This window comes from Peromyscus maniculatus, chromosome 9 (assembly GCF_049852395.1).
Source record: "Peromyscus maniculatus bairdii isolate BWxNUB_F1_BW_parent chromosome 9, HU_Pman_BW_mat_3.1, whole genome shotgun sequence".
NCBI lineage: Eukaryota > Metazoa > Chordata > Mammalia > Rodentia > Cricetidae > Peromyscus > Peromyscus maniculatus.
The window spans coordinates 19,929,314-20,217,671 of NC_134860.1; positions in this window are offsets into that span (position 1 = coordinate 19,929,314).

A 288,358-nucleotide genomic window follows, 5' to 3' on the forward strand; every position below is an offset into this window, starting at 1 on the left:
TATGCCCTTCCATTTAAGTGTATTGCTATTATTTAATTATGCATGCATTTTACACAGAAGTGTAAACTTTTTCTGCACAGGGACAGATATAAGTTATTCCAAACTCTTGGGACACAGATGCAAAGCTCTTTTATATTATCAAATGTGGTACTTCCCAACATCACAATGTGAAAATCTTCTTAGCTCTTGGTAGGGTAGACATATAAATGGATGAGATCTGGCTGCAAGCTGAGGTTTTCAGGTATCTGATTTATTTTAAAAATCTAAACAATTTAAGGAATGGGGATCTGGGCAGTAGGAAATGTCCTGTCGGCCCAGAAAACCAGTGCCATTGCTATAGCTACTGTGGTAGTAACGCTCAACATCACCAGATGGAGCTTTTTGGTGACCAAAAGGCAGTGTAACATGTTTCTATGAATATAAATAGAGAATATAAGAATAACAAGGTCTGAGTTAACATATTTCATTGCGTTTCAAATGAAGATGTACCACCTTGAAACTCAGAGGAAACAAGGCTCAGCAAACAAAACGTTTCCTCTAAGATACAAAGCAAACTCCTTAGATTCTTGGCAACAAGAAATGATAATGGGTTGGGTTTGTTTACAAACCACTTGAAATGATGAATAGGAAGAACTGTTAAACTTCAGTGATTACAATTTTGTATACCAGAGTTAAGCAATGTATACCTTTTTAATTTTTTCCTTTAGCCAAGAAACATTATGCAACTTATTTAATGGGAAGCTCCAAACAGGCTATGCTCAAGGTCAGATGGGATGTCCCACAGTTATTATTAACTTCATGTTAGTGTTAGGCGTTGTGATAAACCTGCTTTCTTGTCCACATCCTCAGATAAGTCAACACAGCACATAACTTGTGAGGTGGAGCAGACATGGGTTAACTATTTGCTATCTAAGAAGAATCCTCTGGCCATCCTTGACCTGTTACTTGCTAGAAGAAGATGTTGTGCTATTAGGTCTGCAGGAAAGTGGGTTGCGCTGCTATATCGGCAAGACATTGGACAAACATCATATAACACTGGACATCTCCGTAATTCAGAACAGCAACCTGGCACTACAGAAGTCCTGCCATATGAATCCAGGGATGATGTGCAACAGCCGGTTCCCTTCTTCCACTGTGAGAGTCTGGGAATCAAATTCAAGTCATCAAGCTTAGTGGAAAGTGCCTTCTTCACTCTGGCATTTCTCTGTGCATCTCCCTGGCCTTGCAGTGAGTGTCTTAAAGTATCAAACATCTGTTTACCTGTGATGGACTCTAGATTATGCCTTCTAACAGAAATCATCAGGCCTTCTCTGGATCATCTTCTGCCAAACACTTGGGAAAATTGTTCTTCTCTGAGCTTTCTGAAGTGAGCTATAGCCATGGGATTTTTCTAAGAAATTTCATGAGTAAAAGCAACACAGGACACTTCTGAAACGTTTTAAGGAGCAACACAGGACTGCCATGCTCCTTCCACATGATTTTGGGGACTCAGAGATGATAAAGTAACCCTATCAGGTCCACTCCCTGTGTGTGAATGGCAATCAGATCTCTACTGGAGTCGCAGACAGATTATGAGAGTAATGGACAGGCTGTTGTTGAGTATTGGCTACTAGGATCTGGGGTTTAGTTATCTCCACTCTGTACTTCAAGGAATCCTCACTGACAGAGAGATTTAATGACTTCAAAGATAAATTTTAAGCCAGGGGAGGAGGTACATGTTTGTAATACCAGTCAGTGTTCAGGAAGCAGAACAAGAGAATAGAAAGCTCATGGCTTGATTGAGTTCAAGCCCAGCCATGGCTACAGAGATTATTTCCAAAAAAAACAAAACAAAACAAAAACAAAATCACCACCAAGAAACTCAGCCTAATACTTAATTTAAAAATACTGTGATATTGAGGATGACCTGGAATCAAGCATTTCAAATTGTCAAGCCTTCAGTAAGACCAGGAGAGTGCAGATCAGAGCATATCTCCAGAGTTCTCCACTTTCCATAGTTTGGAAACACAACAGACAATGAGACAAAGAACCCATTTCTATATGTGATGACATGAAGGAAGGCCACCTTTGTATGCCCTGTCCCAGGTCTGTTCCCTCATTCACAGATGTCTCAGACATGGCAATTCTGATGACTTCTTTTAGAATTTATTAGTGAGAGATAACTAAGGAGGGACATCTAGAGATGGACAAATAATTCTTCCCATTGTGGGGGTTTTCTTGGGGGAAAATTGTGGATTTGTGTTTGTTATCACATTCCTTGTGAGGCCATTGCTGCCAGTGAAATGCACAATATAAACAGGCTGTCTATGGAGGGAGAATCTGCTCTATTTGGAACTGATAACTGAATAGTTCTCTCTCTCTCTCTCTCTCTCTCTCTCTCTCTCTCTCTCTCTCTCTCTCTCTCTCTGTGTGTGTGTGTGTGTGTGTGTGTGTGTGTGTGTGTGTGTGTGTGTGTGTAGTGGGTTGCCATTCCAACTTTGATCTGGAAGTTCCAACCCCCATTGAGGCTTCGGTGACTGTCATACCTACAAGGCAGGGCCAAGTGAGGACTCTGAAGACCCGAGATCCAGATGCTCCATCTCTCTTGGTTCCTGGACTCTGGACGTTGGAAGTAGACCGAGCAGAGTTCTCCAGAGAACACCGTCGGACTGGGCCATGCCTTTCCTAGACCCTACAACCTACCTATCCCTTCATTTGTCAGTTACGCCACTAAATAAACCTCCCTTTTAACTACGTGGAGTGGCCTTAATAATTTCACCAATCTGTGTGTGTGGTGTGTGTGTGGTGCATATGTGTATTTCTGTGTATTTCTGAGTATCTTCTTTGGTCACTGTCCACCTTAATTTTTGAAACAGAGTTTCTCACTAAACCAAACCTAACTGACTTATATAGGCTGACTGAGCAGCAAGCCCTGGGATCCTCCTATTTCTCCATGCCCAGAACTGGGATACCATCATTTTCAGCATTTTTCATAGGTTCTACACACCTGAATTCAGTTCCTCATGTCCTCAGTGAACATTTTACTGTCTGAGCCATCTCCTCGGCCTCTCAGTTAAATAAATTAAGAGTCAAGGCGGCAAAGGAAAGGGTTAGGTTAAAGGATTTTTTTATAAAAAATATAGAAAAAATATCATAATTTTAAAGGTAGAAATTATTTGCTAAATTTTTTGAGCTATGACAACTTTTGATCATAGGAATATATTAAGCTTGGTGGAGCTAGACTAAGTATATGCACAAAATGATAAGTCCTATGGAGAACTGGAGTGATGACTCAGCAGCTAAGAGTACTTGCTGCTCTTGAAGAGAAACTGAGTTAATTTCCTAGCACCCACATGATAACTTCCAACCATCTGTAATCCCAGTTCACTGTGAACCTGATGTCCTCTTCTGACCTCTGTGGGCACGAGACAGGTATGTGGTGCACATATATACATACACATAAAACACATGTTGTTGTTTATTTTTACTCTTTAGAGGTACTCACCACCCAGCTCCCAAATAAATCACACATGGAGGCTTATTCTTAATTATAAATGATCAGCCTTAGCTTGGCTTGTTTCTTGCCAGCTTTCCTTAACTTTAAATTATCCCCATCTACCTTTTGCCTCTGGGCTTTTCCCATTCTCTTACTTCTGTAAATCTTACTCCCACTCTTACCCCGTGACTGGTTGTGTAGCTGGGTGGCTGGCCCCTGATGTTCTCCTCCTTCTCTGGCTACTTCTTTTCTCTCCTCCAAGATTTCTCCTTCTATATAGTCTCTCTGCTTGTCAGCGCTGCCTATTGCTCTCTCCTGCCTTGCCACTGCCTTTCAGCGCTTTCCTAGACCATCAGGTGTTTTAGACAGGCACAGTAACACAGCTTCACAGTGTTAAGCAATGTAACATAAACAAAGTAACACACCTTAAAATAATATTCTATAACACACTCATATATATATATCAGATAAAAAATTTTAAAAGATAAGTACTCCAATATAGTAGTCACAAGAATTTTCTCCCCTTAATTTAGTCGTAAGAAGGAGTTCTTTAACAGAGTGTGTGACTTGCTGACACATATAGGCCTGTGCCAGGTGACCACAGGAGGAACAGCTCCCTAGTAGTCTTTAATCAAAAGGGCCAATCACAATTTTAAAGACTCACTTAGTAGAGCATTCTCAAAAAAATGAATAGTGACATGACTAATAAAACCCTGCAGCGTGATGACTATAAAATCCCATGGTAAGGTTCAAGTATCATTCTCAAATACTTGCTTAGCTCTAGGGAGATGAACGCTAGGCAAATGATTTGAGTTTTTAAAACTTCCTTGCATTGATAATTGCCAGCACTGTGTGGGGTTTTACGTTCTCTGAAGCACTAGATTAAATTTCACCTAATCATATCCTTGCACTATCCTCTTAAGTAGCTACAGGGGAATAGCAATGCACATTTCCTACTAGAGAGACATTTCAAAGCATTTATTAAAGAACTTGCTCATGGCCAAGCAAACTAGTGGGGGAAGCTGGTAATTGAGACCATGTTATACAAGCCCAGACCCAGCATGCTGGGCCACTCCAGCACACAACCTTGTCTCACTCTGGTAAAGAATACTGTGTTCTATCCAGGCAGCCACAGCTTAAATAAGAAATAGGAAATTTAGCTTTGATTTAGAGGAAAGTAATAACCAATGATCCTTGTGTGAGAAATACATCCTAAGAAAATAATAACCAATTCCATTTGTCAGGCAAAATTTAGGAGTCCCCCAGGTAGGGACACTCTGACATGAGCCCGCAAAAGGAACTAGCACAAGTTTTCATCTGTTTAAAATGTAAAAATAGACATGAATTTTTAAGACATAGACAAGGTCATGTTAAATTGTCACGGGTATACTGGAATATGAATTTCCAGATCCTTGGGTCCCTGGATGACTCATGCCAGTCTGTTCATGAAAGATTTTAAAGGCCAGTGCCATCTGCACACTACTTGTCTGAGACTCCAAATCAAAAGGATGCTTTAGATTCTCAACTATGATGGTTCATCCAACATCTCTAGAAGAGGCTTCTCCCTGGACTTACTGGTTCAGTCTACATTGCATACAAAAGTGCTCATTTAGATTTTCCAAGTCTGGAAAGCAATCTAAAGTTAGCATACTTGTACAATCAGTGCAGATTTCTATCATTTTCAGAAAACTTTGTATGCGCATATATATACACACACACATATATATATGTATGTATATATATATGATAAATATGCACTTATCTTCAAATTCTCTGTGTTTATAGGTGATCTGGATGCACTCTAGGGCATCTAAACATATACAACAGTCACCTAAGTTCTAAATTTTTGTAACCAGGGTGATGAATATCTCCAAGAATTAAATTTGTTTGAAGGGATTTTTTCAAAGATGTTTACATCTTCTTCTAAAGATCTAGAATAGTTGGAGAGCAAAAATTACAGTTATGACTGTGATATATTTGCTTTCTATTACCACTCAACCTCAGCAGTTTTCATATTCTGTATCAATAGTGGAGTTATATTTAATATGGTTAGGAAATGTTTGTACTGCTTTACACTTTAAGATGTTACCAATGATGAAATCCCCCCACCCTTTTAATTGATGGTGTAACTTATTAAAGGAAATCATTACTGGTATAAATTTTTATCATCTGACATGCATAGTCATATCAGAATGCTTAAACATGTCCAGGGTGTTTCCAGACGTAGACAACCATGGTAATTTCTGTGGGGAATCACAGGCTGACAAGCTGGCTCAGTAGCTAAGAGTGCATAGCAACCTTGCAAAGTAAACATGCTCAATTCCTAGCACCATGTCAGTTGGCTCACTACTCTTGCAATTTCACCTCCATGGGATCTGGAGCCCTTCTGGCCTTCATGGGCACCTGCACTCATGTGCACATACCCATATATAGACATACATATATACACAATTAAAAAATAAAATACATCTAAATTATAAATGATTATAAAAGTATAAAGAATAGTTGAGTGGAAAATACTGTGTTGTGTCCCAGTATTTTTAAAACTTACATAAGAACACAGATGCTCAGTATGTGGATGTCATCCTATTATACATTGAATATTGTGATCACTGCACAGAGAAAATAGGAACCCAGACACCATTGTTGTAATATCTGAGCAAATGAGCTTACTTTCCCCACTATTTCGTAGAGCTTCTTTCCTGTTTTTGCATATCTGTTTCTTTTCTAAATCAGGTTTTAGACAGAACATGCTTGTCATGAGGCACAAGTAATAAAGAAAACATTGCTATTTCATCAGTAACAATTACATCAATTCACAGTTAAATTATTATGCTCACCCTACAGTACCAGTGTGAAGGTTAGGTGAAATTTTACAGTGTGTGCTCTATTGTGGTTCTTTATTTGTTGCTGTGATAAACACCATGGCCAAAAGCAACTTGGGAGGGAAAGACATTATTTGGTTACACTTCCAGGTAACAATCCATCATTGAGTGAAGTCATGGCTGGAACAAACCATAGAAAAGTATTGCTTGCTGGGTCACTCTCTCTTTTAGGAACATGGTCAGATAGCTTTCTTATACAGCCCATGACTACCTGTCCAGGAAATGGCACCACACATAGTTAAGTGGTCCCTCCTATGTCATTTAGGACAATCAAGATTATCCCTCACAGAAATATTCACAAACCATTCTGATGAAGAATTACTCAACTGAGATTCTTTTCAAAGAATTCTATGCTGCGTCAAGATGATGTCAAGTAAGACGTCCGCATTTAACATTAAGTCAGGTGTTTGGTAAAAAGTCTGTGAGTTATAGAAACTATTACTTTTCCCCAGAACTCTTATTATACACAGAGTGGGAAGGCCGAAATGGAGGGAGGGAGGAAGGTAGAGATGGAGGGAGAAAGGGACGGAGGGAGGAAAAGAAAGAGAAGAGAAAGAAAGAGAGAAAGAGACTAGGAAGGATTGAAAGTGAGCTATCAATTTAAAAAACTTCTTTTATAGTGGATGAAGAAAGAAAAAGTATACTCAAAACTCATACCGTCTGTTTGTTCCATTCCTTATGAGTGCTGTATTGAGTGTGAAAAACAAGGCTAACACATTCAGTATCTTTTGTGTTCCAGGCTAAGATTCCCAATAACCATGATGAGTCCATGGCATGAAACATAACTTAGTCTGTTTATGTTTGATGTTTGATCAAGGATGTAAAAAGAAAATGTGGCTAAGGAAAACTGTAATATCCATGTGACAATCTGAGAGAAATTAGAATTGAGTAGTGAGGTACAGATATATAAATAAATATTCAAGTATCTGACCTAAAATATGAATAAGACACGGTGAATTGTATGGTTGAGGTCCAATTGAAGAGGGAGAAAGGTGATAAGTCGTGGAAGGTATTACAGGCAAGGATATTGGCAGAGTCTAATACATTGTGATTATACCTCTCACAAGGATTTCAAAATTATTTATGTATTTACATATTTATTCTGAGTGGGGGTTTGTGGGTGGGACAGTGGATGACCTGGCATATACATGGAAGTCAGAAGACATATTGTAAGAGTCAGTTCTCTTCTTCTACCAGGTGGATTCTTAACATAACACTCAGGTTATCACATTTCATGACGCAAACCTTTACTCACTGAACCTTCTGGTTGGAAACACCCCACCATACACAGAGACACACTTCTTTTGTTTTTATTGTTTATGTTTGATTTCTTGCTTTGTTATATTGTTATATCTTCTCACAAATATTTATCTAGTGAGAGATGACTGATTCTAGATATAAGAAATAGATCCTTCATATAGGATGCATTGACTGAGAAGGCCCTTACAGGAATGATTTTGGAACTGAGTCCCAAACTCTATAAGGCACTTCTGTATATTTGTCGTATGCTCCAAGAGAGATTAGCTTCAGGTTCCATCCTATCAACCACCACAGCAATCCTTGTCATAATCAGTGATTCAAGCAACTGGCAAGCACGGGAGATGTAGCAATTCCTGCAGTCACCAAGGCCACACAAAGTACAGTCCATAAAAGACACAGAACAAAGTACATGTATTGTGATGGAGAAGATAAGACAGACGTGCACAGTGTTGATAATGAGCAAAGTTCATTGATTCAGGCACAGTATCTGAGTGAATATTCTTTCTGGTTATTGTGTATCTGAAAATATTCATAATGAAAAGAATTAACAACCTATGAGGTATCATTTGCAAGTAATCTTTCATAGATTATTTAGCTCTTCTGAATCTTAATTTCTTGATTATTATGACAAACATACCACCACACACTTCATGTGAAGGTGGACTGAAAAGAAAAGATAAAGGAAAACAACTGGATATGGGGATGGGAGTGCAAAAAGAGGAAGTTCTGTAGACAATAGATGCCATCATGTTAAGGATCAATATAATAAGGCCATTATTTAAGCATCAGCATGGGGCAAATTTTGGTCTCTCTGTCTTAGCCTGGAATACTGGACCTTCTCTCACTTTAATCAGCAAATGAAACATCTAGAAGCATAGTGAAGATACAAGTTCTCATTCAGTTGATCTTGTGGTCTTCCAAGGTTCAACCTTTCTAACAAGCTTCTAAGTGATGCTGAAGCAGTGGCCCATAGACCACATAGAAGCAACCCCTGAATTCTGCTTTATGACTGAGTTTAAACTTCCAGTGGTATCCATCTTGGTTGTTAAATTTATGTCTTATCCTCCAGCTGTGACTGGTATTTGACTTGACAGCTCATGAAGAACTTCAGTCCCTTCAAGGAAGGTCCTGAACATAGGTGAATGGTAAATGAATAAACATCCTAGTGAGCTAAGCTCTTGCTCCTGAACTTCAGTGTGGAGTATCCAGAAAGAGTGCTATGGTCTCATTTCTGGTTTGGATCCCCAACAATCTGTGCTTCTAGATATATGGCTACTGTATTGCCTCTATCCCCTCCCTATTTTATGTGCACTTCTCTTAGACTAATGAGAATATACATTTTTGCTCTAAGTAAGTGCGTACTTAGAGCAAAAATGTATATTCATATGATTGCATAGACCTAACCACTGACATCTCTTCCAATTGCTTGCAATAAAAATTTCCCCTTTAGTGTTTTTCAAAGCTTGCTTCACATTTAGCTTCTTTCCCACAACATCTTCCCTATTAGTTCTTTGAATTTTGTCTTAAACCATGTGCATAACCACCTCTCATCACCATCACTTCCCCACAGATATCATGGTCCTATCCATTTGTGAAAGAAAAAAAAATATTTCTACCTTGGAGTGAAGGAAAATGAACACTACTCAATAATGAAGTAACAGACACCTTATTTGAAAGCAATCTAAATGTATGTTCATGAAAATTAACATAAACCAATGCACTTATAGCACTAAGAACAAGGCTTACAAGAACAAAAATTGCATTTTTCTAATCTTAATAAGAAACATCTTTACAGCTTTGAGGTAAGTGGGATGCATGAATTCTGAAACTCAGCTAGGAAGAGAAGCCTATCTATTTTATTATCTGTAAATAGATTGTGAAGTTATATTTTAGCAAGGTTAATGAAATCACACAATATGTAATATATGTGCAAACTTATACTATACATGTGTATATGTATACCAATATATACCAATATACACACACTTTCATTTCCTCAACGAATAATCACAAACACTATTAAAAATCAGCACAAATGCAAACATTCAGAATCATGCACTCATGTTTAAACATGATGGCCACTTGACAGGAAAGGCCTCGACAAGCTGCCACTCATCTATACATTCTAAACTGATAAGGATATTTCACATCTTTCTGGCAGTATTGGCAATTTGCAGAATTAACAGCTTGCATTGTGCTTGAAAGGGCATGTCTCACCCATATGAAAACAGAATCTCTGGAAGTGCACCAAAACTCAGTACTCAACTGTCCAAAGTGCATCTTTGTGACTATAAGAAGGCTACTTCTGTGGATAACATTTCCTCTTTCAGGAAGTTTCATGGCACTGTTGGACAGTTTCTTTCTTACTTTCTGCTTCTTATATTCTTTATGCTCAATTATCAGTCAAGAACCCAAAGCCTTGTGGCCCATGACCTGATATAGGCTCTGAGTTTGTTATATAGTGCCTTCTGAGAAGCAGTCTTGACAGATTAAGTAGCAATCGTGGATATTTATTGAGTTTATCTTTGCAGCATTCCTTTCTTCATATTTATTTCTGGAAAAAATTCTAATTATGCTCAGAGAACTGATGGTCTTAATCTTATCCTTGGAGACATCTAATGACCAGAGTGCTGTGGACTCCACTTTCAGCTCCAGAGGCAAGCATGTGACTCAGGCTTGACCTGATCACAGTGAGTAGTCCAATGAATTTAAGAAGAAAAAAAGAGGTATCCTAAGAGAGAGGCAAGGATGTTTCTTCATTTGAACAGTAGATGGTTCGTGCTGAACCTGTGTTGCTGTGTTGCTATGAAAGAGTAAATCTGGGAAAACAGTCCAAACAAAGAAAGAGCAAGAGATGGAAACAGTAGCATTTCATGAGCTCTTCACCTAAGGCTACTGCCTACTGCTGACTTTTTAATTATCTGGCTCCATAATAAATTTTATTTTTGCTTAAGAAACCTTGATTTGTGTTTCTGTCACATGCAGTCAAGAGGATTCTAACACATGCCAGGTGAGGCTAGGATAGAGAGACTGATAGAGTTCCAAGAAACAATCCTTACAATGATGTACAAAATCCTGAAAAATCTGTTACTAGTTTGTAGAAAACTTAGGAAAAAAGTACAATTACCTTTGAATATTATTTTTCATTATAGTTTGATTTCTGTGAACAATGAGTCTTTCAAATTTCTACTATTTTCTGATGTAATATTTAATTATATACAATGATAGTTTTAACACAAAATTGTTTGAATGTCACATCAACACAGAATATATAAAAATATTTTCTCTTGAAAATGTAAAAGCTAAAATGTTATTTAATTAAAGATTTTATTCACAGTCAAAAGATAAGTCTAGCTAGTTTAAAATATTAACCCTTCATTTGCAAAAAAATTATTTTATATGAATATGTCTATGAGACATTTGTAGTTAATAAAATATTTTATTATATTGTCTCAGACTTGTTTTGCAAAGGTTCACTACTTTTTGGTTATGTGTATGTTAGTGTGTCTATGTGTGGGTGCCTGCAGAAGCCAAAGGACATCAGATCACTCTAGAACTGTTGTTACAGGTATTTATGAGCCAACCAGAGTGGGTATTGGGAATCAAACTTAGTGATATATTGTGCACCCCAGTAAAACTTATCTGGGGATTAGAGGACAGAGCTAGCCACTAGATTAAACTTAGAGGCCAGATAGTTATGCCACACACCCTTAATCCTATCACTCAGGAGACGGAAATCCATCTGGATCTCTGTAAATTCAAGGCCACAATTGTAACAGCGCCAGATGTGTTGTCACACACCTTTCATCCCAGCTCTTGAGATCTCATGCCTTTGCTTGGGAAGCACATACACCTTTAGTCCCAGGAAGTAAGATGGCAGGGCACAAAAAAAATGTATATAAGGCATGAGGAAGCAGGAACTCACTGTCTTGAGCCTGAGAATTTCATAGAGGTAAGAACGTGGCTGACTTATTCTGTTTCTCTGATCTTTCAGCTTTCACCTCAATATCTGGTCTGGATGTTTCTTTTATTGATAAGACTGTTTAGCAATTCATGTTACAATCAAACCCAGGTCCTCTGCAAAAGCAGTATGCATTCTTATGCCACCTCTCCACCTCTTCAGACTTTAAAAAAAAAAAAAAGAAACAAGATGGACATTGCATACATTTTCTACTGACTACTTTCATCTGAGTAGGACTCCCATAACTACACTTTACTAAGTGCACACACTGATATTCTCAGGTTATGGGGTTCAACAGAAGAATGATATGCTAGCATAGTATGTGCACAACTAAACATCTCAGGTTGTATAACTTAATTTAAAATATAAGACCATGGCTTAGTGTAACTAATATGCTATTTTATTTCAGATTCTTCACATTGGTAGAGTTACTTAAAGACAATGAGTCTATATCCACAATGGTAATAACATTGCTATGGTAATGACATGAACTTGAAACTAAGATTTCAAATTGATTCAAGATCACAGGATAAGTTCAGGTTGACATGAATTATACCACATCCTAGACTTTAGGCAGAGGGTGCTGAAAACAGAGCAACACCCACCTGCTTCTGTGTGACCTTGAGGATGTTAACTTCCTAAGCCTCTCTCTCCCTTGTGGAAGTGATAAGATAACCATAAACATCTATCTGCCCTTCCTATAATTACATAAAAGGGGCCAAGTTATTAGATGTCTCACATGTAACTGTGCCTCCTTCCTCTAGAGCTAGCATCTGGTGGCTCATAGTGGAGTCACTCTCTGGGACTTGCTCCTACCCAAAACCTTCTTTCTAGAGGTACCCAGCTGCCTATGTTTAGTCAACAAGAGTAGCCACAGTCCTTTGGGTTAATTTGGACAAGGTTGAATTGTCAACTTTAGAATTGACAAAGGGAGAAATGAAGGTCTTTCCAAGAATTGCCTTCCCCAGTCTTACCTTTCACACTCTGCTAACATGTTGGCCATTTTCCAATAAACTTTCTGGACACTAGTCCTCACTTCTTTCATGAAAAATTTACCCAAGATCATACATGATTAATATTAGTGATGATGGTGGTGGTGGTGGTGGTGGTGGTGGTGGTGGTGGTGGTGGTGGTGATGGATGTGATGAGGATAATGGTGATGATCATAGTGATGGTGATGATGAAGCCAAAATGAAGAGTAGAAACAGACACTCCACTCTTTCATTATGATGAAGACCATTTTAACCATGCATAGAAACTTTCCTTAAAATAATGTTCTCCAATAGTATAAAGCTTAACTCATGTGCAGATGCAGAGCTACTCTCCACCCACAATCAACCCAGTCAGTAGATACTATCTAAAGTCACGCTTCCATTTTCATTTCAGCAAAAGTTGTTTAGCTATTCTGTTTTATAGCTTTGATCACATTGGATAAGTGTTAATCAATTATTTTTAAATAGCTCTTGAGAACAATTTTCTCTAAGGGCTCTTATACTTTAATATTCCATGATTCTGTAATTTTGATAATGGCAATATTTAAATAATACATTCCCTGGGAAATAAGGTCATTTAAGTACCCAAATTGTCCTGTAAAATAATACTTCATAAATTATGCAAAGCAGTGGTAGTGTGGAAAAATAATTCAACTGGCAATACACATTCTACCACTGAGTAAGCACAAGAGTGTGAGCTGTTGTCCTAATAGAATCACATATCCATGGAACATATGGCCTCACTCTGAGTGTTGGACAGCATCCAGTAATGCAGGAAATCCTTATAAAACAAGGTACAATGCAGGACACTGGAAATGACCATAATGAATCATCTGTCTTCCTCAGTCACTGAGCAACATCTAGATGCACTTTCATGACCATGCTAGAGATAGGACAGAGACCAACAGAGACACACTCAAACCAACTCTTCCCATTCCATTCCTCACTCAATTCACTGTTTCACATGTTTTTTCTTGAAAATTTCGTCCCAGCCCAGGCAAGTGCCTTCACTCCTTTACATTCCACCAATCATTCCACATTCTCCACCTGAGCTAAGGCAGGTCTTCTTTCCTCTAACGTCCTCTAAGATTCCCTGTAGGGAATTTGGCCAAGACATATATTTCTTCAGCAAATATGAAATAACTTCAGTTAATGGTCAGTATTAATATATATACACATATATAATACACACTTTTATTTGCTTTTAATAAACCTATTTGCTTTCTGTCTGATCATTCATGAACAGTGACAAAAGTTAGATGAAAGGAATAAAGTTAAAACAATAACTTCACTTGAAGATTATTAACATAGTTTTTGAAAGGATAGAACATAAAGTAAAAAAATAAAGAAAAATTTTCTTGATTCACCAAATACTATTTTAATGTAATTATGAGTCTCTACTTGTTACAACCATCATAATATCAGATTTGTGGGGCACATTTTCTGAGCTTTATACAAAGTTTTATAAGTATCAATTTAAAGTTTGGATTAAAAGAGTTCTTATGACCAATTGGTAGAGATTGGACACTAGAAACTTATGTGAATATCAAATTTAAAAATAATTATATTTAGAACATCTAATTAAAAATTGTTTTCATTATGGAAGTAATTTTGAACACAGAATCAGAACAATGGCGATAAATTGAAATGCAGCCATTACTCTTGAGCAGTTTCTTCATAATTGAAATATATGATACATTTTCAGTAAACCTACACATGCATAACTTGTCTACAGCAAAAACATCCACTAAGGCACAAACACACTCTGGGAGAAGTTGCAGCTGTATCTGTTTCTTAATGTGCTGACTCATAATGGAATCATGACATATAGAGACTGGGTCACATATCAAAGATACAAACCTCTTGTTTGACTGCCTACATGTTTTTTATTTTTGAAAATCTACTCACCCTACAAATAAAAAATCTCATATTTCTAAATACTTCTGGGGAGAACCTACCCTTTGTCAATCACCTGACTCTGACAATTTGCCACTTCAATTTTGTTCTACTTTGGTAGAAGCAAATGCTCCATCTGTTCTGCATCTAGCTTTTGACATGTATTCATGTCTGTTCACCTCTCTTACCTAGACTGCTTCTGACTATGGGTTTCAATAAATACAGTGGAAAATGAGTACTTCTAGCAGCTACTTTTGAAGCTAGGAATGCTCATCAAATAAGGAATTTAAAATCCATTGCTGCAGTGGTAGGAGGTGTCAGTTACATTTGGCTAAAATTGATTAAATTCAGTGTTTACTTCTTTATTCAAGTCAGTAAACATCATTGATCTGAGAAAATGCTACATAATAAAAATAAGTTTAAATAGATAATATATGCTTCCATTCATTTTATGGTTATTAAGTATGTGTCCCTGTTTCAATCATTCAAGCACACAATCTCATTATAGTATAGCACCTTAGATTGTCTCATTCCCATTTCACATGCATCTAAACCAAGAATTGGAAAAGAAGTGTTACAAAAACAAGGGTTTAGGAAACACTGAGCTGAGTCTGAAGTCCTTGGACAGCTACCTCCCAAGCCTCAGAGGCCAGGCAAATTTCATTCTATGCTGATGACCTTCTTTATGTGAGTGTGAGGCTCACAATAGGAGGGTAAAGTCATATCCATTTGAGACCTGCTTTCCCTCCACCTCGCTAGAGATGGAGAGAATGGAGGTAAAGTTGAGCAGACACACACACACACACACACACACACACACACACACACACACACGTACATTTTAATCTCCCACAGCATCCAAAACATATCATAAATGGTATTGTAGATACTAAGCCCTCCAGTGTAAATTTTCCAATAGGTTTAATGAAAAGCATAGCGTATCTTTTCCTAAGCAGCAGTCATAAGCTCAATGATAAGGAATTTTGTGTAAGTTTGATGGGATCATGAAGAACACAGCTATTCTGTTAAATATTAGTTCTGGTCATACATGCAAGTGTATTTCTGGGGTGATGCCCTATCCTGGTTCCTGCACTCCTGCTTGCCCAACTTGCCATTTCTAGCTTGTAAGGTTTTCAAGTTCCATATCCAGATCCTCTAATTCCTTACATGATGCATAAATGAACAAACATACACATAGGCATACTATAGATGGGAAATAAATATTCTCTGTTGGTTCTATTTTTCTGTGGAATCCTGACAACTCCTTTAACAATACTGAAGCTCAAGTTACTCTCAGTTCTTATACTACAAAACAGAGTCATTCACAGCATTCAACCCTCTTAAATCATGGGAAAACTTAAGACTCTTACAGGGATGCGCAGCACATTGGGGAACTATAACCCAAATACAAGGGTTTCCCAAATCCTCAAGCATTGTCAGAAGCAGGAAGAGAATCAGTATCAGAGGTGGTCACAGCGCTGTCACTTTGATCACAACTTAATGCTTAGGCTGGTTACTCCTCAAGCAATTGTGGCCAGCTGACCCCTCTATCAGAGTACCAACGATTGTGCCATAGAAGGCAGGCATATACATGGCAGCTGTGTGAGTCACAGGACCTGTTTGTCTCTTGTTGATGACCTTAGGAGTCTGTGTTTCTGAGTTCCACAATCTGTAATACTAACCATCAGGCTCCAGTGAAGCCAGTAACACAGATAAGCAAATACAGGTGCCCACTCTGTACTGTTCATACAGTGCTACCAGGAAGAAAAAAAAAAACACCTCTTGACAGACATATGCTCTGCCCAAAGTTTATTCATTAAAACAGATGCTGAATATACAAAGCTCAAATTAATTGCTCCAAAATGACTCACTGAGGTTGAATAAAATATAGGCCCATTAGCATTCAACAGTGCTGCTTAACGCAGAAGACCAAAAGGAGTGGAGAAGGGTGGAGGAGAACACATGCATCTTCAGGATTTTAATTTCAGTTTTACAGAATAAGTTCTTTTTCTTAAATTTCAAATCATTTTTTGTTAATATTCAACTATTTGTGAAGGAAAAAAACACATTCAAGAGATGAAATCCTCTTAAACTTCAGACTTTCTAGTGGTCTGACTGGGGAAAATTACACCACTTCTAGTCTGTTTCTTCCTTTGTAAAGTGAAGACATTCATGACAAAATGACTTAAAATTCACACAAATTACTTGAACAGTGCTCAAAGAACTATTTGCAAATTACAGCAGCAGCGGTGAGCCAGACAGCCACCCTGCTATGGTCATGGGAGAGGGAAGCTGCATCCCTCATCCCTAGACTTTCTGCTAGATTTAGCAGGTTGCAGTTTTTGTATTTCCACAAGTCATTCATTCATTCATCTAAATATTCCCATTGCAGGACTCCCCTAAGAACTGGAAGATATTCCTTTGAATAAAACACTAAAGTACATTTTGAAAACCATGAATTGATGTTGATGTATAAGCATTAAATAAGGGAAGTAGACATAATATTGCATGAATTATTATTTTTGCTTAAATCACAATAATGAAAAGTTGCTGTTTTCTTAGACAAAAGAGAGTCTTCAAGCATTACTATATTTAAATGAACAACTCCTGGGGACAAACTATGCTGTCTCCCTTAGCAGATAAAAAGTCCAGTTATCTCCATTCCCACTGCCCAATTAATAACTTATATTTCAAAAGAAACATTTAATGAAATGCTTCTTCCACTTTGCTTCTGCTAATAGCAAGGCTGACATGTAGGGCAAGAGCCTGGGACACACTTAGGGTCCATTTTGTGAAAACATTTGTTCATTTACTACCCAAATTGTAGGTGATTGTAGCTCAAGATTCTGGATAGAGGACAAAGTAGTGAATAAGAGCTGCAGGGTGGCTCCAAGGATGAGAGACAATTATTCATGATGACTTATGTCTACATATGGCCAATGCATCATTTGGGCCCTGTACCTAAATATCAGTGCACATTTATGATGTCCTCAGACACTAGCACTCATCTCGGATATCAAGCTCACATTCAGAACACAATTTTTAAATCATAAGACAGTGAGGCACAGTGTTATTGAATATAGCATAAGATTATTACATTTGTTTATGCTGTGGAGTATTTGTTTAATGATGCAAAGATGCATTGTATTCTTTTACATTGCATTTGTTTAACTCTGCGAAGCCATGTTACTTTGCCTGCCTAAAACACCTGATTGGTCTAATAAAGAGCTGAACAGCCAATAGCTAGGCAGAAGAGTGATAGGTGGGGCTGCCGGGCAGAGAGAATAATTAGGAAGAGAAATCTAGGCTCCAGAAAAGAGAAAGGAGTGAGGAGCAAGAAAAGGAGAGGAGGACTCCAAGGACCAGCCACCTAGCCACACAGCAAGCCACAGAGTAAGAAGGAAAGAAAGATATATAGAATAAAGAAAGGTAAAAAGCCCAGAGGCAAAACACAGTTATTGAAAAATGGGATAATTTAAGTTAGAAAAGCTGGTTAGAAACAAGCCAAACTAGGGCTGGGTATTCATGATTAAAAATAAGTCTCCATGTATTTATTTGGGAGCCAGGTGGCAGACCCCCAAAGAGAGATAAAAAAAAAAAAACCTACAGCAGTGTCGGGTTCTTTCAGTTTCAAGATTCTCAAAGTGAATGAACCTTACAACATGAAGTAGGTCATCCCTCTTCATGAATTCTTCATGATACACATCCCTGTGCAGGGAGGCACTTCATCCCAATGGCCCTCACTGAAATGACCTGAGTATGCTTCCCAACTGGCATATAACAAATACAAAATGAAACACAAAGTCACAATTTTGAATTTAATATCTTTTTATGGGGCTGGGGACAGGCTCAGTTGGCAAAGCAGTTGTCTTTCAAGCATGATCACCAGAGCTCTACCCCAGGACGAATGTGTGTTAAAATGCCAGGGGTGATTGAGCACTTTTAATTCTTATGCTGGAGAGGCAGAGCTGGGAGGATATCTGGGAATGCTGGTGAGTCAATCTAGTCTAACTTGATGTGTTCCAAGCCAATCAGAGCCTCTGCTTCAAGGGAAGTGGCTGATGTTCCTGAAGATGACACATGAGGTAGTCCCCCAGCCCTCACAAACAGAAACACAAATATGCACACACACACACACACACACACACACACACACACACACACACATACACACACACGCACCCATGCACCCATGCACCCACATATACACACATCAAAAGTATTTAAAGGAAAAGCAAAACATTATCAGACATATACCAGTCAGGACCCTAAGGAAAGACTGTAGCTATTTTTGCTGTTACTATTAGACAAAAATGTGCCACACAAAAAAATGTAATTTCAAATTAACTTAACTAAGTATAAACTACAGTGGGATTTTATTCTGATTACTTTCCCAAAAAAGGACTTCATGCTCTTAAATAAGTGGCAGCATCATTGCTTACACTGACCTCAGTTGGGTTAAGCAATAACTTGGGCTTTTAGGACAGGACAGCTGAGGTAATTAGTGCTTGAGAAGGTTCCAGGTCCTGCAGAAGTGCAATCACAGCCCTCCCTTTCACCCCACATGCTTCCTATAGCAGATTATGAGCAATGGCTTCTGGACTGTCCGCCTTACCTTCTTGAATTGATTACACTTTATCAGGGGTGCTGACAGGTGCCGTCCTTAAACTCAACCTAAGTTGCTAAGAAAACAGCCTTAGGTAAGATGCCTTGCAGAAGCACTGTAGATTGAGAAGGGAGCATTCCATTCTTGCTTTAATTTCCTTTTTAATTAAAATATAATTAGATCACTTCCCCCCTTTGCTTTCCTCCCTCCAAATAATTCGATGACCCCCACTCTCAAATCCATAACCTCTTCTTTCCTGTTTATTGTTGTTACATATACTTGTATATGTATGTTTGCATTTTGTGTATATATGTGTATATGTACACACAACTATGTAAATACAACTGGCTGAGCCTGTTTTCATTGTTTGTGTGTGTATAGTTTAGGGGAGGACCACTTTGGATTGGGCAGCTAATTAGGGTCTCATTTCTGGGATATTCAAATTTTCCTTCTCTCAAAGTCTTCAGTTGCCTGTTGTTCCTTGTCCAAGGCTATGACTCCATGAGATTGTTCCCCTTCACCATTAGCATGCTTATTGATATCTCCACTGTTTAGATCTTGTTCATACAGCCGTTTCTATGAGAGACTATTTCACAGCAGAACTCCTGGTGTTCTGGCGCTTTTAATCTCCCCCTCTTTCATGATGGCCCCTTGGCTATAGATGCAAGAGCTGTGGTATAGGTGTATCCACTGGGGCTGGGGTTCCCCACAGTACATTGATCTCTGCATTGTGTCCAGTTGTGGTTTTCTGTGATGGTCTCATTTTCTGTAATGAGGTCCTTCTTTAATGAAGAGTGATAGCTACATTTGTCTGTGGTAACATGGTAAGATTTAGAAAGTAGTGAGGAATTGTGCTGGTCTAACAAAGCTATGCTAGGAGATTTTTTCTACAATCCACGACCTCACCAGATCTGGAAAGCTGGCTAGATTTCTCTACCAGGCATAGTTTCCCACTAATTGAGTGGGCCTTAAGTCCAATGGACAGCTAGGAGTGTCACTTATTACATTGTACCTTGATGGATATCTTGCCATTGTGTGTTTCACATGGGTCAGATCTTGGCAAAACATACAGGAGAAAAGATTAATTTTCAGCACAGAGAGCTGGGAAACTGGATGTCCACATGCATCCAGAGTGAAATTAGGCCAGTATTTTCACTCTGTGCAAAAATTAGCTCTAGATTAATCAACGACCTCAATGTGAAACCTGAAACACTAAAACTTCTAGGAGAAAATCATAGGAAATGTCCTTCAAGATTTAAGTAAAGAAAAGGGCTTTCTGAACAGGATTCTATTTGCCCAGGAATTAAACTAACAATTGACAAGTGGGACATCATAAAACTAAAAAATTTCTGTACAGCTAAGGAAATAATCAGTTGAGTGAAGAAGAAACCAAAAACAATGGAAGAGAACCTTTGGCAAAGATAAGTAGATTGATAGATAAATGATAGATAGATAGATAGATAGATAGATAGATAGATAGATAGATAGATAGATGATAGATAGATAGATAGATAGATAGATAGATAGATAGATAGATAGATGACAGATGAACATACAAAAAAATTTAAAAAATACTCAAGGAAAATAATTACCTAATTGGGCTAGGGGTGTAAACAGACAGTTTGCAACAGAAGAAATAAAATGGCTAAGAAGTACTTTCAAATTTATTCATAAGCCTTAGCTGTTAGGGAAATGCTTTAATTTCTTATTGACTGACATAGGTCTCTAAACCATGACTCAAGGTAAGAGTAACTGTTTATTTCATGGAACTATGGAAAGAATACAAACAAAGAAGTCATGTGATCCAGGCATATATCAAAAACAAAATATGTAACATTTCTCTATCTCTTTGTTATTCTCTGTTCAGAAATAAAGGCCTCATCATAAGGTACTGGGACATTCTTGCTGCAGAAAAGATTAAAATTCTGAGAAAAGCATACCTTATGCACTAGGCTACCACCATGAGAGTCACTGACTGAGGCTCCCAGAGCAGCAAGAGAGCAGGTACATGTTTTGGAGAGATTAACAAAGGCTCTATTCGGGGAACTACACATTCAACTTACATGAGAACAGGCAAGGGGAGAAGGATACACAGGGATACTCAAAACTGGCCAATCCAGGATCTCCTTTTTTCTTTCTTTCTCTTTCTTTCTTTCTTTCTTTCTTTCTTTCTTTCTTTCTTTCTTTCTTTCTTTCTTTCTTCCTCTTCTTCTTCTTTTTGAAGCATGGGGGTAGTTTGTATCTTAGTTAGGTTTAATATTGCTGTGATAAAACCCCATAAACAAAAGTAACTTGAGGGAGAAAAGGGTTTATTTCACTTACACTGTACTCCCGTATAATGGCCCATCATTGAACACAATTATGGCGGGAACTCAAAGCCATCCATTGAAGAAAGCAGATTTTCCCTTTTCCAGTGGGTATCAATTGCAAATAGCTTCTTGGTTAGGGGTGGACTTTGTGTCTACTTCCTCCAATCAGTGCTGGAACACAGTCTGTAAGTCTTGTGCATACTACCATACTCTCTCTGTGTTCATAGTTCACCATTCCTGTTAGAATCCTTCTGCCTCCTCTTCCACAGAGATCCCCAAAGCCTGAGGGTAGGGGTTGGTGAAGACAACCCATTTAGGACTAAGTGCTCTTAAGGGCTTAACTCTCTGCCCATTTCTCAGTTGTGGGGCTCTGAGGTAATTCCCATCTACTGCCAAAAGAAGCTTCTCTGATGAGAGTTCAGTGAGGCACTGATCTATGGCTATAGCAATATGTCATTAGGAGCCATTCTTAGGGAATAATCAAGTATAATAAAGCTACTCCTATTCTGAATTAAAGAAGTACATTCAAGGGAGTCAATATATAAGAAATTTTCCACTGCAAATTTGAAACACTAATAAATTAATAATTAATAATCATGGTTTATCCATGATCAGAAGAAGAAAGATTTCAGGGTCTCTTCATAGGTAAAATTCAAGTTTACCTAACCTAGTCACTACTCTAAGTTAAAGAAATATAGCATATTTTCAAGAATAGGGGTCAAAGGACTGAGAAACCTTAGGTTTTAGTTGGGGTTATAATTGCTACGATGAAACACTGTGACCAAAGGCAATTTGGGGGCAGGGAGGTTTATTTAATTGACACTTTCATATAATAGCTCATAACTGAAAGCAGGTAGGGAAGGAAATCAAACAAAGGTAGGAACCTGGAGTCAGAAGTTGATGCAGAGGCCATGAAGGGGAGCTGCTGACTAGCTTGCTCCCCAATGACTTGCTCATTGCTCAGCATGCTTTCTTATAGAAACCAGGACCACCAGCTTAGGGATGGCACCTCTTGCAATGGGCTGAGCCCTCCCTCATTAAAGAAAATGCCCAAGAGGCTTGACTTCTTAGAGCTTGGTCTTCTGGAGGCATTTTCTCAATTATATTTCCCTCCTCTAAGTTGACATAGCTTGTAAAGTTAAAATAAAACTAGCCTTTTCTTTCATATTATTTTCAAAACACAGAAAGTATTTTTTCCAATGCTCACTATTAAATTTCCCAGCTAACTAAGCATAGAGATCTGTGAATGTAAATTCAGTATTTCATAGAATTGCTGATTTTAGCTACCTGGAATAAACAACATTACTAAATGGATATGCTGTAGCATATCATTTCATGACCATTTAAAGTCTCAAATGGCCACTGGAATTCTTTTTTTTTTTTTTCATTCTGTATCTGTTGATTTGAACATGAAAGAAGATTTAAGTCATTATTATATAAAATGTTTTGACTCATGTAATAGTTAATCTTTATGTAAGTGACAGGATTTACGATCAACTACGAGACACATCTCTGGACTTGTCTTTGGGGACATTATTAGACTGGTGTAAGTGAGGAAGGAAGCCCCACCCTGCATATCTGAGGCATATCATATGGATTGGTGCTTGAAACGGGATGAAAAGGAAAACTAGAGCATTGGAACTAGCATTGGCACCCATCTCATCTGCTCCCTGACTGCTTACAGGTGGCCAGGTACCTCATGATCCTGCAGCCACAGCTGACTTTGGTGCCTCCCCTCTTTGCCATGATAGACTCTGAGTCCAATAAACCTTTTCTTCCTTAGCTTGTTTTTCTCAGATATTTTGTCACAGCAAGAAGAAAAATAGCTAATGACAGACCAATTTTCCAAATATTACATTTATCCAGACACACATAACTAGGACATTTCCAGTGACACAAAACTTTAAAAATGATGAGTCCTCGAGGATCTGTTCACTTATTGTTACTTACAAATTCTAATTATACAACAAAGACATGTTTCAGAAGTGCTTGGTCTGCTTATAAGCGGCATCATCTTCAAGCTCAGGAGACAATACACTTAGGCTTCTTATTCCTATCTTATAAATGAACAGTCTAGGATTGAATAATCTCCAACTGCAACTGTATACCAGTAAAAACAAATTTACTTCTTACAAATTCATAGAAAACAAGTAGTAATATATTAACCAATTTTCAGCCTATTTAATCCATTTCTATTGTACTCTGATTCAGCCATTTCTTTGTCTCTCTGCTATGTTTATAATCTATTCAGATCAAACCAAACGTATCCTCTCTTATGTTTTATTTATTCATTTTCCTTAATCAACCTCTTAGCTGATATACATTTCCTTCCAAGTACTCTATTACAAACTACCACTATTGCCCATCAGCATTACAGACACCTTTGCTATTGTGTACCAGAGCCAATTCTCTGGGTGGACAGTATTCTTGTTTGTTAAGGCTCATAATAGGAAAGCCCTATTTCTACGTCTAAAGTTTCTTGAAATTCTCCCTCAGAAATTACTATTTCTTGGGGATAGAGAGATGACCCAGCAGTTGAGCGTAAACATTTTTCTAGCAGACACCACAAGTTTGGTCTAGGGCTCCCATGTTAGGCAGGTCACGCCTACCTGTGACCGCAGCTCCAGGGGATCTGACACATTCTTCTGATCTCTGGGGGCATCGAGGCATCTGCATTTGTATCATATTCACAGAGCTACACATGCACACACATAATTCAAAATAAATTCAAATCTCTTTAAAAATAACTGATTGTTTCTTCATTTACTTTATGCCTGTTTTCTGGACCAGCCTACTCTTGACTTTTGTCAATGTCTGCTCAGCCGCACCTGACAAAGCAGGATCCTATCAAGTGTGAAAAGTCTTGCAATAAGAATGGCGCAATCCAAAACACTTCATTCCCACTGAAACATATGAGACATTATATGTCTCAGCTAAAAAGGGCCCTTTTAAAGTTCAGTGAATACAAGAGATTTGAGACCTGAGAGGTGTGTCTACACAAAAACTTAGTGGTAACTGTGAGAGACCCAAACCCAACTATACAGGAGGCAGAGATGAGGACTTAGAAAACATTTGGAGCTTACAAATCTTAGAGATATGTATAATGTACAGTCTTGGCCTTGGTTCGATATTAGTTCAGGTAAACCAGAAAGAGTCCTACCAAAACATAAAGATTCAGAGCTCATGAACAAAAAATATGTTAAATAATGCTACATAGTTGGCCACAAGCACCTAACAAGTTAGTTTTAGTCATTTTAGTGCTGGGGGCCTATGGCCAGTGAGCTGAATAAATCATCACAGCTAACCCAAAGGTGACCAGTCAGGGAGACATGAGATCACACCAAAACTTTGATTCAGTGTGTGTTGAAGCCAAATCCAGAAAACAACCTGTAGGCAACCCATATCTCAGAGACCTAAAATGCAGGCTTGAGCAGAGTCCTGATTGCCTGACAATTCTCAGAATGCCAGCTTCATCCCTTAGGATAGTACTTGATATCTCCATTGGTTGTGTTAAAATCAGAATAAAGGTGTATCTTTTTCTTTGATTCTTTATGACTTTTATTTCTGTCCTTACCAGGCTCATTTTTAAGAGGAAGATAGTCTGTTTTCTGTCCACCCATAGGACATAGCCAGCTGAAACCAGAAATTTCCTCCAGGCTCTCTTGCTCTGATAATGGTTATTAAGCAAAGCCTGTTTCATCCTCTCCACATACGACTTTCTGATTCAGCTGTCTGTACTCCCTCCTCTCTGAAGAAAGACTTCCTTTGTTTCCCGGTTTCTGGCTGCTGGTCTTTCCTACTCCACTTTTTTTCACACATGGTTGCCCAAATCATTTCCTCAAAACTTTTCCATTTCATTACTTTAATCAAATATTACACAGGTAATTTCTAGCTAGATTTGTAACATTTAATATATGTACTTTTCTTCAGTATTTCCTGAAAACCCATTAAAATGGCAGTACAAACATTTCCAAAAATATGTAACAGGCAAGGACATTGAAAGCCACAAGGTAACAGAATCACTCATGTCTCCCATGTTGGGGAACTAGAAGCAGAGATAGGAGAGGCACTTGCCTTAATAGATCACAGATCTTGAATGCCCAGTGTAGTGTGAGGCAGAAACCTGACAGAACCTCAGGTCTTGGTTGATTACCCACCAGGAAGAAAAAAAGGAGAATGAATAATAGGATTAAAAAACAAGAAGACTTTCATAAATCATCATAAATAACAGTAATACATCTTAGGTTCCCTCTACTTTTCCATCTAAGGCATGTTGTTACTGAACTTGGGGATTATACTAGAGCCCCCAGTCCAGTCCAGCTATTTGTCTTCAGTAACCCAACAAAGAGAGCCAAATTAATAGTTCAAAGGAGGAAAATGATATTTATTCAGTGTGACCACATTGGGAAGAAGGACAAGGGACTTAAGTCAGACCAAATTTAAATAGAGATCCACGGATATGTATGTCTACGTAGTCTAAGTCACAGTGTGGTCCAGGCCACCACTGACCCATTGTTATCTGGGGTTCAGTAGCATTCTATAAGGTGATATGAAAAGTTGTCAGAACTCCTTAACATCTCTTCCAAAGAGAAAACATGCCCTCTTGTTCATGTCCCTTCCTTCTCCTAGCAGGAAATTCCCAGTTTGGTACATTGTTTCAATAGTCTGATAGTATAATTGAGAGAGACATAAGTGCCTCTTTAAACTCTCTTCATTTCTACCAGTCCCATGACAAAGTGGCAACGTAAATGGAGGTTGGGCAATTAGAAAGCTGTAGAGGTCTACTAATATGAAAGCAAATTCACAAATTAACAATTTTAAGTCATTAAAGAAGAACATATCATCTACTCCAACACTTATGTGTACCAATGAAGGCTCAAGGCCATGATCTAGCCACTATGTGAAACAGTGATTCCCAAAGCAGTGCACCCAAGCAGCTTTGTGACTATGAACTTCTTAATGAAAACCTGGTAAAAATATGTCACAACAAGGATAGTATCTTGGTTTCAGAAAGTATAGTAGAGAGTAAGAATGAGTGGGTATTGTTCCCTATATCAGCAATAGAAGACACTACTCTTAAATAATGCCCTTTACATAGATAGTTTTAGAGTTACAACAGCAATTTATGAGCTGATTTTCACCAGAAATGTAATCAACTCTCTTTGATGCCATCTAATGTTCAGGGAGAAAACAAATGCTTCATTTTATCTCCTGACTGGAAATAACTTCAGTGTTTATCAACCCTCTGCTACAACTTCTAGAGCTTCCATCCCAACCAGGCCCTCCCAGGCCTTGGGTAAAGTGATTTCCTACTGTAAAATAACTTTTGTTTATGAGACATCCTCTTATTTGTTTCGTATGAATCAGCTTGCCCGAGATTTGTTACATAGACTGTTTGGTATGAATCAGCTTTCCAGAGACTTGTTACATAGACTTGCATGATTTATGCTTTTAACCCAAATATAATACCCAGCAGCCCAACAGCGGCTGGCAGGCATCCTGAGGGAGTGCAGAGCTCACAGCCTGACCACCTCCTCACATCACCTGTATCAGATCTGGACTTGAACAACAAACAGCCCTAGTCTTCTGTAGTTGGTTATTTTTAGTCTTTTTACTCTTTATTCTTTGCTTTTGGGAGGAGCCTGCCACCCAGCTCCCAAATAAATCACACAGAGTCTTATTCTTTCTTATAAATGCCCAGCCTTAGCTTCGCTTATTTCTAGCCAGCTTTTCTTAACTTAAATTATCCCATCTACCTGTTGCCTCTGGACTTTTATCTTTCTCTATTTCTGTATATCTTTTCTTTCCTTCTTATTCTGTGTCTGGGTCTGGCTGTGTGGCTAGGTGGCTAGCCCCTTCTTTTCTTGCTCCTTTTCTCATTCCTTGATCTTCTTCTTCCCAGATTTCTCCTCCCATTTATTCTCTCTGCCTACCAGCCCTGCCTATCCTTTCCTGCCGAGCTATTGGCTGTTCAGTTCTTTATTACACCAATCAGGTGTTTTCGGCAGACACAGTAACACAGCTTCACAGAGTTAAACAAATGCAACATAAAAGATTGCAACACATCTTTGCATCATTAAGGAAATATTCCACAGCATAAATAGATGTAACACATCATTCCACAATAGTCTTCTTTCTACTTACCATGGTTCTTTTGAATAACTACACCCATTTATTTACAGCTTAAATATCACTGGATTTTCTGAATTGCTATATTTTCATTAAAATAATCCTGAAAGTTGTTGATGCTAAATTAAAATGCCTTTTGTGGAAATATCAATGTCTGTTCACTCTGGTCATTTCTTTTTGTGACATCTCCATGGCATGGAAGCTAACATTCTAAGTCTAGCTCTGCAACTGATCTACTTTGAGCAAGCCACTTCACTTCTTTGAAACTCAGTTCCCTTGTCTGTGTAAAAGGAGTAAACTTTGGGAGGAATGTAGACTAGTGATGTTGAATGGAAAGTCATCTACAGGGCACCTCACTAACAAACATGTGCTCTTCGCTAGAGCACAGCCATGGAAAGAAGCAGTAAAATCTACGTGGAACTCATGGTTTCCAGAATAAGAACCCTTTCCTAGATGAATGATTTAAGCTGATTCAATTCCTCTGAACTTCATGTCTATCATCAGAGAAATCAATTTAACCATTTCTCATGTCTTCTATGAGGCAGGCAGCACTCTGGAGTCTTGGGAAATGTTAATAAACAGAGCAGCCTGGGATCACTGTCATGGGGGTGGAAGTGACTGTGATCCATATCTCTCAGCATTGTTGAAGATATAGGAGACTGGCACAGAAAATACTTTACAGGTGTAGCTGTGTTCCATTGATACCAGTTATTGTTTTGTTCACTGGTAGAATCATAAACAGAAGTGTTGCACATGAGATTCAGCCAGACTGTCTCATTCTGGAGATAAGAGTGTTAGTTGTAAACCACATCTGTAAATACACAGTCAAAGACTTGGTGTTAAAATATGAGTCTCTCAGGCTGGTGAGATGGCTCAGCAGATAAAGGCATTTGCCCCCAAAACCTAATAAGCTGAGTTTTATCCCTAGACCCACAAAATAGGATATAAATGACTCTTCTGACTTCCACACATGTGCATTGGTTTCTTTCTCTCTCTCTCTCTCTCTCTCTCTCTCTCTCTCTCTCTCTCTCTCTCTCTCTCTCTCTCTCTCTCTCACACGCACACACACACAAACAAATGTAATTTTTTAAAATTAAATGCATTTCTCCTTCCTACTATACAGCCCTCTTTTCCATGTGCCAGTATGCTGAGGTTGCAGGTATAGGGTGATAGGTAAAAACAATAAGGTATTATACTCAAGGAAATCCCAACTAAGCAGGTTGATTCAGTTATGTCCTTCCATTTGACCTCTTGTGATTTTTAACATGTGGTTATAATTTAAAATGAAATAAAATGTTAAGTGTGATGAACTATTTTTATTAGATAAGTGCAATTTTCACTTATATTTATCTATTTCTTTATTATTACAGAAAGTGATGTGGAAATGCTGGGTGGTAGTGGTAAAACCTGATCTACTCCACATATTAAATAGGTTAAATTTCTTCACAGTTGCCTGATAAATGAATAACAAACAAATAATTTTGACAAAACAACATGATCCTTGTAGAGCAAATATATCTTGTGCTTTGGAAGGAAATTACTCTAAAATATTGACATCTTATCATATCAGGTGACAGGATCTGTGCAGTTGTAAGAACCAATACCACTCAAAAGAATAGGGGATTTCATTTGAATGATAGCACACTTCCATTAACCAGGTAACATATGTCTGGATTCTCTGCCATGTTTGAGTTCTCTTACATGTCTCTAAATACACATGAAGCACACATAAATTCTCTCTCTCTCTGTCTCTCTCTGTCTCTCTCTCTCCTTCAACTGTCATCCTGGCAACATAATGTTTCAATGTCTATTTAATTTTCTATCTCAAAGACAAGTAAAGAGTCTGTTTACCTGTTTCCTGAAAAGGAATTTCTACATCTGCATATAAGAAGGATAAAAATTTGGCCTCCATGACAGATTTGTTAGACTTTGAATCATAGGTCACCTCATATACACACTCCAAGATGAGCTTTACTGGGTTGAAACATTCTATAAAGAAAATACCAGCTCTCATTTTATCTTGAAGCATTTGGTATAGGAATGCTAATTGATTTTCCATCTACTCCACACCAGCTTCAGAGGTGATGCTTTGCTGTATACAGACCACATAATTCACAAGGTCAGATCTCTTTCAACATTTCATTGAACAGTTATTATTTTCCTGCAAGGAGGAGCTCAGAGTAAAAAGGGCCTTCAACCCAGAGATCATGCGACATCTCTCAGGAAGCCAAAACCATCACCTTGGGTTGCCCACAGCCATTCCTATGTCAACATACCACCAGGAACTAAAAGTCTATTCACAAAACTCCATGAACACTATCGGAAACTGCAAGAGAGAAGGAGCCAGCCCAAACCCCATACTTGCTAAGCCTGGTATTGATTTAGAGAACCATGTGTTCAGTATGGTTTGCTTGGATCTTGGAGGGTTCTTCAATTGGTAACCCACTGAGATCCAAATGCTGAATTACAGAATGGTTTGTTTCTTTTGGATCACTTTTATTGTCCAAGAAACACAACAACACATTTTTATATAAAAGTAAATGTACTCCCAGTGTCATTTAAATATGTTTTCATTATTTCCTCCAGACATTCACAGAGAATAAAATGATTTGCCCAGCATGAGTTTCTTTTTTTATTGACATAGAATTAACTTTGCTGACTTGATAAACTTAAACTAAATTAAACCAGAATTACATTAATTTTGTTTTTGTTTTTTAAATAGCTGCTTCAGCCAAGATAGCCCTAGTGGAAATATCCATTTTATGCTGTATTTAATTCCATGGAATTTCACTTAAGTCTGAGTTTTAAGCATCTCTGTTCTGGTTCTTTCGTTTACTTATACTTTAGGAAAGAAATGTTTGGATTATACTTTTTATTTCTGTTTTATGAAGTCATATGTTCCTAAATGTAATAGAAATAAAGTTCTAGGCCTTTCTATTTCCTTTTGGAGGCAAAGACTTCTCCTAATAAATATGTTACCAACTGTGGAGATTAAGCATCATCCTTTTTCCTTTATAAAGTGTTTCTATAGGAACCCACCATACAGACTTCTCACATGGTTCAACATTGTAACTATTCTAACAGGAGATTTTCTTCATTGTCACTTAACTGGTTAACTGGTTAGGCTTTTTTTTTTCACTTTGATAAAAGCTAGAGACATCTCAGAAGAGCTTCAATCAAGAAAATAACTATCATATTGTCCTGTAGTCAAGCCTATGGGGGTAATGATTGATGTGGGAAAGCCTGGTACAGTGAGGGGCAAGCCACCCCTGGCCAGGTAATCCTAGTGTGTAGATAAGAGCAGACTGAGCAAGCCTGAAGAGCAAGACAATTAGGAGCGATGGTCTGGTTCGGTTCCTGCCTCCAGGTGCCTGCTTTGAGTTCCTGCCTTGACTTTCTCCATGACTGATTGTAACCTTTAAGCCAAATAAATCTTTTCTTCCCCAAGATGCTTTTAGTAGCCATGTTTTTATCACAGCAGTAGAAATCTAACTAGGATGCCACTCTAAGAAAGAGTTCCACACCAAAATTGCAGCCTGGACAGTCACCTAATGTTTCTCAGCATTGTTGGTGCATTTAAATTGGCTACAGGCCTAGAGTATCTGACAGACCATTTTTAGAAGCAGGAATTCTGAAAGACCATCTTACCCTGTCTTGGCAGAGTACAGTGGTCGCTTTCCTTGTGTCCCGCTTGTCCAGAAAGGACAGCATTGCATTTGTACTGTCAGCCATCAAGGCAAGGGCAGTTCTTTGCCCAGTAGGCCATTTTGTGCCAAAAAGACAAACTTCCAAATGGAAATGTCTTAGAAGCCCAACATTCTCTCGGGATCAATTGGTGTAGCCAGGAGCAATTGTGTCTCACGTCAACAGAATTTTAAGTTATTTAAATGCCATATTCTCTAGGTCTATGAAGTGTTTGAAGATTACCTATCTATCTGAAATATATCTATGTATACCTAGAAGACTTAACTAACATGGCTACAAATATGATTATCATAGATGACTAATTATTAATCTATTTTTAATTATCCATTACAATTTTAAATGAGTTACATAAACATAATACCTCAAACAAGAATAGAAATATATATATATATATATATATATATATATATATATACAGTATAACAAAATTAACTTCAAGTTTGTATCAATAAACTAAAATTTATACCAATGTAAAACATTTTAAACATAAACTAAAATCTATACCAATGTAAAACATTTTAAACAAGTTTTTCTTTAAAAGTAGGTTCATTAATCTACCCTTTTATCTTATCTTCTCTATATCCTCCTATATATCTATATCAAATCCCCTTTTCTTTTTTAGAAAGAGATCACATTTATAATCAACCTATTTTAAATAAAAATATTGGTTTTTCTCTGTCCCTTACCAGAGGGCTCTTCTGATTTGGGGCACAAGAATCTCTTAACTATTTTTTTTTTAAAGCAATATGTCTGGGTTTAGAGGGGGAGTGAGCCAATTCCACCTCTAAAGCCAGCTTGGTATATTTGGGAATTTGGGCGTAGCATCTCTTACTACTTCCTGCTGGAGGGGGCCGCTGTATCTTATGGGGACGCAAAGAAAATTTTAGGCCTATGGGGTAGTCCGTGAGGCTGTATTGTGTGAACCAGTTGCCTTGAAACCGCTCTGGATGTTGGATCATTTGGGCCATGGTGTCATCGGAGACCTTTCAGGGGGTCTTGGCTGGTGAAACCTGATGTATCTTAATCTGGAACAAATCCACAGCCTCTGGCTTTCTGTGGAAACAAAAGCAGAATCTCTTTTCCAAAGCAACATATCCTTAAATCCAAATTTTGAAGTGAAGGTACCTTTAAAATATACATTTTGCCATAACTCAACAGCTTTTGTAATCAAATGTTTTTCTTCAGTTACGAATATCAAAGAGAACATAATCCAGATTCCCTGTGTGGTAGCCATCTTTACGTGACTTATGTTTTATATTACCTCGAGCCCATTGCTTTAAGCTGCACCATTCTAAGCCTGAAACGGCACTATGGCTGCTGGCTCTGCCCACTTCAGCTTCCCAACATGGTGGTGGTACGTTTTCCGCCAGCTTGAGGAGCCATCAATTCTCAGAAATCGTAGGTCTATGCTTTTATCAAAGCAGCGTGTAGCCCAGAAACCTTTTTTTTTTTTTTTTTTTTTTTTTTTTTTTTTTTTTTTTTTAATACTAGTAAAGACTAAATCTACCACACAGCTTAATGTGCCTCTGGCAGACGCCTCATTCCCGCCATACTGCCGGTCAAACGCACATGCCAGGAACCCGCCAGTGTTCAAACCTGCGTTTTGCGTTGTCTAGCTGCCCGTATGAGACAAGAAGCAGGAACCTGGTTTTGGCTCTGTTTAGAATTGGTTATTAAGTATTGTCAGGTTTAAGGTGGAAACTCGAGCCGTTGGGCGCCATTTGTTGCTGGAGGGCTTCTCTCCAGGTTCCCCGAGCCCCGCAGTCCCACAATCCACGTATAAAATAATTACTCAGATGCTTATATCACTTATAAACTGTATGGCCGTGGCAGGCTTCTTGCTAACTGTTCTTTTATCTTAAATTAACCCATTTTTATAAATCTATACCTTGCCACGTGGCTGGTGGCTTACCAGAGTCTCTACATGCTGCTTGTCCTGGCGGTGGCTGCAGTGTCTCTCCCTCAGCCTTCCGCTTCCCAGAATTCTCCTCTCTCCTTGTCCCACCTATTTCCTGTCTGGCCATCTACTTCCTGCCTGGTCACTGGCCATCAGTGTTTTATTTATATAGAATGATATCCACAGCAGGCCTCCAAAGACATCTGTTAGCAACCTTGGCACCCATTTCCGACATGCTACAGTGGGGCATGACTTACAAACACAAAGCAGCAAAGGTATATTACCATGGCAGATTGCTCATGCATCTGAAGTGCTTGGCTCGACACCCTTGATGTTCTTGCCTGGGGACAGTCGTATATCTTAGGAGTTAGATAGCCGTGAACACATGTAGGCTGCCTTGGGCTCTGCTCTTTTCTGGGTTGGCACGTTATTTTCTATCGCCGCCTTTACTTGCCATCATACATTTAGCAGATTGGAACAGCAAACGTTACCTCAGGATTCTGAGGTTCGGAAGTGGAGTGTCTTTGGTGGGTGTTTTGCTCCAGGTTTCACAACCATGAGGTCAAGGTGTTGGCCGTTGGGGATTGCTACACAATCTGAAAGAATCTACTTCTGAACACTTTCCAGTGGTCGGCAGAACTATTTCCTTCTGATGTTTATGTCAGAGCTTAGGGTATAATCACAAGTCTTCCGCAGGCCCCAACTCACTTAACTCGTCTTCTGAAGCATGGCTCTCCTCCGCCACTCCTTCTGCACATCTTCTGATTTCCGCGCCATGTGCCCCAAGCAATGGGCAGCCAGGAGCCAGGTTTATTGTCAGCTGGCATTCTTTAACTGACTGCTCACTGGTTACGGCAGTAACTTCCAACTGTGGGTCAAAAGGGGAAATTTTTCAATTGACTTTCCCTCCCCCTTAATTAAAGTGTGTGAGAAGAGACCCTCACTGCCATGTGGGCAAATGTTTCCTCAGAGCCCCTGCCATGCTGTCTATCTGTCCCTCTATGGTTTTATTAAATCTCTTACCCAAAAGGCAGTCAGTGTCCCTCTTCAACCTTGAAGACAAAACCTTTCAGTACTTCACTGCCTTTTGAAAGTGACTATGTTTTTTTGGGATCAGGAGTGTGGGTAAAAACTGCTTTGGAACTCCTAGGCCAAAACATTTGAGAGATGATAGGAATGCCTGGAGCTGGCTCTCCTTGATACTGATTATTTGCAAGAGTCACAGAAACAAAACAGCCTGGAATAAATACCAAGACACTCCATACACACACACACACACACACACACACACACACACACACACACCACATACCACACACACACATACACACACACCACACACACACATACCACACCACACACACACACACAGAGAGAGAGAGAGAGAGAGAGAGAGAGAGAGAGAGAGAGAGAGAACTTCCCTAGAGAGACACTCAAGTGCCTGCTAAGCACAGTGAGCTATGCCTAACCACTCTGGAGGGTGAGGAATGGAGAGAACATACAGTTTCTGCATAGAACCAGTGCTTGTCTGTCTGGCAGAAACTTTATCAGGAAATACTTTCCTCATTGACAGTGTGCTCAGGAAAATAAACCCCGCCTCCCCTCTACTGGCAGCCAGCCTTGTAATGACTCAGTCACTTCCTCAGGCTCCTCGGAAAGCCAAGGACATATTGTTTGGCAGTACCCAAGGGAAATAAGCCTTTGCTGACACCTGCCATATTAGCATGTTGTATGTTTCTCTCAGTGCTTCTCAGTTCATCTCATGTTTCCTAGGCGAGGCAGCCTTTAAGCAACCCCAGGGTCAGCACTAGCATGGGAAGGGAGAGCTGGGTACCAGCAGTGCTCATCTTTCCAGTTTCTTCAGACTTCCAGTTGGACCTAGCAGCTTTTATCTCTGGCTGTACCTTCCTATCAGTAGTTCTTGGGCTGAGTTCTCTGAGGTTTAAAAGAGGTCAAAGGTCTGGATGATTCTGTAAGTACGGGTCCAATTGTCTATCTAGTTAAATTCAGCAATAATGTCATTTTGGAACCTCCTTTTGGGAGAAGACAATGAAAGAGCCAATAGAGCACACTAAAATTCTTATGCATCCTTTCCAAGAATCTTTACATGCAGTTTCCCGGTATTTTTCTGATTCTCTGTAGGTGCTAAATGGTTTTCATTTCAGTGTATTATACCACACACTGTGTTGAGAACTAGAGGATGCTTGGTATTGCACTTTAACATTATTTTCTAAAAAATATCAACACATTCTCAAGTGACCAAAGGTTCAAAGTAATAACACAGTATATCCACAAAGGTAAGGGTAACACAAAGTGGGGTGTTAGAATAAAGCTAGAAAAGTCATTGTAGAATCTATTTTACTTAAAACTCCAGTTTTTTTCCCAATTGTTAAGGTTTAAAACACATGCATATTTTAAGTCACAAGACCCATCAAAAGCTTGACAGGTAGGATTGCTTAGATTACAGCTAGAGAATCCCTGAAACAAAAATCCCAAGCAAATTGCATTATGAATGCACATACACTCAGATGAGACTTAAGAACCATCTTTATGACTAATTCTTTCTATGTATAGTACTCATCCTCAATGCATGTATAAAACATCATGAGAATGTATCTGATCTTTTTGGGGCTGATTGACTATATTGCATCTGACAGACAGGAATTGGAAGGCTCTTTATAGTTTCCCAACAATGCTATTCCCATAAGGAACATGCTCTGTGATGAGTAATTATATAGATATGGCTAACCTATGAACATAGAATATCCTTTGGGAAGGAAGGAAAGCCCTTCTTAAGTGTAGAAGCTGTTGCAGGTTATCCTAGCTCTGTGGCTGTCTCCAAGTCAATGCAAACAGCTTCATTGACTTACAGACTTAGAAGGGAGTTGTTTTCTAGAGGAATGCTAACAATCTTCAGCCTTGATGTGATGGACATAGAGATATAAGAGCAGCCCCACCTGCATTCTACAAATAAAGAGCCTGAGAAGGATGGATAAAGGCAGAGTGCTCAGTGTTCAGAGTTGGGTTCCATGAGCCTGCAAGAATCACAACATCTGGAGCTTGTGTAAAATGTAGAACTGTGGGTCCTGCACTAGATCAGTGGAATCAGATTTTGGCTCTTAGTAAGATCCCAGGTAACTTTTTGCACAGTAAAATCTGAACAGCATTTAGTTATAGAGAACCAGATTTTAGGAGCAGGACCTCAAAGAAATCACAGTGCTTCTAAATACAATTTTAAACCAAGTGATTATGAATGGCAAGGTATTAGTTTGGCTATCACTTTGCTCCTTAGGTTTGCCAAGGAAACGTGCCTAAACTTCATCAACATCCTTTTGGATTTGATGCCCTGAAAATCGACTTCCTGATGCAGTCACTCCTCTTCTTTGACATAAATTAGTCTTGAATAATGAAATACTGCTGTAGATAAAGGCAGGAGGACAGCTCATCCGTCACTGCAATCCAAGCACCACCTATCTTGGTGCATAGTGTGGACCGGGAACCGCGCTGGCACTGGGGACTCAGAGGAAGAAAGCAGCCTGGCCACCACTCTGACTTGTGTTCACCTACCTGCTCAGTGGAACAAATAACTTAGTTTTCTAAGGTGGGGACTGCAGCAGAGTAAAGGGAGCCTGTGAGGATCTTTCCACAAATAGAGGAGTTTTGCTTTTACTTCTCCCACTTTGGCTTCTAAATCATTGGCACATTTAAAAATCTTAACTATACGAAGAAAATTCAGAGTATTTTTCTGTCCTATTTGATACATTGTTCTAACTAGAGGATAACTGTCAAAGTAAGGGCTCCCTCCCACAGCCCCAAGCCTCCCTTCCACTGCCCCAGGGCTCCTCCCAGGGCTCCCTCCCACAGCCCCAGGGCTCCCTCCCACAGCCCCAGGGCTCCCTCCCACAGCCCCAGGGCTCCTCCCAGGGCTCCCTCCCACTGCCCCAGGGCTCCTCCCAGGGCTCCCTCCCACTGCCCCAGGGCTCCCTCCCACTGCCCCAGGGCTCCTCCCAGGGCTCCTCCCACAGCCCCAGGGCTCCCTCCCACTGCCCCAGGGCTCCCTCCCACTGCCCCAGGGCTCCTCCCAGGGCTCCCTCCCACTGCCCCAGGGCTCCTCCCAGGGCTCCCTCCCACTGCCCCAGGACCCCTCCCAGGGCTCCCTCCCACTGCCCCAGGACCCCTCCCAGGGCTCCCTCACACTGCCCCAGGACCCCTCTCAGGGCTCCCTCACACTGCCCCAGGACCCCTCCCAGGGCTCCCTCCCACAGCCCCAGGGCTCCCTCCCACAGCCCCAGGGCTCCCTCCCACAGCCCCAGGGCTCCCTCCCACAGCCCCAGGGCTCCCTCCCACTGCCCCAGGGCCCCTCCCACTGCCCCAGGGCTCCTCCCAGGGCTCCCTCCCACTGCCCCAGGGCTCCTCCCAGGGCTCCCTCTCACTGCCCCAGGGCTCCTCCCAGGGCTCCCTCCCACTGCCCCAGGGCTCCCTCCCACTGCCCCAGGGCTCCCTCCCACTGCCCCAGGGCTCCTCCCAGGGCTCCCTCCCACTGCCCCAGGGCTCCTCCCAGGGCTCCCTCCCACAGCCCCAGGGCTCCCTCCCACTGCCCCAGGGCTCCTCCCAGGGCTCCCTCCCACTGCCCCAGGGCTCCTCCCACTGCCCCAGGGCTCCTCCCAGGGCCCTTCCCACTGCCCCAGAGCCCCTCCCACTGCCCCAGTGCCCCTCTTCATGAACTCTAAAATCAGTAAGTTGTCTTTGACTGATGATCCCAACTCGTCTCAGCTCAAGAAAGTGATGGAAATGTCACTTGGATGAAAGTTGATGCTGACCACTAGGTTTGAGGGGGTCATTTAATGAACTCCATGGCAGTGCCACTATCTTGGCACAGTGCTTGGGTTTCTTATATCTAGATAATAAGAACAAGAGAAATATGATGGCTATTGTCAGCTCAACAGCTAACAGAAGAGAACGCTGCATCATTTATGAAAAGGTCTTATTTATTCTTCACAATGCCATGATCTTTTGGTTGATTTATAATGTATATTTACAGAGAAGGAAACTGAGGCTAAAGGAATATTGAAGGATTTGTATGTGGTCCCAGATCTACCAAAGAATAATATTACTATGTAAACCCAGCTGTGCTTGACTCAAAATGCTGTACCAGTTGACAGGAAACGTCAAAGCTAAGGCCAACCATGGTGATGGCAGCTAATGCCAACCATGGTGATAGCAGCTAATGCCAACCATGGTGATGGCTTGTAATTGTACATTTTCTGTTGGAAAGATCAAGATTGTGATAAGATTTTCTCCAGGTATACTAAGCTGTTTCCTGCATTAGAAAACTAGTCTGGAAGAGTTTTCTAAGAGCAAAATGTTCTGCCTCATCCTCTCAGGACAAAGTGTCTGAGCTCACATCAGTTCATCTAACAAATGGTTCTGGGGAACTACTTAACAGATGTGGCCCCAGGTGCTAGAGATTCAAGGATGGGCAATCATCAGCACTGCCATCAAAGCTCTCACCCAATGAGGATGAACACAGTCTGAAAACCTTAAAATATTTGCCTACCATGTCTGTTAAGAAAACATGTGTTAGCCCTGAGAACAGGAGTGAGACTCAGGGAAGAGATCAGAACTAGGAATTATATGTAACAATTAAAGCTATGGGCTGTGATACGATCACTCAAGGAGAGAAAAGAGAGGTTGAGAACTTCATCCTGGACCACAGCTTGCCAGTGTAACATGACAAAACCCAGCACGTTGAGATTAGAGGCACGAGCAATTGAAGCACATCTTGACCAGTGGCCTTCTGTGTGTCTTGTGTGTCTTATACTTCACAAAACTCTGATTTCTCATACTCAATTAGTTAGACAAACCAGAGTCTTTTGTGAAGTCTATGAGCAGTAAGGATGGTTATTTTTTGTAAAGTTCCTGAATCTCAGTGATAGGCTTAGAACACAACCATTGGGTTGGCAGCAGGGGTGATTGACAGAGCCGCAGAACGCTGACATCTACTAATTCGATGAGTTCTAGCAATTTTTGCTCTCTCTGTGCCCCCATGTCTTAGTCTACAAGATAGGGCTATAACTTGTCTCCTCAGCATTTACAAAGACAATTAATGCACAGAAAACAATGCCTGACAAATGCTCAGCCCTTCTAAAGGACAGCTGTTGTCAGTCCATTAGTGAGAGCTGTTGCTGGTATCTGCTCAAGAGCCCCTGCAATAAGGGAACATACAGGGGAAAACTCACTTGGAAAATCAGAGCAGGCTAACTTAGCCTAACTAAGCAAACTCTTCCCCTGAAGCAGAAACAAATGAGTATTACAAAGAGGAGGAGACTTTGATCATACCCCAAAGAGAAGAGCAAATAAAGCAAAATTCAAGGCAGGATGTTCTCTGGAGAGAACTCATCTGGAGGGCATAGCACAAAAGAAATTGAGTTTCAGGCATGAAGCCACAATTGTAGTGAACCAGCACTCAAGTAGGCTCTGGTGTCAGAGGTGTGCATCACCAGGGCACAAGATTCAACTTTAAAGTCATTTCTACCCATTACCCATAGATTGAAGTAGTTTGATACTAAACCAATAAGTGAAGAGCATTCAGTCTGTACTCCCCCCACCAATTCCCTGAGTAATTATCCTAAGTGATCTTGTTTTCCTATAAATGCACAGTATTAACAGAGTCTGCCATTATCTTCTCTGTGGCTTACCAACCTTTTGAAGGGTCAGTGGTTCTCCTGTAGTCACTCAGATGGAAAATGTGGAAAACACCTGAAGATTAATGGATTAGGAAATTTGGAGCCAAACTCCATTTGGCAGCACACATACATCATTTCACACAAAAGCATAAAAGAAAATAAAAACCAGGAGGCTCTTTCATTTCAAGGTCTATATTTCAAGGTCTAAAAGAGCCAAGGAATAGGAAAACAGAAAGCCTTGTGGAGTGTGTGTGTGTGTGTGTGTGTGTGTGTGTGTGTGTGTGTGTATGTATTTTTCTCCACAGAGATACTTCAGCAATTTTATTCCTTGTCTGTTCTTTGATATCTGGAATATAAGACATCTATTTTTCCTTCAGTTTATAAGTGAAGTATCACCTGTTACATTATACTTTTTCTCTCCCTGACACTGACCTATAGTGTCTTCCACTGGGCTCCCTCAGAATCAGCACCTTCTTGCTTACTTCATACACTGCCATTTTGCAATTGCTCCTCGGGAAGTTCCTACACTTACCTGTGGAAGTGTCTATCAAAATGATAAAGTTTTGTTTTCTCTACAGAGCCTAGTAGGGTATGAATGAGTCCCCTATGCTTGGCATAATAGTAATTGCTACTCTTTCCCCTTAGGACCACTGGGTTATTAAGAACTTAAAACATAAAAACACACCCCAAATATCAAAATCTAAAGTTAAAGACTGTATGTAACAGAACCATAGGCAATGCACTGTCTGCCCACCCAGACACCATGGAGGATGGCAGAACTCTCTCATTCTCAGGTTAGCAGCATGTCACCCTAAGGTCTGCAGACACTGTATCTCCTTCCCTCCATGTGGAACTCCAGATCACCCCCACTTGTTCCTGGTCACCCAATGAAGTAATACTAACTGGGTCAAAGAACCTGAATTGGTTCGAGTCTTTTGTTAAGAATATGTCCTTCAATGAGTACCTGTAGATTCTGAAGTAAACTGGCATTCCTCTTATAGTTAGAGGGAAAAGGAAATGGGGGGAAAGGAAGGACATGATCAGAACAGAACAGGAATTTGGGAAGTCTTAAGTTTCTGCAAGAGAAATGAATGTATCTCTCCTGAAGTCAGGATGCTTACTCCTACTTCCAGAGACCCAGCGTGGAGTGGTCCTGATGTTTGAACTTGCTGTTCTCCTCAGACATTAATATTTGGATGCTGACCACAAACATCCACACACCAGGTTCAACGGCAAAAGCAAAGCAAAACAAAACAAACAAAACCCCACAAAGAATTATGGGTGAAAATTAACCACTTAATGTTTTAAATGTCTAAAGAAACTCTAGCTGGGAAATAGATACAACTACATCCACATACACCAGAAGCAGGAAGTTTTTTCCCTGCCATAAAATTTGGTCTGTAGGAGATCTTTATGATGCCTTCCTAAACTACTAACTTGAAAAGATTTACTTACAAGAAATCTCTTCATACCCTCCCCCATAGTGTCAGTAGCATGAATGGGCAGTACTTTGTCCTCAATTGATGTGCATGGTGTACCACAGTAAGAATCCTTCATTACACATATTGACTCCACTGAAATCACCAGTAATATTTATAACTATTTTGCCTTTTTGGTTCATACAACAGTCTTTGATGGGACAAACACTTTACCTAACATTCAACTGAATGCTTAATTTTCCAACTGGTTATTTTCTTGACTGGGACATGTCACTCTTTTATAGATAGACTTGCTATATAAGCACTTGACTTTGCCTAACACTACTTTATATTGATAGAAATGGAATCAGTGCATGTAGGAAATATGAGATTTGATATGTCTAGAGAATTGAGTATTACTATTTCAGAGGCAAGAAATTTCAGAATTCCACAGTGACCAAAATACAGGGCAGGAGAAGGTAAAGGTGAGGATAGATGGTCCCCCCGCTGATAGAGGACCATCAGAGCTGCTGACAGGTGGCTAGTCAGATTCTCACACCATACTATGAGGATCTAGTATTCCAAAATATCTGAACATGTGTGACAAAGAGGGAAGGCTGACATGCTGGAAATTCATTTGCATGGTGGACTAATATGGCCTGTTATTTCCTTTTCTCTTTGCTTTGACAAAAATACCTTATAAAGGCAGCTGAAAGAAAGATGGTTTTATTTTAGTTCACAGTTTGAGGATATAGTCCATCATGATGGGGAGGATATAGGGAAAGGCATGTGAGAAAGATCACTGAATTGCATTCTCAGACAGGAAGCATGGGTGAATGTTGTTACTTTCTACAATATCTTGCTTTTATTCAGCACAGGATCACAGATCACAGAATGATAATGGTCACACTTAGGATGGATCATCTTACCAAAATGGAAACAGTCTGAAAACTCCCTCACAAGTATGCCCGGAAGGTTTGTCTCTTCTGTGAATCTTGACACTGTAAAGTTGACCTTCAACATTGACCTCATGTATGGCTTCTATATGGGAACCCTAGTAAGGGCTAGATATTCCTCTTTAAAGGAGAGAGTTGTGAATAGTGACTATCATCTATAGCAGACGTTTGTCTTCTAAATCCCCTTCACGTACACGACTCTGAAAGCCAGGTAGAAAAGAGGCAAAAAGGAAGAAGAATAAAGCAGGTAAAAGCTAAAAGAATATATACACTGAGAGACACTGGGACGAAATCAGAATGGCCTTGATTTCTCTATAAAGGAGTAAGCTATGAGGAGAGAAGACAAGAAGCCTCCCCTGACCAATCACAGAACATGGAATCCTCTTACAGAATCCACTTGTCTCTGAAGCCCAAGAAGCATCTGAAATGAGGAGCAACAGCAAAGAGGTCCAGAGAGAGAAAAATCACTGAGAATTGTCCAAACAGGCACATCTCCAGAGAGAGGCAGACTGCAAGAGACCAGAAGGCTGCTCTGAATAAGTATAGGAGTTATTTTGTGGATGATGAAACTGTTCTAAAATCAGGTCACAGTGACCATCACTTAAATCTGTAAATATTCTACAAGGTTTGAATTGTACAGTAAATAATTAAACTTTATCACTTGTAAATTATGTCTTAATAAAAAATCATTTCTAAAAATATGATCTCAGTAAATAAATAATACTATCAATTGAAAGCATTTTAGTGTTGTCAAAGTCATATTTATATATTCACTTTCAATCTTTTAATTGAAAATGCTGTGTCAAGAGAAAGGTCATTGAATGATAAAGTATTATATCCAATGTAATTTTGGAATCTGTTTATTATTCCGGATATTTCTTTCCTTTAATTCTTATAATTTGTATATGCTATTTTAAATATAAAATTGTGCATCACATAATATGACTCTACATTTTCCTTCCATTGCCAAATTTTAGCTTCATGAAAAGGCAAGAAATAGAATGTCTTTGTCTGATGTAGTAGATAATAGACACATGTATTTATAGCTACATTTAAATCTGCTAAAATTAAATAAAACTGAAACCCCAGTTCTACTGCTGAGCATAGTCAAACTCGTCTGTAATCCCAGCACTAATGAGGCAGTGGCCAGATGGTTATGAGTTAAAGGCTAGCCTGGGCTACATACTAAATTCAGTTCAGTCTGAATTGGATAACACCTTTCTCAAGACATAAAAACAAACAAAAACTTATAAAGCAAAACAAGCAAGCCCAAACAAATAAGCTAACAAACAGCCTTAATTTCCTGATCCATGAAGCCATATGTGACATGTTAATAGACACAAAAGCAGTGTTTAAATTGTTGAACAATACAGAAAATGAAATAGTTCCATAACCACAGGCAGTTCTGTTTCTCTCATCTAGTTGGTCATTTGCAGTCTTGGGGTTTATACCATAAACCAACTTTTATGTCCACCTGTTTTGTGAGTCATCTCTCTCAGAGTACTTTACTTTATCGGATTCCTACTACTTCTATTTTTAACATTCCAATGTTTTTTATTATATATACATGTTATTTTAATTTTGATAAATTAAACATTATGTCATTCCCCCCTTCTCTTTTTTCTTTCAAATTTCTTCTGTGTCTACCTTGCTCCCTCTATCATGGTTCCTTTTTTTTAATTATTTGTGTGTGTGTGTGTGTGTGTGTGTGTGTGTGTGTGTGTGTGTGTGTGTGTTCAAAAGTGTATAAACACAACTTGCTCAGTCCATTTAGTGCTACTGTATGTATATGTTTTAGAGCTAACTAGTTATTGAAAAACTAATTGGGAGGCTAATCCATGAGGAACATGAGGAAGACTATTTCTTCTGCTCTCAGCATCCCTTGCTTCCTGGTAGTTCTGTGTCTACTATTACTTTTAAAATCTCATCTCAAAGCAGTAAATCAGACTTGCTCCTCATGACTTCTATAATCATCAGTCCATGAGTCTGTTCTTCCTATCTTTGGCAGTTTTCAGATTTTTTATCCAGAAAGGTCAGTTGGATCCTGCCCAGTGCCCACAACATCTTCTAGTCCCTAAAACTGTGATTAGTCAATGAAGTAAAATAGTTTACAATGTACTTCACAATGTCAAAGAGTGTCCATCCTTTCCCAGAGGTGGCTGTCAAGAAAAGTCATTATGGAGTAAAGCAGAACCCATGGAGAGGAGAAACAAAAGATGGGAGCAATGAAATAAATACTACCTAATTAGGACTAGACTAGACTAGGAACCCACAGTGTACTCCCTAAGAGGGGCAAGATGAATGTGCACTGGCTTCTAAATATTAAATTGACTTTCCAAAGTAAAGAGAAGTTCCACCATCACATCTGTTAGGTGTACTGACAGATAAAGAAAAAAAGCAGAATTTAGATCTTGATTCTTCCTGACTTTCGCCATTGATCCTGAGCAGCTTCTAGTAAAAGTCTTTCTGAAGAGACAAGGCCTCAGGCTCTTAGCAGGAAGTAGCTTTTCCCAGTGGTTCCAAAACTCCCTGAAGGGAGTGTCTGCCCAGGTCCGTAAGCCAGATCTTCTTGAGTTTCATGACTCATGCCGATGCACTGGTTATAGTTACTTTTAAATCATGCTAGCTTTGGTCTCATCCTTTAAGAGCAGATAAACATGTTTCTCCTTGTGAATACCTTGCCCCCAAAATATGAGGAAAATGCCCATGCCATAATGAGACATTGTATTAGATAGATGATAAATAAACTGATGATTTATAGATAAATAATTAGATGATAATAGGGAGGTAGGTAGATAGATAATAAATTTTTTTTTTACTTCTCCGAGTCTATGGAAATTTACTTGTGGACCATTGTGACCCTGCACCAACTGTGTAAAGCTTTCCAAAAAATCCCTTTGTTCTCAGCTAATTAGAATAAGTGGTTTGGAAATTTCTTGCTCAGGCTAAAGTACATACGATACTTCTTGCCAATTTTATCACTCCACCCAAGTCACACAAGGCTAATATAGACTTGCATGGCACCCTGGTATCTGTTTTTATCTAGTTTTCTCTGGTATCTGTACAAATGGGACCATTATTATAAACAATGCTCCTAGATATATTTACCATAGACATGGGACCAGACATAGCTATTCAGCTGTGCTATTTGTCTGTCTCTTGCTAAAGATTTTCAGGAACAAGTCCCAATGGTTCAATGTATTATTACTGAGACTGAAAAAATAATAATTTCAAATAAAAGTTGCCTGCAACAAGCTGCTGAATCTAGTTAGACTAAACACTGCCAGCTATACTGGGACATTAATAATGAAGCAATGTATAGATAGCATAAAGCCAAACACCATAATTCATTTAGATATCCCATCCTTGCCCAAACAGAATAATACAGTTTTAGATTATTTTGAAAGTTCTATGTCTTGTAAAAACATATGTTATTTCTTACAAAGAGCATTGCAAACTAGGGCATAACTCTGTACGAAGTAAGAAGTAAACTCATCTGCATGATAGCAATCTTATCTTGGAGTATGCACAGTCAGTCAGAAGTTTCTTTATAGTTATTTAAAGTTATTTTACCATTTTTACTAGAGTACCAGTGAACTCAGTCTATTGCAATGATTCAAACAAGATGAGGGGGTAAGTACATAGATTATTTTCTTTCTTTGATGCTGTAATACACAAAACCTTCCATTCCCCTAACTAGCTTTTAGTACATTTACTAGCAAGGATTTTCAAATTATAGTTTCATTTGAAGCAGATAGTGTACTTTGAAGCAGTATATAATGATCTTTGGATTGATTCACAAACTGGCTGGAGCTACAATTTAAGTGAGTTTATTATGGCCATAAATAATGTGGTATTAATAAACCAGTTCATCTGTCCTTCTGTCAAGCCAAACATAAAGAATGTAATCACCATTTCTAAAGATTTCTAAAATTAAACTGGAAGTGTAAACAGAGATGCTGAGCAAAAGACTGCCAAAGAAAAGTTTCGGGTCCTGTCTGTTCCCAAGGCTGGTTTTGGTGGAAAGTGAAGACAGATTTCCAAAGTCCATATAAGTCAGTCCCACAGCGATTGTGATCACTCCTGTGGGTACTGGGGGCACCGGGACTCTGGTCACCCCTGTGGGCACTGGGGACACAGGGACTCTGGTCACCCCTGTGAGCACTGGAGACACAGGGACTCTGGTCACCCCTGTGAGCACTGGAGACACAGGGACTCTGGTCACCCCTGTGAGCACTGGAGACACAGGGACTCTGGTCACCCCTGTGAGCACTGGAGAGAGGGGGACTCTGGTCACCCCTGTGAGCACTGGAGACACAGGGACTCTGGTCACCCCTGTGAGCACTGGAGACACAGGGACTCTGGTCACTCCTGTGAGCACTGGAGACACAGGGACTCTGGTCACTCCTGTGAGCACTGGAGACACAGGGACTCTGGTCACTCCTGTGAGCACTGGAGACACAGGGACTCTGGTCACTCCTGTGAGCTCTGGGGAGACAGAAGGGAAACAACAGATACCTGGGGGCACCAGACCTCAGGGAAAAGCCAAGCCAGATTCAGTGGAGGAAGATCAGTAATTTGGGAAGGAACAAGAGATGCTTGCTGAGAGACTCTTGGCAACCTTCTTAGAGAAAGACTGTGCCTGCCTGCATGAGCAGGGTCAGTTCCTGTGTCAGAGATCAACAATCCTTTCTTCCAAAAGGCAGAAGGGTGCAACTTTGGGTACCTTTGTGTTAAGATATGACTCTGGTCCATGCTGTTATTTCATGTTGTACAATACTCATTTTCCAGACTGTGCTTTGCTCTGAGATTTCCATCTTACAAACAGATGTTTACTTCACTTCGAGGATAGGTGATGATGATACATCTGGACAGATGTGGGAATGGTACTGTCTGTCCAGCAGCAGCCACATAGTACAGACTACTAAATTATTCCTAGGGATGGAAAAGAATCATCTTATCATGTTAGCAGGGTGAATGGAGACTGGTGGGACACATGCATGTGGTAAATTATATTAAGAAAACCAGGCCATTGAATTCATCAGACACCCCAGATTAAGGAGTAGATGTAATTTCCTCACCTGGACCCCATAAAAACATGGACAACCAAAATTTCTGTGGCAACAGCCCCATCTGAGAACCCATTGTATAGGTCAAGGTGCTGGCAGGCAGAGGATTCCTGACTATACTAGAGGCTTCAGCTAGGCTTGCTCTCTGCTGATGATCTATTCTGCTCATACCATTTGTCCATCTTGTTAGCTCACCTGGACCTGCTGCCCATCCATTCTCCAAGTCATTCATTTGTGCCTAGTCCTGCTCTCTTTCCTCTGTGGCTAGACCCAACTTTGCAACTCCAAGGTGCCCGGCAGCCTGACTTTAGGATGTCAGCCAGAAGGTTCACCTGCTTCTTCTGCAGCTCCGTTTCCTCTTCATCTTATCAATACAGGCTCTATTTACATTTCTATCAGCTTCCCTCCTCAAGATATCTGAACTATCTGAACTGTGCTATGACCTCTTAACACTTTACAATCTTTTTTAAGGTAGAGAATCAACCTGGGCACCCAACATGGATGAATTAATAAATAAAATATAATAAATATTCACAATGGAGTTTTGTTCATCAAGAAGAAGAATGTAATTATGTCATCCACATGGAGATGTACATACCTGAAGATTATTATATGCCAAATTCAGAAAGACAAATACTGTACATTTTCTCTTATCCATGGACTCAAGCTTTAAATACATAGAGATATAAATAACATATATAACATGAAAGTGGGAAGCAGGAGAGATACTGGGGGAGGAAGAAAGCTGAGGGAGAGAGGAGATGAGAACAAGAAAGTAAAGCAGAGAAAGAAAGGCAAATAGTGCATGTTTCCTCCCATGGATGGACCCTGGCTTCTATATATACATACATCTAATAATATAGATACACATACATACATGTGTGCATGACATATGCATGGTACCAGAGTAGAATGATGACCATTTAGGAAAATATTCGTAGTAGAAATGGGAGGGAAAGAGAAAGAATAGGGAATAAATATAGCCAGAGCACATGATATGTACGACTATGAGTGAGTATCATACAAAACCTAGACCTTGTATTTGTGTATTTGTGTCCTTGTATTTGTGGTATAAATGTTCAGAATCGAGACTTCATCTTCATGGATTTTTTCTGTGATGAATATATAATGTCCTTCTCAGTCTCTTTTGATTAATTTTAGTTTGAAGTCTATTTTGTTGGATATTAGGATGGCTACACCAACTTGCTTCTTAAGTCCATTTGACTGGGAAGACTTTTCCTAGCCCTTTACTCTGAAGTAGTATCTGTCTTTGAAGTTGAGGTGTATTTCTTATATGCAGCAAAAGGATGGATTCTGTTTTGGTATCCATTCTGTTAGCCTGTGTCTTTTTATAGGAAAATTGAATCCATTGATATTAAGGGATATTAATAACCAGTGACTGGTAATTTCTGTTAATTTTTTGGTGGTAGTGTTTTATGTTTCCCTTCTTTGGGATTTGTTGGTGTGGAATTATCTATTGCCTATGTTTTCATAGGTGTATCTAACTTGCTTAGGTTGGATTTTTCTTCTAGTGCTTTCTGTAGGGCTGGACTTGTAGATAGGTATTGTGGGGAATAACAACACAACTCCACATTTCATTTGGGGGGAACTTACAGCCAACAAAGGGGTTGGTTACAGGATCCAGGAGAGATAAGGTATAGTCCAGCGGGGTTCTCTGGAGAACTCTGCTTGGTCTACTATCCAGCATCCAAGATCAAGAGAAACCAAGAGGGCCAGCACAAATGGATCTCAGGTCTTAAGGGCTCCTGTCTCGGCTCTGCCCCAGGGGTGGGTCATAGGTAGGTGTGGAAGTGACCAGAAGCCTCACTAGGGGTAGTACTTCCAGGTCAAAGCTGGAACAGATGCCCACTACAGATAGGTACTGTTTAAATCTGATTTTATCATGGAATATTTTGTTTACACTGTCTATGGTGATTGAAAGTTTTTCTGGGTAGAATAGTCTGGGTTGGCATCCATGGTCTCTTAGTGTCTTCATAATGTCTGCCCAGGACCTTCTGACTTTCAGAGTCTCCACTGAGATGTCAAGTGTTATTCTGATGGGTCTGCCTCTATATCTTACTTGACCTTTTTCCTCTGCAGCTCTTAATATTTTTTCTTTATTTTGTATGTTCCATTGTTTGATTATTATGTGGCAAGCAGACATCTTTTTGGGCTCCATTCTATTTGGTGTACTGTAACCTTCTTGTATCTTCGTAGTCATTTCCTTCTTTAGATTGGGAAAGTTTCCTTGTATGATTTTGTTGAATATATTTTCTGTGCTTTTGAGTTAGTATTCTTCTCCTTCTGTCCTTAGTATTCTTAGGTTTGATTTTTTTTTTCACAGTGTCCCAGATTTCCTGGATGTTTTGTGTTATGACTTCTTTGGCATTAGTATTTTCCTTGACTGGTGAATCTATTTCCTCTATTGTATCCTCCATGCCAGAGAGTCTCTCTTCAATCTCTTGTGTTCTGTTGGTTATGCTTACATCTGTAGTTCCTGTTTGTTTACTCAGATTTTGTATTTCTAGTATTCCCTCAGTTTGTGTCTTCTTCATTGTTTCTATTTCAATTTTCAGGTCTTGAACTATTTCCTTCACCTGTTTAATTGCTTTTTCTTGGTTTTCTTAGCTTTCTTTAAGGAATTTATTGATTTCTTCTAGTTTTTTGTTTGTCTTTTCCTCGATTTCTTTAAGGAAAGTTTTCATTTCCTCTTTAGAGGCCTCTATCATCTTCTAAAAGTTATTTTTAAGGTTGTTTTCTTCTGTTTCTTCTATGTTGGGATGTTCCTGTTTTGCTGATATAGAACCACTAGATTCTGGTGATGCCATATTGCTCTTCATGTTACTGAATGTATTCTTGCACTGTAGTCTTCCCATCTCTTCCTCCAATTGGTGCAAATGGTGTCTCTGTCTCAGGGAACCACTCTTGGTCCAATTGGAGCTCTTGGTCCAGTCAAAGCTGGTGGAGTCTGTGTCTCAGGGAGCAGCTGTGATCTCAGAGGATGGGTAGGTTTGGGGGATGGACTGGGACTAGTAGGTTATAGGGTCCAGTGGTGAGGGTGGTCAGGCCTGCCTGTAGGAGTCCTGCTTGCTGGCCTGCAAATGGGCTGCAATAGGTGGGGTATGGGGGCACTGGTTGTGCCTTTGGTCCTCAAGCCTAGAGACTGGGGTGCTCAGCTATGAGAACAAAGCCTCACCTTTTGGTCCAATCAGAGCTGGGGGAGTCTGTGTCTCAGGGAGCAGCTAGAGTCGCAGAGGATGGCTGGGTTTTTGGGGAGGGGTGAATTGGGGCTTGTAGGTTACAGGGCCCAGTGGGGGGGGGGGTAATCTGGCCTGCCTGCAGGGATCCTGCCTGCTGGCCTGAAACTGGTTGTGACATATGGCCTAAAACCTACAGGCTAGGATGATTGGGTAGGAGAACAAAGACTCACCTCTTGGTCCAATAGGAGCTGGCAGAGTCCTTGAACAACATTTTTCCACCGTGGTGTTAGATCTAGACTAGAGTGCTGGTTGTAATAGCTTTAGGAAAATGCAAATCATATTCCATAAGGGCAATTCCAATTACTATATAAGCTAATACTTGAGATACAAACATGTTGCCCTAAAGATGGCACTAGTAATGTCTTTAAGCAGGTAGAAGGCAAGAACAAGTGGAGGTATCTATCTTCAGCACCTGGGACTCACCATAGGCTCATATGAAACATGCACAACTCCTAAAAGTTGTCAGAAATACCAATGCAAAAGCTCTCAAGAGGCTTAAAGAAGCACTTCAACAACTAGGGTACACAAAGACCACTAAATGGAATATCCAATCACTAAGTTGAATAACAACAAAATCTTTCGAGAAAGTAATTTTAAAAATAAGTACCAAATCTGCTCTTTGTTTAACCTGTGATTCACAAAATTGGCATATAACTGATTTGATTTGGTTTTGTTTTGTTCTGTTTTATTTTTGTTTGTTCTACTGTCTACATTTAAAATTCATCCTGGCAGTCTCCATGTTTTAACTGGAAAAGTTAATCCATCCATATTGATAGTTATAATCAACATATTTGGACCACCTGTTATATTTTCACTTGTTCCTTCTGGCTTTTCTTTCCATATCTTTATTGTTGTCTCCGGAAAACCACTATTTCAATACAAACATGCTAATCTTCTCTACCAGAAATGCAGATGCTTCATTATCCATTTGACTGAGATGATTTTAAAAATCCTCCTCCAATCCCCCCCCCCATGTGCATGTATGTTTAACAGTGTACATGTACCCATGGAGGCCACAACAGTATATTGGATCCCCCTGGAGTTGAAGTTAGAGGTCATTGTTCTTCATGAGGAGTAAGTGCTAATGGCTAAGACATTTTTCTAGTCCGGTGATGGACATTTAAATTATTCTAAGATATTGGAATTACCCACAGTGCTAAATGCACATTAGTTTATATTTTCTAGTGACATGGGTCAGATTTCTCTTCATTATAACCAACAGAAAAATACTCGGATATGTAAATATATAGTTACATTTGGTGTTACAAAACTGCACTCTAAGACATTTAAGTCAATTTATATTATTCTGCAAATGATCTGTGAGAGATACTCTCTACCTTGTCCACAATCCTTGATATTATTCAGTTATTTTCAAAAAGGTTGGCTTGAAGTAGTGTTGGTTATCTAATTTTGCCCTTAATTTTCATGTATGTTTTATGAGTGATTCTCAGTGTATTGCACATACTGCCCTTACATGGTTTCTATGATAAGTTCTCATTCACATTGGTCCCTTTTATATTGTGTAACTCTCTCTTTAAACATCTATATATAACTTTTATCCAATATTCATTTTCATTTAATATTTTTTTGAAATTTTTTGCATAAGTAATGCATCTATATCACTTCTGCCCCTTTCTCTTCCTATTCCAATTCCCTCTGTTTCCTCCTAAGTTTATCATATCTTATTTAATTACTATACACACACACACACACACGCACGCACGCACGCACGCACGCACGCGCGCGCATGTAAAACCTACTGAATCTATTTAGCTTTGTTCATGTGAGAGTGCTCTGGGGTGTCTTTCTGTATGCTGTGAATATATGTAGCTCCCATTGGACAATAAATAAAGCTCCATTGGCCTATGGCAAGGCAGGATATGTAGCATGAATCTTAAAAGTTTTTATTAATAAAATCAAACCTGAGGCAGGTATTGGGGTGAACTCTAAGATCAGAGAACTAGAACAAGCCACAGCTACCTCACCTGGCCGGATCTTCAGCTGGTCTTGTTTCCTCAGACTGAAGGCCCTCATCCAGAATAGGTCTCAGCAGAACTGCTGCTCAAAAGCCTGAATGCTTAACCAGGCCAAATGCTTAACCAGTAAAATGCTTCTAGTTTCTGGTCCTCACACCTTATATATCTTCCTGCCTTCTACCACCACTCCCTGGGATTAAAGACTCGCTTTCTGGGATTAAAGGCATGAGTGACCATGCTTGGCTGTATCCTTGAAAACATGGATTTCTGCTCTGGAATGTTAGGATTAAAGGAGTGTGCTACCACTGCCTATCCTCTGTGTTTAATAATGTGGTTTTTCTGTCTCTGACCCCAGATAAGTTTATTAGGGTGCACAATATTTTGGGGGACACAATACCACCACAAGGATGAGGTTAGGTGGTACATTCAAACTGAAGATGAGATGAAGAAGGGTAGGTGGAGTCAGGAGAGACATGAGCCCGCTCGCCCCACCAAAGAAACAACAAGATACCAGCAGACTGGTAACATCATGGTAACATGGCAACGCACAGATTAACAGGCATGGGTTAACTTAAGATGAAAAAAACTACATAACCAGATAGCAAGAAGCTGAAGCCATAGACCATACAGTTTGTAATTTATATAAACCTCTGTGTAATTATTTTATAAGTGGTTGTGGGACCATGGGTAGGACAGATTTTTCCAGAAATATCTCTCTCTCTCTCTCTCTCTCTCTCTCTCTCTCTCTCTCTCTCTCTCTCTCTCTCTCTGTGTGTGTGTGTGTGTGTGTGTGTGTGTGTGTTCAGGATTGACTACTTTGGGTTAGAACAACCTGTGTGGGAGCTTGTCCCTGAAGGAGACTGATTATGCATTTTTCAGCAAGCATTGACTACCTGTGGCTCTTCAGTAGGGGTGGGATCATGTGGACTCTTCCATGTCCTCACGGGCATATCAACTGGTATGGTGTCGTTATGCTGACTTAGTTCAGTCAGTCATACTGCTGAAAGTTCTTGGATACAGCTTCCCTGTCATCCAGTCTTCTTTATTCTTGTCCTGTGTACTTTTGGATACCATGCAACTATACTTTGTTGTATAAAATAAAAAGGGGGGATGTTTCCTTTTTTTTCCCTTTTCTTTCAAAATTGTAAGTCATTTTCTTTGTTGCTGGTATGATTTGAATCTTTAAAGGAATTTTTGCCTGTTTTCATTTTCTTGACAACTTGTAAGAGTTCTAGCCTCCAATTTAAAAATAGTTAAAAAAAAAAAAAAAAGATTCCCAAGCAACACGGTCATTCGTGGGAACATTAGTTGTCTGTCTCCTAAGAAATGTTTAAGTAAGCACTAAGCAGGTCATTCAAGCCATTCTCTCTAAGTCTCAGGGAACATCACTGATGAAGGAACAGATAAAATATAAAAACCAGAAAACATAAGAGATGCAAGATACTGTCTTAAGGCATGACATTGCCATTTCAAACACGAGCTCACAACAGCTGCAGTTGTCTGCAATGGTCCTGTGGCGATAATTTGTTGTAGTCTAATAAAACTTGCCTGAAGATCAGAGGACAGAGCCAACCACAGAGTTAAACATAGAGGTCAGGCAGTGGTGGCACATACCTTTAATCCTAGCTCTTAGGAGGCAGAGATCCATCTGGATCTCTGTGAGTTCAAGGCCACACTGAGCTACATGAAACTGATCCAGTCTAGAAGGGAAACAGAGCCAGGCAGTGGTGGCACACACCTTTAATCCCAGTATTTGGGAAGCACACATGCCATTAATCCCAGCACTAGGAGGGTTGAGATAGGAAGTAGAATGGCTGGGCAGAGAAAGGCATGAAGAGGCCAGAACTAGAGAGCCCTTTCAGCTGAAGACTCAGGCAGTCAGTCTGAGGATTTGTAGAGACAGGATCGGCTGAGGAGTTGGCAAGGTGAGAAGTAGCTGTGGCTTGTTTCCTCTGATCTTTCAGCATTTACCCCAATATCTGGCTCCAGGTTTTTATCATAAGACCATTTAGCTTCATGCAACATGAGCCTATGCAAGACTAGACTTGTCAACAATCAGTCATATATTTCAGAGGAGATGAGCCCTGTTGAACCACTGGCTAAAATTATTGGCTACTGGTGGATTCTAGGGGCAATGGGAATTGTGTACACACTGGTGAGTTCATCGGGATCTAATGGACAGTTCCAAACCTTGGCAGCACTTTTAAACTCAGCAAGTAACAAAATAAAACAAAAGAGCATTGATGTGGGAAAAGGACTTGTATCTTGTAGGAGCTGGTGACACACACCTTTAATCCTAGCACTCAGGAGGCAGAGGCAGGTAGATCTCTGTGAGTTCAAGGCCAACCAGGTCTACAGAGTGAGTTCTGGGACAGCCAGGGCTGCACAGAGAAACCCTGCCTTGAAAAAATAAAAAAAACAATAAATAAATAAATAAATAAATAAATAAATAAATAAATAAATAAATGACTCAGGGAAGAGGGAAGTTGATAACTTTACAGGGGAGGTAAGGAGATAAGAATAACTAGAATGTACTATGAAATTGTCACAAATAAATTTTGTAAACTTTAAAATTACAAAAATAAGGTGAAGAGCAACTGAGAACACCCAGTGTCAACTTCTGGCCTCTATATAAGCACACGTGCACACATATGTACATACTTACACATTTCTGTGCTTGAACTTGTATAAACACATGCACACATACACATACATGCACACACACAAACACATGCATACACACACACACTTGCAAATATTAACCACTTATTAGCCCAATTTACTTGGAATGTTGTCTCAGATAAAGCCTGTAAATATTTCTACAGTACTTATTTTATTTTAGATTAACTAAATTACTTAGAAATTCTCAAAATCGAGAAATGTTTACGTCATTTTAAGGCTGGTTTTGATTTATCTATAGGAATGTCAAAATAAATGCAACACAGAAAGGAGATGAGGCTCAGAGTACACAATGAAAATGAATGAAAATGAAACATGGGGAGAGAAACAATATGCGAGAGTTTCCACCCCACTGTGTAGCCACAGTTTATAAGAGCAGTAACTCCGTTACAGAAACATTCGCCATAGGACAGGAGGGGCTGAGAGGGAGGACTGTATCCTTTAACTGTTCTCTGAAGGTCTCCATGAGATAACAGAAGCTGAATACACTGATGGCTGGCTTAATTGGAGAGTCACAACGCCCTGTTCCCTGTTTACATCAATAATTGACTGTCTAACCCATGGAAATAGCAGTTTTGTGTAAATGAGCCACACACACCCACACAAAATAAAAATAAGAAACTGTATATTTTGCTGTTGCTTGGTTTTATGACTGCATGCAAATCCCTGGTTATCTTTACTATACCATGATTAAAACTAACATTTCCATATGGAAAAGGCAGTTGGCCTATCTAACAGTGTGTAGGCATGTGTATGTGTGTGTTAGTGCATGTACATGTGTGCTGAGACTCATTCATTACTCTTGTCTGAACAGTCAATGTGGCTGACAGTTTGACGGATTAATAGTGATTATAAATTTACCAAACAAATAGAGTAATGAAGTTCTCCACTCTCCCGGGTGATAAATACACTCACTTTCTGCTAAAGTGGCATTCCTTCATGGTTTCTACATTCTTCTGTCTTTTACTTAAGAGAGAATTTATGTAAACTTCAGATAAAGAATCAAAAAGAACAATAAAGCCTTGAGTTGGCAAAAAAATGTCAACTCAAATTGATAATGGAAAATAGTTTCAAAACACTTTGTGGATGTACAAGAATTGTTCCTATTAGTTTCTGTAAGTGTTACTCAACCAAAACAATTACCAAAACCAGGTGGGTCCACAGTAAGAACCCGTTCTGTGTTTTGACTGTGGCAGCAGTTCCTGCACTCCCAATGGAATGCTGTGAAGTCTGTCAGTAACATCTTGGACTCAGCAGAGGTCAGAGTTTGAAACTCATGAAGGATGGTTCTTCTCTAAGTTGGTACTGACTTATATCGCTCCCACATTCTTACATCTCAGACACATTATCAGCTGTCAGAAAAAGGAGAACAGTGGCAGCTGTTAGCTATGGCTCCATACAACTTTTTGTCAGTTTGCTTATCTAGTTGTCTTAGATAGATACGGCTCAATAGACATAAAACTTACTTTTCTTGTTGTTTTGTAGAATATATTTTTCTTAAATAATGTTTTTCTGATCAAATTTTATAAAACATAAAACCAATTAAAATTAGTATGTAGCTAGACTAACAATGACATAAATCCATGGAGTCTATTTTATGATCAAAGGAATTCATTTGGGGGTAAACTTACAACCACAGGAGATTTGTTGTAGTGTCCAGGAAAGCTGAACTATGTCCCATGCTGAACAGCTTGGTTCAACATCTTAGCATCCAGAACCACAGGGTAGCCGGGGGCGGGGGGGGGCGGTGGTGGTGCAGTGTATGAGCATCCCAGGTCTTAAGGGTCCCCAATGGCCATTGCTCCAGGGGCAGGTACCTCAAGGTCATAGGCAGGTGCAACAGCTACAGCTGCCTCACTGGGGCGGTGCTTCAGGGCATGGCTCCAACAGCACCCACTACATCTCCCCCTTTAGTCTAAATAAGAAAGTTCTAACCTAACACAAAACTATGTACCATAGGAATAATTATCAAGGAGAAATAAAGGGTAATGACATAAACCAATGGAACTACCACCAACAGGAACAACATCAAACAAGAGACACATACCGAAATCCAGAGATGTCCAGAACACACATAAATGATACGTTAGAGATTATTCCAAAAGCTGTCCTATCCTGAAGAATCTGAACCTAGTACTTAGTATTTTCTAGCTAAGACAGGAAAAGATTGTAACCCTAATTGTTAATCTTAAACCCCACCAAACACCTGAGAATGAATATAAAAAAATATCTGAAAAAATGGAAAATGCACACAAGCAACTTTCGGAAATCTTTTGAGAGTAGACAGAGACAGCTGGTAGCCTGGACAGTCACATAAAGTTTCTTACTGTGGGTGGGGCATCCAATTTGGCTACAAGCCCAGAATATCTGACAGACTATTTTCAGAAGCAGGAATTTTGAAAGACCATCTAACTCTGTCTTGACAGAGTTCAGTAGTTTCTTTTCCTTGTGTACCACTCAGTCAGAAAGGACAGCATTCGTACTATCAGTAGTCGAAGCAAGAGCAGTTCTTTGTCCAGGAGGTCATTATGCACCAGAAAGAAGACAAACTTCCATATGGAGTTTCTAGAACCCCAACATTCTCTCAGGATCTGATCAGTGCTGCCAGGAGCAATCGTGTCTCACATCAGCAGAATTCTAAGTCATTTAAATGCCATATTCTCTAGGTCTATAAAGTGTTTGAAGATTATCTATCCATCTGACCTATGTATCTTTAAATCTGGACAGCCTTACTAACATAACTATAGAAATGACAAGCATGGGTGACTATAAATCTGTAAGTCTTTGCTACCTCAATAATCTAAGGACTAAGGCTTCACAAAAACAAAGTAAACAGTCTGTAATCAAATGTACAGTAAAAGGACAATGGCCTCAAAATTGTGACAATACATAAAATATCTTAAACAGAGGCAGAAATGTATAGTGCAATGTGCAATATGACAACAATCCTAAATATGTATCAATATATAAAATATGCTAAACAGAGGTAGAACATACATACAGTATAACAAATATAATTTTACATTTATATCAATATATGAAATATTTCAAATAAGAATAGGGAATGTAGAAATATACATTATAACAGATATAGTTCTGCATTGTATCAATATACAAATTATCTTAAATAGGAATAAAAATAGTTTACATTTGTATCAATATACAAGAATCCATAACAGTGCAAATTATCTAAGGCTGATATTTTACTAGTATATACCATAGCCTACCTTAACTTCCTATATATATCCATTACCCTTTTTCTTTTCTTAAGGAGAATATTGAGTCTAATATTTTCTTCTAGCTCCAACCCTATAACCATCATTTCATAACCCTAAGAAACATGAAACCTTTGGGAAAGGGGCATCATTTTCTTATAATTGTTTTCTGCTGTTTAGGGGGCAACAGTATCTCTATGCAATCCTGTAAGAAAGCTCAGACAGTCAGGTCTCAATTGTACTAACTATACATTTTGCAGCCAGTCTCAGAGTAATGGCTGAGGATGCTGTGGGATTGTCTGTATGTCAAATTGCTCTGATAGGTCAATAAATAAAACACTGATTGGCCAGTGGCTAAGCAGGAAGTATAGGCAGGACTAAAAGAGAGGAAAAAAGAAAGAACAGGAAGGCAGAAGGAGACACTGCCAGCCACCGCCATGGCAAGCGGTATGTGAAGATGCCGGTAAGCCACAAGCCACGTGGCAAGATATAGATTTATGAAAATGGATTAATTTAAGCTGTAAGAACATTTAGCAAGAAGCCTGCCACGGCCATACAGTTTGTAAGCAATATAAGTCTCTGTGTTTACTTGGTTGGGTCTGAGCAGCTGTGGGACTGGCGGGTGACAAAGATTTGTCCAGACTGTGGGCAAGGCAGGAAAACTTAGGATGTCTGAGATTTTGGCTAGAAGTGAAGTATTATGGACCATCTCATCTTGGAACTGTCCTGGAGAGTTTTTACTCCAAGGTTGATCATTGAACAATGTTCATGAGTATCTTGGTATCATTCTGGACTTGGTAGAGTTGTTGTTCTGGGGCTCCATCTTCCTTCTGGAGACTTCAGAGATTCCTCTTGGAAAGACTTAGTTTTCATTTTGGAAAACTTGAACATATATATATATATATATATATATATATATATATATATATATATATGATGTTTGGATTTATTCTGAATAGAGAAAGAATTCTTTGAAAACAAGGACAAGAATGGAAAAATAGAATCTAGACAACAATGGTTCCTAGATTATTTATTTTCTTCTGTCTCACATCAATTGGTTCTTTCAATGTGAGACAGAATCTTCCGATTTTTTTTTTTTTAGCAATATGCTTGGGTTTAGAGAAGGAGAGGGTCATATTCCAACTGCAAAGCTATCTTGATTTATAGTTGAATTGCGACCAAAATTTTTCTAGAGTGAAAGAGATATAAATATTGGGCTGTGAGATATTACCCCTGTGTATATTGGTACCAATAGGTTCTTTTTTCCTGCTTTAGATATCTGGGTATCCAAGGCCTTATGATATCTGGAAGATGGTTATTTTTATTATCCTGTCTTCCACAGGAAGACCACACAGCTATTGGAACTGCTGGCAATGGAAGCTGTGGGTGGTTGGACTGTATAGGACCTGGCGGGGGACGTGCAGTTTGTGATCTGCATGTTGGGCCCCCGTTGTCTAAATAAAAACCTGGGTCAGGCTGGACTCAAAATTCAATTGACTGAGGTTTAGCTGCCTGGGCTTTTCCTCGGGCTAAAACAACAGGCAGTTAGGACTGAAGTACTCAGCCAGCTAGGCTGAGCTGGAAGGGAGAATGTTGTGGGGTAGCAGGGAGCAGATTCTGCAACCCTGGAGCAGGAGGGGTGGGAATTTTTAAAGAGACAGGAAAATGTGGGAAGTGCACCATGGCAACCACAGACGCTGAGGGTAGAGGCCATCTGGGCCTTTGGAGTTTGCCCCACATTGGGTGCCAGATAATGGAATAAATCCACAGAGTCTATTTAATGATCAAAGGAATTTATTTGGGGGTAAACTCACAATCACAGGAGATTTATTGTAGGGTCCAGGAAAGCTGAACTATGTCCCACACTGAACGGCTTGGTCCAAGAACTTAGCATCTATAACCACAAGGTAGCCAAAAGGGGCTAACATACATGGATTCCAGGTCTTAAGGGTCCCCAGTGGCCATGCCCCAGGGGCAGGTACCTCAAGATCACAGGCAGGTGTAACAGCTACAGCTGCCTCACTAGGGGCGGTGCTTCAGGGCACGGCTCAGACAGCTCTCCACTGCAGACTAACTTAAAATTTCCTTTGAAATTAGTGTAATTATTTGTCACTATACATACATACATACATATGTATGTATATATATATATATATATATATATTTTAATTTGAGGACTGTGAAAGAAATAATTTTGTAACTTAGTTAAAAAATGTCAGCTCAAAATCTGAAGTGGTTTGACTAAAATGTGATTATGTCTACTTGACTATCACATGTGTGGTGATTGGGTGAAAGTAAAAAATTTAGAAATGTATAGTTAGAATCATTATCCAAAAAGAGTCCGATGATTCATGAAACACAATCTCAGTTCAACAGAAATGCATGAGCAGCTGCTGTATGCTTGTCCCTTTCTGGCCCACATTTGGGTCTTAGGGGATCTCCCACCAGTTTGGTTATTGATTCCTCACATAATAGTTAGTCATACATTGTATCTGTAGTCCAACCTACATCCTACTTCCTCCTTCTGCCTGCTATGGTCCTCACTCTTCTAAAGTCCCCATTGTCCCCATTGTTCTTAGTACAGCTATTCTCTTAAGAATAATCTATACCCAAGACCAAGAGGGCAACTCTTGACTGGTTGGTGTCAACCACAAGAACATCACTCATATTTGGGCAGTCATGTTGGTGAGACAGTATGGGTGTAAGTTCCAATGTTATTTAGAAACATATTCTCATATCAAACACTCTGATTCTCTTGTTCTTACCATCTTTTGACCCCTCTTCTGCAATGTTCCCTGAGTCTTAGGTATGGGCATGTGCTATAGATGCATTCTTGAGTTCCACAATTCCGCATTTTTATTGGTTATGGTTTTCTGTAGTGGTTTCTCTCTGTTGCAAAAAGAAGTTTCCTTGAAGCAATCTGAAGGCTACACTTATCTGTGGGTATTATAACAAGGATTATCGCTGTACAGAGGTCCAGCCTCCAGGTAGTACCCAGGGTAAGCCAAAAAAATCTATGAATGTGACAAGGGCCAGACTTTTTCTATCTGAGGAGTACTAAAAAAGGAAACACATACTTTCTGATGGTAACTTTCTCTTTTACTTCATCTTAAAAAATCTTCCTCTGAAAAATCTGTCTTTACACAGTTACATTCTCCACACAACTTCCTCTACACAGCTCTCTCTACATCTTTCCACACAGCTCTCTCACACAGCTTTCTTACATAGCTCTCTCTTCTACCCATTTCTCCCCCTACACATTATTTTAACTAAGAGCATTTCAGGTACAAGATTTAGATTCTTCAGCATAGGACAGCTATTGGAATAATCTCTGTAACTTGCCAATAACCCTTGGCCTGGACATGTAGTATAGGCTTTTTGTTTGATATTGTTCTTGTTGGTTGTAGTTCTATTTTGTATGTTATTACCCCTTTTTCTTCTATACAATACTTGATAATTATTCTCATTGTAGATAACTTTGTATTAGGTTTAGAACCTTCTTATTTAGGCAAAAGTGGTAGGTTTTGTGGCAATTGACTCTGCCAATGACCTTGGAGTATCTAGCCTGATAGAAATGTGGTTTGCTCTGGGTACATGACTGCTAAAAACTGAGGAGGAGATGCACACTTGGTCTCTTTTAATTTGTACCTTTTGGGGTCTAATTTTTGGTAGACATATTTTATATCCTAATTAATTAATAGAATCTCCTCTTTGTATTTTTTCAGGAGTAATTTGTATCCCCAGTGAGGTAAAACTTTCTTTACTTCTTTGAACATTTTTTTCTAATGAGATATCATCCAACAATGGTAAATTATAGACTGTGTAAACTGCACATGAATTATTTTCAATGGCTTTTGCATAAAATATTGGCACAGGGTGGGGCTAAACATTCCCTGTGAGAGAATCTTCTGTTGATATCTCTTGGTGAGGATTGGATAGGAGAGGTGATTTCAAAAAGACTAAAGAGACATCAAAGTACCAAATGTTTTAATTGTGGTAAATCAGGCCATATGAAAAGAAATAGTATACACAGCATTTTTAGAAACAATATTTCTTCTAGGATGACCCAAGAAGAAGGCCTCAAACTTTTGGATTATGCAGAAGATATGGCAAAGACTGACATTGGACCAACAAATGCAGATCAAAAAGAGACAAACAAGACAACCATTTACCATTGGAAATACCTTGAGGGGCCTTCTGCATGCCCCCAAGTCAAATGTAGTCCAGTTATTTCTAGTCACTATGGAGGAAAATCCTCCCCAGAACAGTTAGAGGATCCAGTGCCTATCGTTAAAAAATAAATAAATAAATAAATAAATAAATAAATAAATAAATAAATAAATAAAAAACCTGCACTGAACGATAGAAGAGCTTTGAAAGATGAATCAAAAATTCCAAGAAAAATCATAAAATAATTATTTTGTCAGACTTCTATAAATGTCCAAAGATCAAAGCTAAAGGTATAAATAAATAGCATTATAATTGAAGGTTTATTGGACATAGGAATGGATATGACTATAATTATACCAGAATCATGGCATCCAAATTGGCCTCTTCAGGAGGTAAATGTTCAGTTCCTAAGGATTGGCCTCTATCTCAGGTTAAAAAAAAAAAAAAAAAAAAAAAAAAAAAACAAGAGGGGTTAAATGCATAGGGCCAGAAGGACAGAGAGGGAAGTAGAGGCCAAATGTGGCGAGTGTAGCAGTTAACCCAGGGGGTCGTGATCTGTTACAGCAATGGAACACCCAGATATGCATTCCTCCAATCTCAGAAATGGACCAAAAATCAACTCATGTTTCTGGGAAGAAATTTATAAGCAACTATAAAAAACAGTCACAAACAATTCAGGCTGTATAAAAACAGAGCACAACAGCTGTTAAACCCTCAGAGGTACCAATGGCCCTACCCTTAAAATGGTTAGTTGACAAACGAGTCTGGATTGGGCAGTGGCCTATGACATCAGAGAAACTACAGGCCTTATAACAGCTGGTTCAGGAGCAACTAAATGCTCTACATATTGAAGAATCTACCAGCCCTTGGAATTCTCCTATATTTGTTATTAAAAAGAAATCTGGAAAATGGAGAATGGAAATCTGAGAGCCATAAATAAAGTTATTCAACTGGTGGGCTCTCTACAGCCTGGAATGCCTCTGCCTTCTCTGTTACCCAAAGAATAGCCTATTATAGTTATGGACTTAAAAGACTGTTTCTTCACTATACCTCTACAAGAAAAGGATAGGAAAAATTTGCCTTAATAGTACCTACTTATAATCAGCCTATTAAGGGATAACAATAGAAGGTTCTTCCATAGGAAATGTTAAATAGCCCCACTGTGTCAATATTTTGTGCAAAAACATTGAAATTAACTCATGTAGAGTTCCCACAATCTATAATTTACCATTGTATGAATTGATATCTTTTTTGTTGTTGTTGTTGTTTTTTGAGACAGGAATTCTCTGTGTTGTTTTAGTGCCTATCCTGGATCTCGCTCTGTAGATCAGGCTGGCCTCAAACTCACAGATATCCGCCTGGTTCTACCTCCTGTGTACTCGGATTAAAGGTGTGTGCCACCGCCACCGGGCTTGGATTGATATCTTATTAGTTGATTCAAAGGTAGATGCTTTAGAAAAAAAATGTTCAAAGAAGTAAGAAAGTTTTGCCTCACTTGGGATTACAAAATGCTCCTGAAAAATTACAAAAAGAAAATTCTATTTATTACTTAGAATATAAAATATGTCTACCAAAAATTAGACTCTAAAAGGTACAAAATAAGAGAGACCAAGTATGTGCCCCCTCCTCAGTTATTAGCAGTCACGTACTCAGAGAAAACCACACCTATATCAGACCATATACCCCTAGGTCATTGACAGAGTGAATTTCCACAACATATCTCTTTATATTTCTCTTCATACATCTAGAAAAATCTTTCTCCCAACAGAGAACTCTAGAAAATATATGAATTACATATTCAGGATCACAATGTATTTCTTGAGTAAACATCAAGAAACAGAGCCACTCTGATCACTCAGTTTTTTTCAAGCTAGGGATGTCACTATGACCGGCTGGAAGTGATCACCCATGGCAATGCGTGGTTGCACAGGTGGGAGGGAGGCATGCAGCCTGAGAGACATCAAAGAGAGTGACACTGAAATCCAGAACCTAAGCAATAAACAGTTAGTTGACTGAACCTTGAGCCTTGTATCATAAAAGTTAGGTTAGAAGTATGTGCAGAAAGTTAGTTACTGAGAGTGTTATATCTACTAAAGTTCTTCATGCCTGACCTTGCTTCCACAAACAGAAACCTAGGAATTTTCCCTAGAGTATTTCATTTGCAGGGGAAACTAGTATGTTTTAAATGTGCTCTGAGGTCTAAAATTAGCTAAATGTGTAAAAAAAATGTCTTTATAGCTGAGAATACTGTTACTTTCCTATGTCAGTCTGAGTTATAAAAAATATCCTGGTATTATTTCTATTCATCAAAATTGTACAACTTAAGAAGAGATCATCTTCCTGATCATTCACAGATATATGCATATCCAGTAGATGGAATATATACAGGAGATAAACACACAAGCAGTAGGAAAAATACCCATAGCTGTTTTTAGGGATGAAATGTAGTGCCACATGAGAAAAATTACAGACAGAAACAACAGTCTGTCTGTAACTCCACTGTTTTTGCCAAGTAGGGCTCCCTATCAGAGAATTATTCATCTGATAGGCTGACCTGTTGAATATTAGTTGTCATCTACTATATACTTCCACAGCCTCCAGCAAAGGATAATATCAGAGGACATACCAAACTGGATAGGGAGAAGCCCACAAGGCCTCAACTCTACATAAAGTACTACAGGCTACTGAGAAAAGCTGGACTTGGAAGAAGTAGTTATTACCAAGGAAGAGCACACCAATTTGTTATTCATTATCAAACTTTTGGCCCTGACAACATAAATATAAATAACACTATATGGACTCAACATGGTATAGTTATGAATAGATGTATATACAAATACATATATGCATACAATAATAATGCAGGAAAAGGGAGGCCTTGAAATTGAAAGGAGAGCAGTGAAATGTATTTGGGAGAGTTTGGAGGTAGGAAAAGGAAAGGAGAAAATTTTCAATTGAATTGAAATCTCAAACACACACACACACACACACACACACACACACAAATAAAATAAAAGGGCCACTCACATTTGTTTTACATATGACATGATTCAGCCAATAAAATAGGATATCTACTGGGTACTTTCCAGAATGGATCTTCTTTTCCTTATGACTCCTCACATGGGACACCAGACACAGTCTATGGGCTTATGCCATCCAGAGTCAGAACAGAAATTCAAGGATGTAAAGTAAGACAGGAAAAGATCACAAGCAGAAATGAAGAATGGGATGGGGAACAACACATGGATTAGGGACCATTATCTCTGAAACAAAATGACAGGAAGAAGGAAGCAGTCAACGGAGAAGTTAAAAGGTGATGGGGTCCATAAAAATTACCTGTCAAGGCCACCCTGGGCCAGAGCCATCAACAGAAAGTGATGTTTGGGGTAGAAATGGCTCTGATCTGCCAGCTCTGATGGAAGGGTATGGATCAAGGCAGCTATATGCAGCTAAGATAAATAAGAAACTTCTGCCAACCCCCTGTCCTCTGAGCTGGGTGTCAGGAACTTCTTGGAAGGGAATCTGGACAGCATATCTTACTGTCATCAGAGAATAAAATCTAGTATTCTGAAATTTTCAGTGGAATGATGAAAACCCCTGGGTCTTTAAATGTCACTGGTGCACTAAATTATTGAACCCTGGGATGCCATGCTCGCAGTACTTTTATTATAGATTATCACAAAGGCCCAAGTTTTGTTAAATTTTCCCTGATTTGTAGCAAGCAGCCTCTTACTTGAAGCAGAAATTTGCATTGAGGTTTTCTTCTTTCACAGAAATGTGAGTCATACTTTTGCAGTCTAAGCTTGAGGTCTTCAGGCATACTTTTATTTTATTACATTCTTTTCAACTATACCTTCTGGTGTAAAGAAGAAAGGGGGTAAATTCCCACTTTTGGATATGCATGGAATAAGGAAAATCCTGATTTAACTTGAGTCATAAAGAGTCATAATTTTATTAGCCTTGTAGTATCTTCATAATGAGGTATAGTATGTGGCCCAGCTCTCTACATTGAATTTAATTGTATTATAAGTATATTTATTCAAGATCTAACTCCCCCATTAACTCACTTTATAAGCTTCAGAAAGTCTAGTGTCTTAATAAACCCCCAGTTGTCTCATTAATAAAATGAGATTTTTGATTAGACTGTGTCATCTCTAGAGTACATTCAAACTTTAAATTTCTGCAGTTCTATGAGTATTCGTTTCTGTGGAACATTTTCTTTAACTGCTGGGCACTTTCAATAATTCCACAAATAATCACTGCCCAGACACTTTCTTCTTGAATCTCCCTTTTACCCATTGTCACCCTGATTATCTCGGAATACCACAGTGGATCAACAGAGGATGAGGGGAGCTGTCATTCCCTTCTGAGCTGTCACCCATTGAAATGACTCATCATGTCTGCTGCATGCAGGCAGCCATCTAGCCTGTGGCTCAAATCACAGGAAAGTAAACCATAGAGCATTTCCAAGGAGGGCCATGCTCCAGTAGACTGTGAGAACAGAACAAGCTGTCATGGGGTCTTGTGAAAATAACTGGAGGAGACCCCATGTACATCTTAGAAGACACAGTTCTCCACAACCAATTAGCTTTGGTCTAGAAATAGAATGTATATATAAAGATACTGTTTTTTTAATTGATTACTCTCAAGGAGAGTACTAATCTATCCTCAACCCAGAAGAGCATCACAGCGATCACTTGATCAAGTTTTTGTATCTCTTAATATGCAACATGCAAAGGGACAAATCCAGTGGCTCATAGGCCTAGGGAATGTTGCTTCACCTTCCTCAAATTGAAACATTACAAGCCTCGGGATGTCACAAGATTCATCAGACCTCTCCTCACTGCTTGAGAGGAAGAGGAGCTTCCTGCAGCAGCCTGAAGTTGTGCAGAGTGACGTAGGAATTCAGCTGCAATCATTACCCATGTGACGGTGAATGTCTCTGTGACACAGCTGCCTTTGAGTCATCCATGATCCTGTAAGTAACCCTAATAAACTCCCCAGTTCACTAACCAAGACTTGTTTGGTTGTCTCTAGTCTGTGATAGGTGCCCTTTCTGGGGTAAACAATTTTTTTCACACTTGTCCCAAAAGAGTCATACAAGAGCAAGAGATACTTGACTTCATGAGTACTCTAGGACGTGCATATTAAATGCACAATGAGATGCCACCTTAAACACACAGCGATAAACAGAAGCAAAGATTGACAATGTGTGAGGGAGGGTGCAGCATGCTGGAACTTTTGTACACTCTGGTTGGGAATGGAAGCTGGAGTTATACTGTGGCAAAGTTTTGAAGATTCTAATAAAATAAAACATACTGGTAACGTTAAATATATCCTTCTCTTATGGCTCAAAACTCCCAATCCTGTCTTACTCAAGAGTAATTACAGGACAAATTAACAAAAAGACTCACAAGTGAATATTGCCAGAATATTAGTTCAAAATAGTCAGTTGTTAGAAGCAGCCTCAATGTCTGTCAAGAGGCAATGAAGCATTTACACATAGGTGAATCTCAGATACATTATGTTGAGCAAAAGGAGTTAAAAAGAAAACATTACAAGATCTGTGCTTGGAGGTATATGCATGATTTTCAGTAACAGACAAAACTATTGGTGTTTATATAAACCAAAGTAATTGTTACTGCTAAGTGGAGACAAGGATTCTGCTGGCAAAGTAGTACAAAGGGTATCTCCAGGGTGCTGACTTCATTTTACCTCTTGCTCTGGTATGACTGCACAGACACAAACATACATAAAAATCCACTGAGCTGTATACACTTTGTGCAATTTCTTCTATGTAAATTGTATCTCCATAAAACTTATTTCCAAAAAAAAATGCTTGGCATTTAACAGAAGGGAAAGAGGCACCACCACTAATCTAAATTCCTTTTTTTTTATTTGTAGCTTTATATGCACAGTACACTGTACACACCATGATTCTTCATCCTTGCAACCATTCTAAAAAGCGGGTACCATTAATTGCATTTTCTGTATGATAGAGCTGGTCCAGTAGCTAAGTAATGTTACAAATATAACACATCCATTAAGAGATGGACCTGGGACTCAAATTGAATGTGGTTTTCATATAAATCCTGAATTTTTAAAAATCCTCCCTGCCCCCTTTAATGGCAGAAGTGCTGCAGGCCACTTTTCCCACTGGGAAGACTGCCTTTACACACCCCTCCCGTAGTTCTGAGAATGATTTCAGTGGCCCTAGATGAGTTCTGAGTGGGTCAGAGTGTAAGCACCTCAGGTGTGAGAGGAAGCTCTCTTGCATGAAGTGAGAAGAAATTAATGAATCACCCAGGCTCCCACTGGTAAAACATGGCCTCACACCTGTTCAGTGGGAAAATGAGTAACAGACTCCATGGGGAGGGGAGGATAAACTTAGAGTATTTATGAACGTGCTATGGGGTGGTTTTGCAGATGCATCCTTTTTTAATTTTAAAAATATGACAACTCTGTTTCCAATTATCATCCTTATTTTTCCCCACACCAGGCTGCCAAACACTGGGATCAAGGAACTTTTATATCTGAAAGTGTTTCCTTTGGGGACAGATAGTTGTGATTAAACCTGTAAACCATTACATTCTATTGGAAAGAAAGCCAAAATTAATGTCATTCCACTACCCATCACTGCTATTCTATCCTTTTGTGTCTTTGAAATGACTTTTAAAAAATATTATTAAAATATATTGGGGGCTCGGTGCAATTATAGACACAGAAAAAATAATGAAAGCAAACCCCACTGAGCACCAGCAGTAATTTCCACATGCCACTGCTGCTTATTTCAACATGTGTTGAAAACGAACAATAAAAGGCTTAACATTTTAAAGGATTTTAATCTCCTGGTTATTAGCTGATGTTTGACAAACCCAATAATGCCTTATTAGAAGCTGGAATTGAGTTCTTGCCGTATTTTGAGAAAAGCACAGTAATAACAAACTTCACAAAAGTATGTCAAAGGTCATTGAAAACAAATAGGAATCATAATATTTAGCCTAGAATGTTTCCCCTGAACTAAGATTGTGACTTTCAGTATGCCTTGACCATTGTATGAGCTATAATAAAACACCACATTGGATGGCCAATTAAACACAAGTTTATTACCCATAGTTCTGAAGGCAGGGAAGTTAGAGATCAATACACAGTGTATTTACTTAGTATCTCATGAGGGCTCAGTTCATCATATATAGATGTTTTCTCACTCTCAATGGCAGAATGGGTGTCAAGTATCTCCCAAGCTTCCTTTACATGAGCACTAATTCATAAAGATCATGCCTTTATTGCCTAGCTATTGCCCCCAAAGCTCCTACTTCCTAATAATATCACACTGAAGGATGCGGTTTCATCAGATCAATTCAAGGGAAATGGTAGAATGTTCAGACCACAGACAATGAAGGCACACATGTCTAAAGGAGAATTACTTAAAGTGATAAATATTTCTACCAGGTAAGTTCATACAAATCACATTTAAGATGTAAATTTCCACCACATCTTGAAAGTCATATATAGCTAAACTCTAGATTTATCTCCTTTAAAAAAACATATCTGAGCTGCTCCAATGCAGCACAGGAGTACTGTGCTTTAGGATGTGTGACCTTGAGTGAATCACTTTTGTCAATTAAAGGCTCATATCTCTAATCTACTTGGCAGGTGCAATGATGAAGATAGAGGAAGTCAAACACAAGCAACAATAAATGCAAAGGAACTAGAAAGATATTTTGAAGCACAAAATTTTGGCCACAAAACTCCATGGCAGGTAAGTTGAGACACTCTGGCATCTCTGGCACACAGCAAAGTATTTGCTTTTGATGGGCATTGCAGCTTCATCTCCCAGTGCTGCTTCATCTTTGAACTTCCAGATACCAATCATGCATAGAAAAACTAAGCAAAACTACTGACCACCAACTCTTAAAAACAAGCCAGGCAATTTGAATAAAACACAAGTTTATCACACACCATGATATTCCTCTTAGGGTTTTAATTGTGTTTCCTGTTCTGTGTTTCATGTGGCATTGTTTACTGCTGTAGGCAAGACAACCAGGCAGCATGCAGACTTCAAAAAAAAATTCTAACGCAAGTCTATTCTTCCAAAACTCTGAAGCAAACTGGTATCTCTGACACACCTAGTTACAAACAGAAGCTGTGTGTGATATCTCTTATACACTTATTCCATCTTTAACATTTTTTATCTCTTATTTTTAGCATACAAAATAATGAGTGCCATTTTTATATTTTCATGCACACATATCTTATGCTTTGTTTGTTGTCTTCTCATTACCCACTCTTGACCCCTCATTCCTCTTAATTATGGTCTTCTTCTCCACAGTTAGTCTCCTCTATGTATGTATATAATATAATTATACATATGTGCAGCATTATTTATGTGTGTATCTATGCACGTGTACATATGTTTGGGCACTGTGACATTGTATGTATGTGGAAATCAGAGGAGAGTTTGTAGAATTCATTTCTTTCCTTCCAGCATGTGGGATCCAGGGACTGAACTTTGGTTATTAGGCATGGCCACAAACACCTTTACCACTGCACCATTTTGATGGGCCATAATTGTATTTTTCATGTAGATTCCTCAGATGCCATACTTGTCTGAGTTTGTAAAATTTAATGAACATGGAGATCTCTAGTTACATGTAAAATAGAATAAGGTAGAACAGACCAATTATTAGATATTGATTTCTTTAGTAATTCACTTAGAGCACTTCTTATACTGCCTTTTGCCAAGCATGACCTCACTTGCTACCTGGAACAGAATGACATGGAGAAAAAGCTGAAGTAATGAGTTGATGCCGTCACAACCTGCTGACAGCCACATATGCTTCTATAGAATCTTGTTTGCTTGCAGACCCCCCCTTGTTGTTTTAGAATATAAAATGAGAATACAAACTGTACCCAGCATCTAGGCCTTTCACAAGCTGTCCTGTCTTTAGTCTACCGGTGACACCTCCTCTCTTCTACTCCATCAGTGTTTAAGTGTTTATTCCAGAAAGCTTCCCACAACACATTCATTTTCCAGCAAATGATTTGATTTCATTTTTCTTCCTCATGACTATATGAAACTTCTTTGTGTATGTGTACTGCATTCTCTTTGTCCATTTATCTGTTCACGGTTGTCTGGGCCAGTTCCATGTCTTAGCTCTTGTGCATAGGGCAGCAACAAACATGGGTATGCATGTTTCTCTGTGATATTCTGACTCCTTTGGGTATACACACAGAAGGGGCATCACCAGATTATATTGCATGTCTAGTTTTATGTTTTTGGCAACATTAGTATGAACACCTTTATCATCTATGAGCAACCGTGGAGCGTCATCTTCTGGACATTTTCTTTGTTTCCCCTATATAATCAAAGTATTTGATTACATAAGAGTATCTATTCTTGAGACTAAATGCACTGCTACCCACAAATATAGATGGCTACTCTGCCAAAGGCAAGGAGACATTAAGAATAAGTCAATCATGCTGAGATGGCCTGACTCTCAAAGCTTGCAGGAGCAGCATGTTTTAGTAAGAGCACTGGAAATTGAAACCATCCATTCTAAGGCCAGTTGGCATGTTCAATCACCTCACAGGTATAAAAGAATGGGCCAAAACCTACCATTAAGCTAGACACCAAATCTTCTGCCTCCTCACTCTTCTCCAAATGGAATCAGAGGCTAGGCTCTTGGACTCAGCCTGGAGAATTACTGGTCACTGCATCTGAGGATGAATAGCAGGGTGATTTCCAAATGCCAGCCTCATATCATAATGGAAAAAGATACTTATGAAGGAGACAGGAGTCTCTGGGCTGTCTTTATACGCAGTGCTTTGGGTGGAAGTAATGTATTTTCATGGCTTTGATATAACAACAAGGGAGCTCTACTTTTAAGGAGCTTTTATTTCCATAGCAGGACAGTTGCCTTGCTGTCTTTTGTAGTTTATATTCTGATTACCTATGAGGGTGAATCTTACCTTATGCAGATGGCCATTTTGGTTTTCCTTCCTCTTAGGTGTTGTCTGTTTTACTAGTGAATTGCATGTGTTCATCCTTTAAACATTTTTATTTTTATTTTTGAGATAAGATTTCAAAAATAACTTAAGCTGACCTTGAACTCTCTATGCAGCCAAAGCCAACCTTGAATATTCTATCCTCCTGACCTGTCTCTGAAGTGTGAATGTGGTGATATTTTGTGAATGATCTATCAAATAAAGCTTGCCTGAATATCAAAGAGCAAAGCCAACCACTAGTTACCCATAGAGACCAGACAGTGGTGGCACACACCTTTAATCCCAGCACTAGGGAGGTTGAGACAGGAAGTGATATGGCTCAGTGGAGAAAGGAATATAAGGCAGGAGGAGAAAGAAGAGCTATCTTTTTGGCTGAGAATTTCATAGGGGTAAGAACTAGTGGCTGGCGGCTCTGTCTCTCTGATCTTTCAGCATTTACCCCTATATCTGACTCTGGGTTTTTATTAATAAGACAAATTAGGATTTGTGCTACATGTGAACATTATGGGTGTGCCCCCACTATGCTGGTTTATGTGCCACTGGGGATCAAATACAAGACTTGGTGCAGTCTAAGGTCTAGACCCACAGCCCTGGTCCATGTACATTTCGAATGCTGAACTCAACTGAATTACTGAATTCAGTAATTGTAGATATAAATTTCAGCTTATAAACCAATCTTTCACTTTGTTTGTATTGTATAATAGAATTTTTAATAGCAAACAGACCAATTTTACTAGTCATTTTCCTTCAAGTTTGTGCTCCTAATTGCAAATCTGCCCTTTGTTCATGGGCAAATATGCTGTCTCTGAAAATTTGGAAGTCTTGTTATTGTTTGCTTTAGAAGTTCTAACTGATCTTTCCATATGATATAAATAGTAATCTATTTTTAATTTTTAATACAAGTGGGTATTGTGTGACTAAATTTCCTAGACAAATTTCCCTGTATCGTTTTCCTAGATCCCTGTCTCTCAGGTGTTATGAATATCATTTCTTTTTTTTTTTTCTTTTTTTTTTTTTTTTTTTTTGGTTTTTCGAGACAGGGTTTCTCTGTGTAGTTTTTGCGCCTTTCCTGGAACTCGCTTTGGAGACCAGGCTGGCCTCGAACTCACAAAGATCTGCCTGCCTCTACCTCCTGAGTGCTGAGATTAAAGGCGTGCGCCACCACCGCCCGGCATGAATATCATTTCTACTATCTGCAACTTCTGAAACGTGTGGATCTGTAACACAATTTTATGTTTTGGAAAGTTACCTGCTACTATTTTATTCTTGTATTTTCAAAAAAACAAATGACTTCAACAATAATTATGTCTCTAGCTCTTTTTCCCATAAAGTATTATTTGGGACTAGAAAGATTACTCGGTGGTTAAGGTCATTTGCTTCTCTTTTGGAGGACCAGAATTTGGTTCCCAGTAACCAATTCTGCCTGTAACTCTGGTTCCAGGGGATCTGATGCTGTCTTCTAGCCATGAGGTCACCTGCACAAATGGGCACTGACATACACACATAATGAATAATCATTTTTATGCAAAATTGGTTGTTTCAACTATTAATGGAACTTTCACCATACATATTGAATTTAATCTTATTTTGTCAGATGTTGTGACAAAAATCAAACTAAAATTTCTACTAGAATTGTAGCACACTGACAGTTTAAGGTGAACTGACCACTAATGGCATATAGTCATTGACCATAAGTATCACGATATTGTTATATAGTTATCTCTTCCTGGATAGCTTTCAATAAAGCCTTACAGCTTTCTTCATCAAGGTCTTTTAAATCTAATTTTAGGTCAGTCTCTTTGTACCTTATCTATTAGTTGTGTCACTTAGATTATTTCCTGTAACCATCTTTTTGTCCTCTGCTATTTCTTATCTATATGAACAACTAACTATTTTATAAGCTGATTCTTCATTACATTCGTTCCTTGTTGAGAGTCTTTCTGTTGTTTCTATCTTCATTCTCTTTCTTCTCCTTTCTACAGACACATTACACCTGTAGACCGGATTACTGCGGTACACAGAGTAGGGTTGCTCTGCCTGCACTGTTTCCGATTCTGGCTTGATCTTCTAGACCACTCACTATGATGTTGGTAGCTGAGACCATGCATCTGCTAAAGGAAAATAGCTTCTGTAACTTTTCAGAAGTGATTTAAAGTCTGTCATTCCATCTCATTTAAAGCTTTCTATATTTATTTAGTTGATTTTTTTCCTATGTCACTACATTTCCTTCAACATATATAAGTTAACAGATTGTATTTACTTCTATGGACAATTCTCATGATTAGAATAACTCTACCTAATAATGATTTTAAATGTTATATTTTAAAATCAATGACTTATTTAAGCTATTTGTAGCTATATTCATAAACAGATTATCTTAAAATGTTCCTTCTCTGTATAATCCTAGCTGGGATGTGGTACTACAGTACTGTGTTATTCTGAAAAAATAGAATATATTTGACAAATATTTTAATAGCTTGTTATTCCTTGGAGACACAAAAGTGGGACTAGAAAGCTCATTGACCCTGCTTAATGTTCTTTGTTTGTAGAGCCAGAAGAGAAGCAGGGACAGACATCTGAGTCGAGGTCGTCCAGTGCCACTATTTCAGTGTAAAATGTCCCCACGGGCTCATGTGCCGAAGAATTGGTCCCTGGACAGTGGTGCTGTTTGTGGAAACTTTGCAGTAGTTGGAGGTAAATTCTAAAACAGAGAACTTAGACCATAGAGGCAGGCTTGGAAGACTGTTCTAGCTGGTGCTGTCCTGAGCACTGGGCTTCCTTATCTACAGCAGACAGAGCCTCTGCAGCCCTGATGCACTATTTCCTGAAGCCACAATAGATCCTTCCTCCCTGAAGTTCCTTCTATTGGGTAATTATAATGACAAAAGTAGTAACTAGCACTCTGACATTGTGACTGAGGACCACAGTGACCCACACACTCTATATGGCATTATGGCTATACTTAGTAAGTTTTTTAATCCCTAAGAGTATCACTGATAGGATATTGACCCTCTGGAATTGTGATATTCTAATAGATAAATATATGCAAGTCTAGTAAATAATGGAAACATTATATATATTATCTGCTAAATATATAAAAGATTTTATTTATGTTTAGTGGTTTCAGCTTATTATTTTTGTGGTTGCATTATGTTAAAACTTTACATCACTGCTATCTATTTCTGCTTGATTTACATGTGTCTAGGAAAACTATGCTGAATTCTCTAAAAGAGAAATTATATTTTATGTTCAAATTCTGGCTAATATTTTTTAAATATACACATATATCTTTAATAGTTCTTTGGGAACTTTGTCCATTGTATTTTGATCAATTCAACCCACCCAACTTCTCTCAGGTCCACTATCTTTCTCTATTCACCTAACTTTATGTCCTTTTTTAAAAAGTGCATCAACAAATGTGCATCAAATCCAGTTTCCAGGCCAAATATTCTTGGACATGAGGTTTTCCACTGAAGCATGGTCAACTTATGAGGACTACTACTGTTTTCTCTAAGTTTTATGTTTTGGGTGGGTTGAACATAGACATAAAAATACTCAGTAAAATACTTGCAAACAATTCCAAGAACACTTCAAAAAGATTATTGGCCCTGATCAAGTCAGCTTTATCCTAGAGATTCAGGGAAGGTTCAACACATGTAAATCAATAAATGTAGTGTCCTACATTATCTCTTTTATATGTTTGGTTTCCATTGCACTTGATATTTGAGATTTAATTTTTTTTAATTCCCAACTTTAAATGTTATGTGTCACTATATTTATTGACTGTATTTATTGACTATACATTTCTGTTTTTTAAAAGTCTTACCTAAAGCTTTCTCTGTTTTTATAGATGAAATTATGCGCTTTACACTGTGACATCTATATATTTGACACTGACTATATCTGTAAGCAAATATCAGGTCATGGTATACGTAGAGATATAAAGATACCATTTTACAGGCTAATATTTTCTCATTTATATGTATCATGCATTTAAATATCCAAACATCAAATAGTATATATCCTTCCCAATACAGTCTTTTCTTACATTTATAAGGAATAAAACTGCATTTGTATCCAGTTAACTCAGTATCGTATTTATTCTGTGTGAGAACAAACCTATCTTAAGTTCTAAGCACATCAGACAGACATGTTTAGGAAATGTAAAGAGGCACACCCTAAATGTCAGTGGACATCCAGAAAAGCAGCCTTCACTTCCTCTGCCTAGAAAACACTCACAGTAGAGTGTGTCAATTGCATAGAGCATTCCCTATCATTTCTACACAAGCAGTTTGAAACAGAGAATTTAGTTCCCAGCGATTACACTGGTCATCACACAACTACTTATCCCAGATCTATGGGATCCAAGGCTTTCTTCTGGCCTCCAGGGACAATGTGAATACAGAAACACCTATACATGTATATACAAATATAAGTAAATCTTTTAAAAACTCTAAAAAAAAATGGAGGAGGTGGGGAGATAGCTTGATGAAATGCTTGTCACACAACCACTAGGACCTGAGTTTGATTCTTAGATCTTATGTAAAAATGTCATGTATGAAGACATATGCTCATCAGCAAGTATTAGGTAGCCAGAAACAGGAAGATGTTTGGAGCTTATTGACCCAAGTTTGTAGACAAAAGTTTCTGTACTGCCAACAGCTCCCAAATAAACAAACTGAAGCTTATACTAATTACAAGTGCTCATTACTAGGCTTGTTACTAGCTACTGCTTACATTTTAAATTAAACCATTTTTCTTATCTATACTTTGCCATGTGCCTTGGTACATTTTCTCAGTATAGCATGTCCATGTTGCTTCTCTCCGCATCTACTTGCAACTCCAGACAAGTTAATTGATATAAGCTGACCAGCTTAGTGTGCTTAGGCCAAATGAGAGACCCCAGTTCAGAAAAAAAAAATGTAGTTAGCAGCTGAGAAAGGACACCTAAGGTTGACTGTTCTCTGACTATTAAAATAATGCATACATGCACAGAAATGCACAGGTATCCCCTTGTCTTACTCACTGTTTCTATTGCTATGATAAAACACTATGACAAAAAGCAAGGTGGAGAGGAAACTGAAGCAGAGGCCATGGAGGGGTCCTGATTAACTGGCTTGCTCCTCATGGCTTCTTCCACTGCCTTCCTAAAGAGCCAAGACCACCAGGCCAGGAATGGTACTTCTCAGAATGGGCTTAGTCCTCACATCACTCACTGATTAAGAAAATGTCCTACAGCTGCATCTTATGGAGGTCTTTTCTCAAATGCAGTTCCCTCCCTTCAGATTACTCTCGTTTTCATCAAGTTAACATAAAACTAGCCAGGACATGCCTTTATTCATACCCATAAAAACAAACACATGTTCTTTCCCTGTCCCCTTGCCAAGCTAACCATCCCCTACCACACCATCAAACACCGAAGCAATAAGCCCCCCCTGTACCAACTGAGAACAGAAAACTATCCCCTGCTGAACCAGTGACCACTGGAGTCATAAGCCCACCCTGCAACAATTGGAAACAGGTAAGGCCCCATCTCGAGACTAGACAAACCAGGTCTCTAACCTCTAGGATCTGGGGGCACATTCCTTGCCCCTCCCCCCAGCCATTGGAGCCCCAGGGACCAGGCAGCTGCCTCTTCCCCCACCCCTCACCAAGAAAACCATCATGTGCAACACCAGTGACCACAGGAGTCATAAGCCCACCCTATACCAATTGGCAACAGCTGCTCCCTGAGACGCAAAATCCACCAGCACCATTTGAAACAAGAACCTCAATTAGAACAAGAGCACCCAGTAGACCAAGAGTAGAAATTGAACCAAGGGAGACTCCCTCAGACACTGATGCCACTTGCATGGAGTGAAGGAAGAGATAGGTAGATGCCAGTGCAAAAGTACAGTCAACAACATAAAGAACAATATGGGACCATCAGAACCTAGTGATTCTATATCAGCAAGACCTGAACATCCCAATGCAGAAAAGCAGAAGAAATCAACCTTAAAAATGACTTTAAGAAAATGATAGAGGCCTTTAAAGAGGAAATGAAAAATTCCCTTAAAGAAATTGAAGAAAAGACAAACAAAAATTGGAAGAAATCAATAAAGAAATTGAGAAAAAGACAAACAAAGAATTGGAATAAATCAATAAATCCCTTAAAGAAAGCCAAGAAAAAGCAATTAAGCAGGTAAAGGAAACAGTCCAAGATTGAAAACTGAAACAGAGGCAATAAAGAAGACACAAACTGAGGGAATGGTGGAAATGGAAAAACTGAGTATCGCTTCTTGGCCTTTTGGCTAAGATCAAGTGGAAAAACTGAGTAAATGAACAGAACTACAGATTCAAGCCTAACCAACCCAATGCACGAAATAGAATAGAGAATCTCTGGCATTCAAGATACAATAGAGGAAATAGATTTGACAGTCAAAGAAACAATAAAGCCAAAAAATTCATAACACAAAATATCCAGGAAATTTGGGACACTATGAAAAGACCAAACCTAAGAATAATAAAGATAGAAGAAGGAGAAGAATACCAACTCAAAGAAATCAAAAATATATTCAACAAAATCATAGAAGAAATCTTTCCCAACCTAAAGAAGGAAATGACTATGAAGATACAAGAAATTTACAGAACACCAAATAGACTGGATCCAAAAAACAGTACCCTTGCCACATCATAATCAAATGACTAAAGATACAGAATAAAGAAAAAATATTAAGAGCTGCAAAGGAAAAAGGCCAAGTAACATAGAGGCAGACCCATCAGAATAACACCTGGCTTCACAATGGAGACTCTGAAAGCCAGAGGTCCTGGACAGATATTATGCAGACACTAAGAGACCATGGATACCAACCCAGACTATTATATTCCCCAAAACACTCAATCACCATAGTTGGAGTAACCAAATATTACATGATAAAACAAGATTTAAACAATCCCTTTCCACAAATCCAGTCTTATAGAAAGCACTAGAAGGAAAAATCCAACCTAAGGAAGTTAGATATACCAATGAAAACACAGACAATAGAAAGTTCCGCACCAGCAAATACCAAAGAAGGGAAAAACACAACAGTACCACCAAAAAATAACAGGAATTAACAATCACTGGTCATTAATATCCATTAATAGCAATAATCTCAATTCACCTATAAAGAGACATAGGTTAACAGAATGAATACAAAAGCAGGATCCATCCTTATACTGTATACAAGAAACACACCTCAACTTCAAAGATAGACACTACATCAGAGTAAAAGGCTTGGAAAAGATGTTCCAATCAAATGCACTCAAGAAGCAAGATGGTGTAGCTATCCTAATATCTAATAAAAATAGACTTCAAACTAAAATCAATCAAATGAGAACAGGAAGGACATTACATATTTATGACAGGGAAAATCCACCAAGATGAAGTCTCAATTCTGAATATTTATGCCCCAAATACAAGGGCACACACATTTGTAAAAGAAACATTACTGAATCTTGAATCATACATCAAACCCCACCCACTAGTAATGGCAGATTTCAACACCCCACTCTCATCACTGGATAGATCTGCCAGACTGAAACTTAACAAAGAAATAAGGGACCTAACAGAAATTATGACTCAAATGGACTTGATAGATATCTACAGAACGTTACACTCTAACACAAAAGGATATACCTTCTTCTCAGAACCCCATGGAAACAACTCTAAAATTGACCACATGCTCAGTCAAAAAGTAAATCTCAACAGATACAATAACATGGAATAACCTCCTGTATTTTATTGGACCATCATGGCTTAAAGTTAGATTTCAACATCAGCAAAAATTACAGAAAGCCTAAATCTCATGGAAACTAAATGATGCAGAAATGGATGACTAATGGATCAAGGAAGAAATAGAGAGAAATCTCACACTAGTGACTTAACAGAACACCTGAAAGCTCTACAACAAAAAGAAGCAAACTCACCCAGGAGGAGTAGATGCCGGTAAATAACCAAATTGAGGGCTGAAATAAAAATAAAAAACATAAACAAAGAGAACAATATAAAGAATCAATGAAACAAAGAGTTGGTTCTTTGAAAAAATCAACAAGAAAGACAAGCCCTTATCCAAATTAACCAAAAGGCAGAGAGGGAGCATCCAAATTAACAAAATCAGAAATAAAAAGGGAGACATAACAACAGAGAACGAGGAAATACAGAGAATCATCAGGTCATACTTTAAAAACCAACCCCACATCTGACAGAGGGATGATTTCCATAAATAACTCAAGAAACTATACATCAAAATACCTAACAATCCAATTAAAAAATGGGCTACAGAGCTAAACAGAAGAATCTCAAATGGCCAAAAGACATTTATGGAATTGCTCAACATCTTTAATTATCAGGGAAATGCAAGTCAAAATGATTCTAAGATACCATCTTACACCTGTCAGAAAGGCTAAGATCAAAAACACTGAAGACAGCTTATATTGAAGACGATGTGGAACAAGGAGAACTCTCCTCCACTGCTGGTGACAGTGCAAACTTGTACAGCCTCTTTGGAAATCAGTATGGTAGTTCCTCAGAAAATTGAGAATCAATCTTCCTCAAGACTCAGCTATACCACTCTTGGGCATATACCCAAGGAATATTCAATCATACCACAAGGACACATGCTCAACTATGTTCAGAGCAGCATTATTCATAATAGCCAGAACCTGGAAACAACCTAGATGCCCCTCAACTGAAGAATGGATAAATAAAATGTGGTACATATACACAGTGGAGTACTACACAGCAGAGAAAAACAATGACATCATGAGGTTTGCAGGCAAATGGATGGAACTAGAAAATATCATCCTGAGTGAGGTAACCCAGACTCAGAAGGACAAACATGGCATGTACTCACCCATAAGTGGATACTAGTTGTAAAGCAAAGGATAACCAGACTGCAACTCACAACTCCAGGGAGGCTAGCTGGCAGGGAGGACCCTAGAAAGGATGCATGGATTGCCCAGCAAAGGAGAAATAGATGGGATCTACATGAGCAAACTGGGGGCAAGGTAGGGTAATGGAAGGCAAGGGATGGGGAATGAGAACATAAGGGAATGGGAGGTTTGAGCTGGAAAAGGGACAGAGTGGGAAAGCAAGGAAAGACATACCATGATAAATGAAGACATCATGGGAATAGGAAGAAACAGAGAGCTAGGGAAGTTCCCAGGAATCCACAAGGATGACTCCACCTTAGACTACTGGCAACAGTCTCGAGGGTGCCTCAACTAGCCTACTCTGGTGATCAGATAGGTGAATACCCTATCATCATAGAGCCTTCATCCAGTGACTGATGGAAGCACATGCAGAGATCCACAGTTGGGTGCCAGGCCGAGTTCTAGGAGTCCAATCAATGTGAGAGAAGAGGGATTCTGTGAGTAAGGGACTTCGAGATCATGATGGGGAAATGTACAGAGATGGCCAGCCAAACTAGTGGAAATGCATCAACTATGGAACAATAACTGAGGAGCCCCCATGGTACTGGACTAGTCCCTCTGGATAAACAAGACAGTTGTTTAGCTTGAACTGTTTAGGGGGCCTCCAGGCAGTGGTATCAGGACCTGTCCCTAGTGCATGAGCCAGCTTTTTGGAGCCCAGTGCCTTTGGTGGGACACTTTGAGCAGCCTTGGTGCAGGGAGGAAGGGCTTGGACCTGCCTCAACTGAATGTACCAGGCTCTGCTGACTGTCCATGGGAGATCTTGCCTTGGAGGAGGTGAGAATGGGGGGGTGAGTTGGGGAGGAAAGCTGGGGGTGGAAGGGGGAGGACAGGGGAATCTGTGGTATATATGTAAAATGAATAGAAAAACTGTTAATAATAATAATAATAAAAGAAACATACACATGCCTCAAATTAAGTACACTGCAAACACATCTAGATATAATGGCAGATTAAAACAGTATAGTTTCAAATTTGGTTGGAAGACAAAAAGGCTAAATGGCTTCATATCTTAAATATGATTAAAATAATGAACAAAATTAAAGAAAATCAATGACTTTGATTTGAACTTTATGAAAATTAAGAATCACTGATCATTGCAAATGACAGCATTAATCCTGTAAGAGAACCTAGCAATGGGAAAGAGGATAATTAAGATCCACATATTGCAAGAGTATATACAAAACAGACAATGAGATCCTGACATGAATAAAGACATAGTTAAGCCAATTTAAAAATAAGTGATAAGGTGTTATAACACGTCCTTAACATTTTAACCCAGTGTGTTTGTATATATAAAAAGTGCCAACATCATTTGTAATTAGGATTTTATAATTCTGAGCTCAAATGAATATATATCTAAGCTTCTCTAAATGTTTAAATCTTCAAAACTTGAAAGTTATTTTTAGTGGAAATATAAACTGGTGCAAATAGGTCAGCAAGATACCTCAACAGACACATATGATTGCCTTAAAGCCTGAATACATGAGTTCTATTCTCAGAACCTTCATAGTGGAAGGAGAGAACCAACTCCCCTAAGTTTCCTATGACTTCTACATGTGCCATGGGAGCCACCAATGTGTATACAAAGACAAATAATAAATAAATAATACAAATAAATGTAACTAAAAATTGAAAAGAAACCTAGCATAGCCTATTGGTTTATATGGATATCGGACATTAAAATGTCCTATGATCTAGGAATTCAGATTCCACAGAGGTGTGTGTGGGGTGTGTGTGTGTGTGTGTGTGTGTGTGTGTGTGTGTGTGTGTGTGAATACTTACTCTGGTATTACATCCTCGTCAATCAATAAAACATTTTGTGTGGCAGCTGGTGCTGGTAAGATGTCTCAAAGGTCAAGGCACCTGCTGCCATGCCTAACCACCTGAGTTGGATCCCTGGTACCCACAAAGTTGAAGGAGAGTGCCAACACCTGCAAGCTTTCCTCTGATATCCACATATCTTCTGAGACACTCATACATACACACTAAATAAATAAATATGTTACAAAATCTTTAAAAAATATAAGAATAATGCAGTACAATATATCTGGAGAAGAGACAATGTCGATGAATTTTGGGGAAATGAATACAATGCAATAAATCAAGAACAAAGGAAAATTCAGAGTAATTTTATTTATATAAATTTTGAAACAAGTACAATAGCCCTGGTGTTAGAAATCAGGATTGTCCTTACCTTTGAGTCACTGACTAGGAAGGGGTACAGCCAAGTTTTGCTTCAGGGTCTTATCTAGCTTTATTCTCAAGATTAGAGCCTGAACCAAAGTCCTGGATGTAAAAGCATGTCTAAGAGATCATCACCTCAAGCACAAGTAAAAATGGGAAGAAGGAAAAGTGAGGGAAGCTTGTCTTGATGGGCAGAGCCCATAATAGGTGGTGAAAGCTCAGTTCAACTTTGGCAAACTTCTTGTAGGCCATGTGGAATGAGTATTGGAACTGTTGTATGGATAGGTTGTGGTGTCTAGGACTAAATTCCCATACTGTGCTTGTGAGTTGTCCTATGGGTATTAATTATTCCTGTCTCCCTCAGCTATTGCTGGATCCTAATGGCTCCCTTGGGGGGGGGGAGGCGTGAGAAGGCATGGCATCTATGACACAGACATCAAGAGTCAATCAAAGGCAAACTCATTTATTCAATAGCAGGGAAGGCTTTATATATCCTCCTCCCAGCACTTAATCAGTGTCCCAATCTGGTGGCATTGTGTGGTTGTCCCTCATTGGCTGGGCATGATCAGTAACTCTGACAGTTATCAGGAACTCTGACAGCACCTGTTGCTAGGCCCTCAGGCAGACTCCAGGTTGACTCATAAGGAAATATGTTAGGTGCATGCCTTGGTAACTGGTTTGAGCTGATTTCCTCGACCCTATGGATGTGTCCTACTACACTCAACTAGTTTTCATGGTATCAGGAAAGTACCAATATGCAAGGTACCATCTTCCCCACATGCAGATGAATCCAACTATGCCAAGGAGCTGTGAAGCAGAATATGTGTGACTTCCTAGTGGCTGGTGTATGGCCTGCCTGCCTAGCTTAGACTTGTAAAGACTCCTAACACCACTCACTTTTAACCTGTAAACTTTTATCTATCTGTGATATATTCCAATAAGAAAGCTTATTTAAGTACTGTTAAAGGAGAGGTGTGCACTTGAAAAGAGGCATCATTCTAGAAAAGGAATAAACTAAGAGGTCTAACCCCAAAATCAAACAGCAAGAACTTCCAGGCTGCTCAATCTGATGAATGCCTCAATGATGACAGAGGCTTGGAATTCTAGACAATCCATCGCAGCTATGCCAGCATGGAAAAGGCCTATTGGTGTGCAGTTTCACCTATGCTTATGAACACGATGGACCACTGGGGCATCTTCTGCTTTTTTAATTTTGCCTGAACATTTAAAGCAAAGCACTACATATTCATGGTTCTGATGATGCAATGATGAGCTCAGACACCAAGGATAAGTACAAATGTGCAGCTAATTAAGAGAGAGTTAGAAATACAACAGCAACATGGGCCCACAAATGTCTAGGAATCTTCAGAATAGCCTTGCTGGAACACCTGAAGGATACAGGGATTTTAATGAGAAGCAAAGAAAAGAAAGAGCTGTAAATGCACAGAGGTGTGGGCTGCATGGTGTGGTCAGAAAAGGATACAGATGAGAAAAAACAAACTCTACTTAGTGTGTGTCAGGTGGCCCAGAGTAGGGGGATAATCCATTGTGGTAATGATCATTGTTATGATGCGAATTTGTTCTGTAGACAAAGCAGAATCTAGACTGTTCTTAAACTAGAATGTCAACAAGCCAGTATTTTAATAAATTATTGGTTGGAGATCAGACTGCAGGCAGTGAGTTATGTGGAAGAGCTATGGAAATGCATCAGGCACAGATGATAAAGACATTAGGTTTGCTTAGAGCAATGTCTCTATAAATATTTAATTTTTACCATTAAATGTGCCCAGGACAGGTCATGACAAGCTAGTCAAAACAGCAAGCACATCTTTCAAACAAGTGGAGAGCTAGCCCTATATAGAAATCCAGGACAGCTCTACAGTGAGTAAAGGCAAAAGGGCACAATTTAAACACCTTCATGAAAATCCTGTAAAACAGTAAAATAAAAAATGAGCAAATAAAAGAGTTCCTGTGTAAGGAACTGATAAGGCTATGTCTATTGGCTGAGAGATGAAAGTAACAAGAAGGACAAAAAAAAAAAGAAAGTATTGAAGGAATTCCTTTCTGAAGGCTTTTATCATTGTTTGTTCATTTTGTAAAAGGCCTAAAGTGCAGTTTACAGCAAATTAGACTATGAGAGCCAGAAGCCTCTGCCTAGAACTCCAGTGATATTTAATTTGTATATATAAAATATAAAAATCTAAATAATAAAGGTTATCAATTTTATATGAAAAGGCAAATTTTCTGGCAATGCTATTTTCTAGGAGAAAAATTAACAAATAGACCTATAAACTTTGGAATTAAGGTATGCTTAATGAAGCTTTTTAAGAGCCTACTATTACTGGAATACCAAGCACACATGCATCCATATTTTCCACACTTAGCATCATGTGTGAGTCTGCTGGAGTCCACCTCTAACCTGTTCCTGCCTTTTGAAGGGTTCTTGGGTGAAGGAGAGAGGAATGAGGAAATATTAGGTAGAAAGATAAGAAGAGATTATAAGAAAGACAGAGACACAGGATAGCCTGGGGGAACCCTGGGTCAATACACAGCTGCACCCAGAGCTTTATTCAAAAGGGCTCTTTATAATATACCAAGGGAAGAGGCAAAAGACCTCCCCCTTGAAAGATCAAAGCACACTATACAGCCAAGTATAGACCCTTCCAAACACCTGATAAACATGCCCCTGAATAAATCACCCCATTATGCAGCCCTGCTGAGTAAAGCAAGTTCAGATTCTATGACCTTGAGTAAGGTCTCACTAGATAGTCTCTGCGTGTCTCCACAGTTACCCTTTCTTAATAATATATATCTCAACTAATCATACAGAGCTTAACTCTATGGATCTCTGAATAAGCTTTCCCACTAAGAGCTTTCAAGTAGCTGGAATAATCATAGCTGTACTCCTGCTCCTTATGGCTGCTATACCTCCTAGTAAAGGAGTAGAGGATGATAAAGATGGAATGGCCTTTTTTAATAGGTCTAAGATGACTACAGCCATCTTGGCTGCACCAAGCCCTTTTTTAAGTCAATAAACTCTTGATGCAACCACATCAAATAAATCAGTAAACCCATGATGCATCAAATCTAAAGACTCCTTAGCATCACTGTTAACATTAACAAGTTAACATCATAATTCTAGCATAAATATTACTATACATAATTACAATTCTTACAAACTTACATCCAAAAACAAACTCTCAATAGAACCATTTACACTTTACAAATTTAGCAAACATCCAAAGCAATCTCTTAATGGAATTTTTTATACTTTTTACTAACAAAACATAGGATACATTAACACAAGTTAACATTACAAGAAAATATATTTTTTTTAATTAAAGAGACTGCAGAATAGTAACTCCCACTTTTCTTTATCATTTGTAAAGCTTTATCTTGAGCCTGGGTAGAAAAAACAAATTTCTCTATACCTACAGCAAATAGTTCCATTTTTACACGTTTCATTTCTACACAAATTCAATGAGTCACCACAGTCAATAAAGTATATATACATACACAAAAAGTTCCATTGCATTTGAACCACTCCTGTGCATTCCATTTCTTAAGTCTGAAAAGTTCAAAAACTCAGTTCTGTTACCAGTCTTAATTTCCACTGAAAGCTTTCTGATACCAGTCTTAAAGTTCCAAATACCAAGAAACCCACAACCAAAAACTTCTTGCAGTTCCCCTGAATGTAACCCAGTTCAAACAAACATTGTGGAAACTTCACCGTCAGTTACAGCAGCATTTTATGGTAACCTTTCCATAAAGGCAATTTTTCTCCAGGGTGACAGCTACTATCTGGCAGAGGCAGATCTCTTCAAAAGAACTCTCAGGCCTGCCATCCTAGAGACCTCAGTGTCCTGAAGGCCAAGGACTCTCAACTGCCTCATGTTGTAGGAGCTCCAGGTGACTCCCAGCCACTTCAAGCTGCAGCTTCCTTGTGTCCCATTACCTGCTCTGATAGGGGCCCTGTGCCCAGTATCATGGGTCTCAGAAGCCTCCATGTGCTGTCCTACTTGCAAGACCAAATGCTGGGAGCCCAGGCTGGCCTGAGTTCCAAAAACCCAAGCATTCTGTCAGCCAGCAGTTTCCCTTGGGTCTGCAGCCCTGCTTCTGCTGTGTAGTTCTGCCCTTAGGGGCTACTGCCCCATTTCAGCAAAGACCCCAGTGTCTCCTGAACACACTCAAACTCAGAGGCACCTGTTCGCTGGCCCTCCTGGTGTGAGCCCTGCGGGCATCCCTCTCTGGAGGCTCTGTCTTGCACGCAGCCACTATAACACCCTGTGCTTGCCCTCCAGCTGCCTGCTGACAGATCTGCTCTGGCTGCTGTGGTCCGAAGCCTCTCCTAAAGCTTCTCTGCTCTGCTCATCAAAGTTGAATGTAGCCTCAAGCTATGTTAATCTAGCTTTCACAAGCACCTTGACTGACTACTTTCTCTTTGCCATGGCTCATTCATGGCAGAAAACACACAGGCCCCTGCTGCTTGTGCTGGCTTTCTCGGTGTCTTCTGTCTGCCAGATGATGACACCTGGCTGGGGCAGCTGCTGCTCCCACTGCTGCTGCTTATGATGGGGACTTCTAAAGCCACTCTCAGACAACCACATCCACAGTGACTGCTTGGTCCTGGATGCTGCTTTTTGCACTCCAGGTTCCACTGAGAAAACCTACTCTACTCTAAGTTAAACCTTCACCATATCGCTATACCTAAAGCCTATATTTCTCAAACTTCACTAAACCTTTTTTTACAACTTTAAACCTAGCTTAGTAAATGGAGAGAGAAAAAAACAGAAAAATGGAGACAGAGAGAGATACTTGCTGCAGCCTAACTTTACTATGCTTTATATTTACAATTTTACTCCCAACGTATAGAATATGACACACTCCCAATTAATTCTAAGCATGCTCTCTTAACCTGTGGTGTTCCTTCTCTTTTATCCTCTATATCCAAGTTCCACATTCTTGTGCCATAGGTGGGAGTCTGCAGAAGTCCACCTCAGACCTGCTCACATCTTTTAAGGGTTCTTGAGTAGAGGAGAAAGGAATGAGAAAATATTGGGTAGAAAGATAGAAGGAGACAATAAGAAAGACAGAGACACAAGGTAGCTTTGGGAGGACCCTGGGTCAATACCCAGCTGTGCCCAGAGCTTTATTCAAAAGGGTTTTTAATAATATGCCAAGGGGAAAGGCAAAAGACATCCCATTGCAAGATCAAATCATACCATACAGCCAAGTGTAGACCCTTCCAAACACCTGGTAAACACACTCCTGGCCAAATTATCCCATTATGCTGCCCTGTTGAGTAAAACAAGCTCAGATTCTCTGACCTTGAATAAGGTCTCACTGGGCAGCCTCTGTGGGTCTTCATATCATCACACACACTCAAATCATAAAGCACATGCTCCTGGCTATCATTAACCCCCACAAGCTGTCCCTGGGCACCTGTCACTGCCAAGTATTTCTCTAGCATGAAAAAAGACAAAAACTTCTCCTGGGAAGCCTGAATACATTCCAGAAAGAGAACCCAGGACCAAGTAATGATTGCACCAAAGTCCAACTTGCTAAACAGATGAGTTTTATTGGGGCTACTAACAGGAGCAGGGGGAATTAAATGCAGTTGTGTCACTGAAAGGCCCACCTTTGACATGGACTGAAGACTTGTGAGAATGGCAACCCTGCAGTTCTCCCCACAACTTGCAGAAAGCTCAGCCAGTCCAAGAGCCTTCTCTCTGTGTGTCACTTGGTCATCCTTTCCCTTTCCAGATACTAATTCTGTAACAATGGGGATGGGTTCTTGTGATTCTTATAAGTTTTAGCTTTCCTGAATGTGTGAAGTTTGTTTATCTTGTGAGTCTCGCAAGTATCCTCCCTCTCTCCTAGAAAGAATGTTTCAACTCAAAGGAAACTTTTATGCAAGAAAATGCCCTTTTATGTCCTCCCTCACTCAGCTCCCTATCTCTACTTATTAATTTTTTTTCCTGAAGATAGCTTTGTCAGAATGTTAATTATTTCCACAAGACACCTGATTGGATCTTATTTCCTTCACACACATTATACATATAGACTCCAATTACATTCAAATCATGCCGCAGATTTCTAGAACAAATCACATATCTCCTCCCCAGCTTCATTCCAGCACAGAACCCTCATGAGTCCATGCAGCCCAGCTTACCCAAGCCCTCTGCCCCCATAATACTCTCTTCCTTACAATTGTCCATCCACAACTCCAACATTCCAAGTTTACTCCTATTCACAAGTGGTACCCCTTACTTTTCCTTCAGCCTGGCAAGGTTTTCTTCTGATGCTTCATCTGAGCCTGCCTTGGCCCTAAAATCTCTGCAAAAAAAAGTTTTCTCATTGGTTAGTTCTTCTGGACTTCTCTCAAACAGAGAAGAGGTAATTTAGAACATATTTTATTACCTCCTTTAACCTCATGAGAGCTGGGAACATGACTGGCACAATTCAGTCAAGGTAATGCACAGATCCTGCTTATTAAAGAATAAAGTGTGTGAGCTTGAGGTTTAGAGAGAACTGGTCAGTGAGAGGTCATGACAGCCAGTTGCAAGATCATGAGAGTTGCATGGATGTTCAGATCTTTCTATATATCCACCCTCCTTGGATCAGACCTGTGTAAAGCAGGTCTAAAGTAAACAACTGACATGAGCGACAGGGTAGTGGTGATTTTGTTAATGGCTTTGTTACTATACCAGAGCCTCGGGAACAAATCTATATATAGTACTACAGTATAGCCTTGACCAACCAACTAGAGATCAGAAAACATGGGAAAGTCAATCACTTTCTGCTCCTGAGTTTCAATCATGACTTGCACTGTGTCTGTGTTTCACCTTTAACTTTCTCTAAACTCAAGAGACTGACATTTTTTTCTCAGCAGTTTCACTATGATGGAATACATGTGAGTATACACATGAATGTTGATTTATTGCTTCCTTCATCTACTTATGAGAGACTCTTTCTCAGTCCACTTTCTGCTGCTATAATAAAACACAAGAGACTGGAAATTTCTAAATCAAAGTATAATTTGGCTTATGGTTCTGAGGGAAAGGAAATTCGAGAGGCTAATGCTACATAGAGTGGGACCCTTCATGTCACATCACAGTCTGGTGGAAGGACATGAAAGCATAGCTGGGAGAGAGACAATCAATGTTTTGCATCCAAACATTATTCCTGTGACAACTGACCTAGTCCCTCGGTATCAGCATTAGTCTATTCATGACCCTTGAGTCCAAGTGACCAGATAACTATTCAGTGATTCAGTCCTTACCCTAGTGACTCAATTTCAACATGAGTCTTGGAGGAGGCATTCAAAGTACAGCAGACTTCCAAGTTTTACTTATCCTTGCAAATCCCCAAGGCCACAAAACTCAAGGATTTCTCTCATATTATTAGAAATGCTGTTCTACCTCAAATATGATGACTCTCTGGAAATGTTCTGTCAATTTTAGGTCTAAGCACTATTTGAACTACAAATCTGAGGGCCATGGGATAAACCTGATAGGAGCACCTAAACCTGGGAAATACTCAGTACCTCTATTGGTTTGTTGACTGCAGATTGGTGAACTTAGGTCCATCGACTTTCCCATCAACTCATCTCTGGCAATTCAGAGCAGCAAGTTTGCTGGGTAAATGTTCCTGACAATCAACCTAAGCAACTTATCAAAGTTGCTCAGAAAAGAAGAAAAGAAAAAGGAAGTTGGAGCCACCTCTTCATCTCTGTGGAGAAAAAAAAAAAAAAGCCTCTAACACTATCAGATGCAACGTGTGAAAACACCTCCATGCCATAGGATAGCCACTTCTGTCTTTGCCCTTTCTTCTTAATGAAAGAAGAAAAGTGGGGACTTCCACATGCAGCCCAACCAGAGAGGGGATCCTTTATCCTAATGGACAGTGGAAGAGGCTTGAGGCTTGGGGCTGGGCTAGAATGTGGCCTATGAGCTGCAAAGAGTGCCTGTCTATGGCAGGGTGGAGGCTGGTGTTAAAAGTCCTTGGTAATTCTGCTATAGCTCTGACTTCATTTTGTCATGCTTTCTGGTATGGTTTGCTTTGGTTTGTTCTAGATTACATTTGGTTTTGTCTGGGTTCAGTTGGTTTGAATTGGATTGAATTTAGTTTAGTTTAGATTTGGCTTTGAATTGTTTTGCTCACTGTAACCAGCAGAAAAGCATGACTGGTCACTTAATGCTTTCTCTCTTTTCATTGAGAATAAAACATGAATCACTAGACCTCAAATTGAAGGAGATCAAATAGAATTTCATCCCTTATACTTCTCCCTTATTTTCCAGGGAACATACTGTAGTCTTGCTTCTGGATGTAATGATGATCCACCCTAATCTGAATATTTGAAATTTTGCTTCCTCAAGACACTTACCTTTAATCAGGAGATTTTTGTTTTGCATGTAAAGATGCCAGGGACAAGAGCAATGTGTAGAAAACTAAAACAAGCACTTTCTACTGTTTTCTGAGAGCATCAGGTGGTAAATATTTTGTTCCGTGTATAGAATTTTCTTAACATAAAGCATTATATTAAATTATCTTTAAAGTACATTTTAAAACATTTCTGCTTAAATTCACGTTCTGTAATAGGAGACTAAATACCTCCTAAATACCATTTGAACAATGAAAACACATACTTCGTAACTGCCTTCCATTTTTGTACCTTTTGAAATTCTCTTGTCCTTAACTATACTTAAAATTTGCAAAAAAAAAAAAAGTGCATGGTTCATAAAATTAAGACAAAAACAGAAAATTTAATGAATTTTTATTTGGAAAATGCATGCCTCTCAACCAACAAAAATAGAGTCCACTTCTCTGAAGAGACTAAATTGTCCCTTCCGACAGTGACACTGTCCTCTAAGTCAAAAACACACAACACCTGAAACAGAGAATGCTAGGCTAGTGCAGTCAGCTGAGGCACTATCTGTACAACAAGGAGACTTTCACTCCATTTTTCTGGAATTCTCTGATGCCATTCACACACCTGTGCCCTAAACAATTGAAAAAAAAAAATATCTAGTGCCAGTGACAGCACAGAGCATGTAGTTGAACCAGGCAGCTTGGCTTGGTTTTGCCACACTCTAGTCATAAAGGAATTTGGGGGGAAATTCATGGTATTTGGTCAGGATCTTGAAAGTTTTGCACCACACATAGAAGCAAGCAGCACCATCACTGATGACCTCATTGTTCTGAAGCTAGATGCTTTCACATGGTTCGAATTATTGCATCCAAAAGACTTAGCACCAAAATTTTATTGAAATAAAGAAGCAAGCAATTGTTGAGGGCATCAAAAGGACTAATCATTGAAACCCACACTTTATCTAAGATAAAGCATCCCAATGTTTCTCGGGTTGCAAACATCAGTAACAAGCGAGGGTGGTTTGGGATGGAACAGACATCGCCCTGGGCTTGGCTGCAATTTCCATTTTATTTCCTTCATGGAAACTTCCCTTCTCTGATGTTCTCTCCCTTGTTTATGCCTTTCCCTGAACAATTCTGATATTTTTTGACAGAACACAAGCTCCAGAGGGACAGAAAAGGATTCTGTTTTTCCCACTGTGTCCACAACAAGCCCGTCAAAGACAGTGAGAGAGCAGATGAAGAAAGGAATGCGCGAAGGGAGATTTGAATGGGTTCAGCATCTCAGTGTGAAAAGTGCTTATATTGTTGTAAGTAATAAATGCAAAGCAAACAATAATAGTATATAAACAGTGGCCTAGGAAGAAAACCACTTAAGTGGTAATGAGTAGGAAATAGTTACCTTTAATAACAAATGCTAGTATTTTCTAAAGCTTCATATAACTTGTAACATGAATCTTAAAGGGTCTTAATAAAAACAAACCCAAGGCCAGGTATCGGGGTGAATGCTGGAAGATCAGAGAAGCAGAACAAGCCACAGCCACCTCACCTTGCCAGTTCCTCGGCTGATTTTGTGTCCTCAAACTGATTTTGAGTCCTCATCCAAATGGATCTCAGCTGAACTGCTGCTCAAAAGCCTAAAACCTTAACCAGGCTCTAGTTCCTGGTCCTCACGCCTTATATACCTTTCTGCTTCCTGCCATCATTTCCTGGATTAAAGGCATGTGTCATCATGTCAGGCTGTTTCCAGTGTGGCTTTGAACTCACAGACATCCAGATGGATCTCTGTCTTTGGAATGCTAGGATTAAAGGTGTATGTGCCACCATTTTTTGGCCTCTATGTCTAGTGGCTGTAATATCCTCTGACCCCAGGTAAGTTTATTAGGGTGCACAATATATTGGGGAATACAATATCAGCACAATAACTGATGTGGAAACATACAAAATATTGCATAGTATTATCCAAATATGTCTTATAATTTAAATTCTTGGTAGTATATACTTGAAATATACTTTTAAAGGCAAAAAAAACTGTTGACTTACTTTTAAAATAATTAAGGCATTTCTTGTGTAAAATTAAATGAATTGTGTAATAAAATGTACATTGTGGCCGGATGGTGGTGGCGCATGCCTTTAATCCCAGCACTCAGGAGGCAGAGGCAGGCGGATCTCTGTGAGTTCAAGGCCAGCCTGGTCTCCAAAGCGAGTTCCAGGAAAGGCACAAAGCTACACAAAGAAACCCTGTCTCGAAAAACCAAAAAAAAAAAAAAATGTACATTGTGTAGTAAAATATAGAGTGTGCCTTATTTTATTAGAAATAGTTTATAATTGTGTGACTTAAAAACTACACAATAGCTTTGGACATTTCTCATCAGGAGTTTGCTATGTTCAGTTATGTCCGGAATTTTTTTTTCATTTAGCTTGATCATACTTATTGTATAGCTATCATTCCAGTGTATACATAAATTACATTTGGTAGCACCAAGAGTAAAAACATGTAAATTTAATTACATAAAATAAAAACCAGACAACATATAGTATAAACACCCACAATTACTTACTGCGTCAAGGTCCAGATATGGCCTCAGGGATTTAGACTAGAGGTCAGTTGGAGGGGCCACAGAAAGACTGAGGCTGTGAAATTTTATTGAGAGAAATCTTACTTTTTATCAGAAACAAAATACAGTGGCAATTGTCAGAATCAATACAGTTGTAGTTTCCAGAATACCATGACTTTTACAAACTTTATAGGGTACACAAGATTAATGCTAAGACCAAGTGCCCTGTCAAGCTTCCATGTTTCCTTGACTTCCAAGGGATCATACAGAGAAACAAAGCAGTCTCAACACTTCACTGCCTGAGGGAGCGCATACCTCTCAAGGCAGCTAGGCCAGGCCAACTTCGTGATTCCCTGCAATATAAAACACAAAAAAAATTTGCATGTCATGGTCTTGTAAAAAGCCAAATAACAAAGAGTAACTGCAATTTGTTAAGACAAAAGAAAGTTCTTTAAAAATTGAAGTCAGAGAAACTTCCTCCTGTAGCAAATAGGAAAAAATATAGAAACCACAGACAGACATTCCACAGATAGTGAGAGATCTTGGAACACTCAGCCCTAAATGGTATGTCTCTATCAAATCCCTCCCCTCAGGACCTAGAAAACCCCACAGAAAAGCAGATAGAAAGAGGGTATAAGCCAGATGGGATGGAGGACACCAATAAAGCAAGACCCTCTAAATAAACATGACCAAAGATCATATGAACTCACAGATACTGAATTAGCTGCATAGCACCTGCACAGGATAGCACCAGGTCCTCGGTGTATGTATTATGACTTCCATCTTAGTGTTCTCATGAGATTGCTGAGGGTGGGCATGAGGCAGTCTCTGATTCTTATACCTTCTCTTTGGCTCTTTTCCTTCTGTTTCTTTGTCTTGCCCAACTCCTATATGATAGTTTTTGTTTCATCTTATTATATTTCAGTTTGTTATATTTTATTATTATCACTTAGAAGCCTATTTGTTTTCTAATGAGAGAAAGAAAGGGGATGGATCCCAACGGGAGGGGAGGTAAAGAAGAAATGGGAGGAGCAGAGGGAGGGGACCCTAATCAGGATATACTATGTGAGAAAAAAATCCATTTTCAATAAAAGGAAGAAATATTGTTTAAAAATTAGATGAAGAACTTAAATAGTTATTTTTCAAAGAACATACACAAATGGCCAAAAAATCTATGCAGATATGACAAACACCATTTCTCTTTGGGACAATGAGTGCCAGAGTCACAGTGACTTGTTTATTTGTGGTTGAACTGAAGCCATTCCTTATTATGGTCCAGGAGGATGCCCATCTCAAAGAACAGGAAACCATTTATGGGAACATGGACTCAAAAAATGCAATAGAATATTACTGCCAAATTTTATGATTCCTCTTCCATATACATACCTGAAAGACCTGAAAGGAAGATCTCAAGAGATCTTTGCACTATGTTCACAGTCTTGAGGTGAAGGCAGCCCACAAGTCATTGGTAGATGCACACAGTACATTGTGCCATCTTAAAAAGAACAGGGGTGTTGTCACATGGTGTTACATGGGTGACTGTTAAAGATTTAGAAGTAAAAGTCAGGGAAACAACCACTGTAGCACATAGTTTCAGTGCCATGTGAGGTCTATGCAGCATAGGATGGTGGAAACCAAAGAAAGGAGGAAGGCACATAGGGAAGAAATCTATAATAGAATGTCAAGGATTCAAGAAAGTAAGAGTCTAAGTGTGGTTGAGCAGCCATGTGAACTTATGACAAAGACAGAAAATTTTATATTTGTGTGTTTTATCATAATTCAATTTTCATGTCAGATAGATACATAGATAAAGATAACAGCATTTACCCAATATCCACTATTGAACTTTTCTTTGCCTAGGCTATGTCTTCCTGTTTATTAAATTGAAGACCAAGGCTAGAGAGATGTCCCAGGGGGTAAGAGCTCTTGCTCCTTCGTAGAAACTGGGTACCTTCCCACATCAGCATCAGCACCTTCCCACATCAACATCAGTACCTTCCCACATCAGCATCAGCACCTTCCCACATCAGCATCAGTACCTTCCCACATCAGCATCAGTACCTTCCCACATCAGCATCAGCACCTTCCCACATGTGCGTCAGTACCTTCCTGCATCAGCATCAGCCACCACCACTTTTCTTGCTTCCTTCCAACCCTGGGACTCATGGGACAGTTTTGAGCAGAGTAAGTTCCACTCAGAGTTCTGTTGTAGAATTTGCCTGCTTTTCATCTTTTACCTGGAAATACAGAAATAAGGACTAAGCCCATGAGCTGTGCTGGGATTCTATGCACATTCTGTAATATAATCTGCTTGACCACTGTTACTACACTAACTTGCTCAGACTCCCTTTTGACCAATAAAGCTGATTCACAGAGTTTGAGTAATTTGACTTTTATAACGGAGTTATTCTTGGCCTTCTTATATTTAAGATTTTATTGTAAGCTGCTACAGGCCTTTTGGAAGTAAAGGGCAGACATAAATAAATAATGTAAACAGGCATTTTCAACATCAAAGTATCATTTTATTTAGTGCTAAGCAGTAAGAATAGAGGGCTGTGAGAACCAGGAGAAATCAGCCATGTCTCCACGCCCATCATCTGACCGTGGGGCACAGACAGATTTCCTGAGTGACCCCAGACACAGAGAGCCCCTGGCTGCCTGTCTATCTTCTCCCCATCTGCCTATACAGCATCTCTTCCTGTGAACCTCAAAGAAAAAAGGAAAATGAGATTAAAATGTGTTCATAGAATCAACTTGTAGTGAAGTACAATATGTTAATAAAAGCATTCAAATTTTTTGTATGAAAGTCACTATTCCATAATATGTTTTATTTAAAATGATCTAGTGTTATTGCAAATAAGATTCTATTTTCTAGGATTATTGGGAGTTTTGTTCATTTATATCCCTGATATAAATGAGGGTAAAAATTTATATTTTTACCCTCATTTATATCAGGGATATAATGATAAATTAATTATCATTTAATAATAAAATTATTAAATTTTATTTAATAGGGTAAAATTAATATAAATTGGTATCTATTACCTTATAACCTATTTGTAGAAGTTGCCATTCAGAAATAAACATGAACTTTATTAAATAATAATTTGCAAAGATGTTAATAATGTTACTGATTTTACTAACAGTATTTTTAAAAGAATAAAATAACAATTATATGAAATGTCTATCCATAAGCATTTATGGAATGATACATTTTACAAGAGGGTTCTAAAAAGCAGCTAAGATCATGAGTAGATTTATATTGACCAATATAGACAAAGGATGATTTCATTTTCCTCAACAAATGGATACTATTGTATATTTTTACCCTGTTAAACTATCTTACAGGAGATGCTAAGACACATTTTGCCCATCTGTCTAACCTTTTGACATTATGTGATGGGGATATCTACAGAGTTCACACTTGAGAACTGTGTAATCAAGTTACATAAATACTTGTAAAAATTATCGTGATGTTTTAAGTAATCTCCCAGTTCTGTGTTGGGCTGCATTAATAACACACAGCTCATGAGCCCCAGGCTGGACATGCTTGCTTGGAGTTCTTGCCCTATAAGCTCCTGAGTTTCCTCCTTGCTCATGCATTCCTTTGCTTTCTGTTTTGTGATTTATGTAAAGAGCAGGCTGCATTTTGTAATGGATAAAAGAACAAAGAAGTTAAATTAGTCTGCAAAATCAAATGATCTGTTTAACATACTAGTCCCAAATTAACATAGCATTACAGCAACCACAAGGAATTTGCCTTGAAAATCCCAGTAGTGATCTGAGATTTTCATATTCATTATGAATGAAAAACATCACTAGATAGAACAAGAAGGATTTATATAAAATCTTGTGACCCAATGAGATGCAGTTTATATTTTTCCTGTGTTTTCTTGACTTCCTTGATTTCTTCATGTGTGGTGAGAATAATGACATTATACACAATGTTGGTAGCTGAATCCCCACAAAATATTAATATCAATGTTATTTTACAAGGTCAAAAACAATTAAGAAAACACTAGAGTGAGAGTTGCAAAAAGGTAGATCTAATATAAAAAGATTAACCTGGACTATCCCAGGGAGCCCCATATAATCACAAGGTTCTTTTAAATGTGGGAATGGGAAGCCAGGGTTAGAGTGATGCATTGGGAAACACTAGGCCAGCCAGTGCTAATTTTGAAGATGAAGACACACACAGGGAATGCCTTGAGCCCCTAGCAGTCAAAAGAGCTGAGACTGTCAAATGAATTTTTTTCAGATCTTTCAAAATGGGTGTAACGTTGTCCAAATCTTGATTTTTAGCTTACTGAGACCCATTTCAAAGTTTAAATCCCAGGTATTGTGAGATAACAAATTTGTGCTATTTAAAACTGCCTTTTCAGTGGTAAGTTTTAATTACAGGATATATAAGCCTTAATATTTTCTTGAGAATTTAAAGTTAAGTTAAAAGTCTCTGCTCCTCCTTAAAATCAATTAATGTTTCTGTATTCTTGTCATAAAAATAAAATGTGTCCTTTGGCTAATCCTTCCTCTTTGACATTTTACTGGAAAGCTACATTCACACACACATTCACACAACCCTTCAATTCATTAATTCCTTGAATAAACTTTGTTACCTTTTTTTTATTTTACAGCAAGACAGTTCCCCTCCCTCTTCTCCTCCCACTTCCCCTCTGCCTCCTGTCATGCCATCCACTCCTTCTGTTTCTGTTCAGAAAAGGGCAGGCTTCCCATGGATATCAACAAAATATGACATATCAAGGTATACTAAGACTAAGCATCTCCCCTTGTATTAAGGCTGAACAAGGCAACCTAGTATAAGGAATAGGGTACCAAAAGCCAGTAAAGGAGTCAGAGGCAGCCCCTGCTCCCACTGCTAGGAGTTCCACAAGAGGACCAAACTACACAACCATCAAATATATGCAGAGGGCCTAGGTTAGTCTCATGCAGGCTCCCTGGTTTTCGGTTCAGTGTCTGTGAGCTCCTATGAGGCTAGTTTAGTTGATTCTGCGGGTGTTTGTTTGTTTGTTTGTTTTTTGGGACAGGGTTTCTCTGTGTAGTTTTGCAGAGATCCTCCTGGATCTGCCTCCCGAGTGCTGGGATTAAAGGCGTGCGCCACCACCGCCCGGCGATTCTGTGGGGTTTTTTTGTTTGTTTGTTTGTTTTGTTTGTTTTGTGTGTGTGTGTGTGTGTGTGTGTGTGTGTGTGTGTGATGTCCTTGGCCCCTCTGGCTCCTACAGTCCTTCCTGTCTTCATCAGGATTCCCTGAGCTCCGCTTAATGTTAGGGTGTGGATCTGCATATGTTTCCATCAGTAACTGGATGAAGCCCCTCTGATGATAATTGAGCTAGGTACCAATTTGTGAGTATAGCAGAATATCATTAGGCATCATCACATTGACATTTTTTTTTCTCCAGTCAAATTTGGTTCTATCCTATGCGTCTGGGCCATCTAGCCTCTGGGTCATGATGCTCCAGTAGTCTCAGGGGTAAGCTCACTCTCACGACTTTGGTCTCAGGCTGGAACAGTCATGGGTTGGCCACTCCCACAATCTCTGTGTCACCCTTACCCCAGCACATCCCATAGGCCAGACAGAATGTAAGTTGAAGGTTATATGGCTGGGTTGGTGTCCTTATCCCTCCACATATAGTCTTGCCTGGTCACATATCCCCTTTTGTTAGGAGTCTTAGCTGGGGTCATCCTTGTAGATTCCTGGGAGTTTCCTTTGTACCAGGTTTCTACCTGACTCTGAAATGACCCCATTTCCAGTCTGCTATTTCAGTATTCTCCCCTACAAGGCCCCACATGATCCCTCATGTCCCCATCCCCACCCACCCCTAGTCCTGCCATAAAATCTTCTCTATTTCCCCTTCCAAGGGAGATCTGAGTGTCCCCCCTTGAGTCCTCCTTGCTACTTTGCCTCTCTAGGTCTGTGGATTGTAGCATGGTTATTCTTTACTTTACAGCTAATATCGACTTATAAGTGAGTACATGCACTTGTACAACCATTTTGGAAATCAATGTGGCAGTTTCTCAGAAAATTGGCAATTGATCTACCTCAATACCTAGCTGTATCATTCAGCATATACCCAAAGGATACTTAATCATACCACAAAGACACTTATGTAACTATATTCATATCAGATTTAGTTGTAATAACTAGAACCTGGAAACAATCAAGATGTCCCACAACTGAAAATGAATAAAGAAAATGTGGTATATTTACATAATAGAGTATTACTCAGCTGTTAAAAACAATGACATCATGAAATTCGAAGGTAAATAGATGGAACTAGAAAAAAATCCTCCTGAGTGAGGTAACCTAGACCCAGAAAGACAAACATTGTTATCTTGAATCTTTCACTCCTCAGTGTCTCCAGCTCCTATGGAACATATTCAGCAACATCACTTTTCCCAGTGTCCCCACCTCTTGCTGATGTCTCCCCAGTTCTGATCTGAGAACATGGTTCTGACATCCTCTCCTCCTTTTCCCAACCTGGAGAAAGCTTATTTAATAAGTGTATCCCTGAAGCAAACAACGGTAGCATGCTCTCTACAGAGTGGTACCTGGTCTTGGAGTTGGAGCTCTTGGGTTGTGTGTTAGAAGCACTATTCTCAGGCTGGGAACACACACAGGAGGGCATCCATCGTGTCTCCAAAGGAATGCTCAGAAAGTTATCCACACTGTCTCCACAGGCCATCTGGTCTCTGCTATAGAAACCATGACTGCTGAATTTGTGCTGAGAGTGAATGAAGTAGTAATATCATCACAAAGTAGAACCCAGAACCACACACTGCTTTCTCCTCCCCAGTCACCTTCCTAAGCTTAGTCTTTTAGACTATATGTGCACAGTATTAGGTCACTGTCCCTTCCCCACACCAAGAAGCACCTTGGCCACCCACGGGATCACAGGAAACCAAATGACTCAAAGATGTTCTACCACCCAGGATCTTTTGGTTCCCTTAAGAAAGGAATTTTCTAGAGCCACCTCCCAAGCAAAGGGAAAGCAAGGGACAGATAAATACAAAAGGCAATTAGTGGTGTCACTTGAAATCTCCAGGGTGCACCTACTGCAGGAGTACAGGACAGTTGTTTTGTCCTAAGCAACAATTCTCACATCCCAATTTGTCAAATTGTCGAGCTTGTACTGTTACCTCAAGGTAACTGGTTTGTTTATCATTTCTTTTTAATAGAAAATTTTATTTCATCTTTCTGCTAAGTGTTCAAGGCCAAAGAAGCCTCACAGATAGAGAAAAGCTTCCTGTGTCTATGTTCGTTTCATGAAGGTAAATTTTATTTTGACATTGTAAATACAGAAAGTCTGGTATTCCATACTTACCCTGGCAAACTTGACTTTAAGTACAATGTCTTCAAAGTTGTCAAGATAAATGATAAATACCTAAAAGCAGTCTAAAAGGTAGAGTACTGTGTATATGTCAATGAGTTGCTCATTTATTTCACAAATGAGGGAAGTACAGGATGACAAAGTTAAAGAAATCCCTTTGAGAATGATATCTTAACAGGCCTCCAGAGACAACATGATGAAATAACCTTCCAAAGCCAGGAACAAGTGTGTGCATGCTTCACAGGGAAATGAGACCACAACCATAGGGGTTCTTATTCACTAGATAACATATTCACTGGGTTACCTATTCATTGGATACCTCTTCACTGGGCTACCTACCTACTGGGTATATATTTACTGGGTATCTGTTACCTGTTTACATATCTACTGGGTTACCTATTCCCTAGGTACCTATCCACTGGATAACCTATTCACTGTGTAATTATCTACTTGGTTACCTATTCCCTGGGTACTTATCCACTGGGTTACCTATTCACTAGGTACATACCCACTGGGTTACCTGCTCACTAGGTACCTATCCACTGGGTTACCTATTCACTGGGTACCTATCCACCGGGTTACCTATTCACTGGGTACCTATCCACTGGGTTACCTTCTCTCTGGGTACCTATCAATCAGGTCACCCATTTGCTATGTGCTACTGGGTTACCTATTCACTGGGTTTCATATCTACTGGTTTACTTGTCTTCTGAGTTACCTAGTCACTGGATTAACTATCCACTGGGCTACCTATCCACTATGTATTTATTGATTTGGTTCTTCACTGGGTTACCTATTTGATGAGTTACCAATTCGCTGGGATACCTATCTACTGGGTTATCTATTCATTGGATTACCTACCCACTTGTCATCTCTGATAGATATTTGTTTCTCTCTAAACTAAAAAGTCTACAAGCTCATGGAATGTGGCCCACAATCAATAGTACTCAGACAAAGGAATCTTCACCTACATAATTAGTCTCAGGTATGACATTAAGAACATATATGTTCTAGTTTAGATCAATTACTGTAATAGATGCCATGACCAAAAGAAACTTGTGTTAATTTTATATTACAATTTATAATCCATCATCAAGGGAAACCAAGGCAAGAACTTGGGAGCAGAAACTGAAGCAATAATCACAAAGGAATACTGTTTACTGGCTTGCTTCTCCTGGCTTGCTCAGTTACCTTTATTACCTAGCCTAGGCCCAACTGCCCAGGGGTAGCATCACCCATAATGGTCTGGGCCCTTCTACATCACTTAGCAATCAAGAAAATGTACAACAGATATACCCAAGGGCCAATCCTATTGAAGCAATTTCTCAGTTGAAGTTGCCCCTTCCCAAATGTGTCAAATTGCCAACTAAAGTTAGCTATGACAATATACCACCCTTCTTTGTTTTGCTCCCACATTTTGGGGTGATTTTTTATGACTACTAGGTGGAAAATACTGTGTTCATGTCTCTTTAAGGTTTCTTACTGTGAAAACTCATGCTGTGATTTTTTAAAACATTAACCACTGATTTACCTAATTATTTTATAGTATGATCCACTTTCTAGGTCATAGTCTAAACACAAATTTAGAACATGTGATAAGAAATTTTCATGTCTATAATCTCATTTTTTAAGATTTAAGAAAATACAGAATGTATATAGGAATCAAATTCAGACATTTGTTACTAAATAACAACCTTTATATGCAAATAAAATTATTAGTCTCACTGTAACCTTAGATTTTATTACAAGTCAAGTAACTAAGGCTCAAAGAAGGTGGTTTCTTTGTGAGAACTGGACAGATGGGTTTCAAAGTCAGTGTGCATTCCAGTTTCCTTTCTGTTGCTATGACCAAACACTCTTAACTAAAACCAACTTAGGAGAGGAAATTTTAGTTCATGGTCTATCTTTGAGGGAATTGAGGGCAGGAACTTGAGTCAGTAACCAAGAAAGAATGTTGTGCTTCTTGGCTCTATCACTCACTGGTTTGTGCTTAGCTAGTTTTCCTGTACATCCCAGAACAGGTCCCTAGAGACAATGCCACTCACAGTGGGCTGGGCCTTCATGCATCAGTTAGCAATCCAGACAATGCCCCTTAGACATAACCACAAACCAGTCTGATCTAGGCAACTCTTCAGTGGAGGTGTCTCTCTCAGTTGATACTACAATGTGTCATGTTGACAATTGGATTACAACAAAATGCTTTCTACTAGGCCTTATTGCCTTGAACTATTGAGTTTTTTATGAGAATAAGGTTTTTTATTATTATTTATTTTTGTCTTCATTATAGTTTAAAGGCCAAACCATGAAAAAAGCCAAAGGGATGGATAATTAAAAATCATTTGTCAAATAAAACACTAAAATGGCAGATCTTAAAATTGTAATTATTGTAAGATTTCTGCCCTAAATAATTGCTAAATTATGTTTTTTTCTGATTCCCATTAAATCTGTACTTCTCTATAAAATTTATGACCCAATAAAGAATTCCCTTATCAGTTAGATTTTAAATATTGTCATTTTTACTTAATTAGCCTCTCTGTATATCTCCCCAGAGACTTTTGTCTCAAAATCTCTGGAAATAGTCTATACATAGGAAGTTCTGGAGGTATCACTGTCCCTGATTTCAAGCTCTACTACAGAACTATAGTAATAAAAACATCATGCTATTGGCATAAAAACAGGTTGACCAATGGGATCATATTGAATAACTAGACATAAATCCACACATCTATGGATGCCTGAAGTTTGAAAAAGAAGCCAAAATTACACAATGAGGAAAAAAAGCATCTTCAACAAATGGTGCTGACATAACTGGATGTCAGCATGTAAAAGAATGCAAATAGATCCATATCTATCACTGCACAAAACTCAAGTACAAGTGGGTCAAAGACCTCACCATAAGTCCAGTTACACCAAACCTGATAGAAGAGAAAATGAGAAATAGCCTTGAATGCATTGGCACAGGAGACCACTTCCAGTAGCACAGACACTAAAATCAACAATTAATAAATGGGGCCTCAGGAAACCGAAAAGCTTCTGTAAGACAGAGGACACTGTCAATGGGACAAAATGGTAGCCCACAGAATGGGAAAAGATCTCCAACAACCCCACCTCTGACAGAGGGCTGATTTCCAAAATATATAAAGAACTCAAGAAACTAGACACCAAAATACCAAATGAGCTAATTTAAAAATTGGGTACAAACCTAAACAGAGAATTTTCAACAGAAGACTCACAAATGGCAGAGAAATACTTCAAAAAATGTTCAACATCCTCAGCCATCAAGGAAATGAAAATCAAGACTACTTCAAGATTCCATCTTACACCTGTCAGAATGGCTAAGATCACAGACACAAATGACAGCTTATGCTAGAGAGGATGTAGAGCAAGGGGAACTCTTCCACTGCTGGTGGGAATGCAAACTAGTACAGCCCCTTTGGAAATCATTATGGCAGTTTCTCAGAAAAATTGGAATCAATCTACCTCAAGACCCAGCTGTATCACTCTTGGGCATATACCCAAAGGAATCTCAATCATATCCCAAGGACACTTGCTCAGCTATGTTTATATCAGCATTATTCATAATAGCCAGAACCTAGAAACAACTTAGATGCCCCTCAACCAAAGAATAGATATAGAAAGTATAGTATATTTATACACTAGAGTATTACTTAGCTATTAAAAACAATACCATGAGGATATTAAAAAGCCAATGGATAGAACTAGAAAAAAAATTGTCTTGAGTGAAGAAACCCAGACCCAGAAAGACAAATATGGTGTATTACTCACTTATAAGTGGATATTAGCTATAAAATAAGGGACAACCATGCTACACAATCCATAGACCCAGAAAGACTATATAAAGAGGAGAGCCCAAGGGGGGATGCATAGATCCTGGGGATGTCTTTCTGTTTGCTGTGAATGTATGTTGCTCTGATTGGGTTGATAAATAAAATGCTGATTGGCCAGTAGCCAGGCAGGAAGTATAGCATAGTATAGGCAGAAGTATAGGATAAGCAGAGAGGAGAATTCTGGGAACAGGAAGGCTGAGTCAGGAGTCGCCAGCCAGACACAGAAGCAAGATGTGAAGGCAGAACTGAGAAAAGGTACCAAGCCACATGGCTAAATATAAATAAGAATTATGGATTAGTTTAAATGTAAGAGCTAGTCAGCGGTAGGCCTGAGCTAATGGCTGAGCAGTTTTAATTAATATAAACCTCTGTGTGTTTACTTGGGTCTGAGCAACTGTAGGACTGGTGGGTGAGAGAGATTTGTCCTGACCATGGGCCTGGTGGAACACAGGAAAACTTCAGCTACACATAGATCTCCCTGGGAGGGGGAAATAGAAGAGATCGCCTAGGATGGGAACTTATGGGATCAGGTTGGGGTAGATGGAGGGAGAAAGTATTGAAACAGCTGACTGGAAAAGCAGAGGCATTTGGGGGTCAGGTAGGACCCCGTGCAAGGGAATCACCCACCAATCTACAAGGATGACCCCAGCTAAGAATCCTAGCAATAGTGGACAGATAGCCTGAACTGGCCATCTCCTGTGATCAGATTGGTGACTACCTTAATTGTCATCAGTGAGCCTTCATCCAGTAACTGATAGAAACAGATGCAGAGACCCACAGGCAAACATTAGGCTGAGCTGGAGAAATCCTGCTGAAGAGAAGGAAGAAGGATTGCCAGAGCCAGAGGGGTCAAGGACATCACAAAAGAGCCCATGAAAACAATTATCCTGGCTTATAGGAACTCACAGAATCTGAACCAACAAGGGAGCCTGCATGGAACTGACCTAGGCGCTCATCATATATGTGACAGTTGTGTAGTTTGGTCAACTTGTAGGACTCCTAAAATGGGGAGCAGGGGCTGTCTTTAATGCTTTATCTGGCTCTTTAGATCCTGTTCCTCATATTGGATTGCCTTGCCCAACCTTAATAATAGGGAGATGATTAGTTTTCTTGCAACTTGATATACCATGCTTTGTTGATACACATGGGGGCCTGGCCCTTTCTGAACAGAAACAGAGGAGGAGGGGATTGGAGGAAAGAAAGGAGGGAAAACTGTGGTTGGGATGTAAAATAAATTAAAATAAAATAAATCAATTGAATATTAATTTTAAAAAGGGCACATGAAATCCATGGATTCCCCCAGCACTAAAAAATAAACATTTAAAAAGTGGACAAAAATTTCTGAATAGACATTTTATTAAGGCTGAGAGATGTCAAACAGACATTTGAAGGTTCTCAATTTCATGTGTCACTGGAGAATAGCAAATTGAAACCACAATAAAATACCATGCTCCACCTGTAAAAAAAAAAAAAAAAAAAAAAGCTGAGTTTATAGTCAACCATCATCCAAGGATTTTAATAAGAGTCACTTCAATATAATAAGTTTTTTTGTGTTGTTCTATATTCACACCATGTATCTATGCATTTTGTTTGCAAATATAAATAAAAGAATATATCAGTTATATGCACACTCTCCATGTATGCATAAAGTAAATCCTATCATCTATTTGGCCATCTCTATATACCTGGTATTTCATGACATTATACCACAAATATACATCAAACTGAATGAATCATGATGCCAACAATAGCATTGAACAATATTAGAATACCTCTATAAAGTGAGCTGAAGCTTTTGTAAAGGTGCATATTTTTTATCATAGATTTGTGCTTTAGAAACACTATATGCTCCAATCATAAATTAGGGATCTGTGCGTATATATAGTATGTGTTACTTTTCATTGCATTAGAAGAAGTAAACATGTAGAATCATGATTTAGAACAGCACAGTCCTGATTTTGCTGGTTTAGTGTTTTGTAAACATGTTCTATGATTTAATAAGCCAGTTGTGTTTAAATGCATTTTGCAAAAACCACATCATGCATCAGTCTAGGAGGGAAATGCCTGAAAATCACACTCTGAGCAACTGTTGGAGGGCTGCATTTTTTTTTTCAGCATTAATGCAAATCTAGTCAGGGAAGGTAAATTCTGAGTACTGTAGTTCCACCATAGATGTTTACCTGGCAAAAAGCCCTGGGCCAGATCCCCAGCACTTGCATAAGCCAGGCATGGCAGCACATCCAATAAGCTAAGCATTAGGATCAGGATTTCAAGGTGATTCTTGGTTGCATAAAGAGTTTGATACCAGCCGGGACTACATAAGACTCTACCTCAAAGTGATAAGTAAATGCAGATTGTGACTCAGCATATCTTAGCTGTTACCCTAGTCTACGGGTCTAGCCAGTTCCTGGGAGCTATCAAAGCTGCTGGCTGGGAGATGACACTTAGCGTGGTGTGCTTCACTGATTATTACTATCAGACATAGTCAGAAAGCAGAGGTCTCCTTGAGAATTCAACTATCAGACATGTGCCTCCCTACTTCAATACTTAAAATTGCTGTTACTAGAGACAGAAGTTGTTTTTGTTGGTGGTAGTGGAGGTGGGGGTGCTGATAATGGTAGAACTGAGTAAAGTCTGAGTGCCACTCTTGACTCTCCAGCTTTATTTATGTGTTTAGTTTTAATTAATTTATTTGTTTCACAGTCCTGGGAACTGCAATCAAGGCCTCAAAACATGGTACCCTGGCCTGTACCCTAATCCTATACCCACAGCACACTTTTTCTTATAATTTGAGACACTTAATGATTTAGGTTGGTATTAAACTTACTCTGTAGCCCAGGTTGTCCTTGAACTTGTGATCCTTCTGCCTCAGCCTCCAGAGTAGTGCCACCACTGTAACTAAGCTTTTTACTTTTGTTACTTAAACAGTCTGTTTTAATTTTTGTTTGATTGACTGTTGGATCTGTTGTTCCTATTGTTCAGTTCCCAAGACTTGTACTTTCCATACATTCTATCAGTTCACATATATCCATCAGTAGATATGGTGTGGCTGGTCCAGAATCAAATGGGATCCAGACCCACAGTACTCAATAAAGCATGAGCCTTACCTTCCAAAGCATATGAAGCTTAGTAGAAAAAACAGGAGATGAACTTGAACATTTTTTAGAAAGGAAAAAAAGGTCTTACTTTGAAGTCCAGTCTGGTACTGAACATTCAGCCTAGGCTGACCACAAAACTAAGACCCTATTGCTTCAGATTCCTGAGGCATGTTCTACCATACTGGGGTTGAACTTGAGCTCTTTAGGGCATGCTGTAATAGTATGCCAACAGAAATACCATTATCATTTTAAGAATTCAGAGGAAAGAAGTGATTTCTGATTGCACTGCTAGAGCAGCACAGGATCTGAATCAGGTCTGTCTGATTCACAAGCACGACACAGGATGGAAGACTGGAGAAATGTATTTGGCCCCCTTGTCTATAAGCAGTCTGAGTGCTGGCACAGGTTTTCATTCAGACCTAGCAATTGGCCATCCCTGGTGAGCTTAGAAAGGTGAACCTAGTTTTTGGGGGGAGCTATCCAGTGAGTCTTGAGGGTAGGGGATTAGTTTGAATAAATACAATTTTCATTTATGTCCATTCAACATTCATTCTGTATGACATGCAACTACCAGCATCACTCCTCCAGGAGGTATAATGTTTTAATTATCATGCTTTAGCCCTAAAACTTTCTTAAGTTTATTTAGTTCATTTTTTATTACAAGAAAGAAAATTGATTTGATACAAAGTCATCATAGTCCATATGGGGATTGCATTCAATAGCTATATTCATTTGAATTATGACCATTATTATGGTTGATTCTACTTTTAAGAGAATAATATAAGATTATTCCTATCATAACTCAGAGAATGCAAAATAAGCAAATTAATTTGTATGAGCCATTTTGAATTACAACTTTACTTTCACAGAGACCTTGAAAAAAGTTACCATTTCAAAAGAAACTACACTGGAAAGCACAGAATAGGAAGTAATTTACCAGTTCTATGACTAAGAAAATAAAACGCTTTTATTCTGTATTATGCACCTAAATCTGCATAACTCTAAAAATGGACCATTAATAGTTCTGTGAAATATTGAATTGTGAATCTTTGTGCATGAAGCAACACATTTTATGGAAGAAAATATATGCACAATTTTTATTGCTGAAAGGCAAGAAGCATAACATCTCAGCAATATGGTGATATATTTTGACAATGTTTATTTATGATTTGCCTGCATCTTGAAATAAAGGAAAAGGTCTATATTTTTAGGAAAAATGCCCCCATTCCTTCCTCAAATTAATCACCTTTAGACTTTCCAAACTATAGACATATAATAATGTTTTATTTTGACAGTGCCAATCTTGGAGTTGTATTGCAGCCTCATGAGAAGCAAGCTATTTACCTCTCAGGAATAACAATAGTTTGAAGACTAGTTTCATAAGTCACATGGCTAAACCATAATATTGATGGTTATCATAATTTGGGCTTTTGAGCTTTGTCAATCTGTCATCTAGAAAAGAGTACTGAGAGAAGCTCATCTATGCTGTAAAAAGTGTACAACATTAGGACACCACATTGGAAGTCCTCAAAATTCTTTGTATAATTCCCAGTAGATGCTCAGTGGCTATCTGTTGGTATACCAGTTCTCCATAGGCTTTATGATTCAAGCGGTTCTTCCAAAAACCACATGAAAGTCAATACCTCCTATTCAGTGAGTACTGCTGTCACCCCTCTGCCAAAAGTACCAGGAAAGACAGGCATCAAGAAATCCTTCCCTTTGTCTAATGGGAGCAGTGACTAGCTCCCATGGGAATTATCCTCCATGTATAGATGGCCTGATTAAGGCATGAATTGTTATGGAGGTAACAGCATGTATTATCTTTTGAAATCTGTTTTGTTAAAATGGTCCTAAAGCAGAAACATGAAGGAATTAGAGTTTCCTTGGAGAAATTACAATAACAAGGATGAATATGCCTACCATATATGTCTAATAAAAAAAATACTATCTTCTACAAATTCTACCATATCAAAGAATTTCTATTTATTGAGATATTTTAATAGTGATATTATTTGAGAATTTCATACAATAAATTTTGCTTATATTCATCCCCAATTCCTCTTCCTCACTGTCTACAGATCCATGCCCACCTCCCTACTACCTCAGCTTTAAGTACTCTTTAAAAAAACATATACTTCAATGTATGTTGTTTCTATTTCTTGGTGTAAGGCCATCTACTGGAGCATGTTTAACAGACCAGGAACCACAATCTTAAAATAACTGATTCCCCTACCCCAAAAGCCATCAGCTCTCCATAGCTCTTCATTTGGGGGTGTTAACCTACTCCATGATAGAGGGAAGAAGTTTGGGAGGTGGTGTGTCTGTGTATATGTGTGTTTTAAATTTTTTATTTTTATTTTATATGTAAGAGTGTTTTGTTTGCTTTTATGTCTGTGAACATTTACACAAATTGCCTGCATAAGCCAGAGATGGCGATGGATCCCCTGGAGGTAGAGATATGGATGGTTATAAGCCCCAATGTGAATGCTTGAAATTGAACCTGGGTGCTCTTAACAGCTGGGCCATCTCTCTAGCCTTTCCGTGATAGAGTATTGACTGTTTTGATCTAGCACAGGTACCCACAGATGCTATGAGCTCCTGAGTGTACTGGTTCTGTCCTGTCCAGAGGATCCTGTTTTGTTCAAAGAACGAAACTGTTTTGGATGACGTATTTCCGTAAAAACAACATGAGTGGTGAGTACAAGGTCTGTAGGACTGCCTCATAGAATCTGTAACAAAGGACAGATAAATTTAATGCAAGTATCATAATGATTCCTGTGATTATGACATCAGCACTGCCACCTCCCTGTGCCATTATAAAGACGCCTCTCAGCAGTCACTTAGAAAAGCATTATGGGAAATTGTTACTTTAGGAAGTCCTGAGCATCCATCCCTAGGAAAGATGAACACACTGTTTTGAGCAAAAATCCTTCTACCGAAGCATCATTTTCTCAGCATAAAGTAAAAACCATCTTCTGTATAAAACTGTAGGAACCAAAAGATGCCTCTAATGGTAACTTTTCAAGTTGCCTTCTAAATTGAACCTAAACGTGTGAAGAAAATTGTTGTCAAGTGTGAAATCAGAAAAGCTGGTATTGAAAATTACAGTTAATGGATGTAATGTTAGCTATGCATATGTTACTGAGGAAACAGCTATGATCTAAAGAAATAATTGAATACTTACATGGTTTGTTTTACTTCTAGGTGTTAGGTGCATCAAATTGCTGCTGATATATTGAATGAATGGTGTAGCTGGTTGGAAGCACCCCTTTAATCTCAGTAGGAAACAGTATTTCCCCAAGCTCAGGATGCTATTCTATATAATAATGTATGGTAGTGTCCTGTTTCTGTTGAGATTAAGAATGGATTCAGGAAGGAACAAAAATAAAAATAGCTTTGTGCTGATTAAGACATAGGTATGCAGCAATCACAATTCTACACTGTTTTATAAACTTTTAAGAATGTATGGTGTGTGTGTGTGTGTGTGTGTGTGTGTGTGTGTGTGTGTGTGTGTGTAAAGGTGCCCATGGAGTGTTGCACGAATCCTAAATGGTCTTATAATAAAAACCCAGAGCCAGATACTAGGATAAATGCTGAAAGATCAGAAATACAAAGGAACAAGCCACAGCCACTTCTCACCTCGCCAACTCCACAAACTCTCTGAATGCCTGAGTCCTCAACTGAAAGGCTCTCTTTAGTTTCTGTTTCCTCATGCCTTATATGCCTTCCTCCGCCAAGCCATTTCACTTCCTTTCTCAACCTTCCTAGTGTTGGATTAAAGGCATGTGTGCTTCCCAAATACTAGTAGCAAAGGCATGAGATATCAAATGCCAGTATTAAAGGTATGTACCACCACTGCCTGGCTCTGTTTATTTTAGAATGGATTAATCTTTTTGTTTGTTTGTTTGTTTGGGTTTTTTTCCATTTTTTAAATTTATTTATTAAATTTAATTTTACATATCAGCCACGGATTCCCTTGTTCTCTCCCCTCCCACCTCCCCACCCCCACCCCCGCCTTCCCCCCAGCCAACTCCCCATTCCCATCTCCTCCAGGGCAAAGACTCCCCCAGAGGATTGAGTTCAACCTGGTAGATTCAGTCCAGGCAGGTCCAGTCCCCTCCTCCCAGGCTGAGCCAAGTGTCCCTGTATAAGCCCCAGGTTCCAAACTGCCAGTTCATGCACTGAGGACAGGACCCAGTCCCACTGTCTGGATGCCTCCCAAACAGATCAAGCTAATTAACTGTCTTATTTATCTGGAGGGCCTGATCCAGTTGGGGGCTCCTCAGCTATTGGTTCATAGTTCATGTGTTTCCTTTCGTTTGTATATTTGTCCCTGTGCTTTTTCCAACCTTGGTCTCAACAATTCTCGCTCATACAAACCCTCCTCTTTCTCACCAATTGGACTGCTGGGGCTCCACCTGGGGCCTGACCGTGGATCTCTGGATCCAGTTCCCTCAGTCATTGGATGGGGTTTCTAGCATGACAATTGGGATGTTTGGCCAGGTGGCCTTGGAATACTTCAGAGATCTATTCAGAGGGCCTGATCCAGTTGGGGACCCCTCAGCCTTTGGTTCACAGTTCATGTGTTTCCATTTATTTGGCTATTTGTCCCTGTGCTTTATCCAACCTTGGGTTCAACAATTCTCGCTCATATAAACCCTTCTCTTTCTCGCTAATGGGACTCCCGGAGCTCCAGCCGGGGCCTAGCTGTGGATCTCTGCATCCAGATTCCTCAGTCTTCGGATGGGGTACTGGCATGACCATAAGGGTGCTTGGCCATCCCATCACCAGAGTAGGTCAGTTCTGGCTGTCTCTCCACCATTGCCAGCCATCTATTGTGGGGGCATCTTTCTGAATTTCTGTGGGTCTCTCTAGCACTTTGTTTCTTCCTTTTCTCATGTGGTCTTCATTTACCATGGTCTCCTATTCCTTGCTCTCCCTCTCTGTTCTTGATCCAGCTGGGATCTCCCGCTCCCACAGGCTCTCTTTCCCTTGACCCTCATCCTTCATTACTCACACTCATGTCTAGGTTGTTCATGTAGATCTCAGCCATTTCTCTGTCATTGGGCGATCCTCGTGTCTTTCTTGGGGTCCTGTTTTCCAGATAGGCTCCCTGGTGTTGTGAGTAGCAGTCCAGTCATCCTTGTTCCATATCTAATATCCTCCTATGAGTGAGCTATGTTCATATCAGCATTGTTTGTAATAGCCAAAACCTGGAAACAACCTAGATGCCCTTCAACTGAAGAATGGATAAATAAATTGTGCCACATATACACAACAGAATACTACTCAGCAGAGAAAAACAATGACATCATGAGGTTTGAAGGCAAATGGATGAATCTAGAAAAAATTATCCTGAGTGAGGTAACCCAGACTCAGATAGAATGGATTAATCTTGTGTAGTCTAGGGTTGCCTTGAACTCACAGAGATCCAGATGGATATCTGCCTCCTGAGTGCTAGGAGTAGTAAAAATAGTAAAAATGGCCATCCCAGGAAAAGCAATTTACAATGTGCCACCACTGCCTGACCTTTGTGGCTAAATCTGTGGATCCTCTGATATTCAGGCAAGCTTTATTAGAGTACCACAAAATATCACCACAATGGAGGCTAGAAGAAAGTGTCCAATCCTCTCCAGCATGTGTGTTGAGGTACCCACCAGACACAGATGCTGGGAACTGAACTCAAGTCCTCTGCAAGAGCAGTAGATGTTCTTAACTACCGACCCACTCCTACACCCTCCCCCAATATTTCTTTTCAAAATGTCTCTTTTAAAATATTTTCATCTTGCTTGATTAGAGTTACCCCAAGATTGTTTTATATTATTTGAGGCTATTGTGAAATGTGTTGTTTCCCTGATTTTTCTCTCAGTCCAGTTGTCATATAGGAAGGCTACTTATTTTTATGAGTTAATTTTGTATCCAACTATCAGCTATAGGGGTTTTCCAGAGGAATTTTTAGAGTGGCTTATGTATACAATTATGTCATCTCCAAATAAAGACACTTTGACTTCTTCCCTTCCTACTTGTATCCTGTTGATTTCCTTCAGTTGTCTTATTGCTCTAAGATTTCAAGTACTGTATTGTATAGGTATGGAGAGAGTAGATAACCTTGTCATACTCATTATTTTAGTGAAATTGCTTTGAGTTTCTCTACATTTAAGTTGATGTTGGCAATGGGCTTGCTGTAAACTGCCTTTATTATGTTTAGATGTATCCCTTGTAACCCTAATCTTGAGGACTTTTACCGTGAAGTGGTGTTGGATTTTGTCAAAGGCCTTTTCTGCATCTTGAGGACTTTTACCGTGAAGTGGTGTTGGATTTTGTCAAAGGCCTTTTCTGCATCTAATGAGATGATCATCTGGCTTTTATCTTTCAGTTTGTTTATATGGTGGATTACATTCATCAGGTCATGTATGTTGAAGCATCCCTGTATCTCTGGAATGAAGACTTTGATCATGTCTAATGGGTTTTTAATGCATTCTTGGAATAGATTTGCAAGTATTTTATTGATGATCTTTAGACCTATGGGAAATTGCATCTAAGGGAAACTGGTCTGTAATTCTCTTTCTGTTTTGGATTTTTATGTGGTTTGGGTATCAGGGTAACCATGGCTTCATAAAGTGAATTGTGCAATATTCCTTCCATTTCTATTTTGTGGAATAATGTAAGGAGTATTGTCATTATTGCTCCTCTGAAAATCTGACAGAAGTCTGTGCTACAACCATCAGCGTTGGGCTTTATTTTTTTTAAGTTGGTAGCCTTTTAATGACTGTCATTTCATTAAGGGTTATAGTTCTGTTTAAATTGCCTATCTGATCTTGATTTAACTTTGGTAACTGGTATGTATTGAGAACGTTATTCATTTCTCTTTTTTTAACTTTATATCTACATCATTTATATTTTTTCCTTCTATTTTATTTTACAATACCATTCAGTTCTACATATCAGTCATGGATTTCCTTGTTCTCCCCCCTCCTGCCCCCCTCCCCTTCCCCCCAGCCAACCCCCCATTCCCACCTCCTCCAGGGCAAAGCCTCCCCCGAGGACTGAGATCAACCTGGTAGACTCAGTCCACGCAGGTCCAGTCCCCTCCTCCCAGGTTGAGCCAAGCGTCCCTGAATAAGTCCCAGGTTTCAAACAGCCAACTCATGCAATGAGCACAGGACCCAGTACCACTGCCTAGATGCCTCCCAAACAGATCAAGCCAATCAACTGTCTCACATATTCAGAGGGCCTGATCCAGTTGGGGGCCCCTCCACCTTTGGTTCATAGTTCATGTGTTTCCATTCGTTTGGCTATTTGTCCCTGTGCTTTATCCAACCTTGGTTTTAACAATTCTTGCTCATATAAACCCTCCTCTTTCTCACTAATTAGACTCTCGGAGCTCCACCCAGGGCCTAGCCGTGGATCTCTGCATCCAGATTCCTCAGTCCTTGGATGGGGTTTCTGGCACGACTATTAGGGTGTTTGGCCATCCCATCACCAGTGTAGGTCAGTTCCGGCTGTCTCTAGACCATTGCCAGCAGTCTATTGTGGGGGCATCTTTGTGGATTTCTGTGGGCCTCTTTAGCACTTTGTTTCTTCCTTTACTCATGTGGTCTTCGCAGAAGAAAACAGCCTTATTCATTTCTTTTAGGTTCTCTAATTTGGTTGAGTATAGGTTTTAAAAGTATGTCCTTGTGATTCTCTAGAATTCCTCAGTGTCTGTTGTTATGCCCCCCCTTTTGTCTCTAATTTTGTTATTATGAATCTTCTTTATGATAAAAGCTTTAAGATATTGAAGAAGAAATTGAAGAAATTAGAAGAAGATATCCGAGGATGAAAATATCTCCCATGGAAAGATTGGTAGGATTAATATAGTAAAAATGGCCATCCTATTAAAAGCAATTTACAAATTCAGTGGAATCCTCATCAAAATCCAAACACAAAGATCTTGAAAGGACAATTTTCAGCTTCATATTACAGTAAAATAGAAATAGCCAGGACATCTAAAACAATCCTGAATAATAAAAGAACTGGTAGAGGTATCACTATCTCTATCACTATTACAGAACTACAGTAATAAAAGCAGCATATTATTGACATGAAATTTTATGTTCATCAGTAAAATTGAATGTTTAAGACCCAGACACAAATCCACATACCCATGAACACCTGATTGTACTAGTCAAACTGTATGGCTGCATGTAAAAGAATCCAAATACTTATCACCCTGCACAAAACTCAATTCTTAATGGATTAAAGACTTCAACATAAAACCATATACACTGAAACAGACAGAAGAGAAAGTGGGAAATGGCCTTGAACCCATTGTCACAAGAAAAGAATTTCTGAATAGGACGCTATTAATACAGGAACTGAGATAAATAATAAATGGGACCTCATGACAATGAAAAGCTTCTGCATAACAAAGGACACTGTCCTTCATACAAAGTGGCAGCCTACAGAATTGGAAAAAGCATTTACTAACTACACATCCAATAGAGGGCTAATATTCAAAATGTATAAAGAACTGAAAAAACTAGATAACAAAAAAATAAATAACCAAATTAAAATGGGATACAGATCTAAATAAAGAATTATCAAGAGGAATCTCAAAAGGGTAAGAAAACTTAAAGAAATGGTCAACATCTTTAATCATTAGGGAAATGCAAATCAAAACTATTTTGAGATTTCATCTTACACCAGTCATAATAGCTAAGATCAATAAAGAAAAAGGCAACTCATGCTGGCAAGGATGGAAAGTAAGGGAACACTCATCCACTGTTGGTGGGAGTGCAAACTTGGACAGTCACTATGGAAATCAGTGGGGCAGTTCCTCAAGAAAATGGAAATTGATCTACCTTGAGATCCATCTATATCACTCTTAGACTTATAAACAAAGGATACTTCATCTTACCAAAGATCCAACCTTGTTCATTGTTGCTCTACTCATAGTGGAATTGAAAAAAAAAACAAAAAAAAAAAAACTAGATGTCCCTCAAGAAATGAATAGATAAAGGCAATGTGGCAATGAAATACTACTCAGCAGTTTAAAAGCTGAAATCATCAAATTTTCAGGTAAATGAATGGAACTAGAAAAATTTATCCTGAGTGAGGTAACTCAGACCTAGAGATACAAATATGGTATGTATTCACATATATGTAGATATTAGCTGTTAACTCAATGATACCAAGCTACAATCCATAGACCAACAGAGAGGGGGTATTCAGCAAGGGAACAGAAGGGAACAAATAGGTCTTTTATGAAACAGAAATAGAATAGAGAGTTATAGTTGAAAGTGGGGATACTGAAATAAGAGGATAAAGGAAGGACTATGAGGAAAGATGGCTAAAATTAAGGGCAATTTGAGGAGTAGTATGGAAATGTAACATAGTAGAAACTTCTTAAAATATATACATATATGAAGGCATTCTAAATGAAATATTTAAATAATGTGTGAGACAGAGTCCCAACTGGGCATCTCTTGTCAGCAAATGAAGCTTCTAGTACCAGGATTGGGTTACCTCTCGAGTTGTTGGCCAAAGGGGTCCCACGGGAATCCCCAAACACCTCAGGGTTTTGCTGCTCAGTTCATAAGGCTCCTATCATAAGTCCCACCTGCTGATGAAAGGCTGGAGGACTGTTGGAGGGCTGCAGCACATCTCCTGTCTATGTTGGGAGTCCAAAGAAGCTGAGTCTCATATTGGGGAAGGAAATCCACAGCAACAGGATCGACAGGCTTGTCAGGAGAACTGAAAGCAAACATTGAAAAAAATAAAGAGTCCCTATACCATGTCCTTTGATCTCTGCTGTCACACGTGTGTGATACACAAACACAAACACATGCTGACAGCCATGTCCTTTGATCTCTGCTGTCACACGTGTGCGATACATAAACATAAACACATGCTGACAGTGCTGCCCACCTAGGCTAAGATTTCTGCCTCTAATAATCCAATCAAGAAAAGCCCTCAAGGAGTTCCCAGTAGCTTTCATTTTAATTGATTCCAGATCCAGACAAATTGAAAACCAAGATGAGCCATCACAGTAGGTATATGTTAGGCACCAAAAACTTAACCATTACAGCTGTACGAGTATCTACTTTTTTTCCCAGGAAAAATGTCCAAATATCAAATGTAGGAATGAATGTGTTTTATTGTTCATCAAACATGAATCAGACATATCAAATTACTGACTGGTAAGGTGAGTTAAAACTAAATAAAAAAAAAATGTAGGGTCATACATACTAGGGAACCAACCAGTGATAAGCTTTGACTTTTAAGATTTGACTTTTAAGATTATTACTTAAGGTTTCCAAGTCTGTGTTTTCTTGCTAAGAATATGTGATTTGCAAGCTGAAACTTGCATAGTCACGCTTAGGATTGATGGAGTAAAATTGCCAAAGTAAAGTCAATAGGAGTTTGGTGACCATTTCTCAAATCACTCTCGCAAACTTGTACTGATTCTCAAATTCTATTTCAAGGCAGAGGGTTATGAATTATGAAACTAAGACTTTTCTGCATCAATACCTTTTGCATATCCAGAATATTGATCAATTTTAGATGTATCTTAAATATTCAGTATGTTTGGCTATTATATGATACTTTTATATTTTTTAATTATGTTTAGAAATATTTGGTTTTTAAAGAGGAAACAATAATGAAATTCTTATTTATACTGAATTCATTTATGACTAAGTCATAGTACCAGTAGCAGTTCAAGAATACAGAAAGATAGCTCTGATGGACCTTGTCTCTCTCTTCTTCTTCTCCATCCACAGGGCATATAAAGCATACACATGTCTCAGTGTCTGCTCATCCACTAATGGACTTTTGAGAGGGGAAGAGTCATTCTTGACCCATCCCTGGACAGAAACCATTTGGGTCTCTCTTGCTAGTTGCACTTAGATAAGATTTAAGTCTATTGTCTTTCTCCATTCCAAGCATCATATATTTATGTTACTTTTGGTGTGTGACACCACATAGCAGAATCAACAAAGAAACCTGAAAGCATTCCCCATTCATCTTTTTCCTCGCTTTTCCTCATCTAATTGATGACTGGATCTTGAATAGTCTCTGCTGTGGGACGGTCTGTATGTCAAATTGCTCTGATTGATCAATAAATAAAACACTGATTGGCCAGTGGCCAGGCAGGAAGTAGGTGGGACAAGGAAAGAGGAGAATTATGGGAAGCGGAAGGCGGAGGCAGAGAGACACTGCAGCCGCCGCCGCCATGACCAGCAGCATGTGAAGACGCCAGTAAGCCACCAGCCACGTGGCAAGGTATAGATTTGTGGAAATGGATTAATTTAAGCTATAAGAACAGTTAGCAAGAAGCCTGCCACGGCCATACAGTTTGTAAGCAATATAAGTCTCTGTGTTTACTTGGTTGGGTCTGAGCAGCTGTGGGACTGGCGGGTGACAAAGATTTGTCCTGACTGTGGGCAAGGCAGGAAAACTCTAGCTACAAGTCTCTTTCTTATTCCTCACACAGAAAACCAAGTTTCATTAATAAGAATAGAGATGGAAAGAGAGAAAGCGATACTTTCAGAAAGGGAGATGAAAATCCATCTTTAGCTGGTGTCTTTGTGTTGGACAGTAGTGGTTTCACTGCTTGCCATGCCGTCAGCATGAATCTTGGTAAGAGAGTCCTTGTGGGAAATAATGCTGTGTGTTTTCAGAGCAGATTAGTAAACAGAGACAAGGAAAGTCTCATGATATTCAAATTTCTGATGGCCAAATATTAACTGAACAACTAGAGATAGCGTAGTAAATAGACAACAATGGAATACATTTCAACCTTCACTGAGCAAATATATAAAGTAAATATTACTGTATTAAGCAGTTGACTTGCAAACATTTAAAATGCCCTTTCTGTTGTTCAAGAATGAGGATTCCCAAGATAAGTGTGACAAGCAGCCGATTCAATTTAGAAATATGTATTTTAATGTGTATTTTAAAATATTTATATATTTTTTTCTGTGACAAAGGGTTTTAACAAAGCAAGATTTATGTGATTTCTATTAGTTTGCATTCAAGTCATTACAAGGATTTTGATTCTCCTAAAGAAAGAGGGTGAAAGCAAAAGCAACCAAACCAACCACGGTTTCCGAAAAGCAAAATTCTTAGAACTTTAAGAAAACAAAAAAAGAAAAGAATGATTACACAATTTCAAAATTCAGAAACAACGTAGGGTATATCATCATAAAGCATGAAGGTCATAGAGATTTATAAGCATGTATTATAAAACAAACATTATACCAAAATGAGCCTGCTCAGATGAAAAGGACACAATTTCAGAAAAACACAAATCAGCATATGCTTAAGAATGAACAGGAAATCTGATCAGACCTACATCAAGTAAACAAAATAGTAATTAGAAATCCTTCCCATAAAATAAGAGGTCATATGACTTTATTGCTGTATTCTGTAAAACATTTAAATTTAAGAAGAACCAAAGAAAAATTTTCTTTTCAGTAAACAGAAGAGGTAACATTTCCCAAGTCAATTGATGAGGCACCACTTGGTTGCCATCTTATTAATACCAAAACCAGACCATGACATCACAGAAAGTACAGCAAGCCAGGCGGTGGTGGTGGTGCACACCTTTAATCCCAGCACTCAGAAGGCAGAGCCAGGAGGATCTCCGTGAGTTCCAGGCCAGCCTGGGCTACCAAGTGAGTTCCAGGAAAGGCACAAAGCTATACAGAGAAACCCCGTCTCGAAAAACCAAAAAAAAAAAAAAAGAACCACTGCTCCAGAGTGTTGGGATTACAGGAATGTAGTACCACCCAGCTAGACCAGAGAAATTTAACCAGAGTCATTTCCTAGGGATTGAAAATGCATTCCTTAGAGCAATGTCTTCACTTTGGTCTTTGCTTAGGCTATCTTCTCGATCATTTGGTCTCTTCTTGGCCATCACTCTTCCCCACTGTCAATTACAGAGCACCCTTCTAGTCACTGTGAACTTTAGTGGGTCTTCTTATTATCCATCAGTTGATAATGGTCTTCCATTATCTTTGTCTCAGTTCTAATAGATCACAGCCCTACTAAACAGGTTCATTAAACCATGCCCACAAGTTCATGACATCTGGTCTCAACGTGGACACTGATATAAACCATGCACATGAGTTAATCACACTCATACTGTTCAGTCTCAATGTGGATACTGATCTCAGAGAGACTACTTGGTCTTCTTGGCATACTCCCCAGCCATTCTACTCAATGCTCTTCCTCTAAGGTCCCCAAACAACTCTTTAGCTATGTTTTGAGGAGATAAATACCTGCATACTTATGAAATGGCTTTTCTCTTTATTTTTACTTACTCACACATAAAAATTAATTATTTAATTACAAAAGTATTTGATGGGGCTACACAAAATGGGAGCTATTAGACAATAATACCTAGGAATTACCAGAGAGTAAGCTTCTGTGCAGAGAACTGAGAGAAGCATAATGACCTTAGGGAAAATTTCCCAAAAATTTAGGATGAGACCTTCTCTACTCATGGGGAGTTTGTTGTACTTGACTTGTATGCCATCTCACTAACTCACTAGAGAATGCATCTACACACTCTACAGCGCAGTGTTAGGTACTCCAGTTCTCTCACTGTCATTAGAGGTGCCTGAGTTAAGGTGTTAATGGCGCAGTTCAGACTTTTGTAGACATAACTAACAAAGTAATCAGACTCACCTATCAGGCACATGTGACCAGGGGATAAGCTGAGGGTGGACCTTCATGCTCACGTGACCTTCAGTTTTCATCAGCCTCGTGCACCAGAAAATTGAACAAGCTTATCCTGAATATTCCCAGAGACTTTCACCATCACTTCAATGTATTTGTTGAAAGCATTACCTCCCTGGGACTTTCTGGGTTATTCTATTTGTTTTCTCTGGGACCAAACCTCTAACTCTGATCCAGTAGAATAATTATAGGAGAGCCCAGGGCTCATATCAAGTGCTAGAGACTGATTAAAATGAACTTCAGAATCAACCAAAGAGCTTGTAAAACTGTAAATTGCAGGGTCCCACTTGAGAATTTTTGACCAATTGAGTCAAGGGTGAAGTATGAGATTTGTATTTTTATTAAGCTCTCATGTTATACTAATACTGCTGTATAGATTCTGTGCTTGAGTAATCAGTGCACTAGGAGTGAGGATACAAAAGCCTAGGCCAAAGGGTTTGACAGGACTAAGCAGAAAGGAGCATCTACCATGGTCAGCATGAATATGCTTAGTGGTTGCTTTCACAGGGATTGAGATGTCTGAAAGAGGACTGTGAAGGATTCTTGGAAGAAAAGCTCACCAGTGTGTCCTTTCATCATGTGCACTGAATGCCTAGGGTGTGTTTTGAAGGCTAGGCATTGATTTAGATGGGAGGGAATGTAGCAAAGAACTGAGAGGAATAGAGGGAGGGGAAACTGTAATCAGAGTGTATTATATGGAAAAAAATCTACATTCAATAGAGGAAAAAACTAAACTAAACACAAAAAAGAGCTGATAATAAAAATAAGATGCTGAGTTTAGAAGCCTTGCTATAACATTACAAAAGATAAGTTAGAGGTCGGTATGTGGAACTAAAGAATTCCACTAAAGAGAGAGAAACAGAATGAGATGTAGCTGCCAGTTAAGTGTTTGCTGTGAAAGTATGAAGATCTGAGTTAGAGGCCAGGCGGTGGTGGCACACGCCTTTAATCCCAGCACTCAGGAGGCAGAGGCAGGCGGATCTCTGTGAGTTCGAGGCCAGCCTGGGCTACCAAGTGAGTTCCAGGAAAGGCGCAAAGCTACACAAGAGAAACCCTGTCTCGAAAAACCAAAAAAAAAAAAAAACCAAAAAAAAGAAGATCTGAGTTAGAATCCACAACTATGTAAAAAGCCAGGCAGGGTGACATGTGCCTGTAATCCCAGTACTAGGGAGGCAGAGAATGGAGCATCCCTAGGGATCACTGCCTAGTTGATCTAGAAAAATTAGCAAACTCCAGGTTCATGTACATGCACACATAAACACACACAATCTCTCTCTCTCTCTCTCTCTCTCTCTCTCTCTCTCTCTCTCTCTCTCTCTCTCTCTCCCTCCCTCCCTCCCTCCCTCCCTCCCTCCCTCCCTCCCTCTCTCTCTCTCTCTCAGACATATACACATACATAAACATACACACACAAAAAGAAGAGATCTGATAGAGGCACAGCTCCAGAAGAAAAAGAAAGAAAGCCTGAATTCCACTAAACTCCAAAAGGAAGATGCAATGAATTACAGAAAAATTTCAAAGGCACAGATCCTAGGAGAGGTTGTTAATCCCCTAGAATCCAGGGCCTCAGTACCATGACTGTGGGCCTGGAGAACTGGAAAGTCATGAGCAGTCAGAACTACAGAAGCCCAACAGCAGCAGTGATAGCAACAACAAGTCACACACACAAGCTTGCAAATTAGTGCCAGGCTCTCCTCCATCGTGCCCAACATGCTGGAAGAACAACAGAGTGTCATTGCAGAGATAACGTGTGCAGTCTATGGTCCAGTAATACTGTTGTCCTCTGTCCCAGTTGCTTGATCTTTGCATGACAAAAATTCAGGAATCCGGGTGTGACTCTATGCAGAAGGCTGCAGAAATCTAGGCTGAGGCTGGAACAGCTCAAATCCAGGAAATAAATGAAACTTTTGCAAAATGTGAGTCAGAAGCACCAGAAGAAGCTTAGGTTAGGATCCAGGCAGCAGAGAGAGATGCTCAAGAGACCCAGCACAGTTATGGTCAAGCTATGCCTCATCCAAAGGCTATGGGCAGTGTCAGCCCCAGGCTACCACATCCAATGGTGTAAAGTTGAGTACAGTTTCTTCTACTAAACTATAGTAGAATGTCAGTAGGAGTCATTTTATGGTTATATTTTTCTTTTTTCTTTTTTCTTTTTTTTTTTAGAACAGTAGCAGTTGGTTTTATCTTAGGTCCCTGGGCAATGTAGTCTCAGGTTCTTAAACACCCAAGCAGAGTTGGATATGGGTTCCATTTAAGGAATGGACCTTAAGTAAAATTGTATATTGGTTGTCTACTCTCACAAGGTTTGTGCCACCATTGTCCTAGCATATATGGTAGGCAGGACACCATTGTAGATCAAAGAGTTTGTGGCTAAGTTGGTATTTACATTTTTCCATCAATAGCTTGCAGTGTACCTTCCTGTACCAAAGATGCTAGAATGTAGGAGTGAAGGCTCTCTATAGGCACCCACTTGGTTTCTCCATGTTCAATAAATTGTGTGGCTATTGTCTTCAGCAACAGGGCCTTGCTGTCAGTCTGTATAGAGCAACATATAGTCATTGCAATAGCCTGTGTTGTTTGGGGATTCTCTGGCCAACAACTCAATTAGATGTAACCCAATCCTGAGACTGGAAGCTTTATCAGGTGGTAAGAGATATCCAATTGGAAATTTGTCTCCCCCATTATTTGATGACTTTATTTAGACCACCTTTATATACGTATACATTTTAGAAGGCTTGTGTTAAATTAGGTTTTCTTTGTGGATTTCTGTGGGCCTTTAGCACTTTGTTTCTTCCTTTTCTCATGTGGTCTTCATTTACCATGGTCTCCTATTCCTTGTTTTCCCTCTCTGTTCTTGATCCAGCTGGGATCTCCCACTCTCTTTCCCTCGACCCTCGCCGTTCATTGCTCCCACTCATGTCCAGGCTGTTCATGTAGATCTCATCCATTTCTCCATCATTGGGTGATCCCCGTGTCTTTCTTGGGGTCCTGTTTTCCAGGTAGCCTCAATGGTGATGTGAGTGGCAGTCCAGTCATCCTTGTTCCACATCTAGTATCCTCCTATGAGTGAGTACGTACCATATTTGTCTTTCTGAGACTGGGTTACCTCACTCAGGATGATTTTTTCTAGATCCATCCATTTGCCTGCAAACCTCATGATGTCATTGTTTTTCTCTGCTGAGTAGTATTCCATTGTGTATATGTGTCACAATTTATTTATCCATTCTTCAGTTGAAGGGCATCTAGGTTGTTTCCAGGTTTTGGCTATTACAAACAATGCTGATATGAACATAGCTGAGCAAGTGCTCTTGTGGTATGATTGAGCATTTCTTGGGTATATGCCCAGGAGTGGTATAGCTGGATCTTGGGGGAGACTGATTCCCAATTTTCTAAGAAAGCGCCATATTGATTTCCAAAGTGGTTGTACAAGCTTGCATTCCCACCAGCAGTGGAGGAGTGTTCCCTGAGTTCCACATCCTCTCCAGCATAGTGTCCTCAGTGTTTTTGATCTTAGCCATTCTGACAGGCGTAAGGTGGTATCTCAGAGTTGTTTTGATTTGCATTTCCCTGATGATTAGGGATGTTGAGAAAGACACCCCCACAAAAGACTGCTGGCAATGGCCAAGAGACAGCCAGGACTGACCTACTCTGGTGATGGGATGGCCAAACACCCTAATGGTTGTGCCAGAAAACCCATCCAAGGACTGAGGAATCTGGATGCATACATCCATGGCTAGGCCCTGGGTGGAGCACCGGAAGTATAATTAGTGAGAAAGAGGAGGGTTTATATGAGCGAGAATTGTTGAAACCAAGGTTGGATAAAGCACAGGGACAAAAAGCCAAACGAATGGAAAAACATGAACTATGAACCAAAGGCTGAGGGGCCCCCAACTGGATCAGGCCCTCTGAATAGGTGAGACAGTCGATTGGCTTGATCTGTTTGGGAGGTATCTAGGTACCAGGTCCTGGGCTCGCTGCATGAGATAGCTGTTTGAAACCTGGGACTTATACAGGGACGCTTGGCTCAATCTGGGAGGAGGGGACTGGACCTGCCTGGACTGAGTCTATCAGGTCGGATCTTAGTCCTCCGGGGAGGCCTTGCTCTGGAGGAGGTGGGAAAGGGTGGTTGGCTGGGGGGAAGGGGAGGGGGGCAGGAAGGGGGAGAACAAGGAAATCTGTGGCTGTTATGTAGAACTGAATAGTATTGTAAAATAAAATAAAAAAATTAGGTTTTCATGTTATACCTCAAATGCCCCTTAATTTTAGCTGCCCTGTGCCTTCCTATAAGACCTTACTCAAGATCAGAGAATCTGAGTTTGCTTTACCCAGCAAGGCTGCATAATGGGACAATTTAGTCACAGGCGTGGTTACCAGGTGTTTTGAAGGGTCTACATTTGGCTGGATGTTGTGCTTTGAACTTGAAAGTGAGAGGTCTTTTGCCTCACCCTTGGCATTGTATAAAAAGACCTCTGGAATAAACCTCAAGGTGCTTGGGCCTTGATCCAGGGCCTTCTATCTTTCTTTCTTTCTTTCTGTCTATCATTTCCTCATTCCTCTCTTCTCCCCCCAAGAACCCTTCAACAGGTCAGAACTGGACTCCGGCAGACTCTCACACTATCCAATAAAGACTGTTTTAAATAAGACACTCGTCTGCCTATAGTAGAAAAACTCGAGTGGCTTGCCATTTTGTGCAATGGAGAGCAATAATATATTTCCTTCTTCAGAGGAGGGGTGGGAATTCCAGGAAAAAAATAGTGATGATCTTAAAACTGAAGTAATTTCATTATTATGGAGATTGCTAATTAAACTTTAAGCACTCCCACAGTCACAAGAAATGACCACTAGATTTGAAATACTTACCACACAGCTCATGTCTATATGCAAAAAGTGAAGTCATTCCCTCTGTAGCTAATTGGATGAGCTCCAAAAAGGAGGAAACTTTTAGATAAACAAAGAAACTGGTTAGCATTTGAAGTTTCACCCCCAGGATTGAGAAACAAAAAGTCTGAAAATTGAAAGATGCTGTATCAGTGACTGAGATTAGGACAGTTTCTTAAGGCAAAGAAGGTGATGAGCTGGTATAACCAGAAGCACCATGCTAGCCAGATGGAAAGAGTAGGGATGGCCCAGCACACAGTGTTTTAAATGTATGCACATGTATACACGATAAGTAGTTCAAGTAAAAATAGAGTTATTATGAGATCTATGTATAAGCCATGAATAATTTGGCAGATAATGAGGTTGTTAGCCTTTTCAGCCACCTTCTCTCATCCACATATACCTTCCACAAGGAAATGTATTTAGTGGAAAATACAAAGGTCTGTTGGTGGAAGAAGGTAGGACTTTACAATCCTGTCTTTGAAGATTATACTTTCTCAAGAAAAGTCAGTGCTAAATCTTAATCAGGATGCTCTTCCTCCTTGCAGTCTTCTCTGGTTCCTATGTCTTCATCTGTGATCCAGACCTGTGGGGATAGGGACAGAGGCCTCTCAGTGTCTGCCTCAGCAGAAGCTGTGAAGGATGTAAAGCAAAGGATGAAGTTACTGGATTCCAGAAGTCTCCATATTGTGTCCCATATGTCTCCCCATGCTTTCTGGGGTGGCTGGTAGTGTGTGTCATTCGAACAGAACTCAGGGCAGCCTGAGGTTCCCAAGCCACTGAGTGATTTCCTGGTAGTCCAGAATGGCTTGGAATTCATGGCAATCCTCCTTCCTCAGCCTCTAAGGGCTGAGATTGGAAATGTATACCACTATGCACGGCGGAAGAATATCTTCCTGACACTTTTACACACCCCCAGAGCACCCCCTTAGAGACTTTCCTCTGTTCCCAAAGGCTCGGGGGATTCAGGGAAGAAGTTAGTAAAAGGTAGAAACTGTCGTGTCAGACCTGAGATTGTTCTGTCCAACATTCCCTCCTCCTGTCCTCTCTCATTACATCTTGTTGTACCAAGTGCAACAATATCATTTTGGGTTATCCTGATTTAGAACTCAGTGGTAGCATGCTTGCCTACGATGCACCAAGTCCTAGGTTCAGGTGGACCAATACTTAACACCAGCTCTCTGAGTTTTACCTGAAAAGAACCTGTAGGCTTTTTTATAAGCCTTCTTTATGTCATTTACTTTGGCCAAAAGAGGTTTATAAACATTTGGTACATGATTCTAGGAAGACAGCAGGAAATAGAGACCCTGGGGAACAGAGCTCCTGGTGTTGGGTAATAGAGTAGCTAAGCCCTTAGCCCATTCTTTCAAGCAGATATGATGTGTGGTGAAGAGGTGGTGTGGTGTGGTGTGTGTGTGTGTGTGTGTGTGTGTGTGTGTGGTGGCAGCTGTAGAAAGGCTGGGGGACTGAGAAGCAGCCAAAGGCTATAGAAGGATCAGGAGCCACACTCTCACAGAGGAAAGTCAGAGTTTACATAGGTTCTCAGAGATGACAGCATGCAAGGACAAATAGCAATGATCCGTCTATCCCAGCCACTGCCACCCACTCCTGGGGTTACTCCTGTGACCTAGCCTCTTCTTCACCTGTGAAACAAGGGATGAGTCAAAAGTGGAAGCTTTGTTAAGTTTCAGCCTTCTCTGAATCCATAAGTGCTGCATGGTTACAACCACATCTTTGCCCAAGGACATTGTCATTTAAAAACATACAGCATCCTGGGAGTCATTAATTGGACATTTAATTAATATGCCCATTTTGACTAGAATTATATTTTGGTGAAAACAAATACCTTTTTGACTTCTTCCCCCAGCCTAAGTTATCCAAAACTAGCAAACTAAGAGCTGTTAATGGCTTATCTCCATCATCTGGGATTTCTGGGAAAAAGCTGGTTTTATGTTTTCTGTTGAGTTGCCTCCCCTCATCACAATTTAAAATTTTGAGCTGTCTTGTCTTCCAAAGTATATGTATCTAACTATCATATCCTTCCCAAAGTAGTACAATATTGCTGAAGAACTATTTTCAGCTATTTGCCTTGGAAAACATATCCACAGCATCGATACTGACAGAAAGATTATGTTCACAGAGGCAGTGATAATGAAATTAAGTAAATACGGAAAATGCAGCATGATGTCTATCAATCATTAAATACTTGCGGACAAAATGTCCTTCTATTGGAACACTCCATCTGTAGAGTTCTTAAATTCAGTTTTAACATTTGTTTTTAAGTGGGTAATAGCAGTTGCTTCTGATTGTGAATTCAATGATACCACCTTTTGCCCTTACTCTGTAGTCAGGCAAGGACATCTGATAGACTAGACTAGCCGTGAACTCTAACTCAGTTCTGCAGCTCCCGTTCTCCTTTCCCGTCCATTGTCTAATGTTGCTCTTCTCATGATACTTATGCTGTGGATATTGCTCTATATAAATAAAACACTGATTGGCCAGTAGCCAGACAGTGGTACTAACAGAGAGGAGAATTGAGGGAACAGGAAGGCACAGGGAGAGACCTACCAGCCGCCACCATGACAAGCAAGATGTAAGGTACCAGTAAGCCACAACCCATGTGGCAACTTACAGATTAATAGAAATGGGTTAATTTAAGATATAAGAATAGTTAGCAAGAAGCCTGCTACAGCCATACAGTTTATAAGCAATATAAGCGTCTGTGTGTTTATTTTATAAGTGGGCTGTCAGACTACCAGGGCTTGGCGGAACCCGGAGAGAAAACTCCAGCTACATATTTAGACCTTCATTAACCATCAGCTTGGAAGAAACAGCTAGCAGCACTGGTGACTCCCAGCCAGCCATTCTGTTTGGGTGTCCACGTTTTACTCCACTGTAGACAGCTCTCTCTTTCTCTCTCTCTCTCTCTCTCTCTCTCTCTCTCTCTCTCTCTCTCTCTCTCTCTCTCTCCCCCCTTGGGTTTCCATGTTTTCCTTCCCTAGGTGAGGCTTTCCCATGCTAGTTCTTATGTGGCCTCCACAGAAGAGTCCCCCTGGCTCCCTGGTTATCCACGGCAGATATTTCATTTTTTTATTTTGATATTAATCTTTTACTACTTTCTATGATTACTACAAAGTTGATGCTTTGCAACAGAAAACAAATCCCCTCACATGCTAGAACCAAGAGTCTAGAGTTCCTAGAAAGCCTAGGTACTGGTAGATACTGGTAAGTTCATGAGGCTCTGGGGGGACTGAAAAGAAGTACCTCTCAGCCACTTCCAGGTTCTGGGGCCTCCAGGCATTCCTTGGATTGTGGCAGCATCAGTCCTCTATAGGCTGACATGTTCAAATGGTCTTATTTTGGTGTGCTTTCTTCCTTATGCATGTCACTTTTTAAAACACATGGTATTGAGTTTAACACTAAACTGGATAATCTATAATCATTTTATCTTGAGATTCATATGGTCAAATTCAGGGTTCCAGGACACAGTGGGCTTTTTGGTGATGGTACTATTCATCCTTCTACAAACTTCCAGCAAGGTAAAAGGGTTTCCCAGAGAAGTGTTATCTGTTCAGGGTGCAACTTTTGTGATTTTGCACACACCTGCCTCCTCACAGAGCATGTAGCCCTGCAGCTCACAGAGCAGAATGAAGGCTCCTTCCAGCTGTTCCAGTGTGAGGCTGAGCATTGACCGAGCTCATCTCCCTCCACTTTATTCACAATAGCGAGGAAATGAAGAATGTATATGAAACACAATTGCATTTTACTCAGCAGTTGAGAAAAACAAAATTATGAAAAATTCAAAGTCCCAGAAGGAACTGAAAAGGACTGAATTACGTAAGGTGACCCAGTACCAGAGAGAGAGAGAGAGAGAGAGAGAGAGAGAGAGAGAGAGAGAGAGAGAACCTGTGTTCCTCTCATATGCAGATGCTAATGTTTAATGGTTGTACTGCTTAAATGTGGTCTTGCCAGGGTGGGTACAGGCTATGGAAACCATGGGAGACCGTGAGAGGAAGATTCAAGAGGGGTTCACAAAGGAGAGAAGGAAAGGAAGCTGTTGATGGGGTGGAGGTCACCGGGGAGATGTGGGGGTGGGGTCGCACATTGCAGAGGAAAACAGAGCAAAATGCCATAATAAATGGTAATTCTTTGTGGGCTAATAAAAATAGTTACATAGACATACACAGATTTGAAAAAAATGGAAAACAGAAAGGAGCAAGGCATAAAGATACCAGGCTTTCATGAAGTAGGATGTAGGCTGTGGGATGGTGTGGAGACAGCATTTATGCTTGGCTACTGTGGTGTTTGGGAATAAATGGGGTGCCTTTGCTTTGCCCATTAGAGGGCCAATCTCCTCCTGGGAAATTGATGTGCATGTGAAGGGAAAGTAAAATAATAATGACAGGACTTAGATGCTGGTTGAAATTGCTTTTCCCTTTTCGTAATGTCTTCCCCTTACACTTAATTGTATAGAAAACCAATATCCAAACTTTAATCATCAGAAATAGCACATATCTTGCAGAATAATCAATCAATAGATAAGGAGGCACCAAACTGTACAGATTTGTGATATGAGTTTCACCACAATGAAAAACCGTTCATAGTGGGGCTGTGCTCAAATACGTTCTGTTTACACGAGCGTGACCATACTATTGTTCTTCTATGTGCCGTATCCCACGAGCTAGTCTTCTCTCCCGGACAGCCTCTCCTACTCAGCATGGTTTCTAAATTCAGTTTAATATTCCACCTATTTTCACTTAAATCCGGGGAAACAGACTGTCACCTGACCCCCCTCTGCAGAGTGTTGGACGTCACCTGACTTTCTCTGCAGAGGGTTGGGTCTGGAGCTCATTGCTGGGCATCCACTTCCCAGAGGAACATGAAACTATGTACCTAAAGTACTTAGGACAGGACCCAGTCTAAGGAAGTGCTTAGTTAGTGTCAGCTCAGTATTATTAGGGAGTGCTTTAATCTGTTTTGCCTTGTAGAAATGCACAGAAACAACCAGATCTTTTCAAAGTTCTCATTTATTCAAAACTAAAAATTTATTCTTTAAGTATCAGAAACACTCATGAGAAACAAGGTTATTTTTAACCTGTAGCATATCACACATCCACACCTATACCCACAACACACTCCCACCCCCACAAAACACTCCCAAACACACAACACATAACCATACCCACAGCACAATCCCACTCTCACAATTTACTGCCATACCCATGAAAGCACATATCCACACTACATTCCCACACCTATATGTACAACAGACAGCCACATTCACAACACAATTCTACACCTACAAAGCACACCCACAATACACATCCATACCAACACACGCATACCTGTTCCCACAACACATCTCTACACTCACAACACACCCATACCAAACACACAGCCCATATCCACACATATAACACAATTCCACACCCACAATACCCATCTAAATCTACAACACACTCATATCCATACCACATCCACACATACAACACACACACACATTCACACACATACACTGTTTCCCTTGTAAATGACTCTTGGGCTCAGTAGGTGTTACTATTGGGACTGTGTTCTGTCAAAGAAGAAAATATTGATTGTATTTTTAGCTTCTGTAAGTTCTGGTTTTGTTAGTCATCCTGTATCCATGTTACTCAAGAGTGATTATTAAATAAAGGTTTCTTTATAAATATATATATATATATATATATATATTATAGTAATAATGCACATTCTGCTTAGCTACTCATTTACAATTTGACCAAACATCACAGAATCTTTGGTTTGAGGATTTTTTATTTGTATTGCTTTTTCATTTGTTAATTACTTGGTTTGGGAGATTATTTTAGGTGCCTACATATCTTGTAAAACTTCTTCATTTGGTTTACATTAAGTACTTCTTTCTTTAATCTAAAAGTCATAATATCAAGTTAGACACTAATCTTTTTTTTTTTTTTTTTTTTTTTTTGGTTTTTGAGACAGGGTTTCTCTGCATAGCTTTGTGCCTTTCCTGGGACTCACTTGGTAGCCCAGGCTGGCCTCGAACTCACAGAGATCCTCCTGGCTCTGCCTCCCGAGTGCTGGGATTAAAGGCGTGCGCCACCACCGCCCGGCAAGACACTAATCTTAATGGCTCAAACTTTATGTAATCAAATTTCTATAATGCTATCTACTACTGAGTCCATTTCTGACACCTCAAGCAGCACCAGAGTCAATCTGTTGTCCTTGGTAGCCATTGTTAACTACACAGGCACATGGTGGTTATGGTCACCAAGCTGAGAGTGTCATTTCTAAGGGGAGACATTTGCCTACATCAGTGGTCTAAAAAATCAGGGTTCCTTTGTTTATTTGTTTGGCTGTTTGGTTGGTTGGCCTTTGTACCATTTTGTACATTACGTTCCTCTGAAAGTGTGTTGTTAGCTGGGCGGTGGTGGCGCACGCCTTTAATCCCAGCACTCGGGAGGCAGAGCCCAGCGGATCTCTGTGAGTTCGAGGCCAGCCTGGGCTACCAAGTGAGTTCCAGGAAAAGGCGCAAAGCTACACAGAGAAACCCTGTCTCGAAAAACCAAAAAAAAGAAAAAAAGAAAAAAAGAAAAAAAAAGAAAAGAAAAACGAAAGTGTGTTGTGAGTATAGGCGTAGGTATGCAGTGAAAGAATGGGTAGATATCACACTTTATGTGAAACTAAAAATGTTTTCATTACTAACATGCTGGTCATTTATCGATGATGTCATACCCACAGAAAGCACATGGGCACTGGGCTAGGAAGATATCCTTAGGGGTGGTTTGGTGGCATAGTGGTGAGCATAGCTTTGCAAGAAAGACAGACATTAAAAACACTGAGGTTGGGACATTGGGGGGGGGGGAGTTAGACATATTTCCTTGTGCTGCCATATACTGGGGCTCACACTAGCAAATATTTGTCCTCTCAGTTCTCACCACACCGGCAGGACCATGTTTCCTGTGGAAGCAAAAGGGCAGGTTCTCATCTCCCCACTTCCTCAGCTTGAGGCTGAGCAGCTCAGGTTTGTGCCTCCATTTACAGGACTTTCTCTTCAGCAACCTCACATATCTCCTTTGTGCTCATCTTGCAGACACACAGGTCAAGAAGGATGATGCCATCTTCAAACTCACAATGGCATCTAAAAAGACTCTTTCTGCGAAGAATGCCACATCCCCCAGTTTTGGGTTAGGATATGGACAGTATGTGGTAGGATATTACGGTCCACCCACTACAGTGAGATAAATGTTAAAGAGGAGCCACATAAAATGAAAGGGGCTCTGCATGGACCTGTGTAAGAGGACATGGTGCCATGTGATTTGCAGTATGCAACTCAGTGGGAAATAGGGAAGCTTAGGGTCAAGTCTACCCAGCTCTAGTTCTCTTCCAGAACATCTATACAGATAGCCTCTTAAAGTATGCCTTTAATATTAAACTATAAATTATCTGTGAAATCTGATCTTAATCTAGAAGTTACTAGGTTCTTTAAAGTCATTGTTTTATGTAAACAGTCTTACAGAAAAACACCTATTAAACATGTAAATAATCTACACATATTCATTAATACATGTCCAAAGTTAAAGAATAGGTCATATAATCATAATTTTGAAAACTCTCTGAAGAAAAGAGATGACCTTTGCAATTGCATTGGGAGAAAATCCTTCAAAGGACACTACCTACAAGATTTGCATGTAAAGTGAGCAGTTTAAGTCTCTCAAATTCTACCTCTCCCATCCTTTCCCAAGCTCCAGTTGTGATGCTGGACCAAAGATTTTCATGGGTCATGTCATCTTTGATTTCTGTTGGTGTCTATAAAAGGAAGAGATGAGACAGCTTCCCAAATTCCTTCCTGTTTACTTTTGTTGTGCAGTTTGTATGGTTTCCCAGCAAACCCTCCAGGCACCAGGACCAGCAAGGCAGGGCTTTCCCCCAGACACTAAGACCCTGCACAGAGGAGCCCTCATCAGTGCTCAAGTCATGTTGAGGGTCCTCCTCAATAGTTAAGTGACACATGCCACTTTATTCATTAATTTCTCTGAATTATTCATCAATTTTTGCATTGAATTTTCTTCATTAAAATAATAGGCATATCCTGTGTCTTCATGGTTGAATTCTAACAGAATCAATCATCAGTCATTCTTATATACCCATTGTTCAATAAGCATGAACAGAAGCTATGTGTGTTTTTATGTCTTGTGTCTGTGTCTGTGTGTGCATGTATGTGTGTAACAGTATGGTCACTGAACAAAGTTGAAAATGAGTGCTGAAATAGAAATTCTTCCAGCAACTAACCTGAGTGCTTCCTCTCTATGTCTCTGTCCCTGTCTCTCTCTTCCTCTTCCTCTCCCTCTATCTGTCCCTCTCCCTTTCCCTCCCTCATTCTTCTATTCTTCCTCGTTCTCTCCCTCTTTTTTCATCTCTTCTCCCTACTTATTTCTTCTCCCCTTCTCTCTTTCATACACATTGACAAAATAATGGTTAAAAATATTCTTCTATCACTCTGGTTCTTTTTCTTCCTCTACTTCACAGTGTTCTCAAACTGTGTTTTTTTCCCCACAATACTAACATACACAGTTTACCACAATGCTATTCTGAGCTTTACCTGCTTTTTCAGTTGACATTTAAGCTTTTTACTTTAAATCTGAAGGTTCAATTTGTTAGCTCATTTATCATCTCTTTTCCTACTAGATGAAAAGCAATTCTACTAAGTGCCCACAGATACCTCTGGGAGACCTGACCTTCTGTATCTCCAACTCTGCAGTCAGACTTTTCCAAAGATATCTAAACAGATGCCACAATCAATCACCTTTGAAGCCAGTACCTCATCTGTAAGGCAGCTCCCTCACTGCTGCTCCACAGATGTGCACTCTTGCTGGAGATAAATTAGTTTGTTGAGAATGATTACTAACCCCATGCTCACAGATTTCAGAAATTCTCAGTTATTAAACCTGGTGCTGAGATGGAGAAATAATTTTTATTTATTTACTAAAGGGAAATGAGATATTTCCAAATTAATTATGAGATTAAAAAAATATTAAAGTAGAGAGTCAGGACTTTCAGAATAGCAGAATGAGAAAGTCAGTAGAGGCTCCCAGGCAAACAATTTTACTGAAGCCAATTGAAGAAACATGTCTGTAATCCCATCACTCACAAAGCACAGGAAGGAGAGCCTGAACTAAAGGCTAGCGAGCAGAGCTACACAAGTACAGGATATCTTAAAATATATTCACAACTCCTTTTCCTATAGGAAGTTTTACATGATACTAGGGGTGTGTGTGTGTGTGTGTGTGTGTGTGTGTGAAATAAATATACAAATCAAACATTTACTGATAATAAATAATTAAGAAAATATTTAAAACAACTTTGGTATCATAATTTTATTATTTTTTAATGATTAAAGCAATTTTTACACCAATGAAATGGGTGTAGTTATTTGTACATAAAAAATTACATATTAGCTGAACATTTGACAATGTGAAACAGGCACAGAGCATATTTTTGACATTTTGCAGAGTTGGTAGATATTTTATAATCAACAATACTGAGAACATTACTTCTCAAATAAACACATAATACTAAATGGCAGAAGTATGTTCAGGGCCATTTCAGAAATTTTTGCAAATTCTGTCCTAATCTCAAACCAAAATTCACTGTTGATTTTAATGAGACTAGGGTTAGCAATCAAACAGTAATTACAGTATTAAATGTTCTGAGTAGGAAGATGGCTCAGTAAATAAGAGCCCCTGCTGTGAAATCAAGAGGATCAGAGTTCAAATCTCTTGCTCTCACATAGAAGATCAGCATGGCCAGGTGAACCCGAAAAGACAGTGCTGGAGGGCAGAAAGGGATGAGTCCAGAGCTTGCTGGCCTGCCAGCTTAACTCAAATAGTGAGCTTCAGTTATAGTGAGTTACATTTCTCAAAACAATAAAAGTGGGAATAGGAAAGCATTTAATCTCCTCTAGTCTCTACTTGTAAGCACAGGAACACAGAGAACTGTATAGAAGCATGTAGATATACAACCCACAACACACACACACACACAAATGAATAAATAATAAATAAAATCAAACAATACAATCATAAAATATGCCGATTTGATACACTATGAAAAATGATGGGAGAAAAGTACTAAAGGCCTTCGTTTGGCTTAGTTAAACCATTTTGCTTCTCCATGAGAAGTAAAATTTTGTATGTACAACACAAATCTACAATTCATAACACACAATACTGATATCAAATCTAAGCTAAGAATTTTCAGGCAACAGTCACTCACATTATGTGGCTTTACAGCATGCTCAGGGCCAAGTGTGCTAGTTGTATGTTCATGATCAAGGCTGTCTTGAGGTTATGTGATGTAACATGGGCTACTGCCAGAAATACCTTAGATTCATTAGAGGCTGGATTTTAAATTGTTGTGTTCATTATGCATTCAGAAACCTCTTACTACTGCCAAATTTTCTGTGACTCGCACATTGTGTTTCATCACAAACAACAGTTTAAGAAGCTATGTCACAGTGAATTTAAAGCCATGCAAGCAATAAAAAGATTTTAATCTCAATGAAATCATATTTTAAAAAATCCATTTTGACTCTCTTCCAACTATTTTGAGGAATGTGTCAAATGGAGACACATTCATTCATGAAAACCTACTAAATGTTGGTAAAAATAGTTCTTGCCCATCTGTTACATGCTTTCCCTTCAGTTCTGTTAGAGGCCTTTCCCTGGACCTCAGCTGCAGGTGAGACCCAAGAAGAAAATGAATTAATTCAGCCAAGTAATTAAACAAAGGACAAAACTAACAAAATGAATCAGGGCATTACTATCTAAAATCCCTGCAGTGTATTTCCTAAATTGTCTACTTTTCAACCAAAACACTGTGAAATTTACATAGAAACAGAAAAGTATAAGTTACACACAAGGATGAATCAGGCAAGAAAACTGCTTTTGAAGAGGTCTGCACGGTGACTTTTAAAAAGACAGTTTAAGAATGTATAATTAAGCAAGCAGTACTTGTGAAAATATCATCACCACCTCTCATCAAATAAAGTAAATAAAATATTAAATGTATTGAAAAGAACCACATTAAAGGGTAACTAGCAACATGGATGTTCAAAAAAGTCTTAAGGGATTCCATTATCTTTTCTAAAATTACTTATATATCTTAAATGAAGTGATGCCACCAGAGCCCACATTATGCTCCCTTGGAGAGCAATCAACCATCTAACAAAATACCCAGCTCCAGGGATGAGAAAACTCCTTTCAAATTGTTAGTTAGGGAAATGCAAGAGAACAATATAAGCCATTGCTTATATTGAAAACAGTATAAGCCATTGCTGTTTCCCTTGGTTCCCTTCAGAGGTTGAAGGTAAATAAATCCCTTTTGCTGAAGATAACATGCACCTTGAACACAGGACTCAAGATCCAAGCTGGATCTCACTTGAAAGCCTCCTACTTGAAGAAGAACTTTCATAGTACCAAAAAGGTGCTTTGCAAGTTGCCAAGGGTGGGAAGCAATCTATAATTCTACCTAGTTGTCACACCTCTGAACCACAACAATGACCAATCCTGTAAGACAATTCTACAGGCACAACAGTGGCACTCACAACTTGGCTGCAACTGATAGTTGTCAAATCAGACTTAAGGCCCAATCAATGGGAGGGAAACAATGTCTGGTACTGGAAATCTAGCCAACTATCTGTAGCTGAAGTTTTCCTGTGTCCACCCAGCTCCCATAGCCACTCAGACCCAAGTAAACACACAGAGACTTATATTACTTATAAACTGTATGGCTGTGGCAAGGCTTCTTGCTATCTAGTTCTTATATCTTAAATTAACCCATTTCTATTAATCTATAAGTTGCCATGTGGCTTGTGGCTTACCAAGACCTTTACATCTTGCTTCCTCTGTGTCTGACCAGCAACTCCTGACTCAGCCTTTCTGTTCCCAGAATTCTCCTCTCTGCTTATACCACCTATACTATACTTCCTGCCTGGCTACTGGCCAATCAGTGTTTTATTTATCAATCAATCAGAGCAACACATTCACAGCATACAGAGTGATATCCACAGCAACTATCCAGGGCTAGTAAGGTCATAAATCATGGAGAAGAACTTACTACTACCACTTTCGTAGCATATTTCCTTTCTGTGTTACAAATACTTATCCTTACACCTACAGATAAGTGTAACTGTCACCTTTCATCCAAGAGTTCTTTCCTCAGTAGACAGAGACCATTACAAAAGGCCAAATTAGCCAAAATATAGAAAACAACTCACAACAAAACACAACTCCCTAATGTTCAGGGAACAATGAAGAAGAGGGAATGAAGGATTGTAAGAGCCAGAGAAGTGGGATGTGTTGTGAGTTTATGTCTCTGAGAAACAACAGGAAAGATATTCCACACCCATAATACTGCAACAATATGGCTGCCTAAACAAGGAAAACACCAATAAACAAGTTAAGGCAGAAGGGGGAAAGTTCATGAGGCCCAGCCCTAACAAAGAACTACAGGCAAATAAGGAATGCCAAGCGAGAAAATTAGTCTTCCCCAGGGATGAGAGTTGTTCAACTAGTTATTCAATACCAAGTGGTCAGTCCTGAAATAATGCACATACAAGCAACACGAGATGGACTCATCAGATCATATTTTTGTATTTGTGCATGTATATATGTAATAAAAATAAGTAAAGAAAAAGAGACCATGACTTTGAAAGAAAGTAAATGGCAGATGTCAAGGGAGGCTTTGAGAGAAGAAAGAAAAGGAAGAAATTATTTAATCATATTTTAATTTTTAAAAGAATATGGAAATTACAAAATACTATTACAAAATAAATATGATTGAAAGAGGGTATTTGTCCCCAGTAATTGCGGAAAAAAAATCAGTGAACTTGAAGGTACACATGATCTGAAGAATGCAAAGAAATCAGAATAAGAAAAACAGAATAGTCCAAAAGCAATAAAATATGTTATCTATACAAATCAAGATGTGGTGGTAGGTAGGTCTAGAAAGTGAGAAGAAAGAAATAATACTTAAAGATAATGACTAGAGTTTCTCAATACTTTATTTAAAAGAGCATTAACCTAAATGCCTAAAAGTCAATAATTTATAATAGAGTTACAGTGAAAAAGACACATGATACTTAAAAATGCTGAATGTAAAAGAGAAAATCTTAAAGCACTAAGAGCAAACTGACTCATCATGCAAAAGGGAACCGCCAATAAAAATATAAACTGACACTCTGTCAGAAATATTTGGAATTGTGGGAAACACAAGTTAAACCTACAAGCAACAGTGAAAGGAACCAGGTGTGAAATAAGATTTACACAGCAACGTCTGAAGGCACAAGCTTGCACTCCTTTCTTCTCTTAGCTTTGCTAAAATCAAGGGCTAGATAATGAAAATAGCAATATATCATCATTTTTAGTAGAACAGCAAGAGTGAAGAACAGAGCTATATGGTAGCAGTTTATATATTTAAATGGAACTACATTTACATCAATCTTAAAAAAATAATAGTTAACCTCCATTATAAAATGAAGTATAACCGCAATGAAAATAAGTCAACAAGTATAATTAGAGATTTATTAATGGGAAATGAAATGTTATAAAACAGTAGACTCAAAAGAAGGATATAGTGATCTCATGGTGCAATGGTAGTGCATCTGACTTCAAAAGGATATATAAGAGACTAGAGAACCATATAATGTATAAGACATTTGAAGGAGAAAGGAAAAACAGCAGGTGTAAACCTAACAGCATGAATCACAACATTGACATGACTTACTTAGGTCAATAAGAATAAGCTTTATGATTGGTTAAGAAAACAAGATCCAGGAAAGGTGCAAAGCTACACAGAGAAACCCTGTCTCGAAAAACCAAAAAAGAAAAAAGAAAAAAAAGAAAAAGAAAAAGAAAACAAGATCCATCCTTGAGTATCTTCATTCAGGTGGTCCACTGTTCTCTTGACCTATATGCTGATCTTTCCTACTGATTTACTTTAAATACAGTTTCCTCATTACAATGGAAGAAAAAAAGAGAAAATGAGAAAAAGAGTCCACTGTATACAATAAATACAGGAGGTATGATTTATATTCCAAGACACAAATATAATAAAAGCTAAAGGAGAGAAGTCCATGCAAGCCACAGCCACAAAGACTGAAGTAACTATACCAAAAGCTCAAGATGCAAAAAGACTGAGATAAGAAAGAGCAGTAATGACAAAAATCCCAGTTTGATGAATACTCAGCAGTCATAAATAGATGGGCACCTAATGTGTCTTCTGGATAACTGAGAAATCATTACAAAACTGAGAGATTCTAAAAGAGCAATACAGAATTGAAAAATAATCACTGGCAGTCTTATTATCCCACTTCCAAGACTGTGGAGAACCAGCAGAATGTCAAACAAAAATGCACATACTATAAATAAATTAATCATGACTCAGACATTCATGGAACTCATTCAACATCCACAAATACAGATGATTCTCAAGGGATGTGAAACTACCAAGGACTCTCAGAGGGTGGGACACACTTGTAAATACATATATGTATGTATATGCACATACGTAAAGAACTCAAATACATATGTAATTGCTATATAAATACATATGAAACTTATATAGAATTTATATATAACTCCATATAAATAAAGGATATGTATATATACAAGCATACATGTATATATAATAAACTCAAATCACTAGCTTTAATTTCTTTCCAGGAAAAATGACCCAGGTACAGGTTAAACCAATTTGAACAAGAGACCTATCTTAACAGAAGAAGGTGGGAATAAATAGTGGAGGAAGGGGGTGATGAAGTTTAGAATAGAATTAAACCAACAGAGACAGAAAACCAATAAAACCAAAAGATCATTCCTTGAAAGACCAATAAAATTGCCATGAAACCATATACACACAAACAACAAAAGGAACTCAACACATTGTGTCTAGATATTTGTGCACACACATTCAAAGTTTGTGAGTGTGCGTGTGTGTATATGTGTGTGTGTGTGTGTGTGTGTGTGTGTGTGTGTGTATAACAATAATAAAAAAGGAGAGAATATCAACTTTAGATGAGGGGCAAGGGAGGCTCTGGAGGGAGAATATGAAGTGAAAAATCAAATTTCAAAGAAGTAAAAAAAAAAAAATTTGTCAATCTTTAAGGAGATCCACAAGAAGGGAAAAGACCCAAATGGGTAAATTAGGAATGAAAGATAAGTTACTAATCATTACTGAAACTGAAGTCTACACTATGAAGAATTTTATGTTCTACTTTTGGTGCACCCCACACCAAATAATAAATACATGCAAAAATTATCTTAGAAGAATCACACAAGTATATGGCTCTTGAGGTAGAACTATTGCCAGATCATGATGAAGCACCACACTGATTTCCACAGTGGCTGTGCCAGTTTGCACTCCGGCTGACAGTGATTAATTGTTCACATAGCATGTGCTGTCATTTGTCTTACTGATCTTGGCCATTGGGCCTGGGTTAGGATAAAATCTCAGTTGGTTTAGTTTGTATTCCCCTGATGGCTAAGGATGGTGAACATTTCTTTAGATGTTTCTCGGGCATTTGTTTTGCATCTTTTTCTGAAGGAAGATGGAGGAGTGGATCGGGGGAGGGAGGGAGGGTGTGTTGGGAGGAGTGGAGGGAGGGGAAACTGTGGTCACAATGTATTATGTGAGAGAAGAATCTATTTAAAAAAAAAAGAAAGTAAAAAGAAATAACTTCCAAAGAAAAATATGAAATAAAAATGTGAAATGGCAAGCTTTGAATGGTAGAGACACTTAAAAAGGACGTTAATATTCTCTAACATGATTGTACTTGACCATAATTTCACATCTGAAGAAAGGTAGCTATAAATTGGTATGCCTTAATATGTAATTGTATCTTAATTTCAAAAACATAAAAATAATGACATAAAGATAAAAATAAAAAGAAAGAAGAAAATGCTGTGTTTGGATCTTTAATCCAATGTGATGGAGATGGGGCTTTGGGGAAGTAATTAGGTCTGAACAGGTTTGGTGCCCTGATGGGAAGTGACAGGAAACAGATTTATGTGAGGTCACAGCAGGAAGGTATCTCTCTCCAGCCCAGAAAGAGGATACCCTCCAGAAAAGCATCTACCAGCACCTTGACCCTGTATGTCCCACCTAAGGAACTGTGAAAAATAAACAGCTGCTGCTTCAGACTCACAGTCCACAGCACCTGCTACAACAGCCAAAAATGAAAGATATTCAAGAAAAAGCTTGAGATTTAAATATACACGTAGAACTTATCCAGCAGCAATAAAAACTTTTCACCATAATGTAATAATCAAATAATTAATAAAAATTAAACATATTTTTAAATGGTCAAAAGTGTGAATAGATATATCTCCAAAGAAGAAGGCTATCAGGCACAGAAAAAATAATCAATGTCATTATCCATCAGTCAAATGAAAATCAAAACAATAATAAGATGCCACTTCACACTCACTAGAACAGATGTGAAAATGCAGGTAATAAATGTCTGCAAGTATGTGGTAGGAATGGAAACTTCTATTTTTATATACTACTGGCCAGAACGTAAACTGTTGCAGAATCTCTAAAAGATATCAAATGGCAATGCATCAAGGTGTAAAATAGAGCTATGATAAGTTCTACTACTAGTGTAATGAAAATATACATTTTTACAAAAATTGGAGAAATAAAATGTGTTATATCCACAGCATAAAAACGTTATTGGCAATAAAAAAGAACAGAACAGTAATACATGCTTCAACATGAATAGACTTTGGAGACATTATCCAGAGTGAGGCAAGCAACTTGCATGAGATGTCTAAATAATCAAATCTATAACAATGGGAGGCAGAATAGTGGTTATTTGAGAGTAAGGGCATAAAAAAACAACTGCTAAGAGGTATTGCGTTTATTTAGAGATATGAAAGTTTATAGCTACAGTGTGGTAAAGGTGGCATGAGGCTTCGTGTTAAAGGGCATGCATTTTCAGAAAGGCTGACTATGTTGCCAAAGGTCACCTTGTTTTCAAGGAATTGGGGAAATTATCTGGTTGCTTTCCACCAATTCCTGCTCTAACAGGCAGGCTTATTTACTGCTTCCTCTGTAGTCCTAAGTTAAAGGAATGAATAATTTTCTGTAGCTGCCTTGAACTGCTCACATGTTTTATAGGTTTAACACAATATACATTAAAATTCTGTTGCATTTCCACAGATGAGAACTTAGGTGACTTCTTCCTTTGGTACACTTCATGAAAAAACTTATTTTCCTGAAGCCACAGGTATTTCTGTGCATACCATCTCCTTCCATTTTAACAGCACCTATGGCTGGTAGAGTCCTCCTCAAATTTCATCCCTTGGGTATTGTTTTCTTTTGAGCCTCTCTCTTCCTCTTAGGAAGATTCATTTGGCTCTTTTGAGTCCACCTGTATAATGCCTGGTTGTATCTGATTAGCACCCTCAATCTGTCTGAAATGTATTCCTTCACACTATGTAAGGCAATGTATCTCACCAGAAGGGAATTGAATGTGGATTTCTCTGGGAGCCTAATCCTTCCCACTCTATGGGTTGAGCAGGGCTATTCACCATAGCAGTCTAAGAAAACTATCTCTCCCTTTGCTGGCCTCTTCTTACTATGCCACAGCCTTTCTGCACCCCTATTCTCATCTTCTTTTAGGATTCACCTTGGACATGTCATATTTTGTTTCATGTTGTGGTACATTGTTTTGATCAGTAATTGTATCACAGTGTCATTTTGCCTTCCTCGTTCATTTGGATTTCCACATATGCCTTGTTCAACACATAGGCCAATCTGAACTTGATGATCCATGGTGCAATACACTGTTCCAGTCAGAAAATGGTGACATTATGACAGACTCCTACCCTGGGTCTTGATGCCAGTGAGTAGGTACACAGGAGCACAGGGAATTCCAGGGTGTTCTATTGGTACATACTCTAAAAGATGGGTTTTGAATGGGGCCTGATTTTCATTTCAGGCCCTCAGCAAGTGTACACATATGTCTTTGTTGTTGCAAGTAACAAAAGTGATGTGGCAGTCATTTTTATTTTCTTGTGGAAAAGCAACATAAAAGTTGATCCAAAGAACACAACAGCTAGGATATAAGTAGAACAGAAACAATGGAAGAAGGAAATATTACAGGGTCCTTTAAAACAGATCTACTAGAAAGAAACAAACTTCACCATGTCTGGGTTTTCTGTATGCTTATATTTTTGCATTGCTTCACACCTTACTGCCTACAGAAAAAGCTACAGAGTCTCCTGCTCTCCAAGCTAAGGCTCAGGTCCACACATGTGCCTTGGCTGTGGCTGTAGAAGGAAAGATCTGGCAGAGAGGGAATAAGAACTGGGAGAACACCTCTAGTGTCACATGTGAACACAGAGGTGGGACCATGGGTCAGTCCATCAAGGATCAGTGAGAGAAACATAAGTAATGGAACTAAAAGGAGGGAAATACTGCAAAGCACAGCACATACCACTGATGAGTCCCTGATTTAAGTTCATACCCTGAAAGCCTCAAGGATCCAGGAAGACACAGGGGTAGAGTATCTGTCCCAGGGTAGAGTGCCTTCTTCCCAAGAAAGCTGCCTCTTTGCTCTCAAAAGCTTTCAGCTGAGTCACGCCGTATACAGGGTCAAGGATGATCTCCCTACTATCAACCCATCAAGGTCTTTGATGTCTACAAATGATCATCATGAAACTGAACTTAGTGTTTGAGGGACAGCAGGGCAATAACCTCTCTACCCTGGCACAGCCAAAGTCGCTGTAGAAGAGGAGGGGTGGAGCACTGCCTCTCCTAACCACAGGGAAGTGGGGAGATGTGGTGGTATTGTGTTCCCCAAAATATTGTGTGCTCTAATAAATTTATCTGGGGTCAGAGAACAGTCAGCCACTAGATACAAAGGCTAGAAAATGGTGGCACTCACGCCTTTAATCCTAGCATTCCAGAGATAGAAATCCCTCTGGATCTCTGTGAGTTCAAGGCCACATTGGAAATAGCCAAGCTTGGTGACACACGCCTTTAATCCCAGAAAGCCAACCTTTAATCCCAGGGAGTGGTGGTAGAAAGCAGAAAGATATATAAGGCGTGAGGACCAGAAACTAGAAGCTTTTGGCTGGTTAAGCATGTGGCTGGTTAAGCATTCAAGCTTTTGAGCAGCAATTCAGCTGAGAGCCATTGGGATGAGGACTCAGAAGCCTCCAGTCTGAGGAAACAAGACCAGCTGAGGATCCGGCGAGGTGAGATAGCTGTGGCTTGTTCTCTCTCTCTGATCTACCAGCATGGACCCCAATAACTGACCTCGGGTTTGATTTTATTAATAAGAACTTTTAAGATTCCTGCTAAAGGGAGAGACGGTCATGGGGGGATATCAGCCTACTATAGAGGCTGCAGGGGAGAGGGGAAAGAGGGGAAAGATCATCTACTGCATCACAGGACAGTCCACAGCAGCAAGAGGGATTTTGCACCTGCCCGGACCTTCCATCAAATCACTCAGCATATGTCTGCCTGGTGAGGCACTATCTGGGAGGTATCACACTTTTCCTTGCCGTCCTCATTTATAATAACACAGATCAACTTTCATGGTAATTTATGATTACCAAGTAAGAGTGAGTTTAGTTGTGAAAGTTTATTTTAAAGGTAAAGGTGCCATGGGAACCCTCAAATTCCAACCATTTGGGTGTTATTCTTTCAGCCTGTGACCCAAGTTGGAAAATCAGTCTCATCCACAGGGGCTAAGAGAAACTTACCACACTCACAGGAAACTGCTCAGTATCATCAGCACAAAGCAGATATATGATGGAAAGCCAGATAAACTTCAAGAGGTATGCCTGCCAGATAAGAAATCCAGCTGATGTCTAAATCCCTAGAACATCTGAAAATTCAAAGGGTGAAGTTGAGCTGGCCTGACCTCCCCTTTACCTCAAGTGTTGGTTTTTTTCCTCCCTACCTTTCCCTTTGCAAGTGTGTATAACCCATCCCTCTCTTGATTACCTGCAGTCTTTCCCACTTTCATCCCCTCTATAAATGCCATTCCTGGTGCATCTTCAAAGCTTATCTCCTCTCCACAGCTGTCTGTTCAAAGTTGCGAGCCTGACACTGATTTAACCAGCTTGAATTGCTCTGAAATAAATTCCTCAGGGCAGAGACCAATTTCTTATGCATTGTCAACAGCGGGATGGAGTGGTGGTGCTTCCTAAGCACAGGATGAACATAAATAACAGACGGTCCAAAAATAAGGGGAGTAATTTCTGTATATCAAACAATTAAAATCTGAAAAATGAACTATGGATAACCCCCAAGTCTGAAAGCAGAAATTCTGTTCTGCTGTGGGAAACGGAGCCTTGAAAATTGGAGATTCTCTTAGCCAGGAAAGATGACTTATTCCATCAGCCCAGACTCTGTATGGGAGAGATTGGTTGTTCATGGCTATTCTTTCTCCTTCGGCCTACCCATGAGTGGAGACTTCTGGATACTATGACTTTGAACATAGGTACAATAAGTGTGAGCTAGTTCTGAGATGCCAAAACATGTGGAATTTTAGGATACTGAGTGTGGGACTCTTATAAGAAGGCTTGGGATCTACAAGATGGCTCAGTAGGTAGAGATGTTGGCCATCAGGCTTGAGGACTCAGGGTCAGTCACTGAGACTCACATGGTGGAAGGCAGGAACCAAATTCTGGAAGTTGTTTTCTGACGTCCACCTGCATGCCATGGCTCTCTCTGTCTCTGTCTTTCTCTCTCCCTGTCTCGTTCTCTTTTCCTCTCTCTCTCTCTCTCTCTCTCTCTCTCTCTCTCTCTCTCTCTCTCTCTCTCTCTCTCTTACACACAGACTATAAATAACTAACAATAAACAATCTTTTAAAATAGTTTAGTGCTAAAGCTGGTCTCATGGAGCACTTACTGTTTGAATTCTGAGCTTCCACTTTTCTGATTTTTCTACTGGTAGGAGCAGGTCTCAGAGCTACACAGATAAGGCTAATGAATAAGCTGGTGTAGACTTCGGGCTGTTGCTCTCACACACCTGACAAGTGAGAACTCAGACAACTGAGCCTTCTTGATCTGCCAAAGGCCAGCCCGAACGTCAGTTGTATTTGACAGAGTGACACCAGTGTGGCCACACCCAGCAGACCCCAATTAATTTATGGATCATGATCATAGCAACTGTTTTTATAATTCTAAGCCACTAAGTTTTAGTCAGCTTGTTACATGGCAATAAGTACTTCTTTAATCTTAATATGAAATGGCCCCCACAGGCTCATGCTTCTGATACCAGCTTCTGGTGCTGTTTGCGAAGGTTCTGTCGCCTTTAGGAAAGAAAGCCTTACTGGATGAAGAGTGGCACTGGGCTGGGCTCTGAGGTTGTATAGCCTGACCACACTTGCTGTTCGCCTCCTCTGCTTCCTGGCTGTCACAAAGGCCTCCTGCCCCCTGCTGCCGTGTTTTCTCTTCACGATGGACTCTGCTCCCTGTGGAACTGTAGGCTAAAGTAAACCCGTTCTCCCCAGGTTGATTCCATCAAGGCATTCTATTACAGTGACAAACTAGTAACTGGAAAACTGATCCAGATAGCCAGAATGTGTGTGTGTGTGTGTGTGTGTGTGTGTGTGTGTGTGTGTGTGTGTGTGTGTTCAGGTAGCAAATCTGACTAAGCATTTAGGAAATGCTGTTATATGTAGGCCAAGCACCATGGTAATTTATTTCTCACATTAAAAATAGTACAAACAAAAATCTGTAGCATACTTTTGCAGTTGAAGAAGTGGAGAAGTTTAAACACAAAGTTATTTACCCAAAGGCAGGTGAGTAGAAAATAATAGTACCAAGGTCTCACTGCCCTACAGAGGGTCAGGGCAATCCCCAGTCCCTAAACACACTAATTCAAAGTTAGATAAACACCCACAGCCTTCATATCATCTACAACAATTAGGCAGCTAGTTTAACAAGCCTCTTGAGAAATGGTGAAACTTTAGCATCTATACAAAGAATGAGGCAGGAACCTGCTTTAGACCACTTAAAAATCCTGCCCAGGTGTCAGGGTGTTGGAAGAGACCAAAGAACGTATTCCTAGAAAACCACTGTTTCCAATTGGAAAAACAAACAAACAAGAAAACGGAATTCACAGCAAAGACAACCAACACCTAATAACTCAGAAGAGCTGGTAGAAGTAAGTAAAATCACAAAGCAAGCTACCTTTCCTCTCTGGATGCATTTGTCCTCGGGGACACATTTAGCTGGGGAGGAAACTGGATGATGTAGTTGGAGATGATTTTCATGAGAATATTCCCTCAGATACAATTTGTCAAAGTTTTCATAGTCACTGATAAATAATTTAATCTAACAAGATCATGATAGAAGGAATGAAAACAGTAAGGAAAATAGCTATATCTAGTGCAATTTCTTTACTGATTCATCCATTTAGACCAAATGATTGCAATGCAACTTTATATATATGATGGGTTATGTGTAACTGTGGTCTATTTTTAGAATAAATTTTGATTCTTGTCTACATTTTCTGTTTCTGTGCCATTATCAAAATGAAGTGATTGACATACAGGTTTCAATATTTGGAAGGAAAGTCTATGCACTTTATTTTCATACATTTTTCATATATGTAGTGAATACATATGAATACATGTACACATATCTTTACAAATACATATAAGTAGAACACTTACCTATGTATATTATTTATATATGCATGTATACATATTTACACACATATACATATCTGCACATGCATATTTGTGTTTACAAACATCTACATGTTTGAGTGTACATATTCAAGTATCTTAATTAGACATGTTATATAAATATGTATTATGTATACTGCATATATACATTAAAGTGCACTAATATTAATAAACTTTTTCCTGAAATCACACTTGTGGCTCTAATATCAAGTGCATTTATTTCATGTATTCATCTTGGGGAGAGTTAAAACTTCCATATTATTCTACTTTATCATCTGTGAAATTGAAGTATTTGGCTCTTTAGCCTGGGATACATCAGACTGCTTAACCTTTGGATGTAAGTCCTGTGTCTTTCAGAGCAAAATTGTTTGCTGAGATAGATTAGATAGTTCTTAATCATCATCATTCAGAGAACAGCCACACCCACTTGCAAATGCCGATCGATCGATCGATGGGTTCAAGGGCATGTTTATTGCCACCTTAACAGATTTGTTCTACTGCTTTGTTCCTTGACTTTCTAGACATGCAATCACAATTTAGCAGAAGAAATGGTGTTAAATCATCAAATCCCTAAGAAGTTAACAAACCCTTTCCTTCTTATGGCATGCACTAGAAACCTGGCTCCCTTCCTTCTCTGACATCTTGAAGTTAATATGGAATAAACAGTAGGAATGGGTCTTCTTCCACAGCCCTGACTTTAGCAATGTTAATGTTATGTTTGCATGTCAATATTTAAGATATTTGTTATTTAAAAAAAAAGATTTGTATTGTGTGTGTGAGAGAGAGAGAGGAGAGACAGAGAGAGAGAGAGAGAGAGAGAGAGAGAGAGAGAGAGAGAGAGAGAGAGAGAGAGAGAGACTGGCACACAGGTGCCCAAGGAGGCCAGGAAAGAGCATCTGGTCCCCTGAAGCTGGGATCATTGGCAGTTGTGTGCCACCAGACTTGGGTCCTGGGCACTGAACTCTGAAGGAACAAGAAGCACTCTTAACCATTGAGACATCTTTCTAGTCTCTCACTTCCTTTAAAACAGATTTTTGTTGCATTTGGTTTCTTCCATAACTTTAAAAATTATAATAAAATGGCTACTGAGTATTGTAAATGTATTTTTGTAGAACCAGATTTTGATATAAATATATATTTAATATGTATTTAGCTATACTGTTAGAATTTTTGATAAATCATGGAATTCTCTTTACTAATAGCCTATTCAATTTAAAATTTGACGTTGTTTGTATGCACTGCATATTTCATTCTTTAGACTATTGCTACATTATCAAGTTTTGCTGTTAATATTATCCTATCTTTCTAAATAAAATGGGAACACTTTTATCCTATACTATGGGCTAGTTTAGCTTAAATAAAATTGTAAATATCTGGGTCCTCTACTGAGTTCCATTGATCAATGTGTCTGGTTTTTTGTTTTGTTTTGTTTTGTTTTGTTTTTTGTTTTTGCCAGTAATATGCTGTTTATATTACTATGGATCTGTAGTATAATTTGAAATCAGGGATAGTGATGCCTCCAGTAGCATTTTTCATCTTTTGTCTATCTTGGGTCTTTTAGAGTGCCATATGAATTTTAACAATATTATTTTAATTGCTGCAAAGAAATACATTGAGGTTTTTGGTGGGAATTGAATTGAACATATAGATTGCTGTTGGTAGGGTGGCCATTCATAAGCCCATGGTCCCACATTCACTTAACTTTTAACAAAGAGGCCAAAATGTACTCTGAAGATAAGGCTGCATTGTCACAAACCTTGTTGGTCATACATGTAAAAAAAGAAGGAAAGAAAGAAACTAGAACCGTGTCTTGTACCTTGCACAAAATTCCTCCAGGTTCCTGTCTTAAATTCCTGTCTTTGCTTCCCTCAATGGACTATGTCTCAGGGTTTGTAATCTAAACAAATTCTTTTCTCCCCTAAATTACTTCTGGTCATGGTCTTTAGTACAGAAATTGACTGAAGAATGATATAAGTTCCTTTCTAAAATTTGCTAATGCATGAAATTCTCTCGTTGTCTCTGAACGCAGCTTTACTTCTGCCAGCAAATCTCACTGCTTCCAAAGCAGCACAGAGAAACCTTCCAGTTTCTTGTTTCCTTCAGCAACCGCCTAGAAATCTACTCTTAGTTTTATGAACTGAATGTTTTAAAGTTATCTTCATTTCACTTGTTCCTTATGTCTACTAATTAATTTATTCAATTTCTTTAACAGTTGTAATATGATCGGAAAAGGTAGTCCTGTACAATTTGTTATTTCCAAGATATCCTGTGTCTAAGTACATATTCAATTATTTTTAATAATTTATGATAATGCAGAATAAGGCATATCCCTTCAAAAGACATCAAAAGGCCTCCCTATATTAATTGCACTCACATTTTTATTTTATTACTTATTTTTCTGGACAAGGTATCCACAGTTCAAAAAGAGGTATATTGAAGTAACTCTATTTGTATTCTTACCAAATTCCTCTTATATATTTCACAATTTTGCTTTGTTTCTTCTGCAAACTTTGGGTTATTCAAAGACCAGTTTTTGGCTGGTCTGTTTCTTCCATAAAATGTACCTTTTGTCATCAATCTTCCTCATTGCAAATGCTATATCTAAATAAGTGCATAGCATTCATTGATTCTATAGTTCATTGTTCAATTTCTATCCCATTTCGTGCCTCATAACTTGGTTTCTCATTTCTCCTTAGAAACTCTTCTGCTTTGCATGTCCTCAAGGGACATGAGATCTGAGCTGACCTGCTTGTTCCTCCAGCTGAGTTCTGCTGGATAAGGGTTTCACTGGCCTTCTGTTGTCTCACTGTGATCTGTAGTACTTTCTTCATATGAGCTATAGTAGATAACTCTAGATCCTTCTAGACCCAAGCATTGCAACTGATGAGAGGAAAGCACTCTGGGTCTTTCTCCTGGTGGGCAATGATGAGGTCTTCTTAGCCCAAGCACAGATGTGGACCCATCTTTCTTCATCATTGACTCCTCAGTCTCAATCTGTCCCCTTTCTCTCTGTTTCCCAGATCTTTCATCTTGGAAACTGTTTCTCCTTTATTTACATATACATCCAAATATCTGAAGCTTTACCCCCATAATAGAACTTTTTTAGAACTCTCGCTTTCAGTTTTTGTTTTGAACTTTAGCAATGTAAAGCTTAATTGATTTCCTAACCCCCATACTCACCCCCAATTAAATCAAAAGCACTTGCACTGAATTCATTTTGAGCTACTAGACAGCACTTCTTGTGGTCCTAGTTTTTGGAGGTGCCATTTGTCCACCCTGCTTTCATTGGCCTTCCAGTTCTCCACATATTTATCTTTAATTGCATCCATCTATGGAGAATGAGGATTGATTTCTGAGGGACTCTAAATCTGAAAGTGTCAAAAAAGCAAGTGTTCTTAACTCCTTTTCCTGGTCCTGGTGTGCTTTCATGTTCTTTGCCATGGGGAAGAAAGGCACTGCCAATGCCTTCTGCCTCCTTCTCACCACAGATGCGGGCCATGCACATGGCCAATACTGACTTTCTATCATGCCCTTCCCACTGCTAAGAGTTACATTTTCCTTGGGTCTTTCCTGCTCTGACCCTTGCTGCATTTCCCTCTGATACAGTGTTCTAGTTCTGCTGTGTAGCTGTTTCCTCCAAAGTGAAACTTTTCTTCTAGGGGGGAGGGAGGAAACACATAAAGCTCAGAAAACCCCTGATGCTTACAGAACTTATGAAGCTCAAAAAAGCACATGACACAATATCCTCCCCCTAAGGTTACATAAATAGTCAACAGTTTCTGAGGAGAGGAGACTCTCTAAGAGGAGCTGCCTATTGGGTGTCTGTTAGAATGCAGCTGTCATGAGTCCTCACTCATGCTGAGCTGGGCCTATCAGTGGCCAGGGCCTTTGAGTCACCTATTGTTCTACATGTTGGAGCCCACTAGGTTTCCTAGTAGCTGTACTCAACAGGACTGTATAAGAAGTTGTTTGGACCACAAACCTGGATATCAAGTAACTGTAACTAGCAAGGGGGAGGTCTTTTGCTCCACCCTTTGGCATTATTATAAATAGACCTTTGGAATAAAGTTCTGGGCCCATTTAGATAAGGATTCAGGCCAATCCGAGTCTATCCTGTGTTTTTCCCTCCCTCTATTTTTAACTAAGTCTCTAATTCCTCATTCCTCAAGAGTTCCTGGGGTAAAAAAGTGTGTGAGCTGGTCCCCTACACTTGAAAGTAACTAATGAACTCACTGGTTCAGACTTGAGTGGATTTGTCTCTTTGGTCTATAGTGGGTAGCTATTCCAGTTTTGACCTAGAAGTACTACCTCTAGTAACGGTCACACCTACCTATGGCCTGCCCCTGAGGCAGGGTGAGACAAGAGCCCTTAAGACTGGAGATCTGGATGGGATGTGCCAGCTCTTTTGGTTCCTGGTAAGCCTGGATGTTGCATGGTAGACCGAGCAGAGTTCTCCAGAGAACACTGCTGGACTGCACTTCACCTATCCCAGGCCCTGTAACCTATTCCTTTCCTTGTAAGTTAAACCCCAAAATAAACCTCCCTTTTAACTACATAGAGTTCCTTAATGTTTCCACCAATATTGGTCTTCATCATTTCCCTGTCTGGGGTAAATAGATAGTTTGTTCACAACTTCCCAGGAAAAAAAAAATAGGTCACAGGTTCTTATCCATGAAGGCAAAAGCCCCGTGCTTCTCTGACACAGCCTAATTTATGTAGACCTAAAGTGTTGTCTGCAACCCGCTGCCTTCCTGCAGTTATTTAGCTCATTCAGGAATGACAGACTGGAATGAGCAGGTGCTATAGCCTCACTGAGTTTGTCTTTCCTGAAAAGTTTGAAGAACTTCATCTTTTATCTTGCTTGATCCTAATATCAATACTCTGAAACAAAGATTCAAACTCTGAAATTTCAGTGAAGAACATGTTCGTTTTTAAAAAGCTTTAGAAGAGCTGACAGATGACACCCTGCTGCAGGACTCCTAACAGTGGGAGCAGGGCTGTCTCACTCTTTTGTCTGATTACAGAACCAGTTCCTTCCTATTGGTTGCCTTGTCCAGCCTTGATACGAGGGTTTGTACCTAGTCTTATTGAATCTTGTTATGTAGTGTTCAGTTGATATCACTGGAAGGCCTGCTCTTTTCTGAAGAAAAACATAAAAACAGTGGATCTGGAAGAAAGGAGAGGTTGGAAGGGTTAGGAGGAGAGGAAGAGGAGGCTGTGGTTGGGATGTATTGCATGAGAGAGAAGAATAAACAAAAAGAAAGAAAATGTTTTAGAAAATAGGGGGAAAGAAAACCGTTTGGGTTTGCCTTGCTTAGGTGCTTAGGTATGCACAGTCACAAAGCACGAACATTCCCAGGTTCTGAGCCCTGTGAACAAGCATTGGAGTCTTGTAAAGTCCTCAGAGACTACATGGGATGAGGAATGAATGAATTAGTTGTCAGAGCTTGTAAGTTACCCTCTTACAAAACCGTATGGCCACCATTAACTTTTCTTGGCTCCTCTTTCATGCCAAGCATGAAACTTACTTCAAGGCCAAATGCATACATCAGGAACCATGGAGGCTGCTACTTGTAAGCTAGCTTGTAGCTTATCCTCAACTAGTATCCTTCTACCACTCAGGACTTTCTATTGCCTGTGAATGGTGCTACCTAAGGTGGGCTAGGTCCTTCTGAATCAAGATGGCCGATTTGACTAGTCAATTCTTCAGCTGAAGCTATCAAGATACCCTCTCAGGTGACTCTAGGGTGTGTCAAGTGGACAGGAGATACATTTTTCAGACAATATCTAATGAACAGACTATACTAAAAACTGCCATTTTACTGTTCATTAATGTCGTAGTTAGGTTGTATGGTGCACATAAAAATTCAAACATAAAGGACTCTTGTATAGTCTCCACTTTAAAAGAAATGAACAGAGATGCTACTTCCTCTGACACATAAAGCACTGGCCACATTATTTCCCAGTGTTTCACAATAGCAGACAATCCTTTCATTGTGAGATATACCACTCACCAGTAATTTGAATTGTGCCATAAGTCTTAGCTTTCAAGTCTCCTTCACCCTCCTCTTTTCTCCAGGTCCTTGCTCATAGTTATTGCTTTAAAAACTGGGATTGCAGGCCTAAGATTTTAGCTCCAATTCTGGTGACAACTTCAAAGGAAATACCATTTACAACTCCTACTTCTCTCTGTCCCTGTCTACCACTTTGTTCTCATGGGAAGCCCCATTAACCATCTCCCAGGTCTGAATGATCATTCGGAGACAGCTCCGTCCAAGGCAGTTGGCTGCCTTCAGTCAGTAGCCCTCTCTTGCATAATTTCTTGTCTAATCAGAAAGCTTCGGGTCTTACAACAAAGCCAATGAGTGAAAGCGAATGCACTCTTGCTGCAAACCTTCCTTCTGCTCAAGAACAAGGACAACACCCACATGTTAGAGTAGACTGGGGTTGCCAGGGGACCCAGGAAGCCTCGATCCACACAAAGAACTCCAGGCAACCAAGGAATGCTGAGAGTGGGATAAATCGTCTTCCTGGGAAAGAACACACCAATCAGTTCTCCAACACCAGATGGTCATCCTGAAAACATGCACACAAGTAACATAAAACAGACTGAGGGGTGGCATATAGGAATATTTTTGTATATACATGCATATATACATATATGCATATAACAACAATTAATAAAACAAGGCCATGGAAGATAGGAAGGAGCAGTATATACGGGAGGGTTTGGCAGGAGGAAAGGGAGGGGAAAATAATAAGTATATTATGATCTCAGAAAAGAAAAGAAATAATAAAAAAAAAAAACCTTTTCTTTAGCTCTAATGGAATCAGTCATTCATCTGTCTTTGATAATTTTCTCTTCTATTTATTCTTAAATAGTTGTTAAAGCCACAAATCTCTTCTAACTTCTCTGAATAAAAGAATAGCAGCACTTACACCAAGATGTCTAGGTATACAAAGAACTCAATTCTGTCTGCCACACAACAGCTATACAGTAACGGGGGCTTTTATAGAAGAAGATTCTGATCTTGGGCTCTCTCTGAGATGAAGTATGAATGTGTCCTCAAAGTAAAGAAGGAAGGTAGAGGAAGGAACAGAAGGAATTGCATGTTAACAAACTATGAAGCCACAGTTAGAAAATGTGCATAATCCTACAGTTCAGCAGCAGGACGTTCTCAGCATTCTTTATATCATGACCTTGGATTACTTTAACGAACAAAGCAATAATGATAAATTGGATTGTTACACGTGGGAAGTGTCTGTCTATTTCCTGAAGACTTCTGCCATTTTCAAATTGTTTTCTAACTATGTGCCTTGCACCATCAAGGCATGTCCTCCTTCTGAGCAGGTCAGTCCATAAAATGCTTCTTCTGGAGGAAAGTTTGATGTTCCACCTCTCTCCACCAACATAATCATGCTGCTCTCCTTGGTTTATGATGCAGGCTGTCTCCTCTATCAATAATTCTCTGCATCCTCAGTAGACGAAAAATGCAGCAGAAAATTCTGATGGTCCTAATAAGTGTGCCTTTAACCTTGAGGAGATCTCTCTGATGAACATGAGGTTTAGCAAGTGGATCTCATCCAAAAACAATAAACTAGATAGTTGGATGGATAGATGGATACATGGCTGTCTGTCTGTCTGAGTGGATGGTGAATAGATGGCCTAAGATAGTTTCATATCACCTGGGACAACAAAGATCTTTGTCTCTGTGACCTACTCTCCAGGATTGCACTGTATTTTTTTCAGGAACTAAAACAAGCATCTGTTTTAATGGAGAATGATAGCACGTACTTTTAATCCCAGTACTCAGAAGGCAGAAGCAGATGGATTTCTGGGAATTCAAGGTGTGTAAGGAGACCCCGTCTCAAAAGCAAAAAAACAAAAATAAAGAACAAAAACAAGCAAACAATAAAAAATACTTATTCCAATCTTCAGTTAAGAAACAGATTCCCTGAACACCAAAGAAGCCCCTGGAGAGTAGAGGAAGTCTAGTTATAAGAAATGCATTCAGAGCAATGCTTAATAACGACACAAATACAACTGAAATCTATCACATACTTAAAATGTCACTTTCTTAATTCTTTTTCTTAGGGAAGGCTTTGTTTTATTATTTTGCATATTCTCACATTTGGAGAAATAGAAGCCCAGGGAATTAAACCAGCTAGAAAGTAGAGGCTGTGTTTGAACTTAAATCACCATGGCAGTGGAGCTCAGGCTCAAATTCACCGCGTTGTCATCTGCAGTCAGCACAACTTATCAACCCACAACTTACTGGTGTTCTGACAGCCTTCGCTGATAATAAACAACCTGACTATTTTCACTAGCAATATATAACCTGAATGCTGCTGCTGCCACTTCTTCCCATCCATTAACTCTAGGCAGATGGCTCCTAAGTAAAATGACAATTTCTCTAAGGTAATCCCATACTGCCCTTCTTCATGAAATGCACGATGATTCCATATTAACTAAGTTAAATATGGTAAATCTATGTTGACAAATCAGTATGGGGAAATACAATTATGCCCATAAACAAAAAATGAAATTACACTATGAAAAGTGCATTATGTCAATAAATATTTCCCTCCTTAGGAGATGTGAACCCCATTTTGGACATGTTACATATTTATTCCCTGGGTTTTAACTCTGCTTGTGGAGCTTTATTTATGAGTCATAAAGCTGTAACACAAAGTGAAGAATGAAACATAGTGGAGTTCAATGCGATGTTTACACTCTGGGAAACAGAAATCGACTCCATCATTCTAATGGGGGCACATTGTGAACAAAGAAGGAAAGGGAAGGCCAAGGCCACCACGATTGTCAAATGGTCTCAACAAGATGCTGAAACTGAGGTGAAAAAAATCTCTACACACTATGTTTATTCACTGAAAGGAAGCAAGATGATATATGGCTTCTTTCCTACAAAGGGCAGATTATTAAATAAAAGGAACACAAGAAACAGGGGGACATGAATCAGGAAAAAGAAGGAAGATAAAAGGAGAGGAAGAAAAAAGGGCTGGTGTATAGAAGATATGAAAAGAATTAAGAAGGAAAACAAAGGGATGTTGAAGAGAAAAGGGAGGAAGTAGGAGACAGAGGGAAAAGGGTGACGATGAAAAGGAGCGGAAGATAGAAATGAAACAGAGAAACCGACCTTCCTCCAGCTGTGGATGACAGTCCACATCTGCCACTGCTGCTTCAGCTCCAGAGGTTTCTTTGTGCAATTATTTCTAAATCTAGGACAGAATAAACCTTGGTTTTTCCTGTCATCCTACTTTCTGTGAATATTAAGATACCGTTGGAAAGAGCTACATTATTTAAAGCTTAGAGCAAAACAAAGGGGAAATATACTAACATACCTGTGGGCACATTTGTACCTGCATTTGACAATAAAAGAATGTCCGTATCTGTCTCCACTGTGAAATCATTATCATTCACAGGGCAGGGGAGAAGGCAGAGACTGTCAGGCTTCCCATTTCACATCATTTCTTTGGATGTCAGCCTCATAGCCGTGGCATCACATCCTTGTGAATTAAGACACATGTCAGCAGCAGCCAATATAAATGTAAAACATTCACTGTGAGGACATCTCTTCCCACTTCAAGAAAGAAGCTTGAAGTCAGACATGGAAAAATATCTCTTGGGGTGTGGGTGGGGGCGGAATCTAGGCACGGTTTCTCATTTATTTAGGAATAAGCACATTCATTTTCTTTTGTAGAACAGGCACCAGCAGGGTTTAACCCCAAGTGGGTAAGAGCTAAGTTCTGAGGGCAAGGCCAGAGAACACAGCAGGAGGTCAGTTAGAGATCTTTACAGTTCATAGCACTGTCAGTCTAAACATTTTGTAGGAATGCCAATCTACACACCTTCAAATGTTGCAACCTTAAATCCATCCATGTCCATAGGAAGCAAGTATAATCGAGCATTTTGTTTTGTTTCTCTCTGATGATGCATTTTTTGTCTGATCCACTCAGTATATTTCAATATTTATTCATTTGCCAAGAATAATTTGGAAATATACTACATGCATCAAAGCCCTATATAGTTATGATAAACCAGAAGATTTTCTCTGAGCAGATTCATATACCTGTGGAATGAACTTTAGCCAACTGTTAATTTGGGGAGGTTGCTCAATAGGTAAAGAGCTTCTTGCACACACACGAAGATCAAAGCTTGGATCCCTAGAGCACATGCAAATACCAATTGGATGCAGCATCCCACCTGTAATTCCAGTCACAGAAGGTAGAGAGAGGGAATTCCCAGACCAAACTGGCTAAATTGACTAGGCATATCAGTGAGCTCTGGGTTTGATTCAGAGCCTCTGTCTCAGTGAAGAAGGTGGGAAGGCTGTTGAGGATGATTCCTGACATCTGTATGCCCTTGAACACACACGTTCCCAAACATATGTTCACACACACATAAAACTTATCTATACACACATTCACACAGCACACACATAAAATGGGAAAATAAAAAACTTAAGCAACAGCATGTGAAGAATGGAAGCTTGTATTCCAGAAGTGTAAATATTCCAGACAAGTGAGTACCACTATATTTTAGAGTTCAAGAAGCTGGTGAAAAGAAAAAGAGAAACTGTTTCTAAAGTTTATAAATATGAAGGAACTCTAACATATGAATCCTAAGATTTGAAGTCCATTTTTAACTGCTATACTATGAAATATTATTACAAGTGGCCTGTTTGATCAGAGATCAATCAAATATCCTCTCAGATTACATGGAGAGAAATTGTAACTGAAAGGACCAGAAAAGGCTTCACAGGAGGAGCACCCCGGTGTGCAGGGCTGGGAAAGGAGATCAGGTGTTGAGTAGAAACTACTGTGGAGTCGCAGGTGAAAGGTCTCTCTCAGCCACTACAGTTCCACTCATCATCTAATCTGACATCTAATCCAACATCCCCAAACATTCCCTCCTCAGCACAAAAAACAACAGAGACTGAAATGTAATTTGCTCAGTCCTCCTGAAGAGTGAGAAGACTGAAATCAAAGTCAGTCTAACACTTACACCACGAACCGTGGGGTTGACTGCCTCCCTGCCATATTGGCTATTTGTAAAAGCATATCTGAGTGTCTTACTCAATGACTTGTTCCAATTCTTTCATCAGAAATGGTCAGGTTTACTGGGTGAAGCTTCTGCCAAGCATGTGTGGGGGCTGTAGTTTGTGCTAAGAACCATGTAAACGTCCTATGGGTATAATGACCTGCTTGTAAATCGAGCTTTTGAAGGCAGAAATAGGGGAATCCCAGAGCAAGCTGACTTCTGACTCTTACCACATAGGATAGCTATAGGTTTGATCAACAGACAATGTCTCAATGAATAAGATGGAAGAAAAATCACAATTGATTCTAACATCAGCCTTGGGCTTCCACATGCATGCATGCACACACACACACATGCCCACACACATGGGTACCCTTACCCACCACAGCCATGCCCAAAAATGGAAAACAAATAGCAACTCTAGTTTGGTATCAATTACAAAATAATGAAAACAAAGGTCATTCTAAGACATAGTCAGGAAGTTAATAAGCTGGAGTTGATGAAGAGAACAGATACCATAGACAAACACTATGGAAGGAACAAACCCTGGCCATTAGCCTCAGAAAGCTTTGCACTGTTCTTGACTCTGCCATTTAAGAACAGCCAGGATCCATGAGGAAACCAGAAGGAACTTATTACAGGATCCAGATCTTAACCAGGGCTCAGAGGCTCTGGAGAAAACTCAAAAAGAATGAGAAAATCACTCACAAGCACAGCATGGGCTGTTTTAGCCCTTAATATTTGGAAACTTAGCATCCATGGGCTATATAGGAGGGGGAGACACAGTACTAGTTTAGTGTAAGACACAGTACTAGTTTTGCTGAAAATTCATAGTAGTGTCTCACAGCTGTCTGAGGTCAAGGAGGTAGACATCAGTGAGCAGAGCAGATCATCAGAGTGGGCACCCAGCAGAGTGGGCACCCATAAGAGTGGGCACCCAGCAGAGTGGACACACAGGAGAGTGAGCACCCTGGAACGTGGGCTAGAACTTCCCTCTTGGTTCTCCCCTTATATCCAAGCGTCAGAGAACTCCAGACTTTCAGGGGATGTTGCTACAATTTTGCCTTCCAAAATTTTATCCCAATTTCAGCCTAAACCTTTCTTGGAAGGATCTCAGAGAATGTTTTCACCCACAAAGGAAGTCTACAGCACAAAAGAGGTCAGCCAAATTCAACCTGTAGGTCAAACAAAGTTTAGTACCTGTTGTTGGAGAGAAATTAACCAGACACAGCCATGTTTATTAGCTGACAAGATTAGCTTCATCTGTCCCAGAATGGAAAGTATGATGATGGTTTGGATAAGAAATGTCCCCCATAGGCTCATGCATCTGACCACTCAATGCCTCATTAATGGCAATGGTTGGTAAAATTATGGAACCCACTTATGAGTGAGTACATACCATGTTTGTATTTCTGAGTCTGGGTTACCTCACTCAGGGTGATATTTTCTAGTTCCATCCATTTGCCTGCAAACCTCATGATGTCATTGTTTTTCTCTGCTAAGTAGTACTCCATTGTGTATATGTACCACATTTTATATATCCATTACTCTGTTGAAGGACATCTAGGTTGTTCCCAGGTTCTGGCTCTTACAAATAATGTGGCTATGAACATAGCTGAGTATGTGTCCTGGTGGTTTGATTGAGCATTCCTTGGGTATATGCCCAAGAGTAGTATAGTTGGATCTTGAGGGAGGTTGATTCCCAATTTTCTAAGAAAGCACCATATTGATTTCCAAAGTGGCTGTACAAGTTTGCATTGTCACCAGCAGTGGAGGAGAGTTCTCCTTGCTCCACATCCTCTCCAGCATAAGCTGTCTTCAGTGTTTTTTATCTTAGCCATTCTGATGGGTGTAAGATGGTATCATAGAGCCATTTTAAAGGGTAACCAGACTGCAACTCACAACTCCAGGGAGGCTACCTAGTAAAGAGGACCCTAAGAAAGACACAGGGATCACCCAGTGACAGAGAAATGGATGAGATCTACATGAACAAACTGGGGGTGGAGGGTAGGGTAATGGAGGGCAAGGGTCAGGGAAAAGAGAGCTTAGGGGAGCAGGAGGTCCCAGCTGGATCAGGAACAGAGTGGGAGAACAAGGAAAGAAACACCATGATAAATAAAGACCCAATGGGAATAGGAAGAAGCAGAGTGCTGGAGAGGTCCCCAGAAATCTACAAAGATACCTCCACTATAGCCTACTGGCAATCGTTAAGAGAGTACCTGAGCTGACCTACTCTGGTGATCGGATGGCCGAACACCCTGACTGTCATGATAGAACTCTCATCCAGTAACTGGTGGAAGCAGATGCAGGGATCCATGGCCAGGCCCCAGGTGGAGCTCCAGGAGTCCAACTGGTGAGAGAGAGGAGGGATTATATGAGCAAGAGATATTGAGACGATGATTGGAAAAAGCACAGGGACAAATAGCCAAACTAGCCGAAACACATGAACTGTGAACCAATAGCTAAGGAGCCCCCAAGGAACTGGAGCAGGCCCTCTGGATAAGTGAGACAGTTGATTAGCTTGAATTGTTTAGGAGGCCCCCAGGTTCCAGGGTAGTGGAACTGGAACCTGCCGTTGGTGCATGAGCTGGCTTTTTGGAACCTAGGGTCTATGCTGAGACACTTTGCTCAGCCTTAGTGTGTGGAGGAGGGGACTGGACCTGCCCCACCTGAATCTACCAGGCTGGGTTGAATTCCCAGGGGAGGCCTTGCCTTGGAGGAGGTGAGAATGGGGGGTGGTGGGTTGGGGGCAAAGGCTGGAGGTAGGAAGAGGGAGAACAGGGGAATCCATGGCTAATATGTAAAATTAAATTAATTATAAAATAAAAATATTTTTAAAAAATCAAATAAAAATATTAAGTACATTGAGAATCCAAAGGGGGAAAAATGGAACCCATAGGATATAAAGCTTTGCTCCTAGAGGGAGTAAGGGCATGGGCTTTGATGGTTTATAACCTGGGACCATTTCCTGTTATCTTTTTCTGCTTCCTGTGTGGAGATGAGCTGTGATTTCTCTGTTTCCTGGCTGCTAGGACAGCTTCAAACTCCTGCTGTATGCCTTCCTCACCATGATGGACTCGATCCATCGGAAACCGTGGGCCAAATTAATCCTTTTCTTCTTGAGCTTACTTTAGCCAGGTATCTTATCATACTAACACAAAAGTAACTAAAACAGAAATCTTTCAAATTCTTGCTTGTTCCCGTCAGAAGTTTGTCATAATAATGAGAAAAGTATCTGAAACCGAATCTGAATAGGATCCCCACCAGATGATTAAATGCTGGGTAGTTAATCATACAGGGGAAACTCTGTTCCAATAAAGGAATACTACTCTAGATCATTAAAAGGGCAACTAGCGGTGGCAAAAGAAGATGCTGAACCATTATGTCTGCAGAGATTCTGACCCTAGCAGAGACTATTGTGAGAGGCAGAAATGGCCATCTGACAGCCATAAAACATGCTTTGCAGTCAGGTGGATAGGACTGAAACCACAGCTGATTGCTTATTTTTGTTTATGGACTTCAGTGACTGCTTCTCCTCTCTGGTCCTGTAGTCTCTAAAAACTGAAATAGTTTTTGCTTTTGATAGCTATTTTGAAGATAACTTGAGCTAATGTCTCCTATGCATTAGAATAAATCAAAACATATTCATATCTCAATATGTGTCCAGTTTTTTTTTTCCTCAAATATCTTCTTCCCAAAAATCTGGACTGAGTGCCAGATGTACAGACAGTAGGGAAAGCTTGTGTTCAGGAACCATCTATTCTTCCAGAGAAAACTTAGCAATAGGCAAACAAGTAAACATTCGATATTTCATAGGGCTGATTATAAAAGCCATAGACAAAACTGAAGCCAGGTTTGAAATACATAAATTAGCTAGAGAGATGGCTCAATGGTTAAGAGTACTTGTTGCTCCTCAGAGGATTTAGGTTCCATTCCCAGAACTCTTTTGCACTGTGGCTCACAAGAGTCTGTAACTCCAGTTCCAGGGGATCTGATCTTCTGGCATCTTCAGGCACCAGGCACACAGTGGTACACAGACATACACGGAGGCAAAATATCCATATATATAAAATAAAATAAAATCATATATCATATATATGAAAGGAAAATTTAGTTGGTGCTTTAGTTGCATGAAAAAGTTTCCATTGACAGTGTGAGGGTTGAGCTATGCATTTTGAACAGGTGAGTTTAGTAGACCAAGTAAAAAATAAAAGGCTAAATATCAAGTCACAAATAGAGAGGAGCAGCAGATAAACAATAAAACATCATCAGAACAGATGCTCAAAGTAGCCATTAGAGGCCACTGGAGTAGCCAAATTGAGAGAGAAAATATAAGGTAACATCATCAGACTGGGGTCTTACAACCTTCCAGCAGAAATTGACTACTGAAGCCCCGTTTAAACTATCTGCTGGAGTTCACACTGGAGGGTCCTGAGCAGAGCAGAATGTGCCCGTAGGTGAGGCTTCCAACTGAAAAAACAAATACCAGCAGATAGATAGCACCTTCAAATAAGGTGTTTGCAATCACCCAGAAGAAACTGACTGGGGAAGCTGAGACAGGCAGCCTGAGTTCCCAATAGAGGGTGCTGGGCAGAGGGTCCGCTCCGGTTTGCTGTTCCCACTGTAGACATCTTTATATTATAATCAATGGTAACCTTGTTTTGAGACAGTTTATCTACTAGCTGTCCTCAAGGAAACATTTTTAACATCCTTATCTGTTTGCTGCTTTTCCTTACTTTTCCTGGAAGACCTAAGGGACCAGCCTGCCCAGAACAGGGAGTTTTGGAGACTGTGAAGGAAGGCTCCTTGCTCCAGGGGTCTGCATTCATCAAGCCCAAATAGCACATGACAATTTACCAACACAATGTTCATCGCAGAACATTTCAAAAGCTATTAACTATTTTAAAAATCTATTGAAACTAGCCAATGTGCTGAGGTAGACATACCAGCTGCAGTGTCCTACAGTTAAACTTGTGTCCTGGTCTGTGAGGGGACTGAGGGGACATGAGACAAACTGCCACAAGTTTAGCAATGAAGCAACATTCCAAATATTAAAACTAGAATGTATCTGCCTAGGAGTTTTTAAATATAAATGTCTTAACTATCTAAGTTATTAGGTCTAATATAGCTATCTCCTATTTTAAAATAACTGTATGTCAATAACTTATAAGCTGAATTGGAGGTTATTGCTCTAACATCCTTAAGGCTGGGATGCCTCAGATCCATGTATATTTTGGGTAAGAAAATACACATCTTCTTTATAATAAAAAAACTCTATTTCCCATTGACTGGGACCTGTATATCAACTTCATACATGGCTATGATGGTCTCTTAAATTTTTAAATGTTATTTGGTCAAGAGCACCCCTATGGGGTGACAAATTTCTATATTTCTAGAAGAATTTGAGATGGTGAGAATGCCGACAGTTTGATCTGAGTTAAAGGTGATCCTCTCTTTTCAATCACCCCTCACTTTAATGTCTGTTGAATTGTATCAATCACAGCTGGAGCTGCCTGGCAAAATCTGAACAATCATCCCTTGCCTGGGTCTGGAAAGCCCCAGAATAAAACCCAGTATGTTTTCACCAGCACTTTCAGTAACTCTCACCCCTCCATGAAGTACAGAGAACAAATTGTCTTCAGTCACTTCAAAACTTGAAAGGAAACAAAATAATGACTTCAAACCTTTATAACCTAAAAAGTAAAATATCGTTGCATGACTGCTCATTATCTACTTTACCTATTCAATGAACATTTAGAAGAGACTTAAAACATACAAGTCACTGTTTGGAGTACTTAGAATATTAGCATGTTTAATCTTAAACAGCCCTATAGCATGCATACGCTTACAGTTTTTCTAGTGAGGAGACAGGCATGTAGGAGAACTTGCCAAGCCTAATATGTTTAGTGTCTGAACTACAGTTTGAAGTCTGGCAGCCCAGCTCTTGACAGGTTCTCTTATCAATTAGTGGCCATTCCAAACCTCTTATTTGTTCTAATTCTAGTTGTTGAAGTATCTGTCAGAAAACTCAGTATGAACACAAGAAGAGGATTTTAGAGTATGTAATGTCTTTGTGATTATAAAATTCATATTTATTTGTATTGGTTAGTTTTTATTGGCAGCTTGATACAACCCAGAGACACTTCAGTTAAGAAATTGCCCGGATTGGGTTGGCCTGTGGCCATGTCTGTGGGAGACTGTCATAACTGATGATTTATGTGGAAGAACCCAGTCCACTATGGGCAGCACCATCCCTAGGCAGGTGGCCTGGGCTCTACAGGGAAATTAAATGAGTATGAATCAAGCAGCGAGCCAATAAGCAGTATTCCTCCATGGTCTCTGCCACCAGTTCCTGCCTTCCTGAGTTCCTGCCCTGACTTCCTTCAGTGATGGACTGTGAACTTGAAGTATAAGATGAAATACACATTTTCTTTGCCAAGTTCCTTTTGGTCAGAGCAACAGAAAAGCAAGCTTCATTATTTGTGTCCAAAATTTCAAAATATAGAAAAGAAGACAGTGAGAAAATCATTGTTGTAAATAACTACCATTAATATTTCTGTGAAAAGATTGAGGTGTTTTCTGTATGTCAGCAAAAATGTGTGTGTGTTGGAGAATCAGCACACCCTGCCTTTGCCCATTTTATGATAATGTGGATAATATTATCATTGAGTGTTCTTGCTGTCACAAAGATCAGTGAGACCTGTGGGAGCCCGTTCTCGGGTTCCTCGTGGCTTTACCCAGCAGGTCCAAATAGAGGATGATCAGGACCATGGGCCTGAGTGCAGGTGTCTGAGATGGTCTGCACTTGGCTGTGCTGGAGGAGGAGGTCTTTTGCTCCACTCCTTGGCGTCTCTATAAAAACCCTGAGGCAGAGGCAGTCAGGGCCCATTGGAATAGGTTCCAGGCCTTCTCGAGGCTATCCTTTATTTTCTATCTGTTTATCTCCACAAGATTCTCCGCAATAAATCCTTCTATCTAATATTTCCTGCTGCTTGCACTCAAGAAAACTCTGGGGATGTGTGGGGTTGGTGGGTAAACGCCCCACAGAGACCACAGAGTTTAAGTCAATGATAATATACCTCAATGTGAGCCATTCTTTACCACATAGATCATTTCTGCCTTTATCTTTCACAATTATGAATACCATCACAAAAATATGTTGATCCTACTTCTGCTTGTTTCTTCCACGTGTCTCCTGGGATGAAATTACTAGGTCAAAGGATACACATGCTTCCAAAGGTTATTATGAACTCCAGAGAAGGCCCTGGGAAAAGGCTGTAACAATTCGGAAGAGAATGTTAACTTTTTTCTGCCCCCAAGCTTTTTAGATGGTCTCATGCCATCTAAGAGACACTTTGAGATAGACACTCCCAGGAGCAGAGGAGCATACAGTTTCTCTCCTGCACATCTCTCCAGAATGAGTCCAATCAAACACTATTCTATGATAGTGAACTGCAGACACAGGGCAAAGAGAGTTGGAGAAAGGACCTGACAAGGGCTTGATTCTACATGTTTAGGGCATGTGGCTTAGAAAAGCAATAACTAAATACTAATTAGCCATCATTAATTTGAGCTTCACAGTTCAGACATCTATAGCATCTACGTAAAGGAGGCCTGCAATGCCACAAAGCTAAAGGGTTTTTTCACTCATGTGGAAGACTTCTGCCTTCTGAAAGGCTGCTCACCAATAGCTGGCCATGTTCTTCTGTGTCTGCAGCTCCAACATTGTAATTTTCCCATTTCTAAGAGGAAGTGAATCTGGGACTTTTTTCCTGTGTAATCATTCAACTTTAAGATTCTGGCAGTGAATTTAATTTGAACAGTGGTGCACTAGGCACAGGATATATTGCCTTTAAATTGACCTTTTAGGACTAATTCCATTTTCACCGTAATTCTTTAGTTTTATGCTAGTGTCTTTGAACTATCTGAAGGAGTAGACACAGAGGGAGAGCATCTGTACCAGACACACTGCCTGGAAGCAGCCTGAACTTGACAGCAACGCCTCCTGTCTTCAGTCCGGGTGTTGATTATTAAGATGAAGTGGTCTATAAAGAGGCTAGCAGGCCAGACTGAAAGAAGAAGCCAGCTTTAAAGAATTCCTTATCACACATGACCTTATGAATGACTGCCACTTTACACTCATCTAGTTATGCCTGAAACGTTCTGGTAGAAAAATTCATATTGCCTCCCAGAGGCTGGCCTATAAACAACAGTCACTAGAAGCAGTGGGCACCATGATCTATTTTAATAGGCTTCTTGATTTATTCCTATAATTTAGCACTACATGTTAAACTGCTAACTTACCAAGTCCTAGCATGTTATTTTCCAATAAAATACATTTTTGCAAGCATCTTTCTATGTCAATTTCTTTTTATGGCATGTCTTCCATTGTACAGATATTCTGATTGATGTTCAGAAGTTGAGAAACAGAAAGTGTCCTTAATAATGAGTTGGTGGCCAGACAGCTTGGAAATTACATACACTTCCTGTTGTGAATTCTTTGTCTCAATTCCCAGATCGCCATGAACTCCATCCACATCTTCAACACAGCAATACACTTTGAGTATTGAGGTGTCTGGTTTCCAGATTGTCCCAGTGACTTCCTGCTTTCCTCATAGTGATCTGGGCTTCTAAAACATTCCAAGAAAGAACACGGTTATTTCCTCATATGTGACCTGACATAACACAGCGCAGTGGCGCAGAACGGAAAGCTGCTGAATTCATGTTATCACCTAGTGTTTCCTTTCCAGGGCATGACTATGACTCTTTGAAAAGATCAGACTTTATGTTTTGCTACTCTTTGCTAATAAAAATACAAATAAATTAAAAGTAATTTATCTCCCTTGACGTTTTAAGTATAATTTGAATATTAGTTAGTGTTCTGTTGTGAGATAAGATACCAAGACCAAAAGCAACTTAAGAAAGAAAAAGTTACATTGGCTTACTTTTCCATGGGGCTAGCGTGCTAACTAGTTTTTATGTCAACTCGATGCAGGCTGAAGTAATTTTGGAAGAAGGAACATAAATTGAAAAAAACTGCACCCACTGGATTCACCTATGGGACATTTTCTTGATCAATGATTGATGTGGGTGGGTCCATCCCACAGGAGTCGGGGCCACTCCTGGGTGGGTGGTCTTGGAAAGCAAGCTGAGCAAGCCAAGAGAAGCAAGCTAGTAAGCAGCACTCCTCCAGGACCTCGGTTCCTGCTTTGAGTTCTTAACTTGACTTCCCTGGAAGTGTAACGTAAAATAACTCTTTCTCCCCAACTTGGTTTCAGTTGTGGTGTTTCACACAGTAATAGAAAGCTAAGACATCTTGTTTCCACAGTGGCTGGAAAGGCATGGTATGCAGGCAGAAGCTGGAGCCTAGCTGGTCTCATTTAGATCAGGAGCTAGAGCCTGGCTGGTCTCAATTAGATCAGGAGCTGGAGCCTGGCTGGTCTCACTTAGATCAGGAGCTGGAGCCAGGCTGGTCTCATTTAGATCAGAAGCTGGAGCCAGGCTGGTCTCATTTAGATCAGGAGCTGGAGCCAGGCTGGTCTCATTTAGATCAGAAGCTGGAGCCAGGCTGGTCTCATTTAGGTCAGGAGCTGGATCCAGGCTGGTCTCATTTAGATCAGGAACTGGAGCCTGGCTGGTCTCATTTAGATCAGGAGCTGGATCCAGGCTGGTCTCATTTAGATCAGGAACTGGAGCCTGGCTGGTCTCATTTAGATCAGGAGCTGGAGCCAGGCTGGTCTCATTTAGATCGTACATGCAAGCAGAGAAAGAGCAGAAGTGGGGTGATGACAAAAACCTTCAAAGCTCATCCCTAGTGGCATACCTCCTCCAACAAGGCTGCATCTCTTGAAACTTCCATAACCTTACCAAACAGTACTACCAAATGGGGGCATTAAAATATACAAGCATGTATGGGGCATTTCTCATCCAAACTGCCATAGTTTTCTTTGCAGATGTTTCAACTGGTTAACATAACCTGTCCCAGGACAGTTCAAGTCCACAAAAAGTCATATAAGTGACAATAACAATAATAATGGGTCAGCCAACAAAATCCTAGGACAAAAGGAAGGTCATCGAGTCTGTCTGAAATGGTGAAACTACCATAGGGCCCCAGTGTGATTTTCTGAATCTCCGTGATGCATACAAACTGTTTTATCTCAGCAGGCAACATCTTGGACCGCACACAAAGCATCTACTCATTCAACCATAGTTCAAACTGTATTATGAGGAACAGAGGAGGCAATAGGACTGCTGTGTGCCCCACATTCTTTTTCCACAATAGGTGCACAGGTGGAAATCCATCATCAATGAAATAGAATAGAGAAGAATCCATGCTGTCTACTTTCAGGTCACCGAGGATTCTGGCACCCCCTAGCCCTCAGTCCAGGAATATGTGTGCAGGCACATGCTGCAGAAAGTTGGTAATCACATTCATGATGCTGTGGCAATTTGTAGAGCATATGCAAGGTGCAGCAGAGGGTCAATGAACACAGCAGGCAGGCAGAAGCAGAGGGGTATCATAGCATTCTCTGAGTATTCACAAGCACTCACAGCCCATGTTACATTGACAGGTCCTGCTCTCACAGCACCTAAAGGTGGTGGTGAGCCAGACCTGGCAGAACTTCAGCAAACTCATACCTGCATAAGGACAGAGTGGACAAGCCAGAGTGTTAAAAGCATGTCGGGAGCAGAATGGGACTTTTCCATAGCAGTATAGCTTATTTCATCCCCTGCTTTGCCTTATACAAATTGTGTGCAGAATGCTATGACAAAACCAAGCCATTCAGAGAAGTGAGATGTAAGGTGACCCATGACCAAATGAGGACACTTCATAGAAGAAGATGCAAAGTTGGCCTATGATAAACAAGCTAAATGGTGTCTTGGAAAAGAGGGTCACTCTGCTTAAATGCATGCATAATTTCAGCATAGGTGCAACTATGAAAAGTGGAAAGTAGAAAGTAAAAGTAAGCCATTACAATTAATCATTTTTCCCATAGGCTTACCAGCAGGCTAGACAGAACAGAGAATGATAAATGAATTTGGGGTCCACGCACTTGTTCTCCCTTATATCCAGAATGGCCTCCCTATAATCCAGCCTGACCCATTTGCTGCCTTCAGTTCTTGTCTCCCATCATTTCAGTGAAGAGATGAGTCTTCTGAGCCTGTAACATGCTTTCCCCACAACATGGATCACTTCTGAAATTTTATGTACAAATGTGCACACATGCACTCTTGAGGGTATGTATCCCTGCTCTGAAATACAATTATTTCTTTTAAAGTTTATGCTTCTCTCTGTTAAACTGTAAGCCTCTAATTTAAGGGACTTTGCATTGTTCATGACTCTGTTCTTATAACCTGTTTTGTACTGCGAATGTACCTGGTCAGTTGCTATTACTTGAATTATTGCTAAATATATGAGTTAAGCCCAGAAGCTTCTCTTCTTGGTGCCTTTTATACTACAGTGTTTAGAGTATTTATGTTGTACTTTAGCATTCTGTGGTAGCATAACATTGAAAAGTAGAAGATCAGGGTTTTGTAAGTAGAGGCTGAAATGAGTCATTCTGTGTTATAGATGAATCCATTCTGATGGTAGAGGAGTGGAAGGGAATTGACAGGGAAGAAACTGAGATGATGCAAACCAATTAAGACATTTCCTGTACAAAAAAAAATGAAGTCAGTAGGAGCATGAGCCACTAGGGAGTCCAAGATGAAATGAAGCATTAGCCTTCCATACTAGCCAGACCTAACAGGCTTCATGATGGTTAAACGTCCAACTATGCAGCGCAACAGGAAAGAGAGTGTCCGAAGGCAACTTTGAGGTTTCTGCCAATTGGGAAATCATTAACTGCTCTCCACAGACAAAAAGCACAATAGCAAGGCTAAGTTGCTTCTGGAAGGTGATGCCACCTCTTGGAAGAATATCAAGTGAAATTCTAAGGTATTGGTGAAAGCATGAAAACTATGGAAATGGAACTCACTGAGAATTCAGGACAGGAATGAGCAATTTAGGAATCACCTGCTTTAGATGGCTTTGAGACTGTGGAAATAGCTCAGACCACAGCATTTACATCTTTCTCGGGCTTATTCCGTGAGATCCTATGTGCAAGAGACTCATTTCCTTTAGAGTAGGAATTGTGTTTTATACTATGAACTTATCCTTTTCATCACCAATTATTTCCTTGAGAATAGTCATGTTCGATAAACATTATTCATGTGTTTCATTTAATATCATTAAGCATACAGTATATCTTGACTTAAAGTAATATTTATCTTCACATATCTGAAATATGCCTTATAATTTATGAGTAGTTACCATGTTTATGTTTAATTTTTCCACTGGTGTTTTATATTTTCTTAGGGCATCAAGTTTACCTCAAAGCAGTATAACAGAAGATTTGTGTTTGATTTTATCTAAAACAAATTAATTAGATATTAGCAGTTTCTTTTGAAATTAGAAATTTTTTAAACAGCACTTTAATAAATGCTATACTATCATGCAAAAACCATGGATGAATACTATGTTTTTAAGAAATTATCTAAATTTGAGCTACATGTGGCTTTTTACAATATTGCATAAGCTGTTGTATAGAAACACTCCACATTTTCCTTCTTGTATAGATCTCAAATTTCTGGATCCAAAGAACTACAGATATATTCTGAATATTATAAGAATGTTTTGAAATGGACACATAAGCCTTCACAATAACCCTAGACATCACAGAAAACACGAAGACTGTTTATTACCTTAGCATTGTGAGACAGAATGTCTGACAGAGAAAGAGGAGTTTGTGGGCTCACTGCTTGAGAGAGGGAGAGGCTCATCATGGAAAGGGAAGCTTGCAGAGTTCAAAGTTTCAGGAACATGTAGCTGAGGCTCCTCGTGTCACAGACAACCAGGAAACGGAATTCAGGAACAGCAGTATCACCTTCCAAGGCCAACCCTGGTGAACTACTTCTGCCAGCCAGGCTCAACCTTAGAGGTTTCATAGCCTCCCAAAACAGTGTTACCAACTGGGAAGCAAGCATTTAAAACCTTATCCCGTGGATGACACTTCATATTCAACCTATAACAAAAAGCAAGTTGGAAGAAAAGGAATATATTAATGAAAGTTATTGTTCAGAAACTAGGGAGACTAATGTTCTATTTTCAAGCACGATTTTTGTTGACCACAACCAGTAAATTAAGTCAACATGCCCCATGGACTGTGCTCATAGCAGCCATTCTCCAGTGCATTTAAACCTGTTGATGGGATATTTTGCCTCTGCTTGCTCTTGGGAGATATATAACCTCAAATTATCATCGCGTTAACTCTGTATCTAAAAGTCCAGCCACAGACCCTGATTCACAATTGTATAATGTTTCACTCCTAAGTTCTGTCTAGAGACTGACATCTGCTACCCTCTCATTGCTGTGCTGGGGAACATCAGGGTCAAAATCATGAGACAAAAATCAAACAGACATCACCTGACTGCCCATGTTATAAGCTGACTTAATAAGGCCTGAACTCAGCACACCCTTCAGTTTGATCCTTTCACTCTTAAATGATTTTCTGCCTTTCTCAGCGATTTCCCAACTCACACATTTAGTTAAAGTCTACCTTCTGCTGCTCCCGTGGGGCTCTTTGGGCTCAGTCGTATGACTATGGGCTCTCTCACTGGAGAAGGAATGGAACTTCTAAGGACCTTCCTGGATGCCTTCTAAATGGCTGGTAGGCAGGTTCTCTTTTGACCTGCATGTGAAGCTCATCCTTGGTCCACAAAAAAATTCTATGATATGAGACAAATTCAAACCAAGCAGCAGCTACTGTACTGGCAAGGGAGTGAATGGGCGAGACAGCTGTCTGCTAAGCTATGGCTGGGATTCAACCATAGCTGAAAGGATTTCTCTCAAAATGCCCATGGTGTGTGTGTGCTAGCTGTGGTAGTACTCACCACCTCTCCCCTCTGATGGACAGTGTTACTCAGTGTGCAGTTCACACTAGAGAATCGCCCAGTCCTGCCCTGCAAAATCTCCGACAACTTCCTTCTTGGTCTCCTCTATTTTCTCTTTTCTTCCCTTCTTCTTTCTTGTGATGGGGATAAAACTGGGACCTTATGCATGCTAAGCAAGCACTCTTTGAGCATTGAGCTGCTTCCCTATCCCTTCAACAACCTAACTTGTAGCACCCTTTTTAGAAAAAGAAGTCCTAGAGCTATGTAATCTCTCCTCATTTCTTTCCTTTGAATGTACATCTTAATTTTCTAATTGTCATCATGAATTCTTGTCTGAGATCTGGGGTTCTATCTTAGTGGCAGAATGATCACAGACCAATACAAGGACCTGGGATTGATTAACAGAACCACATGAAAAATCCTGTCTGTTTTTCCTGGAATCCTCACCTGAAATGTACAGTTGCAGAAGGATAAAGTTTATCATTAAAGATGTTATTTGGGCAATTTTGATGTTTCATTTCCTTGATTAGTAAGTAATAATAGATATATTCTTTCTTGATAGCCTCACATAAGGAAAAATATTCTGGAATGTATGAAAGAAATAAATACAACTTGTATATCAAAAAAAATTATGATTCCCGAATTGAAGACCCTAACATTAATACACACACGTATGGACACCTAATTTTGACAAAGAAGCCAAAACCGTACAATAGAAAAAAAAAAAAAAGTATTTCAACAAATGGTTCTGGCATAACTGGATGTCAACATGTAGAAGACTACAAATAGATCCATATTTATCGCCATGCATAAAACACAAGTCCAAGTCGCTCAAAGACCTCAACATAAATCCAGTTACTCTGAACCTGATAGAAGAGAGAGTAGGAAGTAGTCTTCAACACATTGGCATAGGAGATCACTTCCTAAATATAACACCAGTAGCACAGACACTGAGAGAAACAATTAATAAATGGGACCTCTTGAAACTGAGAAGCTTTTGTAGGGCAAAGAACATGAACACGGTCAACAAGACAAAATGACAGCCTACAGAATGGGAAAAGACCATCACCAACCCCACATCTAACAGAGGGCTTATCTCCAGAATATATAAAAAAAAAAAAAAAAGTCGCCCTGACGACTTCCCTTCTGGACCAGAGGTGAGTGCCTGGGTCCAGCCCGGACCCCATCCCTGGCCACCAGCCACCCCAGGAGGACCTGCCCAGCTTGGCGCCGGGTTCTGGCCACTGGGCAGCTCCCCTTCTAGCCCCACCGGGAGGGATCCCCATTTCCAAGCCCCCGGCAGCCCCTGCAGTCTCCGCGCCCTGCCCCCACGCCCATCTGCCCAAGACCCCACCCACTTCCTGAGACTTAGAGACCGGCCCCCAGCTCCCAGCCTGCCCCCGACGACTTCCCTTCTGGACCAGAGGTGAGTGCCTGGGTCCAGCCCGGACCCCATCCCTGGCCACCAACCACTCCTGAGAGGCCTGCCCAACTTGGCACCAGGTTCTGGCTACCGGGCAGCTCCCCTTCTAGCCCCACCGGGAGGGATCCCCATTTCCAAGCCCCCGGCAGCCCCTGCAGTCTCCGCGCCCTGCCCCCACGCCCATCTGCCCAAGACCCCACCCACTTCCTGAGACTTAGAGACCGGCCCCCAGCTCCCAGCCTGCCCCCGAAGACTTCCCTTCTGGACCAGAGGTGAGTACCCGGGTACAACCCGGACCCCATCCCTGACCACCAGCCACCCCGGGAGGACCTGCCCAGCTTGGCGCCGGGTTCTGGCCACCGGGCAGCTCCCCTTCTAGCCCCACCGGGAGGGATCCCCATTTCCAAGCCCCCGGCAGCCCCTGCAGTCTCCGCGCCCTGCCCCCACGCCCATCTGCCCAAGACCCCACCCACTTCCTGAGACTTAGAGACCGGCCCCCAGCTCCCAGCCTGCCCCTGACGACTTCCCTTCTGGACCAGAGGTGAGTGCCTGGGTCCAGTCCGGACCCCATCCCTGGCCACCAGCCACCCCGGGAGGACCTGCCCAGCTTGGCGCCGGGTTCTGGCCACCGGGCAGCTCCCCTTCTAGCCCCACCGGGAGGGGTCCCCATTTCCAAGCCCCCGGCAGCCCCTGCAGTCTCCGCGCCCTGCCCCCACGCCCATCTGCCCAAGACCCCACCCACTTCCTGAGACTTAGAGACCGGCCCCCAGCTCCCAGCCTGTCCCCGACTGCCATTCTGGACCAGAGCTTGCCCCTGACTTCCCTTCTGGACCAAAGAGTTGGACAAGAGAACTCCCTTTTGGACAAGAGAGAGAGTCTTCCTGAGTCTGTCAGATCTTTGTGAAACAAGTCCACTGATAAGACCAAGAAGTAATCACAAGGAGATGGGCAGATGTCAAAGCAGAAGTACATACAGCAAAATGAAGAGCAATACAGCATCACCAGAACCTAGCTCGCCTCCAACATCTAGACCTGAACACCAAAAATTGGAAGAAGCAGAAGAAAGTAGCCTTATGAGTAACTTCATGAAGAAGGTAGAGGCTTGTGTAGAGGAAAAGACAAGAAAATTGGAAGAACGCTGTAAACAACTAGAGGAAAGGGCAAACAAATTAGAAGAAAACAATAAAGCCCTCCAAGAAAACAATAAAGTCCTGGAAGAAAACATTAAAATCCTGGAAGAAAACAATAAAGCACTGAAAGAAAATCATGAAAAAGCAATGAAACAAACAAAGGAAACAGTCCAAGATCTGAAAAGGGAAATTGAAAAAATGAAAAAGACACAAACAGAGGGAATGCTGGAAATAGAAAACCTGAGTAAAAGATCAGGAACTTCGGATGCAAGTATAACCAACAGAATGCAAGAGATGGAAGAGAGGATTTCTGGCATTGAAGATACAGTAGAAGAAATAGTTCCATCAGTCGAAGGAAACACTAAAGCCAACAAAGTCATGAACCAAAATGTCCAAGAAATCTGGGACACCATAAAAAGACCAAACTTACGAATTATAGGGATAGAAGAAGGTGAAGAATACCAACTCAAAGGCACAGAAAATATATTCAACAAAATTATAGAAGAAAACTTTCCCAACTTAAAGAAGGAAATGCCTATGAAGATACAAGAAGCCTATAGAACACCAAACAGACTAGACCCCCAAAAAAAGTCCCCTCGACACATAATAATTAAACAACTAAATGTACAGAATAAAGAAAGAATATTAAGAGCAGCCAAGGAAAAAGGCCAAGTGACCTATAAAGGTAAACCCATCAGAATAACACCCGATTTCTCAATGGAGACTTTGAAAGCCAGAAGGACCTGGACAGATGTAATGCAGACACTAAGAGACCATGGATGTCAGCCCAGACTAATATACCCAGCAAAACTTTCAATCATCATAGACGGAAGGAACAAGACATTCGAAGACAAAGCCAGATTTAAACAATACCTATCCACAAACCCAGCCCTACAGAAAGCACTAGAAGGAAAATTCCAACCGAGGGAAGTCAGATACACACTTGAAAACACAGGCAATAGATAAAGCCACAACAGTAAACCCCAAAGAAGAGAAGTACACACACACTACCACCAAAAATAACAGAGATGAAGAATCACTGGTCATTAATATCCCTTAATATCAACGGACTTAATTCACCTATAAAAAGACATAGACTTACAGAATGGATACGAAAGCAGGACCCATCCTTCTGCTGCATACAAGAAACACATCTCAAATTCAAAGATAGACACTACCTAAGAATAAAAGGCTGGGAAAAGACTTTTCAATCAAACGGTCTTAAGAAACAAGCAGGGGTAGCCATCCTGATATCCAACAAAATAGACTTCAAACTAAAATCAATCAAAAGAGATCAAGAAGGACATTACATCCTCGTCACAGGAAAGATCGACCAAGATGAAGTTTCAATTCTGAACATATATGCCCCAAACATAAGGGCACCCACATATGTAAAAGAAACATTACTAAAGCTTAAACCACATATAAAACCCCACACATTAATAGTGGGAGATCTCAACACCCCACTTTCACCACTGGACAGATCTCCCAAATCGAAACTTAACAGAGAAATAAAGGACTTAACCGATGTCATGACCCAATTGGACCTAATAGATATCTACAGAACATTCCATCCTAACAAGAAAGAATATACTTTCTTCTCAGCACCCCATGGAACTTTCTCTAAAATCGACCACATACTTGGCCACAAAGCAAATCTCAACAGATACAAAACAATCAGAATAACCTCCTGTGTTCTATCAGATCACCATGGTTTAAAGCTAGATTTCAACAACAACAAAAACTACAGAAAACCTACAACCTCATGGAAACTGAATAATGCTCAACTGAATCACCAATGGGTTAAGGAAGAAATAAAGAAAGAAATTAAAGACTTCCTAGAGATCAATGAAAATGAAGACACCACATACCCAAACTTATGGGACACTATGAAAGCAGTGCTAAGAGGGAAATTCATAGCACTAAATGCCCACATAAAGAAGTTGGAGAAATCGCACACTAGTGAATTAACAGCACATCTGAAAGCTCTAGAACAAGAAGAAGCAAAGTCTCCCAGGAAGAATAGACGCCAGGAAATTATCAAAGTGAGAGGTGAAATTAATAAATTAGAAACTAAGAGAATAATACAAAAAATTAATGAAACAAAGAGTTGGTTCTTTGAGAAAATCAACAAGATAGACAAGCCCTTATCCAAACTAACCAAAAGACAGAGAGAGAGAATCCAAATCAACAAAATCAGAAATGAAAAGGGGGACATAACAACAGACATTGAGGAAATCCAGAGAATTATAAGGTCATATTTCAAAAACCTCTACTCCACAAAACTGGAAAACCTAAAAGAAATGGACATTTTTCTGGATAGATACCACATACCTAAGTTTAATCAAGACCAGATAAACTATTTAAATAGTCCAATAACCCCTAAGGAAATAGAAACAGTCATTAAAGGTCTCCCAACCAAAAAAAGCCCAGGACCAGATGGTTTCAGCGCAGAATTCTACCAGATCTTCAAAGAAGAGTTAATACCAATACTCTCTAAATTGTTCCACATAATAGAAACAGAAGGAACATTACCAAACTCCTTCTATGAGGCTACAATTACCCTGATTCCTAAACCAAACAAGGATGCAACAAAGAAAGAGAACTACAGACCGATCTCCCTCATGAACATTGATGCAAAAATACTCAATAAAATACTGGCAAACAGACTCCAAGAACACATCAGAACAATTATCCACCATGATCAAGTAGGCTTCATCCCAGGGATGCAAGGGTGGTTCAACATACGAAAGTCCATTAATGTAATACACCATATAAACAAACTCAAAGAAAAAAACCACATGATCATCTCACTAGATGCAGAAAAGGCATTTGACAAAATCCAACACCCCTTCATGATAAAAGTCTTGGAGCGATCAGGAATACAGGGAACATACCTAAACATAATAAAGGCAATATATAGCAAACCAACAGCCAACATCAAATTAAATGGAGAGAAACTCAAAGCAATTCCACTAAAATCAGGAACGAGACAAGGCTGTCCACTCTCCCCATACTTATTCAATATAGTACTTGAAGTTCTAGCCAGAGCAATAAGACAACATAAGGAGATTAAGGGGATTCAAATTGGAAAGGAAGAAGTCAAGCTTTCCCTATTTGCAGACGACATGATAGTATACTTGAGTGACCCCAAAGATTCCACCCAGGAATTGATAAAGCTTATAAACACCTTCAGCAACATAGCAGGATACAAAATCAACTCAAAAAAATCAGTAGCCCTCCTATATACAATGGACAAAGAAGCTGAGAAGGCAATTAGAGATACATCACCCTTTACAATAGCCAAAAATGACATAAAATACCTTGGGGTAACACTAACCAAGCAAGTGAAGGACCTATATGACAAGAACTTTAAGTCCCTGAAAAAAGAAATTGAAGAAGATCTCAGAAAATGGAAAGATCTTCCATGCTCATGGATAGGCAGGGTTAACATAGTAAAAATGGCAATCTTACCAAAAGCAATTTACAGATTCAATGCAATCCCCATCAAAATACCAACACAATTCTTCACAGATCTGGAAAGAACAATACTCAACTTCATATGGAAAAACAAAAAACCCAGGATAGCTAAAAAAAAACTGTACAATAAAACAACTTCTGGAGGCATCACAATCCCCGACTTCAAGCTCTACTATAGAGCTACAGTAATAAAAACAGCCTGGTATTGGCATAAAAACCGACATGTGGACCAATGGAATCGAATTGAAGACCCTGACATTAACCCACACACCTATGGACATATAATTTTTGACAAAGAAGCCAAAAGTGTACAATGGAAAAAAGAAAGCATCTTCAACAAATGGTGCTGGCATAACTGGATATCAGCGTGTAGAAGGCTGCAAATAGATCCATATCTGTCACCGTGCACAAAACTTAAGTCCAAGTGGATCAAAGACCTCAACATAAATCCAGCTACTCTGAACCTGCTAGAAGAAAAAGTAGGAAATAGTCTTGAACGCCTTGGCATAGGAGATCACTTCCTAAATATAACACCAGTAGCGCAGACACTGAGACAAACAATCAATCAATGGGACCTCTTGAAACTGAGAAGCTTTTGTAGAGCAAAGGATACGGTCAACAAGGCAAAGCGACAGCCTACAGAATGGGAAAAGATCTTCACCAACCCCACATCTGACAGAGGACTGATATCCAGAATATATAAGGAACTCAAGAAATTAGACATCAAAAGGACCAACAGTCCAATTGAGAAATGGGCTTTAGAACTAAACAGAGAATTCTCAACAGAGGAATCCCAAATGGCTGAAAGACATTTAAGGAATTGCTCAACTTCCCTAATCATCAGGGAAATGCAAATCAAGACAACTCTGAGATACCACCTTACGCCTGTCAGAGTGGCTAAGATCAAAAACACTGAAGACACTTTATGCTGGAGAGGATGTGGAACTAGGGGAACTCTCCTCCACTGCTGGTGGGAATGCAAGCTTGTACAACCACTTTGGAAATCAATATGGCGCTTTCTTAGAAAATTGGGAATCAATCTCCCCCAAGATCCAGCTATACCACTCCTGGGCATATACCCAAGGAATGCTCAATCATACCACAAGAGCACTTGCTCAGCTATGTTCATATCAGCATTGTTTGTAATAGCCAAAACCTGGAAACAACCTAGATGCCCTTCAACTGAAGAATGGATAAATAAATTGTGGCACATATACACAATGGAATACTACTCAGCAGAGAAAAACAACGACATCACACGGTTTGCAGGCAAATGGATGGATCTAGAAAAAATCATCCTGAGTGAGGTAACCCAGACTCAGAAAGACAAATATGGTATGTACTCACTCATAGGAAGGTGCTAGATGTGGAACAAGGATGACTAGACTGCTACTCACATCACCAGTGAGGCTACCTGGAAAACGGGACCCCAAAAAAAGACACGGAGAAATGGACAAGATCTACATGAATAGCCTGGTCATGAGTGGGAACAATGAAGGGCGACAGTCGAGGGAAAGAGTGGGAGATCCTAGCTGGATCAAGAAAAGAGAGGGAGAACAAGGAATAGGAGACCATGGTAAATGAAGACCACATGAGAAGGTGAGAAGGGGAGGAAGCAGAGAGCTAGGGAGGCCCACGGAGATCCACAAAGATACCCCCTCAAAAGACTGCTGGCAATGGTCGCGAGACGGCAGGAACTGACCTACTCTGGTGATGGGATGGCCAGACACCCAAATAGTGGTGCCATAAACCCCATCCAAGGACTGAGGAATCTGAAGGCAGACATCCACGGCTGGGCCCCTGGTGGAGCACTGGGAGTCTAATTAGTGAGTAAGAAGAGGATTTATATGAGCGAGAATTGTTGAAGCCAAGGTTGGATAAAGCACCGGGACAAATAACCAAATGAATGGAAGCACAGGATCTATGAACCAAAGGCTGAGGGGCCCCCAACTGGATCAGGCCACCTGAACGGGTGAGACAGTCAGTTGGCTTGATCTGTTTGGGAGGCAGCTGTGCATTGGTGCCAGGTCCTGGGCTCATTGCATGAGTTGGCTGTTTGAATCCTGGGTCTTATGCAGGGACACTTGGCTCGGTCTGGGAGGGGGGAATGGACCTGCCTGGACTGAGTCTACCAGGTCAACCCCGGTCCTCGGGGGAGACCTTGATCTGGAGGAGGTGGGAATGGGGGGTGGGCTGGGGGGAGGGGTGGGCGAGAGGGGGAGAACAGGGGATTCTGTGGCTATTATGTTGAACTGAATGGTGTTGTAAAATAATAATAATAATAATAATAAAAAAAAAAGAAGTAAAAAAAAAAAAAAAAAAAAAAAAGTCAAGAAACTAGACATCAAAATACCTAACAGTCCAGTCAAAAAATGGGCTATAGAGCTAAATAGAGAATTCTCAACAGAAGCCTCTCAAATGGCCAAAAGACATTTAAGGAATTGCTCAACATCCTTAGTGATCAGGGAAATTCATATTAAAATGGCTCTGAGATACCACCTTACACCTGTCAGAATGGCTAAGATTGAAAACACTGAAGACAGCTTATGTTGGAGAGGATGTGGAACAAGGAGAACACTCCTACACTGTTGGTATACAGCCACTTTGGAAATCAGTATGGTGGTTTCTCAGAAAATTGAGAATCAATCTTCCTCAAGACCCGGCTATACCACTCTTGGGCATATACCCAAGGAATGCTCAATCATACCACAAGGACACACACTCAACTATGTTCATAGCAGCATAATTCATAGTAGTCAGAACCTGGAAACAACCTAGATGCCCCTCAACTGAAGAATGGATAAAGAAAATGTGGCACATATACACAATGGAGTACTACTCAGCAGAGAAAAAATGACATCATGAGGTTTGCAGGCAAAGAGATGGAACTAGAAAATATCACCCTGAGTGAGGTAACCCAGACTCAGAAAGACAAACATAGTATGTACTCAGTCAGAAGTGGATACTAGATGTAAAGCAAAGGATAACCAGACTGCAACCCACAGGTCCAGGGAGACTAGCTTGTAAGTAGGACCCTAGGATAGACACAGGGATCACCCTGAGATGGAGAAACGGATGAGATCTACATGAACAAACTGGAGGTGAAGGGAGGTAATGGAGAGCAAGAGATGGGTGAATGAGAGCTTAGGGGAGCAGGAGGTCTGAGCTAGATCAGAAACAGAGTGGGAGAATAAGTAAAGAGATACCATGATAAATGAAGATACCATGGGACTTAGGAGAAGCAGAGTGCTAGGGAGGTCCTCAGGAATCCACAAAGATGACTCCACCATAGATTATTGGCAATGGTCAAGAGGGTGCCTGAGCTGACCTACACTGGTGATCAGATGGTTGAATGTCCTAACTGGCATCAGAAAACCCTCATCCAGTGACTGATGGAAGCAAATGCAGATATCCTTGGCCAAGTCCCAGGCAGAGCTCCAGGAGTCCAATTGACAAAAGAGAGGAGGGATACTATGAGCAAGAGATATTGAGACCATGATTGGAAAAAGTAGAGAGACAACTAGCTAAACTAATGGAAACACATGAACTGTGGACCAATAGCTGAGGAGCCCCCATGGCATTGAACTAGGCCATCTGGATAAGCAAGGCAGTTGTTTAGCTTGAACTGTTTAGGGGGCCCCCAGGCAGTGGGACCGGGACCTGTCCCTAGTTCATGAGCCAGCTTTTTGGAACCTAGTGCCTATGGTAAGACACTTTGTGCAGCCTTGGTGCAGGGAGGAGGGGCTTGGACCTGCCTCAAATGAATGTACCAGGCTCTGCTGACTCCTCATGGGAGACCTTGCCTTGGAGAAGGTGGGAATGGGGGTGGGTTGGAAGGGAAAGCTGGGGGTGGAAGTGGGGAGGACAGGAGAATCTGTGGTTGATGTGTAAAATGAATAGAAAATCTCTTAATAAAAAATAAAAAAAATTATGATTCCAACAAAACGAAAGTACTTGAAAATTGTGCAGAGTCAGGTCTCTGACATATTGCTCATGGAGAATGTTGCACCAGAGCACACAACCCTTCCTTCAGGCCTTCCTGAATCTACACAATTCTCAAAAAGCATATCTTCTTCCAAGGCTTAGGTCCTGAGTCTAAAAAGATAAAAGCCTCAAAGGTAAGGAGTACTGATTTCTACATTCAGGTACTTGAATTTAGCAGATAAAGACTCTTGGCTCCAAGCCTGATGACTTGACTTTGATCCCTAGGACTCTCAAGGTGGAAGGATAAAAAGATACCTGTAAGTTGTCTTCTAAACTCTACATGTATGCATAGATAGATAGATAGATAGATAGATAGATAGATAGATAGATAGATGATAGATAGATAGATAGATAGATAGATAGATAGATAGATAGATAGATAGATAGATAGATAGGGCACAAATATCATGGGAGTAACCAACCACTTTCTGATTGGATTTAAGTCCTGTTCCACAAGATGAAACCCATACCTGGCTCCATTATCGGTCTAAGAATCTATGCTGGACATATCATAAGCACTGGAGGAGAACCTACTATTATTATACTGCTTAATCAATGTAGTGCTAAACAGACTCCTAGTGACTTATTATGCCCACAGATCAATGCCTCTCTCAACCTTCACCTAAGATGTTTCTATTCCCAGTAGATTGTAATTAACACAGTGAGCCACAGGTGGCTAAGATTCAGGGAATAAGAGACCTCAAAATGTCCAGCACTGATGGGAACATATCTCACACACACACACACACACACACACACACACACACACACACACACACACACACTGACATACATACTCCCAAGCCTCAGGGATCATTTCAGAAAGTGGTGAATGGCTGCAAGAAAAAATTATCTTCTGGACACAGCAGGGCAACTTCGCATATGAACTCATAGTGGTTAAGACACCATGTACAAAATCTATGCAAGCCCAAGTTAGATCAACTCTCAGAATAGAGAGAGGAGTAGGGCACATAATCCCACCCATAGGCATGGAGCTATTGGCAATTGTTAGCTGCTGGGAAAGGAAGAGACAGTTTTCTCTAAGAGTGTAGCCCCTAGTGAGTCAACTACATTTGGACAGCACAAATTGGTTTTAAAAGATTAGAAAATAAAGGTACCTAAATTTGGGTGGGCAGGAAGAGTGATGAGTCTGGTAAGAGCTGAGGAAGGGGGCAAGATGAATATGAACAAAAGAAATTGTCTGAAACTCTCAAATAAGTGATATTTTTTTTAATTTAAAAGGTATTCCATGAAGTCAAATGTCTTAGGAAGATGCAAACCACCAAATCAGCAAGACTTGTGTGCACACATTATGTGAAAATTGAAGAAGTGGTATGGATGGCTGGAGAGATGGATCTGATGTTAAGAACACTTGCTGCCTGCTCTTCCGCAGGACTATCAAATGCCCTCTTCTAGACTCTGCAGCACCTCACATGCACATGTATTTACACACACACACACACACACACACACACACACACATGCACACACAAATAAGAAACAAATTGTTTAAAAAGAATTGATTTTAAGAAATACAGATGCAATTATGGACCATATTTCCTATTTGCTTTGGTCCCTGACTTTTCCTGTCATGGGCAGCATAGTTAGTTTTGTAGATACAGTTAGCCAATACAAGGAATGCACACATTCTTGGATTATTAGATAATAGTTGTGGTGACAAAAAATCCAAATATCAAGTTGACATTGGACAAAAAGATATTCTTTTCTTCCTTTCATTGTATGATATTTCCTCAATAGCATGGCTCTATCTACATCATAAGGTTGGGAACATGACTCAAACTAACAAACCAGAGTTTCCCATTACAAGCAAAACTTAATCTGAAATAGCAACAAGACTATCAATTCAGCACAATCAAAATCATTTGTAAGGCTCTCCCCAAACCACCACCCCTGTTATCTGGCACAATGAGCTACAAAGCTGAAAAGCCTCTTGAAATTCTAATAACTTATTTTGACTTAGATAAAGAAAGCTCATTTGAACATGAAGCCAGAATACACTCACATGCACATACACATAATCACTGTGCCATCTGTTTTTGTTCATATATCCAGTTACATCTAAAACAAATTCCCACCTTGGACTTATATTTAAAATGTCTGTGTGTACTTCTCCCTATTTGTCTTAATTACCAAGACAGAAGCCTCTCTTCATGTTATGCACTGAGCAGAAATATTCCCTCATCTCTTAAGTACAGGTCTAAATACAGTCTCTGGAAAGTTTAAAGATATTTTGTTGACCATCTTTATACAGTTTATTGATTTTAAGGAGTTAAATAATCCACATTTCTAGAAAATGTGTGGGTAGTTCTTGAACTCCACATCACTGAATCCTTACTGATGACAATACTTACTTTATGTTATTTAGAAGTTCCAGTTTTTGTTCAACTTAAGCCTATATAACAGCTAATATTTCCCCTATAAAGATGAGTCTTAGTGCTATGTCACCTGTTCCTCAAGCAACAGAACTTCCCTGAGAAGTGGGTCTTTCAGCAAGAGAACCATAAAACAGGTACCACTCAGCAATCTCATAATGCCAGATAGAATTCTGTGACCTTAGTCAATAAGAAAACACTTAGTATGACCCTAATTTATATATAAGGGAAAATCTAGTTTTCCACGCATTAAATAGGGTGCAGGTAACATTAAAATAGGAAAGTCAGTGAAAGGGATTTAGTTACAAAGTAATTGTGGTCAAGTCCCATTTTCTAAAAATATTTCTCACAAGAATTAGTGACCTGGCTTCAAAAATCCATCTACTATCTGTAAATAATGGGTATTTGTTGGTTATAATTCACTTCTAATGTCTTTCCTTCATCTGACATTTCATTATACAGGCACTGATAATTATATTGCTAATCCTGTTTTTTAGCTCAGTACCTAAAATGTGCTCTCTGTAATCAGATGACGTAGGTTTAAATACAGTGCCATTATTTATAACAGTATGAACAAATTCCCTTTTCTTCTCTTGTTGACAACTCTTCTATGAAATGAGAATAGTTACTGTAACAAATGCAAACCAGTCATTCAGAAAGAGAGAGACAGGTGGGGGGACTCTACTGTGGTATTCATATAACAAAAAATAAACACATGTGAATTATTATTTATTATTATAATTCTCATTTTTATACATCTACCAGATCCCTGTGTTTCAACTAATATATTTATAAATTTTCCTACAACTAATTTCTCTCCCAAGTCTTATATTGCCTTGGAAACAATAGCATTAAAATCACAAGAATCGTGATTAAAGATCTTTCAAATTATAAGATTTGAAATAGTTGGATAAAAATGTAGAAGGAAGATATGAAGTTAATTGTAAGGAGTTCTCTTTCTTTTAACATAGTGGCCTTCCCCATTTGTTCCTATTCCTTCTCACTTAATAATTCCCATTCCCTCCTAAGATTTATAAATATGAATTAATCTGCATGAAGTCTGAATTTCTCTGAGAAACTGAATATTTCTCAGTTTTCACTTAAACATGGCCACATGAGCACACACATACACACATACACACACCCACCCACACACACTCACACACACACACACACACACACACACACACACAAGCATGCACACATACATATGTATGATGCATATATACCTAAATGTAGATGTAAATACATATAAATTATATCCTCAATAAAATGGGTAAAACATAGTCAGGAACTGTGGCAGGGTCCTGTGCTATTGTTCCCTTTGGGTGAGGGGGCCAAGTAGGCACAGAGTCAACAACACAGACTCCAGGAGAATGTTGAAACAACAAGCTCAGTTTATCCAGGAAGAAGAAAGCCTTATAAAGCCTCCACTCCATCCTGAGGGAAGGTCTGATGAATATACATCTGCTGCTGTGACATGGTTGCCTCTTATTGGTCCAGGTCATTTCCAGATTATGTCTCAACTGCTGTTGCTAAGACCCTTAGGCAGACCCAGGTTGGCCCTCAGAAAGTATCTTGAACCAGCTGGCCCTCAGGCCTATTAGGGATGAGTCATCCCACAAGGAACATTTCATTAAAGACATATGTAACAAAAGTGATATGAAGTAATATTCAATATTACTATTTATTATAGAAATAAATCCTAAGAGAATACACAAAATACCACTATGTGTCTTAAAAAGAAGGAGAAGGAGAAGAAGAAGAAGAAGGAGAAGAAGAAGAAGAAGAAGAAGAAGAAGAAGAAGAAGAAGAAGAAGAAGAAGAAGAAGAAGAAGAAGAAGAAGAAGAAAGCAAACAAGCAAACAGCAAATTTGGAAAGGAAACAAAGCACCTAGAATTTTCATACACATCTGTGGAAATATAATTTTTTTCTTTTGGTGTGTATGTGGTGTGTGTGTGTGTGTGTGTGTGTGTGTGTGTGTGTGTGTCTGTGTCTGTGTGTGTGTGTGTGTGTTAAATGTCACGTATCATCCTCAGTCATTATCTACCATATGTTTTAAGACAGGTTCTCTTACTGAGGCTAAAGGTCATTGGTTCAGCTTGACTGGCTAGCCAGCAGGCCTCCAGGGTACACCTGCCTGGGCCTTCCCAGTGCTGGAACAACAGACACACAATGCTATGCCCAGTACCTTCAAGTAGGTGCTGGAGATGGAATTCACGTCCTCAGACTTTTGTGGCAAGCATATTGTTGATTGAACCATGTCCCCAACCCTAGAATGTATAAATTTACATCCACTTTGGAATGTGATTGACAATTTCTTACAAAGATCAACATACAATTAGTTTATGGCTCAACAAACCCACTCCTAAGTTTTTGCTTTAGAGAAATGAAAGTTACATTCACACAAAACTCACATTTAAGTGTATAGCAGTATTTATTTTCACAGCCACCAAAACCTGTAAATAACCCAAATGCCCTTCAATATAAAAGCAGTTAAATAAATCAAGATGCATCAATTCATAAGGAAGCAAGTCATCAATCAAAAGAAAACACCATTGCCTCCAGCAGCAAGGCTGAATCTCAGATGCATTATGCCTAACAAAAAAGTCATATTGCTAATGCTTCATGCTAGATGATTCTGTTTAAATAGCATTCTAACAAAGGCAAAACTATAGGGACACAGAACAGATTAGTAGTTGCTAGGATTTGAAAGTAAGAGTGGGTTGAATATGGTATGAGGGAAATGTTTGAGATGACAGGTTCTACACCCATATATTTGTCAAAACTTACAGAATTGTACATTGATAAATGAAAACATGAATTATGTAAATGAAATAAACATTGTGAAAAAACACCTCTGATATGACGGGTCAATCACTGAAGTCATATACTCACTAAAATTGTTTATCTATATATAGTGTGTGTGTGTGTGTGTGTGTGTGTGTGTGTGTGTGTGTGTGTGCAGAGAGAGAGGATGAACCCAAAACAATTTAAAATACTCTTCTCAAGCTACACGCAAGTGGTCAATATTAAAAACATCAGTGTAGAGTACATTGTACTACTAAAAATTACTTATTGCTAGAGCAATAAGACAACAAAAGGAGATCAAAGGGATACAAATTGGAAAGGAAGAAGTCAAACTTTCACTATTTGCAGATGATATGATAGTATACATAAGTGACCCAAAAAATTCTACCAGAGAACTCCTACAGCTGATAAACCTCTTCAGTAATGTGGCAGGATACAAGATTAACTCAAAAAATCAGTAGCCCTCCTATACACAAACAATAAAAGGGCTGAGAGAGAAGTCAGAGAAACATCACCCTTTACAATAGCCACAAATAATATAAAATACCTTGGGAAAACACTAAACAAGTGAAGGACCTTTTTGATAAGAACTTTAAATCTCTAAAGAAAGAAATTAAAGAAGATATCAGAAAATGGAAGGATCTCTCATGCTCATGGATAGGTAGGATTAACATAGTAAAAATGGCAATCTTACCAAAAGCAATCTACAGACTCAATGCAATCCCCATCAAAATCCCAACACAATTCTTCACAGACTTGGAAAGAAAAATACTCAACTTCATATGGAAAAACAAAAGACCCCAGGATAGCTAAAAGAATCCTGTATGATAAAACAACCTCTGAAGGCATCACCATCCCTGACCTCAAGCTCTACTATAGAGCTAGAGTAATAAAAACAGCTTGGTACTGGTATAAAAACCGACATACAGACCAAAGGAATTCAATTGAAGACCCTGACATTAACCCATGCACATATGAACACCTGGTTTTTGACAAAGAAGCCAAAACTATACAATGGAAAAAAGAAAATATCTTCAACAAATGGTGCTGGCATAACTGGATGTCAATATGTAAAAGATTACAAATAGATCCATATCTGTCACCATGCACAAAACTCAAGTCCAAGTGGATCAAGGACCTCAACATAAATCCAGTTACACTAAACTTAATAGAAAAGAAAGTAGGAAGTACTCTTGAACACATTGGCACCAAAGACCATTTCCTAAATATAACACCAACAGCACAGACACTGAGCACAACAATTAAACAGGGCCTCTTGAAAGTGAGAAGCTTTTGCAGAGCAAAAGACACAGTAAATAAGAGAGAGAGAGAGAGAGAGAGAGAGAGAGAGAGAGAGAGAGAGAGAGAGAGAGAGAAAGAGAAAGAGAAAGAGAAAGAGAAAGAGAAAGAGAAAGAGAGAACAAGAAAGCGTAGCTGGCTAAAGTTTAAATGCAGCCACGTGTTCCCTTTTGTGCCTAGACAAGGCTTGGGTCTGGCTTCCTTAAACTCCGACCACGTGTGTTGGCTTTACAGGCAGGGCCCCGTTCGGCAGGGCAGGTCTGTGTTGTTCGTAGCACCGGCTTTAAGCAAGCTGCTCACAGACCTAGGCCCGGGCTAGAAGCTGCCGCTCGGACTAGGAAGCCGGCAGCTTGGACTAGGAAGCCGGCCGCCCGGTCTGCCGCCCTTGCGGGAAAGCGGACCTGCCGCCAAGCCAAGCGGTTTTTAATGGATTCTTGTCACGTTGGGCGCCAGATATAGATGTAACCAACCGTCTTATTAAATAAGAAACACAGAAACAATGCAAAAGAGAAAGCCGAGAGGTCAGAGCTCAGAGCTAAAATCTCACCCTTCCGCCTGCGGTGTCCCAGCTTCCCGAATGAGGGTCCTATTTCCTGTCTGTTCGTCTATTTAAAGTATTTTGTTCTGCCTTCTCATTGGTTGTAAACCCAAACACGTGACTGCCTCGTCACTGTCTGAATGTACAGCCCCCTAGGTCTTAAAGGCATATGTCTCCAATGTTGGCTATATCCCTGAACACACAGATATCTATGGGATTAAAGGCATGTGCCACCACCGCCACACTCTTGCTATGGCTCTAATAGCTCTGACCCCCGGGCAACTTTATTTATTAACATACAATCAAAATCACATTTCAGTACAATTAGATTACCACCACACAAAAAGACAGCCAACAGAATGGGAAAAAATCTTTACCAACCCCACATCTGACAGAGGATTGATCTCCACAGTATATAAAGAACTCAAGAAACTAGACAACAAAATACTGAACAATCCAATTAAAAAATGGGCTAAAGAGCTAAACAGAGAATTCACAAAATAAGAATCACAAATGACTGAAAAACTTTTAAAGAAATGCTTAACAGCCTTAATCATCAGAGAAATGCAAATCAAAACGACTCTGAGATACTACCTTACACCTGTCAGAATGGCTACGATCAAAAACACTAATGACAGTCAATGTTGGAGAGGATGTGGAGCAAAGAGAACACTCCTCCACTGTTGGTGGGAATGCAAACTTGTACAACCACTTTGGAAATCAGTATGGCAGTTTCTCAGGAAATTAGGAATTGAACTACCTCAAGACCCAGCTATACCACTCTTGGGCATATACCCAAGGAATGCTCAATCATACCACAAGGACACATGCTCAACTATGTTCATAGCAGCACTATTTGTAATAGCCAGAATATGGAAACAACCGAGATACCCATCAACTGAAGAATGGATTGAGAAAATGTGGTACATATACACAATGGAGTATTACTCAGCAGAGAAACACAATGAAAGCATGAAATTTGCAGGCAAATGGATGGAACTAGAAAAAAATCATCCTGAGTGAGGTAACCCAACCCAGAAGGACAAACATGGTATGTACTCACTTATAAATGGATTCTAGATATAAAGCAAAGAACAATCAGACTACAACCCACAGAACCATGGAGGCTATACATATAGCATGGGGGACGCTAGGATGACTGTGGCTTATAAGTTTTGGTTTTACTCAATTAGTGAACAAGCCTCAATGAAACATTTCACTATTAAGATAAAAATTTATATTGTATCAAGCTGATAATAGAAAAATTAATTAATTAATTAATTAATTTTAAAAAAGAAAAAAAAGAAAAGAAAATTTTAAACTATAAAAAAACAAACAAGCATATTTTGCTAAAGTAAAAGGGGGAACTGGGGGCTCATCATTCCTCTCCACATTCTATTCTTTCCTTTGTTTTATATATTTTAAATTTTTTATCGGTGGATTCTGCTGGAGTATCCACTGCAGATAAGCACTGGAGGGCTCCTGTTGCAAATCACCCTCTGGAGCGATGGAAGGATCTTTCTACTGGCACTTGGAGGAGACCCGATCTGGTGTTGCTGTGGGCCTGGGATTCTGTTTATGTCTTTCCTCAGGACAATGAGGTTCCTCTTTGGATTCCTGAGCGATGTGTGCCCTGTGGCTGCTGCTGAAACCCAACATGGCAGAGACCTATTGGGCCTTTGTGCAAAACTCTCCCCTTCTGATGGTGGAGAGTTTATGGCCAGCTTTGGCAAGCGTTCACATGCAAATTTCATGATGTCATTGTGTTTCTCTGCTGAGTAGTACTCCATTGTGTATATGTACCACATTTTCTTAATCCATTCTTCAGTTGATGGGTATCTAGGTTGTTGTAGCCATATGGTTGGATTCTCCAGAAGGTAATGTATGGTAACTGCTTTTTCAAGTATGTTTGAGAATGTGTCACCCAGACACCTTGGAGATTAAGGATAACCCTGAAGGTCACTGACTTCCATTTGTTAACAGTAGCATGCCAGCTAAGCCTTTTCATTTTCACAATCCTCTTCAAGCTGGTATAGTACCTGCTTTTCAGGAGTGGCTCTGTGCAACATTTATTGGCCTCCTGAAATTCATTTAGCCCCCTTTGAAGATACCTTAAAATTTGTGATCCTGAATATAGCCATTATGAGACCATTAGTTCTGCTCCTTCTGAGCTGCCTATTTTTTTCTTTATGGTTCTAAGTTGTTCTTTTGTAGAGCCGCCAGCTTAAGTCATGCTGGGATCATGAAAAATGGGCCTTGGTGGTTTGTGTTTCTGGAGTTGTGTCCATGCCAGTGGTTGCCCACATGCTCCAGAAGAGAATTTGGCATCGCTGCTGCCATTGTTGCTGTTATAGCAGTGGTAGCCACCACTGCTACTGTTTCTGGGAATACCATTTCATAATTGGTTACTATGCTAGCACAGTGGAGACCCTGGCAGCAAAAGTAGCTACCACAGTTAGTTGATCTTTCATTCTATTGGGCATGATAAATTTAATTCAATAGTTATACACATTTTGATTGGCTTTGAAAATTATAAATTTATAAACTCAAGTTCCATTTGCTTTTGGAATACTATTTTACAAGGACTCCAATTTGCAGTAAGGCTCGTTAAAGAAGGGAATGGCTCAGTTGTCTTTAGCCTACTGGCTATGGGTGGGTTAGGACTTCTGTTGGTCTTTTCTGTGTCGAACACACAGATTGCAAGCCCAGCACCACTTTGAGATCTTTGGCAGCAACTAACTCTGCAGCTCACACACCCTGTATGACAATGAGTATTCATAGACAGGTAATTCCTGGGGGGCACTCACCAACCTAAGACAGAGCACCCGTGTTGCCTGGGCAGGTGTCTCCATGATGGGTAAGGTGACCTGCTGTCGTCCCATGCAACCTAAGATAGAAGCTCATTTTTTAGTAAAAGAGGGGACCTGTAGGGCCCTGGCCCCTGTTTTGGGTGGCTGCCACCTTGCTTGCTGACCTTGACCTTGATATTCTCCCTATGCTAATTCCCTGCCAGGTTCCACCCTCCTGAATGTTTAAGGGAAGTTCCTTGTCTGTATATCCTGCATATTGGGCGTTAACAGCTTAAATGCAAGATTGTAAAACATTGGTAGCGAACTTCTGCCCTCCTCCGGAGTTCTCCCATTGTGCTGTAAGCCTGTATTTAAGACCTCCTCCTTCCTTCAATAAATGGCACTAGGCATTCAAAAAAATTACAAACATTGCAATAATGTATTACAATTTATCTCCCATGTCTTGACATTAAATACTAAAATACTGTTAGACTATTTCTAACTTGGTTCTGCCAGGTAAAATGTGTGCAATTGCAAGCATGTGTGCACGCATGGGTTAACACATCTGGTCCATCTTCTTAGCCTAAACTCTTTCTTTACCTAAATAATATCTTTCTTCCTTCTGACTCTTGCTGCTGCAGCCTTGAAGTGTTACTTCCTTGGAACCCTATTCACTCTCCCTGCATCCCATACTTTTTTCCATGTGCTCCTCACATAAGTAATTACTATTTTTGTAATTACCTATTCAATATTTTTTTAATCTTTCAAAGCGACACAAAGGCTGCAGAGATTACATCTATTTTAATTCTTGTCTTATTTCTAGCAATTATCACAAATCATTCTTTACAATATAGATTCAAAACTGATAAATAAATGAATAAATAAATGATTTTTTCATATTTACTATTGTGAAGAAACTGATATGCATAGTTCTTTAAGGACAAACCATTATGGTTTGAATAGAAAATGATTTCCATTGTCTCATGTGTTTGAGAGGTTGTGGAACCTTTAGGAGGTAGAGTCTTGCTACAGGAAGTATATCACTGGGGGTGGAGGGTGCAGACTCTTAGGATTTATGATCTGGCTGCACTTCCTACTCTCTCTCTCTCCTTCCTGTGTGGGGATGAAATGTGATGGACTGGCCTCCGGCTCCCATGCCTTCCCCACCTACCATGATGGACTGCATTCCTCTGGAGCAGTAAGCCAAAACAAACCCTTGATCCTCGAAGATGTTTTGTCCGGACATTCTATCACAGCAACAGAGAAAGAACTATCACATGGAAGTAGATTGTTGATGTTATGTCCAGATAATGAAATACTTGAAGCAGCTAATTAAACGAGGTTATTCAGTTCATGGTCTCAGAGGTTCCTGCCTAGAATGAGGCAAGCTTATTGCACTGCATCTCTGCAGAGGATACTGGATATAAGAGTCCACAGTGAAGGCATCTACCTCTACTGTAAGACAGGGTACAGAAAGAACCCCTGGACCATCAGCCAAGTGCCCTGAAAGGGCCTTTCTCCAGCCCCCATATCTCAAAGCCTGCATTGCCTTCATTAAGTCACCCAAGGATCAAGTTTTTGACATGTTTTCTTAGTCTGTATTATATGGATTGTTAAGAGATTCTTAATGAAATCTTGGCTGTTTCATACATGAGGACAAAACCAAGTCAAGGAAAATATTCTTTGTAAATGAAATATAGATCTTAATCTCAAAAAGTAGCAGTGTATACAAAGGGTTCTGTAGCTGTTTTCTTGTCAGACAAAAAAAAAAGTCTCCCTGAAATCATCAAGGTCCTCAAGGCACTCTTACTTTAATTAGGAATCAAAACTGATCATTTTGTTAGGTAACAGCTGATACTAAAAGAAAGCAAAATGATGTGTGGAGTGATGTTTTAATATAAAACAGTGAGAAGAATGCTATAACTTTAAATTTCTATGAATTCCTTTAATGTGTGGATTGATAAAAAGACAACTACATTCTCTCCTTGTTTCCTGTCAACCTGTTATCACAAGTATACTGTACATTTGAGTTCATGGGTGATGGAAAAGACATGGAATATCTAAGAAATATGAAAATAATCTTAGCTCACAGACACTTGACAGGTTTTGAGACAGGTGTTGTAGCCACATCCAAGAGCAAAGCTTTACCAAGAAAAAAATATCCATTTATGATCATAGAAATCCTAGTTTCTGTTGGTTGAACACTCACCTTCACCAACACAGTTATATTGCATTTAAGTCACAACTGAAGCCAAATTCATCACGCAATGTTTTTTCTTAACTCTTTCCAGAGGACCAGTACACCTGCTGTGCAAAGGTGTCATGTCACACATGACAGAGGGTTGCACCCACGAAATCTCAACAATATGGTTATCAAAACACAATATACATGATGATACCAGTCAGCACGCCAATGTGCATGGGGGAAATTTCACAAGGCCCTGGATCAAGAACTATAGGCAATCAATGGCTGCTGAGACAGGGAGAATCAGGTATCTCCAGGGTGAGCTCTCTGACACAATGTTCGATCCCAAGCAGTCAACCTTATACATATAAGCATATGAGCCTTAGTAATGATATAAAAAAAAAACAAAAAACAAAAAGAGGTTGTGAATTTTATGGGAACTGGGGAGGCACAGGAGGAATTGCAGGAGAGAAGAAAATGGAATAAATCATATCAATACAATATTCATGTATAAAATTCTCAAAAACTAAAATTTGATTTGAAAGCAAAGTGCATGGGTTCATATCCACAATTTAGATCCGGTATGTTTTAAAGTTTGCCAGACACATGATCTTGCATGCAAGCATGACCGTAAATTTTCTACTCTAAGCTTCTAGTTCCAATGAGTGGCTGGCTTAGCAAAGTTTGAATAGGGGAGGTAAGGACTAGACTAGCAGGCATTAGTAGGGGTTTGATTTTGCCTGTCCATTTGTACCTGTGCCTCAACTGCTTCAAAGAACATTTGAAAATGAGCCATCAGATTTTGTTTTGTTGTTGTTGCTTGTTTGTTTGTTTGTTTTTCAGGACAGGGTTTTTCTTTGTAGCCCTAGCTGACCTGGAACTTGCTCTGTAGAGCAGGTTGGCCTTGAACTCAGAGATCGGCCTGCCTCTGCCTTCTGAGTGCTGGGATTAGAGGTGTGTGCCACCACTGACTAGCCAGATTTCATTTCTTACAAAGGAATATAGCTACTTAGAGGTAACCAGCCAGAAGACCAAAGACTCACATCACCTTCCTTCCACTCCTGATCTACAGCAAGGGCTTTTTCTTGGTCCAAGCTATCCAGAAAGGGAAAGTCAAAGACAACCACACAAGTCAAGGTAGTTATCTGAAAAAGAAAAGTTGAAATGTGTACATACATTAAGATTCAGGAGAAGATTGCTATCTCAGCCATCTCTTCTTCCTCTCGGCACTCATTTTTGTCCTTTGTCCAAGGAAAGAAATCCCTGACTCAGTACAGGAAACAGTTGATACTCAACTAGAAGGTATCACAGGGTAACGTCTACTCAGAAATGCTCCTATCTGAAACCTTGTATACTAGGCCAATACTGGAGTTCTTAGCGTGAAGGTAAGAAGAAAATATTTAAAGATAATTGAGTAATGTGAATCATAGCAACTTCAATTGTTATTTCTGCATCTGTTTCTTAAGATAAGTTTGTAATTTCAACATCTTCTACTTCACAAACTTCATCCTCATGGAAGAAAGTGGTGGTTGTCCCATCCTAGTCCATTTGACATGATCTGTCATCAGACCTCTTAGGAAAGGAATCTCAGATACAGTTTTCCTAGTTTCAAGCATGGAGGAGGAATTCTATTTCTCTCTGGCAACTGGAATAAAATTTCTTAGACAAAAGAATTATGTTAGTCCCTACCTGTAGGTTTGTAACAAAAAAAAAAAAAAAAACTTCAGTATGTTCGGGGATGTGGGGTTGTCATAGCTTCCAATTTATAGGAACTACATGATTGTTTCTTATTTGTAGAGTTGTGCATGTATGTGAGTGCATGTATTACTATGTGTCTGTGCTCGTGGAGTCTAAGCTCTTCCTCCTTTCTTGATTTAGGGTGAGAATATTGATTTAATTTGTTTTTATTCTACAAGACATTTAATGGTTACTGTATTTTGTTTTCTGTGAAAGTGAGGGGGAGACAAAAGGAGAAATATGAGCTAAAGTTCATCAAGCACACTTAATGATAATAGATTTACCTAAAGATTTCTAACATTATAATTAGCTCACTAATTGTTGTGTCCAAATCACTGCACAAGCAACAGTAGCTTTTATAAGTTCGATTATATGAGAAAAATGAGTAAATTGAACAAGGAAAATGAAAACGCAGCAGAGAATGCAGACTCTATTAAATGATTACAAGTGTATCAGAATTTTAAGTGGAGGGATTTTATCCAGTCACAGAGGTAACAAAACTATCTGAAATAGCAGCTTTTGACACATATACTACAAAATCCCAGAACTGACATACATTTTTCTTTCAGAATCAAGTATTGATATTTTGTTACTTGTAAGATCAAATAATAATTAAAATACACTTGAACGTCTTTGTCCACTTTCTTAGTAAAGTCTGCTAAAGTTGCTTTTATCAGGGCTTTAGACTTCTGCTCTAATTTGCCTAGTATGTTTTTAATTAAAAAAATCTGGTTTTTAAAGGTAATACCAAGAAATGTGGTCAGTGTTATGTTCCAAGAACAGCATCTCCTCAAGTAGGCCAAAAGACAGAAATATATTCATCTTTAAATTGTGACTTTATGTCTATTTCACCAATGAAATGCCAGACATAGGGTTGCAAGTATCTGAGAGGGTCCATTTCAGCAGACATTGACAGATATGTCAAACAACTACCATACTCCATACAATATGGCAGATAATTGTGCACAATAGGGAGTGGAGACATTAAGCAGACTTAACAAATAAAATAAAATTGTACCCCTTTAGTGGCAGAATCAATTACTGGGGACTAAACACAGGTATGATCCATGCTGGTCTGAGCCTGTGCTCACATCAGAGGAGCAGCAGGCTGTAATTCAAAGTCCCAGTCTCCTTAGTTTGTGAAATTGGGAGGTACACTCATGGAGAGAGCTTTGCCTCTTGAGGATTAAGAGCAGCTGATCATATATGAATGGAGAGAGTGATGAGGCAGAAATATTATTGTAAAACCATTACTACTTGAAACAAAAGTATATAAAATAGCCATGGGAAACATACAGAGATGAAGGAGAACTAAATGACCTCACACCTTCACTTAGGATGTATGCATATTTGCTGGTGGGTGAGTAGAGAATATCATCTAGGGTTAAATGATGTCATTAAGACCATCAAGAAATAAAATCTTAAAGATAATTAGAAAAGTAAAAGAGAACATTCATCTAGACAGCCCAAGCCTGTGTAATCAACAGCCAAGGACTGCCCAAGAATGCCTTCAATAGCCAGAAGTAGCCTGGCATTTCATAGGAGGGTTCTGAACAACAGAGCTTATTCATGTAAGATGTCTGTGCTCTCCAAACACCTTTCACTTGGAAGTTTTGCCACACTCTCTGATGCATTGATTAATTCAGGTTTCTGCCATCCTTTCCCTTTGGTTCTACATCCATGCCTTGAACTCGACATGTTGCCCAGGACAATGCCTTTGAAGATTTTAGCATCTATGAAGCACTCACTAGCAACTGACAGAGAGAGACACTGATTTTAGATTATTATTAAATTCTCTTAATAATGATGCAATACTGTGAACTAGTATCACCACTACTGTTTACTGCAATGGCATTAAGTTCTTTCAGCAAATTTTCAGGGCAGCTACAAAGCTATAGGACAGGTCAGACAGTGCTCATCTATTTTAGTACTCTTTGGTTTTGCTAAGTGTAAAAGTTCAAATTTATTCACATTGTTATCAAAGGTACCAATGATGTAAACATGGAACTAGAAGCCAGGGAAAGAGCACTTCATAATATACTGCCTTAAAATCACCATTGGGGGCCTGGGGAGATGGCTCGGTGGATAAGAGCACTTGTTGTTCTTGTAGAGCATTTGGGCTCAGTTCCCAGCACTCAGCACTCACACCAGATGCCTCACAACCTCCTATAACCCCAGCATCCAGGGGATCTGATGCCCTCTGCTTACATTTTTGGGTACAGGAACCCATGGGCGAACTCTGGAGGAACCTGTCGACTAGGCAGATAAGGAGCTAGTTGTCTGTGGAAGCTCACTGTGGTAGCAGATAGTAGCTGTGGAGAGTATGCTCACAGGTGGGGGCTGGGTTCATAGGGCAAGAGCCATAGGGGAACATATGTGCCATTTAGTTTTGGGGGAACCTAAGATTGCTTTTATTAAAAGAAAGCCTGTTTAGAACAAACAAAAATACATGTACTTTGTCCTCTTCAACGGGGTTATTTTTTCACCCACAACAGAAGCAAAATGAACTTTCTAAAACCCACCATTTCCTTGAAGGCACATGCAAAATCAGAATTAGTGTCTTCATTGCCAATGGTTTTCTATAAGGAATGTGTCCTGTGGATGAAAGTCCACAATGCCTGCCTTTCTCTGGGAAGTAAAATCTACCTCTGTACACAATGGGAGCCATTTTGTCTATTGATCTAAGAAGCCTTTAACTTACAACCAAGCAAATAAATAAACCAAATAAAAACACACAATTAACTTCATAGTATCTCGTGAGAAATACAACAAAAAGTCATCATCTGGGGAAAGGCTGATCAAACCACCCACAGCAGGGGTTTCACCTCCCTGAATGTCTGGGAATATGGACTAGTTCACCCATGCAGACACATGTTAACTCTCTCACATAGCATCCAACGGTGTGTGAGGAGAGAAGTTTTCCAGTTTCTCTTCTACTTCTACTTTGAAGATCTCATTTTATCATCTTTACAACCTGTCTGGTTTTATTATCTTCTCTAAAGCAGACTGTTAAACTGATTAGCTATGAAGAGTGATACTTTGGTTTATGCTGTTTTCATCTGGTATTTTCTACGTAAATGGCTAATTCATTAATTTTCATGTTAAAGGAATGATTTTGTTCTTTTGAGAAAAAAATCAATTGGTTGAGCAAGATATGAATTGGGTGAGTGTGTCATTCATAAATGATGATAAATAGGAATGACTAAGGAAGTCTCAAAGGTGAATTAATAGACCACTAAAGCACCACATGTTGACTCTTGTGTTTCTAATTAACAGATGTGTTCATGAGAGACATAAACACATACATTTCCTGTCTCATCTGTCCAAGACTTAGCCAGATCCCCCTGTCTGTTTCAGCCATATAACTTCCTTTTTTAAGGTACAGGATTGAACCCAGGGCTCATGCATTCTTTGCTATATACCAGAATTCTTTATATCTTTTTTCTTGCAGATTCTTGTTAAATTGCACAGGCTGGGCTTGAACTCACTCTAGTGAAGGCAAACTTTGAACTTGTAATTTCCCTGTCTTAGCTTACATGCCTATGCCATGAGATTCACATAATCCTACATACTCCTTCACCCTCTGTAAGTTATTCTGTCATTCCTTCCTTAATTTTCATCTTTGGTTCCTAAAGCTAATATTGGCTCTTGCTTCCACCATTTCTGTTTTTTGTTTTTGTTTGTTTGTTTGTTTGTTTATCTTAAGTTCAACACATTAGTGAAGATTTTAAATCAGCCTCTGTTCACAGAGAACGACAGACTAGGGTTAAGAAGTCCTTCTCCTGAGCAGGCATGATAGCCTGTGAATTTCCCCTGTGGAAGCAGAATTGAGCATCATCCTTCCTTGTCTTGGCTCATCTGTACCACAGTTTCTTTGCATTGTATCAAGAGGTTCTTACAGATGTATTCAGTCCAGGCTGATGTAATTAGCATCATTCTAAATAAGATAACTACCACTACCTGGATCTTCTAGTATGGTTTTCTTGTACATGTTAGTCCATTTAAAGAAGTCTGGAAAGATCGTTATGGCTGATGACCCAGCCATGTCTATTTGCCTTTTCACCCTTCAGAGTTTGTGAGACTTTAAAAATATTTTGCTCATCATAAAATAGATTGACAGAATTCATAATGGCTTAAAGGTCGTGAACATTTAGTATCAGATCCTGTATATTCTAGCTCCATATCCTTCATGTCATGTCTATAAAAATATTGCATGTCATATCAGAACAAAATCATAATCTACCCATCCACTAGGTTTATTTGGGGTATTTCTTATTTTTTCTAGACAGAGGTTGATATATCAATCAACTCTTATTACCAATATATTTTCCCAAGTTTTTTTTTTATGTAATTTGTTTAAAGGCCGAAAGCAGAATAATCAATAGCATGTTCAACTGAAAGGCTGTCAAAAACATGGATCAGACAATAAGTGTACATCAGTCTAAATCATTCATCCTGAGTGAGGGGACCAGTTTAATGGACAAACCATTAATCAGTTTGCTGAACTGAATTATTTTCATCACAAGTGTGGCCTTGGTAAGTAGCTTAAATGAGAAGTGGCTCATTCACATGAATGAGGTAAAGGAAGGGGGTGGAAACCATGGCAAGCTGGAGAAGGAAAGTAAGCGACAGAGCAGGCAGCCACCATCCTAGATGATCTAGGAAAGGTGGAGAGTAGCTTCGACAAATTTTAGCTGTATCCACAGCCAGAAATTTGGTGTCTAATCAAACCATTTCAAATTTTGAAGTAGTTAACAAATTTATAATTTCTAAAGTTCTGAGACTGTCCAAAAAATAAATGGCTTATAGGACACACTTGTCTGTCAGGCCATTAGTTTCTGATGAGGGAACAGCCACAGTGTTTTTGACAATGAACAGTGTGAAAATGTGTGTTTTCAATAATTTCATCTGTACCACACAGAGAATATGATACCATTTCTGGGGACAGTGAGGTGACTCAAGAGGAAAGACACCCGCTGTCAAGCCCAACAACCTAAATTCATTCCCTGGGACCCATACAGTAGTTAGAGAGAGTCAGCTTCCACCACGTTTTCATGACTTCTACTCACATGCTGTGACATGTACCCCACATACATACATACATATATACATACATACATACATACATAACAAGAACTTTAAATATCATTCCAAAGAACTTTAGTATGAGGGGGATTTACATGCATATGTACATCTGTATACGTGAAAATGTATATTATTCAACCTTTGCCATAGCTGGAAAGGAAGTGAATACAAAGGTCATCTCAATAAAAGGAAATATGATTCTTAACCGACAGTCAATAAGCCCTCCAAGCCCTCTTTGGGTAAAAGAAGGCTCATAGGGTATATCACATTCTCAATCTTCTCCTCACAGTCTTTCAATATCCAGTTGCATCTATTGTGCCCTCCTTCTTTATCCCTTTTATTATCAAAAGGCTGTGATTCTTATTGAAGAATCTTATGAAGCCAGTGAGGCAGACCAGGATTTCACCCTGCTCATTTGGCTCATAGGGTGCTGCATTTTAAATCAACGCTCTGCATGACCCTGGAGCAGGTGGTCCACCAGCACACCTAAAAATGAGCATCGCTTCCATTTCTGTCCTCCGACAGTGCCCACCCTTCCCACTTCCTTGCGCCCTCTTTGGTGCCACACTCCACATGCTGTATGTAATCTGGTGATTCCTGTCTTTTCTCACTTCACAGAAATGCACATCTGTGATCTCTCTGTCTCCCCTGCACTTTCTTACAGCTGTGCCTCTGCCAACCTGCTCTTTGGCTGGATCTACCTGCATCAGGGTCTTGATGATGCAGACCAGGTGTTTGAATCTATTTCTTCCCTTTCCTGTTGTGTCCTTCTGACAATCAGAGACACCTCTGATTCTTTACTCCTGCAGTTCAGAGAAGAGTCATGTCCCTGGACTTCTTCCTAACAGCTGTCTTTATCCTTATCTGGTTCATTTGAGCAGTTCAGGCTCTGGGACCAAGTCTCTTACAACCTTCCCCTTCCCATAACAATTACAACAAAAATCCCATCCAGTTCTCCTAAGCACAGAAACCTAGTAATGCTTCATTTTACCAACCCAATAAAGACCTTAGGAAATAGAAAGGGAAATGTTATCATTAACTATCATATAGATGTTTTAAGCCCATTCTCACCCCACTTTTAATTTCATAAATACCAATCAAATTCTGTCTAAAAGGAAAACACTGCACTAGACAGAATATAGGGCAATGTGCAAATGAAAAAATGTTTCCTAAAATTACATGTTTTATTCTAAGAAGAGAGAGATACTAAACAATTAAATGAGTATTTGGAATTGATGCAGATCTTTAAGATGGCAGGGCCTACATGGCTTGGAAAAGGACTAACAAGCCAGACAACCAATAGTCACCAAAAGTAAACCTGAAACAGTAAGTTTGTTGTTTTGTGTTGATGCTGATTAAGGACACACAAAAAGGAGGAATGAGAAAGTAAAACCAAATTTAGTAAGACCAGAATAGGAAAGCTTAAGACTATTGAAGTAAGAGGGAGGGTGCTGGGGGAACTGCTGCCAGGAACCTTGAAGAACTTTTATGAGAGTTATAGTAGAAGTTGAGTAAAGAATGAGGTTAGTTTTCTGGGCGTATGGTGCATTGGGCCAATGATGGACCCAAACACTCTACACAAGTCCTCCTCTTCCAACCAAAAAGATGATATTATACTTATCCAATTAGGATATTGAACTCATGTTGAAGCCCCCTCTGTCAATATTCGATTTTTGTCTGACTTTTGTTCATCTGCTGGCTGCCAACCAGGACTGCTACTTTTAGACATCTACATCTACAGGTGTTGCTAGCTGTTAAATAATATTCTCTCTGTTCTCACGTTTACGTGACAGGTATATTTTGCTATGGGCTTCTTCCCTTATTACCTCTGAGGAGCTGACTCCTGCTTCCATAGGACAGATGAAGTGGTGAAAAAAACAGGGTAGTGAGTGGTAAGAGGGAAGTGGCAGAAAAAGGGAGGGTTGAGTGTCCCTCAGGGGTCTCTGTAGTAAGAATCATTACACACTGGAGACACAAGAGAAAAGTCTGGGGCTTCCCAGAAACAGCAATTACACCGGCTCCAGGAAAGAACCAGTAATTCTCTGAGGAACAGCAAAGAAGTGTGTAGGACCAAGTTATACACATCTGTCATAGGGCTTTGGATTCTGCTCTGGGTAGACGAGAACTCCCTGAAAGGTTTCAGCCAGTGGATAGCATGTAGTAACAAACATGAAGAGGATCATCCCGGTCAAAAAGTAGAATGTTGACTAAATGTGAGTAAATATAGAAGCAGAGAGCAAGTAGGAAGCTGTGGTGGATGAGGATAATGGATTGGAGAGTATCTGCGGTGGAGGAGGAAGTGGTAAATTCTCATCATCTTTTCAAAGCATTGCAAGATGGATTTGAAATAAAATAGAAAATGAATAATGTCAGCATATATATTTAGGATAGAGTCACCACCACCATAATGAATAAGCCTTAAAAAGAAAGAAAATCAAACAGGAGTAGCATGAACAACCACATTTAAAATCTTGATGTCAGAAAGAGTAGAGCAGAATACATAAACCATGTGCTGCTATCCCGTCAATCAGAGTCATAACCAAAACAATGGGATGAGAATACCTGGTCTTCATCAGAAACAAATGAGGTAATCCAGCATTAGGAACATGAGGACATGGAGGAAGGTACCAAAGAGACCCAGCAAGAGACAAAATAAATGGAAACTAAGGACAAGTTGGGTGGCCAGAAGACTCAGGCACCCCAAAGATAGCATATTTCAAGGAAGTTGTCAATCAAATTGATTATAAGAATCAAGAACTCAGCCTTGGCCTTCTGAATATGGTAAGCTTTGGGGATTTGGAGGGAAACTACTGGAGGAAAGGGATGAGATTAAAACCTGTTTGGCTTCAGTTCAAAGAGAATAGGAACTTCAGACAACGTGTGGAGGACCCATTACAGCTTTTTGTAATTACCACTTTGTTGCCTTGAAGATTCCTGCATCCATAGCATCCCAAAGCTCTCTCTGAAAAAAGGTGTCACTCATATGGAGTCATAAATGAAACAGGAGGCTCTTATGGTACTTAACACAGGTGAAACTTATAGCTGAGGAATAACTGCAGCCATTAGTGATGTGAATGCTATGCGCCCTTTGGGGACTTGAATTAAATTTAGAGCCTCCTGGTAGTGCATTAGCTGTAAAGAGAGAGGATTGTCTGCAACTACCACTTACTTTAATGAAATTAACTCTAATCTGATTTTTTTTACTAAAAGTAGCAACCAATTATTCCATAATCCAAATGTATCTTAGGTAACAGTAGGAGAAAATTACTACATGATGTTCTCTTTGACAACTTGAAGTCAATGAAAGCTCATTATCCTCCTAAGGGCTCAGAATCGATGCAGCCTGTGAAGCAATGGTGCATTGACCTACAGCTGTTTCTCCCTTTCAGAGTCTCCAAATGTCAAATTTCAACTACCAACCTTAAAGTGCCATGGAGAGAAAATGAGAATACTTACAGGTCAAAAAAAAAAAGTGTCCTTTCATTAAGACCACAAAAAGAAGCCATTACTGCTTCCTATTAAATAAGGACATTCTTTGCGGGTTGTGGAATGGAACAGTGGGCTTCTTGCACTTTGGCTGGACTGGCATGGTGGAGAACGGCATCCATTAAAGCCCTCGGAGGAGAGAGCACTGCGCTGAGCACGCATGTCTGCACTGGCTGCGGTTTCTCTCACTCCTCTGATGACTCCTCAAAATCAAATTTTAGAGTAAAATACTTAGCTATGCAGGACACTTCAGCTCCATCTCCCTGCTGCTGGCCTCCAAAACAAAGGGAATAAGGGGACTTCAGACGCCGTGGACAAATAACCAAACCTGCTAAGGATGAGAGTTTCAACTCTCTGACCATTCCTGCGCTGATTACTTCCTGTTTGTGATTGCATTATATTCCTTCTGTACATCTCATCAGTCCAGTGTGACTGACCCTGTTCTAAGTGGTACTCAAAGGAGCAGAGGTATGGAAAGATGAAATCAACTTCTAATACACAGCAACTCAGGAAGAAGAGCAGTGCTTTTGACACATGAATAAGAAAACTTGGTCCCGGTATATGATGGGTCTTGGGAAGGATTTTTAAACTTAAGCTAAACAAAGTACTATGAAGGTTTTATCTCATACACCATAGAAAACATACTTAGTTTAACTCAAGAGGTACCATTTGGCCAGGTGGTGGTGGCACACACCTTTAATCCCAGCACTCGGGAGGCAGAGCCAGGCGGATCTCTGTGAGTTCGAGGCCAGCCTGGGCTACCAAGTGAGTCCCAGGAAAGGCGCAAAGCTACACAGAGAAACCCTGTCTCGAAAACAACAACAACAACAAAAAAAAGAGGTACCATTTGCTTTAAGAAAAAGGATATTATCAAACTACAAACTCATTTATTCTGGAGGCCATGTTTTATTTCTCTTGATTTAGGTTTTTAAAAGCTCAGGACTAAGAACTCAAGAAAACATAACCAGAATGTCTCCACAAGGGGACATAAAAGTTGTCAGGGCAGCCTTCCTTCAGTCAGACCCTAAAATGAAAGTCCCAGTGCTGCTCTGGCCCAGGAACTCCTTCTCCAGCATAACACCTATGATTTAGGAAGAACTAGCTTCCTGCCACCTCTGAGATTTTGTTGTCCTTCAGAATGCCAGCACATGCTTCAGCACCTTTTCTCATCTTCCACTCTCTGCTAGTCACATGACTTCTTCCACAGCTCTTAAGCGCCATTTGTTTGCTTTGTGCGTCGTGTGGGCTTCGGGACTGAGTGCAAAGATAGCTAACATACCTGCTGGTTTCTCTAGTCACTCTTGTGGAAAACGCTAACACCAGGCTTCACTCACCTTTGCACACATGCATTCATTCATTCTTATCCACCCATGTGTGCATGCATTTATTCATCATTCATGCCTTAACACATTTGACAGATATTTGTAAAGCTTCTGCTCAATGCCAATATGTCTTTAAGGCCAATGGGTAAGAAGGATATAGTGTGAGTCTGTCAGGTCGCCACTTTCCCAACTACACACAGTCATCACAAACTTCCCCAATCATTGCATCTGGTTCAGAGGAGGCTTTTCCATCTCTCGATCAAGGCTAATTCTCTTTCTTCCCAGGGAGGTAAAGAAAGCAAGTGTGCTGTTCTAAATTGCTGCTGACTGTACTTCTGGATAAACAGACTAACAATGTTTTCTAATGGTCTTTGTGTATACAGCCTTAGCAGAAGACCCCTATAATGCTAAAATCTGCACACCTGTAGAAAATGGCTGCCCTGGCATACCAGGTAACTTACGTAACCATCAGCATGTTAAAATTTTTCAGCATCATTATTCTCTGCTGTGTGAAGTGATAATTTCCTCCACTTGGAGGCCTTGTCTATCACTCTGAACTGGAAAGCACATGGCCAGTGAAGAAAGGAAGGAACAGTCCCTAGACCAGAATGAAGTCTGGTATAAGTGAGCCTGATTTGACAGCTCAGTCCTGGTTTTAGCTTGGTCCTCAACGTGTATCATTCTACATATCCCCAAAATTCCATGCTAAATTTAATTTAGTTGCCACCCTCTTGGTGCCAAATTCAGTGGGCATCTGTGGCCATCTTTCTTGACCCATACATAACCTGTCAGCATTATTCAACACTAAAAACCAAACCCTCCTCTCTGGAATTCATACCTTTTTTGCCTCTCTGCTGCACGTGAAAGGTCCAATGGATTTTCTCCAACACGGTACTCTGCTCTGCACTTAAACACTACCATAGCTCCAGCATGGGGACTGTGTTGCTCATGCTCCTAGACACTTGAGTTTCTCACTTTTCCACGTATATTGAGTCAGAAGTAATAGTGTACCAGTACCCAGTTAAGCAGGTAATTCTCTCAAAAGGCCCAAGTCAAGGTGATGGAGGGTTCAGTTTCTCAGTCATATTCTGAGATACTGGGAATCAGAGCTCAACATGAGAATTTAGAGGACATAATTCAGTCCAAAATGGACCTTCACACAGCATTGTGTTATGCCAGAACCTGACATATTCGTCAATTTGCTGGCCACCTCTCTTCTGAATTTTCTCCCATTTTTTTATTGATAATAAACGTCAATAATCAACCTCGGTACGTGTTCACTCTAGTTTTACCACCGCCCCCTCACCAGGATGACTTGTCCCAATCCAGAGGCACTTTTGGTTATCACAACTGAGAAGGATGTTTCTAACATCTAGGAACGACAAGGGATTGAGGGCTCCTTCACAAGTATTTATCCAGTCCAAACTGTCAGTAGCCCTTCAGCAAAGAGACTCTGTCCTGGGCAATTCCTGGAAAATCCCTGGCTCTGTAGCACTGACAACACAGTCCATCTCTCCCCTGAGTTGCAGTTCTCACAGGGAAGTCAGATTTCATCACTCTTGTTTAAGTGCTTCCAAGTCATCTCAAACTAAGATTATCTCATCAAACGTAAGTCCCATGTATATGGTCTTTTTCCACTCAGAGTTTCATCCTAGGAAAAGCTATGGATCCAGAAACTCAGGAGCAATCTCCAACACCTGCTTCTCCTCCAGCCTCTGCTGCCCATCGCCATGGGCTAATACACTGAAATTCTGAATGTACCTTTGGTTTGGCCATTCTTCTCATTTTTGCTAATGATCTTTCCTCCTCCAAACTGTCATCTGTATCTCCTTTAGAATGATATTCTCTACTATGCCAATTGGCAATCAATTACTTTCTGTCGGAATTATTGAGCATTCCCATTATGAAATACAGATGTAAATGTGACACTCCACTGATTCAGAACAAACAACCAAAATTCTCCATTGTTCTCAGAGACTAAAACTTCTAATAATGGTCTTATAATGAAATGTCCCTAAAATGCATTATCAAGCCCAAGACACATTTAACAGAGGTTCTCTATGTCTCCGTCTCTCTGTTTTTAATCTATTCATTTCTCTTTTGTTCTCTCTCTTTGTTTTGCCCCCTCTGTGTGTGTGTGCACGTGCATGCCCATGTGTGCATGTGTGTGCGTGTGTATGCATATGTGTGTGTAGTAGTAATGGTGCTGGGGAATATTAAGAATTATTTTAGGGCAATACAAAGAGGATCAAAACCAAGCCAACAGCACTATTAGTATGGCTCTGGCCCTGCCTCCCTTTCTAAAGTCACCTTGTGTTATTTCCCCCTGTCCAAGCCACACAAGTTAACCTTCACATGACATCTTCTGTATGCACCATATGTGCCATGATGCCTTTCACTGGCGGCTTTCCATATGTTTTTCATTCTGTATAGAAATGTCCCACCTCATCATCCCAAATTAATAAACTCCTGCAGTTATTCAATATATTTTGAGAAAAGTTAACTCCAACTTTTAAACACCTGACTTCCCCTCTTGCCTACTTCTTAAATCACCCTGTACACTCCATTCAGAGCACTTAGAATATAAACACCATCCTAGTTGCATGGTTCCTTTATTTGTTTGGTTGTGTTTGTTATTTGGGTTGTTCGCACTTGTGTATTTTAGGTTGTGTTTGGCAGGCGATACTTAGACTAGAAGGCTGATGAGTGATGTCTTACTGTGTTGTAATGACACCTGGTAATAAAACCCAAATTTATTGATTACTTCAACCAAGTTTGGATGTGATCTTTTTTGTGTTTTAGAATTGTGGTTTCAGGGTGGTGTATAAGTGGAAGAGGTCATACTTTCCCCCTTAATTTATTTTGTCTTTCTGACTTTTATATGACTCTCCCTCATGCCCTGATCCCATCACGATATACTCCACCATGATACCATTTACCATGATACATCTCTGCTTTCACCTGATGCCATCCACTGGGAGGTGACCCACCATGATGTCACCCACCATGATGTCACCCACCATGATGTCATCCACCATAATGCCTTTATAATGATATAATCCACCAAGATGATTTTACCCCACAATGCCACTATGATGTCTCTATCATAATGCCTTCACTGTGATATTATCCACCAATGAAGTCATCTACCATAATGTCATTTACTAATATATTCTCATGGTTATGCAATCACCAAGATGCCTTCGCCATGATGCAATCCATCATAAATTTACCATAATGACTTTACCAAGATATAATCTCTCATGATGCCTTCAACATACCATATATCATGATTCCTCTACCATGATACCTTCACCATGATATAATTCATCAATCAGCATTATACTGTCCACTATGATGCCTTCCCCATGATGTCATGTATCATGATGCCTTCAACAAGATACATTCACTAAGATGGTACTTTTACTGTGATGCCATCCATCATGATTCCATCATCATTTTGTATTTCCCATGATGTCATCTACCATGAAGACACTGACAATGATGCCACTTACCATGATGTCTTCCACCAACATGTCATCTACCATGATGCCACCATGTAGCATTCACTAGAACAGAACAGATATCAGCACTATGCCCTTGAACCTTTGGAACTGTGAACTCGATTAACATTTTACTTTAAAACTTACCGAAACTATAGTATCATGTCATCACAAGCAGAAAATGGGCTAATACACCTTACATAGTAAGTAAAAAGAAATCTACATCCTTGCCAGTTCCAGCCCAACCTTTGGACAGTCTTTGGTATAGCAGAGTATGGATTGAGAAATAATAGATATGAAAAATATAGACATAGATGAAGAAAAAGACAGAGACACTGGATAGCTTTGGGAGGGCTCTGGGTCAATACCACAGTCACCTCAAATTTATGGGCTTTTTATACACCAGCAAGGGGAGAGGCAAAAGACCTTTCCCTTTCAAGGTCAAGGTACAAAGTACAAACAAGTGTAGACCCTTCCCTAAATTCTCAAAACACGTGGTAACCACGTCTTACAGCAAAGCATCTTGTAATTAGGCTTTGAAGTATAAGACACCTGGTAACCATGCCTTTGGCCAAAACATCCTATTACATAGCCTTTCAGGACAAAACAGACTCAGACTCTCTGACCCTGAGTCAAGATGGAATAAAGCCTCACCGTGGAGTCTCTGTGGGCCCCACACATTCTACATTGTAGTGAACATATGCAACATACTGTTGCTTCTTTCTGCTGGACTCTTCAACAGAATACATACTATCTTGCATGTAAATACCTCTGGAAAGTGACTTTCCAGCAGCATTTTGTGAATTCTTCAAAAATAAAAATGAAAAGAACAAGTGTATTTTATTTAAATAAAACAGATGTGTTCAATTAGTGGACTATAATTATCTGTTCTTAAAGAAGAATTCTGAAGCCAAATCAGAATGCGAGAGTTTCTTGCTTTTTGAAAATTTACTCAAGGGGGTGGAGAGATGGCTCAGCGGTTAAGAACACTGACTACTCTTCCAGAGGACCCAAGTTTGATTCCAAACACCCACAGGGCAGTTTGCAAGCATCTGTAACTCTAGTTCCAGAGAATTGGATGCCCCCTTCTGGCCTCTATGGACACTGTATGTATGTGGTGCACAGACATACATGAAAACACCCACGTAATAATAATAATAATAATAATAATAATAATAATAGGATCAAATTTAAAAAATAGGCCCTTTTCAGTTGTATCTTCATTAAGGAAATTCATTTTAAATTAGAAAGTATATTAGTTTATAGTGTTGTCTCAGTAGTTGTGTTCTGATCACTGAGCACCAGTAAGTGACCTGCTTACTATCAGCAGTGAATTCTGCAGCTGCCCACACTTTAAAGCCTGGCTTCAGATGCCAATAAAATAGCAATGGGGCACCAGGCAGTGGTGGCATGCACCTTTAATCCCAGCACTTGGGAGGCAGAGGCAGGCAGATAGCTATAAATTCGAGGCCAGCCTGGGCTACCAAGTGAGTTCCAGGAAAGGCGCAAAGCTACACAGGGAAACCCTGTCTTGAAAAAAAACCCCCCAAAAAAAAATAGCAGTGGGGATGGTGACGGGGGCAGAGAGCTCTCTTGCTTCAGACCATGAACTTGGTAAGCATTTATTTCTCATAAGAATTTGGTCGTTGTGTAAAATGGAAAAAGCGTGCTTTAAATTTAGAATAATTTAATTTGATTTCCAACATTTTAACACAAATGGCTTAAAAATAAAAAAGAACAAAGTGATTATATTTAATTTTATGGTTTCAGATTCCCCAAAGCCATTATATTCTCTTTTACCATTGAAGACTTCCATTAAGTGAGTGTGGAGAGAAAAGAAAAAAATCTCTGAAACTGTTACCCATCCTTTAGACCAAAAACAGGAAAAAAAATTATGCTGCCATTCCATTGAAAATTTGCTTAAAAAAATATATCTGCATCAATTCTATACTGCTTTAGAAATGCAGAAATCATTCACAGAATTTGGTCCTAAACCTATGCTCAGGATGCCTCATAAATTTTTCTTTAGTATCAGTTCAAATTAGAAAAAAAATTGTCAGAAAGAACATAGTCTATTGTCAGCTGTCTCTCTATCTCAGAAAATGCAGCACTAGATTATGAATTCATGAGAATACACCAGAGGAGAACTGGTGGCTGTCTAGAGACAGTGAAAGGTCATGTAAGGGCCTCTCTGCCTACTTTTCTATTCCCGGAGGAAAACCCAGGCTATGTTGAGTCACACAACTTTAATAAGTCACCAAGCAAGGCTCTATCCTCAGCATGAGAAATACTTTCTTCTGAACATTCATTGCTTTTATCTATGGAAATTCTTCTGATCATTTTTAAAAGCTCAACAGAAATTCACAAGCCCTACAGAGACCAGATGGGACTCAATCACTACTGTATAAGTTTTCATAGCAATTTATACCTAATAGTGAATGTCTAGTCTATGTTTCCATAAAATTAAACATATGATATTTATTTACATGATAAAAGCTAAATTAAATGCCTTTTCCTATCCTATGGATGTGGTCACACATACAGCAATAGAATCAATACAATACTTTTTAATCGGTTGAGTTTAGCAATGAATCTGCCCAGGCCTGGAATTTTCTTTGGGGAAGTCATAATTACTGCTCTAACATCATGGCTTGTTATGGATCTGTTTAAGTGGTTTGGATATCCATGATTTAATTTTAATAGCTCCTATATGTACAGAAACTTATCAGAAGTTTTCTAGAACTCTTCTAGATTTCCCAGTTTTTTAAAATAAAAATTATCAGTACTTTGAGCTAATAAAAAGTTGAGTACATTTAGGACTTCAAGATTTGAAAAGACTATTGAAGTTGCTGAGGCTGTGGCCAGTGGAGTCTGGTTGGAAAAAGGAAATGGGGTTTATCCTTAGAGACCATTTCTTACTCAGTCCTTCCCATTACTGCATAGCCATGCTTCCTCCTTACCAAGAGGTGAGCACCTCTGCTCCAGGACGTGGCTGGTAGACTGAGAATACCAGCTAAGTAGAGCTGCTCCCCTTAGCTTTCTGCCAGATATTTAGACACAGCAATGACATGGGCTCTGGTTAGAAAGAGTTTTTCTTTTACTATAATTTCTGCTTGTTTGCTAGATAATCCCTCTACACTATGGCTTGGTGTTATACAGAAGTAGATTTTTCACAGTCCTACCATGCATCTACAGGCCTACTGCAATGTGGCTGGCCTGTGAAGGGGCACCAGTTTCCTCTGAAGCCAGCATCAGGAAGCGTTTCTGCTGCACTTCCCTCAAATTACTTCACTGGTGTTTTCATTTCTGGGTGTACAATCACACTGAGCTCCATTGACTTTTATGGAAACAACAATTAGACTGCACTGCATAACTAATTTTACTTAATAGACTATTATCTTGTGAGAAAAGATGTTTAAACATGATAAAACACCACACATCATAAAAAAAAAAAAAAAAGTCCCATTCAGTATTCATGAGCACAGTTCATGCACTGGTGAGCTTCCGTCATTTGTAACTGGGTCCTCTGCTAACAACTTAGGCTCTGTGAGTTCTGCTTTACACCGAATTGCTGTTTCCCATGCCTGCTACATGACAATAGAATGTTCAAATCCACCCTTCTCTAACTTCACAGGCTGCATGACATCAGTATATCTTGAGGTCTCACTCGAAGAGCATGGGTTTTGATGAAAGGTTTTGAGGACCACCACATACATTGGATTAGGCAGGGAATTTATATTGTACTATATTCATTTTATATTTCCATCACTTGATGTAGCTTAATAAATGGAAATATGAATCATTGTTCTATGATTATGTTTACTATAAAGAGATGCCTCAGTATTTAAATGTCTCGGCTGGAAATAAAATGGAATTATAACCTGGGTCACCTTAAAGTCACTAAAGAAATTCAATGCACAGTTTTATCAATGCTCATAGAACATTTCTCCCCAGGTTTTTAGATGAGCTCTCAAGCTGGGTAACCCTCATTGTGCTCCAATACTTTCCTGAAGGAAGTGTCGAATGAGTCTATTGTGAGCGTGATACTCCAATAGGCAAAAGCAACAAAAATAAAATTACCATCCCAATTTATTCATTAATTAATTCATTATTTTGGAGCTAAACTACAAGTATAGAAAGGTCCCCACCCAAAATCAGAATAGAAGACTAAGGAGACAAGTTGGGAAGAGGGAAAGTTGGCTTCCCAAGCTGGACCAAAGCCCTCTTGAGAGAGTCAAAAAAAGGAGACTGGCTGGGGTCTAAGGCACTGCTGAAATGAGCCCCTGAGCTTGTGCTGTATGAATGAGCAGCCTGCCTGCCCGCCCGCCCACAGGAAAGTGAGCACTCATCATTAGTTTGACACACAGCAGAAGAGGCAGAGGGAGTGGTGACAGCTAAATGCTACCACAAGTCAAGTCCAAAAAGATGAATCTAAATTCTTCCTCATAATTCACTCAATTCATTGGTACTTAATAATGTGCCACCAGTGGTCTTTCTTCTGAATGAAATTTTGATGAATGTTCAAGGACTTTCTGAAGAGTGGCTTCAAAACAACACAGATGTGAATAGAAACTAAGCTAAATTTTGACATCAGATAAATCTACTAATATGATTTATTGTTTTAATCGATGAGAGTTTATGAAATTATATTCAATAAAAATCAGCATTGGTTCTCTTATTGATTGATACATGGGGAATTTTCTTACTGTGTATAAATGTGCACAAACCATCTTCATGATGTATACTTAAAAAGTATTCAAGCACCTACCATAAAAGTCTCCAATTCCTGTTAGTATTGTGATGGAATTCCATTTTAGGCAGATAAACGTGAAATAGATAATGTGAAAAGGATGAAATGACACAGGGATTGCAAGGGAAACCTGGCTGTATTCATAGATAAGATTCACGTCCATAAAAAAAAGTTCTAAGAGAATCTACAGCTATAAGAATTAAATGGTAAGCTCAGCCAGGCAAACAAACAAGAAATCAATAGTTATTTATACCTCTAATCACAAGTACTAAACTAAGAGGATATGTTAATAAATAGAAGAATTTATAGTAGCATAAAATATAAGTAGTTTAGGAATAAATCTAATAAATGTGTATGACCCTTAAAGAGAAAATTATAGAGCTGATTGAAAGACTTTGCAAAAGACCAAGATAACCAGAGAGACATATTACATCAATAAAAAGGAAGATCACATTGTAAAGTTGTCAATTCCACCAGCTATATTTCAGGATTGAAATTAATTCCTGTCAAATCCCAATAGGATTTTAATGGACCTCAACCATGTTACTCTAAATTTTATTTGGAAGTGCAAAGGTTCAGAAAAGTGAAGAAACTGATGAAGAAGGGACAAATGGCCCCACTCTTGTCTACTGCATACCAGGGATCAGTAAGAGCTATAGTGACTAAAGCAGAATGGGGCCAGAATAGGGTGGACATCATGTGCCAGTAGAGGAAAATCTCAAAAGAAATTAGCAATATTTGATTCATAGTGGGGGTGGCACTGCCTTCTGCAAGACCATAGTGTGACTGGGAACAAGAAAATACCCATATGGGGATAAAACTACCTCAACCTGCACAAAACTGATCCACATGGATGAAAAATAATAAAGAAATAAATGTTTTAAAGTACAGCAGATAAGCTTACAACCTTTCAAAGTGAAGTGTTTGTTGACCATCAAAACATGTTTACTTCACCCTCTGCCCTGCAGGTGGAGTTCTCTGAAATCAGGGTGTGAATGTGGATGGGGTAGCTCTTTTCAGCTCATTCTCCCAGAGTTTGACAGTTGAGGACAGCCTTCTGGCAGCAGCCTAGTAACTAGAGGTGAGGGTGGAGTCCTAATGGAGGGCAAAGGAGGGACGTGTGGGTCAAGGTCTACCAGAGGGACAACACAGCTATCAGACACAAGGAAATCTATACTCAATATTCACTGTGGCTTTGGGTCTATACTGCTTCTAGCTTCACTCCTTCAGTGATGGCACACCATCTATCTTTCCTACAGCAGAATCTGGACCAGCCCTGACACATGTCAGCCACTTGTATAGACTTCCTTCCAACTAGCTCTACCCTAGAATCTGCACATTGCCATTTGGCGTACTTCAAGCTTGGGAGAAACTCTTAGAGCATGACAGTGGAGACTGAATTTTGGCAGGCTCTATATCTCTTTCAGTGACCATGCTCACAAAGTCCTTTACATTTCCCCATCACCATGCTGGCATTGGTGCCAATGGTTTATCCCTCCTCTTCTTTTTCTCATTCTGTGCTGACTGGAGAGTAAGGCTATACAGTTAGGAAGCACAGTAGTCATGGAACAGTGATCTAATTTTAAAGCATGCTAATTCTCTAGAATGTTTCTAAAATAAGATCTACTCTTATCTAAGGAGGAAGCTGTAGCTGGAGAGTTTTCTCGCCGTGTCCTGCCAAGCCCCAGCAGTCTACAGCCCATTTATAAAATAAACACACAGGCACTTATATTACTTATAAACTGTATGGCTGTGGCAGGCTTCTTGTTATCTACTTCTATCTTAAATTAACCCATTTCTATTAATCTATAAGTTGCCACGTGACTCGTGGCTTACTGGTACCTTACATCTTGCTTGTCATGGTGGCGGCTAGCAGCATCTCTCTGCCTCAGCCTTCCACTCTGAAGCATCTAAAATGTTTGTTTACAAATGGCTCTTTAATCCTAAGAAAGCATTGTAAAGTAAAATTATTAGGTCCTAGAAGCATGTAGGTTTTTAATTCCCAAACATGAATCTGTAAACAGACATCGGGTTTGAGTCTCTAAAGGTATTCCCAAATACAATGTGACAAATTCCATGGGAAAGACACTAGACTTGCTTCACTCCCAAGTCAAAGAGCTGAAAGTGTTAGAAATAGTTTCAAAGTGCCCTGAGCCTCAGGGCTTACAAGGTGACTCACTGGGTAAAAGAGCTTGCTGCTAAGACTACAGGCTTGAATTCAATCCTTAGGCCCTACCTGGAGGAAGGGGAGAATGGACTCCCAAATTGTCCTCTGACCTCCACACATGTATTATGCATACATGCACAGGTACACAGAGAGGGAGAGAAAATAAATAACTGTTAGAACAATGATCATGGTCTTGAGTGTGCTACAGTGTCAATTACTCAGTGTGCATTTCCATGAGGGACTCATGCCTGGACTTACGTCAAGCTAGTGGTACCCAAGAAACCAGCACGGGCTAAAGGGGGAAAGAAGGTATGAAAAAGTGTCATTCTACCATTCTACTTGAACTAGAAACATTTTTTTTATAAGTAGATTATGGATGAGCAGTTTGTCCTTTGGCTCAATGCATCTAGAGAAGCAGATAAACTCTTCAATTAGTAAAATCAGCCAAGGAGATGATTCGGGGCACCATTGAACAGATCTACTCACAGCCAGCATACAAGATGAAGTGTGTCGCATACCATTAGCAGCTCAGAGCCACCTTGGGCCTTGCAGAGAGAATAAATTTAGCAAAACAAAGAAGCAGGAGATATATTTCCTACTTATTCTACTATACATCATCACTGCTCTCCTCTAGAGAAGACAGCGGATGCTGAAGTTCTGAGCCAAGGCCAAATCCATCTCTGTGTTGTAAGCACAGTCAACACTAGTCTCAGGAGAACATGCCAGCATTGTTATCAATATAGCACAGAGGAATTAGACATTGCATTCACTTGATAGGCACTTGCTTTCCTATCTGTCTACATAGAAAAACAAGATAATATTTTAAAAAAACTTTTTTTTTTTTTTTTTGGTTTTTCAGAGACAGGGTTTCTCTGTGTAGCTTTGCACCTTTCCTGGAACTCACTCGGTAGTCCAGGCTGGCCTCGAACTCACAATGATCCACCTGGCTCTGCCTCCCGAGTGCTGGGATTAAAGGCGTGCACCACCACCACCACCACCGCGCGGCTTTAAAAAACTTTTAATGATTTATTTTATTTTAGATTTATTTTCCAAAGTCTGTGTATCTGTGTGTGTATGTGTGTGTACGTGTGTGTGTGTGTGTGTGTGTGTGTGTGTGTGTGTGTACCAATGAGCGCCAGGAGAGGGTATTGGATCCCCTGAAACTGAAATTACAGATGTTTTTAAACTGCCCAAAATGAGTGCTAAGAACTGAATACAGTAAGCACTTTGAACCTATGATCCCCACTAACTGATATTTTAGACACAGTTTGATCACAACTTTACACCATTACTGTCTTTTCATCTCCTCTAAGCAACTGACTCCTGTCCTATAACCTTCCACAACTAAAGCCAGGTTTTTATTCTCTTGTGCCTGCAAAGAGCTCCAATAATCCTGAGGCCAGAAAGACTGCTCAGTGAACATGTTGCTCTTCCAGAGGATTGGAATACTCAGCACTCAATCAGGCAGCTCACAACTGCCTGTAACCCAAAGGCCAGGAAATTTGACACCCTCTTCTGGCCTCTAAGAACACCTACACACATTTCACACACACACACACACACACACACACACACACACACACTCATTAAATAAATAAGAAGAAAGAAATTCTATAATCCCAAGGACTTACATTCACAAAGCAAATATCCTGTTTTCCTGGTAGAGGATATGGATGCCTAAACCTAAAGTTTTTTTTTTAATCTGCCATGATGCCTAGAATAATTTTGTGTGGTTCACAGATAGTATTGTGTGTGCCAAACAATAAAATCGTGTTCTAGCTGTCCAATTACAAAGTAATAAACATTCACATGATGATCAATTGTTAATCAGGGGTTTTTCCCCAAACACTTCACACTCACATGAGTGACCAGAACTAAATTTTTTCTTGATCTGCTAAGTTCCAGATTCAAGTCACAAACTGCTACTCAGTAAATAGCCCAAAATTAAAAGCACTTCATTTCCTGGCTTAACTGTCCCCAGGAGAAACCCTGAGACAAAGCTGAAGGACAAATTACTTCAAGGGTGTTGAGTCCAGGAAACAACAAGGGCGAAGTATTAAGAAAGGGGGGCAGGTGGGGAGACAGTGAAGTGACCACTGTTACACAGACTGTCACTCTCCGACCATTCTGCTGGAAACTCCAGGAGCCAAGGTAAAGCCTGTGCAGTATTACCTTCACCTCAGAAGAGACCCACCCTTTCCCAGGGGTCACTGTGTGAGAGCAGCTGAGGCAAAGGGAAGTCTAATTTTACAGTACCCCCATTTGCTTACACTTAGAGAAAGTAAGCTTTGCTAACCTATTATCTGGAGACAGCTTATAAAAATAGATAATAAATAAATAAATAAATAAATAAATAAATAAGACAAACCACAAAAGTGCAGTTCTGCTCTGTAGTGCTACTCAGTAGAAGTCGAGGTCATATGCAGGCAAGGAACACCAGTGTAGCTAGCACCCAGATCTGGCTAAAAGCAGACCTCTGGGCCATCTCATTTGTTCTTTGAAAGCAACTGGGCAGACAGCCATCCACACTATTTGGTCTTATTATGATGTGAGAGTGCTCTTATAAAGTGAGAATCATTGTTTCTCACAGCATCAACCCAAGCAACCAAGAAGACGGCATCTTTTTTGTGAGGAAGGGACCATGAAGTGTCCTTACAAAACAAGTTAGGAACTTGGTGATCCACAACTCAGCCTATTAACACTGTTTCTCTAATTATGTAGCTGATAAATACCAAAGTCAGTGTTGGCTCAGTTTTATTTTCTTTTTATAGATAACATCAATTTAAAAATCTACCACCACCACCACCACCACACACACACACACACACACACACACACACACACACACACAAAATATGTACCCATGTTTGAAAAAGTGAAAGGAAATAGAATGTGCTTTTAAGAAACTTAAAACCTAAGGCTTTTATTCTCATGACTCTTTAGTTAATGGCACAAATATGGAGGTCCATTAAGGAAGGCACTAAATCCTGGGTGACTTAGAATAGGCATTGCATATACATGTGCTTGCACTTACTTTTGAAAACCTGTTCAACTTCAGCAGATGTGAAAAGCTGTTTACATTCCACTTGCATGCCTTCCCTATGATCATGGAAACTGTGCCTGATAAGAAGTGGGAAGAGGTGGAGAAGCACACAGACTTGTCCACAACTGGCCCCACAGTGCTAGTGTGCAATGTTACAGTAAGCATTCAGAAACTGGCTTCCCAAGGGTGAATGGCCACAGCCATCAGTCATTAAGGGGTCCACAAGAGTATCCTTGTCGACAGCCTAGGACAGATTTCCCAGCTCCAATAGCCTCAGGATCACCTGGAGACATTAAATTACAGGCTTCCAGTCCTTTCTCAGAGGAATTTCAGGGATGAGTATGTATGATGACCTTCCTTAATGCTTCCTCCTTCAAGCTTTACCTATTTTACTTGGTCCAAGAGGAGCAACAAAGCCTACATTATCAAGCAGGGTTGAGTTTTGCTTTGGAAGATCCTTAAGTTCAGGACTTTTGTTGTTTGTTTTATTCTCAAACCATTTGTTTATTGTAATATCCATGCTGTGGGATGACGTTCTGTATGCTGTGAATATGTGTTGCTCTAATTGGCCAGTAGTCAGGCAGGAAGTATAGGTGGGGTAAGCAGACGAGGAGAATTCTGGGAAGAGGAAGAGCTAAGTAAGTGGTCAGCAGCCAGACATTGAGGAAGCAAGATGTCAATGCAGAACTGAGAAAAGGTATCAAGCCACATGGCTAAAGATAGATAAGAACTATGGGTTAATTTAAGTGTAAGAGCTAGTCAGTAGTAAGCCTAAGCTAATGGCCAAACAGTTATAATTAATATAAGCCTCTGTGTGTCTACTTTGGTCTGAGTGGTTGTGGGACTGGGCAGGACACAGGAAAACTTCCAACTACAAAGAAATTTCAAAATCACAATATAAACATTACAACATAGAATGAAGAATTTCTTCTTTATGACACAAAACGCAACATAGCAATAAAAACAAACTATTTTTCTCTTCCTGAAAATGCAAAGAGAATAGTTTGATGAGAATGAGAGAATTTTGAATAAACATCAACTAAATTTATCATTCAGAAAGTTTTATCATAATTCAGTGTTCTGGTTGTGTTTTTACTAGCAAAATATTTGACACCCAAGTGGCAAGCCATTCATAGAAACTCTGGTATCAGTGTCAGAAGAAGAACCAACAAACAAAAAAGGTTTAAAAGTGGTACAAGGGCCGGAGAGATGGCTCAGTGGGCAAAGGTATTTTCCACCAGGCCCGAGAACCTGAATTTGTCTCCTGACTTAAGTCATTGGGAACCACAAGGTAGAAGATGAGAGCAGACTTCAGAACGTGTTCTGACCTCTACTCACACCCATATGAATGCACAAGCACATACACGTGCACATACAAATTAATGTAATTTTTTTAAAGTTACGAGAACCATTTAGGGTTGTAGTCTAATACATCACAGAAAGAATATAAATAAAGGCTTGTGACTGCATATGCATACAGTCCAAAGAGTCTGCCAGTATCCAAAGTATTTTCTTGCTGTATTAGTAATAGATTTGAAGGATATATTCTCTAGGGCCATACATAAATAGATTTAAGGAGCAAATTAAATTGACTCCTAGATGAAAATGTTTGTTTTAAAGAATTCCTCACAATGTATTTCACATTTATGCATGAAATGCTACATGACCTTATATGAAAATATCACAAAGTCTTTTTCTACAATTTACTAAATGCCCAAGAGGCAAAAAATTAAATATATAAGATTAATATTCCATGTTCATCACAGATCTTTTGAACATGCTTCTCTCTACACAATTAGCCACACACAAAATGTCTACTTCATTATGGACCATGAAGAACTAAGGTACTGACAACTATACTTTGTACTACATTAACAACACTTTTACCCACACGTATGTCATTGTTACATGTATAAAAAAAAAATGAGCTTTTGGTTACCTACATAATATTAGAATGTAAATTATCTTCCCATATTAGTACATCAAATAACAAAACCAGCCATAAAGCAGACTGAAAGCATTAAACATTTTAAATATATGAGTTTTAATCATCTAATTTCTATAGAAAAAAATATAACAAATGAATGTTCCAGTTAATGTAACTTACAAGCTTTGAAAGATTCTGGTCTTACCTCATGACTATCCAGTGCTCAGTATGCAAATCAGAATTTGGGGGTTATTTAAATTATTTCAAATTCTAGCATCATTGTACCAGTTAGAGAAAGAGGGAGAAAGAGAAAGCTTATGGTAAATCTAGAGGTAAGCATTTAATGAGAGTCAAAGATTTTGTTTCCTTTCAAACATTCTTCTCCCCAACATTGGAAACAATGATATTTCTGATGTTAATGTTGTTACTGTGGAAATACTGTAACTGCAAAGGCACATAGTCTCAATAATTGGAAAGAGACCTCACATGTTTATTAATGAGCTGTTTTTAATAGCAGCAGATAGGTATAAAACACCACCATTTGTGTTATTTGACCATTTTGTTAGCTTCCTATCATTGTGAGAACATCAACTTAAAGAAGATCGGGTCTATGAGGGCAGAGAGAATTAATAGAGGAGAAATCTGGGAGGAGGGAAGAGAGAAGAAAAGAGAGAACAAGGAGAGGAGGACATCAGGGCCAGCCACTCAGCTACATAGCAAGCCACGAAGTAAGAAACAAGGAAAGGTATACAGGAATAGAAAAGGGAAAGCCCAGAAGCAAAAGGCAGGTGGGATAAATTAAGAAAAGCTGGCAAGAAACAAAGCCAAGGTAAGGCCAGGTGTTCAAACTTAAGACTAATCCTCTATGTGTGATTTATTTAGGAGCTGGGTGGCAAGCCACCCAAAAAAGAACAAAAACAATAACAAGTCCACTTGATCATTGAGCCATCTCTCCAGCCCCAACAAAAGAAGAGATATGTTTGGCTCACAATATCAAAGCTTCCGGTTCAGGTGTAGGTGTCAGAGTCGTTGGGGTAGAGTGCCTGCTTCAGAGCAGCACAGCGTGGCGGAAGCACCACAAAGGAGAAATTCACTTCACAGTGGCCAGCAAGCCAGGGAGTGCAAGAGGAAGGGCCCTGGTGCACTCCAGTGTCCCTCCCAGAGCACATCCTGGGTGACCTAGCTTCTTTCCAAAGGGCCCTAAAATATCCACCACTGCCCTACAGCAGTATTGGATGCAAAGGAAGGCTAATTTAACACATGAGCCTTTGGGGACATTTAAGATCCAAACAACCACAGCACCCACAAATAAAACACTTTTTAAATAATCTGGCAGCTGGCATATACACACATACAAACACAAATACACATTTATAATGTGTATAGTGTGTGCATGTATATATGTGTGTATATATATATAGGTGTAATTGAAATAAATTCACTAAACAGTATTTGGTCTTATAGATGGCATAGACCCTGAGTTGTTCTGTTTATTTTATTCTACCCCACTTTTCCATGTTCAAACTCAGTAGAGAGACTTTATATCCATAGTAAATTCAATATCGGTTCTTTGAAAAAATATAAAACAAAACAGCAAATAAAATGAAGTATTTTCACTGAAGAAATAATATTTTTGTAAACTGCAATGTTAACATAAAAAAATATCACTAGAGTTACAACAACACTGAGAATCAGTTACCAACTCCAATGAGATTAGCCAGTCACAAGGGGACAGTAGGTTGTAAGACTCTTGCTCTATTCTCTAAGACGAAGAAGGAGGCTTAGACAAAGATATCTTAATATAGTAGACCCAGGCCAGTTTCAAGCTCCCAGAAATGACAGCACCAGCCCCAGGAACTTAAAAGTACAAAGTCATGAAGAGCCATCTGATAACAACTAATTAACAAAAGAGTGCCCCAAATGCCAGACAAAAGTCAGGCCATTTGGTGGTGACTGATTAACCTTGGGATGTCCCAACACCGGAGATGGCACAGCTCAACTCCGGAGATGGGCTGTAAAAGTTCTAACAGAGCAAATGAACAAATTAAAATAAGATAACACGGAGGCCCGGGAAGATTTAGCCAATTAGAATTGTACCTGTACTAACTCCCACAACCTAGAGGGACTCATGGGTTTTTTTGCCTTTAAAAAGCAAGCCTCACAAAGAAAGAACAACTCCTCCCTGTGACCAGTGAGTGCTTGAGATGAGTTCCCTGCCAGGCTTGTACTGCGTTGCACCGACAATAAACCTTGCTGTTGCATTCTGGACATCCTTGGTCTTTGGTGGTCTCTCTGGGGGTGATTTGGGCATAACAGGTGAGTGAAGCTGGAGTTCACTATGATGAAGCTTGAGTGGGCTGAGCCATCTGTCACCTGTCAATCACAGTCTTCATGGAAAATATCTCACTGCCCCCACCCCTGACCTTGTGGCAGCAGAAACAGGAAGTGGCCACATAGATTGCTACCTCACTTCCTAAAAATGAAAAAAGGAAAGAGTCCTTCTATTAATATGTAATAATTTCCACCAATAATTATTTCCAGTTGTAAAAGCAACATGAATAAATATTTGAACACACAGAAGGATGGAAATCTGAGGAGAGTTATTACTGGGAGTGTGCGAAGGGGAAATGACCAGGGTGTGACTCCTCTCAACTCTTGGGAAGTGAATGACAGAAACATTTTTCTCCCCCGTAGCATTTTTAGACATGAAGTCATATTCATCACAAGTGCTATGGGCCAGATACTGATCCAGTGTAGAAGACACACTAATGAACAAAACAGAACTGCCAGGTGAAAGTAGTTGGTATTCTCATTTCAGAAGCTAGGTAGAGCCTTGTTATGAGCCCACAGCCCTTTCTAGGGTGCCTGCAACTGAGCTTACTAGGCATTGCAAGTGTGGAAGCCTAAGGAAGCCTGGGGCAATTAAGGGACTATTGGTGAGTCTGTGTATTTAAACCAAGATCACTTTTCCGGAAAGGTCTCCTAACCTTCCAACTCAAAAACTTAAAATAAATTTATTGGCACTGGGTCTTTGGCTTTGTCCAATGAGGCCAACTCATTGCAGTCATACTAACTGTTTAAGAAAATGAACTAATGTGACTTCACAGTGAGCTTGTGGAGTTTGATTCCTGCCATCTAAGAAAGTTAAGACACAGCAGACAGACCACCTAGGTATGTGTAGATTCATCTTCAGTTCCAGATTCAAGAGTTTACTTTTTCCATTTATGGCTGCTTTGCAGACATTGTGTGATCAGGTAAATCTGTGCTCTTAAAAAAACTCATAGAAGGTCTATTACCTGTGTGTGTTTACATTTAAAACTGTCCAACTACGTCCTTTACATGCAGATATCAGATTGGCTGATAGAATATTCTCTGGTCAGTCTTTTCCCCATGTCTTTTTAATCTGGTGATTAGATCATGGTCATATCTCAATGGTTATCTTAAAGAAAGTGCTGTGTGCCTCCAGGAGTCACAGGGATGACTATGTCTCAGCAAAACTCCAACCTCAGAATGCAAGCACCTTTTAAATGAAGATGAACAGAAAGGCTGATGTAACTGAAGTTTTCCTACCTTGCCCACAGTCAGGACAAATCTTGTCACCCGCCAGTCCCACAGCCGTTCAGACCCAACCAAGTAAACACAGAGACTTATATTGCTTACCAACTGTATGGCAATGGCAGGCTTCTTGCTAACTGTTCTTATAGCTTAAATTAATCCATTCCCATAAATCTATACCTTGCCACGTGGCTCATGGCTTACCAGTGTCTTCACATGCTGCTTGTCATGGTGGTGGCTGGCAGTCTCCTTCTGCCTTCCTGTTCTTTCTTTTCTCCTCTCTGTTAGTCCCGCCTATACTTCCTGCCTAGCCACTGGCCAATCAGTGTTTTATTATTTGACCAATCAGAGTAATTTGACATACAGACCATCCCACAGCAGGCTGAGTCTCTGAGATCTGCTGAAAGAAAACACAAAATAAAAAGAGCATGAAAATGGGGACTTGACAAAAAGAACAGCGTTGGTGCATCTGTCTGTGTTCAGTAATTTGTGTGTCTGTGCATGTTCATGGGTATAAGTGCAGGGGTGTGTGTGTGCATTTGTATATGTGTCTGTGTGAATGTATGTGTAAGTTTTCTGTGTGTGATTTTGTATATGAGTATTTATTGTGTATGAGCATCTATGTGTCTGAGTGTGCATGCAGGAATATGTATGAATGCATGTATGCAAGTGTGTAAGCATGTGTATGCATGTGTATATGTGCATATATGTGTGTACATATGTTATGTGCTTGTATATGTGCAACTGTGTAAATTATGTGTAATGTGTGTCTATGGGTGACTTCTGGTTTAGATGGTTCATCGTTTATCATCTTTTGACACAATGTAATTAGAATATTTTACAGGGCTCTGTTCCTGAACTCTTCTTTGTAAAATACTTCTTAGAAATAACACATCATAATTGTTCTTTAAAAAAGCTTTTATACATTTTGTGAGATTTATTTTTTTCTTGCAGAAATATGGATAAAAGGCTAAGGAGTGTGCTGTGCTTTACAGTCTCATAAATTTTCCACAGACACAGAAGCATTATACATACAGCATCGTTAATGATGGACCCTCAGTTCTGGAACACTTTTAAGAGTTGACAATATTTTTCATAGTTAACTAAGAGGTCCCTAAATCTCTATCTGGACCTGCCATAGATTCATCTGAAGATCTAGGGATAGCAATGCATTATTCAACCATCACCTCAGCTGGAGTCATCAGTGTCCACACAATCTGCTCACTTGGAAGATTAGTGATCATTGGGAGATACAAAATTTTATTGAAGAATGATTAAATAGAAATATGTACATATCCAGAGTGTACAACCTGATGAGTTTATATACTTAAGTATGAAATATGTCCATATGTGTGCCCTGACAAATTCCCACCAACACCTATGCTGCCATCCTGTGAATCACTTTACAGTGCCCTCTGTGCTCTTGGATCACCCTCACCTCTTTGCTATTATTATAAAAACAGGGGAGAACTTTGGGACTGTCTTCGGGTTTCTATTGCTGTGAAGAGACACCATGTCCAAGGCAACTCTTACAAGGGAAATTATTTAATTCAGGTAACAGCTTACAGTTTCAGAGGTTTAGTCCATTATCATCATGGTGGGAAGCAAGACAGCACGCAGGCAGGCATAGTGCTGGAGAGGGAACTGAGGGTTCTTGCATCTTGATCCATAGACAACAGAAAGTAGTCTGTCTCACTGGGCATGGCTCGAGCATATATGAGACCTCAAAGTCCACCTCTACAGTGACACACTTCCTCCACCGAGACCACACCTACTCCAACAAGGCCACACCTCCTAATAGTGCTACTCCCTTTGGGGGCCACTTTCTTTCAAACCACTACATTCTACTCCCTGGCCCCTAAAAGCTCATAGCCATATCATAATGCAAAAATACATTCAGTCCAACTTCAAAAGTCCCCATAGTCTATAACAGTCCCAAACTTACTTAAAAGTCTAAAGTTCAAAATCTTTCCTGAGATTCATGCAATCTTTTAACTGTAATAATCTATAAAATCAAAATCCAACAGCAGATCGCATGCATCCAACACATAATGGCACAGGATACATTTTTGTTCAAAAACATAGAGAAAGGAGCATAGTGAGGAAATACTGAACCAAAGAAAGATGGAAAACCAGCTAGGCAAACTCCAAACTCTGCATCTCCATGTCTGGTATCAAAGCAGTCTTCAGATCTCCAATTCCTTTCAGCTTTGTTGACTTGACACACTTCTTTCTCTTGAGCTGGTTCTACTCCCTGTTAGCAGCTCTCCTTGGCAGGAATCCCACAGCTCCAGCATAGCCAACATCTTGGAGTGTCCAAGGCAATCCAGGCTTCACCCTCACAGCTTCATGCCATAGCTTCTCTAGGCCTCCCTTCAGAGACACCCCTGACACATGCCTGGCCTCAGCAATTTTCCTTAGTTGTGGAGGCAAATTCCATAACCCCTTTGTTCTATTCTTAACTCCAGAACCAAGTGGGCTAAAGCTGCCTAGTACTGCTGCTTACTGGGGCTGGATCATGGCTCTCTCATTCAATTACATCTTCACCAACTTTCTGTTTTCAATTGTTTCCTTCAATGTCTGTACTGACTGGTTTTGTGTGTCAACTTGACACAAGCTAGAGTCATCAGAGAGGAGCCTCAGTTGATGAAATTCCTCCAGGAGATCCAGCTGTAAGGTATTTTCTCATTTAGTGATCAATAGAGAAGGACCTAGCCCACAGTGGGTGGTGCAATCTCTGTACTGATGGTCCTGGGTTCTATAAGAAGGCAGGCTGAACAAGCCATGGGAAGCAAGCCAGTAAGAAGGTCCCCTCCATGGTCTTTGCACCAGCTCCTGCCTCCAGGTCCCAGCCCTGTTTGAGTTCATGTGGTGACTTCTTCCAGTGACGTACTATGATCTGGAAGTATAGGCCAAATAAAGCCTTTCCTCCCCAACTTGATTTTTAGTCACGGTGTTTCATCACAGCAATAGAAACCATAACTAAGACACTGCCTAAGATTAGCTGTCCTGGAACTGGATCTACAGACCAGGCTGTCTTTGAACTCAGAGATCTTTTAATTACATCTGTCTTTGATGGTTACCTTCACTGCCTAAGCTTAGCTATTCTGGAACTTGCTCTGTAGACTAGTCTGGCCTCAAACCCAGCCTCTGCCTTCTGAGTGCTGGGATTAAAAGTATGCACCAACAAACCCAGCTCTAAGCTTTTCTTTAGTTCCTTTTCACAATTTGGAAAGTTAGCTGGGTGGATCTTGTCCTCAGTTCACCACTCCCTTTATTCTATTTCTTAATCTGTTTGTCTTCTTGAATACAGGACTTAGCTCCATTCCACTTTCTGGTGCTCTTTTTCTCCTCAAATATTTTTTTTCTTGCTCAGCTTGGTCTTTTTCTTTATATTCCTTCATTAGCATTAACACTAGTAACAACACAACAGAGTCTATACTAGGCTGTTTTGAAGTTTCCTCTGCCAAGGGAATTGATCCAAAACTATTCACTTTTTGGACAAGGGCAAAAGTGGCCACATTCTTCACCAAAATACCACAAAACCAGTCTCTAGACCACATACTAACATTCTTCTCCATTAAAAACTTTTGATCCAGGCACCCATAGTTCAAATCACACTCAGCACCACTGTCTTCCATGCTCCTACTAGTATGGACCGTTAAGCATCACTTAGTTAAAATGTTCAACTGCTTTTCTAATCCACAGTCCCATGGTCCATACTCTTTTAAACAAAAGCATAGCCAGGCCTATCACAGCAATATCCCAGTCCCTAGTACCAACTTCTCTCTGAGATAGGATTTCTATTGTTGTGAAGCAACACCATGACCATGGCAACTCTTACAAAGGACAACATTTAATTGAGATGGTGGCTTAGAGTTTCAGAGGTTTAGTCCATTATCATCATGGCAGGACCATGGAAGCATGTGACATGGTGCTAGAGAAGGAGCTAAGGGTTCTTACATCTTGACCCATAAACAACAGGAAGTGGTTTGTCTCACTGGACATGACTTGATTATATATGAGACTTCAAAACCCACCTCCACAGTGACACACTTCCTCCAACAAGGCCACACCTACTCCAAGTAGGCCACACCTCCTAATATTGGCACTCCCTTTGGGGGTCATTTTCTTTCAAACAACTACAAGAACACATGTAAACAAGCAGAACACTGGACTATATATAGGTCTCTATAAACCAGTAGCAGCTTTATAGAATGATATGTATATTTTATTGTGGAGTAAAATGTAAATAAATTTTGTCTTGGTTATTTTAAATTGGAGTTTATCTTTAACATTGACATCTTGTCATGCAGTGATTCTGAATGACAGTGAACAATGAAGTCAGAGGAAATTTTCTGACTGGAAGATCAAGATCTTTATGTTATTCCAGCAAAAAAGTAATTGTATATCTCTATCCTACATCATTCTATTTAAAAGCAAGATGAGCTGACATAGCCCTTTGGTTTTCTCTTTTGTTAGATGCTGACAATCCCTTTATGAAATGTTTGATGGGTTGATAGAGTAATTTCCCCCTAGATATGCCATGTACAACTAATCTAAAAAGTTTAGAACAATACTTGTAAAATGTACAATATTTTCAGGTGGGCACGGTGGTGCACATCTTTAATTCCAGCACTTGGGAGGCAAAGGGAGGCAAATCTCTGTGTTTAAGGTCAGCCTGGTCTACAGAGAGAGTTCCAAGGCAGCCAAGGCTACTCAAAGAAACCCTGTTTCAAAAAAAAAAAAAAAAAAAAAAGATTGCATTATCTTTACCCAGTGAATGATTCTTCATGTTGATTAATTGTCTGAAAATGCACACATACTACTAGTAGTTGGTAGTTGGTACTGCATAATGTCCTCAGATTTGGCCTCTTAAATGTGCTGGCAAAGGCCCTAAAGGATAAAGGGGGCTGCAATAACCAGATAGCAAGCATATTAGCAGCTATTGTATTGAGCTACTTTGTGCAGAAATGATGATTAAACTCATCGCCATTGCCAAAAGCATGTGGTGCTGCATAGCCTGACATCAATATCTGCTCTTTGCCTACCCCTAGATTCACCATTACTATCATGGCCATATCCAATATATTAGTCAGGGTTCTCTAAAGGAACAAAACTGATAGAATGAACACACACACATACACACACACACACACACACACACACACACACACGACTTCATAAAGTGACTTATAGTCTGTAGTCCAGCTAATTCAACAATGGCTGTCTCCTAATGGAAACCCAAGGTTCAGTTCACAAGGCTGGGTGTCTCAGCTGCTCTTCAGTCTACGTTGGAATCCTAATGAAAAAGGCTCTAATACCAACAAAGGAATGTCTCAGAATCAGGATAGGATAGACCAACTTGCCAAAAAGAGTGAGGGTGAGCAGACAATCAGCAAGTTTCCATCTTCTGTGTCTTTTTCTATGAGCAGTTACCAGAAGACGTGGCCCAGATTTAGGATGGGTCTGCACATCTCAAATGATCTAATCAAAAAAGTCCCTCAGAAGTGTTCCCAGCTGCTTGGGTTTTATTTGATTTCATATGTAGTCAAGTCAGAAACCAAGATTAGCCATCACATCTAGTGATCCATCCAGACTGGAAACCTAAAGGGCTTCTCTGTGCTTTCTTGTGAAACAATGCTGATTGACTGGCCACATCTGTAAATAGTTGCTGTCCTTTCTCATGACTACATTATTGGTACCTGCTAACTGTAAATGTACAACTCTAAGCAGGCACATGTCCCAACATGAGTATTGACAAACTAGGAATAGACATTATGGGTGGCTCAAGGCTCAAGCTTGATCATTGGAAACTGACTGAAGCACACAGAAAAAAAATTAATGGATAAAAAAATTCCTGTTAGCACAGCATGGCCTTTTTCAGGAGTCACAATCCTTCAAAATTCCATGTGAAGATTTCTGAAAACTGGTAAGTGATCTTTCATACATAGAGCCTGTACTGGCTGGTTTTGTGTGTCAACTTGACACAAGCTAGAGTCATCACAGAGGAAGGAGCCTCAGTTGAGGAAATGCCTCCATGACATCCAGCTGTAAGGCATTTTCTCATTTAGTGATGAATGGGAGAGGGCCCAGTCCATGATGGGTGGTGCCATCCCCGGGCTGCTGGTCCTGGGTTCTATACGAAGGTAGGCTGAGCAAGCAATGGGAAGCAAGCCGGTAAGCAGCACCCCCTCCATGGCCTCTGCATCAACTCCTGCCTCCAGGATCCTGTCCTGTTTAATTAAGTTCCTGTCCTGAATTCCTTCAGAGATGAACAGCAATGCTGAAGCGTAAGCCAAATAAACCTTTTTCCTCCCCAACATGCATTTTTGGTCATGGTGTTTCATCATAGCAATAGAAACCCTAAGACAGAGCCCTTGGGAAGAATCAAAGAAAATCTCTCATCCTTTCATGGACCATTGATGTAGAAATCCCCAGAGTTTCTTCACTTTTCCACACCACAATGTCTCTGTCAGAGAAACAAAATGAATTCATGTGGAAGGAGCCTATTTTTAAAAATGTTGGAAGGCAAGTCCAATAAATGTGTGTGTGTGTGTGTGTGTGTGTGTGTGTGTGTGTGTGTGTGTGTGTGTGTGTGTTCATCCACGGAGCAGAATATCTCAGCAGGGCTGGGAAGGCAGGAACAGGGCTGTGTTCCAATAACCAGACATTGTCTGCAGCTGCTCCCAGCATTGCTTTTTATGCAGTTCTTCCTGATAACTTGCTAAAGGTAACCCGTCCTTGCTGCGAAATACCCATCACACAGAACTGCCTGGTTATATTGTAGTAATTTATGGTTTTATGCCATTTTCTCCATGGAGATCCTTGGGGACTAAATCTGGAGCACAAATACAGACTGAAAAAATCTATCTGTGAGAACAATAGCTACTTCCTGCTAAACCCCTACCAGTCACCTGGTACCAGTATCCTCTTTTATTTCCTGAATCTCATTTACTGTCCAAGACAACCCCACGGAACAAAGCATTCCCTTTTATAACAATGAGATAGACCCTCAGCCAGTCCCACAGACACACTTAGGATCTTACTGGTTTATTAACCCCAAACTCATGTTTTTAATAATGTGGCCTCCTCCTTCTGTGGTCACAGAATTATATAGTTAATTGATGACCAGAATATCATGAAAGATGTTTCCAGAGAAGGGCGAGTATCTCTCAGTCCAGGGGATTGTGGAAGTTAATTGTTTAAGAAAGTAGTTTCTTTCTTTCTTTTTTTCTTTTTTTTTTTTTTTTTTTTTTTTTTTTTTTTTTTTGGTTTTTCGAGACAGGGTTTCTCTGTGTAGCTTTGTGCCTTTTCCTGGAACTCACTTGGTAGCCCAGGCTGGCCTCGAATTCACAGAGATCTGCCTGCCTCTGCCTCCCAAGTGCTGGGATTAAAGGCATGCACCACCACTGCCCAGCAAGAAAGCAGTTTCTTATGATGAAGCCAACAAGACATGAAGGCCCCTTCGTTAGGGTGGGTTCCACTGAGATCCCAGAGGTGGAATTCTGTCTTCATTAACCAGCCTTTCTTGATAGTTTATGTGCTCACTGTACTCCCCTGGGAAGCATCACCCACAAAGGTCGCCTTCGGATATGGTGGTCCAACCCTAAACCAGAAAACAATAATTAATTAGACACTTGACACACGGACCACTGTTGCTAGTGCCCTGGTACAAAAGAGAAGTGATGTTTTAAAACTTCTATTTAATAACTCATGAGCCTTCTTTATGAAATAAAGATGATAAATGTGACTGGGTCTGGGATTGCTGTGGGGATTAGATGAGTTACTATAGGTACATGCACTACACTGTCAACTGCAAAAAAGAAGTGCTCAAAGATACTACTTATTTCATTAATAACAGGTATTCCTGAACCTGTGAGTATTTGGAGAAGACAGGATGAGAAAAAAGTCATTGTGTCTGCCTTCAAAAACTTTTTTATTATTCTTGTGAGTCATGTGTGCTTCTATAAAATGGTCAATCTCCCTTATTCACACTTTCCACAGCACACTGAAGCTCTACAACTGTGGCAAATCATAGTTCTTCTGTTCCAGTACATCCTATTTGGAAGGAAGAGAAAAATAAATTTTCATGCCAAGTAGATGGCTAATCTTGGTTGTCATCCTGACTGGATCTGGAATTAACTGAAAAGCAACCTGTTAGGCAGCCCTGTGAGGGTCATTCCTGACCCAATTGAAGCAGGAAGACACACTCTAAATGTGTCATTGCAAATGAAAGGCCATAAAAGAAGGAAAGCTTTGCTTTTTGCCTATTTGTTGGTGCTACTGCTACATTCTTTTCCTGATATTAGAACCAGTTCTTTCACCTTCTAATGTAGACTGATGACCAGCAGCTTTCCAAGAATCCTCCAGGCCTTCAGAGCCAGATGGGGTCTGCTAACATGTCCAGACTCATGGACTGAGAAACCATGAGATTCTCAACCTCTCCAATGTGACTCAGCCATTGTCCTACCTAGACCTTATCAAGTAAGAAAACTTAACAAATTACCTCTTAATATATATTCATCCTATTGATGCTATTCCTCTAGAGGAACCTGTCTAATACCCCAAGATGCACTGAGGCAGTCCAAAGGCAGATACTAGACACTAATTTCATAATCATTTTATCTGAAGCTGCCTTCCAATGTACCAGCAAATACAGGTGCAACACCTATTTCAGTGCAAATATTGATTTACTTTTACAATCAGCTCCTCAATTTTATTCATCACATTTCAGACTCTCAGCAGCCTCACACTGCTGGAGTCTACATTTACAACAGTGGATATGTAGATGATATCTACCATCAAAAACAACTCTGCCAGGCACCATTACCCTAGAGAGAAAGCAAGTTTATCAAAAGTTTGAAGTCTCTTGGGGAGGAAGTTCCAAAGCTAGGTCTCTAGGGCATCAGCTCAGACTCTCAGATGACTCAACATAAGCAAGGAGTCCTCTGCATTTAGGCAACTAAGGGTTTTATGTACAAAAGATCATTGCCTATGCTGTTCTCATGAACTGACCATTTTTATACTGCCCTTGCTAAAGCAGTGTGTGTCACTCAGTTGTCAAACAAAGTCTACCACAATTGTTTAGACTAAATGAATGTCCCAGGTACTGTCCTATTATTGTGAAGAGACATCATGACTGAGGCAACTCTTAAAAAGAAACATTTAACTGGGGGCTTGTTTGCAGTTTCAGGTTAATCCATGATCATAGCAGGATGCAGACAGGAATGGCACTGGAGCAGTAGCTGAGAGCTTTACATCCTGATCTAGAGGTAGCAGGCAGAGTGAGAAAGACACTCAACCTGGCATGGGCTTTTGAAACCTCAAAGCTTACACCCAGTGGCACACCTCTTCCAACAAGGCCACACCCCCTAATCCTTCCCAAACAGTTTCACCAACTGGGGAACAAACATTGAACTATTGGAACCTATGAGGGCATTCTCATTCAAACCACCACAGTAAAGTAGTAGGAATGCTAGAAAGAAAACCTGTGTGATTTGCATTGTTAGTATACAATATCCTGACAGTAAAAACATAAACAAGAATACATTTTTTTTTTAAGCTCACAGATTCAAAGAGCTTAGTCTGTCCTGGCTGGCTCCATTGCTTCTGGGTCTTTGATAAAGCAGAGTATCATGGAGCCACATGCATGCTCCAGAAACCACTCCCTTATAACACACAGTAGAGACAAGACACTTTCAATGACCCACCCTCAGTGACTTACTTCTTCCACCAAGCCCTACCTCTGAAGGTTTCCAGAAACCCAAAACAGCACCACCAGCTAGGGAGTAGGTTTTAAAGCTTGAGCCTGAGGGGGACTTTGGATATTCAATACCTAATATTCAATTTACATGTTAATGTAAGCTGGGGGAGGGGGGTGCTGGGTCTTTTGATTTGAGTTTTTATGACCAAGGACACCAACTCTGAGTTTCATGACTTTGTGTGATCTTGATAAACTACAGTCCTACAAAGCTCCAGCTTTTGAGGTAATAAAATGCAAGTGCATATTATTGTGAGAAGAAAAGAAATAAACTGCTGTGTGAAAAGCTCTTGCCCAGGTGCCTGGTCTGCTAGTGCCACCTGGATGAGGAAAGCAGAAAGCCATTCAGCTGATACAGAGGAAATTGTTTAAATATGCTGCTCCTCAGTGTCAGCTGCAATCCACTTCTCTCACCTTTGTTATAAGGATCATGTATGGCTAAATATATATAAAGTATCTTACCAGTTTTCAAATAACCTGAATAAATTTTTAATAGTCTTACCTTTTCAATTATTGTCCACAACTTGTTTAAATTGTGAGTATAAAAATGATGCACATGAAAGAATTTGAAAGAATTGTGCTGACATGAGATGGGTCACCTGAATGTGTGCTTATGCTCTTTATTGTGCTTTCTTACACACGACATTTTCTAAGTGGTGCATGCACTTAGCCTGCCCTTGGATGACAAGGAGAAGAGCCAAATTAAACAAGTATGTTTCCACGGTCTAGGGTATACACCCTCTTCCCCCAGACTTGAAGTCTGAAGACTTTCCGGAAAGAAAAAGAGTCAGTAATTCTTGGTCAGCCTTCTTCTGCATGTTTAAAATCACAAATTCAGCTTGACATTTTCTGCTTATTTTTCTCCCGGAGTTAGAGCTCATGAGTGAGTTGGATAATCATTGTAAATGGCACCTGAGCCATTTACTGCTGGGAGTATGGGGCTACAGGAAAATGAGAGAGCTGCACAGGCCGAGATGCCAACTAATGATTTTGTTCCTCTTTTTTTTTTTTTTTTTTTTTTAAGAAAACAGAATGTAAGTCCCAGATACCAAATGTCATTGTTGCAAGTAGCACATCCATGTGAAATTTCAAGCGTGTTAATTAATATACAGGCTGATGTCTTATATCCCTGAAGGAAAAAGGATGAGTGAAAAATAAAAGTCTTTCAAAGTTAGGAAGCAGAATGAACAGTACCAGAGTCAGCTCTGGAACTTCATTGACTACATAGAAACTTATTCCAGAGTAGGAATGCTATGAGGACTGGAAGTCGTGCAAAGATCCTCTGAAGCAAAAGGATGCATATGTATGGCTCCATTAGAAGTGAGAGAAGTTACTACAAACTGCACAATATATTGTGGCTTTTAATTTACCTTTTAAAGAGCAGATTCAGAGATGTAGTGCACTTTTAGATGATGGGAAGTTGTTAAGAATACTGGAATCAGCCAATATTGAAGATATTTATTTAAGAGTTATTTTACTTTTATTTATGTGTATGTTTGAGTATGTGCCGTGTGTGCGGGTGTCCTTTGAAGTCAGAAAAAGGTATCAGATTGCCTAAAACTGGAGTTACAGGTGATTTGAAAAGGTGTTGGGAACTGAACTTAGGTCTTCTGGAAGAGAAACAAGCACTCTTAACCAATGAGTCATCTCTCTAGCTCCACTTTAGGATATTTTTATTAAAGCTATTTCTTCCTGTCATCCTCAGGAACTCACCCTTCAAGGCTTTTCACTTGGATATGTGATTATTTGCCTGGCATGAAGTATCTCAATCCACTTACTTATCAATTCACCAACATTTATTCATCTATCCATCAACCTACCATTTGTTCATCCATTCATCCGTATGTCCATTATTCATTTTTTTCTAACATGCATCAGCAAGTGCTAGAGATGGACCAAATCCAAATGCTAACATATATCCCCTCTCCAGTAACCTTCCTGGTATTTGTTATTATGTACAGCTTAAATAGCTAGCCTCTATGGTTGAAATTTAGTTGAGAAAGCTGGAATTTTTATGAGATTATCTAAATCACCCATCAGTTTTATAGCGCACACTGTATTTCCAACTCTAAATGTGTTTCTCCAAGTCTCTGGACTCGTTCACACAGGATCACTGTGAAGATTCCACTTGGATCTTCGAGTGCTCTTTTCCTAAATCCTGCACAAACATGGTAATTTTCCCTGGATGCCTTGCTTCCTGTGAGGGCTAGTCTCTTGTCAATTTGACACAAGCTGGAGTCATCTGGGAATAGGACACCTCAACTGAGAAAATGCCTTCATCACATTGGCCTGTTGTAAAGTACGGGGAAGCATTTTTTCTTGATTAGTGATTGATATTGGAGGGTCCAGTCACTGTTGCTGATTGTTCCTCCTGGGCCAGATGCCCTAGGTTTCATAAGAAAGCTGCCTGAGCAAGGCACAGGGATCAAGTGAATAAGCAATATTCCTGCATTGTCTCTGCTTCAGTTCCTGTCTCAGGGTTCCCACTTTGTGTTCCTTCCTTGGCATCTGCAGAGGATGGACTCCAACCTACAGCCCAAATAAACTCTTTCCTTCCCACACTGCTTTTTGGTCATGGTCTTTATCACACCAATAGAGAGCAAATTAGGATGGTCCCTTAATAGGATGACAAAGTCTACAAAAAGCCATTGTACCAAACACCACATGGTGGACTAAAAGATCTAAGTCACATGGTACATAAAATAAATCATAAACAACTTATTCCAAGACCCGCAAACCCACACACATGGGAAGCAGGTTTTCAGAGTAAAGAAAGACATAAGTACTAAGTGTAAGGATTATGTCCTTCATTATGTCACCAGCCTGCGACGGCGACCCAGCCTAAAAAGTGGGCATGCCCTAGTGCTCTCTTTCCGCACTCTCTCCTTCCATATTCTCTCTCCTCCATGCAGTCTCTCTCTCTCCCTCTCTCTCCCTCTCTCTCTCTCTCTTTTTTTCTCTCTCTCTCTCCCTCCCTCCCCCCTCACCTGTCTCCCTCTGTCTCCCAATAAAGCTCTAGAAAGGTAACCATAGCTCATGATTCCTCTGCCACTGCAACATCCAGCGCTCTCTTTCATTGGCATGAGCGCTGCCTCTTAACCAACTCTAAGTTCTATTGCAAAGTCTTCTTGCAGGATTAAGTGGGCCAAAAGATAGAGCAGGGATCAAAAACAGAAAGTCCATAGGGCAGTATTGTTTTCTACAGTAAGAAGAAAGTTCTCCTGCTTTTCCAAGTTTGGGGGCATTAAACAGGCATCTACAGTGTAACAAATCCTAAATCAAATTCACAGTCTTTCCCTGTAGAAAGTAACACAGTTACAAGGTGGTAGTACCATGAATCTGGCTCCTGTGGACAGAATACCAGAGACTAGCTTGTAGTTGCTGTGGGATGGTCTGTATGTCAAATTGCTCTGATTGGTCAATAAATAAAACACTGATTGGCCAGTGGACAGGCAGGAAGTAGATGGGACAAGAAGAGAGGAGAATTCTGGGAAGCGGAAGACTGAGGCAGAGAGACACTGCCAGCCACCGCCATGATCAGCAGCATGTGAAGATGCCGGTAAGCCACCAGCCACATTCAAGGTATAAATTTATGGAAATGAATTAATTTAAGCTATGAGAACAGTTAGCAAGAAGCCTGCCACGGCCCTATAGTTTGTATGCAATATAAGTATCTGTGTTTACTTGGTTGGGTCTGAGTGGCTATGGGACTGGCAGGTGACAAAGATTTGTCCTGATTGTGGGCAAGGCAGGAAAACTCTAGCTACATGTGGTGGTATTGTATTCCCCCAAAATATTGTGCACCCTAATAAACTTATCTGGGGTCAGAGACAGAATAGCCACTAAATACAAAGGCTAGAAAATGGTGGCACTCACACCTTTAATCCTAGCATTCCAGAGGCAGAAATCCATCTGTTCAAGGATACAGCCAAGCATGGTGACTTACGCCTTTAATCCCAGGGAGTGGTGGTAGAAAGCAGAAAGTTATATAAGACGTGAGGACCAGAAACTAGCAGCATTTGGCTAGTTAAGCTTTTAGGCTTTCAAGCAGCACAGTTCAGCTGAGAGCCATTGGGATGAGGACAAGAAGCTTCCAGTCTGAGGAAACAAGATCAGCTGAGAAGCTGGCCAGGTGAGGTTAGCTGTGGCTTGTTCTGGTTCTCTGATCTTCCAGTTCACCCCAATACCTGGTCAGGTTTGATTTTATTAATAAGAACTTTTAAGATTCATGCTAGACTAGCTGCACCTTCCACTGAGCTTTCTAGAAAGCTCATTAACTTATCAAAATTCAGTGATCATGGACAGGGTGGAATGTTGCAGGTCCAGAGCCTAATTACAATTATCTCAGCGTATCTTTATCTCCCTAAATACTCATCCTTGCTCACTTCTTTGTCTGATATAAAATCTATGACTAAGAAATAAAACCTTTGGGAATGAATTAATGAAACCAAGTTCCCACCAAGCATAGACTAAGAGGGTCATCACACAGTATCTGCAACCTACAACTGCTTTTACCACTCTGCTAGGACTGTCCATTCACGGTTTCCACCAATGTATGTGAAAAGTGCCTTGACTTTGCACACCTGTAAAAATGTCATCAGACTGTTACCACATTGGAATATACAATTTAGGGTAATCTCCTTCTGTGTTCCTGGGCCGTGATCACACACACTTGGCTCCAGACAAACTCCTTTCCCCCTTTGAAGGAAGAGTTGTATTTTGGGGCTGACACTGACCCTCACTCCTCATCCTCAAACACTTCATCTGCAAACCAGCAATTCTCTCTCTTCTGTTTCTCTTCCGTTGGGGTGGCCCCATCCGTGCAGCCTACTTCAAGCTATCAGTCTCCTTGCTCAGGTTACTTCCATGCTCTCCCACCTTGTCTGTTCATCATACTTACTCCTCCCAAGCTTCTTCCTCACAGTATCCACAGTGATTCTCTAGAAGTAAAGCTATAAAAGCCTTTTCCCTACTTAATGACTTCTGGTGCCTTCCTACTGCTCTCTGAAAAAAAAAAAATAAAGTTCTTAATGTGTTAGGGACTCTCCATTCCTCCTCTAGTACCTACTCCTCCTCCCAAACTTGTCAGAAAATGCCACCCCTCCACCCTACCTTCCCTCACTTCTCCCTCTCCACCCCTCCACCCTACCTTCCCTCACTTCTCCCTCTCCACCTCTCCACCCTACCTTCCCTCACTGTTCTCCTTCTGCTTTGTAAACCCATCAAACCCTTCCCACTGCCAAGCTAGATTTCCACCCACTGACTAACATTTACCCTCCTCTTCATGCATGGGTTAGAAAATGATGGCCTCTTGCGAGCTGCAATAATATATTATAGAGATTCAGCTATGTATTAACACTATACTTTGACCGGCCAAGGGTCTGTCAAAAGGCAAACCATTTATTATGAATATTTGATGTTATCCAGTTTTTAATATTTCATCTGTCTTCTGCTGTGAAATTCTTGTGTGCCCAAATACTTCCAAACCATTTTGGCAAACAGCTAAGCTTCTCAGATACTGTCCCACTAGGTCCTAACTCCCCCACTGAGCTTAGGAGACTAACAACATAGCTTTGTTTCTTGTGCAAATCAAGTTCAGATCTTCCACTGCCCTAGAGCAACCTCTTAGATAAAAGGGGTTTCCCTTCACCAGGTACTTCAAGCTGTGATGCAGATGGACTAGATATCAACACTCCTCCCCTGCCCTGTCAAAAAATCTGGTAGTAGAGAAAAACAGCGGCAGTTTTATTTTTAGTGACTTATAGAGTTCTGTACCCTATTACCTGTAAGTCTATAGTTTGAGCACATTTATTGTAGACTCATAATGTTTTCACATAACCACAGTAAGGATATATTCCTAGCACATAAATTCCTTCTCTGATTTATTCCAGCTCCTATCTAACTCTGCCTGTATTCTCTTCCTCTTTTGGGGTTGCAAATGAAGTTGCCAGGAAGCTTCTGGTAGGGGCTTTGCAATTCATATGTTGTATTGTAAACATGACGGTGTTGCTGTCTTTGGAAAGATATAGATGAGTCCCTAGAGAAGCAGGAAGAATTATGATGGCAGAATGATGGTGGCTGACTGAATAAACGAGTTGGTTGAAAGAGCTCTGTGTATCCAGATTCATTCCCGCGCTGCTGGTAGCATCACTTTTGGGCATCCTGGGACAGTATAATAAGGCTGGTCCTATAATATTATACAAAAATGGCCAAATCATTGTGTTCATAGATGCAGTCATGTTTTCAAAATGAAGTACTGTGAGGAGCTACAAAATTGGCTGCACCATGGTTCACACAGAACTCATTTTATATCTCAGCTCCCTGTCCTTCTTTTAAGTTCATTTCCTCCAATTCTGCCTGTCTTACATTACCCCGAGAAATAGCCATTCCTTTCTGTCCCATTCTTTATCCTAAAAGACCTTTTTGATACAATTCTTCAGGTCCCTGCTTTGCACTTTACTAGCTAAGTTGAAGATGTAGAAAGAACATGGGGTATGTAAAAGTAGGTCCTGCTCTAGCACTTCCACGTGCCATTCCTGTGGTGTGAAGGACTATGTTCTTTCACACTGAGTTTGTGATTGCCATTTCAGTAACCTCATAGCTTTCCTGCATTCCCATGCTGTTGTATGCTCCATACTGTTCCTTCCACCAGGGTCCCTCTTCCTATCACCTCTTTTGTTGTTTTGCTCTGGCTCGATATTCTTACATGGATGGTCATTCTTCTACAGATTCTTCCCACTATCCTTAGATGCATGTTACCTATCTTCATATGTCCTGTGATTTGTTCATATCCCTTATCAGGACACTTAACATTTTCTTTAGAATCTACTTTCCTTCCCTAACTCTCAATTCTAAGAGAACAGGAGAGACTAATAGAAAATATGTGAATTAATGTACATTAAGAGATAAAAATTCCAGAACTACAAAGTCTACACACTATTGGGGGATTAATCCATTATATAAATGTGATGAGTCCAGTACCTTGAACAAAATAATTGGTTTTACCTAGCAAATAGAATGTCAATACCTTTAGTTTATTTATTCACCTATGTATATTTATGACCATTATTTAAATTTACTTATCCTCTATAATAATATATATTAGCTTAGCATGTCCAAGTGAGTTTTTTCATCCATGTGACAAAGTACCTGAAAAATAAGTTAAAGAAGGAAATACTTGATTTGACTCATGGACCACAGGTTTCAATCTATGGTCCCCTGATTCTGTTGTTTGGGGCCCACAGTGAGGGATAGAATCATGGTGGGATTGTACAGCTGAGCAAAGATGCTCACTTCATGTCATACAGGAAACAGAAAGTGTGAGAGGAAGGAGCATGGGATATATCCCAGTAACCTGCTTCCTCTAGTTGGCCCCAAGCCCTAAATCTTCTAACATTTCCCAAAAAAGCAACACTAACTAGGAACCATTCAAACTGCTACTTTTTGCCCTTAGACTACAGCTGTATCATAATGCAAAATGTCTTTTTTTCCATTTCCAATAACCCCTGAGCTCTTAAGTTGCCAGCATTGCTCAAAAGTTCAAAATCAAAATCTCCTCTGAGACTCAAGGCAAATTACCAGCTGTGAGTCTCTATAAAATAAAAAAGAAAATAATAGACTTCGATTATACAGTCTCAGGAAGTATAAATTTCCATTCTGAAAGGGAGAAATGAGATGAAAATAAGGAAAAACAGGGTCAAAGCAAGTCCAAAGCCCTCTAGATAAACATTAAGCCCTGCAGTTTGTGTCTGGCATGTGGGGCACATGATGGTGTGATATCAACTCCAGAGATCTTAACATTTAAAGTCATTCTGCCCATCTCTTGTGCTGACTTTGTTTACTGCCTAAGTTCAAAACCTATAGTTTTCCCCCCAAAACCTCCACCTATTCCTGGTACCTCTAACTTCTTGAGATCACCTTTGCATCTTCACCCTCAAAGCCTCAGTCTTCTTAGGCACTGCCATAGGAAAACTGGTCATGCTCAACATTTCCTGGCCTCTGGCCTTTCCTTGAAAATCTGAGTAGAAACCTCCATAATGCCACAACTTTTGTCTTCTGCTTGTCTGTAAAATCAACATTTCATGGACATGGATTTGTTGTGGGATATTTTGATTGCATGGTGACATTTCCACTCTGAGACTGTTACATAAAAAACAGTGAAATAAAATTTACCTTGAATCAAGGGGGTGGAGCCAGTGACTAGCTGACCAGAATTAGCCATAGAGAAGCCAGTAATTTGTATAAAGAAGATGCACAGGAAGGAAAGGGTGGTGACTAGAGTCTGAGCTCTCTTGGCTCTATGACAAGAGAAGAGACATATCTCTTGCAGTGTCTCTGGACAAAATGCAAGGTCAGCTAGTTGCTACTCAGCCTTTCTGAGCTAGCAGGTTTTCACCCCAGCCTTTGACTCCTGAGTCTTATCAATAAATAGAATGATACAGACTTGATTTAAACATACATGTCTTTCAAATATGTTTATACCTTTTAGTCAGCTATGAGTGGGAGCTGGTCAAGTCCTGAGATATACTCAAAAGTTCTTACCTATTACTTCAACGTAAAATCCTTGGCTTTGTTTTAATGGCCTCTACTTTTAAGAATTTTCTGGGCAAACTGAAAACTTTTCAAATCTTTCTGATCTGAGTTTCACTTCCAAATTTTTATTATAGACTTTCTATTTAGGCACCAATACATATAAAATAACCTAGATGCTAAGCTGGATAGAAACTTCCATCAGATAAATTAGCCCATCATTTTTAAGTTCGAGTGTTCACAGAGCCTACAGACAAGACAAAGACATTTTTTGTTTTGTTTTAATTTTACCAGAATGTAATAGTCATGAGGATTAGATTTAAAGGAAGGAAGAAATGGGAGAGGTCCAGAGGTTTGTCTTTTTCAGCCAAAAGTATTTAATAATGCCAGCCACAGCAGGGATTCTAATAAGAGAGACTCTCAGATCCACCAGACAAAGGAGAGCTCTACTCTTAAAGATTTCTAAGGGGAATAAATGATGGGACTCTGGATCAGGAGGAAGCAGGCTTAGTTAACATGTGACCTGTGCTATGTGACTTACAGAAGTCACAATGACTCTGGAGAGGAGAGTGGTGCTAGTTAAAGTGTGACCATAGTCAGGATGCATCAGATTCCTTGTTTCTTCTCTGTGGCTGTGACAAAATATCCCTATCAAGGCAACTTATAAAAGAAAGCATTTAAGTGGGCTTATGGGTTCAGAAGGTAAATGTTAGAAGAGCAAAGGCGCAGGGTCAAGAACAGCTGGGAGGCCACATCTCACTTCACAAGCAGGAGGCAGAGAGAAAGGACACTGGAAAAAGCTCAAGTCTTGTGAAACCCTGATGCTCACCCTAGGGACACAATTCCTTCAACAAGGTCACACCACATAATCTTTTCCAAATATTTCCAAATGGACAAAGTATTCAAACATATGGAATTCATACATATAAGGGACTGCCTTGGCGGGGAGAGGGAGGGCAACTTCATTCAAACCACCACAGAAGGGGAATGGGCATGGTTTCTTATGAGAGGCATAGATGGGCTGTCAGAAATCTTAGCAGCACACGGAGGGAAGAGAGACCACAGGGGTATGTAGACACCTCATCAGAACAGTACCTGAAAGGTCTGGATCTAAGAATACTTCTGATACCCCTGGTCTACCTGGAGCTTACATAGGGGTGCCACATGGAAAGATTAAAAAAAGGCAGAGAAGGGTGGGTGGTAGCCTACACACAGTTCAGCAGACTGAAGTCCCTGAAATGGACACTAATTCTGCTGTGGTGGAGTCCCCTGGGTGTTCTTGTTTTCATTTGCTCATTCCTCTTTAGGCCATCAGGTCTCCTCTTTTACTAAGGCTGGGTTTGCTATGCTGACAAATTCGCTTATCAACCATCTGTGAGCTCACCCAGATGTGGACACAGTAAAGAGACGCCAATTGAGTCAGCAAGCTTCTTAAAGGAGCTGAGTGCTATCCTTTTGGTTCATTGCTTCTGTGGCTTCTCCCTCCCCGTGTTTGTTCCCTCCTTCTGCATCCTCAGGGCTCCCGTTATCCTTCCTTATCCTTCCCCTGCAATCCTCTGTCAGCTGCCTGCAATTGTTTGTAATCCTTTTCTCCCCCGAAACCCAGTTGTAGTTCTCATGCTACACAGTAAATATTCTGAACAAAAGGGCAGGAAAGTATATAAATTAATTGATATGTAAATAACATTGAAATATTTGAACATATTAATGAAAATAGCAGAGAAAATGAAATAATACCTCTTCCTGTAAATTTCTGTTTATCAGAATCTGAAAATGCAGCTGTTGCCACTTGTATTAGTATGGCAGCACCATCACTGCTTAAAGCTAAGCATCTATCCTTCCATCTGGACACTCTCATGCTATTATGTGCACAAATGTTATCATTTCATACAATGCATGTTATTGTGTGATATTTGTACACTGTGTAAAGATATATTGTTGTGGTTGGTATAATAAAAAGCTGAATGGCAAATAGCCAGGCAGGAGGTATAGATGGGATTTCTGGGGAGAGAAAGGAAGAGGAGGAAGAATCTAGGCACACAAGAGAAGCCAGGATACATGGAGAGGAAACAGAAGGTACAAGATGGAAGAGAGGTAAAACTATGTGATAGAATGTAGATTAATATAAATGAGTTAATTTAAATTATAAGAACTAGTTAGGAACAAGCATAAGCTATAGGCCAAACTTTCATAATTAATGAAAAGTCTCTGTGTCATTATTTATGAGTTGGCAGTCCAAAGAAAAATGTGTCTATATATGGCGCTGAATGTCCAGGCATGTAAATCCACAGAGGGCCTGAGAAAGGTAGGGAAAAATTTTTAGAACATGGAGTCAGCTTCAGGCAACCTCAGTCTTTTCAAGCATGCCTGGTACTTGCATTGTACAGAGGTGTGGCCCCTTTAATACAGCCAAGCACTTGAGCAGCTTGCACACTACGAGGGCTGGACACTAGATAGAAATGCATGCGGAAGCTTGGACACAGCGGATTCCCAGAGCTGGAATGGTTAGGCATGGCTGGGATGGTGAGGTGCAGCTACTACCAGTGCCTGCAGACCTGAAGTGGGTGGAGCCAGCCACCAGTGCCGTGTGCTGAGCTAACCATGTAGCAGAGGGTGTACTAGGTTAAGATTTGGCTCATATGGTCAGAGAAGGCTGCAGACACCCATAAAGTCAGATCCAGACCAAGAAACCCTCCAAACAGGTGCAATATGTTTAAAAATGTGCTTAGGTGCTAAGAAAGAAAAGGAAATGGGTATAGGCAGTCAGAAAAAAATAGTATAAAATAAAAGTAAAGTCTTTAAGGAAAAAGTAAAGTGGTATAAAAAGAATAAGCTACCTAAGGATGGGAAATCCACAGGGCATCTGGATCCCATATGGGGTTCTGTGGACTTTGAAAGTCTTTAAATGCTAATGAACAGAAAGCAATAGCTGCTTAGAGACATTGAGCTGTAGAAAAAAAGCTGCTAAATTATATCAGCCTATTATTTTAAAGAATATATTAACTTTGGAATAGAAGTCAGGAAATATGTTATGTTGGTGGGGGAGGTTATGCTTTTGTTTCCAGAGGAAATGAAAAGCTATGGATTTTCTTTAAAATTAATAAAGATCAGATTTGATCAGGAGAGACCTCCTGAAAATCTTGGCTACAGACATAAAAAAGTTAACCAAGAAAAGCACAAGACAGGTGACATATATGCTGATTCCTCTACTAAAAGAACAGCTCTGAGACTGGATGAGACATAATAAATCTTGTTGGCTACAGAGTCCTTATGACTTAGTATCACATGCTGTCCTTTCATATTGCATAGATAGGGATTTATATTATGGTTTGGTTATGCAGTACATACAGACTGTATTACAAAGTTGATAGATGCCTTTTACCTGCCCAAACATAAAACAGAAAATCATCTTTAGCTGATTTGTGCATACTGCACATTTCATACTTGTGTTAATGAAGGTATATATGTTACCTTTAAAAGTTTGTGTGTTTTCAGAACAAAAGAACCAGATACCAATGAAAACAAGTATCCTAGGTGATATAGCCTCTCATAATGTCTCAAAAATCTACATCCAGGACAACTTCAAAGCTGCTAATTGAGATGGTCTAGCCTCACAGACTACTCCAGCCAGGACTTCAGAAAAGCCCTGCACTTTTCCATTACACAGAGATTGGATAACAGCTAGATCTCCCAGGACTTAACCATTATCCCAATTTTCTCAGGGTCCACTAAAGATCCCATTATCCCAGACAGTAGGAAGTAATTTTAAGAACACAATGCCCACATTCCTAAGAGGTAGGGTGAATGGTTTTCAGTCATTAAGTGGATTATGGACATTTATCATCATTGAGTTGGTTACAAATTATTATTGGTCATGGTCAGGGAAAAAAATAAAATAAAGGAAGTTGGATTCAAGGATATCTTCTGAAAAGAAAAAAATGGTATATAAGAATGATAGAATAAAAGAACAGATTATTGAATCTACTTTTAAAGTAAAAAGCAACTATTTTATAATATTTTACATTGGTATGGATTTTTGTATATTGATACAAATTATAGCATACTGTATATATGTTTCTACTTTTTTAAGGTATTGTGCATATGTAGCTCATTTAACAATGTAATGTAAATTTCTAGTCCTTGAAAGTTATTATTCCAAACTATTAAGGATAATTAAAAAATACAAGTTAGTAGTTAGTCATCTAACAATCAAATTGGTGGCCATGTTAGGTTTTCAAAGAGAGATCTATTTTAAATAGACAAATGGTCTTCAAACACTTCAGAGACCTACAGAATATGGCATTTATGGTGTTTTATTAACCTAAGACTTTTCATGACAATGAGGCACATCTGCTCCTGGCAGCACTAATTTAATTCAAAAAAGGATAATGGGCATCAAAGAACCTCCATATGGAGTTTGCTTTTATTGTGGCAAACTTAGCCATTGGGCAAGAAGCTGTCCTTGCTTCAATTGTTGGCAGTATGCTGTCCAAACTAGACAAGCAGGACATTTAAAAAAAAAAGTGACTGCCAAACTTTGCCAAGACAAAGAAGGACAGTCCTTTAAAATTCCTGCTTCACAGAAAAGTCTGTCAGATATTGTAGCTCTGAAGGCTGAAGATGGATGCCCCAATGCTGTAGAGGAACCTTGGATGACTATCCAGGCAGCCAAATGTCTTTGTCATTTCTATAGTTTTGAAAGTTGTTTGATTTGTACTTTTGTTAATTCAGGTAATATATCCTTCTCAGGTCTCTAATGGAGTTGGAGGAGAGATAGTTACAGTTGTTTTTTTGTTTTGTTTTTCAAATTCAGAAAAGAAACCTACAAAAAAAGATGTAAAATTTATAAAATTGAGAAACATAAAAAGCTTAAGTTGTTTATCTAAGAAGATGGTTTAAAGTCTAAAAAGATATTTTTAGGATGGTAATACAAGTTATGATATAAAATGGTTTAGGTATAAAACTTTGGACTCACTAAGATTGGATACATAATACAGTAATTTCTCCAAATTTGCAAAATACAAATGGACTGGACTTTGCAAATATAATTCTTACCTGATAATTGTTCTTATTGTATATGGTATTACTATATTAGAGTTAAAGCCTTTCCTTTTATTTAGACAAAAATGGGGAACTGATATGGGATATTTGTACACTGTGTGAAGATGTTTTGCTGTGATTGGTGTAATAGAAAGCTGAATGGCCAATAGCTAGGCAGGAAGTATAGGTAGGATTTCCAGAGAAGAATAGGAGGAGGAATCTAGGCACACAAGAGATGCCAGGAGACATGGAGAGGAAACAGGAGATGCTAGGTAGAAGAGAGGTAATGTCATGTGATGGAATATGCATTGATATAAATGGGTTAATTTAAGTTTTAAGATATAGTTAGAAACAAGCCTAAGTGATAGGCTGAGCTTTCATAATTAGTAAGAAGTATCTGTATCATTATTTGTGAGCAGGGAGCCCAATGAAAAATCCACCTAGAGAATATTGATCATATTCACATCCCTCTTCCAACTCCTCCCAAATCCAACCATTCTTTCCTACCCATCCTACTTAGTGGACTTAAATTAAAAAAAAAAAAAAAAAAAAAAAAAACATTAAGTAAGGTTTGTGATGCCCAAATATTCTTGGATATGTGGCCTTCCACCAGAGTTTCGTAAACGTACCAGAGACCACATCGGTAGAGCATGGGACTCTTAATCTCAGGGTCATGGGTTCATGGCCCACGTTGGGCACCATTTGTTGCTGGAGAATTTCTCTCCAGCTCCCGCCACCAAGTCCCGCCAGTCCCGGAGCCCATTTATAAATTAAACACACAGACTGTTACATTATTTAAACTGTTTGGCCATTAGCTCAGGCCTATCACCACAGCCTTTAAAAACTGACTCTCCCTCTCCCAGAAGCTATAAATTGCCAATCATTCCTTAGCTAGTCATAGAATTCATGTCCACCTTCCCTCTCTATACTGAAATTTTGTCTGGCATAAACTTGCATGGATGTTCTACATAATGTCATAACTACTGTGAACTCATATGTGCAACTACTTGATATGTCTAGAAGATGATATTTCCTTGTATCATCCACTTCTGCCTATACAATCTTTCCATTCCCTTTTCCTCAATAATCCTTGAGACTGAGAGGAGGGGTTGTGTAGATGTAACCAACCATCTTATTAAATAAGAAACACAGAACCAATGCAAAGAAGAAAGCCAAGAGGTCAGAAATAAGAGCTAAAACCTTACCCTTCCTCTTGCAGTGGTCCTACCTCTCCGAACCAGAGCTACTTCCTGTGTGTCTGTCTTTTTATAGTGTTTCTGTTCTGCCTTCTCATTGGTTGTAAACCCAACCACATGACTGCCTTGTCACGGCCTGTCTGTATAGACCTCCAGGTTTTCTATAATTGGTATTGAGATTAAAGGCATGTGTATCCAATACTGACTGTATCCCTGAACACACAGAGACTTACCTAGCTCTCCCTACCAAGTGCTGGGATTACAAGCGTATGCCACCACTGCCCTGCTTTCCTATGGCTTGCTAATATCTCTGACCCCCAGGCAACTTTATTTATTAACATACAAATAACATTTTAATGCAAATAAAATATCACCATAGGGTTGTGATACAAATGTCCAATTTTGACTGATGGATTTATAGTCTTATTCTCTGCACCTTGACAAGTTGTAGTTATCTATGTTAATCACCTTCTACTGCAAAAAGAAGCTTCTCTGATAAAAGTTTGGGGATATATTTACATTAATTTACATTTTAAGATATGTAAATAATGGTAAATCATCCAGAATCTGTTTATACCACATCCGATAAGTAGAATAACAGCAGTCAATTTTTCTACTAAACAAGAAACTATCAAAAACAAGACAACTACCCATAGGCACCTAGCTGGGGCAATTCCTCACATTTTGAGAAACTAAAGAGAAGATTTGATATGTCTCAACTGAAAGTCTTCCTGGGGTTCAGAAAACTGAAGATGGCTAGGACTTGAGAACAGTTCCCATGCTGATTCTCATTTATCCATCTACCTACATCAGGTTTTGGAAAACAAGGTGGATACCAGCTGGGGCAAAAGGACGATACCAAGGCTTGAAGATAGGAAACCAGAGCAAAAGTAATATGTATACAAAGTAGTAAGCAATGAAGAAAATCAAAAAGTAGGTTCAGAAGGGGTGAAACTCCCCAGACCAGGAGTTTCACTACATCCTTCCTTGGGAACAGGAAACAAACAGTACCTGATTCCTATTTCATACTGACAGACTCAGAAACTCAGTCCATGTGTAGCTGTGAGCTCTATGACAGAAAGCCATAAATAAAGCCCCAGAGAAAGACACATTCTAGAATGGCATTGATCAAATAATTATAGCTTAAAAATAACAAGAGAGAGAAGTTTGTGCCGATGAACACCCTTTTAACCCACATTTTCTGAGCCTTTATATCTTCCACTCAGTACTTTGGGAGATAAAGGTGATTGTTTCATTATAGCTTCTAAATGCACTCTGGGACAATTTCTCCTATCTTTCCATTATTTTCTCCTTTTGTTTTTCAGCATTGCTGTTTACAATCCACTCTAAACGTTTTTGTGGCTATTTATCTTTAATGAGGTGAATTTCTTCTTTATCACCAAATGGAGGTTTGGGCCACAGAAATCATAAAGTCAATGTTCCCTGCTAGCACTGATGAGGCAGTTTGGGTGTGAGTTGTTTTAAGATTGATTCTTCATGGCCAGCAGAGATGAATACCACAGAGGTAGGTTTGCCATCACACTGATGACTTATTGCAGACAGCTTTTTATTTACATCTTCTCTTCACCTCTCCATCCCTGTCTCTTCTGACCTCAGGTGAAATTACATCCTGGAAAAGTCTTGAGTTAATCTTCTCATCAACTTCCTATTTAATAAAAAAGAGATGACTGCTGTAGAAGCTCAAGTTCTGCTGTGAGTCCAGAGAACAGATACATCTTGTTAGAAGACCGAAAACATCCTCTCTAGTGTGTTCTGACACACACTGTTCCAGCTATGGTTGAGGGTGGCTAACACTTTAGTGTCTACAAATATGGATTAGCATGTTTGGGATTCTTCTCTCTGTTGCCCAGTGTTTTTGTTGGTCTGATATAATGTGAGAAGTCTAGAAGATCACACCAACAAAAATGTTGGAAGTCATGCCAGCGGACTTCATCCCTTCATGTTACTCATTCTTTGTGCTCATCTCCTTAATCCAGACCCTGATCATTTTTCACTTGGAATTTGAAGTGGCCACCTAACATGTTTCTCCCTGAAACAAGTTAGGTTTTTAACCAAACATTCCTTTAATAACGCTGAACTAATCTTTCAAAATTCTGAATGAAGACATTAACTTCTTGTTTATAATTCTGCAAAGACTCCCCTCAGATCCCAAGTCAAACTTCAAATTTCTCTATAACACTAAGAACATTTTCTGACAAATTGCTCAACCATCTACTTACATTCAATCATATTATTAAATGCCTAGTATGTGTCCAAACAAACATAAAACAAACAATATTAAATAATGAATACATGCCATGATAAAGTTGATTTGGCAGAGAAGATAGACTTATACATTGGCTTGTACTCTCTTTCTTGTACCTTTTCCTCCCCTGTGATATCATGTCTAGGCTAGCTGATGAGTGGATATAAAAGACAGAGAACAGAAAGGTAAGTCCATCCTAGAGTAGCCAACTGCTGATTGTCTGCCAAACATATGAGACACTACAGCTAAGATCAGTCAAGCTACAACATGACCCCCATCTGCAGCAGATACTTAAGTTATGTTAATGTCAACATAACTATCCAATCCACTCTTACATTAAGGAGTAATCATAAACAGAGGGTAAGCCTTGAGTGTGGAGGAGTTTCTCATGGAACATAAACTATGATGACAGTGAATTGTCTCCTATTGACTTTAATAAAATATTACATAAATTATTAAGAGGAAAGGTAATAAAAAGGCAAATCAGGGCTAGTGAGATGACTCTTGAGTAAGGGTACATGCCAATAACAATAAAAATCTGCCAGGCAAGTATTGGCCACTATGCAATAGTGACACTATTGGTATATTGTAACCAACTGCTCTCTGATTGAGGTTCGAATACAGTTACATGGGAGGGAATCCATTCCTGATACCATAAACCTTGTCAAACACACAGTAAGAGTTGACAGGCTCTCAGCTGGGCGGTGGTAGCACACACCTTTAATCCCCAGCACTCGAGAGGCAAAGCCAGGTGGATCTGTGTGAGTTTGAGGCCAGCCTGGTCTACAGAGCGAGAGCCAGGACAGGCACCAAAACTACACAGAGAAACCCTGTCTCAAAAACAAACAAACAAACAAACAAAAAAGATTTAACAGGCTCTAAGGAGGAACAGAATATATATATTTGAATATATATATATATATATATATATATATATATATATATATATATATATATATAGTCAAAGTGCCTTCTAAACATTTGTGTTTATAATCATACACAAATAAGAGAAGCCTATCTTTTCAGTGAGTGGTAATGAAGGTAGAGACTTATGGATGTACAAGTTACTGAGAATACATGACAGATGAAAATTTAGCCCAAGCCAATAAATTTATGTCACCTGCTCTAAGGCTTAGATATACCAAGGAAGCATAGACAGAATTTATGGAAGAGTCAGGAAGTAGGGGAAAGGTCATCTTCTGTGTCTGGCACAGACAATGCAAACAAATGTCTCTGTGGACACCTTCATTGCGTCTGTGCAAGAATGTCCTGTCTACAGTGAAACAAGTATGGAGGAGGGACCCGGGAGTTGCTAACTCTCAGGGTTGAACTACTTGTTTCTGATAGATTCACAACAAGTAGGAGTCATTGTCTTTATTTATGTACACATTGGTGACCCTACTGGACTCCAATAAATATTTCCAATTCAATCCTTACACAGATGGTCCTGGTTAAACTAAATAGGTCCCCAAATAAAAGCAAAGCTAATGAATCTGGGAAAGGAACTAATCAAGAAGTTGAATTGGGGTGAAATTGATGGGGTGAGAGGGGGATAGAGAGCTGGTGTGAGGGTAACCAGAATACATTATTTGTAGATAAATGAAAACTTTTAGTACTTGTGAATATGCAGATGCCATCATTCATGAAGATGCCAGTTTTTCATTTCTTTTAACGTTTTTTAAGATTTACTTTATTTCTAATTATGTATATGTCTATCTATATGGGGGTATGCACACATGAATGTGGGTACCCACAGAGGCCAGAGATTTTAGATCCCCTGGAGCCAGAGCTGTAGTTGGTGGTGAGCCACCTAACATGGGTGCATAGAACTGAAGTTCAGTCCTCTTGAAGATTAGTACGTGCTCTTAATCGTGAGGCATATATCCAATCACCCATTTCTATATTTCTTCATAAAAGAATGTGCTGCTTGCCTGTTTCACAGGCTGTGTCCATCCTCATGCCTTCCCACTCAGAACTCCAATCAATGTCAGAAGGAGCACCATGTGCTCCTTCGGGAATGGGCATATTCCTTGATTAGAAACACTAAATTTATTCCTTTTATTCCCTCTGCCTCCAAAGAAAACACCACAATTAAATGCTGTAGTCATCTTTAAAACAATCCAATTCTGCCAGTTTCTTCCTTGTTATAGCCACCAGCATAAATAAAGAAGTTTAGAACCATAAAACATCTAGAGGTATGGCTGCCCTTAGGAGGCCTACCTGCGGAGCAGTTACTTTTCAGCTCTCTAGTGAAGATCACAGAAATGAAGGATTTCTTTTGTACCTGATTTTTCTCCAGGTCTGTCTGAATAAAAGACACTAATTTTACCTCTATTTAAGCCTACTTTACCCTTATTCTTCAAGGCTGCCTACTTGGGGGAAAATGACTATGAAATATTCAGTTGTATTTTTCAGGAAGAGTGCATAATTACCATTTTGAGGTGTACTGGGAATTTTAACTGCAGTTCTTAAGTAGCCAGGAACTTCAAATACAGTACATCAACAACCATAGTAACTCTTCACAGCATTGTAGACTGATATACCTCAGTGCTAAGCTCTGGGCTAGGTACCTCACATGCAAAGAATTCTTCCATACTTATAATAACAATCTAAGTCCAGCTACTAGCCACAGCTTACACAGATAGATGTGTGAGAATTCATTTTAAGATTCAACAAAGTACCTAAAATACATGATCTCTGTAAGTGCTAGCCATTTTTTATAATTGAATAGCTATTTTTCAGATATTTTTAAGTTCTAATGATACAACATAGTTCAGTGAAGGAAGCCCTGAGAAGAACTGAGATAATGTGCTCTTAATGACTTGTGGTGAACTAACAGGTTAAGAAGAGGGTTCAGAGTATCTAAAACAGAACTTCACCCCCTGCCTCCTCCATGAATAAAGTGGCAATGTCACTCTCCCTTCATCTTCCACCTAATCCCTATTGTCTACTGGACTACACCTGTGGGTTTTTCTCCCTCTCACTGGTGGCTTGGTGGGGGGAGGCAGGAGGGAGGAATCACAATGAGTGACACAAACTCCAGAGACTAGCACGCAGGTGCAGGTCTGGTTTAATGTGTATGTTCACTGGCGTATATGCATACGTTACCCAATCAGCTAAAGACATATCAAATGACATGCAACATGTGTTATGTGAAGGTGTGGATGTGGTGGGAAGTGGCAGCGGTATGTCCAGGCAGTGTGTCTCCAGACAAAGCGCAGGAAGCAGGCAATGCCCTGGGCTTTGGCACCAAATTAGTGGGTCTCCAGTTAGCTGGGACTCCATTATGAGTCATCTAGTGTTTTAGAGACTGATGTCTACTCAGACAGCCCCAGGAGCCCTGTCTTTTAGTGACACCATCTGCACAGAGACTGACCCCTCACCTATCTCCACACTGATAAGGAAAAGGCTTTGTCTGTTGTTGAGCCTGTGACCCAGACCTGTATCAAAGGTCCACCAGGGTGGAAACAGACTCAGCCGCACACTCTGGGAGCCGGAGCCAAACAGACTCACTCACTGGCCTCTGACAGGTTTGGGGGCAGTTTCCTCTCAGCTTTCCAGAACCTCAATTTGCCAGGTTGTGAGTCCCACATAGCTTCCTGCCCACCCACACTCACTGTTCCTGCCCACCCCCAGTCACTGCCCTCCAACTGTTTTCCAGATTGACTTCTTTCAGAAATAACTTACACAGGGCTTCTCACTTGAGTCTACTTCTGAGATGTACAGGCTAATTGTGTGACGAGGTAGAAGTTTCACTGCTAAAACACTGAGATTTGTTGAAACAAAATATGTATTTGGTTTATGCTCTGTAGCTATTTTAATTTCACTAACTTGTAGTTTGCTAATGATGTTCAAAGGGGAATCAATAACCAGGGAAGAAACAGCAAATAATTGGCTGCAGTGGTTTATACAAGAAAAAGAAGTCTTTCAATTTAAACTATGATCCTCTTCTGACTGTAAACCTGCTTGCCTTGGCTCACCAAGATGGTGCCATTGTCTACAGATTAGGGCAGCTGTTTAGTATGCCTCTGTAGCAACGTGGAGAAAAGATCTTCACAACTTTGATGGTTCCTTCTGTAATGAAGCTGATTGTGTCTGCTTTCTGAGTTGACAGAACTTGGGGAGAGTGGCCACATTTCAGTCCTTGGGGTTCCACAATAGTACCTTCAGTTGAAATCCTTGTCCTGGCATTTTCTACTCACAGAGTTACATTTTGTTTTGTTTTGTTTTTTTGTTTGTTTGTTTTTCGAGACAGGGTTTCTCTGTGTAGCTTTGCACCTTTCCTGGAACTCACTTGGTAGCCCAGGCTGGCCTCAAACTCACAGAGATCTCTGCCTGCCTCTGCCTCCCGAGTGCTGGGATTAAGGGCGTGTGCCACCACCGCCGGCCAGAGTTACTTTTAAAGCAGCTTCTCAACACTTAGGCTTTTCCCTGGTATGTGACATGCTTTGAAATTGATCCCTGAAAGCATAAAATTTGGACATAAAGATAGGTCCAAGACAAACAGCACTCTAAGGAAAAGTGGGGTATGAAATAGGAACCAAATCATTAAACGACTTTGAATGTCACAATAAATGCTTTTAACACTATTCTGCAGAGGATGAAGAACACTGAAAACAGGTCTTTGAGCTTGACCATACAACAAGACAAATAGAGAATCAATTATTGGGGGAAATGGTACTGTTACATTAGTATTCAAACAGGCAAGATCCTAGAATAGAGTGATGCCTAGGTAAGACAGTCTTCTACTTTCCTAATTACTACTTTGTGTTAAAATAAAAGCTGATGAGAGTGGCAGGCCCAACAGTGGCTGTCATTATAAAAATAGTCATCCGTACAGATCCTAGATAATTGATTAAAGGAATATCATTATTCTCCACCAATTAATGTGTTTTCTTCAGTGAACTGTTTTCACTACTTTATAGCATTTTGCAACTATTTTCAGTTCCAAAAATTTATTAAGAAACTATCTTAGAAGCAAACACCCTCAGTGATTTTAAACATGCACTGTGTCATCTGTCTACACCCTCTCTAGTAAATTAACCTCAGCCCTAGTGGTTATATGAAAGCAGATATGTCTGTGTTGCCAGAAGACTTAAACCAAAGAAGGTGAGATCTCACAGCACTGTGAGGACCTAACAAATCTGCAGAAGATACCCAGTGAAGTGGGGTGTACAGGGTTACAAACACTTGACACATAAGCATTGTTTGCTACACAGTAAGTGCATCAGTGTTCTACATCACCTAAGAGAGCTTTATGTAATTTCTAATTTCCTACTCTGATGATGACCAGATGGCTCCAGTCAGGATTTCTCAGTAGCCACAATTAGGAGACTTCAAAGGCAGCTTCCACAAGCCAGTTCATCCTGAGCATCAGGCAAAAATATTTTAAATGCATTACTTCAGTTCTACTAAAAAGGTAATGTTAATAACAATAAGATCTTTGGATACAAAATTGTGGTGATAATTTGTATATGCTCTAACAAATAAAGCTTGTCTGAAGATCAGAGGGTAGAGCCAGCCGCAGAGTTAGCCATAGAGGCCAGGCAGTGGTGACACACACCTTTAATCCCAGCACTCAGGAGGCAGAAGCAGAATGATCTCTGTGAGTTCAAGGCCACTCTGAACTAACTACACGAGATTAATCAACTCCAGTAACACGAACTGCCAAGGCCCATTTTTCTTGATCCCAGCACGACTTTAGCTGGCAGCTCTTCTGGAGAATCCAATCTCATGGCTACAGTTCCTAGGCTTACATTAATGCTTGCCAAAGCTGGCCATATTGGGCTCTCAATCTCCATTGGCATCAAAAGGGTAGATTTTTTTCATGAAGACCCATTAAGTCCCTGTCATGTTGGGCTTCAGCAGCAGCCACAGGACGCATTCAGTGCTCAGGATCCAAAGAGGAACCTCATTGTCCTGAGGAAAGGCATAAACCAAACTCCGGGGCCACACCAACACTAGATCGGGTCTCCTCCATGTGCTAGTATAAAGATCCTTACATTGCTGCAGAGGGTGATTTGCAACAGGAGCCCTCCAGTGCTTATCTGCATTGGATGCTCCAGCAGAATCCACTGATAAACTCCAGCAGAATCCACGGATAAAAAATTTAAAATATATAAAAGAAGGGAAAGAATAGAATGTGGAGAGGAATGATGAGTCCCTAGTTCTCCCTTTTTTTACTTTAGTAAAATGTTTGTTGTTTGTTTGTTTGTTTGTTTGTTTAATATTTCAATTTTTTCTTTTATTTTTATTTATTTTTTATTGTTTAAAATTAATTAATTTATGTATTTTTCTGTTATCAGCTTGATACAGTACGTATTCTTATCTTAATAGTGAGATGTTTCATTGAGGCTTGCTCAGTAATTGAGTAAAACCAAAATTTATTATAAGCCACAGTCATCCTAGGGACGTCCATGCTATATATATAGCCTCCATAGTTCTGTGGGGTGTAGTCTGATTGTTCTTTATTTTATATCTAGAATCCACTTATGAGTGAGTACATACCATGTTTGTCTTTCTGGGTTTGGGTTACCTCACTCAGGATGATTTTTTTCTAGTTCCATCCATTTGCCTGAAAATTTCATGCTTTCATTGTTTTTCTCTGCTGAGTAGTACTCCATTGTGTATGTGTATCACATTTTCTTCATCCATTCTTCAGTTGATGGGCATCTAGGTTGTTTCCAGGTTCTGACTATTACAAATAGTGCTGCTATGAACATAGTGAGCTTGTATCTTTATGGTATGAATCAGCATTCCTTGGGTATATGCCCAAGAGTGGGATGGCTGGGTCTTGAGGTAGTTCGATTCCTAATTTTCTGAGAAACTGCCATACTGATTTCCACAGTGGTTGTACAGGCTTACATTCCCACCAACAGTGGAGGAGTGTTCCCTTTGCTCCACATCCTCTCCAACATTGACTGTCATTAGTGTTTTTGATCGTAGCCATTCTGACAGGTGTAAGGTAGTATCTCAGAGTCTTTTTGATTTGCATTTCTCTGATGATTAAGGATGTTGAGCATTTCTTTAAATGTCTTTCAGCCATTTGTAGTTCTTGTTTTGTGAATTCTCTGTTTAGCTCTTTAGCCCATTTTTAAATTGGACTGTTCAGTATTTTGATGTCTAGTTTCTTGAGTTCTTTATATACTGTGGAGATCAATCCTCTGTCAGATGTGGGGTTGGTGAAGATCTTTTCCTATTCTGTAGGCTGTCTTTTTGTCTTATTGACTGTGTCTTTTGCCCTGCAAAAGCTTCTCAGTTTCGAGAGGTCCCATTTATTAATTGTTGTGCTCAGGGTCTGTGCTGTTGGTGTTTTATTTAGGAAATGGTCTCCGGTGCCAATGCATTCAAGAGTGCTTCCTACTTTCTTTTCTATTAAGTTTAGTGTAACTGGATTTATGTTCAGGTCTTTGATCCACTTGGACTTGAGTTTTGTGCATGGTGACAGATATGGATCTATTAGTGATCTTTTACATACTGAGATCCAGTTATGCCAGCACCATTTGTTGAAGATACTTTCTTTGTTCCATTGTATAGTTTTGGCTCCTTTGTCAAAAACCAGGTGTTCATATGTGCATGGATTTGTGTCAGGGTCTTCAATTGGATTCCATTGTTCTGTATGTCGGTTTTTATACCAGTACCAAGCTGTTTTAATTACTACAGTTCTATAGTAGAGTTTGAGGTCAGGGATGGTGATGCCTCCAAAGGTTGCTTTATCGTATAAGATTCTTTTAGCTATCCTGGGTCTTTTGTTTTTCCATATGAAGTTGAGTATTTTTCTTTCCAAGTCTGTGAAGAATTGTGTTGGGAGATTAATCCAGTCTAAAATAGAAACAGCCAGGCAGTGATGGCTCCCACCTTTATTCCCAGTACTTGAAAGTCACACACCTTTAATCCCAGCACTAGGAAGGTTGAGACAGGTGGTAGTATGACTGGACAGAGAAAGGAATATAAGGCAGGTGGAGACAGGACTCAGGGGCATTCAGTCTGAGGATTCATTGAGACAGTATCTTCTCCTTTTCGGCTGAGAATTTGGTGAGGTGAGAAATGGCTGTTGCTTGTTTTCTTTGATCGTTCAGCATTTACCCTGATATCTGGATCCAGGTTTTTATTATAAGACCAATTAGGATTCGTGCTACACAAAATACTATGACATGCCCAGCACAGCCAAACTTGCCTTCTAAGGTAAAGTTGGAGAGGGGGGCTTTTTGTTTTGTTTTTTTTTTTAACTTTTGAAATCCCGTTTTATGAACACACTCTGAAAATGGCTTACCATGGGGAAAGCTGGGCTCACCTGCTTTATAGAGACAGACTAAACGGGCAGCTGCAGAAAAGTACTAGCTTCACCTGGCTCACCAGAAATTCCCAAAGCTGTGTTCAAAACCTAGTTTATATTCAAATTTTAAATAAATTTATATTTATAGGAATTATTTATGTATATTATAAGCACACAGGTGATAGCATGTTCATCCTTCGCAATAAAAAAGTCTAAATATAATCTCTCTCTCATACACAGACACACACTCACATACACACAGACACAAACACTCACAAAATGACTCTTCCAGAAACAAAGTTGTGTGAGATATTTAGAAGGAAAATGAATTAAACTCTACCAAAAAAAAAAGAGCCTGAGAAAGCACAGGCATTGTTTCTAAAGGAAATTGGCTGGCGTCACTTAAAAATGACACATCTCTAGGGTTAAATGCTGACAAAGAAAGCTGTTATCCATTTGTTTCTCTCTCTCTCTCTCTCTCTCTCTCTCTCTCTCTCTCTCTCTCTCTCTCAGAAAACTGTGTGAAAGAGGGAAATACTGTTAACTGACTCACCCTTTGCTCACGGATGACTGGGGTAGAGGAGTATTCGATGGAAGGGAAGTGGGGATGAAATTTTTTATAACCTCACTACATTCAAATTTAGACTCTCAGAGCTCTAAGTTTTTAGGTGATATTTAAGGATATTGTACAGGCTTAACCCAAAATCTCACTGGCACAGTTTGGACAGCGGAGCCTGTGGAAAAGGAACCTGGTGATAAGCCCAAGGCAGTAATGAATATTCGGGCACTACCAATAAGAACAAAAGTAATGGAATACAGCCCAGAAAGGAGACCTAGTAACTATGGAATGTGATGAGGAGATTTTGAGATGCAAACCAAAGCCCGGAGCTTCTCTGAAATCAAACAAGAGGACTGACAGGCACTGTCTGAAACAACTGTCTTGTAATCACCCTGCCCTTGTCTGGGTCTTTTTGTCTGAGAGGACCTCTAGCATAGTTGATTTCCCCTTTTCTTGGGCCAACCGAAATGGGGTGCTGCTAGGAAAAATAAATTAAGAATCTTGGCTTGCAGAATATTTGGGAGCTAGAGTAAGCACTCAAAATGTCTTACAAGGAAATTCTTGTTGGAATCTTGTACCCTGAGACAGGATCTGTGATTAACAAGTGAAGGCACGCCCCCTGGTGACAGAAGGTGAACTCAAGACTGATGGTAGCACTTCATGCACATTTCCATCTCATCTGAGGCAGTCCTGATGACTCGGGAGGCCCGTCCCACACTGGTTATCTCAGGTTCTATATTGCTCACCCTTTTCTTTAATTCTTCTACTTCATGTTCCTGGGGGGCCAAGACTCTAAAGGCCAGGCTGTAGAAATAACAGCAGAATCTGAGACCTCCCGTAATATCTCATGGGTCTCTACCTTTTTGTCATGTGGCATTGCGGTCTAAGACCACACATCCCAATCCTGAGAAAGCACGCACTCAGATTCAAAAGTTTGAACATCTGTTGCCTTCACTTAAGTACAGTTTAGGTCTAAAAGGCCGACCCAGCACCAGCACTCCCCTCTGGGCATCATTAAGCTGTGCCATCTGCATGCTGCCTTCAATGCCGTCCTCAGTCCAACCCGACCTGCTTCTGTTCTTCACAGAAGAACCTCACCAGAATCAAGCCTTAGCATTCCATCATTCTTATTTTTCGTATGAAAAAGCAGCCCTCCGTTCTCCTGATCACTTGTTGGAAGTGCCTACTGTGTGCCCACCATGCTTTTCAGTGCTGGCCATGCAGCAATGAACACAACTGGAAGGACTCTGCAAGCACGGAGCTAGTGTGTCAGTAGACAAAGCATAAACACATAAGCACATGGTTTAGTGCTGGGTGGGAGACTCAGCTAAAGGGAAATCAAGTGAACTGGAGAAACACCGTTGCTAGGGAAAGTGTGTTATTGGCATGGGGAAGACTTGGGGGGGGGGGCGGGTCTCTGTAAAGTAGGGATATGGAAATGACACCCCAACAAAGCAGGAGAACAAAGCACACCATGTTCAAGAGAAACAGAAACTGAGGCAAAAGTAAAGGTAAGTGGAAAGTTCCCAAGCCAAGAAAAGTCTTTGAAGAATGGTAAAGTAACAGTGGTTAGAATTGGGGCATGGGAAACTTGCTGTCAGAGCGAGGGGGAGTTTATCCGAGGTAAAGGGACAGCGGGGATGAAGCACACATTTTACTTTGAGTGTGGTAAGAAGCTACTTCAGCATCTGGAACAAGCAGGGGACGGGCAACAGAGACATGGCCAATTGGTGCCTTGAAAGATGACTGGCTGTCGTTTAGAAAAGAGATGGGGACAAGAGCAGAAGCAGAGAGACCTCTTCAGAGAATACTGCGTGTTGCCCGGGAAACACAGTCTCAGCCTCATTTGGTCTTCACACCATCTCAGAAAAGAAGGTAAGATACCAGGAAGACATGCAGTGTGCCCACTTTATGGACTATAATTATGGCGTCTGGTGGTCTCTCTCTCCCTCCCCGCTTTTCTCTGTCTTCACTGTTGGAACAAGTAGCCTGTTCAAATGGTGCAAAAACTGCCAGCAGGGCAGGAAAGGAAAATTTAGTGCTCAGCACTTGGAAGATCTCCCAGAGGAAACAAAAATAGCTGAGGTCATGTCCCCAACACAGTCTCAAAGAGACAGATGAGAAAGCAACACAAAAGGACAGCAAAAAGCAGCTCCAGACAAAAGAAATGAGTCTCCTTTCAGGGCAGAGGCAAACATGGGCCAAAGAAGAGTCTCAAGGAAAATTTTAAGTATTTTATTAGTAGTGTATTTCCTAATATTGAGGAAAAAATTATGAAATGTATTACTTTCTGCCATTCTTCAGCACAGCTGTTTTCTTTACCTCAAACTACGGTTGGCCCCAACAATTACACCACATACCATTGCTCAAGAAAATACTACCAGAAGGGTAGTGCAAATACACCCAATTTACAGTTTATCTATTAAAAATTCAATATTCTGAGTATTATCTTACTTGTGAAATCATGTTGAATATACATGAATATATATTCCTTGTTTTAAAAAATCACAATTAGAACAAGATAGAGAGGTAGATAGTCGTCCATCGACAGGAATATCAAATCAGTATTCTCTCAGCAAAGGAAGTCTCTGCTGGGTTCCACAATATGCACAGAACTCAAATAACACACACCTATGCAGACACTTTTTTATTTTCAAACATTTAATCTATAGATGGTAATTGGGCATTTCAAGTTTATATATATATGTGTGTATATATATATATATATATATATATACATATATACATACATTCATATATACAATTTTAGCTGCAAGCTCCACTTACTTTACTCTGAGGTACTTACTAGCTTGGAGACAGAGGTAATTGTTGAGGCCACTGTGAGAATTAAAAATTAGGAATTATTAAAGGGCAACTACAGGGTCATGTAATGGATGAGATTTCCTGATTTTAAATTGTGATCATGTACTTCAGAGACCTTCAAAGATCAAGTACAGCATAAATGGACTTGATTTTTGTAGCTAAAATTCTACAAACCATGAGTGGTTTTCTCTGTGCCATTTGATCATCTTTATAAAACAGTTAAAATGTTGCAACCCCTCATATGGGAAGTCCCAGACTCTCTTTAACCACCCTCAAGCCCAGTTCTCACAGCCTCCCATTTTTCTGTCCTTCTTGTAAGGGGCATCTTGATGAGAAACCAGAAGAGACCTAAAGAGCCTTCAAGGTTGCAGTTTGGCATAGCACAGATTCATCACCGAGTTGGGCAAATTAAGAAGAACTGAGTCCACTCGGAACTCTCCACAGGTACTGAGTTCCACCTAGAGAAGAGGTAGAGATTCTCAAAACACTACCCAGGAACATTTCTCACTGAAGAACTTTAAAAGATCTGAATAACTGTGTGAGATCTGAACACCAAGGGCTGGGCCAAGCTCTGCAAATGAACTTATGAAAAGTGAACCAAAGGCCCTTCTTCCCAACTCCTGGTGAAAAACAGCAATAGTCACCCTACTGTCTGAAGACAAATACAGTTGAAAGTGTCCTCAGCCCTCCCTAAGATGGTATCTCTTCAACCAGCCGAGACTGACAATGATATGTGCTGTGTAAACTCTCTGTGAGAATCACATTATCTGCACAAGACATTCAGCAGTCTTCAAAACAATTATCACAGAGAATTCTTGTATGTATTACCTTTCCCATCATTGTTACCAAATATTTAGCAAAGCAAATGAAAGGCTTATTTTTGTCAATGTCTGAAGGGATACAGTCAGCAATGGCAGGAAGGCATGGCAGCAGGGTCTCCATGTGGTTGGGAGTCAGTGACTTACATCTCAGTGGAGAGAGGCCAGACAGCAGGCCAGGCTGTCAGTCTCAAGTCCTGTCCCTCACTGGTCCATCTCCTCAGCCAGACCCTACCTTCTAAAAGTTCTACAGTCTCCCAGTGCAGGACTACTGGCTAGATGAAGTGTTCAAACACATGTACCTGTGGGAGACATTTCACACTCACACTGCAACATTATCACTTTTAGGACATCGATTTGTTGAGAGCCATTTAGTAAAGCACACATGAAGATGAACAAAAACGTGTGAATAGGAGGAATAATTTCTTCCTGACCCCTGAAGTTTTCCACATGTTCTCTGCTGTCTTTCCAGCAACTGTAAGAACAATGAGTGAATAAATGAATGAATGAATGCACTACTGCTTGCTACACATTTGCTATTCCATGGATGACATGGAATCTTGCAGTGATGTTTTTTTCTCTTCCCAGCCTATACTAGAACACCCCATCATCAAACACACTAATAGATTTTACAACACTTGAGACTTTAACTGAGCTCTTCTCCCCCTGGAGCCAATGAGTATGCTCCTGGCAAATACACTTGTCAGCTTCTGGTGAGCATACAGGTGACCAGGAAGATGAGTTATGATTGCAGGCTAGCTAACCACCTCAAATATCTGTTACTAAATGCACTGTGATTTGCTACCCATCAAAGATAGGGTAGCAAGCCAGTGCATTCAATCTGTAAGGTGATTCAGTCCATTGAGTGTAGATATCTGAGCGCTAAACAACTTACCCATAATCCTGCTCTATAATCAATTACATATTTGCTTAAGGTCTGAATCGCTGGGAAGAGGCCTTTCTGATAATGTGATTTGATTATAATAATTCTTTCTATCCAGCTAATAGTTTGTGGAAGTGGTTCCATGTTATTTTTAAGGGTAAAAATGCCAAAAATTTCTTATACTTCTCTTTAATTTCAAGCTCTTATGCTTAGCCTACATTTGAATGAAACTGAACAAAGCTATGATTCAAAGGCATAGCATTCTAAATTCTTCCCTCTCAATAACCTCTCTCGCTTTGAGAACAACTCAAAGAAGGCAAAAGACCTACTCACTGTCACAGAGGGTTTTCACGTGTGCTCCTAAAGAAAACTCTACTTAAAACTTAATCTTTCACATCTCACTAATTGTTTTTATTAAAAATTATTTTATATATAAGAATATTTCTTATTGCCAACATTCCACTGAGATGAAACACACAAACTACAAAAATGGAAGACAGACAAAGTGGGGGGTAAATTTGAAGCTTCTTCTGAGAAATGGGGAAATGATGTTTTTCAGACGTAGCAGAATAATGGAGTTGAAACCACTTAAGAGAAGGAGCCTCCTGAGACGGCAATTGATACTGTTTCTCTCTTATTATTTTTAAAGTGATGTGAACATCAGACAACCTCACAGGACTCTGACAGAATAGAAACAAGTTTCTAGGCCAAAAAGACCCCAAACCAACCAAAAGTTAATGAATCTCAACCAAGGGTTTCAGAACACTGTTCCAGTACAGTCATGTGACAGCTAATTTTGATGGTCAGTTTGATTAGATGAAGAAATATTCAGGAAATGAATGACGCACAGTTCTAAGTGTGTCTGTGATGGAATCTCCAGATATCACTGGATCATGAAGGCTCTGACCTATTCAATGGATCAATCTCTTGATGGATTCACAGCATGAAGGTATTGTCTGTAGTGAAAGGCAGGGAAGGGAGCCGAGTTGGAGGAAGTTGGCCAAAGGAGTGTGTTCTCTAGGTTCCATACCACCAGAGGCTTTTCCTGGTTACTGCCTTTATTTCCCATCCAACTGAGAAAGAAGTTCTATCTCCACACTCCCAGAACTACATGGCCGAGTGACTGTGGACTGGACTCTCTGAAACTGTGAGCTAAAATAAATCTTTTCCCCCTTGAGTGTTTCTCACAGGTACTTAGTCACAGCAACAAGAAAATTTGCTAATGCAAGCCAGTAGAGTAGAAAAAAAATTAAGTTGACAAAAACAGTTTTAATTGCTTAATAGTTATTTTTATACCAGACTAATTTTTAATTATCCCGGGTGTACTTGTTGGAGGATATTGTTGGCTGATAGAGGTCACAGTCTCCCCATGGCCTGGCAGCTTATCTCAATAAACACAGGGCTCCCTCCCTCCAGCAGAACTCCCTGCCTCTACCTGCCCTTATCTGGAAAATGTCCCTGGGTCTGGAGGACCGGCCTTATCCAAAAGCTGTCTCTAAACCAGATGCCAGTCTCTAGCCCAGATGCCTGACTTATCTTTATCTTGAACCCTGGCATAGATCCCTGCTGGAAGGCTCCCTTGCTGCACACAAGATAACTAAGACTTGTTCTAGGAGCCTTATGACAGGAGCATGCCACTTAATGCAAATTAGAGTTCGTCCCCAGGATCTCCAATCCTATATATTCCTTATACTCTGGAACAAAGCTGATCTGATTCACCAAAGTCTGTCTCCTGGAGAAGGAGAGCTGTCTCCATCTATGCTCATGAGCCATGTACAAAGCTTTGTATCACCACTACTGCCTCTTGCCCTCTCGACCTGGTGGCCAACAGGCAGAGAGAGAAAGAGGAACCCCCACATGTAGTGTGGTAAGATGGTGTACGTCTCAGCTCTCAGGTTTCCCTCTGGAAGCAAAACTGGCCAACAACCCTGACTGCTGCTTCCTGGTACATGGTGTTTGATGGGTCCATGCTTCCCGCAGCCTCCCTAAACAAATTCCTGCAAAATGCATCAAGAATTCCCCTGCATAGGATTCTGACTGGGGGACCAGCCTTGCAGAAACTGTCTTAAAACCGCACCACAGCCTAAGCTCTCCCTGACACATTTCTCCTGAACTCCTTTCCTTCATGCTCAGCCCTTCTCTTTCTTCAGAGGGGAAGATCCACATCACAGTCTAAAGTTCTGTCTCCACTAAATTTCCCTCAGTGTTTCTTTCTACATCTATCTAACCCTTCATTGAAACTCAGATATTTCCAACTGATAGGAAATGGCTTTTGTCCTACAGTATTGACTTTAAAAAAAAAAAGACCCTATATACCCTTCATTATTTTGCCTCTTGGTGGGGGAGGGGAGAGCTGTGGTGTGACAGTGTATGGTGTAGAGTGTTGGCTAATCACCAACTCTTTCCTGGTCATTTGGACACATAATCACCAGACCCCATTTCCCAACCTCTCTTGCAGTTAAGTGTGATTCTAGTCATGTGACTGGGCTCTACCATTTCTGTATCTGTCACTTGAAAACCTCTCTACATGGATCTCCATGTGTTTCTTTTTTCCTGTTTCCTTATGTGCATGGCAAGTGTGGAAATTCTGAACTACATCTGATGATGACAGGCTCACAAGTCCACAAGCTAAAACTGTAAATGAACAGTTGGCCTAGAACAGCAGGACTATTACATAAATACAAAATAAACAGCTGGATAATGTCTATGATCCCAAGCCTGGGGAGGCTGAGGCAATAAGATTACCACAACTTTAAGGCTGGCATAGAATACACAGTATGACTGTCTCAAAATCAATAAAAAAGAAGAAAAATAAATTTATTGCATGAGGCCACTGATTCGGTTCTGAGCTTGTCACAAGAAAAATTACTTGAAGCAACACTTAATTTTGCACTACAAGTATACTTAGATTTTAAATAAAGATGGCCCTGCCTGGCAGTGACCGTACACTGCTTATGGCACACGGTACCAAGAGCCACCACTGCCGTTCCTCTTGCGTCATGAGCAAGCCACTCCTCCCCTGACAAAGCAGCGTGTCTCCGCTTCTCCTTATTCCCTAACCCCCTGACTTGTTCTGACCCTGATGCTAGGTGAAAATGAGAAGAATACACTGTGGACTTCCACAGCAGTGGTGAAGTCACTTGCCCTTGTCCTAGGCCCTCAAGTGGGGACTGCTGGGGTAGCTGGTGGCGGGCAAGGCTCACACAGTAAAACCCAAACAGTGCACACCCGTGATGTCAGTACTTGGCAGGTGGGAGCAAGAGGATCAAGAGTTCAGGAGGTCAAGGCCACCTGGCCTATATGAGACTCTGCCTCAAAACAACTACAAAAGAGAACAAAATAAAACTTCCAGGGCTTAAATAAAGGAGTAAATCGTTGAAGAGATGGAGAGTTGATAGTTTACTATATTTTCAGCCTCAAAAATTTTCAATGTAATACTCCTTTGTGTGTTTTATATGCCCCTATAATGTAAATAATATAAATACCAAATAAATATCTTTGGTGCAAGTATGGCATGATTCCTATACCAACAAAAGTAAGATAATTTCTCACATTCTTCTTAATCTTTAAATAAAAACACAAATAATATACCTCTAATTTTAAAAAGTCAAATGATACAGAAGGGGACTGAAAAGTAAAAATTTCTGGTTTTTTATTCTTTCTTTGGTACAATTCCCATTATCTTCCCAGAGGCAACTGCAGAGGACATTTTTATGTGAGAGTGTTTCACTCAGTCAAAATTTTTTCCATACCATGTTTGTGAGGTTGGAGGTGTGTGTGTGTACGTGTACGTGTACGTGTGTGTGTGTGTGTGTGTGTGTGTGTGTGTGTGTGTGTGTGTTAGTGTATGTGCCTAAGTTTTGAAATTTATATATGACAAGAATCAGACTGCACATTTAATTTTATGACCTACAGAATTCATTTAGAAAGAATTAATGGATTATCACAGCCTCTACCAAGGGTCATCACTTGTTCACACACAGGCTTTCTTCCTGCCACATCCACATTTAAAAGCTTTTCTCCACTAGGACCAAGAGAATGTTATGCCAGTTGCTTCCTCCCCTAAACCCAAGCATCCTACAGAACAACAGTTTCAGAGACATTGCTTTTCTCATCATGTGCTTTCTTAGCTCTTTGATAGTGAGATGTGATTTCATCACATGAACACTGACTTTTCATACTCACTTTTCATCTCTTTTACAGAGTCTTCCATTACGATGGGTGATGTCAGAGGGACAAAGCTATGATGTCAGGAAACCAGTGACTTACTGGTAGCAAAGACCAGGGAATTCTTCAAATTTGTACCCTTGTCCCAAGCTTGGAAAGGTGAACTGGAACCAGAAGGGCATGAAAACAGATGGCAACTTTCCTTCATAGCTCTCTGATTTCAGATAGTTGGCAAAATTAATAACCAGATAGAGAGCAGTCTGAGACCAAAGGTGCCACATTTCTTGAATGCCAGGTATCTTTACAGATGGAGACTTTGAGTTATTTAATTCTAGAAGAAAGCACACATCTTTCTTCTGCATAATGCATAAAATAAATGCATTATCTCAGAGTCTTAAGAAAACGTCATTCTCTTTGTTGACACCAGTTTAAACTAGACTTTCATTTCATCAGCAGAATCCAAAGTACTATGTATGTTGTTATAAAAGACATATTTGGTATCTTTGCATCAAAACATGTCTTGAGGGATATGGAAGCATGTCAGCTGATACACTGCCTTTTGGGAAAACATGAAGAACCAAGTTCAATGCTCAGAACCCATGAAAAGAAGTTGAATGTGGTAAAGCATGTTTACAGTTCCAATGTTGGAAAGGATTGATGAATCCCAGGGCTCTCTGGCCAGCTAGGCTAACTTATTTGATGAGTTCCAGAGCAGTGAGAACTCACTGTCTCATTACTCTGTCTCAGTCAAATAAGGTGAATGGTTTCTGAAGAACAAGACACAAGGTTGTCATCTGCCCTCCAAAGGCATGTACACATGCCCTCACATCTGCACACACACACACACACACACACACACACACACACACACACACACACCTCTTCTTTGATCTAGTGACATAGAATATCTTCATGTATGAGAGAATTACATAGAATTGACTTTTCTCCAGCATTTACTTCCTTTTCACTTCATAAGACGTGCTTCACACCATCCTCTCAGCTGTTGGGTGAGAAGAAATCCCTTACAGTATATGACCATGTCAAGAATCACTAGATAATAAAATAATAATAATAATAATAATAGTGTATTGTGTGTTGTAAAGATGGTCTGAGGAATATCCTCTACCTACACAACCCTCTCATAATGAATTCAGAAGCTCGATCACAAATACCTCAATCTCTATCTTTAACCTTAACAACACTTTGAACCTGAGCCTCTTCCTGTAGAAGCTAATGACTCTGAAGTTCATTCCCCATGTAGTGGGGAAACTTAAAGTGACAGCAGAAAAAAACCTGGAGACTTCTACAGAGAAACATCTGGTTGGCTTCCAGCTACCCCGACTCCTCTCATTCTAAAACAGCTTCTCAAACCAGAACTTCTAGCCAAGCCCTTCCCACATCTCTAACTCACAGACACAGTCAGAGAGCTCAGATCAAGCTTCCACTCTGATCTACTGCTGTGTGGACTTGGACACTTGCAGATCTTATTTCTCATTTTGATACCAGGGTCATACTTTTCTGCTGGTATCTCAGGAGTATTTGGATAGTTCCAAGAAGCCATTAGACCAGACACTTCACTGCTGCATTTCTAATCCAGGCCTGAGGATTCCAGATGATTTACTCTTCTCTACACCCATTTCTTCCCCCAGACAGACTCAGAATAATGAAATTAATACCTGTTTTACTTGCATCTGAAAGCTAGGGAGATCATTATTGGAAATCACTTCCAGAATATTCTTTTTTAATTAAATTTTTTTCATTTATTTTGCATACCAACCACAGCTTCCCCTCCCTCCTCTCTTCCCATTTGACCCACCACCTCCTATCTACCCTGCCCCATATCCACTCCTCCTCTGTTCAGAAAGGGACAGGCCTTCTATGGAAGTCAACAAAACATGGCATATAAAATTGAGGCAGGACCAAGCTCCCCCAACTCCCCTGCAACAAGCCTGGGCAAGGCATCCCAGCATGGGAAATGGGTTCCAAAAAGCCAGCTCATATGCCAAGGACAGGTTCTGATCTCACTGCTAGGGGCCCCACAAAAAAACCATGCTATACAAGACCCAAATCTACTGAACCATTCAAAGAATAAGCTCAAAAATTTGCTGTAGGATAACACTTTTGTACACTGGTTTAATAAAATGCTGATTGGCCAGTAGCCAGGAAGGAAGTATAGGTGGGGCAAGCAGATGAGGAGAATTCTGGGAAAAGAAAGGCTGAGTCAGGAGACACCAGCCTGCCATCCAGGGAGCAGCATGTAATGACACACAGGTAAAGCATCAGAACACGTGGTGACATATAGATTAACAGAAATGGGCTGAGTTTAAATGTAAGAGCTAGTTAATAGTTAGCCTGAACTAATGGCCAAGCAGTTATAATTAGTGTAAGCCTCTGTGTGCTTACTTGGGGGACACAAGTGGGAGAGATTTGTCCTGAGGGCCAGTCAGGACACAGGAAAACTTCTGGCTACAAGAATTGAACACATTTTCCCCCAGAAATCACTGAAAACTCTGGGGGGAAAAAAACCAATGGTATTGATCCAGAGAGAACTTACCCCATGATTCATTTCCTCAATGTGCATACATGCTTGAAGGTGCATAATACAAGCGCCCACACTAAAGTCCAATAAAGTTCTGTCCTGCTACAGTGGTAATCCAGGAGAATTCTTCAAAACTTCTTTAAAAGGGTGACATTTTTAGGAGCTAAATTTCAAAGCTACTAAGTTTTTTATCTATTTAATTTTCTCCAAATGGCAACAGAAAATGAATTTCACAGAAGTATAATTTATTAACAATTTCACCTACCAAACAAACATAGTAAAATATATCAAACCTCCGCAGTTTTCAATCACGTGGCTCACAGAGAAGCAAAGAACATTCTAGTCAAGTGCATAATTTGGCATCCTTGCCATCAAAGACAATTTTAAGCACATGATTCAAGACGCCCATTGACAGCAGGTCTCTCTTGCTGCGTATTAATCTGTCAGGATGAATCTGGAAACATCAGCGTCTCTCAATTACAAGCCTAAACTCTTTAAATAAGAAATAAAATCACAGTAGCATGAATAAGGCATGGGTGAGTAACTGACAAGTCAACATAATGTGAAAAATTCAGAGGCTGGAGGAAAAGGCATGATAATACAAAGCTTTGGACTTGCACAGCCACTTCCCCTAAAGAGATGAAAGCCCCTAAAGCACTTCATCTCCTTCATCCCCCTGCTGCCTGCAACGTGAGGGCAGATGCCTATTCATGGAGATCTGTGGCCCACAATGCACTCTGTAGGCACCTATTGTGAGCCCTATTACTTCCATTCTCTTTTCTGTAATAAAGTGTGAGATTAGTGTTCAAATCACAGCTGGAGATGTAACACAGCATCAATTCTTAAACCAATTTATCCCTTTCCTCAACCCATCACACTACACAGATAACTATCTAAAATAGTTCCATGTGCAGGTACATTATTAATGAGCCATAACTGTGTCTCTCAAAGAGAGATCAAAGACATCAAAAGCATATGTAATTGCTAATTAGAGGCTTGCTTAGCTTCATGAGGTTATTTGAAAAGCCGGTTAGCTGTGGGACTCATTTGTTGCTCAATGTACTAGACATTCAGGCATCTGATTTCTTTCAATTATTTTCCTCCCACCTCCCAATGGAAAGATTATAGAAATGTTAAAGTGGATGAATGTATAAGGTCATAAAAATCCCACCTACTGATGGAAAGACTACATACATGTTAAAGTGCATTAATGTATAAAGTCATAAGAACACACGGTGTTACTATTACATACATTAACTCCTGAAAGTCAAATCCCCAACATGCTACTTCAAATTTCTTTATTTATTATGTTTTTAAATAGAAGACTCCTAAAGTATAAATATTTTAAAATGCTACTCATTCAAATTATATCCATCAAAATTGTCAAACAGCAACTCATTTTCCTTGGGAGAAAAAATACACTGCTTCCTCTTTCTATGACCCGCAGCCCCTTTATGCTAATAACTTCATTGCTTTGGAAGATTCTATCCACTCCCTCCCCTGTGTTCCACATTAGGGCCCACAGACCCGGCAACTTTACCAGAGGCCAGAGTGCTTCTAGGGACCCCAGGAAAGACACCCCCTACTGCCCACAAAACCTCTTTAAGCCTGCCTAACAATCCCAGACTGCACACACACACACACACACACACACACACACACACACACACACACACACTGGCTCCATATCCTGGTCTACAACTTCAGAAGAAGACTTCCCCTTTACCAGAGGACAGGCCAGATCTAGGGACCTCAGGTAAGACGCCACCCTCCACCCACTATTACTTCATAAAGACTGCCCATTAACCCCAGACTGCATCCCTTTCTTGGGCTCTACACTAGGGCCCAAGGACCAGATAGCTTTTCCATAGGTCAGAGTGGTCCTAGGGACCCCAGGGAAGACATCACTTACTGCCTGCTAAATCCCTTTAAGCCTGCCCAACAACCCCAGACTGTACCCCCACCCCTAGGCTCTATATCCAGGCCTACTACTTTGGAAGAAGTCTTCAGTTTACCAGAGGCTAGGCCAGATCTAGAGACCCCTACTCCCCCAAATCCAAGAGGGGATACCTTAATGGACCAGAAGACACACTAGTCACCAGAACTCTTGGACATTTAGATCAGAAGACCAGACAGGAAAAAGAAGCCAAGGAACAAAACACCCATCCAAAAAGACAAACACAATAATCAATACCTAAAACTATAATCATTCCAGATCAAGATGCCTAAATGTCAGTGTAAGAACACAATCAATAACAGAAAAGGCAATATGGTACCACCAGAACCCAGTTATCCTACAACAGCAATAATTTAATGATCCAACACAGGTGAAGCACAAAAAAAAAAAAAAAAAAAAAAACTTTATGAAGGTGCTAGAGGTCCTTTAAAAGGTTATGAAAAAATATCTCTTGAATAAATTGAGAAAAAGACAAAGACTTGGAAGAAATCAATAAATCCCTAAAAGAAAGCCAAGAAAAAACAAACAATAAATGAAGAAAACTGCTCAAGACCTGAAAATGAAATAGAAGCAGTAAGGAAAACACAAACTGAGGGAATTCTGGAAATGGAAAATCTGGGTAAGCAAACGGGAACTACAGATGCAAACGTCACTAACAGAACACAGGAGATGGAAGAGAGAATCTCGGGAGTGGAAGACACAATAGAGTAAATAGATTTATCAGTAAAAGAAAATGTTAAATCTAAAAAATTCCTAACACAAAATATCCAGAAAATCTGGGACACTATGAAAAGAACAAACATAAAAATAATAGGAATAGAAAAAGAAGAAACACAGCTCAAAAACTGAGAGAATATATTTAACAAAATCATAGAAGAAAATTTTCCCACTATAAAGAAGGACATGCTTATAAAGGTACAAGAACACCAAATAGATTAGATCAAAAAAGAAAGTCCTTTTGCCACATAATAACAAAACACTAAATATATAGAACAAAGAAAGAATATTAAAAATGGCAAGGGAAAAAGTCCAATGACATATAAAGGTAGACCTATTAGAATCACACCTGACTTCCCAAGGGCAACCCTAAAATCCAGATGTCTTGCAGACTCTAAGAGACCACGGATACCAGCTCAGACTACTATACCCAGCAAAACTGTTAATCACCATAGATGGATAAAGCATGATATTTCATGACAAAGTCAAATTTAAACAGTATCTATCCACAAATCCAGCCCTACAGAAGGTATTAGAAAGAAAACTCTAACCCCAGGAAGTTAACTACAACCACAAAACATGTGTAGTAGATAATCTCACACTAGCAAAAGCCAAAGAAGGGAAACATACAAACACACAAATACTACGATCACTAACAACAAAATAACAGGAATTAAGAATCACTGGTCATTAATATCTCTCAATATCAATGGACTCAATTACCAATAAAAAGATACAGGCTAACAAAATGGATAAAAAAAACAGGATCCATCATTCAGCTGCATACAAGAAACACACCCCAATATCAAAGATAGACATTACCTCAGAGTAAAGAGTTGGAACTAGGTTTTCCAATCAAATAGACCTAAGAAGCAAGTAAGTGTAGCTATCCTAATATCTAACAAAATAGATTTCCAACCAAAATTAATCAAAATAGATGGAAAAGGACATTTCATAATCATCAAAGGAAAAAATCCACCAAGATAATGTCTCAATTCTAAACATTTATGCCCCAAATGTAAGGGCACCCACATTTGTAAAAGAAACATTACTAAAGTTTTAAATCACACATAGAACGTCACACAATAATAATGGGAGACTTTAACACCCCATTCTCACCAATGGACAGACACTAAACAGAAATAACGGAACTAAAAAAATGCTATGACTCAAATGGACCTAACAGATACCTACAGAACATTTTGCCTAAACACAAAAGAATATACCTTTTTCTCAGCACCACATGGAACCTTCTTCAAAACTGATCATATACTTGAACACAAAACAAGTCTCAATAGATACAAAAAAAATTGAAATTACCCCCTGTATCTTATCAGCCCACCATGTATTAAGGGTGGATTCAACAACAACAGAATCAACAGAAAGCCTACAAACTCATGGAAACTGAAAAACTCTTTACTGAGTTACCACTGGGTCAAGGAAGAAATAAAGAAAGAAGTTAAAGACTTCCTAGAATTCAGTGAAAATGAATGTACAACATACCCAAACTTATGGGACACAAAGAAAGCAGTGTTAAGAGGAAAGTTCATAGCACTAAGAGCCTTCATGAAGAATTTGGAGAAATCTCACACTAGTGACTTAACAGCACACTTGAAAGCTCCAGAACACAAAGAAGCAAGCTCACCTAGGAGGAATCAATGACAGGAAATAATCAAACTGAGGGCAGAAATCAATAAAATAGAAACAAAGAGAACAATATAAAGAATCAACAGAACAGAGTTATTTAGATAAACCTTATCCAAAATAACTGAAAGGCATAGAGAGAACATCCAAATCAACAAAATCAGAAACAAAAGGGGGGCATAGCAACAAATTCTGAGGAAATCCAGAAAATCATTAAGTCATACTTCAAAAACCTGTACCCCACAAAATTAGAAAATATAAAAGAGATGGACAAATTTCTTGAAAGATACCACTTACCAAAGTTAAATCAAGTTCAGATAAACAATTTAAATAGACTGACAACCCCTAAGAAAATAGAATCTGTTATTAAAAGTCTCCCAGGAAAAAAAAAAGCCTAGGGCCAGACAGTTTTAACAAAGGATTCTACCACTTTCAAAGAAGACCTAATACCAATACTCTTCAAATATTCCACAAAATAGAAACAGAAGGAACATTGCTGAATTCTTTCTATGAGGCCACAGTCACTCTGATCCCAAACCACACAAAGACTCAACAAAGAAAGAGAATTACAGGTCAATTTCACTCATGAATATTGATGCAAAAATACTCAAATACTTGCAAACTGAATCCAAGAACACATCAAAAAGATCATCCAGTATGACCAAGTATGCTTCATCCCAGGGATGCATGGATGGTTCAACATATGAAAATCTATTAATGTAGTCTACCATATAAACAAAGTGAAAGAAAAAAAACCCACATGATCATCTCATTAGATGCTGAAAAAGCCTTTGACAAAATCCAACACCGCTTCATGATAAAAGTCTTGGAGAGATAAGAGACATACTTATATAGTGAAATCAATATACAGCAAGCCAATTGCCAGCATCAAATTAAGTGGAAGAGTCTATCCAGTGAACAGTTGCCTGATAGCCACCCAAGGATTATATAAAATAAGATTCTAAAATTAGTCTTGAATAGAGTGCTAAGTCAATGTCTTCATTTCAAAAATACAACTAATTCTGAGGAAAGAAAACTCGTTTTTAACTGCCTGAGAAGAACCTAAGTAACTGTTTTCATGGAGCTACTATTTGAATTCTCACATAAACTAAAACAACTGATATGCTACACCAGCACTCACACTTCCTGGGGAAACATCATTTTCTGAAGCAGATTCCTGATGAGGACTCAGTAGAAGCACTTAAAGCTGGTGATGACTAAGTTGAGTACTCACTCATTTGAGTAGTATAGTGCAGACTCTATGTATTCACACCAAAACTATGCTCCTTCTAAGGATGGACTAAGGCCAGAATGTCACACACACACACACACACACACACACACACACACACACACACACACACATGCCCCCCACACACACATACATACACACAAATACAACCACCCCACAACACATATACACAAAGGCACACACACACACACACACAGGCACACACGCAGAGGCACATATGCACCTGACTGATGTGGCTGTCAGTTATTGAGAGACTTGAATTCTTAAATGTGGTCTGGGGAATGATCAAAATAAGCAACCTCACTAATTAGAAATACTCAATTTACTGGATCAAAATCTACATTTTAACATCATTCTAAAATGATTTTTATGCACATAACTCAATTAAAATGCTATGTGGAGCTTAAATAGAAAGTCAGAAGCTATCTTAACACAAATGGGGTTTCTACAGTCAGGTGACATTTGGGATCCAACCCATTTGCACCTCTTGGATCACCAATACTACCTCCTCTTTTCATTGCCCTAATTTTGTCAGTTAGGTGAATGAATATAGTCAATGACTATGAATATAGTCAAAAGGTCCATGACCGGCAGTCCCATTCTCGACTTTCAGATGTGCTATCTTCGGCCACACTCTCCAAGTAAGACATTTTCTCCTGCAAAAGGGAGAGGAAAAGAAGGAAGACGTGGGCTTCCAGCTTCCCTTGGCTTTGGCTGCTGTCTAGTTTTTGCTCTTCTTGAGTTTAATTAACTGGCTTGCTCTCCTGCAGTGTGACATGTGAGTGTCATAAATGGAAATGAATGCACCTTAACTCTTTCTGCTTCTCCATCTCATTCTCCTCGTGTTATGTTACTATGAAAAAACATGTCACTGAACTCTTCCAAATATTAAATTTTAAGCAGAAGCTATAAATAAAGTCAGTATTTCTGTGGATGTGAATGAATGGATTCATGGGGGAAACTTAACAGAAGATTCTACTGACAGTGAAACATGAAGTAAAAAGCAAACTAGAGGTGGTGAGGTGAGATGGATCAGCCAGAATGGGCAACTGCTATGACTTCTGAAGACCTGACGTAGATCCCCAGAACCCACGGTGGAAGGAGAGAACCAATTTCTGCCAGTTGTCCTCTGATCTCTGCATGCTGTCATGGCATGTATGTGCACATGCAGGCACACAGACATATATACACATAGCACACACACAATAAATAATAATAATACATTGACATATATGTGTATATGTATATGTATATGTATATGTATGTATATATATATATATATATATATATATATTTAAAAATAAATAAACTGTTCCCATCTGTAAAGAGGAGTCCTCAAAGATACCCTAAACCATCCACACATACTTTTATTGAACATAACATCTTGGGATCACAGTACATAATTTTAAATGTTGAGCTTTCTCCTTTCAGGTATTTTAGAAAATTGGCTTATTTCCTGGAATGTGTAACTTTAAGAATCAACATTTTCAAGCTTAATCCCAGATTCTGTATATCACTGTTAGTTCATATATTATTGCAATTTTGTTCTGTTTGGTTATTGATGTCACCCTCTGGAAATTCAGTGGAACTGTTTCAATGATCATTCTGTTAAGCTCACAGATGTTATACCTCTTAGAAATTCAGACAGAGGATAATAAGTGTGGTCTGTCTCTGTTCTATGTTTGAGATGCATGTGAAAATAGTCATAGAGATGACTTGAATGACAAAATCCTCACACATGACCCATGATGGTTAGTTCTAAATTTCAATGTGTCACAGTGTAGAATACCCTGAGAAGGGGGTTTCTATCTAAATCAGATTGGCCTGTGCACATGTCTATAGAGAAGCATCTTGATTGATTTAATTAGTATGTGAACCCAGCCTGAAAGTGATATGCGCCGTTCTTGGATTTTGAAATGTGGACTGTTTAATAGTAGAGAAAGGGAGTTGATTTTGCATGCACTCATTCATTTATCTCTACTCTTAACTGTGGGTGTGACCATTTGCTTCCAGTTCCTTTTTTTTTTTTTTGGTTTTTTGAGACAGGGTTTCTCTGTGTAGCTTTGCGCCTTTCCTGGAACTCACTTTGTAGACCAGGCTGGCCTCGAACTCACAGAGATCGGCCTGCCTCTGCCTCCCGAGTGCTGGGATTAAAGGCGTGTGTGCCACCATCGCCAGGCCAAGCGCAGTTCCTATCTTGATTTTCCCAAAATAGTGAATTTAACTTGGAATTGTGAGCTAAAATAAACCTTTTCTTTCCTAAGTTGCTTTTCTATTGGGGTATCATATCACAGCACTGTAGTGGTAGTTCCCGAGTTACCGATACCCGTCCACCATGTCCGAGCGAGGGGCTGCGGATTAAAAATAGAGACAAGAGACAGCAAGTCATTTGCCACTGAATGCTGAATGCTGAATGGCAAAAATGCCATTTATTGAAAGAGGGGGGAAACCTTAAATACAGGCTTACAGCACAATGGAGGATCCCCGGGGGGCAGAAGTTTGCTAGGGAATGTTCTACATTCTTGCATCTAAACTATTTACACCAAATGCATGATACAGGAACAAAGAACCTCCAGTGATCTCTCTAGTGATCGTTAGGTGAGAAGGAAACCAGCAGGGTATCTGAATAGGGAGGACATCTGGTCAAGGTCGGCAAGCAAGGTGGCAGCCACACACAGTGGGGGGCCAGGGCCCACAGGTTCCCCCCTTTTTACTAAAAATGAGCTTCTGATTTAGGTTGCGTGGGACGTCAGCAGGTCACCTTACCTGTCATGGAGAAACCTGCCCAGGCCACACAAGTGCTCTGTCTTAGGTTGATGACCTCCCCCCAAGCATTACCCATCTCTGAATACTCCTTATCATACAGGCTCAACCACGTGAGCTGTAGAGTGACTGCTGCCAAAGATCTCAAAGTGGCGCTGGGCTTGCAATGTGTGCGACACAGAAAAGACCAACAGAAGTCCTAACCCACCATAGTCAGGAGGCTAAAGGCAATTGAATCATTCAATTCCTTAATGAGCCTTACTGCAAATTAGAGTCCTTGTAGGGTGGTATCCCATAAGCAAATGGAACTTGAGTTTAAATAATTTTTACAACTGTCAAAGCCAATTTTAATGTATAATAGTGGAATTAAATTTATCATGCCCAATAAGATGAAAGATTAACTAACTGTGGTAGCAACTTTTGCTGCCAGGGTCTCCATTGTGCTAGCTGTAGTAACCAATTATGAAATAGCAATCCCAGAAGCAATAGCAGCAGTAGCCACTACCGCTATAGCAGCAACAATGGCAACAGTGATATCAGAGTCTCTTCTGGAGCGTGTGAGCATCATCTGTGTCTAACTGCCATGGTCCACTGACATGGACGCAGCTCCAGGAACACGAACCACCAAGGCCCATTTTTCTTGATTCCAGCACAACTTAGGCTAGCAGGTCTGCAAAAGAACAACTGAGAACCATAAAAAAAAAAAAAAAAACAAAAACAGTAAACAAGGAGCAGAACTAATGGTCTCAATAATGGCTACATTCAGGCTCACAAATTTTAAGGTATCTTCAAAAAGGCTAGATGAATTTCAGGAGGCCAATAAACGTTACACAGAGCCATTCCTGAAAAGTAGATACTACACCAGCTTGAAGAGGGTTGTAAAATGCGAAAAAGGCTTAGCTGGCATGCTACTGTTAACAAATGAAGGTCATTGACCTTCAGAGTTATCCTTAATCTCCAAGGTGTGACACATTCCCAACATTTTTGAAAAAAGTTACCATACATTATCTTCTGAAGAATCCAACCCCATGGCTACAGTTCCTAGGCTTACAATAACGTTTGCCAAGGTTGGCCATATTGGGCTCTCAATCCCCATTGGCATCAGAAGGGGAGAGTTTTTTACGAAGGCCCAATAGGTCTCTGCTATTTTGGGATTCAGCAGCAGCCACAGGGCGTACACAGCCTTCAGGAACCCAAAGAGGAACTTCATTGTCCTGCAGAAAGATACAAACAGATTCTCGGGCCCACACCAACACCGGATCGGGTCCCTTCCAAGTGCCAGTAGAAAGATCCTTCCATCGTACCAGAGGATGATTTGCAACAGGAGCCCTCCAGCGTTTCTAGCCTGTCCTTGAGGATTATAAGGAATACCAGTCTTATTAACAACAGAAAAGTCTTGGCAGAATTTTGAAAATCCCATACTGCTGTAGGCAGGACCATTATCAGTCTTTATGCATTTTGGCACTCCCATATAGGCAAAAGCATGAAGACAATGATTCTTTACATCCTTAACCTTTTCCCCTGAATGGGCAGAAGCAAAAATTAGAGAAGAATATGTATCAATAGACACATGGACATAATGTAATTTTTTAAAGGAAGGCACGTGTGTGACATCCATCTGTCACACATGATTAGGAAAAAGTCCTTGGGGATTAATTCCCAAATGAGGAACAGGTAAAAATTCAACACAAATAGGACATGATTTAACTATCTGGATGGCTTGTTCCTGGGTTATGCCTGTATGATGACGAAGAGATCCAGCATTAAGATGATAACGTTGATGCAACTGAGTAGCCTTATAAAAGGCAGAACAAACTAATGTGATAGCCATACGAGTAATGGCGTCAGCCCTCTGATTACCTTCACTTAGAGGTCCAGGCAATTGAGTATGAGCTCTAATATGGCCCACATAAAGGTTATGTGAGCCAGACCATATAAGTCCTTGCACTTGCAATAAATATTCATGAATGGGAGAAATGGATGGTATGTAGGCTGTTGTCTCCAAAGGCATAATGGCATGTGCCACATATTGACTATCAGTATAAATATTTACACTCTCATCAGAAAACATCTGTAAAGCAAGCAACAGCGCCTGTACCTCTTCAATCTGGGCAGAAGTGCCCTGGACTTTTATTCTCTTCACTATGTTACCAGAAACCACCACAGCAAAACCACATGAAGTGCCACCAGTAAATACCACACAGGCCTGAGGAATAGGAGTAATGGTTTTCGCTGGAGAAGCTGGGGAATGTACCCATAGTATAGAACCTGTTTGCCAAAACACTCCAGTAGGTGAATGAGTAAAACGAAATATCCATGACCTATATAATGATAGGGGAAAGATACTTGTACCTTTTCTGGGGCTATTTGTAAATTAGCCAGGCTAAGGACCTCTTGTAATTTAGAAAAGGCATTAAAAAAAGTTTTTATCTTTAGCAGCCATAAAATATAAGTCAATCACAATTAAATGCCAATATTTAGGAATTGCCACAGGGGCAGGCAAGCCAGGCTGTGTTGCTCCCATAAGAAGCATGGTTTTATTTACAGCTCTAAGATCCTGTAATAGCCTCCATTTTCCTGACTTCTTTTTAATAACAAATATAGGTGAGTTCCAAGGTGGAGTGGAAGCAATGATATGTCCAGCATCTAACTGTTCCTTAACTAATGCATTCGCAGCCTCCAACTTTTCCTTAGTAAGAGGCCACTGCTCCACCCATACAGGGTCATCACTTTTCCAAGTGATTTTTATCGGTTGTATTATTGAAGGCTGCTGTGCAGCGACCCCTATGGAAAAGACTCTAATCCTTTAGTATCCCTAGGACCCCTAGTGACACAGTTTTTGTCTGCCGCAGGGAGCGGGTCTCCTTGCAACATTTTCCCTAAGCCTCTGCCTGGGCAGTAGCCCTGACTCTTCATCATCTGTTGTACAGGCTGTGTAGTAAGCACTATTCCCATACCATTTAACACATTCCATCCCCACAAGTTCACTGGAATGTCAGGTAGCACAAAGGGTTGAAAAGTTCCTGCATGACCTTCCTCATCCTTCTAATTTAAAAGTAGCCTGCTCTGTAATGGTGTCTGAGCTGTGCTGATACCTTGTAGGTTAGAGGTGAAATCTTTAAGGGGCCAGTTGGGATCACAGGATGCTTGTGAAATTATAGATATATCCAGCACCAGAATCTAATAATCTTTCAATCTCAATCCCATATAATTTTGTTTTTAATTTAGGCTGTTTATCATTGATAACTGTTTGTCAAAACACCTTTTTTCCTGTACTTCCAAAGCCTCCAGTTCTATATATCGGCACACCATTTTGAATTTAAAATATGAAAGCAATAATAATTGAGCAATTCTATCACCAGCTTCTATTTCCATGGTCCTTTTTTTACATATGCCAATTATAAAAGCATTAAATACAATCTCTATAGGATTTGAAGAGGTAACTTCAGGTAATACCCTTCTAGAGTATTTTTATAAAATCTTAAAAAGAGGATTCTTTTTTATAGATTTCAAGTAATACATTAGCACAAATAGCCAACTATAAACAATGTGGACCAAACAATTTACCTGTATTTTATTTACTGAAAAAATAATTTTGTAACCTCTTTATCAATGAGAGATTATCATTTATGGGTTTATTTTAGCAACATTATTTAATAAACTAACAACCCAGTCCATTTCAGGTGTTATATTTCTAGAGAATTAAACCAAGAATTTCTAGAAAGCAACTTACATTGCAGGGCCAAATTTTCAGTAATGATCAACAGACAAGAGCACACCTAATATATAGTTCAAAATTATGAATCCTGTTCCTTTAGTTTATCTACCATGAAAATCCAAACATTTATCCAAACATTTATTAGGACAATCAGAAGAACAGAACATCCTTTATTCAAATAGCATTGACTTAGCCTTCAATGTCCTGACCGAAACCATTTTTTACCAGAAGTTAGGCCTCATTTAAACTTTTAGTGCTAGTCCCTTCCCGGCTTCTGCTCACTTGGCGCGAGCTGTGGCTGCAGCTTAGCTTTGGCTCTGCCCAGTGCTCAGGCTCTAGTGCCAGCGCCTGTCCGGATGTGCTCCATCCACGCTCCATCGCAGCTCTGCCTCCCACCTGTGCACCTGGGCCATCTCGTGCACGCCTTTGTCTGCCACCAGTGCTGGGCGCATGCCCCGCACACACAAACTCACATTTAAACTTCCTACTCCCATGAAGAGACTACCTAATAATGAGTTATTCCCACCATAAGGGAAAAACAGAAAAACATTTCCCATGAAGGGATCCTAAATATTGAATTATTCCCACTCTGAGGGAAAAATAAAAAACATTTGAACCAAAATTAAGCAAACAGACAGCCAAACTTCTAACCTCTGGGCTGGCTTGCTGTTCAGCCAGCAGCAATGAGGCCTACCTGCCGATTCTTTGTAATTCAGATGCTGCCACTCTGCACTGGCAGGGAGAGCTCAGAGTTTCAGCTATCCTGAAAACTCTACAATTGGAAAGTCTTTTCTTCCTCCATTACCACTGGGAAGAGGCTTCTCTCTTTTGTTCATCCTTCCTCTACAGCGCCCCAATCATTAGGCCTAGTACCTTTTTACCAGGAAAATCCTTTTCTCTTGATTAAAAATTTTTCTCCCTTTTCTAACGGGAAATTTCCTTTCCTTCCTGTTAGTTATTTAGCTGCGTTGTGTTCTTACCCTGCAAGGAAGTGTCACAAAACACGACAGAATCCGCTTATAAGAGTTTTATTAGAGATAAAGAGATAGAGAGTGTGCAGGCCTGTGGGAGAGACACATGCGTGGAGAAGAGAGAACCGGGAATATGGCGCTCCACTTTAAAACCGGCTGGGGGCGTGGCCAGGTCACGTCACTACTCCACACGTGTGCGTAGATCACATGGTCACGTTGCGTGGCCATGTAACGTCACGGATCCTGGTTACGCGAGACGCCTTGACCCGGAAATGGCTATCTTGACCTGGAACTGGCTAGGCGGAGGTGTCCAGGTCCACCAGGTATCCTAGTTACGAGAGACACCCTGACCCGGAAATGCCTATCCTGACCTGGAATTGGCTAGGCGGAAGTGTCCGCCTGGTATATGCAACCGTGGGGGCGTGTTGTGAACCCTTCACTTCCCTCTTCTCTATTGGGAAGATTTCCTCTTTTTTTTTATTTATTTAAAATCTTTAGCTGTCTTGCCCTTTCTTAACTTCAGTGCCTTCCTGCTTCAACAATCCAATTAACTGACTGTGAGCTAGCTGCACCCATTTCAATTCACTCTTACCTGTTTCTTTTTTCTTTAAAATGCTGGCCGGCCTTCCAAGAGTGTCCGTCAGCTCGTCCCTTCT